The sequence below is a fragment of the Triturus cristatus genome, chromosome 5_2 (genome assembly GCF_964204655.1).
Source record: "Triturus cristatus chromosome 5_2, aTriCri1.1, whole genome shotgun sequence".
NCBI classification, from domain to species: domain Eukaryota; kingdom Metazoa; phylum Chordata; class Amphibia; order Caudata; family Salamandridae; genus Triturus; species Triturus cristatus.
Genome location: NC_140588.1, coordinates 501209904 through 501498261, shown reverse-complemented (window position 1 = coordinate 501498261; position 288358 = coordinate 501209904). Strand labels below are relative to the sequence as shown.

Here is a 288358-nt window from a genome sequence, read left to right as displayed (position 1 = left end):
AACTGCCAGGTCAGGACCTCCCTGGACCGGAAACAAGCATCCTGGGACTGGTTTTGGGGTTTCACCCCTCATCAGCCAGGCTAGCTTGACTCCAGTGGCATGGAGAGCACAGACCCATGTCTGGGCACTCCCCATCCCTCTCAGAGTAACAAATGCAAAAAGAACAAAAGATGGAGAGAATGTTGAACAATGTCAAACATTCACCCCAGTACCGAGATCTGGACCTAAAGCCATCATTTGTTTGCTTCCCATGCCATTCCACTTTGAACCCTGCCATATGCAAATCAGTCTTTACCCTACTCCCCATGGGAATAACCAAGCCAGGTCCTCCCTGGACCAGAAACAAGCATCTTTATGCATTCCTAACATGAAACATAGAATGTTAAAGGGATGGTGACCTTAACTAAGAGACATAAGATTTATGTATACTTGAAGTGTAGAAGGATTCACAAAGCCATGTTATATGAGACTCATTTATCTGGGGAAGAAGGGCCGAAATTGAGTAAGTGCTGGAGAGAGAAGGTGTATCACACTAAATATTCTGCTTTCCTTTTAATCCTAATACGGGTCAGGCTAGAAGTCCCATTTCAGTGTGTAGACCATCGGGTAGATGTGAAAAGTGGAAATGTGTGGCTAAAGAATAGGCTGGAAAGGGAGTTTGTGATCCTGATTGAAACTACAGAAAACATTTTTTAATTTAATTTAAAAACTATTTTTATGCTAAATATTATTGTAAATTAATTTTATATATTTATTTGTCTGAAGGTTAAATAAAAAAATAAATTCCCACCTAAAGTAAAAAGATTTTCTTTTTATTATGCGCTAACAATTATTAAAGTGATGTATAACATTAATTAAAAGTAATGTAATTATATTATATTATTAAACTGTAATGTTTCATTAATTTTTTAATTAAAATGTTGTTAAAATATTTTATAATTAAATGATAAATATGTTTTCATTGTAGATATTTTTTAACATATTATTTTATGTATATTTTTAAATGTTTTAAATAATTGAAATTAATTTATCATCAATGTATTTAGGTTTATATTTTAAGTCCCTACCTCCAACTTTTCTACAGGAGGGTGTTGCAGTACAGCAGTTCTTCTGTCAGAGTCCAGTTGTAGGTCCACAAGTGTCTGATTTGATGGGGTCAGAGACCTAGTACGTATAGCCAAATGTGCCTTTGAAGTGGGGGTGACATCAAAGAAGGGTCTTTGAAGTGCACACAGGTCTTTTCTACCCAGCCGTGGCTCCAGTCAATCAGTAATGGGTAATCAGCCCTTTGTGTGGCAAACAGGACACTGCCTATTCTGGTGTAAGAGTCAGCTCCTCCCTCCCTTCCTTCTCAGGAAGATCCATCACAATGCAGATGAGTATGCAGACACACCTAACATTCCTGTGTTTATGGTTGTCTGGAGGAATGCACAAACTATAGTTGTCACCAGCCCCAGACGTGTATTGGAGACATGCTGCAGATACACAGAGCAGTAAGTGAACAAAGAGAAGAAGTAGAAAGAAAATAAACATTGTGTAATATCAGAGGAAAGAAGGGGGAGAAATCTATTCAGGACGAGGACCCTCACTCACCGTTAGGTGACATGCTTCATCATATGGGTTTCCTCCTCACACCGAGGTGTGGGCTACGACTCACTGAAGGGAGGAGTTGAGGTGTTTTCTCCAATACAGGGGGGTGACGCCTAACGGTGAGTGAGGGTTCTCGTCCTGAAGGGATTTCTCCCCTTCTCCCCTCTGATATTACCCGATCTTTATTTTCTTTCTCCTTCTTCTCCTTGTTCACATATAGCCGGGCATATTTTGTGTGATATATAGCAATTCGAATGGATCAGTACCCCCTGGGTTTCTTGATTCCCTTTGATCTTTTATGTATAGAATACACAGAGCAGTAAGAGCAGAGAAATGCCAATTTTCTAAAAGTGGCATGTATAAAATAGTAATGTTAAATCCAATTTTACCAGCAAAGAGGATTTATCATTACCATTCCAAAGATATAAACCATGATGCAGCTACTCCTTTCCACTCAGGAAACTTTTAGCATTTAATTTACAGGCCCTGGGTATACGGTTTTTAACCTTAAAAGTGACTTATAAGTAAACCAAATATGCCAATTATCTATACACCAATGTTACCATGTTGTAAAGTGCTCAGAGTCCTAAGGCCAACAGAAAGATACAGGAAAAAGAGGAGGTAAGCAGGCAAACCGTTTGAGGGGGGAAGACCACCCTAAGGATGACAGGTCTAATAATGAACATGCTGTCTGACACTAAATCTGCAAATGGAGAGTGTAAGTTGTCGGAAATTATCACTTACATTCTTCATTTGGTTACTACTTTCAGCTGACAGTTTATAACTATTCCGTGCTTTGTGACAGAAGGAGAAGTTGCAAAATATTTGTGAATTACCATGCAAGTTGCTAGGAAGGAGGACTATTAAGGAATTGATAGAATCACAAGCCAGTGGTTTGCATTTACAAAGTGAACTGTGGTGCCTTTGCAAATGCCAATCAATTTTGTGGATTTGGCCCTACAATGTATAACACCTAAAGATAACATATATGGCCTCATTTTGAGTCCCAAGTAAAACGTAAAAGTAGGTGCAAATGATTATGTGCGCTTGAATTGACATCACTTGGCCCGAGCAAATACAAACCTGTAATATTTCACCATATACCTTTTGCCATTCAATACCTGCCAAAGTTTGCAAGGAGAAGAAAGATCCTGATTTCGAATTTTGTAGCTCAGGACATAGAAATGTATAAGGTTTTACAATTTGGTAAAACTCAGAGGAAGGAATTTTGCTCTGGGAAAAACCAGAAGATGTAGTAATGCTTTTTTAACCCTGGGTGATCTTACCTTTCAATATTTCCAAGCATCTACAAATGAGGACCATACTGTATGCCATTAATACACTGAATGCGTTATAAGTGCACAAAAAGGAATACCACAAAATACACTGATTTGTGATTCTGTATTGGTGTTAATTTCCAATGAAAAAGGAAATGCCTATGAAGGAGCAAAACAAAGGTGCAGATTTACAAAGAAGTCACACAATGCAATGACAACGTTTCTGTGCTGCATTGTGTGAAAGGGAGAGAGCAGAACAACACCAAAGCTGCTAGGATATGTAGCTGTCCTGTGACGGCTAAGTTTTGGCTGCCATGCCCTACACACACACCATGTGCATGATGTAAAGCATAGGCTTTTCCTTCCAGGACATAAACTATGCTTTGACATAGTTTAAACTTTCCTAACTTTTTATGTGTGATGTACAGTGCAGCACACATGCAAAGTTTGGAAAGTGTTGAGGAAAGAAATCTTTTCTCAAACTTTACGCCTGTCTTGAGGTGGCATAACTTTTTTGCACAAAGTCCTATCTACCTTATTTAGTAGCTAGGGCTTTGCATGAGAATCCATGGGCTGTTTCATGGGAACACCCATGTTCCACCCAAGGAATGCCCCCTTGATGCAGAGTAGTACAAAGTAGCACTAAAAGCTACTTTTTGATACTTCAGGTAACGTTCAAAGTCCCAACACAATGCCTTACGCTGGGTTTGTGTACTTTTGAGATGCAAACCTGGCACAAGGTGTTAGAGCATTTCCCCCAAAATGTTGAGTGGTTTAACCTACTGTGCATCCCAGAAAGTTCACCTATGTATCTTGTTTATTTTCAATATTACTGAAAATATTTCCATTCCGTGACACTTTAAAATTAATTTTCAAAATGCCTCATTTGAAGTTCCAGTGAGGGTTGTGCTGTTAAATATTTCTTAAACAGTAAGAATTGAATGGCGTTTATAGAGTTAAGAGTTTCTGAAGCCATTTTCTCCCTTCACCCCCCTCCCTTGTTAATAGTGTGATACAAAATGCTCCCAAGTTGCTTTCTAAGAAACCTAAATATTGATTTGCCTCAGAAATTTAAAAAAAATTAGTTATTTGTAAGCAAACAATGTTCTGGTGTTTTTTCACCTACCATATTACTTTAAATGCTAAGTGTTAGATCAAATAGGCTGCAAAACATAGCACTATTATAGTTTATCCTGCTGCTTCCTTTCCTCCATGAAATGAGGGGGTACGGCAGCAACCCCGCCTGCATCCCTTGCTCCAGCACCACTGTGCCCCCTAAAGGAATGTTCGTGTTACAGACTGGAACCTTATTGGAAGCTGTGACTATACCATTGGAGGAAACTAACAGAGCTGACGTGTATGACCCACTCACCTGCTGGGGGTAGGGCTAGAGCACAAACCGAATAAATTAAAATTAGATAAAGTCCTCTAACCTGGTGCTGTTGCTGGCTGTTAGACCTGGCACCATTGGCATAGGTCTCCCTTCTATTTTTTGTCACTTTTTGTCTCCTTCCGTGGTTGCTGGCATTAGACACTCTGGGCGCTGTGCCACTGCCACTCATTGTCACAGCGCGAATGCTCCTTATTATAAATTAACTGTATGAACTAGTATAGTCTTAGTAGTGCCAAGGAACATGTTAGGAAAGTCGAATTTGGTATGCTTGAGCTTTAAATATTAACGTGCATCTAGTAGTGGTGATTGTCTTTATATTCTGAGTGTGCAACTACCGCTTTTGGAAAGCAGGTATCTTTTTGTCTAAACCTTCCTGTGTGTTTTCTTGGTATGTGTATTGGCCGTCTGGTTTAGCGGGCCAGGGCAGGCTGAGGCTGACCTGGGTCGAATGGAGGAATCTGCTGTTGAAGTATGGAGAGGGGTAACCCCTTTGATCTGAGCAGGGCTGTACCTGGCAAGGTGAATGATGGCTCCACCTCCCACTGGGCGTCTGATGGTGGGCCCCCTCTCCCTGAAAGGGAGGATGCCACCTCGTAAATAAAGTGACCCAAGTCGACACCAAACTGGTTCTGGCCGGGTCGAGTGATTTGTGACTTTCTCAAGAACAAAGGCTTTTGGGGTATAAAGATGTGAGCTGAAACCCCTCCGGTGTGTAACTTCGGGATGCGAAGACGAACCTCTGTCCGTGTAACAAGAGGAAAAGGACTTTGAAAATTTCATCCATCTACTGAAGCAACTACCCAAGGGCCTGATTTGAGCTTGCCTCCTGCCGAAGTCTCAGGGACATTAGACTCCATTCGTCAGCAGCTCGGATTCCTCTTGAAGTGAATCCTACTTGCAGGTGAGGCCTCTGTCGAAAAATCCAGGGTCTCTAGTTCTACTGTGGGGAACGCCGCATTTGACATGCTACGGAAACTATTGCTATCGCCATTGTGGGCTGCTGCAGCTGAGGTGCTGTGCCGCTAAGTGCCCGCATTTGAGTTGCTACAGAAATTATTGCTATCGTCAATGTGGGCCGCTGCAGCTCAGGAGCTGTGCCGCTGAGTGCCCGCATTTGCCTTGCTACGAAAACTATTGCTATCGCCATTGTGGGCCGCTGCAGCTGAGGAGCTGTGCCGCTGAGTACCCACATTTGACTTGTTATGGAAACTATTGCTATAACCATTGTGGGCCGCTACAGCAGAAGAGCTGTGCCGCTGAGTGCCCGCCTTTGCCTTGCTACGAAATCCATTGTTGTCGCCGTTGTGGGCCGCTGCAGCTGAGAAGCTGTGCCGCTGAGTCCACGCATCTGCCTTGCTACGAAAACCATTGCTATCGCCATTGTGGGCCGCTGCAGCTGAGAAGCTGTACCGCTGAGTGCCCGCCTTGGCTTTGCCATGAAAACTATTGCTGTCGCTAGTGTGGGCCGCTGCCGCTGAGGAGTTGTGCTGCCGAGTGCCTGCATTGGTCCTACCACGAGGATACTACGAGAATCAGTACTAACGCTATTTTGGGCTGTCGCTGCTAAGGAGCTGTGCTGCTGAGTGCCCACCCTTGTTTTACTACAGAAACCATCGCTATTGCTATCGCGGGCTGCTGCAGCTGAAGAGCTGTGCCGCTGAGCGCCCACGCTGGTCATGAACCTTGCCATCTTCTGTGTGTGCCGCTGGGCGCTGCCTTCTAACCCCATCCTAGGATTAGCGTGAGTGCACGCCGCGGACTGCTGTAGTCAAGGAGCTGTGGCTGCTGAGAGTCCGCCTGTCATCCCGCACCTTCCCCGTGAAGCTGTGCGCTGTGCCCCCCTTTATATCCCAGGTACATTGTGCATAACCGGGACGCCTAGACCCCGATCTCGAACTAAGCCCGTTCCACCCGCATGCACGAGTGCTTCCATCGCCCTGAATGAATCTGTAATTATGTGCATTGTAGTTCTTTGAGCATTTCTTCGTTTCATGCTCAACCTATATAAAGATAACTATTTTTTTATACTTGCTTGTGGTGTCCGTTTTGTAGCGTCTTTCCAGCGTTATTGTGTAGGGTCATAAATGCTTCACATACTGCCTCTGATATAGGCCTGTCTGCTCGTGCTACGTTACCACAGGGTTGAGAAGGGGTTATTAAAGGGTGTAGCCTCCTTACTCTGACTTAGGAAGAAGGGTCACTATTTGACACCGGCGCCAGCCGCTGCCAACTGGAGGCACCCATTTCTAACATTGGTGGCAGCGGTGGGATCAGGACTTGCATTTGTGATCCACACACAATAACCCGTGTGCGCTACTGGTGAGAGTTAACCGCGTGCGGTTTGATTTTGTTCTATTGCTGATAGTGATTGCCAGCCAGGTGTTTTTCGGTTCTATTAGATTGTTGACTGTGATTGCCAGCCAGGTGTGCTACTGGCGAGAGTAAACAGCGCACGGTTTGATTTTGTTCTATTGCTGACTGTGATTTCCAGCCAGGTGTTTTTCAGTTCTATTAGATTGTTGACTGTGATTGCCAGCCAGGTGTGCTATTGGCGAGAGTAAACCGCGTACGGTTTGATTTTGTTCTATTGCTGACTGTGATTGCCAGCCAGGTGTTTTTCGGTTCTATTAGATTGTTGACTGTGATTGCCAGCCAGGTGTGCTACTGGAGAGAGTAAACCGCGTACGGTTTGATTTTGTTCTATTGCTGACTGTGATTGCCAGCCAGGTGTTTTTCGGTTCTATTAGATTGTTGACAGTGATTACCAGCCAGGTGTGCTACTGGCGAGAGTAAACCGCGTATGGTTTGATTTTGTTCTATTGCGGACTGTGATTGCCAGCCAGATATTTTGTGTGCTATTGACTGACTGTAGTTGCCAGTCATGTCTACACGAGGTAGGCCAACATCCAATGCTTCGGAGGATCTCCTCTTTGAGGAAGACAGGTTAGAAACCTACACTGCCAAACAGCTAAAGTTTTTTGCAAGCGATTCACCATCCCTGTTGCGGGTCTCTCTAGGAAGGAGGAATATCAGAAGGCCCTTAAGGCCTGGATGGAGGCGAGGGAGTCCGCCGGGAATGAGGAAGAGGATGCTGGAGGGCAGCAAGATGAGGAAGTGGGTTTAGTGGGAGAAAGCACTTTCCAACCCAGGGTCTGTCTCCCGAAGAAATGGAGGACAAAGAGAGAGATAGGAGGCATAGTTTGGAGATGGCCAAATTGGAAGGTCAGAAGGACCTAGAGAGTAAAAAGTTAGATATTGAGAATAACAGGTTGGCATTTGAACTTGAAAAAATGAAACTCGAACATCAGAGAGTATTGAGGGAGTTAGAGATCAAGGATAAGAGTTTGGAGATCTCCTCCTCCGGTGGCAGCATACCTTTAGTACCTACCGAGAGTAGAGTGTACATAACCAAAGATGTCATCAAGGATTTCCATAAGACTGAGGATATCGGGCAATGGTTTGTCGCATATGAGATAGCCATTGTGTCCCACCGGGTCCCTGAGAAGGATTGGGGAGCGGGGTTGTGGGGACGCTTTGTGAGTGATGGGAAGGATACCCAGTTGGATCTGCCTGAACAGAGCAGGATGGTGTATGCCCATATGAAAGAGGCCTTGATGACGCGTTATGGTTTGACCCCAGAAATGTACAGGCAGAGATTTAGAACCTGTAAGAAGTTAGAGGGTACCACTTGGGTTGAATATGTGTCTTGTTTTTGCAGAGCAATGGATTGCTGGTTAAAGGGTAGCAAAGTGGAAACCTTTGAGCAACTGTATGATTTGTTCGCATGGGAGCATTTATCTAGTAACTGTTTTCCAGAGCTACGCCAGCACCATGTTGATAGCAAGCTCACTAACCCTAGGAAGCTTGCTGAGGAGGTGGACTGCTGGGTGAGCACACGGGTTCGCAAGGGTCCTGTGGGAGACTTCGCCAAAGGTGGGCAGGGTCCCCAGCAGAGAAGTGGGGGGGATAGGGGTAAACAGAGAGAGTTCCAGAGAGGGCCCCAAAGTAATTCCCCCAGGAACCAAGGAGTGGTGTCCCAGCCTCCCCCTGAGAAGAAGCCGGTGCCCCCCACAGGTAGGCCTGTTCAAAGGGGGCCTCTTACTTGCTTTAAGTGTGGTCAAGTGGGCCACCGGTATTATGATCACCAGTGTCCCCTGAGGGATACCAGTGCACCCCCCCCACCAGATTGCCAGTGTAGCCCTGGGCAGGAGCAGATGGGCGTCCAAAGTGGGTGGGAGCCCGTAGAATTCACCCTTGTCTCGCTAGGGGACTTCGAGAAGGTCCCTAACCCTGCACTGCCTGCTAACACTTAGAAGCACAGGCAGTGGGTGACCATCAATGGCCATAGGGTGGAGGCTATGAGGAACACAGGAGCTAGTGTGACGGCTGTCAGCTCCCGGTTGGTGTCCAAAGAGCAGATTGTCCCCCATGCATTCCAGTAGTGTCAGCAGACAACTCGGAGAGCCAGTGTGAGGGGGCTCAAGTTCCGTTCGATTGGGGGTGTCTCAGGAACTCTTCAAGTAGCTGTGAGGCCCGCCATGCAGGTAGACTGTCTGTTGGGCAACGATTTAGAGAACTCCCCGTGGGCTGCGGTGGAGAGGAAGTCTCATTTGGATATGTTGGGCCTGCCTGAGTGGGCGTGCGCGACCATTCGGTCCATGGCAGCCAGTAAGGATGTTCAGAAGGACCTGGAGCCTGAAAGTACGGCCCAGGCCCCTGCCTTGAAGAGAAGGGGTAGCGGGCACTGGAAACCAGCCCCCATGGTTCCCACGGTCCAGGATGGAGCAGACCTTGAGAGGGATGCCCTGGAACCTACAGGGGAACAAGTGCCTGAGCTGACCAAATGGCAGCAAGAAGGAAGGCCTACCAGGGAGGAATTTTGTGAACAGCAAAGAACGTGCTCTTCTCTTGAGGGACTGCAGCGACAGGCCACAGCCCAGGCAGCAGGTGATCCGTCAGGGTCACACCTGATCTATTAGGAGAATGAACTTCTTTACAGCGAGCCTAAGGTTGCTGAGCCTGGGTCAGCCCGTGTGCTGGTGGTACCCCTGCACTTCAGAGCTTTCCTACTGGGGTTAGCTCACGATGTGCCATTGGCCGGACATCTGGGGCAGACTAAGACCTTTGAGAGGCTGGTCACCCACTTTTATTGTCCCCAGATGCGCAGGAGCTCAGATTCTCACTGCAGGACATGTGAGACTTGCCAGGCAAGTGGAAAGAGCAGGGGGAAGATCAAGGCCCCGCTCCAACCCTTCCCGGTTGTCAGTACCCCATTCGAGCGTGTGGGCATTGACATTGTGGGGCCTCTGGACCCCAAGAAAGCCATGGTCTTGGTTGACCATGCCACCCGGTACCCTGAAGCCATCCCCCTCAGGACAGTGATGGCCCCTGTGGTGGGACGTGCACTGATGGGGATTTTCTCCCGTGTGGGATTCCCCAGAGAGGTGGTGTCCGATAGGGGTACAAACTTCATTTCCAAATATATGAAGTCTCTGTGGGAGGAGTGTGGGGTAACTTACAAGTTCACGACTCCTTACCACCCCCAAGGTAATGGACTGGTTGAGAGATTCAACTGGACCCTTAAGGGCATGATTATGGGCCTAGAGGAGCCCATGAGGTGTATGTGGGACGTCCTCTTGCCATGCTTGCTGTTTGCTTACCGTGTGGTGCCACAGATGTCCTTAGGGTTCAGTCCCTTTGAACTGCTCTATGGTTACCCGGTAAGAGGGCCTCTGAGTCTGGTCAAGGAAGGCTGGGAGCAATCTCCCAGGAAACCTCCCCAGGATGTATTTAGCTACATGCTGGCCTTCAGGAACCAGACTCTGCGTTTCAGAAAACTTGCTGGAGCAAATCTGGAAGCCAGCCAGGAAGAGATGAAATGCTGGCACAATCAGAATGCCACTCTGATTGAGTTTCAGCCTGGTCAAAAGGTTTGGGTCATGGCGCCAGTGGAGCCCTATGTGCTTTGGTGCCTTTGAGGTGGTGGAGCGCAAGAGTCCTGTTACCTACATGGTGGACTTGCAGTCACCCAGGAACCCCCTGCGGTTCCTGCATGTCAACCGCCTGAAGCCCAACTTTGAGAGGTCTGATGTGGGCATGCTTCTGGCTACAGAGGCTGGAACGGAAGAGGAGAGCAAGCCTCTTCCTGACCTGTGGGCAGAGGAGAAAGATGGGTCAGTGGAGGGTGTGGTCCTCTCCACCACATTGACCCCTGAGCAGCAGAATGATTGTCGCCAACTATTGGAGCAATTCAGTGATCTGTTCTCCCTGGTGCCTAGTGTCACTGACTGGTGCGTCCACGACGTAGACACTGGGGACAGTCCTCCTGTGAAGCACAAGGCTTACCGAGTGACTGACCGGGGTGGAGCGTACATCAAGGAGGAGGTCTCCAAGATTGCTTTAGGGGTGATTGAGGCCTCTAGCAGCCCTTGGTCCAGCCCCGTGGTCCTGGTACCAAAGGCTGCGGCGCCTGCTGCCACCCCAGAACTTCGGTTCTGCGTGGACTACCGAGATCTCAATTCGGTCACAAAGACTGACACGCACCCCATCCCCAGAGCTGATGAGCTCATAGATCGACTAGGGGCTGCATGGTACCTCAGCACATTTAATTTGACGTCTGGGTTCTGGCAGATCGCCTTGACCGATGGGACAAAGGAGAGGTCAGCATGCTCCACACCTGACGGGCACTACCAGGTGATGCCCTTTGGGATGAAGAATGCCCCTGCCAACTTTCAGAGGTTGGTCAACAGGGTGTTGATTGGGCTGGAAGGTTTCAGTGCCGCCTACCTGGATGACATTGCAGTGTTTAGTTCCTCATTGGAGGACCACCTGCACTACCTCTGGGAAACGTTGATGGCCCTGCGAAAGGCAGGCCTCACAATCTGTCAGGTTTCACGGCTTCCTTGCCTGCTGTTCCCTCTGCTTGCCGGCCACGAACGAATGTATGCTGGACGACCTCCTCACTTCCGGCTTGGTCGATAGCAGTCTAGTCGTTCCGGATGTCAGCAGAACGTCACCAGCGCTTCCGGGGGAATCCGCTTATCAGCGGCGGCTTTTCCCCCGGCCGGCGCTTCTGATTAAAGACCTTGCCTTCGCTGCCTTCGAGACTCTGTCACTAGTGAGACCTCAGAATCCCAGGAGAAAACTTTGCCGTGCGCCGTCCTCACGGCTAATACTCAGCGGGTCCGCGACGCTGCAGCCCCGTTGGAGCTTCGTCACCGCGCTGAAGCGCCGGCAACCCATGAAGTGCCTGGTCCGGAGGTGCGGACAGGGCCGGCCGTAAGGCTGAGAAACAGGAGTAAGCACGATTGGGGGTAAAGTACAAAGCTTCCGGCTTGACGCCAGGGAGGCGTGCCGAACCACAGGGATTAGTATCAGTAGTACTGGACTATAGGAGTAACGTTAAGGTTGTTGTAGTTTATAAACAAAAGATATAGGGCAGTGTCCGACCTGGCAACGGAAGAGGAGCGGGCTGTGAAGCGGATCAGCGGGAACAAAAGGTAACTTAGGCTGCGGAGGCGGAGCGGGAATGCGGGGTAAAACAATGGGAACAGGTAAACACTCACTCCTATGCAGGATGCGGGGCGGAACACCGGGAACAGATAAACACTCACTCCGCGTTTGGCCCGGCAGCAAAAGGAACTGGCTACGGTGCGACTCTACTGGAAACAAGAAGAGACGCGGTAGTTCCATTCAGTGCTCACAATACGCATGGGGCGGAAGGCGGAAACAGGAACCGAGGTAACGGAAGTCAGGCAACGGGAAACAAAACGGAAAAAGAGCTCAAAGCTAGAACGCTAAGCGCGTTCGTGAGCCTCGAGGGTCCTTATATACTGGAGCGTCTTACGTGTCGGACCTCGGGGCATGACACATTCACCATTCCTCGTGATCCCGCATCTATCTTATTGGCTACCATCCCAGCTCCCATCCTTGTCCTAGTTTGTAAAAACAGCCAGAGTGGGATAGGGTGGGAGTGGGGGCGTTTGCTCCTGCCGTCTCTGCGAGATATCTCCACTTGTAACAGGTAACTTGTGGGGAACCTGTCAGAATCAGAAGCCCACGATATCCATCTCGCCCAGACGGCATGAGCGACACCGAGGTTACCTTGCAAGACATAGCAGCTATGCTTGCAAACATTCAGGCCGAAAACCTAAGCCTACGGCACGATATGACGGCTTTACAAAGCCAAGTAGCCGCAGATAGAACCAATCCGTGGGGTACTGCCCCTTCTCCTAGGGTCAGACAAGAAGGGCTGTTACGAACTCCCGTGTTTACCTATGAGGGCACCACATCTCAGGCCCAACCTGATAGCACTATACGGGTCATAACGCCTCATCCCGTCCAATTAGCACCACCTGAACGCTTCTATGGAGACAGTACCAAGTACAGTGTCTTTCTGCATCAATGTCATCTGCACTTCATGGCCAGAGCAACGGCCTTCCCGGACGACGCTTCCAAAGTCGCATTCATTCTTTCATATATGGGAGGCGATGCTGCACAATGGTCCATTCCACTAGTGGACAACGATGATCCCATGCTGTACAACCTGCCTGTATTCAAGGAATCCATGAGACGCATGTTTGCCCGCCACACGTTTGTCCAAGCAGCAGACAACGAGCTGCTAAATCTGAAACAGGGCAACACGGACCTGCTCCACTACGTCACAACCTTCAGCAGACTGGTCATTGAAGCATGCTGGCCCGAAAGTAAAAAGGTGTCCGTATTCTACAGAGGCCTGCGTGATGACATAAAGGATTTGATCTCTCAAATACCCGATCTACCAGAAGAAATAGGACCTTTCATAGACCTGGTAGTGAAGGTCAACTACCGGCTTCAAGAACGTAGAAACGAGAGGACCAAAGGAAGCGACCCGCGATTCCTGTCTTTTAAAGAGAAGACCAAGGAGGAGCCTAAACCGCCCGGCGAGGCACTCGAACCAATGCAAATAGGCAGCATTCGTGGTCCTCTTACCACCGAGGAGCGAGAGAAAAGGAGGAGAGCTAATCAGTGTCTGTATTGCGGAAAAAACGGACACTTCGTAAGAGAATGCCCCGTAAAGCCACCTAGGACAAGAGGAAGAAGACCGTTCGCACTGCCTGTGTCGAAGCCGGACAAGGCGGGAAATGGGGAAACCCAGTAGAGAACGGGGTCCGTCTACTGGGTTCCTCATCCTGCAAGTTGACGACCCCTGCCTCTTTCGGTGGCAACCGCCATATAGGACTGAGCGTAGTCCTACGAGCCGGGACAGGGCAAACCTGGCAGGTAACCGCCCTTCTGGATTCAGGGGCCACCGGCAACTTTATTGACACCCAGTTCAGTCAGAAGTCGGGAATACCCATGACACCAAAACCCAGACCTGAACCCGTGAAGGCAGTGGATGGGACTGACCTCACCTCCGGTCCTATACGATACCAAACGGAAGACCTGGGTATGACATTTGCAAACACCCATAAGGAGACCATCATATTTGATGTAATTGACGCACCCCAGTTCAAGGTCATCTTGGGCCTACCTTGGCTGGTACGTCATAACCCGTGTATAGACTGGGTGTCCAGAACGCTGGTCTTGGATTCATCCTATTGTAACGTGTCCTGTTATTCATCCACCGGATCACCAGGTACACAGGCCATACAGGGCCATAATCTAACGGTAACCGGAGTGTGTGGAACCATGATGGACAATGTGCCTGAAGAGTACCAGGATCTAGCAACGGTGTTTGATAAAAAGGGCGCCAAAGGGGCGTGGTCTCGCCGGGCAATGGAGTGAGACGTGCGCCGCTTCAGCTCCGGGCCGCCGCTGGGATCATCTGCATTTTTACAGCGGTTCTGCGGCAGCGATTGGGCTCAGATCGACGCCCGAGTGGGGCTGAAGGCGAGGGGCAACCGGCGAGGGGCTCGGAGGCGATCCGGGACGGCGGAGGGCTCGGGACTCTGCGGTGGCGAGGGCCCGGAGATCGTTGTCCCGCCCGCCATTTTTCCTGCTGCTCGCTCACGGCATCTGGCGCCTGACATCTGTGGTGGGGGCGAGGTCGGAGGCCCGGTGGGCCAGGCGGATTGCATCGGAGCTGCCCTTTCGTCGCCTCGGAGCTGCCCTGTGGTGCCACGGGCCCCGGACCGCCTGGGATACCGGTCTTGGGGTCCCAGTGAGCGGAGTAGCGGAGTAGTGGCCGCCATCTTCCCCCGGCCTGACCTTCCTTCCTGACGGACTGCTGAGGGCGCGGATCGGAGAGGCGACGAGCAGTGGCGCGACAGCTGGGCCCGCAGCGACGGCGACTGCAGAGGTGAGATGGGGCCCGGGGCCCGTGAGGAGATCCGGGCTGTGGGACTCGGACGGCGCTGCTTAGCCGGAACTGCTGAGCGTTGCAGAGGAGGGCCTGGCCGCCATTTGCTGAGACAGGAGCGGCTGAGGTTGGGTGGCGAGGTCAGCCCCTGAGGAGAACCCGGTGGAGTGGCGGGCCCGTTTCTCTGGGAGGCCGGGGGCCCCCTGCCGGATCACTGGTGACTCTTGGGACCCTTGGGGCCTCTGGGGCCTTGACTAGAGATCGGCTGCCTTGCCTGCATTGCCCCCGGAGATTGGCGGTTCGGGGCAGGACTAGGTGGCGAGCCGGGAAAGGTGCCGCCACCTTGACCCCTTGAGGCAGCTCGCATCGGGCGGTGTGGCGGCCCTGGGAGCCCTTCGGTCGCGTGAGTAGTGGCCCCGAGATTGGCGGCTGGAGACTGGGGGCCGGCTTGGAGACTACATCGGACCCTGAGCTGGTGGAGAGCCTTGCCCTGGAGCTCCGGCCTGCGTCTTCTGCGGCTGGGTACGGGACTGCCCCCGTGATCACTGGAGGCTTACTACGCTCTTGTTGGGGCCGTTGGTCAGCGCTGGGGACCTGAGGAGCGACCTGCGGCTGACTGCTCAACCACGCTGGAACTCGTGAACAGTTCGACTGGGGCAGGAGCCCGTGGAAACCCGGCGACGGAGCCCCACAGAGACGCCAGCTTGTGCACAGTGAGTTGTTCCCGGGGGTGGTCTACGGGCCCCTAGACTGTTGGTTGTCTTGCTTGAGCCGAGGTGTTCTGCACAGGGACATCGCGCCCACGGGTGAGAAGACTAGAGGCCGTGGGTCACTGTGGGGCCCTTGACTAGACTGGACTGGGAGCCGGGGCACCAGTGCAGGCTTTGGGGTCTTGTGGCTGATCGGACGCAAAGCACTGCGGAGACCCCGCCGACTCAGGAGCGTGCGGTGGTGACTCGTGGAGGGGCCCCTGAGGGCGAGAGGTTGCCGAGCCGGTGTGTCTAGACTCCTGCTCGTCTCGGCGCGCTCGGCGGCCATAGCCTGGAGCGGCCTGCCTGCCGGGGGACCTGGCCTTCTCGGAGAGGACTGGCACGGGCAGATTTGCAGCATGACTCGCACGAAGTCCAGGAAGGAGCCCCCGGCGACCTCCAAGGATACCTCAGTCGTCGACCTATGGGGAAAGTCGGGCGCGGCCTCATCGGGAGGGGGGGCCACCGCGGAGCCGGTTACCCAGTCCTTCATGGCGCTATTCATGCAGGAAATCAAGACGGAGATTGGGTCCCTTCGCACTGAAGTCCAGGCCTGCGTCAAGGACCTTCGGAAGGAGGTGGGAGACCTGGGAGATCGCGTGGACGACATGGAGAAAACCCTGGACGCCCGCACGGAGGACCAGGAACACCTGTGGCAGCGATTGGCGACCCTGGAGGAACAGCACGTTGAGCTCCAGATCAAACAGGAGGATTTGGAAAATAGAGGGCGCCGTAACAACATTCGCATCAGGGGTGTTCCGATTGGGGCCGAAGGGGAAGATATAATGACATTTGTGGCGGACCTGCTCCAGGAGATTCACGGGGATGATGATGCTTTGCCGCCAGCCCTGGATAGAGCGCACAGGGTCTCGGGGCCGCCTGGGAGACTTGGACTCATCCCTGACATCCTGACGAGGGTCCACTTCTTTGTGGAGAAGGAAGCGATCCTCAAAGCAGCCAGAGACAAACCTGAAATCCTATATAAAGGCACGCCTGTTCAGCTGTTCCAAGACCTGGCCTCCACGACCCTCCGGCGCCGCAGGGACTTTCGGCCCGTTACGGACAAACTGCGGGAGCTCAACATCCGCTACCAGTGGGGCCATCCCTTCGCTCTCATATTCCAGTGGGAATCCAAGCGCCGAGTGCTCCGCTCCTATCGGGAGGCGGCCCAGCTGCTCCAGATCCCGGACTCCCCATCGGCCAGCCCGACGCGGCGCCCTGCGACTGCTCGTAGGGTCCCTCCGAAACCGCAGTGGTCCACAGTGCGCCGTTCCCAGCACCCTTCTTCTCCGGATGGCAGCAGATCGTCAAGGGATAAGCAAGACATTATCAAACACATCAAATCCCTAGAGGGCAGCTCGCCGCTGATGGGCTCGCAGGTCTCGCCCCCCAAATGAGACCCCCTGGGGTGGTCAACTCCCCGGGCTGTTGGCATTTCCTCTGTGAGTGCTCCCGGTCTTTTGGGCCGGTGGCCGCTTTGGTGACTCCACTTTTCCTGTTTCTGGTGCCCCGCCGGGGTGTTGCGATTGGGCCTGCTTTTCGCTATGACTCGCGTACCTACAGGAGAGGCGGTGGCCCGAAGCGGGCTCTTGGTGCTGTGATTTCTTGGCCGGGCGATGACAAACCCCCACGCCTATCCATGGGAGAGTGACATCTCTGGGACAGCTTGTGCCGCGAGGCCTGGCTACTCCTTAGACTGGAATAGGACATGTTGGCCATGTTGGCCGATTAAGAACTCGTGTGGTTTTCCTTGGTTTTTCCCTTTCCTTATCTTTCCCCATCTTTGGTGCCCTTTTGGCGGGGGGGGGGGTGCTGGCGTATGGAGGTATGAGAGGGCCATTGCATGCCGGGGGGATCTGGGACTATGACTAGTGAGCCATGCTGGAAGGTCCTTTCCCTTAATGTGAAGGGGCTCAACTCGCCCAACAAGCGAAGCCAAGTGTGGCGGTACCTCCTGCTCCAGAAACCTGACATAATTCTCCTCCAGGAGACTCACCTCCTTAAGGCTGATGTGGTCCGTATGGCGCACCCTCGTTATCCTAGGCAGTTCTGGGCCTCGGCGACCACTAAAATGGCGGGGGTGGCTATTCTCTGCCGGGCGGGAATCAAACCAGGGGTGTCTAAGGTGCTTCGGGAAGGTGAGGGTAGGTTCTTGAAGGTTGAGGTCAAGAGGGGGCATCGCATACTCACCATATGTAACCTTTACGCTCCCAATCAGGGTCAGGATCTTTTTCTACGCAGGCTGATCAGGGACCACTTGGACCAGGTAACTACGGACCTCATAGTTGGGGGCGACTTCAACTTGGTGTGGGATGCGGAGCTGGATCGCTGTGGGGGGGCCTTTCATGGGGTGGGGGCCATGTCTGCGGCAGTGAAGAGCTCCCTCGGTGCCCTCAATTTGGTGGACGTCTGGCGCTACCACTCCCTAGGCTTGTGCGACTACACGTACTACTCACATGCGCACCGCTCTTACTCCTGCATAGACCTGCTACTTGTCTCTCACTCCCTGCTCAAGGATACTATTTCGGCGACACACTCCAACATCTCCATCTCGGATCACGCCCACGTGGAGCTGAGTTTCCACAAGCGAAGCACTGGCCCCCCGCGTTCGTGTCGCTGGAGGTTCCCGGATCACGTCCTCAGGGACCCGGTGGACAAGGAGGAAATACAGGCAGCTATTTTAGCCTACTTTGCGTCAAATGATCTTCCGGGGACTCCCCTCCCCCTCTTGTGGGACGCCTTCAAGGCTACTATCTGGGGTACCCTCACTGCTATCGCGGCCGCGAGAGCACGGGAGGCTCGACTGTACGAGCAAAAACTCGAACGGGAGGTCAAGCTGCTCGAGAGAATGGACCACGAACGTCCATTGATGGCACACAAACGCCGGTTGGCTATCCTTAGAGGCCAGCTCCGAGCCCACAGAACGAACAAGGCGGAGCGGGCCTTACTGGCGCTTAAGCAGCGGTACTATACAGGGGGCGAAAAGGTGGGTGCCGTGCTTGCACGACGCCTGCGCACACGGGCGGCCAAGGCCCACATCGCGAAGCTGCAACGGGCGGACGGATCCTGGGCCACCTCAGAGTCGACTAAGCTCCAACTGTTTCACGACTTCTACGCAACTCTCTATACCGCTGACCCCCCCGCGCCGGAATTGATAGCCTCTACCATGGAGGCCTGTGCCTGGGAACCGTTAAGTGAGCGCCAGTCGGGACTTCTTGAGGTTCCCATCACTTCGGAGGAAATAGCTGGCGCTCTGCGCGATCTTCCGTTGGGTAAAGCGCCTGGCCCGGATGGGTTGCCGGTATCCTTTTACCGCACCTTCTGGCCGCAACTGCAACCATATCTTATGCGTCTCTTTAACTCGTTCGACGAGTTGGTTGGCCTGTCGACTGATATGGCAATGGCGGAAATAGCTCTCATCCCGAAACCCGGGAAGGATCATACTCTTTGCTCCTCTTATCGGCCCATCGCATTGCTAAACACAGATCTGAAGTTGTATACTAAACTCTTGGCTAAACGGCTTAGTGTCCACATGCCCAATCTTATCGAGCCGGATCAGGTGGGGTTCATCCAGCACCGTCAAGGGGCAGATAATGTACGCCGAATAGCGCACATCATCGGGAAAGCCAAACATTGGGGGATACCGACATGCTTTCTCTCACTTGACGCGGAGAAAGCGTTTGACCGGGTGGACTGGCTGTTCCTCCGCGCGGTGCTACAGAGGGTGGGTCTGGGCCCGAAGATGGTGGCGCGCATTATGGCTCCCTATCTTTCGCCGGTAGCTAGAGTGCGCGTAAACGGTCAGCTCACGCAGGCCTTCCCCATCTGTAGGGGTACCCGACAGGGCTGCCCCCTGTCCCCCCTACTGTTCGCTCTTGTGGTGGAGCCCCTCGCCATCATGATACGCCGGTCCCCCGACGTACGGGGTATCTCCCTCCGGGGGGTGGAGCATAAGATCGCCCTCTTCGTGGACGACCTCCTTCTTACCCTATCGGACCCGCTGCGCTCTCTACCGGCGATCCACTTGCTGCTCCAGGACTTTGAACAGGCGTCTGGGCTCAAAATCAACCATGCGAAATCATGGGCCCTCAATATCACGATCCCGGATGGGGATCTGCTGGCGCTTCGGACCTGCACCCCCTATCAGTGGGCGACTCACTCGGTGCGCTACCTCGGCCTCAACCTGGCCACCTGGACGCAGGCCAATTGGCAAGAGTATAAGTGTTCAGTTCAGACGGACCTGCGCGCGTGGAGAGCCTTGCCACTCTCTTGGCTTGGCAGACTCAACACGGTGAAAATGTCTATCTTGCCAAAGATCTTGTACCTCTTCCAAACGCTGCCGACACCGATTCCGGAGCACCAGATCCAGGGGCTCCAACGTGAGTTAGTGGCGTTTATATGGGGTGGGAAGAAACCGCGCTTTTCCAACATAATCCTGATGCTCCCCCGGGACAGGGGTGGCCTAGCGTGCCCGAACCTGCTTGACTACTATTGGGCGTCGCATCTCCGATATGTTTTGGAATGGGGGGCATGGGAGAGTGAAAAGGTGTGGTTCGGGCTGTCACCTGCCGCCCTTTGTGGGACCATGCCTGGCTGCCTCGAGGGGCGCGACATCGCAGCGCATATATGGCTGTCCCCACCAGAACAGTCCTGGAGATCTGGGACAAGGTGGCGGTTCGTAGGGGACTCACTTCTTTTCCATCCCCCCACACCCCAATCGCGCGCAATCCGCAGTTTCCACCAGCCTGTCGTCCGCCCTTTTTTGCCAATTGGACGGAGACTGGCTGCAGGACGATCGGGAACCTCTTCACGGGGGGTAGTTTTAAATCCTTTGCGCAATGCAAGCATGAATTTGGGATTTCGGAGAATGACAAGTTCCAATACATCCAGCTTAGCCACTGGATCCAGGGCTCCTCCCTGACACAGGCGGCCATACGTCCTTTCACACCGTTCGAACAGCTAGCACGCACATTCGGCACATACAAGGGATTGATCTCACGTATCTACCGGGTATTGCAGCACGCACGGCGGCCAGCTCCTCATCTATACCAATCGCAGTGGCAGTCCGTCTCTGGCTCGGGTGTCACCCCTTCTCAATGGGCGAGGCTGTGGAGAGACATCCCTAAAATTCTGCGCAGCATTCCTCAGCAGGAGTCAGCTTATAAGGTGATGACTCAATGGTATTACACCCCGGTTCGGCTTCAGAAGATGTTCCCTAAGACGTCTTCCCTCTGCTGGCGCTGTACTCAGGCGCCGGGAGATTTCATTCATATCTGGTGGACCTGCCCCCTTATAGCTACTTTCTGGAAAGAGATCCTCAGCCATATCAAACGGGTCCCGGGGTACCCCCTACCTGTGGATCCGCTGGTTGCGGTCCTGGGCCTCCGGCCAGCGACTGCGAGAGCCATGACGGGGCGTGACCGGCATCTTAGCCTCCACATGTTATGCGCCGCCAAACAGACGGTGGCACTATATTGGAAAAAGGCGGAGACGCCCTCCATAAACGTATGGTTTACTCGCTTGTGGCATGTGGTGGCGATGGAGTTGCTCATGGCCCGTCTTCAATTCCGAGATACTCAATTTAGGAAACTCTGGACGCCCCTGGTGGATCATCTAGGGCGGATGGAACACGCTCGAATACAGCCGTCACGGCTACGGGCCCTGAGGTTCTTTGACGATGTTGTATGCCCGGCGGATCCAGGAGGTCATTGGCAGTTGTCGGATGGTGGGCAGGGAGAGCCGGCCACTGCCCCTCACCCCAATGGCGAGGGGACCCTGTCTCTGCAACGCCAGGACACCGCGACACTCACCGTTTAGTGGTAATGTAGCGGACGCTTCCTGCTTTCCCCCCGCCTAGGACCCCCCCCCCTGGTATCCTTCCTATTCCCCCATTTTGTCTCAGTTCTCCCCCCGGTTAGTTGACTGTATTGTGGACACTCTTGGTCTCAGGGATGGTCCCGGGGCCCTCGCGCACCACCCTATCGCTGTCAAATCTGAAATGCCTTATTGCCGGCTTCATACAGGCGCGACTCGCCTAATAGCGGTTAAGCCACCCCTTGCCTTATAGGCCCCTGGTGAAAGATGCTGTGCTCCCATCGCCCTATGCCCCCTCCACTGCATGCTGGATGTGCGACCATAAGCGGCTGGAAGTGAGGTGGGAAGGGTGGAGCTGGCCTGTCTGGGCGTTGCTTCCCTTCAGGGGGCAGGGGTGGTGGCGCAACTACCGTAACTATACATAAGGCTTAGGAGTCACAAGGGGGTTTCAGATACCGATATCCTGCAGCGAGCAGGTCCTACAGCGGGGGATGTAGCCATCCTTTGCGCCTGTTGCTGGCCTGTGGCAACCCTGTGCTTGTCTGTCTCCGCTGGTATGCTCTAGGGCTGTCACTGGGGGAGGAGCTTTGGGGACGGGGGACCTTGTGCATGGTGGACCTACAATTGCAACTATACCTGGGTCGTGGCATATACTCTTGATCGGTTGGGCCTTCGCCCTTTGTTAACTGAATGTGGTAGCTGCCGGCCCCTGAGGGTGTAGGCGAACAAGCTGTGTACTGCTACAGGAGTGATCCTTTAAACTCAATAAAAAGTTGTTTATAAAAAATAACAAAAAAAAAAGGGCGCCAACACCCTACCTCCCCACCGCCCGTTTGATTGTAGGATCGATCTGATTCCGGGCTCCACGCTGCCATGCAGCAGGATCTACTCACTCACAGAAAAAGAAAATGAACATCTACGCTCCTATCTGGACGAATATCTCAGGAATGGGTTTATTCGTCACTCCAGGTCTCCTGTGTCATCTCCCCTTTTTTTTGTAGCGAAGAAAGAAGGGGATCTCATGACATGCATTGACTTCAGGGCGATGAACGCTATAACCATTAAGAACAGGTATCCCTTACCACTAATTTCCAATCTACTGGATCAGGTGAAAACGCCACTATTTTTACCAAACTGGATCTCCGAGGGGCCTACCATCTAGTCAGAGTCCGAAAGGGTGACGAATGGAAAACTGCGTTCCGAACCAAATACGACCTCTATGAGTACCAGGTCATGCCTTTCGTACTCTGTAATGCCCCCGCGGCGTTTCAATATTTCATCGATGAAGCCTTGAGGGAGTATCTCAATATTTTCTGCATTGCATATATCGATGATATACTGATCTATTCACGAAACCTGACAGAGCACATACAACATGTACGTACAATTCTACAGCAATTGGAAAGACATGGATTATATGTCAAATTGGAGAAAAGCATCTTCCATACGAAGGCCGTGGAATTCCTAGGACACATAATTACTCCAGCGGGTATCCAAATGGACCACAAGAAGGTGGAAGCCGTCTTACAGTGGCCATCCCCCACGTCAACGAAACACGTACAGCGATTTTTGGGTTTCGCCAATTATTATCGCCGCTTTGTCAACGGCTTCTCCAAGATAGTCACACCCATCACCCGCTTGGTGCGAAAAGGGGTTCCCTTTTGCTGGAATGACACAGCCGAGCACGCATTCCAGGAATTGAAACAAAGATTCACCACGGCACCCGTCTTGAGACACCCCGATCCTGACCAACCGTTTATTGTTGAAGCCGACACATCACAAGAAGCACTGGGAGGTATATTGTCGCAAAGGGACGTTAAGTCAGGAGTACTGCACTCGGTTGCATTCTATTCCAAAAAACTCACACCCGCAGAATGCAACTACACCGTCTCTGACTGAGAATTGTTGGCCATCAAGATGGCGTGGTGCCACTATCTGAAGGACGCCAAACACCCGGTGATGATATACACGGACCACCGTAATCTACAGTTCCTTCGCTCAGCTCGTGCCCTAACATCCAGACAGTTACGATGGACACTGTTTTTTAACGAATACGACTTTCGTATTACATACCGGCCAGGGAAAGAGAACGCCAAAGCCGATGCACTGTCCCGCCTGGACGATACCAATGCCTTTGTTGGTGCTTCTGAACCCGTGCCTATCATTCCCGACCATTGTTTTCAGGGGGTTATATGGTCCCCCGCATTTCTCTCCAGCCTTCAGGACGATCTTGCACAACTGGCTCCTTCCATTGCTACACCCAAGTACAAAGATGTTACATCACAAAACGGATTCTGGTACAAGGAGGATAAGTACGTCCTCCCTCTGGCAAAACACCAACAACAGGCCTTGTCAATGTGCCATTATCATCCACTATCCAACCACCCGGGCTACCATAAAACCGTGGACCTTCTGCAAAGACATTTCTGGTGGCCAACATTGGAAAAGGATACCAAGACTCATATTGCGCGCTGTGCCTTGTGTGCCCAGGGCAAGAACACGACCGGACCAGTAGTAGGTGTGCTACATACCATTCCTGTTCCACCTCATCCTTGGCATACCATCTCCATGGATTTTGTGGTAGAATTACCAGCTACCACCTTGGGATATACGACCATCCTTACCATAGTGGATCACCTCACAAAGATGGCACATTTCGTCCCCCTGAAGAAGCTACCCTCAGCAGCTGAACTGGCGATTGTTTTTCTGCAGAACGTGGTTCGATTACATGGCATACCGTCGGCGGTGATAACAGACCGTGGTGCGCAGTTCGTGTCTCGCTTTTGGAACGAGGTATGCGCCGCCATGAATGTGGATGTACGTTTGTCGTCAGCATATCACCCACAAACTGACGGTCAAGCCGAGAGGACCAACTACACCATGGTGCAGTATTTGCGTTGTCTGATTCTGGCCACCGACAAAGAATGGGGAGAAGTGCTCTGGCTCGTAGAATTTGCCTACAATAACAGCAAGCATTCGGCCATCGGAATGTCTCCTTTCTTTTGCCTACAGGGTAAACACCCCAAAACCATGCCATGGGAAGCACCGCATACCAGTCCATTACCCACGGTTCAGGCATACCACGCCAAACTCTGCACCCTCTGGCAACAAGCTCGTTTTGAACTGTCCAAAGCCAAGGAGTACTACAAGCAGCACGCGGATGTTGGCAGACAACCCGTGCCCACCTACAAAAAAGGCGATAGGGTATGGCTCTCCATCCACCATCTCAATGTACACGGGTCCAAGAAACTGTTGCCCCGTTTCGTCGGTCCCTATGTGATTGAGAAGGTGATCAACCGTGTGGCCATGAGACTCTTGCTGCCTCCTCAGATGAAGATGCACCCCGTCTTCCATGTATCCCTTCTCCGCCCTGTCCACCCTGAGTGCGATGGTTCCTCCCCTCCTGCCCCAGTTCTGAGGGATGACCATCTTGAATATGAAGTCAAGGCGATTCTGGGATCCCGCCGTACCAGGGGTCGGCTCTTCTACCTAGTTGACTGGAAGGGTTATGGCCCGGAAGAGAGGTCCTGGGAACCCTTGTCTCATGTCCGCCATGCGCCCCGGTTGGTTCGCGCCTTCCATGTACGGAATCCGCTTAGCCCTCGCCCTGCGGCCCCTGTTTGAGTCTGTGGTGCCGGGTGGGGGGGTTGTTTCTTGGTGCGGGGTGCTGTCAGGTTTCACGGCTTCCTTGCCTGCTGTTCCCTCTGCTTGCCGGCCACGAACGAATGTATGCGGGACGACCTCCTCACTTCCGGCTTGGTCGATAGCAGTCTAGTCGTTCCGGATATCAGCAGAACGTCACCAGCGCTTCCGGGGGAATCCGCTTATCAGCGGCGGCTTTTCCCCCGGCCGGCGTTTCAGACTCACAGGTTATTACAGGAAGTTTATCAAGGGGTATGGCAACATTGTTACACCTTTGACTGAGCTGACTTCTAAAAAGCAGCAAAAGATTGTTAACCTATTCTGACACCTGTCAGAATGCTTTTGATGCCCTGAAGACTGCCATGTGCACCACACCCGTACTTCGGGCGCCCAACTTTTCAAAGGAATTTATTGTCCAGATGCTTCCGAGCATGGTGTGGGGGCCGTTCTGTCACAGGTCAATGAGGAAGGCCTAGACCAACCTGTGGCCTTCATTAGCAGAAGGTTGCTCCCACGGGAACAGAGGTGGAGTGCAATTGAGCGTTAGGCATTTGCTGTGGTCTGGACACTGAAGAAGCTGAGACCATACCTGTTTGGGACTCACTTCCTGGTTCAGACAGACCATAGGCCCCTCAGGTGGTTGATGCAGATGAGGGGGGAGAATCCAAAGTTTTTGAGGTGGTCCATTTCTCTACAGGGTATGGACTTTACGGTGGAACATCGCCCTGGTACAGAACACGCCAATGCTGACGGTCTGTCCAGATTTTTCCGCCTCAGTGATGAGAACTCCCAGGAGGTGGGTAGTTCTCCCCACATTTCAGCTGGAGGGGACGCGTGTTAGACCTGGCACCATTGGCGTAGGTCTCCCTTCTATTTTTTTGTCACTTTTTGTCTCCTTCGTGGTTGCTGGCGTTAGACGCTCTGGGCGCTGTGCCACTGCCATTCATTGTCACAGCGTGAATGCTACTTATTATATGAACTAGTATAGTCTTAGTAGTGCCAAGGAACATGTTAGGAAAGTCGAATTTGGTATGCTTGAGCTTCAAATATTAACGTGCATCTGGTAGTGGTGACAGTCTTTATATTCTGAGTGTGCAACTACCGCTTTTGGAAAGCAGGTATCTTTTTGTCTAAACCTTCCTGTGTGTTTTCTTGGTATGTGTATTGGCCGTCTGGTTTAGAGGGCCAGGGCAGGCTGAGGCCGACCTGAGTCGAATGGACGAATCTGCCGTTGAAGTATGGGGAGGGGTAACCCATTTGATCTGAGCAGAGTTGTGCCTGGCAAGGTGAATGATGGCTCCACCTCCCACTGGGTGTCTGATGGTGGGCCCCCTCTCCCTGAAAGGGAGGATGCCGCCTCGTAAATAAAGTGACCCAAGTCGACACCAAACTGGTTCTGGCCGGGTCGAGTGATTTGTGACTTTCTCAAGAACAAAGACTTTTGGGGTATAAAGATGTGAGCTGAAACCCCTCCGGTGTGTAACTTCGGGATGCGAAGATGAACCTCTTTCCGCGTAACAAGAGGAAAAGGACTTTGAGACTTTCATCCATCTACTGAAGCAACTAGTCAAGGGCCTGATTTGAGCTTGCCTCCTGCCGAAGTATCAGGGACATTAGACTTCATTCTTCAGCAGCTCGGATTCCTCTTGAAGGGAATCCTACTCGCAGGTGAGGCCTCTGTCGAGAAATCCAGGGTCTCTAGTTCTACTGTGGGGAATGTCACATTTGACTTGTTATGAAAACTATTGCTATCACCATTGTGGGCCGCTGCAGCTGAGGAGCTGAGCCGCTGAGTGCCCACATTTGACTTGTTACGGAAACTGTTGCTATCGCCACTGTGGGCCGCTACAGCAGAAGAGCTGTGCCACTGAGTGCCCGCCTTTGCCTTGCTACGAAATTCATTGTTGTCGCCATTGTGGGCCGCTGCAGCTGAGATGCTGTGCCACCGAGTGCCCGCCTTGGCCTTTGCATGAAAACTATTGCTGTTGCTAGTGTGGGCCGCTGCGGAGTTGTGCCGCCGAGGGCCCGCATTGGTCCTACCACGAGGATACTACGAGAATCAGTACTATCGCTATTTTGGGCCGCTGCTGCTGAGGAGCGGTGCCGCTGAGTGCCCACCCATGTTTTACTACAGAAACCATCGCTATTGCTATCGCGGGCCGCTGCAGCTGAAGAGCTGTGCCGCTGAGCGCCCATGCTAGCCCCTACGTCACAAACCTTGCCATCTTCTGTGTGTGCCGCTGTGCACCGCCTTCTAACCCCATCCTAGGATTAGCGTGAGTGCACGCCGTGGACTGCTACAGCCGAGGAGCTGTGGCCGCTGAGAGTCCACCTGTCATCCCGCACCTTCCCCGTGAAGCTGTGCGCTGTGCCCCCCTTTATATCCCAGGTACATTGTGCATAAACGGGCTGCCTAGGCCCCGATCTCAAACTAAGGCCGTTCCACCCGCACGCACGAGTGCTTCCATCGCCCTGAATGAATCTGTAATTATGTGCATTGTGGTTCTTTGAGCATTTCTCCATTTCATGCTTAACCTATATAAAGATAACTATTTTTCTATACTTGCTTGTGGTGTCCGTTTTGTAGTGTCTTTCCAGCGTTATTGTGTATGGTCATAAATGCTTCACACACTGCATCTGAGATAGGCCTGTCTGCTCGTGTTACGTTATCACAGGGTTGAGCAGGGGTTTATCAAAGACTGTAGCCCCCTTACTCTGACTTAGGAAGAAGGGTCACTATTTGATACCGGCGCCAGGCGCTGCCAACTGGAGGCCCCCATTTCTAACACTGGCCAAATGTAAAATATTCAGAAGCTGGAAACCAGCAGTCCCCTAGGGCAAAAAGATGGACAACAGAGACGGTCCGATGGGTTGAAGGAGATAGCCACAGTCATTTGCCAGCAGAGGTACAGCCCAAGCATGAGATGCGCTCTTGAGGAGATTGTTGTAGCGCCAACTGGCCCATTTACTTTGTATCCCTTTATATTCTTACACTGAACTTCGGGGTCATTTACTTGGTCTTCCAATGGATCTTGAATTGTGCCGGGAGGGGTGGACATAGGTGAACCAATCCATATTTATCCAATAAGGACCAGGAATTGGGTAACTGACCTACAAACTTGCAATTAGATTTATATATATATATATATATATATATATATATATATATATATATATATATATATATTCACTGAAAAAACCATAGGTTTCACACACGTTATAGTTAGGAATTAGCATTTAAAAAACCTTGCAAATTCACTGAAAAAACCATAGGTTTCACACATGTTATAGTTAGCTGGACATTTTACTGATAAAAAACCAATGAAATTCCCCCGTTATAGTTACTGTAGGCAACTATAACTCACGCGACCGCAATCCTCTGCTGATGCCAATACTGTATTTAGACACTTATTTGCCCATGTCTTCTTCCATTAAATTTTAGCTATACATATATTACAAATATTTTTTTTTCATAAAGACACATATGTCATCAGCAGAGCCCACGTTACGCTAGATGGGCCATGAACGCACAATGCGCTTCGCGCACCGTGCGCACATGGAGGTCACATGATGAGCATCGTTGTGACAGGTAAAATATATGTTTTGTTTATCTCTGATGGGCCATGCACAAAAGGTGCCCTTCAGGCACCTTTTGCACACGGGGTGGGGAGAATGTGGATATTTTTTTTTTTTTATTATTTCTTACCGTACGCGTACGGTAAGCGTAATCGGCGAAATTTTCGAAAAAATTATAATTGCCTTTTTTCACTTGGGGGATCGTTGGGGACTCCCTCGACATGGCTAGGTGCTTGGGAGCTGTGTAAACAGCCCCTTTACATGATTTGCACTTTGTTTTTCAACCCCCTGTCAGAGTGCGAGAGAGAAAATGGCGGCCGCCGCTTCCTGGTTTCGACCGATTCGAATGTTTACTAAGATCTAAGGGCCAATCAGAATCGCGCTCGCGCACGCCACCTTACGCGTACGGTAAGCGCACCGTAAGCGCACCGTAAGCTGGCTCAGATATATATATTGATTTAAAGGCTATTTTCTCAGAATCTACTGAACAGATTCAAACCTACAAAAGGCACTTCCTTGACCTGAGGACTACCTCTCTGCCAAATTTCAAGTAATTCTGTTCAGCCGTTCGGGCTGTAGCTGTGTCTAAAGGTCCTATGGAAAAATGCATGGGAAAAACGCGTTTTGGGACCCCCCTTTTATCTCAGCCCCCGAGACTTTCAGGGTAGGAGCGGAGCGTAGCGCCCCACCTATTTTGAAAAATTCGCGAGGATTCGTCAACCGGCGCCAAAGTTATTCAAAATAGAATGATGCGGATTTCCTATGGAAACGTGGTCCTAACTATCTCTACCTACTGGCGACCGCCAGTAGGTAATATATCTCAAAACTAAACTATACAGATATAGTATTATCACAGCTAGACCAAATCACCTGAAGAAATTCAGTCAGACCAAAATCATACAAACCAATAATTTAGTTAGAGCTAAGCAGAATAATAACATTAGTGTCTGCTGTCCAGAGATCTCTCTATTAGAATTCCCATCCCTCTTTAATACTCAATTGGAATGCACAATCAGTCATAGGAGACAAATCATGGAGAGACGGAAACCGGATTCCGTTTAGGTGAGATTGTTATCATTAATTTAAGAACAATAAATACATTTTTATCAAGAATTCACGATTTAAGAGTGCAGGATAATCTCTTTGATTGCCATTAATTACCAAAGCTCTGGAAGGGTTCAGGAAAGGACATGAATCAAGTCAGCTCAAAGATACTCTGCCATGTGGGAAAGAGTCCTGGAATGGCGCACGCAGCGTATGTGTCAGCCAAAGGAAGCCAATGAAGTCCACAAAGAAGAAACCAATGCGGTCTGTCTCAGTCAAAGAGAAAGAGCAGCAGCTGTGCGTATCCATCCATCTCATCAATGTATAATATAAACTGTGCTTAATTTGTGCCGGTGCTTAGCACTGGTACTTAATTATCAGGGCCGGGTCTACGCATCTGCTGCGCACGCCCACATTGATGTTTTTTAAAATGTTCCTTTATTGTACGTGGTGCAGCCACAGGCACGCAGCGTGTTTTTCACGAATTCCGCCGAGTGTGAGTCACGGCGTTTAGTGTTGTTGCGACTCACAGTTCTTAATCACTTATCCTGCAGCAGGCAGGCAGGCCTGCCCAAGTCCAAGAGAATATTCAAATTAATAATAAAATATAATATATGTCATCATCATGGCGGCCGCGCGGCCCTTCTAGTGCAGACGCAGTGTTGACTGTTTGCCACTTGCCAGTGGGCGGGCCGCAGAAGTTCGGAACACACACACTGATGTATTTGGGCCATTGGGCGGGCCGTGGGACCGGGCTGGAGGTTCTGATGGGGCAGGGGCTGTGCGTGCGCAGATTTTTTTCACTTTGCCACCAGTTGCCACGCCCCAGCATAACCACCGCAGCTCCCCGCGAGTCATCGTCGACGTTAAGTCAGCCCCGGCCTGCCCCGACTGACGACGACGACGTTAATGGCAGAGCTGGGCAGCCTGTGTGCAGGCATCGATCAACTGTCTGGCAGCCAGTGGTTCTTGTCTACAGACAGTACTGACGGTCTGGCACTGCTGGCAGACTGCGGTCTGGTAGCAAGCAGGCAGCACCACCAGCCCGCCGCCGCGGCCTAATCAATCGTAGTACGTACGTACTATGCAAAGGCACATAGCAGTGCAATGCAGCCAGCAGTGTGTGTGTCCCTGCCGGCTGCCAACCGGCCCAGCACGAGTTACGGTAAGATTAGAAGTTAAGCACTTGCACTTTTAAGTTAAGCCAGTAATTCTGTAAACTAACTAGAAGCTAAGCGAAGCCAGCTAACTAGGGATGCTAATAGTGCTATGCCGTCACCGACCGTGCCAAAACCAACGCTGTGTTTTTTTTTGGGTAGCGTGATGATGGTCCGGCGGCAGTATCACCAGCGTGGACCGTGGGACTGGAGACAGGCAGGCTGCAGCCGCTCACCTCCGGCGGCTCCATAATATATATACGACGATTATTAGGATTCTCATAGTCCGATGTCTGTGATTCATTCAGTTTCACTGTCTGAATGCCAGACCATTGTCTGCCTGCCTGCCCGGTCTAGTAGTGTCGGAGTAAGCCTCAGCAAGGCCTACCAGTGCAAGGGGTTCGCCCTTCTCTGCACAGAGTCCTCAGTCCAATAGGAAGAAGTTGGCACAGAAACTGGAATAGAAAATACAAAGTTTAATAAACCTCATGAGGTGGAACTACATTCACACAGCACCCTTCGATAATGCATGAAGTAGCACACCGAACAGAAGGAGCATGGTCCTTTTATACCCACACAGGGGCTCAAAAGAAGGCGGTACAAGTACAGAAGAAGGTTTTATGTACATATAAGGTCATATAGAAATGCACAGTCGACAAGTAGGAGGAGTTAACAGTTTGCCAATGCTAGTAAACACATCCTGACACTTACATACTACTAACAGCTGCAAGGACAGCTGCAAACTCAACTGGGCATGTGCGAAGGTGGAAGATGCTAAATATAGTTCGTTTCTAGGCAGATTACAAGAGCAGTCAACATTGAGGGAGGACAGAGCACATGGTGAGCACATGGCAGCACATGGCAAACAAAATGGCTGCCAGAAATACAAAATGGATGCCACAAAATGGACAAGATAGCCTCTAAATACAAGATGGCTTCCGCTAATGCTAACCCAATCGCTGCCAATTTACAACAGACGACCCTTTTAGCATTAGCTGAAGACATTAGTTCCTCTGGGGTAATCTAAATGTGCATCCCGTACATCTATTAGCATTATTTCGGCCACCTCTTTATTCAACATTTGTTGGGCCTTTGTTTCTGCAACATTCCTTTTGACAGGTATACAGTCAGAGATGCAAATGGAGCAAAGCATTGGACCACATTGGATACATAGACAGCATGTAAAAAGTATCGTAATCATTACACACAGGATAGTCAGTAGCTTCCAGCCCCAAGCAGAAACAAGAGTCCAAAACCATCCAGCAAAAGTCCAAGTACCAGTCTCTGGATGAATTTCTGCAGCAATCTTATGTAGTTTTGATATTGGGGCAGTCTTCATTTGGCCTTCATAGATCTGAAGACTGCCTTTGACCTGGTCCCTCGTGATCGCCTTTGGTTGGTCTTGCAGGATATGGGTGTGCCGCCCCCCGTCCTCGACCTTCTGGTCCGTCTCCATGAGGGCAATTATGCACAGGTGAGGTGGGGAACCCAGGCCCAGAAAACAGAAAAGATCTTAGTTAACAGAGGAGTCCGCCAGGGCTGTGTACTGGCACCCACCCTCTTTTCCTTATTTGTGAATGGAGTGGTGAAGTTTTTGCAAGATGTTCTAGCTGATGCCCCTTCCCTGGCGGGCGAAAGATCCCCCACCCTCCTCTTCGCAGATGATACCCTTTTAATTTCTAAAACACCAGCAGGGCTACAAAAGCTTTTGGATAGATTCCACTTGTTCTGCACAATGAGAGGTCTGACCATTAACACACTAAAGACCAAGCTTTTTTCTATTAAATCGCATAGATCATCTAGCGTCGCCATCACGTTTGATGGAGCCCCTTTGGAATATGTTAAATTATTTGATTATCTTGGAATTAGAATTTCCGACAGCTTAAGCTGGAGACCCCACATTCATAAGATGCTGCTAAACCACAAACGAGCCACGGGGGCTATTGCTAAAGAAAACCGCTTCTCGAAGAGCAAGCCAATCGCTCCCGCGTTAGCGATCTATCAGGCCAAAACAGTTGGTTCGGCGCTGTATGGAGCCGAACTTTGGGGATACGATAATCTTGACTAAATTACTAGGTCCGAGAACAAATTTTTGAGAGAATTGGTTTCTCTCCCAAGGGGAACTCCACTCAAACCACTCTTTAGCGATCTGGGCAGGCGCTCGATTAGGGACATGGCGCGGCTATGCCCTTTGCTATTCTGGGCTTGCCTCTGGCGCACTCCGGAGCTAGCTAATTACACCGAGGGCCTAAAAGAATTAATGAATTCTTTGGGCTCACACAGAGTAAGCTGGCTCTGCAACATCAAAAAGTCTCTTAATCTGCTTGGTTTTAAAGAAGCCTGGGAGCACGGGGCACCCCTGAGTAAGGTAGACCTCAAAAGAGCCTACTGGGCATGGATTGATCGCCAGGACCTCAGTAACTCCAACACGGGCAGGCTAACCGAAGCTTTTTACATTCATAAACAAGTCGTTAGCTTCGAGCCCTACCTTGATTTTGTGCAGAAACCAAGGGATAGGTCATTGTACCTTCAATTTAGATTCGAGACACTTCCAACTCGAGAGTTTACCAGTAAATGGAAGCCTCCTCACCAGACCCCGGACACTTGCCCGAATTGCGCGGGGAAGGTAGAAAGCACGGCACACATCTTGTTTGAATGCCCAGCATACAAAAATCCAAGAAGTAGATGGCTAGGTCCAGCTTGTCGCTTGCTGGGCACATCAAACTACCGTGTGGCACTACAAATATTACGATCAGATACCAGCCTAGTGCTAGTTTGTGCCGTGGCCAAATTCCTGGGGTGGTCATGGATCATTAGCAGTAAACTCTTTTGTCCCACCATATGATCTCGTTTAATGTTTTTTAATCCTGATTTTATTATATGAGAAATGATTTTTAATCACATTTTAAATTCTTAACTATTGGAAATTTCTAATATTGTTACCTTGTTAGGTAGCCATAAAGTAATTAGATGGACAGCCCATCTCCAGTCTCTGACGTCTGTTTTAAATGTCGCTTTTTCGATAAATTGTACCTTTTATGTCTGTATGTTAATGCTTTTATGATACAATTTTTATCGAAATAAAGCTTTTTGATTGATTGATTGGTTTTGATATTGCGTCATATACAGAAGGTGAGTGATCCGGTATGAATACGCAACAGCTGCTACCGATGATGCGACATGCACCACCTCGATCTGCTAGAACCACATCTAGAACCATTCGGTTCTGGAGAGCTACAATGCTTGTAATTTGCAGCTCCTCCGTAATGTTCCCAAGCGCCATAGCTGTCTGATTGGTAACAGCTTCCACAACTCTAGTCAATCATCTTATTTTCCTACTGTTTAATGCAGCACCCACAAAGTAGAACAAACCTAAATTAAAATCGACATATTGTTGCAGAGTAGTTTCAGTTTGGTCTACTTCATCAGCACTTATTGTCCTTTTGTATCTATTGCTAGAGATATCGTCAAATAATTTAAGGTCCCGATGGTATGATGCAGGTGCCAGAAACACAGGGGGCAATAGAAAGGACACATAGCACATACCTGACCACCCAGCAGGTAGTTGATAATATCCTTGGCTACCACAGATAAAGTAAGTATTATGTGAGGCTATAAAACTACTGTTATTTACACCTTCAACAGTCAGAATTACAGTATATTCGCACATAGATCTGCTTTAGCTCTAGTAACAGAAATCACAAATTGTTCATTACTGGTAAAAGTTCTCATATTTGTGAAGACATATGTGGTTGAAATATTGTCCGGTTGATACTCTTCCCATTCCGATTTGGTCCCTTTGGCTTGAGGATAACCATCTTTATCTTGGTAGCATACTTTATTAAGGCGAAAAAGAAGCCCGCCTACTGTACGTCTTCCAGATGCAAACAAAAGCGCATACCAAGCTTGACAAGAACCATTATGAGAAAAGGGAAGAGGAATAAAAGGTGTTCCTCCTTTCTTTTGATATGCAGGTATCATCCCACACACCCAACAGTTGGTAGTATCTGTGGCATTATGAGTATGATGCAACATCTGGATAAAGGTATTGTTTAAGTAGGATTGTCGATGCTTCTGCTCATGGTAGGAAAGCGTAAAGTAGTGGTGTTCAACTGATACTGGAGTAGTGGCGATCAAAAGCTCTCGAGTAGGAGCCACTTTCTCAACGAACCAGGTTATTACTGCTACAGCCCCCATAGCAACAACAAACCCTATAGCACAAATTATCTTTCTCTTAGCAACAGTTGATCTCATTGTGGACATGATCAGCTTGTCGTTGGAAACAATCGTTGGAGCTCTTATCCCTGGGCAGTCGTTGGTTTCTTCACCGAGGGTCAAGACGGGTGTCGCTACACTATACAGGACTGATCCTCCCCCCTTGCCACATCGGCATTCCATTTCACTAACCCAGGGCGGTTGCTCAACCAGTCTATTTCGACAATGCAGGCTCTTTCCGTTGTCTCAGTTGGTATCAGGATACACCAGGGATCGTATGGTCCGAGAAGACATCCTCAGGTTCGTCAGGTGATATGGCTTGGCCTCTCTCTGTATCCAGGATGTCCGGATGGTCGATCAATGCAGCAGGATCCACCAAGGTAGACGGCACTTTCTTGCAGTGGGTGCAGTGCACCCAGTTCCTCCTGTTCATCACTCGAACCGCAGTTCTCGTTGAAAGGAGCACCTGCTCCGGGCCGCGCCACCTCGGCTCCAAGCTGCTCGACCTCTGGAATGATCGGATCATCACCTGGTCTCCAGGTCGAAGTCCATGGCCTTCACCTGCAGACCTATCAGGAAGAGCTTCTCGAACCTGTTGATGAATAGAAATCAAACTGTCAGTCAATTGTGATAGGTAGTCGCTCATCAATACACATGGTACATCATGTATGGGACGTGGTTTAGGAATTCCCCAAATGTTCATAGGCCTTCCGAATACCACCTCATATGGTGTAAGACCGGATCGCGAATGTGGCACTGATCTAATGGACATAGTGCTAAGGGTAGTGCATCAGGCCACTTCAAAGACGTGGAAGCCTGTATTTTAGCCAGTTTCAATTTAAGTGTGGCGTTATACTTTTCCACTAGCCCTGCTGATTGTGGATGGAAAGCAGCATGAAATTTCTGCTTGATCCCTAATCCCTTCAGGACATATTCAACAACTTGCCCAATAAAATTGGGTCCGTTATCACTCCATAAAAGTTTACAAACACCAAATCTAGGGCAGAATTCCTTCAAAAGTACCTTTGCTGTAGTGAGAGCTGTATTGTCCTTTGTAGGGTATGCCTCTATCCATTTACTGAAGGCACATACCACTACCAACGACAATATTGGTGGGAGAGGCACACTCTGGTTTTAATTGAGAGATAAGTGTTTAGTTTTTTCAATCTTAATCCTTAATAAATCCAAGCGTGCTGCAGAGGAGGCATGCAACAGTCATGAATGCCAGCTATTAGTCAACAATTTCAGGGTCAATGGGACCCGACCTCTACGCACTGTTGCTAACTGGTGAAAGTACCAATTTATTTATTCGACATTTGTTATCATCAAAAGTTGTATGAAGAAGATTTTTTCATCAAATGTACTGAATTGATAAACGAATGACATATCTTTGTAATAAATACATTCCAATGTTATTCATTGGTTGTCCATAAAGTTCATTTTGTTCAATCCAGGTATTAATCAATGAGAATTTCAATGTATTTAGCGCGTTGCCCAATGCATTTCGAGCCTGTCCGGCTCTTCTTCAGGGGCTCAGTTTTCTACGACATAAACAAAAATATTTTCTTTACATTGATGTTCAAAACGTCAGTTTAACCAAAGCAATATGGTATTTTTCATTTGCACAAACAGTGAAAAATAGTTGGTAGTTCAGCAAAGACTTCGTAAAGATAAACAAATGGACCCTCCACCTATAACGGGACATTGTGAGACAATGTGCTGTAATCCGTGAGAAGGCTGTTACTGTCAGGCGTAACAGTGTGAGAAGAAAAATAATTGATGTGAAATCATTGTATACCTCCATACCACACATAGCAGGCATGGAATCGGTAGAATGGGCTCTACTGCGCCAATCCTCACTCAGAGCGGACAAAGTGTTCATACTTGAACTTCTACATTTCTGTTTATACCATAGCTACTTTTACTGGAATAACAACTTTTTCCTTCAACAACAAGGAACTTCAATGGGCTTTGCAGGGGCACCTGCCTACGCCAATACCTTTATGGCCAAATTTGAATCAGATTATATATATAACGACATTGAATGGACCAGGAATTCGCTGGTATACTGCAGGTTTATTGATGATATTTTTATTCTCTGGACAAACACTCAGGATCTACTGGAAGAAAAAAAAAAAAGAAAAAATCAAAAATTTGAATCAAATAGATGAACACATCCAATTTACTCATCTAATCAACCACACCAAGATTTCCTATCTAGACGTGACCCTTACCAAAAAGGGAGGACGGATACAGACTGAAGTATACAAGAAACAAACAGATGTCAATAGCGCGCTTCACTTTCAGAGATTCCACCCTAATAGTCTTAAACAAAATTTACCACTTTCCCAATTTTTGAGGATTAAAAGAATCTGCTCGGAAACAGAGGATATGGAAAAACATTCTTCATATCAGCAACAGATGTATTTACAAAGAGGATATCCACATGAAGTGATAGAACAAGCAAAACAACGTTCCTCTAAATACACTAGAGAAAGCCTACTACAATTCCAACCACGTAAACTGACATCTCGACAAGTGTTTGTCTCTAAGTACTCAACAAGCTCAGGAAAACTCAAAAAGATTATCAATAAGCGATGGGAAATGTTACAGAATGAACCAGACTTTAACAACATCTTTAAGGAATCACCTATGTTCGCTTACAAGCGCTCCAAAAACATAAAAGAACTCATTAACACACCCAAAAAGCAACTTGACATCGACTACAAAGGCATGAACAAATGCCAAAACTGACGAGAGAGTGAAAGACCGGAGACAGTCGCTTCAAGACAGCACACTGACGACAGAGTCAAAGAAAGGAGAGACAGTCTCTTCAAGAGAGCGCATTGAAGAGCAGGTGAACGAAGAGATAGAGTCTCTTCACACAAGCGCACTGATGAGAGAGTCAAAGAAAAGACATGGATAGGGTCTCTTCTGAAGAGAGAATCTCCTCCTCTAGTGGGCACACTGATAACCGGGTGAAAAAAGCTCGTTAGTCCTGAGGCGGAAGCCGGGACAGTTGTAACTTTTTAACATTGTTGTGTTCTGTGTAAATTGTTTTAAATTATCACTCTTTGCACTCCTACCTGGGCACTTGAGCGGCACTCGGCACGGGAAGCGGACCCCTAGCGCTGCCACGCTGTCTTGACACTCTCCCATGCCCCCAACCAACTCGGCACCGCGAGGACGGTGGCCACGCCCCCTTTAGGCCACGCCCCCTTCCAGCGACCAGTTTAAAACGCTGAATACTAGCGTCTGGCGCGTAGAAGCTCGTTAGTCCTGAGGCGGAAGCCGGGACAGTTGTGACTTTTTAACATTGTTGTGTTCTGTGTAAATTGTTTTAAATTATCAATCTTTGCACTCCTACCTGGGCACCTGAGCGGCACTCGGCACGGGAAGCGGACCCCTAGCGCTGCCACGCTGCCTTGACCCTCTCCCACGCCCCCAACCAACTCGGCACCGTGAGGACGGTGGCCACGCCCCCTTTAGGCCACGCCCCCTTCCAGCGACCAGCTTAAAACGCTGAATACTAGCGTCTGGCGCGTAGAAGCTCGTTAGTCCTGAGGCGGAAGCCGGGACAGTTGTGACTTTTTAACATTGTTGTGTTCTGTGTAAATTGTTTTAAATTATCACTCTTTGCACTCCTACCTGGGCACCTGAGCGGCACTCGGCACGGGAAGCGGACCCCTAGCGCTGCCACGCTGCCTTGACCCTCTCCCACGCCCCCAACCAACTCGGCACCGTGAGGACGGTGGCCATGCCCCCTTTAGACCACGCCCCCTTCCAGCGACCAGCTTAAAACGCTGAATACTAGCGTCTGGCGCGTAGAAGCTCGTTAGTCCTGAGGCGGAAGCCGGGACAGTTGTAACTTTTTAACATTGTTGTGTTCTGTGTAAATTGTTTTAAATTATCACTCTTTGCACTCCTACCTGGGCACTTGAGCGGCACTCGGCACGGGAAGCGGACCCCTAGCGCTGCCACGCTGCCTTGACCCTCTCCCACGCCCCCAACCAACTCGGCACCGTGAGGACGGTGGCCACGCCCCCTTTTAGGCCACGACCCCTTCCAGCGACCAGTTTAAAACGCTGAATACTAGCGTCTGGCGCGTAGAAGCTCGTTAGTCCTGAGGCGGAAGCCGGGACAGTTGTAACTTTTTAACATTGTTGTGTTCTGTGTAAATTGTTTTAAATTATCACTCTTTGCACTCCTACCTGGGCACCTGAGCGGCACTCGGCACGGGAAGCGGACCCCTAGCGCTGCCACGCTGTCTTGACCCTCTCCCACGCCCCCAACCAACTCGGCACCGCGAGGACGGTGGCCACGCCCCCTTTAGGCCACGCCCCCTTCCAGCGACCAGCTTAAAACGCTGAATACTAGCATCTGGCGCGTAGAAGCTCGTTAGTCCTGAGGCGGAAGCCGGGACAGTTGTAACTTTTTAACATTGTTGTGTTCTGTGTAAATTGTTTTAAATTATCACTCTTTGCACTCCTACCTGGGCACTTGAGCGGCACTCGGCACGGGAAGCGGACCCCTAGCGCTGCCACGCTGCCTTGACCCCCTCCCACGTCCCCAACCAACTCGGCACCGCGAGGACGGTGGCCACGCCCCCTTTAGGCCACGCCCCCTGGAAGTTCCCACCAGCGACCAGCTATAAAATGTGCCTGGCCAGGAAGCGCAGCGGACGAGCGCAGCGGGAGCGCCGTTTGCGCGCCGAAGGTGCGCCTAAGGCAAGCCCGTCTGCGCCCGTCCGCGCTCGAACGGGCTCAGGGCCAGACCTCATGCCGGGCTCAGACGCCAAGAGGGTGAACTATTCGCGTCGCGCCCTACTTAGTCTCAGACCCACTAAGAACATACACTGTAATTACTTTCACGACTCAGATGGACTTTTTACTAATTGTGTACTCTGCCACCCAGTCCACTTACTTCCCATCCAGGCACCCATTCCACACTCTGGCCTGAAATTAGCTGTACTAAACTGTAGGTCGCTCCCCATGCACACCCTGCTCATCAATCATCTGCTCGTTGACCATGAGTTAGACATCCTGTTCCTCACGGAGACTTGGCTTACAACACACTCGGACTCGGATGTGGTTTTAGCCCTGGCCCCGGGCTTCCTCATCCAGTCCCAATTACGCCCCTCCGGTAGAGGCGGGGGTCTGGCCATTCTGCATAGAGATCATTTCTCATGCAGAATCAGCGATGCTCATATTATAGATTCAGAGAGCTGCCACTTTACCATCCAGCTGACCCCTACTAGATCACTGGTAGGCCTCCTGGTGTATCGTCCCCTGGACATTCTGGTCCCTTTACCAGTGCCCTGCTAGAAGCCATATCAGCATTGGCCCATTCTACACCCAACTTCACTGTGCTAGGGGACCTCAATATTCATTTTGATGATCCCCTTGACACAGGGGCTGCTGACCTGATTCTAGACCTGGCTGTCTGCGGTCTCCAACTGGTTAATACTGGAGCCACCCACATTAAGGGCCATTTGTTAGACCCGGTCTTCACAAATGTCCACACCCTCCAGGCCAAAACTTCCTGCCCCCTTCCTTGGACAGACCACTTCTTGGTTCCTCTCTTCTTGCCAGGAGAATTTAAGAAGCCCCATAAGCCTGTCACGTATACCAGAGACAGGGCATGGTCCAGACTCTCAACAGAGGACTGGGCCAGAGCCCTGGAATCAATGGCTCCCGCCCCCTCGGGGGACCCCGTCCTAGCGGATAGCAATCTTAGGAAGTGGATCTCCAATTCACTCGACTTGATTCTTCCAATAAAAACCTGCGAAGACAAAAGCGGAAAGATAGGCTCAGCCCCATGGTTCAGCCAGGAACTCAGAACCCTCCGCAAGGAATGTAAAAAAGCGGAGCGACTGTGGAGGAAGGACTGGCTCCACTCTAGTAAGGATTCCTACCGGAGGACGGTGAGAGCATATAAATCTGCTCTGAAACTTACTAAAGCCTCCTATTACGATGATAGGATAAAAAATGCTACTAACTCTGCAAGAGAATCCTATCTCATTGCTAAAGAACTCATGAAAATACCACAACCCCCTTCACCTACCAGGACCTCACCGGACAGGAGCAATGAACTTGCTAAGTACTTCGAGTCTAAAGTCTCCCACATCCTAGCCTCACTTCCGCAGCCTAGCCATCTACCTTACTGGGACAACGTTTCGTCTGACACTTGCACAGGAGGTGCCCCTCGCCCACTGCTGACCACCTTTAGGGCGGTCTCAATGGACGAGGTTGGAAAGACTTTGGCCAAGATGAAAAGCGGCTCTCCCTGTGACCCTGTTCCCATGAGGTTCCTGAAAGCTGTCGCCCCTGCGATTGTGCCCACAATCCTAGAGTTGATCAATGCCTCGCTGTCCCAAGGCTCCGTCCCCCCTAGTTGGAAGAGGGCGGTAGTTAAAGCCCTTCTCAAAAAACCCCAACTGGACCCCACTGACTTGGCCAACTACAGACCGATCTCGCTTCTCCCGGGCATCAGCAAAATTGCCGAGAAACTGGTTAACGTCCAGCTGTCCCAGTTCCTGGAATCCAATAACCTGCTGCGCCGGTCCCAAACTGGGTTTCGTCCTGGCCAAGGCACAGACACTGCCCTCCTCGCCGTCATCGAGGAGGCAAGGCGCATTTTAGATTCAGGGGGGTCAGTGGCAGTGATCCTCCTGGACCTTAGTGCTGCTTTTGACACGGTGAATCATCATGTCTTGCTCCGCCGGCTGGCCAGGACGGGACTTGGGGGCACAGCGCTGGCCTGGATTGAGTCATTTTTGTCGGGCCGCTCGTTCCAAGTCTGGGATGGCAATTCCCGTTCCGATTCACTGCCTTTGACTAGTGGGGTGCCACAGGGCTCCTCACTTAGTCCCACTCTTTTTAACGCCTATATGGCTCCTCTAGAGGACGTAGTTGCCCCCTTCGGCATCAAAATTGTGAGTTACGCGGACGACACACAATTAGTCGTCTCGCTCTCACATCTTGACCAATGCCCAGACAAGCTCCGGTACTGCCTCCAGGAAATCCTCCTTTGGATGTGCGAGTCCTCACTCAAGCTTAACGGGTCCAAGACTGAAGTTATGCTGATGGGCAAGAAATGGTCAGCAATTCCATCTTCAGTTTGGCCCGATGTTATGGGTGAGGTGCCCGCCCCTAAGAGGGAAATTAAGAGCCTGGGGGTCTGGCTCGAACCAGACTTGTCCATGAAAACCCAGGCAACTAAAACAGCGGGAACTTGCTTTGGACTTATGCGCTCAGTCCGCAAGATCCTTCCACTGCTCCCTCTCCAATCAAGGAAACTCCTGGTTCAAGGACTGATCCTTACGCGATTGGACTACAGCAATGCTGTTTACTTGGGAGTCCCCGAAACTACCCTGGGCAAGCTATAACGAGCCCAAAATGCGGCTGCCCGGATGCTAATGAATCTTCCCTCCAGGGTCTCGGCCAGACCAGCGCTTAAGGCTCTCCACTGGTTACCAGTGCGAGAGAGGATCGACTTTAAGGCAATGTGCATCGCTCACAAACTCCTCAATGGACAAGGCCCTTCCATTCTGGGAGATATGGTGACTCCGTACAAAGCCTTGAGATCCCTGCGTTCGGACAATGAGCGACTTGCCAATGTCCCTAAGTTCAGGAGAGCACGCACTGGTGGCCGTCGCTTCTCAGTAAAAGCATCCACACGCTGGAATTCGCTCCCCCGCTGTCTTCGGTTAGATCCTGTCTACCTACGCTTCCGCAAACAGCTTAAAACGTTGCTGTTTCCCAAATAAGTTCTCCCCCCCTTCCTCCTCGGCCTATTCAAGCTTTTTATAGTGCGGGGATGCCTCCGGGTCACCAGGCGCTTTACAAATCGTTAAATAATAATAATAATAATAAAACTGCGTACACTGCAATAACATCATAGTCGGAAATATACTACACCACCCTTCAACAGGAGAAATGATCAAACTTTTTCACAACTCAGATTGTAACTCGAGTAAACTCATCTACTACATTAAGTGTCCATGTGGAAAATTATATGTAGGTAAAACCGAACGAAAAATTAAAGTACGAATATCAGAACACAAAAGTACTATCAGAACACAGAATATAAACAGCAGTCTAGCTACACACTGGAATGAGGAGAGACACAGCATCGCCCAACTAAAGTTTGCAGTATTGGAAAGGGTCGTACAACATCCACAAACAGATCTCACCAGAAGTCTTCTACAAAGAGAAACATACTGGATAAAACGCCTTGATACTCTGATCGATAGGGGAATTAATGATAAAATTGACTATACATGTTACTTATGAGAAAGGATTTTCACACTGTTATAGGATGGTTCAGCATGATTTATATACGCTGTTTTCTGATTTATATACGCTGTTTTCTAATCTATATCATGATGACACGACACGGGTGGTTTAGGCTGTGCTTTAGTCTTTATTACCACACTATCAGTATCCACATTTTGTTTGCACATTTTCGTTCCCTCTTTGTTATCATCGATATACAGTACTTTTTTAAGTTACGAGACCCCCATTTTCAATCGAAGGACATTAGCCTTACTATGAGCCCCCATACGCCCCCCCAATGTATAGTTCCGCGACCTAAACCCCAGTGGTTTTGAGCTTCTCCATACGTTCCAAGATGGCGACTTCTTTTACCACTAAGACCCTCGTCAGTTTCTAGTTCTTTATAGTTTACGCGAGACTTCTTCGACTTTTGACCGTTACTTTAGACGCTGAACTATGCGCTATTGCACGGTGAAGACCTTGGTCAAACCCCCTGATTTTTCAGTACGAAATAATTAAGGACAGTGACTTCAGAATCTTCGGGTTACCGCCTGGTAAGAATCTCCTTCTTGTCCCGTTCAAAACCACGTTCTATGAGTTTGATTCTGAACTCTTGTAAGTTCATTCATTCATTCCACTATCGCTCTTTCAGACCGCGTATCATTCAAGATTTTTCCATCATTTTACGCCTTCGTGCCTTCAGATCCAAAGATTAAGGTACTAGTTTCAGTTCACTCTCTCTTATTTCTTATTTTTCTTCTCACACTGTTACGCCTGACAGTAACAGCCTTCTCACGGATTACAGCACATTGTCTCACAATGTCACGTTATAGGTGGAGGGTCCATTTGTTTATCTTTACGAAGTCTTTGCTGAACTACCAACTATTTTTCGCTGTTTGTGCAAAATGAAAAATACCATATTGCTTTGGTTAAACTGACGTTTTGAACATCAATATAAAGAAAATATTTTTGTTTATGTCGTAGAAAACTGAGCCCCTGAAGAAGAGCCGGCCAGGCTCAAAATGCATTGGGCAACACGCTAAATACATTGAAATTCTCATTGATTAATACCTGGATTGAACAAAATGAACTTTATGGACAACCAATGAATAAAATTGGAATGTATTTATTACAAAGATATGTCATTCGTTTATCAATTCAGTACATTTGATGAAAAAATCTTCTTCATACAACTTGTGATGATAACAAATGTCGAATAAATAAATTGGTACTTTCACCAGTTAGCAACAGTGCGTAGAGGTCGGGTCCCATTGACCCTGAAATTGTTGACATACCACTACCAAAACATACTTTAAGTTGTTACAGCGCTCAAGCTGGATGTAATCCATTTGCAAAACTTCAAAAGGTGCGGTTGGCGTAGCAAACCCTCCTGTAGGAGTTTGTGTCCCTTTACCAGGATTATGCTGTAGACAAATCAGACAAGACTGCATTATCTTTTTAGCTGTGCCTGCAATTTCTGGATGCTCCCAAACTTGCGTGAGCAATTTCGTTATCGAGGAGGCTCCAACATGTGCCGGCCCATGTGCCGGCCCATGTGCCATATGAATCATTTGTTGTAAATAGGCTGTAGGCAATCTCCACTTGCTCATCTCTTTATTCCTCCAACTGCCCTCATCGTCCAATGTTCCCTCCTTAGACCATTGCTCAATTTCTTCTGCAGAAGCAGATCTCTGCATATCTAGCACTTCCTGCCTGGTATCATGCCAGCGTTCAGCCTGTGACTTCACCACGTACATAGACGTGGTGCTTCGCTGCATGGCAGTTTCACGGGCTGTTTGGTCTGCAAAAGCATTGCCTTGTCCTATCTTATCAGTTACTTTCTTATGTGCGCTACATTTAACAATTGCTATTCTCTTCGGGTATGTTAAAGCAGTCAAGAGATTATGTACTAATTCTCCATGCATTATTTGCATCCCGTGGGATGTAAGAAAGCCTCTTTCCTTCCAGAGCAGGCCAAAATCATGGGCCACTCCAAAAGCATAGCGGCTATCTGTATAAATGTTCACACACAAATCAGTGCTAAGCTCACATGCTCGTGTCAAAGCTATTAGTTCAGCTGCTTGAGCTGACTTCTGTGGTATGTGAGCTGTCTCCACTACTGTGTGAAGTGTCGTAATTGCATATGCAGCTGAGGTCGTACCATCTGGCAACTTCAAACAGGACCCATCAACCCACAATTCTCCATCTACATCTGAAAGGGGCATATCTTGTAAGTCAACACAACCCTTTGTCTGTTCTTCAGTAAGGAATGCACAATCGTGTGATTCCTGTGACTGAGACTGAGTCACCGGGTATGGCAACAAAGTGGCTGGGTTTAGTGTCGCACACCTCTTCATTGTAATGTGAGGGGCCAACAATGTCAATTCGTATCTTGTCAGACGAGCACTAGTTTAAATGCTGCGTCTTCGTCTGATTTAAAAGGGCACCAACCGCATGGGGTACTAGCACCAACAGCTTATGTGACAAAACTATCCCTTCACTCTGACGTATTGACACAGCTGTTGCTGCAACTGAACGGAAGCAGCCAGGCAACGCACGAGCAACAGGATCAAGTACTGCTGAAAAATATGCACAGGGACGCTGTTTGTCACCGTGTGTCTGCACTAAAACTGACAATGCCCATCCATCTTTCTCATGTACATCGTTTTTAATTCTTTAGTCTTCTTATCCTCATTACCCTTTGCTTCTAATTCCTGGCGTTCATAATACTGAGCCATAGTCAAGAGAGAAACCGGAGAAGAGGTAGTCCATGAACTCTCACTGGCTGTTAGGCGACTAGGTATTCCTGGCAACAGGTTTGCGACATATTTATCGACAAACAGATGTCTGCCCGTGTCATCTGTCAATGACTGGCCACTAAAATCGTGGAATGCTTCTTCAAAGCGTGTAAAGAAATCAGAGACCGATTCATCTGCCTTTTGCTTACAAGACGCTAAAACAGTCCAATCTATCTTTTTAGGGGGAATAATCGTTTTTAACTTAACTAATATAGCTGCGGGAAGATCTAAAATTAACTGACATGGCTTCTGTGCGGGTTCCCTTTCTACATCCATTTGTTCTAAGTCTTTCCATAACGCCCCAAAAGCTGCACAATCATCAATTTTACGAACAGTTCTCCACATATCAGGCGGTAATATCAATCCGCAAAATAAATCAATATCAGGCAAAGTCATAGTACAAGAGCTAATAGCACTCTCAACTTCCTCATAAAAAGCGGCTGGATTTTTCCGCGGATCAGGCAATGCAGTTTTAAGTGCCATGACATCCGTCCTATTCCAAGGAGTGTAAACCCAATTATAAATAAAATAACCCTTTGCATCGATAGAAGCCTTATCATCACTTGTACCCATTCCTTTAGGAGGAACATACAAAGACGCAGCCTCCCGCATACGTTTTGCATGAACTATCATAGTCTTATCTGTTCCGAAGATAGAAGCTTGTGCCATGCCGGTCTGAGATGTCTGTGCAGCTACGTCTGCAACCTTTTTCTCCTCTCGCAAACGGACTGCATCAACACGCAGTTTAACCAAACGCCTGATTGTATCATCCACCTGGGAGAAAACAAAAAGACCATCACGCATTTGCTACATCGTCGGGCTCTAACTCCTCATAATATATCTTAAACAGCTCAAGGACCTCTGCGGCGAACACCTCAGTAAAATACAGCTGCTCCCTTTCCTGCCACCCTTTCATACTATCTAGAAGTTCAGAGGCGGGGGCAGTGCTACGAACTGCTTTACGAGCAGCAGATCTAAGCTGGGACGCACGCTCAGCGGTCAACATAGAACGAGTCTCTCATGCCTTCTGTTGCTCTGCACTGGAGTCCTCATCTGACTCATGAGGGGCAGAAGGAACAGTATACGGAGGTGGAGGACGATCTAATAATGAGGAATCATCTTGTGGTTTATTAAGTATAGGATAAAGGGGCCGCCGAACAGCTTATTGGCCAGTTACCTGTAAATTGCACTCCCTATCTTCTCTCTCTTTTAACTCTTTTATTTCTTTGTTTTTCAACTCTAATGCTTTCGCATAAATGTTCTTTCGCTGTTCTTTTTCAATCAAGGCTTGCTCACGCTTCATTCGTTCACGCACTTCTTTCTCCTACATTCGTACACAGTCAAACATATCTTGCTTAGTCTTTCGCTTAAACATACATTGTTCCACATACTCAAGCTTTCGTAAATCAAATGACCATGCATAGGCCAACGCAACTCAGAATCCTTACGAGTGTATTTATTCCATAATGTGCTGTACATTAGAGAAGAAAGACCATACTTAATATACATATCCCTATTAGGCATCCCCTCCGGGGGAGCCGGTTGTGCTTCATCGAGTCTCAAACTGGTACCACTACAAAAGCAGCACATCCTACGAAGTGTGCTAAAAACAGGCATGCCAAAAAATAGTGCAGAATATGCAGTATTATAATCAAAGTGGCACTTAAGGTACCTTTAGTACGATGTGCCGTTCAAATCAATTCAGATAGAGAAAATTCTCCTCATTACCTGCCTATATAAATTGCAATTTATATATGAATCCCATAAAAATCCAAGTTGGCCAACACAAATTCAAAAATACAAAAGCCGCAGTAAGTGTTACTAAACTACCTTACCAATCCCAGGCATAAAACCCAACAGCAAGCGCTGCAGAATGACTTACCAATCACTTGGTGTCCAGGTTCCAACTGCCAAGTTCTAAAATCGACCAAATGTTCACTGCACGGCGAATCAACAGATGAGATCTCAGTCGAGGACCGGCACCACCGTGGTTGCCAAGACTCGGGTCTCATCGGGCAGCGATCGCGTCCAGAGCGAGATTGCAATCCTTCATCGCAACCAATCCTTCGGGCATCCGAGTAACCGATGAGCCCCACGTGTCGGTGCCCAATTTGTCGGAGTAAGCCTCAGCAAGGCCTACCAGTGCAAGGGGTTCGCCCTTTTCTGCACAGAGTCCTCAGACCAATAGGAAGAAGTTGGCACAGAAACTGGAATAGAAAATACAAAGTTTAATAAACCTCATGAGGTAGAACTACATTCACATAGCACCCTTCGGTAATGCATGAAGTAGCACACCGAACAGAAGGAGCATGGTCCTTTTATACCCACACATGGGCTCAAAAGAAGGCGGTACAAGTACAGAAGAAGGTTTTATGTACATATAAGGTCATATAGAAATGCACAGTCGACAAGTAGTAGGAGTTAACAGTTTGCCAATGCCAGTAAAAACATCCTGACACTTTCATACTACTAACAGCTGCAAGGACAGCTGCAAACTCAACTGGGCATGTGCGAAGGTGGAAGATGCTAAATATAGTTCGTTTCTAGGCAGATTACAAGAGCAGTCAACACTGAGGGAGGACAGAGCACATGGTGAGCACATGGCAGCACATGGCAAACAAAATGGCTGCCAGAAATACAAAATGGATTCCACAAAATGGACAAGATAGCCTCTAAATACAAGATGGCTTCCGCTAATGCTAACCCAATCGCTGCCAATTTACAACAGTAGTAGCCACGAAACCGCCACGCCCGCCGGCCGTAGCAGTATGCTTTTTCTTAAGATAGCAATCAGCAGGCCTCGGAACGGGAGCATTTGGCGGGCTCTCTTAGAGGGAGTGGTCGGGTCCTACAGATGGGTGGCGGACGCATAGGCGAAACTTATTGGATTTTGCCAGTGCTTGTGGTTTTTGTTTCTGTTCCCTTTGGTTTCTCGGCCTCTGGCTGCCCTTTCGCACTTCCTGAGAGTGCGGCTGTATGTGTGTGTGTGTGTGGGGGGTGGTGGTGGGGGGCTAGAGTTTCGCGCAGACTGACGGACATCTTGCCTGTAGACAGGAAATCTGCACAACAACAGACCTGGGGATGAGGGTCTCCCGGGGAGGGCTTGAGCGACTCTTTAGGGATGAAAAAATCACTTGAAAAGGAGATGTGAAAGTTGTCCCTTACTTGGCCCTTAAAGAAAAGATCTGCTGGTAGATAGCAGTCACTGCTGCCAGGCACTAGGAAGCCCTGTCTCCCCTCCGCACAGCGCTCTAGCAGGGCCGAGGTGACATGAGAGGAGGAGTGCAGCCCCTGACCCCCTCTCCCCCCGTACGTCTTGCGGATTCACGGATTCATAAATACTGCTGGTAATAAAGGGGCCATCTCAACAGGTAATCAAGGAACCACCTCACCTCTGTGTCGAAAACAACCAGCCCTGTCGTGCCAGCAAGCGTTTCCACACAGCCGACATCCGCGGATAATCGCAAACTGTTGCTGTCATTAAATCAAATAAAAAGTCGGCACAGTAAAGATCATTTACTGGCCACAAAGTGGACCACAGATCCCTGCTGCTGACTTTAGCGCCAGGAGACGCCGTCGCCATTCTCCTGCGCCCAGAGGCGCATAAAGGTCTGCGTGGCTCCCGCATCGCGGTACCTCACGGGCGAACGCGCCGTGCGAAGCCCGGACCAAGGGCGGGCCCGTCTGTGCCCGTCAGGTGCTGGAAGAGGCTGGGCTGGGCCACCCCCCTGATACCCTTCACTAAGGACAAAGCTTGTGTCTTATGGTAAAGCGAGTTGTATTGCTTAATTGCTCGCCAGTGTGTAATTTAGTGGTGAATAATTGGATCATCTTGTGTTTCTGGCATGACGAGCAAACGCAAAGGAGTAGCCGGGACATTAGACGCCTTCATTGTAAGGGTTGAGTCTCTGCTTACCCATGAAATCGAGCTGACAGAGTGTTGTCTGTCCATGGACCCAGTTACACTGCACTCTTGCTTATCCTTGGGAGGCTCTAACACTGATCCCCCATGAATCAACCCCAATGGAAGCATGCCCTGTTTCCTTAGATTCATCTCTGTCATGCTCAGAAGCCCCTAATTCGGCAGTCCCAGACGCACCAGGCATTAGTACTAGAGCACGGGCAGAAGGTCCCCAAAAGATCGACAAAGTGAAAACGCAACCTGCAAAAAGGAAGAGGGACGCAGGGATGACCAAGTCTAAAAAAGCCAAAGGTTGTTTAACATGTAACAATGTAACAAACTTGGTGGTTATTTGTACTGCTGCAGTGGGCACACAGACTGATGTTACTTTTAATTATGTTAGTAATGACAGCAATATAGGCATTGAGGGTGATGTTGCCGCTCCCTCCTCTGCCCTGAAGTTGATTGAAAACGCTTTGGCTGACATTAAGAATGTGATTGACATGAAATTCAATTTGTTGTGGGGGAAAATGGAATGTTTGAACTCTGAATTTACCTACTTTATGTTCCGGAATGTTAACCCTGTTCAAATTAGTGACAGGGATGGAATGCCTACATTATCCATGAGCAACACATTTGGGCTGGTGTCACATCCTGGTTCTGTCTCCCATAAAGATAGTATTCCTGCCATCTCGCATACAAATTGTAGTAACAAAAATGCATTCCCTGGGTTACATTTTCATAGCGAACAAAGGGTAAGTCAGGGTGTCGCCCTAGGAAATACAGTTAACTCAATCCCGGTTTTAGGAAGAAGTAGCACAATCCCCAAATGTGCGAGTGTCCCCGTAAATGACATAAGCACAAGTAGGGATCATCTCAACCACCCTAGAAATGTCTGTGTGAGACCAAACACTGATGTGTTAAGTCTACCTCCTGCCTCCTGTCCCTATGTGCTAGTTTTAGCTGGGGTCCCCCAATTAGCTGGAAACCAAAGGGAATCTTCGGCAGATCTTCGCAATAAGTCCGTAGATTGGCTTTACAAACACAAGAGGTTCCTTTCTTCCAATATGAGTGCTATTCTTATGGCTAGAAGAGTAGGATGGGTTGGCCATTCTGAAAAGAACATAGACGGCGACTGCGTTGTTCTTAATTTTTGCAGACCCCACATAGTTCGCCGATTACTGAGTACTTCTGAGCAACCCCCTACGCTAAACACCCACATTAGTGCGCTCCCCCTGGGCTATTTTTATAAGCCATCCCCGGAACCCCTCAGGGATGCCCACGCTTTGCCTTTGCTAATTAATAGGTTTAATGCATTTTCTGACTTAGATGCACAGGATTGACAACCACCACTGACGGCCCCCCAGTTGCCTCAGCAACATCATCTGGAGGATTCCCTTGCAACTATAGTAACTATCGACAATAATAATGACGCCCTATCCCCCACCAGAGCTAACAGTGGAGTAGACTTGAACATTCTTAACTGGAACGTAGCAGGGTTACAGTCGAAACTTAATGATCAGGACTGGTTGCGCTTAGTCAAAGAACAAGACATAGTAATGTTCCAGGAGACTTGGGCCACACACGATTTGCACGTTGAGGGGTTTCACTGCTTTAATGCGGCGGCATCCCGCCATAAGTTGGGCTGACCTTCAGGGGGCCTTTGCATTGGGCTTAATGTAGCAGCCAGTGGAAGTTTTAAGTTACTCCCAACTAATAGCTGTAACTTTCAAGAGTTTCTTTTTATTTGGTAAATCTTTACAATAATGATTTCCTTTCCATTACAAATAAGAACTTCATTGAGCGCTTTGATTTTATTTCTAATTTAGATTACCAGCAAAGTTCGGGCAATATCATTGGGATTATTTTGGGAGGTGATTTTAATGCAAAACTCAAAAACACGCATTTGGGTGCAGGGCCACATAATCTAGTTCCCTCTTCTCGTAGGGGTGCAGAACTGGCAGTGGTCTTGAGGTCTCACAATCTGGTCAATGTTATGGACCAGATGGGCACATCACATGCGACCATTAACCATCACCCGACATTCAGAGGCAGGGGCCACCGTTCTACTATAGATTTTGTTTTTATTTCCCCTCTACTCGTGGACTATTTAGTCACCGCGGAGGTCGTTGCCACTGTCCAAGGGGATCAAAACCATGGCCGGACTGGGAACCAATACCGGCCCTGGCAAAGTGCTCGGCCGACCCCCCGGGGGTTGGGGGTGCCGCCGAGCTCTTTGCCAGGGCCGGTTTTCAGCCGATTTTGTTACAGGGCTGATTTTGCAGCTATGCTGCAAAAACGGCCCTGTAACAAAAGCGGCCCCCAGGTGCCCAAAACCGGCCCCCACCCCTGCGGCGCACCAGGGGATTGCCCAGTGCCTGCTACCGCCAGTCCGGCCCTGATAAAAACCCTATTAAAACAGCACTGAGATTGGCCGCACGACCGGTGTTTCCATCTGAATGTGGGGCAAGAGACCTAACATTATCGACAGACAATTTAAGATTAGTACGGAGAGGCATTGATAACGGGCATCTGTTCAAATCATTAGCTAAGGACAACCTGCCTCTCATTAATTCTTGTCTGTCATTTCAAACCCCGCACCCAGAGGTAGTCCAGAACTTTTCAAAACTTTGTCTGGCTATTAAAACTTACTTGTCGAAGCCTGCATCTTTAAGAAGGCAGGGCCCTAGATGGTTCGATAACGAATGCTCATTGGCTAATAGGAACTTGCGCAAGGCATTGTCAGTTGAACCCAGGTGCGCATCGGATGTGAAACTAGCCAGGCAGAAGTACAACAGGGCAGTTAACAAGAGAAAGGGAGTACTCCTTAGGGGCCGCTGGGAAATCCTATCGCAAGTTGCAACTGATAAAAATGGTAAATTATTTTGGTCCGCTGTAAGGGATTTCCGATCTATGGGCCAGTTACTAACCCCCATTAGCTGTACTATATCCAGCCAATCCTGGGAAACCCACTTTTCAAATATTTATGCCTCCTCCTCACTGGACATTGATCAGTATGAATATGGCCCATCTGTCACCATTCAGATCACACACGCTGAAGTAGAAGAAGCCATCCATCAGAGTATTGGGAATAAGGCTCCTGGCCCTGATGGGCTACCAATAGATTTTATCAAATGGAAGCCGGATTTTTGGGCACTGCTTCTCCTGAATGTTTTCAACAATCTAATGCATGCCCCGTTACCTGACACCTGGGCTAAAAGCATTATTGTCCCAATATTTATAAAGGGGGATCGGTCGCAGCCCAGCAATTATAGGCCGATATCATTGATTGATAACACCCTTAAAATACTGGGCAGAGTCTTATATAATAAGATATTGGAATGGACGGAGGAATGCAGTATCTTAGAGCCCTACCAGCTAGGCTTCCGTAGCAAGGTTGGTACTAACGAACAATGTCTTAATCTCAGCCTTGTAATTGGGAAATATACCATCGGCGGAAGTCTCCAATCTATTTGGCCTTCATGGATTTGTCCTCAGCTTTCGACCTTGTTAATAGGTCGAAGTTGTGGGCTATCCTGTTGGCCTATGGCCTGGATGAGCCTCTGGTCCATTTCTTGGCATATCTCCACAAAGATCTCCAGGCACAAGTGAGGATTGGCAGAGGTGGAGAGGTTTCAGGACCCATTAAGATTGGAAGGGGGGTCAGGCAGGGTTGTGTCTTGGCACCCCTTCTTTTTATTATTTATATTAACGGTCTGAACAAATCACTAATATCTATGTCCCTGGATGTCCCTATGATTAATGGGAAACCTCTCCCCGTGCTACTATACGCAGACGATGCGGTACTTATATGCCTCACCCCAAATTCTCTACGTATTTTGGCACAGTCCTTCGTTGAATATATGGACAGCCTGGACCTAAGAGTTAATTTTAATAAATCAATTGTAATGTCTTGTGGCCCCCGGAAACGCCAGCTTAGCTCCATCACTGTTGGCAATCAAGAACTGATACGCACTTGCAAATTTCCCTATCTTGGGGTGGTCTTTGCTGCGAACGGCTCCTGGACTGAGCATCTTACCCATTCCAGGAGCATGTTCTCAAAGACCATCAACTTGATTTTTAGTCTCCCCCGTCCAAAAAATTCAGGTGCTATTTTAGCTATTTAAAAAAAAATTAAATCCCAATGTGTCCCAGTGGCTACCTATGGAGCTGAGATTTGGGGTACCGCAAATTGTTCCTGCATCCAGCAGGAAGAAAACAGATTCTGCAGGAAACTGCTGGGCATCTCAATCTCCACTCCGCAATACATTTGCCACAAGGAATTGAATTTAAATTACATAATTGATTTTATACGTGCTCGCCCAGCCCTTTTCTGGTTATCGGTCTGGAAGAACGAGGCAGCGACTTTAACCAGAGATATTATTACTGACTGCATGAAGTGTGAGAAGGGGATGGATATCCCCTGGCTTTCTGGAGTCTATCAGAGCTTATGTAGCATTAACAAAGGTTGTATCTTTTTAAATCCCAGCGAAACTGAAACTCTGCACAAAAAAGAACTCAGAAGTGCCCTTTATTTGTTATATAATAAAGAAAGACTGGCGCTGGAATCGAAGAAATCATTTGTTTCCAGCTATATGTCCCGTGAGCGGTGCTGCCTCCCCCTATGAAATTATCTAATGCTACCTATGAGTCATTGGGAAAGGAGCCTCTTATTCCGCTTTAGAGCAGGGACAGTGTTTCCCTTTTGGCTACCACTCGAAACTTGATTTAATACCCTGCCCATGTGACGGGGTGAGCGGCCAATCTACCATTCACTTCTTGTTTTTCTGCAAATATTACACAAAGTATAGTAAGGGGCTCCTTTACCCTTTTTTCAGCAGGAGCAGGCCCATTAGTCTGGATTCTGCCTTTTTGAGTATGCACGCCCTGACTGATGAAGAGCTTATTTTTCGTATTAGCACATTTCTGAGGGTTGCCACTCGGGTACGCAAGTCAATGTTTAATCCTTGAGTTTTTAAAGTACGAATGGATAAATTTTACGATTGTTGCCAATGAATTTACCATTTTTATTTCTGTGCGTGTAACATTGTGTTCTACAAATTGTCAATTTTTACTTGCTCTTATTGTTACTCTTCCCTTGTCATTTATATTTTTACTATGTACTTTTATGGATATGATGTTTATCCGAATAAAGTTTAATGAACTGAACTGAACTGTAAAGATCATTCACACCCATTCCTAAAATCATTCACCGAAGTCAAGTTCAATCAAGTTGGTGGGCTTCAGAATTAAAAATAAAAATATTAAAAAATAGATCAGTACACAAAAATCGCGTTAAACACCACCACCATACAAGGACTTTCTTCATAAGAAATTCTACATTTGATAATGAATGTATTGGTAATACTGTTTACATGTAACAATCCTAGCTCAATGGGAGGCATGTGTAATCCTCTAAGACACAGTGAAAAGCCGTATTAACTATTGTTAGGTTATATCCAAGAGAACTTTGTCTGGGGGGCAGCCCTCGTCACTCCATTAAAGCTGCGCGTGTGCAGACCATGTGCTGTGGGATTCAATGGACAAGTTGTCGCACAATCTACAAACATGTTTATTTAATCGAAAATTGTGCTGTGGCACCCGCGACCCATGTGCTGTTTCCATCCTGAAAGAGCATACAATGTATTATCAGCCTTTTATCAACTACGTTTCCTAAATACTTTGCCCACGTAAAGTCTCCTGGGAGAGGCAGAGCAAAAAGCCAAGCTAATTGTGAATCAAAGCTCACACAATAATAACTCAAATACAACAACAAAATACCCCACTTCACTTACACAAATTGTGCTCAAATTAATGCTCTTATTAACCACCCGACTCTTGAAACTCGTGGTGTTGCAAACTGTCTCCTCCCCCCGCCAACTGCAACTTATACCATCTATCAGCCCTACTTCCTCTTCATCCATGTAGCCACACACAGTTTTCATAACTTTCAACCTTTTGCCCCTGCACCTTCTGAGGTGTCTTATTTGTTTGCTCTCCTCACGTCTGCTGCGCTGGTTAGACCTTCACAATGGTTAGACAACCAGGAAACTCCGATTGGGTGTACTGTGTCTTCCTGACCCGCCCCCTCCACAACATAAAATCACCCAACATCACTGATCCTTCTAGCACCACAGGTTCTTCCTCTAGATGCTTACCACCTTTTCTCTCAAATTCAGCAGATACGCTTATTTGGCATGAAAGACAAATGCACACCATCCGAATGATACAATGAGAACTCCTCACCATAATGTTGCTGTGTGCAAGTACTCGGTCTCTGAGACCATGCTATCCTCAAAAGACCATCTCCTCTCTGTTTAATTTCTTTCTTGCTCTGCCTGAGGCTGCATACTTACTGGTCCCTTTCCACACTCTTCTCATGCCTGACCATCCAAGTGTTTCAAAGTTGTATCTTTGAACTCATAGACTCTGTTAAAAATGGCATGCCCTACCCCTAGTACTGGCCTTTCCCCAAATCAGCACACAGAGCACTGAAATTGTCCCTTTTCAATGCATTAGTGGTTTTAACTAATTTAATCCAAAATTGTGCTTTAAATGCACTTTTGCTTTAATCTTTTTCAAAATGGTTCACGGGAACCTCCTATCATTTCATTTCATTAGTCTTTATTGTCGATGCATTTCATCATAAAAGACATTTACAAAACATTAAAAGATAAAAATACATATTTTAAGAGACACGATTTTAAAAAGAAACATGAGCAAAGTGCTTAAAAATGGACCAATATCTTAATGCCTCTTGTTTCTAATAAACCAAACCCAGGCCAAGAATTTAGCAGCAGCAATAGCAACATATTCACTGGGTTCAAATCTCAACATTTCTAGAGCTTCTGACCCTTGTCTAGTGCCCAATGTTCGACATAATGGCTTGAGCCATTTAGCTCGGGGTGCAGCATAGGCAGGACAAGCAAAGAAAATATGACCAACAGAATCAATACAGTCAGGGCAACTTTTACATGAGTCACTAGACATACCCTTCCACTTTTTGGTGAAAGAGTTGGTCTGAAGTGTGCCTACCCTAAATTGATGATAAAGTTTCCTGTCACAAGGTCTGGTGATGGTATCCCAGTATGCTTCGAGGAATGGGGTTCTTTTTTGGGCCAGGAACCTTCCTGTCAAGGACTCTGCAGTAACTGAATTAATATGTTTCTGCTGCACCGTAGACCAATAGAGACTCTTGAGGTCTTTTTTAGAGGGAAAGGGGTTGTTAACCGGGTCAATCCATAAGTTGACCAACCCCATGGATTTCAGGAGCTGCTTAGTCTGTTTGAACCAAGGAATGTTGCCAGCCCCCAGAATAGAGCGCACATCAAGGAAGGCCTTTGCATAGAGGTCTAGCTCAGGGACTGTCCATAAACGCCTCCAAAAGGCCAATGGCTTAAACCTCGCAATATCCTCAAACGAATGACAGCCAAGGTCCAACAGGAGGGGTTTAACTGGGGTAGAGCATGGAAGGCCCGTAAGTAATCTAAAAAATTTGTATTGTGCCTTAACCAGAACAGAAAGATCTGCAAAGCCCCAAAGTTCAGCACCATAGAGGATCGCAGAATTTATCCTCGCATTAAAGATTTTGATGGGGGGGGCCTATCATTCTCGACTTGGATTGCTTATGTTCTTTAACTAGGCAACCAGAAAGCTGTGCAAATTTTAGAGATAGAACATCAATTTGCGGCCTCCAATCCAACTTATTTTCAAAAACTACCCCTAGATAGGTCATAACATTTGTACGCTCAAGCAAAGCTTTGTCCATAAAAACATGTCCCTTTATACCTCTCCCTTTGTTAAAGACCATATATTTGGTTTTGGACACGTTGACCGCCAGGTCAAAATCAGAACAGAAATGCGTAAAGACGTTAAGTGCCGCCTGTAGTCCAGATAGGGTCTGAGAGAGAAGTAGGGTGTCATCAGCGAACATAAGGAGCGGGATTTTAATACCTCCCAGCGTAGGGGCGTCCGTCGATGTGTTGGAGTAATACTTAACAACACTGTTGATAAACAATAAAAACAAGGTGGGAGCAAGGACGCACCCCTGCCTGACACCCCGATTGACCCTGAACCGACCAGTAACCTGGCCCTGTTTTCCCCAGCGGACTTGTGCATAGTTATTATCATGGAGCCTAATGATGATATTCAGAAGATCAGGAGGAAGCCCTAGCTCCGCCAATACGCTCCAAAGTTTAGTTCTATTGACTAGGTCAAATGCTGACCGGAGATCTACAAAGGCAGCATATAAGGTACCGCCACACAAATAGACCGTTTTCCAGACAATCAGTTGGAATTTGAATGCCTGGTCGATGGTACTAGTACACGGTCTGAAACCGGCTTGGAGAGGAGAGATGATGTCCTCCTGCTCAATCCAAGCCTGGATTCGTGCCAAGATCATTCTAGCGATAATTTTCTGGACCGAGTCAATAAGACTAATTGGGCGGTAGTTCCCCGGGCATGAACGATCACCTTTTTTGAAAATGGGGAGAATCTCAGCCCCCCCCCAAGAATCGGGAATATCAGCCCCTCTGGCTACGGCATTGGCAAAATGTACGATGTAAGGCACCCAGTTCACTGTGTCAGATTTAAAGAGATCCGCAGGAACACAGTCCATGCCCGGCGCCTTGCCACTTGAAACCTTACTTAAAGCCTGTTTAACCTCAGCACAGTCAAAAGTTAAGGTTGAGGGAAGGGTTATAGCTGGGGCAGGCCCCTCGACCACTGTGGAATCTAAAAATTGGGATTCAAAATGGGTCACCCAGGCTTCCGGAGGGACATGATTTGTAGGGACCTGGCTATTCTGGGAGTTACCCCACTTAACAGTATGCCAGAAGAGGGTTAGATTCCTGTGCTTACTGGCAGCCAAAAGGTTATTCCAGTGATCATTATCCCACTCCTGTTTTGCCTTTGCCTTAGCCTTTTTATAGATTGTCCTGGCCAGTCTGACATTATCTGGATCTTTATTAGCAATGGCAGATTTTAATTTGATAAAAGATTCTCGGCAAGATTTATTGTACCAGGAAGATGGTTTTAGAGTGACGGATTTCTTGGCCTTACAAGGTTTTAAAAAAAGGGTTCTAAGGCCAATAAAAAGATGATCATGTATGCGTGTAGCTTTACCAGTCACATCCTCAGTGTTCTGAAGAGACTGTAAGTCAACCAGAGCACCGGATACCATGGAACTAATTCTGGACAATAATTCAACATCAATTGCGACTTTGTCCCAGCGTACCCGCCGTTGATCATTAGTTAAAACGGCTTCCGCGGTCACTATTTCAGAGGGTTTGGCTCTCTGGGCTGGGCAAAGTAAAAGACTTAAAACCAACGGGTTGTGGTCACTCTCCGGGCGATCTAATATCGCCATATCACTTAGAGTGGACCAGAACTCGATTTTAACAAGGGCATAATCAATTCTACTGTTACAACGTCGGCCATCTGAGAAAGTCATCTTCCCACCCTTATCAGAGGCAGTCCTCCCATTGGCAGCCCTGAATCCCCGCTCCATACATAGTCCCATCCACTGAGTGGCTGACTCTGTCCACCTCTTGATAGGAGGGAGATCGAGGGGGGGAATATTTAAAATTGCATCTACTTCCCAGGTTAATGAGTCAAGAGTAGAGAGCAGAGGTTCAAAACAGCAATTTAGATCACCCACAATCAAAACATTTGTATACGTATCAATAGTGTCCAGAAACCCATCTAATAATAAAAAGGTATTAGTGCCACGTCCACCGGGGAGGCCTCTATTGTAAACGTTTACAATTAGAACTACGGGATCGTTGTCGTGTTGCAAGGAAATAATTAGTAGGTCAGGGCTATCAATAGCTATTTCCTTGAGTAAATACCCAAGGGATTGCTTAACCCAAATACAAAGCCCACCTGACGGGCGGCCCCTTGTGCCACGGATTGCCCCCTTGAAAAAGTTCACATACCCTGAAAGATAGATCGGGTCCACAGCCCATGTCTCCTGGAAAACCAGGATATCATGGGTGTCGACCCAGCCTACCCATTCTTCAGAGGATACCCTGGTACCAAGGCCCGCAACATTCCACGAAACCAGGGTCAGGGGCGTAGAACTAAGTGGCATTGTGCATGGTACTGCAGATGCGGGACCCTTGGTAGTTGGGGTAGTATCGATATTAATGGGGCCCCTTGTCTCACTATCAATCAAGGAAGAAACAGTGGGGGGGAGGGATGGACTAGTTGGGTGGGAAAACGGGGTACTGGAAGACATATTTTCCAAGCCAACTTTAGCCCCCCGTAAACACCCACTCCCTGCCTGCGCTGAGTTAACCAAGCCAAAACAAACTTCCCACAAATTATTCGAATTTACCAGATGAGGTAACTGTCAGTCAACCCCATCTAATGAATTCAAGGGTGTGTAAAAGTTTGACAGGGGGAGATGGAAATCCGGCCTTATCTGGTGGTGGGAAGACCTATTTACCCTTTCCCAGACATAGGACATATCACGTGTAGTGACAGCGGGTTTGTGTGGAAAAAAATATGACAAATCCACTGTAGATATGCCAGTCCCTCTCAGGGTATTGGAAAAGGAACAGATATGCCTAACAGCCCTCGGGTCACGAAAATTTATGATCACACAATCTCCCTCCACCTGTTTAACTCTATTGCCCAACCAACATACCCTACGGACGGTCATTATTTCGGTCCGTAGTCCAATAGGTAAAGGCCTGTTGGTATTTAGCCAGTGTGAGACTTTGTTCTTCAGCTCACTATGACACTCGGGCTTTGTCTGAGGAAGCCGGGGTACATCCAACATTATAATGGTGTAGGGCTGCGACTCAGGTGGGAGATTGATAGATGGAAAGTTTTGATAGGAAACAGCAACCTCAGAATTCGACTTGTTGGTAAGGATGTTATTAGTGTTAATGGCAGTGTTGATATTGCAATCTGTTTCTCTCGGGACCTCAATGTTAACCTGAGGACGTGGAACGTCCACCGCCTGGACATTGTGTGTCGGGATACTAGGTAGTACTCCATCCAAGGGTGTATGAGCAATGGAGACAAGCCTAGATTTATCGACAATGTCATTGTTAGAGGAAGTTGCATGGTCAATAGAAGACACTGCAATCTTTTCTAGCAGGGACGTGTTAGCAGATACCATACCCTCTAGCTTCTCAAGTGAGGAGGCGAGACGCGTAACTCGCTCTAATAATGGGAGGAGTAATGATTTAAATAACTTCTCTATAGGCTTGAGAAGATCGAAGGTAGAAGAGTCTGCGTTGGATTGAACGGGTGGAGGGAACGGGGACTTCAAACCACCAGATGCCAAATGGAAACTAGCAGATGTAGCAGGGTTTAGAGCTTCACAGGTAGGTGCAGATTTATGAGGATTGGACACTTTGGGGATTTTAGCTCGTTTCCCCTTAGGGGGTGCTCCCATACGTTTCCTTTTACTTGGGATGTGCCTGGGCTTAGGGACCTGAATCATTGTTCCTGTAATTTGCTGTTCAGTGGTAGGTGGAGGGATATAAGTACTATCAGTGGTTTGGTCATCACTGGTATCAGGGATACTAGTTGTCTCCTGAATATCCACCAACGGGCAATGATCAAGAGTGTCCGGCAGTACATTTAAAGTATTACCACACAAAATGGAGGGAGGTTGAGGCTGGCTGTTTACAGGCGAAACAGCTAACATAATATTACCAAGAGATGATCTTTTAGCAGAAAGTTCTAGGGACAGTCTTTTTTCCGTTAACAAAATTTCGTGTTCAAGAACACGAGCAGCTCTAGTGATAAAATTGTCAAGGGTCCCTGTAACCTGACCCCCTACGCTGTTCCTGGCCACCTTCCTGCCAGACCTTAAGGAGGTCATGATTTGGGGAATAAGCAAACAGACGAACAAACTCAAAGAGAGGGAAACAGATGAACCTCCGAATGTAACAGGAAACAGGAAAATGAAAATCACTAAAAATGTCCAGCACACACTACAATGTTTATACACAAAATATGGGCGACCAGTGCTATATAAGCAGGACACCGGTTGGCAAAGGCGCTTGTACTCACAGTACCAGCTGGGTATGTGACCTGTTCAAGGCGGCTCAAATTAGGGAGGTGGCCCGCCCCGACCACAGCCGACCACGAACGGCCACAAACGGCCCTGTCTTTGCCCAGTCTTAGCCCGGGCTGCGTCCCGCGCTGCGGGAGCAGGATGTTGTTATTAAGCCTCAGGAGGGCGGGGGGCGTGGCAGCAGGGAGAGCGGACCGGAAGCTCGTCCACGGTCTAGCAGGGACTTCTGGGAAATGAAGTCCCCGCACGCTCGCAGCCCCGCTGCAGCCACACGCCTGATGCCGGTTTCCCTCCTCCGGACTCCTCCCAAGCGTGTATCGTGGTCCGCTCCTCTAGACGGGCGAAGGAGCACCCGCGAAGCGGGTGCGCCGAGTGGTGGTTGGGCGCCGAGTGGGAGACAGGTAAGCTCCTCCGTTCAGGTCCTCTGTGCAAAACTGGCAAGATGTCCCGCTTGATTCGTGGCAATTGAGTGTTTTTAAGCCTCAGGAGGGCGGGGGGCGTGGCAGCAGGGAGAGCGGACCGGAAGCTCGTCCACGGTCTAGCAGGGACTTCTGGGAAATGAAGTCCCCGCACGCTCGCAGCCCCGCTGCAGCCACACGCCTGATGCCGGTTTCCCTCCTCCGGACTCCTCCCAAGCGTGTATCGTGGTCCGCTCCTCTAGACGGGCGAAGGAGCACCCGCGAAGCGGGTGCGCCGAGTGGTGGTTGGGCGCCGAGTGGGAGACAGGTAAGCTCCTCCGTTCAGGTCCTCTGTGCAAAACTGGCAAGATGTCCCGCTTGATTCGTGGCAATTGAGTGTTTTTAAGCCTCAGGAGGGCGGGGGGCGTGGCAGCAGGGAGAGCGGACCGGAAGCTCGTCCACGGTCTAGCAGGGACTTCTGGGAAATGAAGTCCCCGCACGCTCGCAGCCCCGCTGCAGCCACACGCCTGATGCCGGTTTCCCTCCTCCGGACTCCTCCCAAGCGTGTATCGTGGTCCGCTCCTCTAGACGGGCGAAGGAGCACCCGCGAAGCGGGTGCGCCGAGTGGTGGTTGGGCGCCGAGTGGGAGACAGGTAAGCTCCTCCGTTCAGGTCCTCTGTGCAAAACTGGCAAGATGTCCCGCTTGATTCGTGGCAATTGAGTGTTTTTAAGCCTCAGGAGGGCGGGGGGCGTGGCAGCAGGGAGAGCGGACCGGAAGCTCGTCCACGGTCTAGCAGGGACTTCTGGGAAATGAAGTCCCCGCACGCTCGCAGCCCCGCTGCAGCCACACGCCTGATGCCGGTTTCCCTCCTCCGGACTCCTCCCAAGCGTGTATCGTGGTCCGCTCCTCTAGACGGGCGAAGGAGCACCCGCGAAGCGGGTGCGCCGAGTGGTGGTTGGGCGCCGAGTGGGAGACAGGTAAGCTCCTCCGTTCAGGTCCTCTGTGCAAAACTGGCAAGATGTCCCGCCTATCAAAACCTTACTATGAGGAAGGCTTCCTTTCTGAAATTCAGATCAGATATTATATTAGACTTTTAGCAGTGCCAGTTGAAGATGTGGGTGGAGCTAATAGAGTAGGTGGATGGAGCCAGTGGGAGTGGGTGGAGCCAGAAAAAGTGGGTGTGGCCTCCGACAAACATTTGAGCACCTGCACTTCATATTTTACAAATTAAGCCCTGGATGGTAATATGGACATGTAGGTATGAATGCACATTTGGTGTATGGGGATGTTTTGCTTTGCGTGCTGTAAGGGGAAGGCTCTGTCTGCAAATGCGCGGTTGTGTGACACTTCTGTCAAAAGTTCACTACTTCGGCGCCTGTTCGGGAGCATAAAGCACATTAAAAAGGTAACTAAAATAATGCAATCAATAGCAATGTATGCACACAAAATATTGTGTTTCTCTGTGCATGCACAGCACAAAAACAAAACCCAATGGTTTCTGCACTGCAGGTTTGTCATGATTGGTGGAGGGGGTGGGGGGTAAAGACCAAATGAGTCATAGTAAAACAGGAAATGAGCCCCTGGCTGCTGTTTGCATTATAAAATACTGCTTGCATTATAAAACACAGCACTATTCAGGGTTCAGTGTGTCCCTGGTGCCACTGCACCTGCAGCACAAGTAAAAGCTAGGCCCCTGGACCGGATCCGTCTACGGTTTGTTTCCAAGCCTTTACAAAAGCATCTCTTGAAACAGGAGGTCCCGAGTTCGCTTTCTACCTAGAACAAACCTTGGGCGCTCGGTTGTCTGTTCAAGCTGGTCACTGGAGAACAATCACTTGTGGGTAATGTAGTGCTCAGCTCAGTAATAAACCTAGAGGACTTGCACATCCCAGCATGCAACATGATGGAAATGTGTACTAGGACTAGTCGGAGAGAACAATTGACGTATTTACGCAATAGGGAATTCCTCGGTGATCAGGCTGTTTGTAAATACTACAGGTCTGTTTATTTGTTGAGAAAGAAATCTTACCCAGTGCCGCCTTCCTTTCCGCATCCCCCGCCCCTTCCCCTTATATTTCTAGCCCCGCCTCTCGTTTACCTCCGTTTTGATTGACAACTTATAAATGCGCTGCAGCAGGCAGGCGGGGTTGGAAAGTTGTAGTTGTGCTCCTGATACAAGGTGAGAGAGTTTACGTGAGATCTTAATTCAGAGCTAAGTAGGTTTGTACGTTCCGAAATAGAGAGAGCCTGTTCTGGTCTTCAAGGGCTTCCAGTCGGGCTCCAGCATAATTGACGTGTTTCACCTTCACAGTTGGAAGTGACGGGGAAGAGATGCGTTTTCAATGAGTGGAAGGGCTTTTCATGGTTGTTTAAAATAATAATGCTCTCTAATAAGGGTAAGGGTTTCTAATGAATTATGGTCCTATATCCGTTTGCCCTGCTTCCCCGTATGTATCCTTACATTCTTAAACACCTTTCCGAGTTCTTTCAAGTGAGCTGGCAGCACGGGTTTAAAAGGTCTCTCCCTTTATCTTTCAGGGCGGGGGGGGGGGCTCTTCACCGCAGATTTAACGAGCAGCGTGCCCACGTTAATGCTGGGGCTCGAGCCTTACAAGCCTTACAAGCTACCGTAATCTAGAAACGGAAATTATTAGGCCTAATAGTTTGTAACTATCGCGCCAACATTAGGTCCTTCTCGGCCGCGTTACCAAACTGTGTACTTTAAAAATATTTTTGCAAAATAGTTAACCAGTCTGGACTTTTATACCAATCGAGAAAGGCGTTTCAAGCAGATAAGGCCAGTCGACAGAGTTAAACTGCACGTTGTCTCAAAACTCTTTACTAGCTGAAATGTTTATAGGTGGCAATGAGATGCTTGACGGGAATGTTGTGTTGCTGCAGGGCTAGACAATGGCGCAGTCAGATTTAACAGTGTGTAGGTTTGTTTATAATTCATAGGAAAGGATTTGTACCATGTCGGATGCAGCAGAATTACCCCGGTAGCGTACCTCTCAACGTCAAGCTTTAAAGCACACCAATCGTATGTGCTTCATATTAAAATACCATTTATTTAATAAAACTTCCCTAGAAACAAACTCCGCCTTTGAACTAGAGAGAACAGGGCATTATTAATAAGAAACGCACGAAGAACGCGTCCAGAAGCAACTTTTTCGTTTCTATTATTCTTATTTTTGGCCATTAACGCTAAACTGTTCGAGGCTTGACATTCTGTTCCCGTGGAAAACGGACTCCCTGCTGCAAAGCACGTGTGCCATGCGTATCAAATAACGGTATTTTATGCGCGTAGCTTGGCGGGTTGCTGCTTTCGTCAGATTCTATTGTTACTGTGCAGTTCATGAGTTACACTCTTAATGTAGCACAATGAGCTATGATCTGCCATCAGAGCTGCATGGTGCAAGTTAGGAAGTTGTCTTTTCCCAGTCTTTCATTATCCTGCAGTTGCAAAAAAAGGTTTGTTGGGAAATAAATACATCCTTATTATTGAAGGCAACCCTAACCACGATGTTATGTTCAGAATCATGAATGTGTGCTTCTCCAGACAAAGCACTTAAGTGCCTACCAGTAAGGATGCCATGTGAATCCTACATCTTGTAGTCCCGTTTGCCTTATGTAACATTTTTTTATGCACTAATTTTAACATGTATAATTAACTGTGTGTTATGTAAACTGCTGACACCCTACGCTGGTATGAGAGATATTAAACCAAATAAAATATGAGAGATAGGGTCTATACTCTATAGAGCAACGAGGCACTGTTGGAAGGTGATAGTTGGGGAATCATTGAACCTTGCCGCTTCGTGCTTTCACGAACAAATGGTCAAAGCCTCCCCCCTGGCGTGTCCTGCATGTAATTGCACCGACGAGAAGGACATTCATGTTTTCTTCTTTAGTGCAGGGATTGCGCGACGGCTGGTTCCGCTTTGCAGGAACCTGGGGTTTAGGCAGTTTGCGGAGACATCTAGACTACTGCGAACGGACTCCCATCCACTCATAGTTTTTGTAGTTTTCCGTTTCCTGAACTCTATGTGGCACCATCGGAGGTCTTTGCCAAACTCAGATTTGTAATTTAAAAAAAAAAAAATTTGTATAGATATTCTGTTACTTTTGTTTTAATTTTCCCAAAATTTATTTTCAACCGTTTCCAACTTCATATATTGTAAATTTTGAAATTATTTAACCATTGAAGCTGCTAATCTGATAGGGGGAATCTGCGTTTCCTGAGTAGCAACATCCGTAAACCCACACATCTTTGGATTTTAATAGTTTTTAACGGATCTTTGCTTTTATTGTATGCCTGTATATTGGCTGTTTTATGTATTACCTGTATTCACTTTTTAAGGTCTTACAGAACGAAATAAAGTTTGTTGGAATAGATTCATTGAATAGCCCCAACAAAGATTGTCACATCCTGGAGCACAATAAGGTCATAATTTACTATGCATAAAAAGCGAATACAATTGAATGTATAATGACAAATGTGTTGTAGAATGAATGCACGATTTCCCCGAAATTTTCTAGGGGGGGGTTCCCCGAAACCCCCTTTGTATGGTCAGGCTTACTCGGTATACACCGTACGGGGGGCTGGCCTGACAAAATTTGCCAGGGCTGCTTTGTGTTCAGTCTGGCCCTGCTTTGTGCCTGGGTTTTGACTGCAGTCAGATTTTTACACTGCTCACAATCTAGCTCGTGAACTTGGTGTCGGGGCCCCTTTAAACTATCTTAGATCCTCTTTTGCGCCTGAACAATTTTTGGTTTTATAATACCAAACAAAATATATTGAATTACCTTGGTTTACTTTTTTCAAAGCTATACATTTGTAATCCACCGCTGGGTCATTTTAGCATTTTATACTCTGCTTTGCAAGTGACTTGATGAAAGCAGACTTTGCAGTAAAAACAAGGCTAGAAGTATTCTACATCAATAAGGCAGGGAGTAGCACCAGCCTCCCCAGGCAATCTGCTTCCTGAGATCTCACACACGCTTTCATTGGTGATATGAAACTTCCACTATGTGTAGGAACCTGTTCACCAACAAAAGCGGAAATCCAACCAATAAGTCTGGCACCAGATGTGGAGTAAGTCAGAGTAATTAAATCTAAATAGGGAATGTTTTGCTTGTGCCACAAGGCACTGTTACTGGCACTGTGAAGCTTGTATGGAATATCAGACTATTCCATTCACCAAGCTTGGTAAGTGCCCCAAACCAAGACAAGGCTGGTTAGGAGCAACCAATAAATGAGCTACAAAAGTGTCCTAGGCATATTAAAAAATAACTCAGCTTTTGGATATTGTTGATTTTCATGAGCTAATCTGGACAAATGTCAGTTTGCAATCATTTACATCAGGAGTCATTACTTCTGTTTTTACATCACTGGTACCTTTTCATTGCATGCCTTTACACCTACTGTCCTTTACTTTGTAGGTAAGTTGTACTTTTTTCCATATTAGTACATAACGTTTATTTAACTTTAAATGTATCCACCATACATATATTTTATAGGTAGATATCTGAATTAATGTCATTAGATTAAGATATTAATGTATGTCTGTATACCACCGATATAGAATTACTTAAATCTTATTTATTTTGTAATTTAATTATTCAATTTAACTTTAAAACACAAACTATTTTAAATGTTTATTCAATTGAAAAAAATAGTACATATATGTTATAACCTCATTGTTCATTCCTGAGCCCTAACAAAAATACACACTACCATTCCAGAAACACTAAAAAATCAAAACCTTTGTCTGTTTTGAGTGTATATCAATGTGTATAGTATCTGTTTGGGTGTATGTGTATATTGATCGACATATTCACTCACTCACTGAAAGAAAACTAAGATTACAGGGACCTTATAGTTAGGCTCACATTTGACTCGTACAACAATATTTAACTTCAGCCATTATAGTTACCTGAGCTAACTATTATTTACACCCAGCAAGGCACTGCTTATGACCTCACGTTACATCATGCATGACATGGTCAGTGTCTTCACTGATGACATCCTCCAGGGAGTGTAGCTATTTGATAAACATTTGAGACCTAAAAAGATGTATACTAAGCTACTGCAGAATTTAAATTGCTATTTCTTCTACTAAGTGATACACTTTGTAACATATGTGATCTGAGTGGTTGTGACTGCTTGTATCCGTGTGAGAGTAGCTGTATGGGTGTGTGTGGCTTTGCAAGTGGTTGTATGGGCTGGGCTGGGAGTGGGTATCTGACTAGCTCTGTGGATGATGTCATGAGTAATGTCACTGACCATGTCATGAGTGATGTCACTGACCATGTCATAAGCAGTGCATTGCATGTGCATAAGAAATAGTTAGCTCAGTTAACTAGAACGGCTGAATTTCAATTATTTTTTTGTACAAGTGAAATCTGAGCCGAACTACAACGTCCCTGTAACCTGTTTCCCCCCCCCCCCCCCCCCGTGAATTTCTTTTTTTAAAATCTTTTTTGTTTTCGAATTGTAACCATTGTGTGTGGGTCTGTATGTGGGGATGCACCAGTGTCTGAGTGGTGCTATGTATTTTGTTTTCGAATTGTAACCATTGTGTGTGGGTCTGTATGTGGGGATGCACCAGTGTCTGTGAGTGGTGCTATGTATTTTGGGCATTTTCATACTTGGGGTATTTTAAAAAGGAGCGCTATGGACTCTGCTCTCACCAGGAGATGACAAGAAATAAACAGTTTGTGACAGTCATTACAGATAAGATAGCACGCCAGTAGATCAACAATGCATTCACCTCCATTAACTATTTTATATTTTTCAATATAAAATGCAAGAGTAAACACACTTGCTTAGCCTTTGTGAGGCCCAGGAAGTTAGGAATTGTTTGTGCTCTACTGAAGTGGAGCTTGAACTGGGGCACCTGCTACTTTTATATTTGTACGTGGTACCTGTTGAAGTTTAATTTTTTGACTCCTCCCCCTCAAACCCCACCCCTCCTTCTTGGCCCCCGCTTGACATATCACCCTGAAACTTTCAATGCACAATAAGACTTGCAGCACCCTTTTTATTTGTAAAATTTTGTGACGATTCATTGGATGGTGCAAAAGATATTAAAAAAAAAAAAAAGTCAAACGCTTTTCCTGTGGAAACTACCTACCTACTGGCAACTGCCAGTAGTATATGTGTTAACAAAATGTTAGTGACATTAACTTTTTGACCTAAAACAAAACACAGAACTTGCCAGTCTGCAGACCTAACTATAAATTGTGCCCCTACCATGCACTGCTTATGACCTCACATATTCCATCACTCATGACATGTTCTGATGCATCACTGATGGCATCCAGTGAGTGTTAGTTTGTTTTATAGTTCACATCATGGCGAGTATATACCATATTATCTTTGTCTAATTTTGTATAAGCTCTGTCCAGTTAACAGATGTAATTGTTTGCAAAACTCATGTGCTCCTAATGCATCATACGAGTGTAGAAGCTTTTAACATGTTATGAATCTTTGCAGTTAAGAATAACTTTGTGTAGAGGTGAGTTAACAAATTCTGTTCAGCATGTTCCACACAGGTTTACTTACTACATACTAAGTATTGTAAGCAGCCTTGAGTTATTAATCTGAATTGTCACAGTATGACAATTTCTTCATATTATGAACTGTGCGCACCAGATACAGACCTCTGTACATAGCTCATCTTCTCATTTTGCTTCAGACTATCTAAAGTTTTCACCACAGTATGAAGGCTGCAGGTAGTATAATTTTTAGTACTTTCAGACGTTGCTTATTTTAATGACTTTTTTTTGGCAAGTATTGCATACTGTACACTGTTCTTAGATATTTTGAATACGCTGTGATGTATTTGTCTTAAGTTTTACTGCCAGTAAATAGTGTGGTACAGCATAAACTCTCTCCATACAGTAAACTCTGTTTACGGTACCCACTTTTCTACTTGTATCAACTTCATTTCTCAGTGTAGGTTTGGTGACTGAGTGGTTTGATATAGATGAAAGCTGTCTATATTTAATTTTGGGACAGACATTGAGTAACGTGAGTAACTTAGTTTTCTCTGAACAGTTGTATACATATTGAACACCATGTTCAATAAGCTCATATATATGTGGTTGATTAGTTAATGTTAACTAGGCTACCCATGAAGTGTGTGGTATAGGGTCAGTGTTGTACATTGAAGCTGTATCTGTGATGGCCTTAATAATGCTTCATATTATTTTGAGCTGTTTTGTACTTCACTTTCAGACCTCTAATACCATACTGGTTTATAGAGTAATGTTTGCAAAAGAAGCTTGGAAGTTGTCATGATCAATGTCATAAGTAGTGCATGGCTGGGGTGCAAGTTCTAGTTAGTGCTGCTAACTATATCTGGTGACATTTTGTTGGTTGTTCAAAACATTAATGTTGTCACTGACTAATTCACACAACTATAACGTTTGCTTAAGCTATGTTTTTTTCAATGTATTTCTGGTTTTTTTGCTTTAAAAAAAAAGTAAATTCTTTAGTGTATATATGGTAGAATATCAATATGCAGATATTTGAAAAGGACATGGCTTTGTATTGTAACATAACTGGTGTGCACAGTAGGGTGTGAGGAAGTACTGGCCTCTTTTGAGATCTCTCAGATGACAGGTGTGCCTAGTAGGGTGTGTGGTTAGAGCCACAACTATTCCCAAGCTAATGGGCATAAATAGTAGACGCTGATAAACACCATCTCCACTAAAACTCCTTCCTCAAGTAACCAGAATGTAGACCAGGGTATTTAAAGATAACCTACTCCTTTCTACTTTTCACAATTCTGTGAGTCTTGCAAGATCATAACACTTTTTGAAAATAAGAATTAATGATTTACTCATCGCAGTACTTGTATCTTACACATTTCCTCTCAAAACCAAAGACCACAATATGCATTCCTACTAACAGTGTAAATTGAGAACTCTACTCCTTTTTACTAATCGCGATCCTGCAAAAGTCCTGCAAGATCGTAAACATTCGTTAATCAATATGCCTTCATTATCTTCAGAGTAGTGTATCCCCCTAGACGACACCTCTCTAAATCTAGTGAGACAGCATGCCCTTCATTTCCACAACACCTCCAATTTTTCACAGCAAAATTTAATGGCAGGCATTTCATTTTTAACATTCCAACAGCCAGCCAATCAGAGCACTTGCGGAAGCCTCACTCCCAAGAGGGCACGCAGGAAAAACTGGCCTCTCGGCCAGTCGCAGGCCTCAATTTTAGATTTTGTGCTGTTGCAAGAGGCTCATGGGACTATCGAACCAAACTGCCAAAATAGACCATTATTTGTTTAAGCTTAGTGTCTTTAACTACTGAATGGATTACGCCAAATCACAAAAAAGCACTGTCTGTATACCAAGATGTAGCTTCCTGCCAAATTTGGCATAATTCAGTTTTTGAGGAATCACTTAAAGTATTCTATGGAAAATTCATGGGATTTTGTTTTGGGACCCCCCTTTTTTATTTTTCTCTCAGCCCCCGCTTGACGGATCACACCAAACTTTCCATGCAAAAAAAGCACTTTTTGGAAAGTGTTGAACGGTGCCAACGTTAATAGCAACACCAAATTTTTTTTTTTTTTTTTTAATTTTTTAACTTTATTGGTCAGTCACAACATACAAAGAAGAAAAAAGGAAGGAAACATACAAATCATATTCATATACTACCAACAAATTTAAAAGAGAAAACAAAAACACCAAAACACCAAGCATTTTCTATACCTTGGAATACTGTTGCGTTGGATAAATAAATACAGATGGATACTTTTAAATCTATCATATTAGTATACCAAATCATGACCAAACCCAAGTTTTTCAGCAAGGATGACTACATATATTTTTAGTCCCACTCGAGGCAGGCCCAAAGCCGTCCAAATTTGACTAAAGAACGTGGACCCCTTGCTTTTGACAAAGCCAACTCCATTTCATAAACCCCCCTCAACAGTAACCAGAATTCATTAATAGTAGGGCTAGACTTTTCTATCCATACACGAGCAATGGTCAGGCGAGCACAGGCCATAAAAATTAACACAAAGGAATTTGTGACATTACCAGTATCCACTAGTAACCCCAATAGGATTTCTTTTTCTGATAGAACCGTAGTTTTACCCGTTAATTTACTCAGTTCATAGGCTATCTTACACTAAAAGTCAACAAGCATGGGGCAAGTAATAAACATATGCAGCAGATCTGCAGCAAATTCGTTACATTTAGGGCAGTGAGATTTAATAGTATTATTTGAGACAGACCATTTGGAAATCACTTTTGGGGTATAATATAACATAAATAAGATACGATGTTGTTGCAGTTTTAGATTGATTGAGGTGACAGAAGAACTGATTCTAACAAGTGAGTCTGATGCTTCTTCCGGGGTCGCCTTTATACTGAACAGAGTATTTAATTTAGCTGTAACCTGAGGCAAATCCTCATCAGATTCTTCCATAAAACTGGCATAAGCTCTCCCTATCAGACCACGGGTACTGCTCTTAAAGATAATGCGTAGAACTTCTGTAGTAGAGGGGAGAGCCAATAGACCTTTGCCTTGCATAAAAAAGTTCCTAATTTGTAAATATTTAAAAAAAGAATTGTGCGTAAGCCCAAATACCGTTGATAAGGACTGAAATGACTTGAAGCCATTTTCGTCATAGAGCTGTCCCAGAGTTGTAATTCCCTGTTGCCATAATTGTGTGACAGTCTGAGAATATATCGGGAAATTTAGGATTACCCCAAAGATAAGTAAATTCGTGTAAATCTGAAAGATTAAACTTTCTGCATATGTCTCGCCAAATATAGTGAATATGACGAATAGTCTTAAATCGAACTCTCTTAAAATAATTGGGGTTAGACATATACTGAAGCAGGAATCCAGTATTGGAACCAGATGCCAACTGGTACGCTAACCAAGGCTTCCTCACCTCGGGTCCTTTAGTTAAAGACTGGATTCGACTAATGAAGGCAGCCCACCCATAAGTATCCCGTTAATCAATGTTAATAAAATTGGGGCCAGAAGATCTCTAAATGTGTTATAAAATTCAAGTGGAAGCGCATCTTCCCCAACTGCTTTACCTGTGGGTAACGCCCCAATTGCAGAAATAAGCTCGGCCAAGTCAGCATTTCTCTCTAAGCTCGAGACCTGAGACGGGTCCAGTGCGGGCAGACCACTCGTATGTATGTAGTAGCTAACTGTCTATTGGGACACGTTGTTTCTCTATACAATTCCGTATAAAATAGGCAGAATTGTTCCACAATCTCCTGCGGTTTTGAAAAAGTGTTACCATTCAGCCCAATAACTTTTTTTATGTAAATCTTAGCTTTTTGATCCGCTAACTGCTGGGCCAGCACTTGTCCTATCTGCTCGCCATACTCATATTGGTGCGTTTTAAACTTAATGAACTCAGTTCCTGCTTTATCTTTGAGTCTTCTACCCAGCTTTGCTCGCAGATCTATTACCTGTAAGTATATTCGATGTTCCTCAGCATCATTTAGTATAATAGAATGTGCATGCTGTTGTTCTAACTCCATATACTTCCTGTAATCTCTGTCCATTAGATTAAATTGAAACCGATTTTGTTTAATTATATATTGTAATGTAATCCCCCTTACATATGCCTTCAGGCAGTCCCAGACATTCGCCAAAGATGTAGAGTGTAGGTTGTTGACAAGAAATTCCTTGAGGGCTTCTTGCATAAATGTTATGTATTCTGAATTATTCAACAAGTGCTTTGGAAATGTAAAATCTCTAGTTTTAACAGCCTCGTCGTGATCTAAAGTTAACGTCAACATTATAGGATTATGATCCGAGGTTATCTTGGGGCAGACCACCATGCTAGAGTTTACCAACATATTATATTTTATGAACATCATATCTATCCGTGAGTAATGTTTATGCGGATGTGAGAAATAGGTAAAACCTGGCTGGGTGGGATAGAGCACTCTCCAAGCATCCTCCAAATGGTGTAAGTAGAGCAAATCTTTAATTGCTAACCTCACGTGGCTCATTCTGCCCCTAGATCTAGTATTTGTAGTGTCAATTTTTTTTATCCATAATGCAATTTAAGTCACGCATCACTACCAGATCCCCAGACCAATCTAACAATTCTGAGCTAAGAAAAGTGAAAATGTCAGAGGAATCATTATTCGGACCATAAATTGTACAAATTATTATTTTACGGTTAGAGAAAGATATCTGAGCTATCGCCAATCTCCCATTCGGATCAGCCAGAGTCCGTAAGATTTTAAACAGATCGCTTTGCTTTCAAAATCGCTACCCCGCGGATAGACACCCCCTGTGTGGTACAGATAATTAGATCATAACCCAGTTGTTTAAGGTATTTTCTATCTTTATAGGCCGTATGTGTTTCGACGAGGCCAATTATATCTGGTTTAAACACCTTCAATTCTTCCGAGACCAGTCTTCTTTTATTGGCTTGGTTTAGTCCACATACATTCCAACTCATAATTTTAATTTTACTACTTAACATATATAAAAGAGATGATTTTTTTCCCCATCTTAGTTTCACCATTATTAATTCCATCTGTAACCAAAATAACATGGTAAGTTTTCAACCAAAATTTTTTTGTTTTACTTAGTGTGCTGTGACCATTTAATCCCCCCCTCACCCTACCCAACCTTAAGACTCTTGCCCCCCCACCCAGAAACACCTCCCACCCAGTATCCATAGAAAGGAATCAACCCCTATACTAAGCTGTCCTAGTGACAGCAAAAAGAGATCACCCAAAGCCCCATTCCCAACCTAGGGCCGCCCACCAACCCCCCAACCTCGCAAGTGGATAATATCCCGAATAGAAGAAATGACCCTAAGACCCTATGTAGAGTTAATGAGAAAATGCAGACATCATTAAAGAGTTATTCAGACTTTTGATGTAGTTTGCCAGTTATGAAGAGCCTTCTTTGCATCCTGTTCTGTGAAGAAAAAATGGGTTTGACCATTTTTAATGACTTTCAAGCGAGCGTGCTCCTGTAATATGACCTGAGAGCAGATGACTTTTAGAGGGTCCATAAGTTGCCGCAGTAACCAGCGCCTATCCATAGTGGGTTTAGCGAGATCAGAACGGACAAATATGGAGAGAGCCCACTTTGACTGGAGCTGTAGGACGTGCCTTAAAGAAGATGGCCTGACGTAACAAAAAATTACCAAAAAGGGCCTTGCAAAATTTCTTTTAGATTGAGCGTCCTTTGAAAGAAAGAGTGGCAACCTCTGTGCTCTTTGAACTTGGGTGTCCATGTCCCAATCCTCTAAATCCGGGAAAGCTTTTTGTAGGAGGCCAACGATAAATGCTCGTGGATCGGTCCCTTCACTACCTTCCGGGATCCCAAAGATCCTCAAATTCGTGCGCCGCTGGCGATTCTCGATCTTCAAGTTTTAATTGGACACTAGTCAGATGCGACTCGTGTATGCCAACCTGCTTCATAGTGAGTGTGCTTCCCTCCTCTACTGCCACCACCTTATCTTGAAGGTCAGAAACCTCTACGAATAAGTGAGATACCTTACTGGTGACCTCGGCTAGTGTCTTTTTAATTTCAGAACAGTCTGCCCTAGCTTGTTGGTAATATTGCTGAGCTTCGAGCCTCTGGATTTTAAGCGCTTGCATAATCCCAGATAAGGAAGGCTCTTCATCGCGAGCGTTATCCTGGGAAGATTCTGCAAACTATTTCTCCCCCCATTGAGCCCTACGGCGCCTAAAGCTGAAATGTCTTTAGAAGGAGGAACAGGAGTCGGGATTTGTTCATTGGCGACAGATGAGGCTTAATCTTCAATTCCCCCTGTCTGTATTGTAGTCTGCGAGCTGTCCTGGGGACTGTCCACTATTGCCGCCGTATCAGAGGGTGGACCATCCGAATCCGTAAGAGACATACTCTTCAAAGTGTCAGGAGGGAGACCGACCTGTACGACTTGATCACTTAAAGATTCGGTTGTGACGGGAGTAAGGGCAGGGGTTCCTGAGTTAGATAGTCTGGATACAATTGTTCTTACATCCCCCTTTGTAGATACCCATTTCCGAAGGGGGCTAAGCTCCAGACTTGATTTTGTATTGCTGACTCCCCCTTTCAACCGTTCCAGTGTCTCAGATAAGTGAACCTTGTTGGTAGCCCCAGTTATACCCCCTCGTCCTCTGCCACCTTTCCCAATCCTGCCTTGTTTATGCATTTTTCCTTTCGGAGTTCTCCAGCTCTCAACAGAACAATTAGTAATACCACAGCATGACTCTACTGTATCCAGCTGTTGATTTAAATCAAAGGACGTTGTACCCGACTGGCGGGTGGAAGGCTTTTCAACTGTATCCTTTCCAATAGTGACATCCCCAACTGTGGCCCCACTAGCTAAAGGGTCCAAACACTCAGTAGAATAATCCGAACCAAGATCTAATTGCGGCTGGATAGAAAAAACACTAGTTTGTGCTAATGAGGGGGAGGTAGATATGACCCCACTGACTGCCTTAAGAAGAGAAGTCTCGGTTTCTTTTTGAATGGGATTTCGGACTTCATTATGCGTCTCGTTATGTTGAGTTTGTAGAATCAGATCTGCTGGAGTAGAAGTTTCCTTAGAGGAAACGGTATCCTTAATATATCCATTAGCAGGAACCAAAGAGGAGTTAGGTAATTTTACTGGTTCCACTATTTCGCCCCAGCCCTCATTAACAGCAGCATTGAGCACGTCAGCCATCTGATCCGTTGGGGTCACCGAATCCGACCCACAGGAGCGTAGCAGTGCTGAAACTTTGCCGGACTGGAGCAGTTTTAACATGGGCTTCCCCAGCTGGGGATTAAAGTTTACACCCTCCCTTTGTGCCCCATTGATGGCACAAACAGTTTCATGTACTCCCCCAGGACCTAAATGAACTGACCTGGGCGTCTCCGCTCCATCTGCAGGGTTGGGTCTAGCAGCTGCTGTCTTCGCCGGGGCCAGCGCCCGTCCGCGGCGGGTCATGCGTGAGGGCGCCACTGCTTTCCACTGCCAGTAGCCGGCACCTGAGCTACGAAACGAGCTTTTCCAGAAGCCCTTCAATTTCGAGCACACCTCTGCTTGAGGAAACAAAGGGACGTCGGAGAGAAAATGCCAAGAGGGCTGCTCGCGGCGATCCGGGCGCAAACCAGTTCACAGCGCGAATCCCAGATACCGCACAGCTGGTCTCAGTCAGCCGGCACATCGGTCCGCGGGAGCGGAGTATGAAGAAAACAGAAGTGTAGCTGCAGAGTGCCTCAGCGAAGAAAGATGTCTCTTCCCAAATAGTTATCCATTATTCTTCATAAAAACTCAATAGAGTACGCGTTCAGAAAGCGGAGGCAAACGGGAGTTGTTGGTGGAGACAGCCATCGGTCAGGATCCGGGCAGGGTGATCTCAGAAGCAGAAGCAAACCGCCATCTTCCTTTCCCGATCCTATGGAAACACTTAACTAATTACCCAGTGGCGACCACCAATGGGTAATATATTTACTCTTGCCTAAAAGTAAGAATATTTACAGAATGGTGTAAAGTAAAAATTCATGATGTACTTACCTCCAATATAATCTTCCAGATGTACTTGCCTGCGAAGTAACCACGCTCAAAGTAATCCCTGAGAGGTAACAGTGCCATACCATTCTGGCCATTGTGCCAATCTTTGCTAGTACTACATTTCGGATCCTAACGTTTGAACTGCAAAAATGTCATTCTTGTGATATTGAATCCCTAACCTATGATTTCTTTATTTCAGTCCTTACTCATCCTAGGTGACAGCTTGAAAGGAAAATCCTTGATAGTCTATTGTGTTTAAGTGAGGAGCTACAACTCTGATTTATTGCAATTGGTGACAAATTGATACAACTGCTTGACTAGAGTGGTGTCTGCTATTGCTGATAACCATAGCATGGTGAGACTCCATCAATACTTGTTGGTGTGCAAATTGTTTTAGTGCAGTGAAATTGTATATCCCATTTGGTGTTTCTCACTGACTAGTCTTGCAAGAGACTCTACGTCCAAGAGCTAGCAAGCAACGGGGCAAGAAGCGACTGTGCCAAGTTCCTCCAAGTATCTGTAATAATTGGACTCTTATCTGAGGTTAATTGTTAAATTAAGCTGGAAAGATTAAACTCTACGAGCATCATGAGCTCTAAACTGTATAAGCCAACTCTTCCACTCCCGATTTTAGTAGCGATCAATCAAGTGACTGCTATTCCACAGACACGAATATTTTATAGCCCTAGGGTTTGATGTGCCCAAATGTAGCAAAATATAATTTAGATTATTACATTCGCCTGGAATCAATGTGCTTGATCTGGTAGTACAAATTGTCTTGTAGTAGCAGCAATCATCTTTCAATGATATGAGCAAGCAATAGCATTCACTGTTTATGAATGAAACGGGGTGCTATGAAGCTCGATTAGTGGGTTGGAGTGATCCTATGAGAAGGGCATACATGCTATTCAATACAGGTTAAATTCAACTGCTCATGAATGGGCCTTCATATCATATGAATAAGATGCAGACAATCACTAGAGGCCGTCTCAGTTACTTTTATGTCTAATAATTTGTGAAGTGTGATCTTTCTTCACCCCATCACCCAATTAAATGAGAACAGTACGTTATGCCGCAACACACACTATCTGGTCTTTTGGTGGCAGCAACATGGGCAAGATACAGCAGCTGTTTTTTGTAAACATTGAATCAACTACGTGCCTCCAAGTATGCCAAGGGGGATGGGACTTTAGCCTTCTTTATTTTCATAAGGGGGCTAATCTGCAATTGTAGTAGTCAACCTTGTTCTAAGCAGAATTGAATAATCTCAAGAGGAAGCCTGTGGGGTGCCAATTAGAGAAGCAATGGATCTGTAAGGCTCGCCATTACACGGTAACATACAAATCCTGTACTACTGTTATTACACTAGCGAATGTTTTTTAGTCCTGAAGTGAAATTAATTTAATCTACACACTACACATTATTGGTAATTTCAGCAGTCAGTTTATTGGTAAGATAAGCAGGAATATGTAAACAGTTGAGAGCAGACCGATATTAAAAGCATATTGGCAGAGGAGAAGTACTTAATTTCTTAAACTTAGTTGAGGTACAAGATGGATTAATTTGTATGCAATAAAACAATGAGTTTGGGATCAAGTGTTGCGCAGCGTGAACCTGTGTACACGGAGATGCAGACAACTGCTGCATTTAGCCTTTGAATGGTTCTCACCTTGTGCTCATCCCTTTACTGATTTCTTGCCTACTCCCCAGCTCATCTGATACTGCATTCTTCATATGACTGCTGTAAAGCGAGGTCTACCTTGTTTGGTGCTTCCATGTTTGTCAGCAGTTCGCTCTGGACTGCTTCTAGCAGTGATGTTCTGGCCACCAATTCTAGACCATCGGTGGTTGGTTAATGCACCTTTCTGATTTGTTCTACCACAACTTTAATAGTATACTCTATAGTCAACCAATGCATCACTCTTCAAACGGCTGACTTAAGGTTCTGCATGTCAATCCCTGTTGGTAAAAATTTTGAGTTCTGTGCATCTACTTCCGGCACTTGCTGCTGTTGAGTGCCACTGGGATCCAGAGAACAAAGTATTTGTAGAAAGGAAGGTGCACCAGAAATGAAGTCTGAGTCATATACTTAAGTCCATTCAGTTATGTTTATTGGTAACAAAAGTGGCCATCACCTGATGGCCACTTTTACTTTTGTTACCAATAAAACGAACTGAATGGACTTAAGTATATGACTCAGACTTCATTTCTGGTGCACCTTCCTTTCCTACAAAGTATACACTATAGTGTTTAGGCCTGTGTTCCTCAAGGATTACTTAACGTAGTTGAGCTTTCTTGATGTATTGGACTGACATAATAAAATTGGGGTACTTTGCCATCTTTAGAACTTTAATATTTGTAGATCTGATTTCTTCCAGTCTACTGGAAGAACAAGGTCTTTTGTTAACAAACTCGGCGTTTATGGAATGGCCTAGAAGGAAAGTATCTATACACCCTTCTGTAGGCAAAGTGCAGTGCAAAGTAGTTCTTCAGCAAAAAGTGCTCTCTGGTTTTGGCTCAAACACAGGCCCCCACATCCCCGCAGTGCGGGGGTGCCCCCAAGCTCCAGGGGGCCCCCCTCACCACTGCATTCCGGCCAGAGAGCTCCTGATAGAGTCCGGAGGGGGCCCCTCCACGTACCTTGCAGGGGGGCCCCCTCAATTATCGTTACGCCACTGACTGTTATACATACTATTTTCTGTAAACATGCACACAAGATCATATTTTTTTTGCTTGCTCAGGTTTGAGAACATTTTGAGGGCATTGCACTCTATGCTCCCCTTTTACAAAATTTTCAGTTTTGTATGTATGGTGACTGCTCACATTGAAACACACCTGACCTATGCAGTCTGGTTGCATATGTTTTTGCTAGCAGGGTGCTCAAGATTAGCCTCAATTCTTCAAATTCCGCCCCAGAGATCTAAGAGAATTGCGCTCACCTTCTGACTGTTGCAATCAAACTAGTGGTCTTGTGGAAGGGTATCCATTTTTCTCTTCTTGGTGCATTTGACAAGCAGTTCTTCCCATGATATATGGGTTACTGTACCCCATGTTGTACAGTATAAGGATATAGCAAGAACACCGAAGAGTTCCATGACCATAAAGAGTAGCTACTTTGAAGTACAAGTTGCTTTATAAGTTCATGGAACTCTGAGGTGACTTGCAATAGTCTTAACTTATGACACAGGGTATTTTATTTCTTAAAGTGCATAGTCGCACATCTCCATTCTCACAAACCCCTTAACTCCATGATGTTTAGCTCTTTCATATGAAAGACTCATGTTTGCAGACATAACCAATATAAAAGTAGCATCTGTAGTACGAAATTTAAATGCACCAGAAACGCAGTTAATTTGTTGCAAAAGAACGGTAACCAGCTTACTGTTAGATTAAAAAAAAAAAGCTGTAGCATCTACAGGGGAACTCAAATATATTTGTACTGCAGTCATAAAAATTATCATAACAACCCACACTACAGTTACAATTACACTATGTTCCTTTTTTTGAACGGATCATCCTTGTTTCTCCACAGTCAGACCTTAAGGAAAGAACAGTTGAAAGCAAAAACTTTCTACTTGCCGGTTCTACTTATGCAAAGTTCCAAAACCGTCTCACTTCAAACAGATCTTTATGTACAGTTGTCTTTGCAAGCTATCCCTAGCCCTACTTTATCTTCTAAAATGTTGACTCTACTCTTCCGTAGGACCCTTAGCCCAAGGGAATCTTCAGTATTTAATAAAGTTCGGTTCATGAGTACAGTTTATTTGTAACCAATAAGCTTAGTTCATAGACGTAGCTTACTTATAAGTGTCCAGAAGGATCAAATGTGAACAGCCTTCCCTGTATTAGTCTTATTCAGAATGGTTCTGCAGGCACTGTTCGTTCATCTGGTTCACAAATAATTGGTTCAAGTTCACCGTCAGCAAAACCGGTCCACTCTGGAGTGGAGTACCTTTGACTATAGGCACCCTTGTTCTCTTTGAACTCCTAATCACTGGCTGTTCATCTTCAGAAACGCACTGTCCACTAGATTTAGTCTCCCCCAGCGTCAGTCTATGGAATGCGTTTTGCAGATCAATCTTCTCGGTCTCACTGCTTCTTGTCCACCATTCCCTTCTTTAGTCCACATTTGCCACATTAATCTCGCCTTCTACTGGTTCAGAGCTGTGATCCACTGCTTCACGGGGTTCATTCGCTTTTGTTACTGTTTACTTTCACCACAGGCTCTGCCCCTTCCTCAATCTGACTTTAAAGCACTTCTTGGGTTTGAGGCTCTTGCTGACTTTGGGACACCTGGGTGCACCGCGGGCTGAGGTGATGGCACTGGTCTTGGCTTGGAAGGGCATTTGCTGATTCAGTCTGGTGAGACAAATGCACCGCATCAGTCAGTCCGTTGCAGTAGTCGACAACCATCAATTGTAATGTTGACAATCACATTAGCAGGAAATCTTGTGGCTCTCCCATGAGGATTTTGGGTGGCGACAATCTTAATCTCTAGTCGGAGGTACTCCTGAGACTCAACGACGGGGGTAAAATGTCTGACCATTTATATGTAGACTTACACATTTTGGTAAGACTTGATTTCAGTGTTCTGTTCTGTCTGACAATACTTCCTCTTTAGGCTGGTAACTACAATGCAGTCTCTGCTCTACCTGTAAGGCTACACACATCATCCTCAGGACCTAATTATTGAACAGTCTCACTATCTAACTCTGGAGAAACTGAAAAATCAAACCTGGGAATCCATTCGTGCAGCTGTCGCTTGGCTACTGCAAGACTCCTTTCTCCTAGTCCAGTATGCCTCCACCCAACCAGAGAAGAGGCACACCACAGCCAAACCATATCTCAGCCCACTGCACACAGGCATTTCATTAAAGTCAAGCTGCATGAGGGTGAAGGGTGCTCCTGAACTCCCTACATGACTCTGTTGCTGATGTCCTTCTCCCTTCATTCAACTGCTGACATGTAACACACGTGTGGCACCATAAATGTCTCACAATGGGTGACAAACTGCATGGCATCACAGGCTGTCCATCTTCAGAAACCCAACTCTTATCCTCATTCTTTATACATCCTGCTCTGACCCATCCCTGGTGGTTTTCCTGCAGTCTTTTGACTTCCTCTCGTGTCGGCAAGGGATAACAATCGACTCATAGATTCACTCTCAAACTTGAATATTCCAAATTAAAAGCCTAGGACCCAAGAGCGCAATACTGGGCAACTTTGTCAGCTTCCAGATTCCTGCCACTGATATAGTTTCCATTCCTGTATGAAGTGCATTTCGCAGCGGCTACCTTGATAGTCCTATATAAGGCCTTGAGCAGCTAGCTGTATGGCATATTGCCCATTACACATCAGAGATCCAGAAGGTGTCATAAACCCTCTTTGTGATCACAACTGTCCAAAGTCATGGACCATACCGAAGCCATACTGACTATCCATATAAATGGTACTCCTACTTTGGTCTGAATCAAAGCATGTTCAAGTAAGTGACCAACTCAACTACCTGGGCAGAAGTTACATCGTGCAACCAGGAGGCTTCTGCTACACCCTTTAGAATGCAAACCTCATGAAGCTCTCAAATTCCCCTTATCTCTTAGGCAAGAGTTGCATCCACAAACCATACCTAATCCAGCTCTGCCAAGGGGTCATCTGTCATGTCTCATCTTAGCGCATAACTCCCTAACCTCAAGACACTTGTACTTAATTTACCACGTCCGTCATATATTTCAGTTTTGGACAAAGATAACCATGTATCGGGGTTTAAACACATCTTTTCAGTTTAATGTCCGCTGACCGTATTTGCTCATACCAGGTCAGACTGCTCTGGGGCATATACGGTGTCTTCGTCCTGGTCAAGAGGACCTCCAGAGTATGGCATCATACAGTGAGGATAACCGATCATTGTGCCTTCACTCATTTGTATGCAGACAGACTGCAGCCACCATCTTGAGGCAACCCTGCGGCTACTGGGTCAAGAGTGGGTGAGAAAAAAAACTACAGGTCACTTTGCGTCACCATGGGTTTGTTTATTAAGAGTGTGCACCCTTCCCTCTCATTGTAGAACACAATTAATTCTTAACTAATCTGTCAATTCTAGAGCTGGGGTGTGACAGACTTTCTTGCAGCTCAAGGAAGGCACTCTTGCTTTAGTTGTCTCAAATTATGTGCAACCCTTTGTAGAGGCTTTGCTACTAGGGAGAAGTTGAGTATTCACTGACAACAGTAACCCACCATTCCCAGAAATATACTTCCTTTTCTCTGTGTAATTGGAGGGTTTGCTACTTTCCACTAGGGTTCTGCAAACCTATGATCGGGGAGTTGCATGGACTCCCCAAAATCTTTCAGAATTCCTTGTTGTAGCATAGATTCCACCACTAGTGTTTCCAGCCACAGTCTCTGGTGAGCGATTGTACTGGGGCATTCAGGGTTACTGTGTTATGGTTTAACTGTGACTTGCAATGGCCAGTCTTTTTGCCAGAAAAGTCTCAGAATTCAGGTTTAACTGTATCTTCCAAATCAAGAGGAAAGTCATTTGCAGTCATCATGTGGAACAACCCAATAGTCGTTCCCTGTCCAATCAGTTTAAAATCTACATGCTCATTGTCTGAAGCCCAACACCCTTGTGTGTACAATATATCACACAATTGAGTTTGCAGAGTAAATCCCCTCCCAATAAATTGTCTTTAATTGATTTTCACAGTGTGAATGAACGATTCCTTGTACGGGAGCATTTGCTGGCACAGGGTGTACAGTTTGTTTATTAGCAACCCCTACAGTTTGGACTTGTGTTCCCAGAGGGGTTGGTCTTGGACATCCACTATCCTGATAGTAGAACGGGTAGCACCGGTGTTGATCAAAAATAAGGCCTGGTTGCTATTCATCTCACCATCTACAAAAGGGCCATTCTGGTATACCTCCAAGACTGCACCAAGTACGCATTCTTCTTCCCCTCTCAGGCACCATCAATGTGACTTATAAGAACCATAGTCTCAAGAAGTATTGAAGGGAGAGGAACGATTGGAAAGTGCCATATGATTCTCAAAGGAATTCTGGTTCTCCCTAGGAGAGGATTACAAGTTAAATCTCGGATTAGCTAGATTTTGCAGCGCCATCCAGGCTTTGGGAACATATGTCACTGGGGCTTGGGACATGTTTGAGTTCTGAGGACTCTGCATCTGTATTTTCTGCACTGACATCTTTTCGATTTGATCATCATCTGACCTTATTTGGATTTAGACTACGTTTCTTCTTCCAGTGGCTGAATTTAGTACAGTAATGAAATGGATTTGTCATTTTGAGAGTTGCCGCATCGATTCCAATGTTTCTGATCAATCTGCACACCACAACCTTTACCTTGAGAAATGCCATTCATCTGTCCCTCCCCTTGAAACCCGATGCCTTGAATTTCACCACGAACATCCTGAATGTAACATACGTTCCCCATGAGGGGACCGTTCTGTGATCCCTTCTGTACTAACTTTGTCTGCGCCTATATGAACTTCTCTTTGCTTTTTCTGCTTCATTTTCAATTCCTTGCAACAATATTTCGCATTAGAAAGTATTTAATCTAAAAGTTTACTCTGCCACCAGATCGGCTGAATGGAGGAACAGATCTCTGGACACAACCCAAGAACCTGTGACTAAACTGCACAAATCTCCTCTTGATTTTTCAAGATTGCTATACTGTTTTAACGCATTCGTAGTAAGCATGCACTGACTTCTATTGCCTCTTGTGTACTTCGATTTATCTTTAACCAATCCAATTTCTTTCCATGGCACCTAAGTTTATTATCTGGTCATATTTCTGCCTAACCTCATGATATGCGGCATTTGACACCGCAACCCTCGGAGGGGGAGGCAAAATGGCTGGTGGCAGGATGGCCGGAGGAGGGGTCAGAGGGGGGTTCTGCGTTCAGCCACTATCACCACCTTGCATTCAACCCACAAATCACTAGGTACCACAAGATCAAACAAAGTAGTCAAAACCTCCTACAACACTGCAAATCTTCACAAACTGCTCAACCTATGCATACCAGAAACTCCGATTCTCTATCTTGGAAATTGATTCTTAAATGCTGCAAGCAAGAACACCACTACTTCAGGGCACATGCACATAACTTTCTCCATGCACCTCTCTGGTTGAGGGTAGGGGTAAGCACCAACTCTAGAGTCAATCTGGTTACTCTTGTCTGTGTTCCCACCCACACACTCCCAAATCCTTCTTGTCCCCCTCTTTGCTCTCTCAGCCCACATGTCCTTGATTTTCTCCAGATGACTCCATTTCCATACACCGAGCACTAACCTCCTCCACAGTTGAGAAGTTAACAGAAGTTCTTATTCTTTTTAGCATATCATCTCTTATGTGTAATCTAAAATTCTTTTGCAAGGTCTGACTCTTGGTCACATTAAATTCAGCAACTGCTCCTCCTAATGTTGTATAGGCTTCAATGCGATACCAAAGGGGATGATGGACGGAGCGTTTGAACAAATCAAACACTCATCCCCCAGTCAACTGATCTGGGTTTAATCCATCATTCTTTAGCTCACTCCACCACCCCAGTTCAGAAATGGTCATATGCAAATCAGTCTGACCCTGTGCCTCATGGGAACAGTCCAGCCCGAACTGCCTGGACCAGAAACCAGCATTCTGGGGCCAGTTTCGGGTTCATAACCCTCCTCAGGCAGGCTATCTTGAATCCAGTGGCAAAGTGAGCAAGGGACCCACATCTGGGCATACCCTGCCATCTTGGGGCGAACAAAGCGATACCAAAGGGCATGATGGACGGAGCGTTTGAACAAATCAAACTCACCCCCAGTCAATTGATCTGGGTTTAATCCATCATCCAAAACCGGTCCTAGGATACTTGTTTCCAGTCCAGGGAGGACCTGGCTTGGCAGTTAGGGCTGGACTGTTCCCATGAGGCACAGGGTCAAGACTGATTTGCATGTGGCTGGGTTCAAACTGGAATGGCATGGTGAGCAAAAAAATGATGGCTTTAGGCCCAGATTTCTGTAATGGGGTGAATGTATGACATTGTTCTGCATTCTGTCCAACTCTTTTTGTATAGGCTTCAACAGCATGTCTTGTAACCTCCTTACACAAGAACTGAAGCTCCTCCTTCTGGTGCCAATCTGCATATTCCTCATCCAGGTTTCTTTGGAGAAATTCATTCAACTCTACATTTACCCATGCAACATCTATGGGCCTTGGGACGTCTTGCATTGTGGGGCTATCAACAATCGCATCTGTAGTTTTGCTCCCACTTGGTTTTCCGGTATTCAAGGCTGGGCTCCCACATATATAACCCCAGGGGTACCAGGTGTTGAAAATACTACAGATACATTTGGTACAGTAGCACCCCTTTGTGTACTTGAGACCTATTGAACTGGTTGTAAACTTGAGGCTGTAGAGACTGAGGTGATTGGGGAAACAGGAGGTCCTCCTACTGTTTGGATTTGATCCCGATTAGTGGGTGCAGTCACATTATTACCACGGCCTGGTTGATTCCTTCCAGCTTGCTGAACTACTTTCTATTGAGTTGGTAAGGGAAGACCTCAAATCCTCCAAGAAACCATCACTAGAATCTCGATCAATGCATACCTCAGACTGCTTACCGGCACCACCCTCCCTTTGCACTTTCTTCTTCTGTTAATATTTTTTAATACAGGGTACATCCGAACTACTCTATTATATCTCTTCCATACCTGTTGTTCCACATCCCACTTTGCATTTATCCAACTATGGACTGTTCCTTTAGCTAGTGTCAGATTTATTTTTTTGGCATTCAAAGCCTCATATGGTGCTGGTCGAGAATGAAGTTTGTCATACAAAACTCCTCTCAAATGTTCTATTATATTTAGGTTCAAGGTACCATAGCTTTAAAAAACAAAAATTGCAGAGACCCTCCTTTCCCAGTGATCTTGTTCCATGGTTGAAGTAAAAGAAGTGTCAGGATAACATTTATGGTCAATGATGGGGCGTGCCCTCATGGACAGGTACCCTTGCATCACCCCAAAGGAAATCTGTGTTCTAAAACATTTTTACTTTGTTTTCGATGTCTCAAGCCCTAACAACTTCTATTCAAAACAATCTGTAGTCTTTAGCACATCATTTTCTAATTCGTAGTAAGTGTCTAATCTCAGCGCAGCATACTCTGGATTCAACCTGTGTGTACCACAAACTGGGGTTCTCAACCTCAGTGCTGCACCTGCTGATGTACTGACCAATTCCAGCATGGCGCACACTCCATCTACCAATACCTGGGCAGGACCTGATGACTTAGCCTGGAGTACCTTTCAGCAGCTTTTCCTCCTTCACAATTAACTCTGCATGAGCAAGGCTTTGCCAACTCTAATCAAATAACCTGTTTTTTCCACGAAATAAGTTCAAAGTACCATTTACTAGAGGATAGACTGGTAGTGTCGCTTTCCAGACGTTATCTTGACCAGCATGAAAACGCCCTGACTAATGTAGTTCTTCTGCGCAAAAATATTCACCAACACCATTTGCTATTAGTAGTTTATTAGTTCCTTATCTTACTTGTGTGGCCAATAGCACCTCACAGACTTGTGCCACACACCTTAACGGACAAGTTACACCACAATATATTTATCTGTCCTAGGATCTCAGACTACATCCAGTCAGACAATTAACTGCACAAGAACATGTGCATTTACATGAACAAGCGCTCTACACACAAGCGCACAGTTTTCATTTAATGATGGTAACGAGTTTATATACAATAGATCATCGCTTATGGGCAGGATTTCGCCCTGGGAATTTCCCTCTCATCCAGCTCAATAAACTGGAGGAATTACATTGGATATTGATACATAAGGATAAAGACTTTGTATGTTATTTAAGGTGAGACCTCAGCATAGCTATCTTTGCACAATTTCCCCATTTTTCTTTTTGCAAACTGGCCAATCCCTGCCACCTAGTACCCATAGGTTCTGCTGAACGGCCTCTTTTGTATTTTCCACTGTCCATGCTCATGCCCTCAAGCTACTAGGTGGGGCTGTAGGCTGCCCATGAGCGATGTTTTTAATTAATATTTTTTTATATTTTAACGATTGCACCTTCAACTTTTGCATCACCCCCCTCCCCCATGTCTCTTTTTCATATATATGTATGTGTATATTACCTACTGACGGTCGCCAGTAGGTAGGTGTAGTTAGGACCTTGTTTCTATTCAAAAAGCATTTTTACTTTTCCAATAACTTTGGTGCCAGTTGACGACTCATCGCAAAATTTTCAAAACTAGTGGGGCGCTCCGATCTTGAAAGTTTCGGGGTGATTCGCAGGTGGGGGGGCAGAGAAAAGGGGGTCCCAAAAAGGGTTTTCTCCATGTTAATTCCCATAGGAAACTTTAGACACAGCTACAGCCCGAACTGCTGAACGGAATTACACCAAATTTGGCACAAAGGTAGCCCTTGGTTCAGAAAGAGACCTTCTTATTTTTTTTTTTCTTAAATGGTGTAAATCCGTTCAGTAGTTGCGGAGGAAATCAAAAAATTTCGATATTTAGAGGCACGGAGGATCCGCAGACCCTCCCGACCACTAGCTTTATTCTAATTGGCTGTCAACACTCCAAACCAGGAAGTGTTGGCAGCCATCTTGTGCCTCTGTAACCCAGGCACAAGAAAACAGAAAAACAAAAGGTGAAAAATAACAAGTGGGCAGGGAGAAACACCCTGACCCCCCCCCCCCCCCCCCCCGCCAAAAAAAGCATTATAAATAAATAAAAAATCTGAGAAATTTGCTGTGTATGTATATATATATATATGTATGTGTATGTATATATATATATATATATATATATGTATGTGTATATATATATATATATATATATACACAGCTCCAAAAAGCAGGACCTCAGCACTCACGGGACTCACAATAGATGCTATTGCTTGCAATGTTATGGCAGCCATGGCTGTATGCATATATCCTTTGTGTAAATACCATAGGTGCTGTTCGTTTTTCACAAAATCAATTTCATGCAGTCTCTGATACTCAATGCAGAATGTATTTTGCATGAAGGGAAAAACGAGATTTTCTCTCCCACAGTACCTTCAATCAGGCTGCCGTTTTCCAGTCCTCTGTAAAATGTCAAACTCTGTCCCCCAAACAAGTTTTTATCGTGTAGATGGTTCCACTGTCCCTCGTCACTGCCGTGGATACAATTGAAACATTCACTCCCCAGGTTGCAGTATATGTGACTCCAAACCATCAGTTCAATAACTGACGACCTTGCAGGTCGATGGGATCCTGTTTCTCCTTAGTCACGGCGCTTCTGGCAGTAATTAATGAAAGCTCCAAGTACACCCTTTCTGCCGAACTCTGTCCTTTGTTGCTGTCATCTCTCTTGAGCCCTCCAATAGAATTGCTTGCTGAGTGATTTAAACACAATTGTATGATGGCGTTTTAAAAAAGCACTGGTGAAGGCATAGCGCCGAAATGCATTTGCTGAAAATAAAATGAACCAAAGTCCCGTGAGTGCAGAGGTCCTGCTTTTTGGAGCTGTTATATTTTACGTGACTCGCCCTTCACGCTTGCAGGAAATAGCACCCGTCCAGAGTTCGGCAGAAAGGGTGTACTTGGAGCTTTCATATATATAGAGATAGAGAGATATAGTATCTACTGGCGGTCGCCAGTAGATAGTTATAGTTAGGACCGTGTTTCCATAGGAAATCTCAAAATTCTATTTTGAATAACTTTGGCGCCGGTTGACGAATCCTCGCGAAATTTTGAAAACTAATGGGGCGCTCCGTTCAGCTCATACCCTGAAAATCGCAGGGTGAAAAACAAAAAAAAAATAAGAATAATTTTTAATACGTAGTTTATTGTAAAATAAATATATTAAAAAAAAATACATAAATAAATTAGCATTTAAAAAACCGTACAAATTCACTGAAACCATAGGTTTCACACACGTTATAGTTAGGAATTAGCATTTAAAAAACCTTGCAAATTCACTTAAAAAAACATAGGTTTCACACATGTTATAGTTAGGTGGATATTTCACTCATAAAAAACCAATGAAATTCCCCCGTTATAGTTAGTTCAGATAACTATAACTCGTGCGACCGCCACTCTATCACAAGGATGATGTCATCAGTGATGTCATGAGTGATGCCACTGACCATGTCATGAGTGATGTAATATGTGACATCATGTGCAGTGGATTGCGGGCGCGCGAGTTATAGTTATCTGAACTAACTATAACGGGGGAATTTCATTGGTTTTTTATGAGTGAAATATCCACCTAACTATAACATGTGTGAAACCTATGGTTTTTTAAGTGAATATAGATAGATATAGCAACCTGCACAAACATGTGGCATATGCAGTTATAATTAACATTGTATGACTTCTGTGCACTACAGAAGAACAAGAACCCAATGTTTGTCATTACATGTATGTGTTTTCATTGCTGATATTGCATCAGCCCAATCCTCTCTTGCATATATATATGTATCTGCAGCTTGTTGCCCAGCTGCAGCAGATGACTTCTGACAAGAGCCAGGCCATATGCCTGTTTGCAACAAATGAACACACTCTGGAGAATCAAAACTAAGCCAGCCCATTGCCTCGTAATAAGCGTGGCACGGCTTCAACACTTCATTCTGTTCAATATGAATGAGTCTTCATTGTAGGGCACGCGGTGCAGGGAGGTTCTCAGTGTTGACTATTTGCCAAATGATTAAACCGATGACACTGGCAGAGTGAGAAGGTAAACACGGCCAGCGTTCTGCCACTCCCGCCCCAGGGCTTGTGAAACAAGGTGCTTACGAGCGTGCTCTATTGTTGTGAACTGAGCGGAAAAATATAAGCTGCGGACGCCGCCCTCTATGAACTGAAAGGACGCGGTCCCGGGGGAAGGCCTCTGAGAAGTGTGAAAGCATCTTTCTGGTCAACTTATGTGTCGACATTGTTCCCAGTGACCACATCACATTAAATATCCTCGCCTGAAAGAGCTCCTCCTTCACCCCCTTTTGTTTGGGGGAAAAAAAGGAAGCGCAGGGACAAGGATTAAGGTAGGACGCCTAATTTTAACTCATTCAAAATGTGACACGCTCAAGAAGTTGTCCCTCCAGATCAGCCAATCGTTTACCTCTGCCATTTTCATGGCAGCCCTAGATCCCCGAAGCTCAGATTTGAGAAGGTTCACTCCTGCGCCTTTTTTATTTCAACATCGCAGTCACTTTACTCCCAGCAGACACAGTATAGAGACAACCCTTGCAAACCATACCCTTTCAAACATTTCTGCGGCCTGGTTTAATTGGGTTCTGTATGCTGCTGTAATTCTGGTAATTTGTATTCGTTATGCAATATCCCTCTCGACTTTCAGACGGTTTCCGTGAACTAGACCACGGTTAAATTTTGTTCTCTCACTGATCTTGCAGGAACTCTTGGATGCAATATAGCTTATTGTGTTAATAATATACAAACAAACGTAAACACAGGCAACTAAACATTCACAAATACACTGTCTTGCTTCAATGGTTGCAAATTGTACACAGTACAACATACATCACCTCAAAACCGTGAGACGTGCTAACACAGGAATGCTCCATATTTCGTTACCAGATATAAATACGATAATTCAATACATTAATAACTAGTTAAGTGTCCTCTAATTACAAAACAGCCAATAATACCTATAACGACAAAATCATAGCATAGGCACAACATATTGTAAACTGCACCAAGAACCTTAATGTCAAATACCTTAGTTCAGCTAGAAGGAAACTCGTGCAAGCATGATCTCCCTACACCAATTACGTGAATTTCAACATGACACTTCGTGCCTTAAAATCAAAATAATGTATATCTAGCGGAACAGTTCTTGTGTCCAATCTGTTTGTAATGCTCTGTAGTCCAGAGTTGTGTACACCCTAAAGTCTTTTTTTTGTTTTATGAACAAAGGCTGGGCGCAATGAAGTCTCCACTCCTCAAAACTGGTGCGGAATGCATTTATTAATATGGCTCAACTATAATAATGTGGTTATTAAAAAAAGTACATTTTAGTAAGTGTTAATAACACGGAAAAGGTATAAACACTATGTAGACATAAAATTAAAAATAAAATGCCATGGCAAATAAAAACACGTGCACCTTTATTCGTGATCATATTTGGCTGAAAACCAAAAAACATGTACTTGACGTATTTCTGGATCACACAACTGCATTAAAAAAACACGATCCAAGTTCTATTGATAAGCCACTTTTGAGGATTCAAGATTTACATCCATGTGCCACGTTCTGTTGAGTTATTTAGTTCTGTAGTACTGCAAAAGGTGATATTACCCCCACTCAACCTGAATTCCTGATTTAGCTTCACCAAGATTTGAACATCTGACCTTTCTAAGAACCACTAACAAAAGACACAAAGATTTCAGAAATGCAAACCACATTTTCCTTTAGAATACAAAAATAGTGAAAGCTGATTGGACAGAATCTGGTATCCTTGTTGTGGGTGACCCCGTACAGAGTATTTCTCCTTTCATGTGGCCAACAAAACTGGAGGTGATCCCTATCCTCCACCTTTCAATACACAAACAATTAAAAACCTTGCAGTCTGGTTTCGCACAGAGGCCCTCAATTTGAGTGGCCTATTAATTTTAGCAGGCCCGATACTTACCCCATCAGAAATGTTATGGTGTTTCACCCAGAGACCTCTGGTGCTGAAAGCAGCTGAAATTTTTGGGTGAAACATGTGGGAGTCAATGCAGATAGGAATTCACAAGTGTTTCCCCTAAATCCAGTAATCTGGATTATTTCCACCCCTTGTCCTTGGGTTACCGTTGCCTATGGTATTGGTAATCCTGGAGGGAGGTATTCGAAGATAAATTCCCCCAAAAAATTGCTTTCATAAATGTTATAGAACATGTCATGAGTGATGTAATGTGAGGTCATAAGCAGTGCATGGCGGGGCATAAGTTCTAGTTGGCTCTGCTAACTATAGCTGGTGAATGTCTGTTTTTTAGTTCAAAACGTTAATGTTGGCGCTGACATATCCGCCTGTCACATTACGTTAACCTTTGTGATATTCAGTGCGTGTGTGTGCGTGTGTGTGTGTGCGTGTATATGTGTATATGTATATATGTATATGTATATATATATAATCACAAAAACCTCTGTTTCCCCAAGGACGGAAAACGTCATGTGGTGATTCAATTCGCTTTATTTGTCGGTTGCTCTACACGTTTCGCCTGTACCAGCAGGCTTGCTCACGAATAAAGTTTTCAACAATTTGCCATTTTAAAATCTTTTGCATGTGACGCAAGTCACGTGAAACTACACACTGCATACAATGAAAGACAGCCTCGTAGCTTTTTCGGTCTGTCTTTGCTTACGTACGTGGTATCTTAAATTAAACAGTTTAAGTGATGTATAATTAAAGACATCAAATGGAGTACCCAGTCAGAAACTAATAATTTCCTCGTGTACTTTGTCACTGTTACAAATCAATGCATAATCGCTCTTTATATAAAGACGCCCCCCTGGTTAACAGTGTAATTCATGTTCAATAACGCCCAAGTGGGCTTATATTATCACTTCATCAAATACCACAATGCCGTAACAGATATTTAACCCCAGTGGGCAATACCAAAACGAATCATATACAGTGTGCAGACTAAAAAGTGCTCATAAATAGTGCTCTAAAAAAACTCAAAATACATCAAACTCCTAAATGAGTATATATTCTTCCATATTGAGACCAGCAGGGCTTTTAGTATCTAGCTCATCTATGTAGCAGGATTCCAATCTCCGTAATTTCTTTTCTCTACCCCCCCCCCCCCCCCCCCCCCCCGCTACAAGGTGGAATAGCATCCATGACAAAATAAACCAAACTTTGAACATCTTTGTCATAATCTTTCAAAATGGCGTGCCACTGGGTACGATCGATCGCTATTTTTGATAGCTCTTAAATGCTGCAGAATACGCTTATGCACTGGTAGAATCGTGCTCCCAACATATTGTAAATTGCATGCACATTATAAAATCCTAAACAGATGTTAGCCATGGTGTCAACTTGTTTAAAAAAAAAAACCTACTTTATTTTCAACGATTAATTGTTCCATCAAACATGTGATATTGCGATGGGCACCTGCTTCGCCCCCAGCTGTGCAAATTTGCATATGGGCTGGTAGGAGGAGCAGGTGGGCCGGAAGCAGTACCAGGAGGAATGGGATAACAACATTTTACACTGGAGTCGATATATAGACTACTTATGTATCGTGTGGAAAGTCTCAGTAACATCAATAAATTAGTTAATCAACAAGCTTCAGATGAATAGTTTAAACCTGAAATTTACTAGTACGGTTAGCGATACTACGATGGTGTTTCGTTTTTTTTTGTTTTGTTTTTTGATCTAACAATTTATGTAAAAGATTGTAAATTGCAGACCAAACTCTATAGAAAAGTTACAGCAGGGAATACACTGCTACATGCAGCGAGCTTTCACCCTAGTAATCTAGTGAAAAGCATCCCATATGGGGAGTGTTTGAGAGTATTCCGAAACTGCAGTGAGCCAGAAGTGAAAGAGAAGGAGTTGTTGAAATTGAAAACAAGATTTAGAAAGAGGCTATACTGAGAATTGTTTGCATGCTTCAATGGAGAAAGTGAAGAATAAAACGAGGGAGGTTTTATTCAAAGTGAAGGAGAATGAGCAAAATCAAAACTCGTGTAGATATAATACACTACACGGTCCTGTCAAATTATGTCTAAACATTTGCATGTGATTAGGATTGATCCAGTGCTAGGAAAAATTAATGCCTAGGAGACCAATAGTAACTTTCCGCAGGGCCAGGTCTTTTTAAACAAATGTTAGTCAGTAACAATATTTCGAAAAAAAGATATATCTGTTACTAGCTCGACTATGTTGAAACGCAAAGATGCCTTTATAAAATGTACGAAACGTAAGGCATGCGCACATGGGAAGAATATGACTACCTATAAACCAGGATTAGCGAAAAGAGTAAAAAGGGCAATTTAATTACAAAATAGAATATGCTGTATATCCTGGGTACTCACAAACTTTCTCTTGGGGGGGGGGGGGGGGGCAAATTTAAAGTGTGGTTTGTGGCAAAGGGCCGCACTGGTGGGGGCGGGGCTAGAGGGGGGAAAAATCACTGCGGTTTCAAAACATTACTAGACAATGTTGTATTTCCAAAGCAGATGTAACTACATGGAGCACATGTTTATCATTTTTTTTTATTAGCAGACAATAGCAATCTTAAGTGGAATTGCATGGCAATTTGCAGTAACAGGATATTCAGCACATGCCCAGTGCAGCACAACCTTCAGAGTCCAACAAATAGGTATGTTAAAGACAAACACTACGAACTTATTTTACATTTCATGTCGCCAATTAGTTTTCTGTATTCTGGTACCAAGTTGGAAACGGCAAGCCTTAAGAGCTGCTCCAGATGTATGTCTGTAAGCTTATTTCTGAGTTTGCTCTTCAACAGTCCCATTGTGGAAAATGAACATTCGCAAGCATATGTTGACCCAAACATACAAATTGCCTTCTGGGCCACTGTAAAAAGAAGAGGAAACTTGTCAAGGGGCAACATTTCCCAGAATTCTTCTGGTGCTTGCCCCCATAAAGGATTGTTCGAGGGCTGAATTGTGCTGCATGTCAATGAGCTCTATTTCTGCTTTAGCCCTTTCCATGCCAATAAGGGCAACAACGTCAAGATTTCATGCACTCACCATCCAGGGGTTTTCAACCAGCCTGAACAGAGGGGTGAGGGTTCTGAATTGAGCAAATTGTCGTTTGATCTCCCCATAAATTTACTCAAGACATGCACCAAGGTCTAGGTTTGACAGATAATTTCTTGTGCATCTGGAAACCTCTGCATCACAGCCAACAGTTTTGGGAAGTGGGTGAAGTCACAATCATCAAGTTGTTTTTTGAATAGCACAAGCTTACTTTCAAAAGCATAAATACCATTCATGAGGGAGCACACAAGCTGTTTACCTTGCAGGGTCAAATTGAGAACATTAAAATGTGTGAAAATATCTGAAAGAAAATGAAGCATACTAAGCCATTTCACATCCGTTAGTTCTGGGAACAATTGGGCTCTACTATTCACAAAGAGTTCAATTTCAGGAAGCAATGTGATGAACCGCTCCAGAACCTTCCCTTTGCTTAGACAACTCACATCGGTGTGCATCAAGACGTCGGTATATTCCGCTTTAGAATCCTGCAGAATTGCTTTAAAAAGTCTATGGTTGAGAGCTTTGGCACGGATAAAACTAACAATTTTCACTGCACCTTTTAGGACATTATTCAGTTCTCCATGCTTTAATTTTGCACACAATACTTCCTGGTGAATAATGCAGTGGTAGTCTATCACAGTCTGTCCTATGAGCTTCTTTTTAAGCATAGATGCGAAGCCTCTGTCATGGCCTACCATGGCAGGAGCCCCATCCGTTGTTTATGCTGACTGGGCCACATCGCCTATGTCTGTGGACTCATCCACAGCAATGTTGAAGAACGGTGACTCTCACTGCTTTGATCCACCTGCTCCTGGATGGTTTGTCCCACTGCCTCTATTCTGCGAGCACACGTGGAATCCGATAGCTGCAATGCACAGATTTCCTTTAAAATGCTGGCCTTATTAGTGTAGTTGTCAAATAAAATTTCGGCTGCTGAAAGGAAACATTGCTTCACCAGCTCTGCATCTGGGAATGTATTTTTATGTTTGGCAAGTAACATTTTGAAAGACGCTTCTGTTACAGCCTCAGATTCCTTCATCTGGCAAAGAAAGATCTTCTGCTGGGAAAAGAGCTTGCTTCAACGATGCCACTTTTGCAGAACACAGTTTTGAGTTCAGTGGGGCGTTCGCAGTGTATCCAGAGTGCCGTATTTTGTTGTGCCGTTCCAGGTTATACCTCTTCAGAACATTTACTTTCTCTTTGCAAAGCAAACGGGTGGCTTTTTCTTTTGGACATTCTAAAAACAAGTACTCTTCTTCCCATGCATCCTGGAAGGTCCTGCGTTCACTCTGTATCGTTCTGGGTCGTTTGCAAGGCTTGGAAACTGGACAGTAGGCCATTGCGGAGCTCTCCAGCTAGTTTGCTACTATGCAACAAGTAACAAGGATCAGGAATCTGATTTTCCACCGGACGACCGATGGACCGACACCGCCCCACGACCGATGGACCGACACCGCCCCACGACCGATGGACCGACACCGCCCCACGACCGATGGACCGACACCGCCCCACGACCGATGGACCGACACCGCCCCACGACCGATGGACCGACACCGCCCCACGACCGATGGACCGACACCGCCCCACGACCGATGGACCGACACCGCCCCACGACCGATGGACCGACACCGCCCCACGACCGATGGACCGACACCGCCCCACGACCGATGGACCGACACCGCCCCACGACCGATGGACCGACACCGCCCCACGACCGATGGACCGACACCGCCCCACGACCGATGGACCGACACCACTTCTCGCAACAGATCTGTGAGCAACACCAAAGGTATCTTGGCGCTGAATAACAGATGTTTATTGCTACCCAACTCCATTTTATCGACCTCAGATGGATGAAAGGCACGACCCACCATGATTTGAACCTGTGACCATGAGGTAGAACACAGGACACTGCAGTGGACGCATTAGTCACTATGCCACCAGACCCGACATGCACACAGTACAAGGATACAGATTAGAAACACATATGGAAGGAGCTAATCTGGACAGCGTTATTTGGTGTGGATTAGCTGTCAAACTAAAGGAATCTGAAAGGCTCAGATACAATGGTTGGGCCTGTAGAGAGGGGCGGGGCCAGGTTTCAGGTGGAATCAGAGGGCAGGAATAACCAGAAGATTGGGCCAGTGGGCAGAGTCGGGTGTGTCCAGAGAGCAAAAAATCCCAATTTTTAGTATTTGTTTGGCATTTCATTGCACAGTTACATCTTATTACGTTATGTAATTCAACCAAAGGACACACATGTTTATTTAAGGTTTAATATGAGTTCTTGACATTAAAATACACTCACAAAGTGGAATATGTTCCAATTACGCTTAAAAGTGGATTCACAAGCCATTTGTATCCGTCGCATGCAGTTTCGGTCATCAGTACTTCTCATCCCTTTTTCCGCAAGACCAGTTAAAACATGAATGAGAAAATACCCTACTTTGCAAATGTTTTCCACATAAATATGGCCCTGCCATATCTGACGCATAATACATAATCTGCTGCTTGATCTGACAATTTTAACAAAACATTGTAGCTCAACTTTGCCTGCTGATTTGCTGTATTCTTAAATATCTCCAGCTAGCTGAAAGTAAAAACAAGGATGCAAGGCAAAGCGGCCGCGACTTTAATCCATAAAAAATTCAAGGTCTCGCACAAAGCTACCTTTAAAACTGGATCAACCAAAATGCACCCATCAATAAAGGACAATTCACTTCACAAAGAAAAGATGTCCTATTAGTTTAAAAACCAAACTGCATTTACATTTTATAATCATGGCTAGTAACAGTGTTTTCAAAATTGTAACGCAGCAGCAGCTCACTAATATTACTGCAAGTAATGTCTGTGACCCCACAACCATTTCTCATATGTGAGTTCCTGTTTTGATCTTACATTATTTCAATGGCATGTGAGACAGCAGGGGAGAAGAGAGATGAGTCTTGAGAAAAGGCGCAGGGTGAAGGAGTCAGGGAAAGTAAGGAAGAGACAATTGGAGAAACAGATGAGACCATCACATTGCCTACTAAAATGGGATGCTTTGCTTGTCTCTCGGGGTGCGAAGATCAACCTGCGGGTGGAGCTGGTGTTGCAGGGTGATGGAAATCAAGCTGGTCGTGTAGATGGAGGCAGATGTGGTGATGGAGTTGCTGCTGGCCAAATCCAAGTGGCGAATAAGGGGCCTCGGGCAGAGAAGAGGCTTCGGGCAAGAAGACTCTGCAGTGGACGAGAAGAAGCATTAAAGCAGGCAATGTTCCATTCTGTTATGCTGCAGCGACTTCCCCTTTCACAACAAGAGGCAGCGCTGCCTTACACGTAAGGGACGTGTTGAATGCATGCCTGGCTTATAACATGACAATACTGGTAACAGCGAACCGAGATGGAAAGACTTAGGCCACGCCCCTTTGAGAGACCCCCCTAGTTTTTTTCCATCCCTCTTAAAGCCCTGGACTTAGGACATGAGTACAAGACACAACACGCACTACCTCAAAGTAAAAAATTCTCACCATACATCACCTATGCTTGCTCACATTAATGCTGACACACGAGGTCCTCTGGCAAACACTGGTGTAAGAATGCAGTTTGTTGTTCTAGAAAAGATCATGCCACAGACCGTTCTGGATGGCTCATGGCCACAGACATTTTCACTCTGCAACATTTGCAGTCACTACTTCCATTTTTGTAAGAACTCGCTGTTTTTCAGGGACAGAACATCAGTGACAGAAATACAAACCTTTTCAGATAACCGTCTCCTACATCAGCCGAGCTAAAGCAATTGTTTTGCAATGTAGCAGGGTTTTCAAAATGCATTTGCATGGAAACAAAGGTAATGCCTCAATGTCCTTTTCATGTTAGGAATGAGATGAGGGCTATTAACCACTAAAAACGCCATATCTGATCTCAATAATGATTGACTTCTATTTTTTTCATGTTGAAATGTTGCAATGTAAAGTTCAGTTGCATATGGCAGGCGCATTAGAATTTTCCGCAGTGCAGACATTGACCAAAATAATATGCTCCCATTCTTAATGCTTTCTGCCATTTGAGGACATATCAGTCGGCAAATCATTTGGCAATTTTGCAAATATTAAATGACATCCGACTACAAAAATTACCGGTATGAAGTCAGATAAAAGTAACGGCCAAAACATGCGGGTCTTTCAATACCGTTCCTCGGGGGTGTGATTGAATTACAAGTTTGCACGGGGGGGCACACAAACACATATGCCCCCCCCAAAGCAGAGCCAGTGACCATTTAGGATAACCTGCCATGATGCATCCGCCACATTGAGACTGCCGGTTGCATTTCAGTGACTGCCCTCGACAGTATGACCTTTACACAATAGAAGCGGGCACAAGTACTGCCCGCGGTTACACGTACCTGCAGCTTAAGTGATGCTGAAGATTTTCCGGCTGAGAAGATTCTCCGGGGCTGCGAGGCAGTCTACATCACCACGGACACAGGAAGCTTCTTAAAAGGTCCTTTAAAAGTCAGCTGCAAAAGCGCTACTTACAGCTAACTTTTAAAGGGCCTGTGCTTCGCACTGGGTGCAGTGTCTGACGTCACGTCTCAGAGGCCCAGGCCAATCGGAGGCAAGCATAAGCAGAGAAGATGGTCGCAGGAGCAAACGTTGTGAATACATATTGAATACGTATGCTCCTGCGGCCATCTTCTGTTTACAGTAAGGAACTGGCATACTGTATGTATATGCAAGGGTCCATGGGCCGTACTAGGAGTACACGTGCTGTACATGTTTTAAGGTGTGCATGCAATTTACAATATGTTGGGAGCACGATTCTACCAGTGCATGAGCGTATTCTGCAGCATTTAAGAGCGATCAAAAATGGCGATAGATCGTACCCAATGGCACGCCATTTTGAACGATTTTATGACCAAGATGTTCAAAGTTTGGTTTATTTTGTCATTGATGCTATTCCACCTTGTAGCAGAGGGGGGGGGGATAGAGAAAAGAAATTACGGAGATTGGAATCCTGCTACATAGTTGAGCTAGATAATAGAAGCCCTGCTGGTCTTAATATGAAAGAAGATTTATATACTCATTTATGAGTTTGTGTACTGCGTATAAGTGTCATCATTTAATAATTGTTGAAACTGGTAAATATATTCCCTTTCATGAATTTCGAGGATTTTTAGAGCACTATTTATGAGCACTTTTTAGTCTGCACACTGTATGATTCATTTTGGTATTGCCCACTGGGGTTAAATATCTGTTATGGCATTGTGGTATTTGAAGATGTGATAATATAAGCCCATTTGAGCATTTTCTTTAAAACTTTTTTTTAAAAACCTTTAACACAAGAAATATATACAAACATGGGCCTACAACCACAGGGGCCAGCCGGTAGTGTAAAAAGATTACCAATGACACAAGTTACATATCAAGTTCAGTTATTAAGACATGGGCGGGTCATACATGAACAGGGTACGAACGTCCCCAATACCCATCAGATCAACAAGAAGGTTTTGTTTTCTGTTTGTTAAACAGAAACAAGGCAAAAATTCCGCTATCACAAGCATGTGCTCTCGTAGGCGGGGGACAGTAACAATGATGCAATATACTATACCCCAACTCACGTCGAGGAAATCGGGGGGGGGGGGGGGGGGGCAGGAAGAAGGCCACGACCAATCATATGTTTCAGTTCAGTAAGGACCGGGAACATCACAGCTAGGGGGACAATGGTATGTCTAATGTGACCTCCAAGAGGGGGGTGCAAATGTCCCCACGATAGGAGTTCCACGGGCCCCACATCCTGCTCCATGCCTTAGGTTTGCCTCTAGCCACATACACCGTCTTCTCTCTGAACATACACCAGTCCATATTTTCTTTCCATTTCGACACCGTGGGCGGCCTATGAGAGCCCCACAACTGTGCAATGTCCCTCTTAGCAATCATGTTGCCCAGAGTAACCCAGCGCTCTTGTTCCACCCTGCAATCAGTCGGCTCCCATACATTCAACACACATCGCTGAGCCTCTGGATACAACGCCACCCCCGTCACCTCCTCCATTACTGCATGCACCGCAGCCCAGAAACGTGCCACCATCGGGTACTCCCAGAGGATGTGAAGAAAAGTACCAAGAAGACCACAGCCGCGTCTACACAAACCATCAACGGAATACCCCATATGGAGCAATCTAGGGCCAGTAACATAGACCCTGTGTAGTATCTTCAACTGTCCACATTGAAGGCGAGCCGGTATGGCCACCTCCCTTGGTGAAGCTATAGCGGCGGTCCAATCCTCATCTAGCTCCAGACCATCGGCGATCCAGACCTCTCTCAGATGCGTGAGGAGGTCCGCACGAGTGTTAATCAATTTTTTTATAAATCAGGGAGATGGTACTCTCAGGGAGATAACCATCGAGTATGCGGTCCTCCAACGGAGAGGATTCAGGGATATCCCCTGGAGTCGGGCAAGCCGAACGCAGTGCATGGCGAATCTGCGCATAACGAATTCCCTGTCATGCAGCTTGTACTCCATCTTAAGCTCTTCAAACGTCTTAAAAGCACCCCTCGCCCAAAGATCACTCACCTGAGAAATGCCAATCATATCCCATTTCTCAAAACCCTTCGTCCTCCACAGGCCGCTCAACCTGTCAGAAGCATATAGTGGAGTCGCGCGAGACTGACGGCCCTTCCAGCCAGTAGCGGCCATGGCACAGTGCCAGGCACGTACAGCTGAGTTCGTGGGACCCATCAACTTGACACCGCCAGACGTGGAATAAAGCGCTCTATTGTAATCTCCGCCTGGCAACAGTAGTTCATCCATCCATAGGCAGGATTCATAGCCGGGCCATACGTCCCATGATTCACCGCCACCAGCTGGGACGCCCAGTAGTACCTCAGGATGTCCGGGAGAGCTATGCCCCCATCATACCACGGGAGGGTCAATTTAGCGAGAGCAATCTGCGATCTTCCACCCCAGATCAGCTGTCTCTGTAAACTCTACCTCACTAAAATACCGCGCAGGCACCACATCTAACGTATTCTGTAAGGCATACAGAAAACGCGGAAGAGACATCTTGAATAAGGCCGCCCGGCCGAGCGGCGAAAGTGGAAGCTTCCGCCAGCGAGCAACATCGGCCTTCAGCCGTTGGAGCGGGGGCAATAGATTCCGAGCATAACGAACCACAGGGTTCAATGACAGACTCCCAAATACTTTAAGCCGGAATGCGATATCAGGATTGGACACCCGCGGGGGAGAAGAGGAGGATCGCCAACAAGCACATAAACGCAGGATTTCAACCAGTTAATAATGAGGCCAGAATTGCGACCGAAGGAGTTTAACACATCAAACAATACAATCAAGGACCTCCGCGGGGATGTAAGATAGAGTAGAATGTCGTCTGCATAGAGTGACACGCGGTCCTCAAAGGTCGGTGTCCATTGAATACCTTTCAAAGAAGGTTCCCACCGCAACCATGCTGCAAGGGGTTCCAACGCGAGAGCAAGAAAGTGGGGACAAGGGGCAGCCCTGTCGTGTGCCTCTACCAAGCACAAAGGAGTGAGACACTCTACCGTTCACCACCACCTGCGCCAGCGGATCCTCATATAGCAACTTCACCCATCTGATGAATCCAGGCCCGAAACCAAACTTAGCCAGCGCCGCCCAGAGAAGACCATTCCAGCGTGTCAAACGCCATTCTGGCGTCCAAAAACGCCAAAATGGTAGGCTCCTGCAAAGAATCCACTCTCGCTAAAACTCCATGGAGGCGCTGCAAGTTCAGAGCGGTGTTACGATGTGGAATGAAACCAGACTGATCCGGATGAACCAGGTCTCCGATAACTTTAATCAGGCGATTAGCCAACACCATGGCGAGAATCTTTGGTTCAGCGTTCAGAAACGATATAGGTCGATATGACGCATAGCGATCGCGTGGTTTTCCCTCTTTACGAATCACCACAATAGTGGCAAGGCGTTGGTCGCGGGGAAGGGAGCCGACATCACGGGACGCAATAAACCTCTCCCGGAGATACGGCACCAACTTATCAGGCCGAAGCTTATAAAGTGCAATCGGAAGGCCATTGGGACCAAGAGTCTTACCTGAGCGAACAGAGCGAATCGATTCGCTCTATCTCATCACTTGTCAATGCGGCATCCATCAAACCCCTATCCTTGTCAGAGACACGGCAACGCGATATCTCGCAGCAATAGGTGAGAATCCTCTTCAGGTCTATCAGAGACCCTAGAGTACACCTCACCAAGGTGCTCCGCAAAACAATTCACAATCTCCGCAGGTTCAGTCACACTCACACCATCGGCACGCACAATCACCGGAACCACTCGGTTGGCACTCTCCCTTCTGTCCAGCCACGCAATAAACTTTCCGGCCTTGTCGCCAACATCATACAGGCGTCCCTGTTGTTCGCGGCTCATGTGCTTAGCAGCGTCAGTAACCAGCGCCCTATAGTCCGACTGCTTAAGGCGGAGGGTATGGAGCTTGTCACGCGTGACACCCCGTCCAAGATCCTCTTCCAACTCGGCTATGTCAGATTCAAGGCGTACCACCTCCTCATTTTTACGTTTCTTGGCTAAAGAAATCAGAGGGCCTGCCCACGTATGACCGTCTTGAAGGCTTGGCACAAACCAAAGGAAATTATGGACGGAGTGTTGAACATTGCAAGCACTCACCCCCAGTCAACTGATCTGGGTTTAATCCATCACCGTTCTTTAGCCCACTCTGCCACCCCAGTTCAGACATGGCCATATGCAAATCAGTCTGACCCTGTGCCTCATGGGAACAGTCCAGCCCGAACTGCCAAGCCATGTCTTCCCTGGACCGGAAACAAGCTTCCTAGGACCGGTTTGCAATGTTCAACACTCCGTCCATAATTTCCTTTGGTTTTGCTTTGTTCGCCATAAGTTGGCAGGGTATGCTCAGACGTGAGTCCCTTGCTCACTTTGCCACTGGATTCAAGCAAGCCTGGCTGAAGACGGCTGAAATGCCAGAAACCGGTCCTAGGAAGCTTGTTTCCGGTCCAGGGAAGACATGGCTTGGCAGTTCGGGCTGGACTGTTCCCATGAGGCACAGGGTCAGACTGATTTGCATATGGCCATGTCTGAACTGGGGTGGCAGAGTGGGCTAAAGAACGGTGATGGATTAAACCCAGATCAGTTGACTGGGGGTGAGTGCTTGCAATGTTCAACACTCCGTCCATTTCCTTTGGTTTTGCTCCGTCTTGAAGGCTTCCCATAAGGTTACAGCCGAAGTGACCGACCCCTGATTTTCTATAACGTAATGGTCCAGTGACTTAACCAAAAGAGCACGAGTTTTGGGGTTTTGCAATACCAGGGGTTAATCGGCGCCACCCTCCCCGCTGCTCCCAAGGCAACCTCCAAGTGTAAGAACAGTGGGGAGTGATCTGAAATGCCTCGGGCAAGGTGTGTAACTTCCCTAATCATCGGAGCTTGGGCAGCCGGCATCAGCACATAATCCAGTCTAGATAAAGAGCTGTGGGCACCAGAGTGAAATGTATATTGGGTTAGCCCTGGGTGCAGCAACCTCCAACAGTCCATAAGCCCCATAGTGCTGAGAAAGCCACCCAACCAAGAGTGTGCCCCGGGGAGGTCCCTGGGTGGATACCGATCCTCTCTCCCCGACACCACAGAATTGAAATCGCCACCCACAAGCAGGAGGCCCTCCAGGAGTCCAAGTAACAACCGCCCCAAATCGGCAAAGGTGGTAGTTTGCAGCCCGGGGGGGGATATAGACCGAGACCAGCAATAAGACCTTCCCCTCCCACCGGCCCACCAACGCAACATAGCGTCCCCGCTCATCGTGTATGACGTCATCAACTTTTAGTGGGAGAGAAGCTCTAACCAGAATACCCACTCCCCTAGAGCCAGAAGTGAAACCAGAGTGAGCGACCAAACGGTAGCCCCTCCTATTCATGGCTTGGCAGGACTGTCCTATTAAATGCGTTTCCTGCAGTAACACTAAATCGGGCGAAAGACGCTTCAAGTACTGCAGCACCACCCCCCGCTTTAATCGATCCCCTAACCCATTGATGTTCCACATCAACACACGTTATCCCCTACCCTCCATCCCCTTTGCAAAGATTCCCCCAGCTACAGCGAGAACACGAAACCGAAAACCAATTGCCTTGTATTAAACTGAGACAACCCCCATCCCACAACTCTACCCCCACCCACCTCACTCCCGTCACACACCCCCCCACCCTGCACCCCTGCACAAGACCATTCAGCCCCACAACTTGCAGTGTGCCTGTCGCCCCAACATCAAAACTACTCTACGAAAAGAAAAACCCCCTAGGAGGAAGAGTCTCACCAGTTACCCCCAGCCCCCAAATTTATGAAGGAAAGAACACAATACAAAAACATCAAACCAAAGTCTGAGGTGAACACGATCCCGTCCAGGAATCAGCACTTGAGTGCTCAGACGTCCTTCCGGTCTGCCACCCTCGTCCGCGGTCCGCTCCTCATTACTACGGCGACGTTGCAGAGTGTCCAGCCAGTCCCCAGCCGACTCGGGCCGATCGCAAAAATAGGTCCGTTCTGCTAATTCAACACGCAACTTGGCCGGGAAGAGCATAGAATACTTTAAGCCCATGTCCCTCAGTCGCTGCTTAACAGACAGAAAGCCCATTCTTTGCTTTTGGACCGATTGCGCGAAGTCTGGATAAAAGCTAATATCCACATTCTCGTACTTCGTCGGGCCATTCACACGGGAGGTCTGCAGAATTGCGTCCCGGTCCCTAAAGTTAAAGATCCTGGCAATGATAGGTCGCGGTGGAGCCCCCAGCTTCGGTTTACCTCCCGGAACTCTGTGGGCCCGTTCAACCATAAAATATTTACTCAGTCCTTTCGGCGCAAGTTTATTCAAAATCAGGTCTTCCACAAATAGAGCGGTTGATTCCTCCTCCGATTGCTCCGGCACACCGATGATGCGCACGTTGTTCCGTCGAGCCCTACTTTCAAAATCCTCCAGTCTCTTGACCAAGATCGTTGAAGGTACGCAGGTTGTGGACCTCGGTCTGGAGGCCAGACACATCAGTAGTCAGGCTTGAAGTCATGAGATCCAGCGATTTGACCTCATTAGTTTTCGACAAGTCCGCTCTAATCAGGTTGACATCAATCAACACAGTGTCCAGTTTGTGGGTCAAAGAATCAAATTGTTGGCCGACGGCAGCTTTCATGGCATCAATGGCACCCATGACGTCCTGTAATGTCAATTCCGTCGAGGAAGACTAGCCTTCCTTGGCCCCGTCTGGAGGTCCACTCGATAAACCGGGGGATCCCTCCTGTTGTGCGTAGCGATCCATGTTGTTAGTTTAAACATAGCCGCCTCTCCGGGTCGCTCTAGACTTTTGCATGTCGTTGTCTGGCCGGCCTGTCATTACTCAGCGGGACCACAAAATCCAGCGCGGCTGTGAGGCGCTGGGCTCTCCTTGGGGAGGCCGCACCAGGCAGTGGTTGGCAGCCCCCTCAGGCCAGCAATCGCCGTCCAGTCCAGTTACAGTCCCTCTGCGCACATCCGCTACCGGACTCGCGGAGGAGAATCGAGACCGAAAGTGAAACTAAAGTGGCGAGCCAACTCAAAGATCCAAGCCCGTTGTTCAACTGCAACTCAGGAACAATGCCAACTTGAGTCCGGGGCAGCGTCACGGTGTTGGCCTCAATCTTGAAATCCACATAGGCACAATTCCCGAAGTCCGATCGAAATTCCGAGAACGGGAGCCACCTCGGCATCAGTTCGCCCGCGTTCCCCCTTCAAGATAACAGGATAGTGGTCCGGATACACGTGGGAGGCTGCGAGGGTCTTGGGAGCTCTGTGCCTACGCGTCCATCTTGGTTGCGCGCTAGGCTCCTCCCCCACTTGGGCATGATTGAACATGAATTACACTGTTCACCAGGGGGGCGTCTTTATATAAAGAGCATTGATTTGTAACAGTGACAAAGTACACGAGGAAATTATTAGTTTCTGACTGGGTACTCCATTTGATGTCTTTAATTATACATCACTTAAACTGTTGAGTTTAAAATACCACGTACGTAAGCAAAGACAGACCGAAAAAGCTACGAGGCTGTCTTTCATTGTATGCAGTGTGTAGTTTCACGTGACTTGCGTCACATGCAAAAGATTTAAAAAATGGCAAATTGTTGAACTTTATTCGTGAGCAAGCCAGCTGGTACAGGCGAAACGCGTAGAGCAACCGACAAAGCAAATTGAATCACCACATGGCGTCGTCCTTCCTTGAGGAAACCAAGGTTTTTGTGCCATAAATTACCGGATCGAGCTTGGGTGATGCGGCGACTACGCGCACTCTGGTCTGGAGCGCGGTGGCTGGAACTCTAGCAAAGGAGGAAGAATATGTATGTGTATATGTGTATATGTATGTATATTTTCACTGAAAAAAACATAGGTTTTAGGGAAAGTTATAGTTAGTTGGACATGTAATATGTGATGTCATCAGCAGTGCATTGCGGGGGCGCGAGTTCTAGTTAGCTGAACTAACTAGAAGGCTGGAATTTCTATGGTTTTGTAAGAGTGAAATGCCCGAACTATAACGTTCCTGAAAATTACAAGCTACTCTGCACAGCCCAACCACGACGGCCATCTGAAGAGTTTTACGCGCAAAACTAATATCCGCCCTTACTTACGCCCAATTAGCATTCCCCGGAAAATTAACGAAAGAACTGGAAAAAATACATTGCAGTGCCCACAAAAGACTGTTTCATCTACCTGCGTGCACCCGCAATACATTAGTGCGCTTAGAATTCTCCTTGAACCACCAAATGCTGGAAGAGATGGCCTTTCTGTGTAAGTATTATTTTCTCACAACAGCGGCCCAAGAGAAATCTATGAAGGCGGTTTTAAAAAATATTTTCTGCGAACCTGGGAATCCATGGTCCACTGCACTCTCAGCCGGAGCAGACCAGCTCAAATTAGCCCTGGAGAACTGGAACCCCAAGATTATTAAGTACTCCGCCATCAAGTGCACACTTAAAAAAACAAGTTCGTATTCACTCTCGCGCCCTAGATCTGGAACTGTTGGACAAAAAAGGCCTGCACGAAAGCCAAACCCTGCCACAAAAAGGGTTCAACTCTAAACATCACCTTATGCAGGCCGTGGGCAGAGCAGCCTTACTCAGGATCTTAGCATCCAGATTACACCCTCTGCCACTTCAAGAAATATACAGCACTAAACTGAGAACATCGGTGAGCAAGGGCTGCCGGCTCTGCGATTACAAACGCGAGTCTCTGGCCCATCTTCTACTTTGTTGCCCTGACTTGCGTACAGCCCGCAGTTTTTATCTACGGCCAATTCTATTACAACTGGGCACCCGTACAGCCAAGGAGGCGGTTTATCAACTGTACACATTGAACACAGTAAAACATATGGCCTCGTTTGGCAAATTCATCCAACAGACTCGATCACTGCTGATGACTCCCACTTGGAGCCTCAGTCAACTGCAAGTTTGCTTGATGCCCATGGACTTTTAATTATTGCCTTCTTTTAAAAGCTAATATTTTTTTGTTCTATGTTAAGGTTTTATGCTATGGTTTTAAGTAACCAGCAATAAATATATTCATTCATTCATTCATTCATTCAACGTTCCTGAAACCTATATTTTTTTTTTCTGTGAATTCCTATGGTTTTTTAAATGCTAATTTCCAACTATAGCGTACCTGAAACCTATTGTTTTTTTCAGTAAATTTCAAAGGTTTTTTTAAATGAAAATTTGGAAGTCTAATGTACCTCAATCCTATTTTTTATTATATAAAAAAATTGTGAATTTTTAGTTAGGAAAACTATATTCATTCATTTTTGTTTTATATATTATACAGAAGTCGCGCATCCTACACAATGGCTGCGGGCATTCCGGTAGCCATTTTGTAAAGTCGCGCTGGGGTCGCGACTTCGGCGTAATTTGTAAAATATGAAATCTTTAAATTATAAATAAGATTTCCTTTCTGTTTTTCTAAATTTATTAATAAAAGTATTTTTAAAGTATTATTTGCAATATAATTTCGACAAAAGTTAAGTTACGAAATGCGCAGTGTAGCCGCTTAATGTGCATGACATCTCCCCGCGCGTTTTTCCGGGGTTGTGCCATGATCATGCTGAGAGTGCGCCGAAGTCGTGACTACCGTGTATTTTTTAAGTTGAAAAAATGACTATAGAAAGTTGGAATATGATATTAGACTGAACAGTTTTGCTAATATACTTATTAAAAGTTTATAGAAATTTTTATTCATAGTGTATGATATATATGATTTTCGCCGGTGCGTGATGAGAGCGCGCGCACCCTACGCGACTTCATGTAAGCGAAAGAAGGAATTGGATTGGTTGAAATTAATTTCCTTGTAAAAGAGGGAGGATCCATCTTTCTGATATTTCCCTTACTTTTTGTTCTTGATGGAGAGAAGACCGGTTTCTTGCTTCTCTTTATATTGATATACCTTTTTAGTGTTTGTTTATTTTTAATACAACTATGGCTTCTAGTTTTGCCGAAGTTGATCCACTTGCAGTAGAGGAGGAGGAACAGATGGTGCAGCAGAAGAAGAAAAGAAAGGCAAGCATTGTTTGGTCATTTTTTAGTGTACAACAGGACCTGCGATGGATGCCGCTTCTGCCTCCCGTACCATGGAACAGCACGGTATGGTCATACTGTGGTGGAACGCTCACTCATTGACCTTTCATGGCACTGCACCACACTTGGGGAGGACGCTTTCCATTTGCCATGCTTTCTGATGACGTGTTGCGCCGGCCCCGTCCAACAACCGAACTCCTTTAGATACAAACAGACTCTTCCACTCTCTCACCGGAAGTGAAACCAGGCCACCCGGACACTTTCACATTACAACAGTCGGGAATGCACTTTGTTCGGGGAAAAAAAACACATTCCTTCCTCCTTATTTATCAAATAAACTACTTGAAGTGACCACAATAAAGGCAAGTAAGAGGAGAGGTCAACTTTTATTACCGCTCATCTACAACAGCTTCCAGGGAGTGTCAAGCTATTTCAAGCATAGACATTCCATCACCAAGGAAATGACAGAATCCACAGTTAGCCATGACATCACAGCTATGGATATTACAATATCTCCCTTCTTTACAGAAACACAATAATTGAAAAATTAAAGAAAAACAAAAGGAAACTTAAAGTAAAGCTAGATACAATAAATAACATGGAAAGGAAGCCATATGCCAATAACAAACAATAAAAATACTGAAGAAAAGTTTCATAACACAGAAATTAGAATGACTACTACATTCTATAAATCCATACGTTTGGGAACAAATCTCATACGGGTGCTCCTCCTCACCAATGAGGTAGACTTACCTTGTGATGAATTGTCACAAGATGAACTTCTTCCACTCAATCCAATCTTCCCAACCTCAAAAGATCTATTAAGAGAAGGAACAATGTTATCTTTCAAACCCATTTGATGCACAACATTGTCAGGAATTCTGTAAATCCTAGTTACATTCCACCAATTCTTACCATCAACTCTCACAGCATACCGCGAAACCATATCAACACACATGGGTTTACTCAATTTAGATAAACCCTTGGGTACATTATGTGGAATCTTTATCTTGACCCAATCACCCACCTTGATTTTGTGAAACCACTCTTCTTTATGATAACTCTGTCCTGAAAGATCAGAGATGCTATCCTTAGCATTGATTTTGAGTACATGAGAATGCACCTTTTTCTCTTCTTTCTCTACAGAAGAAGACAAAACTGATCTTGACAATAGTCCCCACTCCCTCATCCAAGCTGGATACATACTGAACGTTGCAACTCTCCCTCTCAGTAACTCAAAAGGACTTTTCCCAAACTCAATACCGGGTGTAGTCCGATGAGCCCACAGCATACTCTGTACAGCTCCTCTAATGTCCATGTTACCGGACACAGCCCATTGCACACAATCAACCAAAATGCGATTCATGCGCTCAATAAAACCATTTCCTTGTGGGTGATAAAGAGCGACACGCCGATGAAAAATGCCAGATTGATTAAAAAAAGACATTTCTTTGGAGACAATCTGTACCCCATTGTCTGACACTAATTCCTTAGAAAAACCTTCCCTTGCAAACAGACCCTCCAAAAATTTGATAACTTCATTTGTATTAGGTTCTGTCAAAAAGCAAACCTCCCACCACTTGCTGTAATAATCAGCAATTACCAAGGCAAATCTATATTTGTTTGGTTAAGCATTGAACGGACCGATGAAATCTAACGCTAATTTCATCCAAGGACCTGAAGGTAAGTCAACTTTCACCTTGGGAGGGATACTGGCCTTGACCACTTTGTCGCTGGAACAGCACGTAAAACAATTTTCAACCATATTCTCAATATGTCGATCCATTGAAGGCCACCAATAAATTGAGCGAATTCTGCGCTTGGTACATGTTTGCCCCAAATGACCTTGATGTCCTGCTATAATTATGCGCTCTCTCAAACTAGCTGGGGGAACAAATTTATCACCCCGTAAAATCATCTCACCTTCTAGAGAGTTCATCAGCCGCTTTAGAAAAAGGTTGCAGTTCACTATCCAGATGTTTTTCCTTTGGCCAACCCTGAATAATACATCTTTTAACTTCCTTGAGGACAGAATCAGACTTCAACGCCTCAAACCATTCTTCCTCCTTGAAACACCCCTCTGTACACATCAATACTCGCAATTAAGCATTCCTCATCTTCATCCTGAAAACCCTCACTCGCCACCACAGGCAATGGCAATCTGGAAAGTCAATCAGGTCTGATATTTTTCCCTCCATGAATATGTTCAACTGCAAAGTTGTATTGAAGTTTCGAACTCAATCTCGCAATCCTAGGAGTATGATCCTTCACTAAAACACCATTTAGAATAGGAATCAGAAGTTTGTGATCAGTCAACAACTTAAAAGATCTACCCCAGAGAGAACTCTTAAACCTCTCCACAGCCCAACAACAAGTCAGAAGCTCTTTCGATAACCGAATAGTTTTTCTCACTGGGGCGTAATGACCTAGAAATGAATCCAACAGTGTGCTCTTTTCCAGCTTTCATTTGAGTCAACATGCCTCCAAGACAGTCAAGACTAGCATCCACAGATACAACTGATTCTAGAGAAGGATCATAAGGAGTCAAAATGGTACACCGACCAAGATCCTCCTTAATTTTGTCAATCTGTTTGGCATTTTTGATCCCAGATAAAAACAGTTCCTCTCTTCAAAAGTTCACGTAAATGGGCAGACTTAGCTGAAAAACTTGAAATGAACTTAGCATAAAATTCACACATGCCAAGAAACGATGACACTTGTTCCTTGGTCTTGGGAGAAGGAACTTTAACAATCGCCTCAATCAAACCAACTCTGGGAAGAATGCCCTCACCAGATATGCAGTGTCCTAGATAATCAATTGACACAACACCAAAAACACATTTGCTCAAATTAGCCACTATACCTTTAGTCTGTTGAACACTTCCATCAAACTCTTATCATGCGACGATCTGCACTCTCCTGCTACTAAAATGTCATCTTGGAATACAACAGTATTATTCACTCCCAACAGAACTTTTTCCGTCACGCGTTGAAAGACTGAAGCCGCAGAGGCTAGACCAAACGGCATCCTCTTGAATTGAAAAGTTCCAGAAGGTGAAACAAATGCAGTCAAGTGTTTTGAAGACTTATCCAATTCAACTTGATGATATGCAGATGATGAATCTATCTTTGAAAACCATTTGAAACCCTGAAACTTTGAGACTAGATCATCAATACGGGGTAGTGGGTGAGCATCCACCCATATGTTCTTATTGAGACTGCGTAAGTCAATGCAGACTCTGAGATTCCTGTTTTTTTTCCGTGCGACGACCAAGGGACTTAACCAGAGAGATGATTCAATTGGCTCAATCACACCAGAGTCACACATCTTTTCCAGCTCTTTCGTTAAATCATCCCTAACACTCAAAGGAACATTGCGCAGTTTGTGTTTGCTAGGGATAGCCCCATCTTCTACTTTGATAAGATGTTTAAAACCGTTAATTAGACCTAGTGAGTCACAGAAAATTTTTGGGAATTTACTTCTCCAGATAGAAGGATCATCATAACATGTTGATTCATTGACAATAGATACTGGATCTTTTGTGCCTGGTCTAAGGGTCATTCCGAATAAACCTTGGTGGTACCACCCCAGGATATTTAACCCTTTAATAGCGACGTAAACATTTCCAGTAATTTCTCTTTGAACACTAATGTGCTTTCAAAATCACCCTTTAGTTGAATCTTCCTTCCTTCATAAGATACAGGACTTCTATCAGGAGGTTCAAGACGCTAATCACCCCACACAGATTCAAACAATTCTTCGGTAATCATTGTCATGCGTGCTCCTGAATCAGCAAGTAATTTCAAGCTTTTTCCATCCACTATTATGTCAACAATCTGGTCTGCACATTCCTCACGATCATCCTGAACTACTAGCATTAGATCACTCATGGGACTTACAACTTGTGTCCCTCTCCAATTTGTTACTCTCCTCCCACACAGCATTAATATTCCTCCTGGCCGTACACACTTTGGAAAAATGACCTTGTTTACCACAATTTCTACAGGAAGCATTTCGAGCAGGGCAAACTCGTGAATTCGGAAAGTGAGAAGGGTAACCACATTTTGAACACATTCTTCTTTTGAAAATATATTTGTTTTTTATCTTGTCTTGCTGCAGGCAATTTCCCTTTAATCTCATTACTGTTTCTTTCAGGGACACTATTCTTTTCTCCCCCATTTTTCCCTTCATGAACAACACCAATCGTAGATTTGTCTGATCTAAGCTCATTTGAAGACATTTGTTATAACTCAATGCTCTTAACGATGGAAACAGTCTCTTCGAGTGATGGATTTTTTAAGGTCAATTTCTGTTGAACCTTTTTATCTCTACATCGTACTACGATTTGATCTCCGAGTTGAGACGTAAAATTCTCAAACTCTCATTCAGAAGCCAATATACGTAGAGAAACGACATATGACACAATACTCTATTATTGCTTTGTGAATGAACAAACTGATTTAGTTCTATACTATATTTCAATATTTAAATAACTAGCTCAACAGTTGACATATTTATCATTTTTTTTAAAAATAAATATTTTGTGAGTAAGCCCAATGAAAAATGTGTGATTTTGTTCTAAAATCACTATCTAACACAGTCAAAAGAGTTCTTCTGCTTATCCTTTTTTTTTGTTTTAAAACCACAAGATGGCGATAGCGAGCTGTTAATGTAATGTCAGCAGAACAGAAAAAAAAAATTGTAGCTCCAATGGTTGAATCTCACACAAACTCCGTGTTGAACGTGAGGGGAAATGTCAGTCAGTACGCATCCATGCGCTGAATAAATACCTTGATGTGTAGTCTTGTGAGAAAGTACCTTCATGTGACTACCAAGTTCCAGTGCGCACCGATTACACCTCCGGAGGACGTCGCGGCGTGAAGAGAATGCTGTTGCTATGACTGTTTTCAGAATGCAGCCACCAGAAGAATGCTCGATGAACGTAAACGCGTCCTGATACGTACGCACTCCACGTCATCATTTCATCCGTCGGCATGAAAGAGTGAAGATCAACGGCTTCCTCCAACCTCGCGCAACTCCAAACACTTGCCAATCAGACGACAGTGAACAGGCAACACGGAAACGAAGGTAGGGTTAAATCAAACTCCTTACGTTTTCCCGCTTCAATCGCCGTTCGACATCACAGAATGGAGTCTTGTTTTTTTTCCGCGCACCGTAGAAAAAAAAATGTGAACAGTTTTCAACCACAGTAGTTGCTGACCGAGACGGAGTGTCCCATCGGTATCAAGGAGCTATTAGAGAACAATATGTCCCTCACAATTTTAAGGCAAAACAAAGTTCTTTCACTCTTTCGACCAAAAAAAAAATGTTGGAGTGAAGAAAAAAAACCATCAGTTTGAAATCCGCACACGTGGGAATAAAGATGAGCGGTACGTCCCAATAGCGTCGCCAATTGAAGTGACCACAATAAAGGCAAGTAAGAGTAGAGGTCAACTTTATTACCGCTCATCTACAACTGCTTCCAGGGAGTGTCAAGCTGCATCAAGCATTGACATTCCATCACCAAGGAAATGAAAGAATCCAGTTAGCCATGACATCACAGCTATAGATATTGCACTACTCACTTAAGAACAGGGTCCAGCTTCGATCGGTAAACAGCCGTTACGACTTTTTAAATTCACAATACCATTACAATGCATGCATAACCACGCATGAGTTGTACATGCATTTGTTTTAGAACGCATGGTCATTTACCATGCATGCCTTTACAATGAATTTCGTTCAAAATGCGTTCACAAAAAAAATGTAGACGATCCAAGTCGTGGTAAGGAAACAGAGGCTGTTCTGTTTCCTTACAATGATGTGCACTGCCCCTCAGACGAAGCAGGAACCACAAGGAGTGAGAGCTAAGGGGATTGGGCATGGGGTGGGGGTTACTTTTCTATGGTTTAGGATATGGTTTAGGGTAGTGCAGTGGTTGGGTAGTGTAGGGGGTCAGCTGGAGGTAGTGTCTTAGGGTTTAGGGTAGTGCAGCAGTGTTTGGGTAGTGTAGTGGGTCGTGCTGGGTTTAGGTTAGTGCCATTGGTGTTTGTGTAGTGAAGAGGGTCATGCTGGGGGTAGTGGTTTAGGGTAGTGCAGTGGTGTTTGGGTAGTGTAGGGTGTCGTGCTGGGGGTAGTGTTTTAGGGTTTAGGGTAGTGCAGTAGTGTAGGGGGTCGTGCTGGGGTAGATTTAGGGTTTAGGGTAGTGCAGTGGTGTTTGGGTAGTGTAGGGGGTCGTGCCGGGGGTAGGTTTAGGGTAGTGCTGTGTTGTTGGCATAACCACGCATGAGTTGTATATCGCAAGTCATTACTGCGCATTTTTTTAGAACGCATGGTCATTTACCACACATGCCTTTACAACGAATTTCGTTGTAAAGGTATGTATGGTAAACGACCATGCGTTCTAAAAAAAATGTAGACTATCCACGTCGTTGTAAGGAAACGGAGGCTGTTCCGTTTCATTACAATGATGTGCACCGCCCCTCAGACGATGTGAAGCAGGAACCATGAGGAGTGAGAGGTAAGGGGATTGGGCATGGGGTGGGGGGTTACTTTTCTATGGTTTTGAGTAGTGCAGTAGTGCAGTGGTGTTTAGGTAGTGTAGGGTGTCATGCTGGGGGTAGTGTTTTAGGGTTTAGGGTAGTGCAGTGGTGTTTGGGTAGTGTAGGGGGTCGTGTTAGGGTTTAGGGTAGTGCAGCGGTGTTTGCGTAGTGTAGGGGGTCGGCTGGAGGTAGTGTCTTAGGGTTTAGGGTAGTGCAGCGGTGTTTGGGCAGTGTAGGGGATAGTGTTTTAGGGTTTAGGGTAGTGCAGTGTAGGGGGTCGTGTTTTAGGGCTTAGGGTAGTGCAGCGGTGTTTGGGTAGTGTAGGGGGTCATGCTGGGGGTAGTGGTTTAGCGTAGTGCAGTGGTGTTTGGGTAGTGTAGGGGTCGTGCTGGGGGTACATGTATGGTTTAGGGTAGTGCAGTGGTGTTTGTAGTGTAGAGGTGGTGCTGGGAGTTTTTTAAGATTTAGGCTAGTGCTGTGGTGGTTGGGTAGTGTAGGGGGCCGTTCTGGGGGTAGTGGTTTAGGGTAGTGCTGTGGTGGTTGGGTAGTGTAGGGGGTCGCGCTGGGTTAGGTATAGGGTAGTGCAGTGGTGTTTGGGTAGTGTAGGGGGTCGTGCTGGGAGTATATTTAGGGTTTAGGGTAGTGCTGTGGTGTTTGGGTAGTGTAGGGAGTCGTGCTGGGGTAGATTTAAGGTTTAGAGTAGTGCAGTGGTGTTAGTGTAGTGTTTGGGGGTTTGTGCTGGGGGTAGTGGTTTAGGGTTTAGGGTAGTGCAGTGATGCGCTGCTCACTACACAAACATGTGCTGTGTAGCTAGGCGAGACCTAATAACTGCACCAAGATGGCTGCCAACACTACTTGGATTGAAGTGTTGGCAGACAATTAGAGCCAAGCTTGTGTAGTTGGGTCCCGCCCAGATATATATATAAAGATTTTATTCCTTTAATATCTAACTACTGAACGGATTTAGACCATTTAAAAAAGTCTTTCTGAACCAAGGGCTACCTTTTAGCAAAATTTGGTGTAATTCCGTTCAGCAGTTCGTGCTGTAGCTGTGTCTAAAGTCTCCTATGGAAAATAGCATGGCGAAAACATGTTTTGGGACCCCCCTTTTATCTCTGCCCCAAAACTTTCAAGACAGTAGCTGACCGGAGCGCTCCACTGGTTTTGAAAATATTGCGATGATTCATCAAACGACACCAAAGTTATTGGGAAAACAAAAAATGCTTTTCCTATGGAAAATGGGTCCGAACTATAACTACCTACTGGTGACCGCCAGTAGGTAATATATAATATATTTTCATTCCGAGGAACTCCCAGAGCATAAGAAGCCGCAATGGCGCAACACCAGGGCACAGACTCCGAAAGCTGGTATGCAACAGTTTATTCACACATCAAAAGAGGTCCAAATGACTCGTTTCGGCTGCCAGACATGCAGCCTTGATCACAGCACACTGTGGAATTATGTGCGAAATATAAACAGGTGAGTGTGGTAATCTTGTTACTGTGAGCAGGCATTTTTACTACATTTTACTTAATTCGTCATGCGTGTTTTGCTGCAGGTAGCAAAGCAACATGTTGCTGACATGGCATGGTATGGAAACAACATAGAGGGCAGACTTAATACTCAAGTACTCAAAGTATAATGGTAGCCCTATTAATGAAACTCTGTTCTAAATGCGTGATTAACGAGCGACAAAAATAATTATAGCTTTAAAAATGCGAGGCATCCCAGATAGAGGTAACTAAACATTCTCTTTAGCGGATGCATGCATTTTGGGGGGGGAAGTAACATGTATGTGTGTATCTAGATATCTATATATCCATGAACAGCAAAGCCATCGCTCCTCTCGCCCCGGGTGCTCACTCCCGTGGTGGTGAGCCGCAGTCCGTTGCAACAAAGAGGCATGTCCTTCTCATGCCTGAGTGGAAAGCACACACAGGAGCCGTATTCGAGTAAAGTGCTTTATTGTGCAGACCCCCTGCACCGACAGACGCATTTCGTCTCGTGGCTTTGTCAATGTCCGTTTTCACCATGCAAAACCAGCAGTATTTTATTGCTTGACATGTCATATATTTCATTGAAATAGTTGACGGACTTCCATGGCTTGAATGCTAAAATTCATTTTGGCCATCTTAAGTCTTTGTACATTTCTATGCATTACTGCCGTGAAAGTGTTGTGAATTAAACTGTTACATGTAGGTGAACATCGTTTTGTCAACCTTTTGCAAACAAATACGATTATATCGCATATATATAGTTAATTGGCCTTTGTTTAAGAAATTTATATTTATAATGTCTTCCACATCCTGTGTTATTTCATAAAGTTCACTCTCTTGTGTGTTAAGCCCTGAAGGGGCATTCGGGTGTCGGGTTTTTTTGAGGGAAGTGAGGAGTACGGAAAAATGAAAGAGGAAAACATGAGGATGAGGAGGGGGCCATCCTAGTTGCAGCTGTGGCACCCCTACTGAAGATGTACCCAAAGTTCATCGTTATTTAGCTCTATAGGGGCCTTTGTTTGGAGATCAATGTATTTTGATTCCAAAACCCGCAATTTTTAAAATTGTCACCTCCTCTCTCTTCAACCCCTACTCTATCTATACAGAAACATTTCAACAGTTCTCAAATACTTTTATGAAACTTTTCGAAGTGGCGTGCAACTGGATAATTTGTATCCTTATTTATCTCACGCATGTGCTCAAGAACACGTTTTTTTAGTGGGATGAATTGTGCTTCCTACGTGTTGCCTGGAAAATGGACATTCCAGGCAATACACCGTGTAGTCTGGGTTGCATGTTTTTCTGTCAAGGGTGATCCGTAAACGAAATAATATGGTGGGCTTACATTCATGATTTGGGTCATTAGAAAATGTCTGCCCTTTGTGTCTCTAACTTTCTCTATTTTAACTTGCAACTTCAATGTCTTTTGAAAAAAAAAATGTAACATGTACTTTTATGGCCATCAGGTGGCCGAATAAAGTTTTAATTGATAAAAAAAAAATTGATTCTGAGTTGCAATTTAGGAATGTAATGTTTCTTAGAGGCCTAGGGTCCCCTGGTCTCCCTTTATAGCCTGTTTCTTTATTGCTATTAGCATATTAAAAGTGCCCCCCTTCCCATAACCACCTAGTAATACAAAGATGTCGGCTGGCTGTATTTAAAAAGGGTATTTTTCCTTTTAAAACTATATTGATTCACCTTTCAATGCAATATCAAACTTAACAGCTCAGAATGCCTTCACCTTTTCAAAAATACATATTTTGATTCTGGTGCTTAAGCTTCATTTTTCACCTATTTGGAACAGTGCTCTGAAGCAGGCTTTACTAACCTTTGGTACGGGGACTCCTGGTAGTCCATGATATACACTCTTGGGAATAAAACTGCTTAGAAAAGGAAATATTCCCAGATGAATAAAGTTTATGTAAAGAAGCAAAAAATAAACAACTTTTTTTTAAATGTTCTGTAAACAGGAAGGAATTTGAGGCTAAAAATGTAAGTTATTATCCTCCGACTGATTTGAGAGCAATACCTGTGCTTCAAACAGATGAAAGTATGGTTGAGCAGCCTCAATTGAATTTAGAAAAGCTCCAATCGTGCCAGTAAATATTTTGTTAAAATATATAAACAGCTGTGTATGTATTAATATATTTGAATACTTGTTTCTGTATGTTTAGTGTATTTTGCTGTTCAAATGCTTACGCCGTGGGCCCGGCTTCCAGTAATTCAGTAGAGGTCCCTGGGTTCCAGTAATGATTAATTGGAGGTCCACTGAAGTAAGATTAAGAACCACTGCTCTAAAGGAAAACCGCAAAACTGGAAAGGGGAGGGATGGCAAGAAGTAAATTGAGAATGTCTAGCAAATACATATGTCAGATGCAGGTACATCATTTTACATTTTCGAAGTTTAGGTAACTTCCGGGTTAATGGACTCCACTTTCAAATAAACTTTTCAGACCACATACATAAGTCCATATTAGTTTTATACTGTAATAACTTATCCCAAATGAATCGGGTTGCATAGGGATAGATTCCCTCTCCTACTCCCCGTTGTTATAAAATGTGGTGTCCTATTAAAATTCAATTTAAAAACAAAAAAGTGAGGAAGTGGAGCTCGACCACATGCATGCTAGGACTATGGAGGTAGATCGCGTCTGAAAACACTGAAACATTTACCAATATGTTTGGCATGACGTTGGGGAGGAGAGTTACACCCACCGGGATAAAGTATTGCAGAGACACTGGATACACCTGATACACCGACTTGAGTATACAAGAGACTGGCACAAACCTAGTTGTTCAATAAATGCATCAAATGTTCTATAGTAACATATGTGCTTTTTCCGAGCAAATGGATATTATTGCACCAACAAACAATACTAGACAATAAGGAATCACTCACCTTGTAGTATTCTGAGCATGACAGAAATGTAATAAGCCGAATCACGTCAACTATTTTTTACACTGAAGTCCATAACAGATGTAGAAACAACTACAAAAAACACTAATCTATGGACACCAATATATCGGTCTTGGGTACTAGATTGAGTGATACTTGTGTATACATACGTGTAAGACCTTGGAAGACAAATCTAACATGTACAAAAAGTTGATCGTCAATTTGGTTTCTAAAACATTCAAGGAAGATTACATTTGTGATACTGTGTTGTATTGTTTAAAACTTTCTTTTTGCATTATAAGACATGGTGCAAAAATGTTTTGTGATGAGAAAATAAAAATATTAACAACGAACAACCATAGATCGCACTTATTTGGAACAATTTGTTCAGTATAACGTTTGGTTGAAATGACTTTGCCAAATCTGACATTCCAACAGTAAAAGTAATTCTGTTGACTAAGCACAATTTAGCCCTCATAGGCCATTTATTTTTGCTATGTCCTCCTAAATAGTCTGTTATTGGTTCAAATTGTCTGTCTCCTTAGTGGATGTTGCCAGATCTTGTAGCAGCTGAATTTCGTGCCCCACTAAAGACTTGTTTGTGCAGTCTCCAGTTTTCCTTGTTTCTTGTCACAATGCACTCTTGATAGGTGTGGTGTGTGAGAAGTTGGCCTGGCATATGCTGTCCACTAGTTATAGTGGGCACCTTGCATCAGTCCAAACAACCCCTATTGATAGGTTTAAAGACAGCCTTTATTGAAAGCTATCCTAGTGGTAGCTATGGTGAGCAGCCTTCCGGCTCAGTCTTGAAGGAGTGTAAAGCAGCTTGGTTTACCAGATTATAACCTCTTTAATAACTAAATGAAAGGAGAACCATGCAAGGTGTATGTATGTATGTGTATGTATATAGATAGATATGTGTATCTCTAAACCTTCTTTACTAACTACTTTACCAACTACTTGCAAGGCACACAATCCTAATTCTAAAATGACAGTAAATAGCACAATGTTCAATAGGCCCTAGGGGCAGACCAAACCATATATTAAAGTGGTATAAGAACCACGACTTGACTAAACACAGTGCCTAGAGCACGTAGAATCGCTGGGACACCAAAAGTTGGTTTTAAAGTTTAAGGACACTTAGGAGAGGACTTTGAACAAACCCCTTTAGACTGGGGGGGGGGGGGGCCAGGCCAACACCCACGGGAGCACTGGAGTACTCGAGATACCTCACCCAGGGAAGCCGGGTGCATAGATGTCAAGGTGTCGGGTCTTGTTGTTTTCAATGGCAACCTGCTGAAAAGTGCTGCTGCCGGGAAGGAGAAGAGTGTCCGGTGTGATCCAGGCTTGGATCGAAGATCAGAAGAACCTGAAAGCAGAGTGGACAGAGTCTGGGTCACTTACCAGTGACCAGGGGCACGATAGACTAATGCCCACCAATGTCTGGTGTTTCAGGTGCGAAGAGGTGAAGCTTGAGACTGCAGCCACGAGTACCAGGAGACTCCAACCAGGAGCGGGATTCGAACTGTCCCACGAAGGATGTAGAGTGCTGCGGTGTCGGTGCCTGGATTGGACCCAACAAGCCTTAGCAACAGCAACCCACGCAGGAAGAGAAAAGATGCTTCGGTGCAGACCAGCAAGGTCCTGGGGACTCCCCAAGCGATGGAGATGCAAACCGGTCAGATGCGTCTTTGGTGCCTGCCAAGCAGGGAAGTAACTCCTTTACTCCAAGGGAGATTCTTCAGTCATCTAGTTCAGGGTAGATCGTCTAAGTTCCAGGATTCACTATCTGTTTCATGGCGTCTGTTCCTGCGAGAGGGAGTGTATCACTCCACAGGACACAGCCCGCACACAAAGCACTTAACGCAAAAACCTCTTGCCTCTGACACGGACCCAAACGATGGAGACTGAGACCTATGGTCTCTTACTCAATGGATCATTAGTCCTTCTCAGTAAGAGGTAACTTCCTCACCACATACGTCCCAACACGGACACTTGCGGACCTAACTATACTCACCAGGCGAGATTACAGCACGCTCAAATCGCCCTGAAGAAGCCCATGTTTGGGCGAAACGCGTTGGCTGTGCATCTATGAAAACCAAGCATATCTGTATTAAAGACACACCAAGGCTACAAACCGCAACGTGGACTAATTTCTTTCTCTAAACCGATTTTGTGATTTACTTTGTGTGTGTGTGTGTATATGTGTATGTCTGTCTCTGTCTCTGTCTCTGTCTCTGTCTCTGTCTCTGTCTCTCCTTGAATGGATTTGTGTTATGTCTAGGTGTTGGTGTCCGACCACAAACGGGGAACAATGTTTGACCCGGTATAAAATGTTCACACTGGATCCCAGAGAAGAGCTAAATAACCTGTGCAGCCTATTACTAAAATAAGTGACACAAAAACAAGCATGTTACTTTGTAATCTGTGCAAAGCAAAAGTGGCCTTCTGCGTGTGAAGTTAGGTTAACCTAGGGGAGAAACAGTGGGCCCTATAGGGAACTCGCAACACCCCCACCCCCCTTTGCTCTGAACAGTAACACAACTAAATAATAAAAGGTTTAAGGTCCAAGATAAGCAAAGTCAAAGCCTTGCTAATAAGCATGTAAAAAAATAAATAGAAGAATAACACGTGACATGTACATTTTGAAAAGGTAGCGGAGTTGAGGTGTACAGGAGATATCCATGTCACTCACAATTTCAAAGGCTAGTAAATCAAGGACGGATTCAGTCTCTGTAGACTAGTATTGGTTCACAGCCCAGTTCACACGTTCATGAGAACGGACCTGATTCTCTGTCTCAGCCAATGCTGAGAAAGTAGCTTACTAACCCGCATCCATGTTATTAGAACCAGTATTTAATATTCCATGTGCTATCGCACTAGTCTCCTCTGGAAGGAGTGGCTCATAGCTCGCATTCTGAAGAAGCCGTAGGCCCAAGGGACCATTTTGAAAATGGGTCACTCATGGACTCATCAAAAGGTTTATGTCCATGGGAGCCGGCATCAGCAGCGCCAGGCAAATAGCATTCGAAGGGGCACCAGAGACTGAAGTACTGCTTGTACGCAGGTAAACCAGGCAGGTTGGAATGACCTGACCAGTCAAGGTCTAGTTCCTGGAGCAAAAGGATTTCAAAGAAGCAAAGCATGCACTCTCAGCGCAGCTGGAGTGGTGGTAGTTCCAGTGGGTTTGCAAACGGAACATCCATTGTGGGAATTAAAAATAGAATCAAAATACTGCAAATGAGGAATAACCGCAGCAGGAAGCCCCTGAACACACTGAGGAAAAACTGGAATGAATAGAAGCAGTTATTGCTTCAAAGATTGTCTGGAATTAACTGATTAAGCCATAGCCGACCATATTTAAAAAATGAGCATGGCCGACCGTATTGGATGCGTTAAATGATTAACTAATTTGCTGAAGTGTAATGGGAGGTTTGTGTTTAACGATGACTATCTCACTGGATGTCCTTGCAACTTGAAATTCATCGGTTTCTCAAGCAGATGTTAGTGCTACTTTTTGAAACCATAGTTCTTTGAGTCTGCTTAGCTTGTTGAAATCTGCCTTCAAAGTTTGAATGGAAGGCCACAACTAGCTAGCCATACCCCCTTGCATGGGAGGGAAGAGGACATTATTACAACAGGTGGCTATCTGGTAGACTGATAAAATATATGGGATCCCAGCTCTCATTCTGCAACAGTCTTGATCGCTTAACGTTGAATAACTTCCCTTTGAGAGGATTGTAATAAGTGGGAGTATTGCAGAAGCTGGTATTCCATTTAGATGGCAGACAAAATTTGCTACGGACTCATTACATGCACCGTGAATGGTCTGTAGTTTACCAGCTAGTGAATGTCTGACAGTCTCGTTCCTTTCCAGTGAGGAAGAGCTCTTTGCTGGCACGTTCACAATACGAAAATGTGAGGAACCATAATTCATGAATGAAGCTGCCTCCTAGGGGTTCATAACTACTGACTGGGAAAGGTTTCATGCAAGCTGTGAATTGGAATGTTGGAATCGGCATGTATATAACGCAGTGTATTAACAAGCAGCAGAAGGTGATTCAGCTATTGTAAATGGGAGCTGTTCAAATTTCTCTAGATGCAACATTGTGAATCTGGCATCTTTTTTTAGCCATCAGTTGTTTGCAGGTCAGATTAAAGAACAAAGATAGGGAGCTGGAATTTAGGTAGCGTTGGGGTACGCGCCCATTTGAGGGTTTGAAGTATCCAGCTCAATTGCATGATAGATCCAAACTGACTTTGCCCATGATACAATGTCGACATATCACTTTGCATGATGTCAATAACCGATGACACAATGCTGTTTAAATTATAAATACGAGAAGACCATGTATTAATACTGTTCTCAACAGCAAACACTTAATCCAAAATATTTTGATCAATTGGTCTAAAACATGCAGCAGCTTCCATTTGTGACAATTTTCATTATATGTAACCTACATAACTCCTTTGGAACATGGAGACTTGGGGCCTACTAAAATCTTATAAATCCGTGTCTTCAGACAGAAGAGAAAGGTGTTTTACCGCAGACAATGTAGAATGTTCCAATCATTGACACAATTTCCTCCCCCCCCCCCCCCCCCCCCCCCCCCATAGTCTGTTATGATACCTGAATGTTGTGATTTTGGAGTAATGGGAATCAGGCCTGCTTACCTTAAACCCTGGTGTGAAATCATTTGTGTCTTTAGGCCACAATAACCACCTGTGAGTACCTGAAAGTGTGAAATTAACTACCATTCTGCAACCTACAATTGAGTTCTTCAGTGTAATTTTTGGCACATTTTGCCAATTTTTAAAGCTGTCAATGGAAGGAACATTTGGGCAATCATCTCTGATTTTTAGCCAGTCCTGACTTGTTCTGCTGGACGGTATCATTCAGGAACATCATTTGTGTCTAAAACAAACTTTCAGTTCCCTGAACTTGCCAAGGATTGGTACCCCAAATAGATTTAATCTCCATTGCGTCCTTCAAGTATTCATAGCCTTTAACAGCCAATTGTGTGACAAACTAAGCAGTATAGATTAGTTTAGTTTGTGTAAGCATTTTTTTTCGTTGGTGGTATAGGGATTAATTTGAAATGATGTGTCTGATATATCCTGAAGAATATGTAAATTTTCCCTATGTTTTAGAACTCTCTTCCGGCTGACTTGGGCAATATTCCCATTGTTTATATTAAATAAAGGTGCATTGAACAGTGGCTCGATGAAAATGATGTCCTAAAGAATGCTAACAGAACATCTCACTATAATTAGCAGAATTCATGTACAGATTCTGATTCAAAAACAGTATAATATTCTAGCTACAAGAGCATGGAGTTTACAGCTTCAACATCCCAATCATCAGAATATAAGCCAGGTATTGCATCCCTCACAAACCCTAAATTAATGCAAGATAACCATGGGTCCCAATATATCGAAAGGCACTTTATCCATCAGTTACTGGAACAGCTGAAATATTCACAAGGGACAAGTCTTTTTAGCTTATGTGAAGATAATTGTTGGGCCAACACCCCGAGGACCAGTTCTGTAGCAGAGCGTTCTTGTAGTTAATGGCCATTTATCAGTAAGACAGTCTCCAATCCAAAGAAGTAGAAAAACCACGGGAAGTGTTATCTGAACATATCTCCAAGGTGGGACTAGATAAGTTTCAGCCATCAAAAGAGGGATTTTGACTTGCCGAGGAGGGATTATCTTCACTCTGCCTTGGTGTCCGGGATTCGGAAACATTGGAAGATGGGGCTGTCGGAACCCCCAACGTCCTTGGGATGTCAGTACGTCGTTATGGCGGCGGGCACCTTAAGGCCATTACCTGTCTCTATAGGCGGCTGTCCACGAAGGGCTCGCGCCCCTGGCTGCCCTGCGGGAGAAATGGGAGGGGGACCTTGGTAGGCCTATTCCAGAGACGGCGTGGTCGCAGCTGTTGCCACGCACCTGGAAGGGCACACGCAACGCTAAGTTTCAACTGGTCCAATTTTACACCCTCCACAGAGCCTACTTAACTCCGGCGAAGATTTTGCAGTATTTCAGAGGCTCTGCATCAATATGTCCTCTGTGCAATGCGGGTGGGGGCTGACTTTGGGCATATGTTCTGGTCCTGTCCAGGTCTGGGCTCTTACTGGGCAGATGTGGTGGCGTGTTTGAATCAAGTGACTGAGCGAGAGCTGGCAGTGGACATGGGAACTTGCCTTTTACTTTGGTTTCCGCACAACCCCCCCCCCCCCCCCCCCGTACAAAAATTACAAGCAAATTTTACGATTTGGGGCTGATATGGCAAAAAGGAGCTTACCATGCATTGGAAGGCAAGGGCAGGACCGTGCTTTAGGAGTTGGAAGGCGAGTTTCCTGGTTTGGGCAGTGAATGAAGGGACGCTTCGTCTACAACTGGCCAGGCGTGCTTCTAATGACACGGCGCTAGACGCTGCTAGGGTGTGGGGAGCCTTGGTCGAGGAGCTTCGTTGCCCGGGGGAGCAGGATGAGGAAGATGGGGATCATGCACGCATGGCCTGGAATATGGGGAATGAGGCTGGGCCACCTGGGACCGCTGGGGAGTATGCTCAGGATGAGGCCACTTCAATACTTTCCGCGAGAAATCTGCATTTGTACAATATCTTAAGATGTGCCGAGTGGTCGGGCAGCAGGAGTGGTGTGCATATGAGTGGCAGCGTGCAGCCTTTGGTCCTTTCGAGAGCACCACTGGGGCGGGGTGGGGGTGTTAGTGAAGGAAATGCTGCGGAACTAACTTCTCCTGCACTGTCCTAAGTTGCCTAGCTCTCTTGCATGAGGCTATTGTATGTAACGTTGATTTAATGCTGCGATGGTTGGGCAAAAATCAATAAAAATTCTTTGAAAAGAAAAAAATAAAGTTTCAGCCATCAAATAAAAACACAGATCCTTGTGGGAGTAGTCTCTAAAACAGAAGAACTGTCAGAGGAAAAACATCTCGATCCATATAACACGCAAACAGTTTGTTGCAAAGCTGGTGCCTCCACTACTGCAACTGGACTAGAAAAATTTAGAAAAGGTGGATCCAAGGGAGGTGATCAGCTGCAGAAGACTCAGTAGTAACTGCAATACTCACTTCGGTAGTGTTGCTGGATGCAGGGATTAATTCCGGTGCATTCTGACCCCCTGAGCTGGGGAGAAACCGCTTCAATGGGGCTCACTAGCTGAAGAGGAATTTGTTGTATGGTAGCGACAGGAGTTGGGGGAACTACCAAGGACTCCTCGTTGTCTACTGTTTAGAATCTGCCAAAGGGTGTAACTTGATGTGATCAGTGGAGACAAAACAATTGTCTTTAGAACCAGGAAGCGGTGGCAAGATTACAGTTCTTGTACCTTGAATGCAAAGGACTGCACTAATGCTCAGTATGATGGGCCAAAGTCCTTTTTCACTTCCACCTTCTCTCGCACAAGATCCTCCAACTTTTGGATTCCAGACAGAAGGTTCTAGTTTTTCCTTGATTCTCGCAGAGACAGACTTCAAGTGCTTGTTGGATTGGGTGTCACTGAACTTTTATTTAAGGATTATCTACGTTGATGGGCGTGGCTGCCCCACAATATCTGGACTGTCAAGGTCTGGAACGAACATTTTAATGCCAAAAAGCACTTTGTATGGAGTCTGACCACCAGAGATCTTTTAAAGTTTGTTTACGCGTTGTGCCCTCTATAGGTGGTTGATCCGACGATGCCCAGTGCCTAATACGAACTGTTAAGGACTTAAAGTCCCCATTCATCCTCTCCACAACAGAAAAGCCCTCTGGCCAGTATGGAGAGGATTAATGCACCTGTACACCCAGGGAAGCCATAGTATCCCGATTTTGCTTTAGAAGCAACGGCTGGGCCCTGGTCCAAATAGTGTACTGCATGCATGTGTCCCAATAAAGACTTGCATGTCTTTAATAACAATTTGAGCATCAGCCAAATGCTGTGGCCAAACCCAGAGGAACCTGGAACAATCATCAACTGCAACTATGATACATTTATATGCAGTATCCGAAATAAGTGGGCCACAGTGGTTCAAATAAGTGCAGCCAAAAGACTTGTTGGAAATGAAGGTGTCTGTGGTGGATGCGCTACGGTGGAAGCTTTAATTTGTTGACTAACGTCAACTCTGGACATTTTTTGCCCTGTTGGTATGAGCCTTGACACCAATAAGGTAGCTGTAGCAGCAAAATTGTGGCCGCCGCACCAGCATGTGCAGAAGCAGCACCCTCCTGAACCGCTACCAGTAAAGCTAGTCTGCGGTCTTAGTTGGAATCAAACAATCACCAATGTCTGGAATGGTTATGAAAAATGTTTTGTTCACTCAAGTGGTAGGGGTATTAACGGCAGCTAAGATAACATTATTTATTCTCATTTTAGAATGAGCACTTGCAGCAACAGTAGCTGTCACAACTGCAGATTTGGCCATTTCATCAGCCAGAGAATTACCTACGTGTGCTCCCACATGTTGATGACTCCATGTGTGTATAACATAAGTCCATGGCAACCTGTCTTGAGTTTTGCCACTTTAACCCAAAGCATTTTATGCTTAATTGTTACCTTTAGTGTCTTTGAATCCATTCTGCTGCCAAGAATGTAAATTATCACTGAAGAACTGTACACAGTAATTGGAATCCAACACAAAGTGTGGGGAATTCAGGATCTGTATGTTCGAGTACTACAAGTAAAGCTTTGAGTTCAGTCAACTGCGCAGTGCAGTCCCCTAATTACAGGGGGTGAGTCTTTTTTGTGGTTAGAATTTTCCATCCAACATTACACCAACAGTGGTGGTGCATGCTGCTGAATATGGCTATTTGGAACCAATAGTAGGTTGGGCTGAACCATCGGTGTAAGCCATATATTTATACTGTTAAAGAGGTAAGACGGTAGTGGCAATGGGATAAATGTGCTCTTACTGTAGAAATTCCCATCTGTATAAACTGGTCAAAGACTAAGCTTACATCAACAGCTGTTAAGGAAGTTTCCCTTTGTATCCATCTGGGATGGAGGGATTTAGCATGTGGAACACTGGCTTTTGTGACGGCCTCGAAGGCTGGCACGGGAGTGACAACAATAATGCGTTTTCCTTGAGTAAGCGGCCATTCTTTCAGTATAGCCATCTGCACTTTTTTTTTGGGGGGGGGGGGGAATAAACTCATTTCCGTACTGGAATATAAACTCCATTTAGATGCAATGGGCACGGTTTCACCTTCATTAAAATTGATATAGTTCAAACTAATTGTACCCAGTAAATCATGGAAGACTGGGTTTGTAGTACCTAAACGTGTATGTGACTTGTGACAAGTTAGTTATATTTTAAGGATCTGAGTGTATTGGTGTTTTGATGTCCAATGGGAAAGTCAGGGTGAACTAAATCATAATGTGGTTTGATGTGTTGTGCATAATTGGTAATGCAAGTTCTACTTAAATTAAGGAATCCTACATGGATTGTAATTTAATGTATCCAGAGGTTGCACTTGTGCACACTTCTCCATAAATGAGGCACTGTAATCTTTCACTCATGTGGAAGTTCATATCCTTGGAAAAGGACACTTGGAAAAGCTTTAAGGGTTCATAAAGTTGAAATTATAACAAAGTTCTGCAAATCTATCTACTCTGGCCAAATGTGGGTTTAATTTATTGTTCATGAGGTAGATCTCCTCTACATAGTTCAGTTCAAAATAGAAGTTTATTTGGACTAGATGGTCCTTAAACATTTATATTCTCCATAAATACAACTCCTAAAATCACATTTCTTGAATACAACTGGTCATAAAATGCATAAATTTACGGTTCATTTCCCCTTCCATCATTCAGTGCAACATACTGTCATATGAGATTTCTAAAACAAGAATTTCAATTCTATTCGCATTTAAGGGTTTCTTTAACTTCTTGAAAGAACTTCCCCATAGCGCAAGCAATATGTAAATTACTCATTTCAGTTAAATGCTCTATTGCTTGTACCCTATTTTTAATACCATACTTATTAAAAATTGGGCATAAAACACTTTCTGTAGATCCAAGACCTTCTGACAATACAATAAAATAGCTCACGTTCCCAGAATACAAACCCATTTCCCCTTGTTATCAATCATTGCTCTTTTTACCCCGTTGTTGGCATAACCAGGGTTAATGCCAATTCTTAACCTTAGTAATTCTCTTATCCCACAGCAAGGTAGTCTATCAATATTAGGGAAATGTTCATTTTCCCATGAGTTAGCCCTAAAACGTACAGATTTTTTTCCCCAACAGATAATCTTGGTCCTGGGCTCGCGATTTCTCTCCTCTGGGCCCGAATTTCCATCTTGTATGCCTCAATTTTTAAAGTCTGAGGATACAGCTTGATCCTCATAATTCTACAAGCTGTGGTTATAGTTTCTAATATCAGTTTTGCCCACGTTAGCTCCCTCTTCAGTATCTCGTTTCTACACCACTGCGAGATTTTATGTTCTCCACCGCCCAGGGGTTGCCAAAATCTTAATTGTGCCATGCATGCTGCTATACTCCATGATGTCAATCCTGTTTCTAATGTCCCTGCCTGGACCATTGAGGACTTGCTCAGTGATAGTAAGTTTTTCAGGCATTTTTTCTCTTCGACATCCCATCCATTTTTACCAGTCAGATATAGCAAGTCTGCACCATATAGGAATTGTGGTGGTACCATGGCTGTATAAGCTTTTAAGACCGGTCTAGCAAACCTTTCACCATAGACTCAATTAAAGTTTTTTTATACCACACTGAGGCGGATACCCTCAGTTTGAATGCTTCTAGATGTGTGCCAAATCAAATTTTATCTCAAACCACATCCCTAGGTACCTATATTCCTTTACCTTTTCCAACTTTGTGGACCCCAAAAACCAGTTGAACCTTATTTTTTCTTTCCAATGCTTGGTACCTTTTGTCTTGTCCATATTTACTACTAGTTTTTTAAAGCTGCAGTATTCATTGAACATCTTTCTTTGCAGGCCAATCTGTATGGTCTATTATGAGGTCATCTGCATATTATAGACATGAGATGTTTTCCGTTTAACTTTGGGCTAGCCCCATTGCAGTGCCTAAGACTGAAGGTAAGTCTGGTAAGAATAAGGAGAAAAGGGGGGCCAGTACATACCCCTGTCTTAGCCCATTTCCAATTAGCATTTTCTGCGATAGGCTCCCCTCTGTCCCAAATTATCTGCGCCCAATTACAAGTGTTTAGTACTTGTATTAGCCTTAGCAGGTCCCTTAGGATGTTATATCCAATCGGCTTCTCCCACAACGTCTCACGGTCCACTAGATCAAATGCTGCGCTGAAGTCCACGAAGCAGCAGAACAAACTTCCCCACTGCTCAATAGACTTCTGTGCAATGGACCAGAGTGCAAAGCAGTGGTCAACTGTAGAGTGCCCCTCCTTAAACCCCTCCCTCCCCCCCTGTTCCGGGGGCACAACCTGATTCGCTTCTGCCCAACCCTTGGGTCTTTCCAAGATTATTTTGCAAATACCTTTTCTCCTATATCCAAAAGGTTAATTAATCTATAGTTCTTTGGGGCTTTTTTATCTTCTCGTTTATGGATGGGTCTTATGATTGCTCCTCTCCAGTTTTCAGGTATATAGCCTGTATTCAGAATCCCAAGGAACATTTTTGAAACCAATTCTGTCCACTACTCTGGCCTGGTTTTTATGATCCCTGCAGGGAGGTTGTCTGGACCTGCAGCTCGAGTCCAGGTTAAGTTAGATAGAATTTTTTTAATATTACTATGAGTGAAGTGCTCCTTAGTCTCCTACCTCACACCTACTTCTCCTTTAATATTCGTCAATGTTGATCGTTGTGGATACCATGGGAAAATTTCCCATTAGTTTCATCCCCAAAACCAGGGCCGCAGATGCCTTGTGTTCATTCTGCATTTGTTTTAATGTCTGGTAAGACTGACATTGAGGGAGTGCCATGAGTGATAGTGTAGACAGCGGCAAAAACCGTCCCCTAGTGTTGCAGTCTTATACCGTGAACCATCCCATGGGGTAAGCACATCGTCAAAATTCTGTGCTTGTCTTGTAGTCCCATATGGGGAAACACGGCTTCAATCTAGTGTGTGTTCAAAACTGGAATTTTTCACGATTACTGGGTATCTTGACCAGAACTGAATGAACAATTACAGCACTTATTGTAGCCAACTGGGCTTGCCCTGGCAGGCCAATTCTTGCTGGTTGGGCCAAGGTACAAGAAACATTTAGTCAATCTGTATAAAGTAACTAGAGCATGGTATAAGGCTTGTTTACAAAAGATTTTGATTCCATATCAGAGTACGGCGTGTATCCAGCTAATGCCAGGCCAGGTCGCCCCATAATTACTGAGGATACCCAAGCATACAGGTGTAGGTACATGTGAGTGCACCTAGGAACCAAGTGTGATGTTCCCAGTAAAATAAAAGTATTTGCATGAGTGCATATTCTGTGTTGTGCTTGTAGTGTATGTATGAAATGTGTTGGGTCAATTTTCCAGCTGTGGGTGCCAACACCAACAGTAAGACTTCAAAGTGATAAACAGCGTCCGTTTCTACCACAAAGATAATAGCACCACCTGCATTAGGATGTGGAACATGTGCATGGACAGTAGGTCTGCCAATTACAGGAATAGCAACAGCCTGTGGCGCTGCCATAATTTATACAGTATGGAAAAGAAAGTGCAACGCAAAAATGGGTAATGTCCTTTTAAACTTTCAAGCTTGAAAACCAACAGAAATGGGTACTTCCTAAAGCTGTGGCGGATTATTCCCCAACACCAAGGACTTCTCCATTGAGAAGTGTAAGGATATTGTAGGCATGCACAAGTACTTAATACTCTGGAGACCTGCTAAGAAGTACCAGACCAGTCTTTAGTAGCACCATGGTGCATGGATTGTTTAGAAACCGAACTATGCTTGGAATTGCAGAACCTCAGCATGTAGGGACTTAGTCTGGATTTGGGCCCAGAGGTACTGCTGTGGTATGATTTAACTCTGTGCCTTACCTGCCCTCCTAACCTTCCCAAAGTAACAGGAAAGTTTGCACCTCAGTAAACAACACTCTAGACCCTCTCATGCCTCAAGGTAACAGGTAATCACCTTTTGTTTTCTCACCCATACATCTCCACAAACAGAAAAGACACAAGGAAAGCGTACAATATTTAGTGAAATTTTGTGCTCTAACATGAAGGTGTTAAAATTGGAGAACCTATGCAAGTCAGCAATGTGATTAGCATGATCAATAGACTATGTGATAAAAAGCCCTGTCATAGCGATTTACTAATCTGCCTAAACCGACCATCACTATGGGAACACAATGATCTATTACTAATCTCTGAGATTAGTGCTGGACCCCATACTTGGCATTCATAGTCAGTGGGTCTACATATCAGACAAGCCACTTCCTCATCTTAGAGCCTTCTCTGCAAGCATCTGTCCTCTCTATTTTCAAAATTACAAATCTCTGCTTATTTGATAAGAATTGCTTTGTTCGAAAACAGCAGCTGGGTTTCTCTGAAATGTCTAGGTTTTGGTTTCTGACCAGAGAAACTGGACACAATATTTGACCTTGTATGAAATGTTCAGACCGAATCTCAAAGAAAAGCTGAATAACAACCTTGTCAGCCCATTTCTAAAATGAGTAACACAAAACAAGCATGTAACTTTGTAAGGTGTGCAAAGCAAAAGCAGCCTACTATGTGTGTAGTTAGGGTAACGTAGGGGCGACTCAAGACTGTTTCGAGGATAGGAGAAACTGTACATTCCTTTGACAGTTATTGAGAGCAGTATGTAACAGTTGGGGACTGCCAGCCTAGTAGGATTACTTATTGGAACATTGGCTGTGAAGTGTTGTAGATTTCATTTTCATAATGGCAATCTCCCAATATTTCACAAGATTTGAACAATTCCAGAAAATGTGCAGTAGAGCCTGTCCACTACCAAATGCTGGCGTTCCCTGTCCCAGTTGTGATGTCTGTCTAGGGTTTAATGCCAGTACACCTGGAGCCTACATGAAGATTTCCCCACTGTAATTCTTGTATTGCACATTATCCTTTGTCTTCCCAAAATACCTCTGGCAGTCCCTTCCCCCATCTTTCTTCAATTTGGATTGGCAAAACGTCTATCCTGGTCTTTATTCCCCTGCTGTAGACAATGAATTTCTGAGATGAATCTTGTTTTCTTGTGATCTTCATGGAGCCATGCACCAAATTGGGTGAGTAGTCCTATTGCTCATTATTTGACTGATATGCGAGACCCTTTGCCTCGTCGGACTACCAAAATATCTCCCTTTCTGTCCAAAATTTAGTTTGATTAAAGTGCTTTAATCTACCTTTGATTTTTATTGATGCCTTATGTTTTTACACCCTTACCTATTTAATTCCCCCAAACCCCTTATCCCTCAATACTAGCCTAAGAGTCGATGGTAGGATTGTAAAAACTTGGCTTACATTTACTTTGTTCTATATTGTCATGGTCGCTCTAGTTATTGAAGAGGGGGTGAGAAAGTGAGATATAAACGCCGTACAACCCCCCTTTAGTCTGAGGTTTTGTGGCTCAACAGGACCATCCACTAGGGGCAGATTCCTATGGCCAACAAACCACAATTGAGTCAGGCCAGATCATTCCTGAGGTAATTAAGTTTGGCATTATTGGTGTTATCGGGGTCTCCCTAAGCATCTTCTTTTGGGTGTAACATCTACTTTCATCTTATTGTGTGTGGCTTGGAGGCTTTGTGTATAGACTTGAGTAGTCCTGTGGCTGCTAGAATGGGTAAAGTATAGACTAAAAGAAATACAGTTTTATCTGCCCTCCTTAGCCAAGAGCCCATTCTGGCATGCCAGCTGTCTTTGAATCCCATATACCAATACGTGTTTCGGGGGCGAAGTGAAAAATGTATTGTTGGGGCAAGTTTGATGCCTAGGTGGATTGATTGTGACTGTCTTGTACTGAAAATTACATTCTAGGTCTTTCTCCATAACCAATAGTTAAGCTAACCTAACTTCTTGAGGCAAATGGCAAGATATGAAACCTGGAAGACTTGTCTCATTACCCTGTCAATTACAAAAGGGTTATATATGTGGTGTTTACTATATTCTGCCATGGTACTTGATAGCACTCAAAGTGATTTCATGGGGTTTGTTTAAAACCTCACCATCCAAAGAGTACCCGTTCAGTCTTAGTTTTGTGTGCAAGCAAATTCACAATTTGTGGTGCACCACGTTAATATCCTGGAGTTTTCTTTGTATTGGTGATTCTTTCCTGCTGGAAATCTAGAGCACCCAGGGTTCATTTAAGTATGGCCTGAATGGTTCTAAACAGGCTGTAAGGAAACCAGTAATCCGCTCCAGTCCCTATTGAGCAGCAATGTTGGTCTGCAAGTGCTGCAGGTGGAACAATCTCCAAAAGACCGAGATTAAAGCATCACTCAAGGTTGTAACAGTCCTGCTCCGCAAAACTGTAGTAGAGGTATGCCAAAAAATCAGCCCTTGCTTCTTATAAAACACCAGAGAAACAGTCTAGTGCAGGTGTCTTGCCAGTTTTGAATTTAGATTTTTTTTTTATTTTTGTCTCCTTCAATTGTGATGAGCACTTCCTGCTAAGCATGATGGTCAGTAGTATGCTGATGTCTGAGCAATTGATGTAGCGAACTAGGAAGACTTCAGTTTTCCTGTTGCCCTTTAGGCTAAAGAGCTGCATAATTCTTATACAACTACAGCTTTTGAGTATTCTGCTACAAAGCACCAACTTTTTTAATGGCCACTTTAGCACACACTTTGCTTTCTTCCTACCTTAAATGTCGTGTGGTTAAATTCGTTTTTTGGTTCAACTCTGTTTTAGAAAATCAGTAAATAAAACAGCTAATCTCCTACAACCCATGGGGCTTGCGTAGTTGGAACATGGAGGAATCAGGTGACGCAGCTTTACACCTACAGCCCATGGGGCTGGCAACGTTGCGATGGAAATTGAAACAGCATGAAAGGAGCAAAATGTAACTCCCAACAGCAAAACCCTCCCCCCCCCCCCCTCCCCCGATCCCCCCCTCAAACGTCCTTCCTGTATGACAATTAGGAAGTCTAAAGCAAAATTGTGTGTAGGTGAGGGTGGCTGTTAGAGTAGGGTGAGGCTGGGGTAAGGGTGTAGGGTGGCATCGGGTTTACAGTGTCGCTTTGGGTAAGCAAGTGTAGTGCTTCTAGATATGCAGGGCAAGTGAGGCTGTTTCATTCTGAGGATAGTATGCAAATGAGTGGAGCCCACATCATAGAATAGGACCCACCATGCTGATCTGCAGCGAAGGACCGTTTTTCCATCCCTATGGTGAACCACAGCTTGTGTAGCCAGGCAGTATACTCTAGTATTCTTGGTGCTCCATAAGGGCAGGGTCACTTGGTGGGAAGCACCTAGCAGAAGGGCCATTGGCTTTCCTCTCGGACGGAGTGAGAAGGTTAGGGGGATTAGGTAACCCTAATCTGGTGTAGGCCGGGAATTGTGGGATCTGGGTATTGAAGGCTTGGTCTGTTATCTAATATGTTTCCAGAACTTACCCAGTTTTGGACCATGCCATAGGAGGTGGAGTAGGGGGGGCCAGTGCCCCTGACACCCCTCCAGCACTCCTTGGGTCGAGCTCAATGTCTGGAGCCAAGCCAGGAGGAGGTACTAGTACGACACTTTTGCTTTAGGCTGTTTCCGTGCCTGCCATACTGTGGGCAGAGTGGCGAGTTCGATGTTAAATATCTCCCCACTCTTAGTCAGATAACACCCTCCCCACCTTCGCCTCCCATCGAGCTTGCCCTGTTCTGTGTGGCGGGTCCATTTTCCCAGCATGGTGTAGAGTACTGTGATGAGGCGATTGACGTCTTGTTTTATTTTTAACAAGCACCCACTCAAATGGTTTAAGAGGTCTCTGTGCATATGGGCTAGGCAAGGGAAGCAACACCAGTGATGGATCTGCATGCCCATTGTCTGTTTTTAGTTGGTCGAAAAGGATGATCCCATGAAGTGCAGCTTGGAAGTATCTCGGGAGGCAGGGTACTGCCAGCCCTTCCTCGTGGGTCGGGTGATGCAGCGAACTTTTGGAGAGGCAAGGTGGTTTCCCCTCCCAGATGAATTTGGTAAGCGCATTTTGTAAAGTCTGCAGGGTAGATTTTGGTGGTCAGTGGGCGTGTCTGAAAGAGGTACAGGATGTGAGGCAAAAAGAAAAATTCATTTTAATCACCACTATCTTACCAGTACCCAGCCAGAAAAGTGAGTTGGTGCCAAGTGTCTAGGTTAGTCTTTGGTTTGGGAGATAAGGGCCGTATAGTTAAGTGTGATGCGTCGGGGTATAGAACGTACCAACTTAATTCTGAGGTATGGTATGTATTAGGGTGCCCAGTCAAAAGGAAACTAGGAGCAGAGGAGCGCTTCATGGGGCAGAGTCACCGGGAGGTTCAAGTTTTGGGATTTTTGCAGGTTTACCTTCAGACCCAAGAGTCCCAAAAGCCTGGAGTTCCGTTACCAGAGAAAGAAAAGATGTCATCCGTTCCGATATAGCTAGGATCATGTCGTTTGCGTCGACCAATGAGGTGTTGATTACCGGCAAACTTTATCACAGCAATGATCGGGTTGGCGCGTATCTTTAGCGAGGGTTTCCATATAAAGGTGAAAATGAAGGGGTAGAGGGTGTGGGGGGGGGGGGGGGGGGGAGGAGGGGAGGGAGACCCTTGTCTCGACCTGCGTCTTATAGGGAAGGGCTGTGACAACCCCAAATTCACTCTTACCATGTCCCCGAAACCAAAAGGGCTAATTAAATGCAGAGAATTGTCTCTGAGAAAACACAATCGCAGATGAGCTGAAGTTGTAGTCGGTTGACCTCTAATTATTGGGTTTTATCGTAATCCTGTCCTGCTTTTAGCCCGCCATATTTTCTTTATGCAAGGTGTCGATTCTATTTGTCACGGACTACCACTAGCTGCCACATTTGGTAATCTCCATAATTATTGCCAGAGTAGCTTGCTGAGCTTGAAAGTAATGTGGATTTGGCTGTGGTCTGACCAGGTTATAGACCCTTTTCCTAAGAGTATCCCTAATGAAATAATGGTCCAGGCTATCACAGAACTTGGTTGATGCAGGAAGAAGTATAGTCCAGTTGTATGTGCTCCACCTTTCAAAGGGAGTCTATCCAGTGTTTTCCAGTCTGATACAGCCCCTGACCCCTTTTTTTTTTTTTTTACCCGAACTGGAGTCATGTGCAGCACAACTCTCAACTGAAATATTGTACTCCTTCTATGTCCAACATCTGAAACTGTAAGCCCTTCGTATTAACCGGACAACCTGTAGTTTCATCACCGTTATGTCCCTTGAAGTTCCCGATTATCACTGACCCTCTGGAGATATAACCGAGGGTATGCCTTTGTCTTCATAATAAGATTCAGAAGGGCCTTTGCCTGTCTGATGAATTAAACTGTTTTACTTCGGTTGAGTTTTCCTTCCTTCCACTTCACCCGATTTGTCACTGTGCCTTAAAGTCTGCATCGATTTTAAAACCTTACGGACGGACAAAGTGTATCTTCGTTCCTTTCGTAGGGAATGCCCAAATGGGTGACTCCACAAATAAAGGATATATTTCTTGTGACATCCGACCGGCCTGAATTTTATTCTTTTCTTGTGGTCCCAGACAAACATTGGAAACGTTTTGTCTTCATTCTTTCTTGGTTATTGTCTGTTCTCCTTTTTTTATGGAAGAAATGTTTTTCGAGAATGTCCACATGGATGGTAGGCATCTCACTCAATTTAAGTTGCTTCTGCTTTGTGTGGCTTAATGCAGGTTTGGAGCCTAAGTGAGGTGCTGAGAATTTAAACCCATTCCAGTTGAGGCTAACTTTCCCCTAAAATGGCTGCATATCCACCCCAAACCCTCTTGATGTCTTGGAGTACAAGCTTCACCTTATGAATGATTATCTTTGAATGCTCTCTATAGGCTGTCCGGACACCTGGGTGTGATACTGCCTGTTTTGTTGGCTTTGTGGCAGCTATCTGTCAATGTACTAGGAGTTGAGGTGGAACCCCGATATTGTGGACCACAGTACCTGTGTTAGTCTTTTGTTGTGAGCTACAGTAGACTCCGATAATAAGGGCAGGCCTCGAGTTATACTTCCATCTTTGCTGTAATCTGGGGGTCAGTAACTTGAGCAGTTGCTAGAGGTCACACAGGCATACACTAATGCCCCTTCATTCTCGTGATACCAGAGAATATGTACATATGCCTTGGAATTTATTTTGTTGAAACTGGACAGAAGTCGTGGGAGAAAATTCAACAGTGCTTTTAGTTTCAGCAGATGAGATCCTAGAGGGAGGGCCTTCAACAACAATTCACTTTCAGGAGTGAACTATTCAGCTTTTCTTAAATAAATGTTTATGCTGGGGTATGATGGTTAATAGACACTGAAGGTTGTAAGTGCAACTTTTTATTAGCACGAAGATTAACCCCACTATTGATAGTTAATGCCAGTCATTTTTGTATGTACAAATTAACTGTATTATGTATCTGAAATCGCAGGTTTCTCTAGATATTTTATTGTAAAAGACATGTAACTCCTAGGGGTGAAGGGAAAGCAAGATCACGAGATTGAATAGTACAGTTGTGTGGGAGTAATTATACCAAAATGTAATAGCAACACTAATGTCATGGACTTGGTGGACATTTTCTGTGCTGAGTTTTTTAATGCATCTTTTTAGGTCTCGGGATGGGGAAAGAAACATGGGTATTAAATGGGCTTTCTAGGTTTTTACCATTTTCGTAGCAATCCACTTGCCAAACAAAACCAGATTCACCTCATTGTGGTGTGTTGTACACAAGTGCAACAAATACAGGTACTGCTGCTGCTTTTATAATTTTCTAGTGCCTCTCAAACTTCTGGTGCGCCTGTGAGTTGGAGAAGGTGGAGAGATGATTGTACAGGTTGCGGAGTTATATCTGCAGAGGTATATTTTTACTGTATTTTATTGATTTTAAAAAAACAAAAAAATATGCAAAATAAAAAGTACAAAAACATAGTGCCCTATACACTTCACAGCGATGAGGTAAAAATGTAAGCTTATACATTACTAAATAGCACAAGTCTCTTGTTTGTAGTTTGAAAGCCGAGCTTAACAAATGTTGCTAGCATACGTACTTTTACAACTTTAAAAAACAAACACGTAACTGCCACAGGCAAATCAATGGGGAAATACAATCTACTTCTAGAAATAATCCATGAGAACTACCAGGTATCTCCATATATTACATGGGCCCGTAAGGTCAATTGCCAACTTGTTCCAAGGTTTATCTGGAATGTCCACATGCATTGGCTCGTTTGACATAGTCTAATGTTTGTCAGCCTTCCAACATTGACTATGTTGATCAATAAATGAGTCCACTTTGGAATAGAGGCCTGGCCACCAGTAGTAATTTCAAAATATATTTTACATTGGCATAGTTTCAGGTTGACCTTTCATGTGCCAGTATTGAAAGCTTTTCATGCAACTTAAAGGGGGGGTGGGGGGGGGGGCACAAACAAACCTTATTTTAACAGTATCTTTTCAGTTCATTCAGAAGCTACGGGGGGTGGGGGGCAAGGACCCTCTGTTTTAAATGGGAGGCTGCCCTTCAGCTACAGATTTCTACACTTGAGTCAATTATTTTACCTTAGAAGTTTTATCATGCAGCATGATGGGAGACTAGAGACTCCTTGGGTGAGTTTGTAGGTTGTCTGATTTGTACTGGTTACTTCAAATCTGATTTCTTTCATCGTCATATTGATTATGCTACCTGAAGGTGCCATAAAGTGGCTTGCTTAGGACCGGTCTGAGAGGCTTATGCCTCCTCAACATGCATGGAGTGAATCCAATAGCTAGGCAGGGATTGTTGAGGCCCCAAAGAAGACAGACAGATTGGCTTGCATATCTTTTGAAACCTGTCGGACAAATTAGAATGATTCATCTATGCACTCATTGCTAATAACCATAATAACCTTGTTTTATTATTTATTTATTTATTTTCCAAAACCTTTATTTTGCAAATCAGTGACACAGCTATTCAGCCGACAACCTGGAGGTACGGCAGCTTTAGAAACACAACAGATATGAGTGCCCACATTTCACTGACAGGATATGCAAAGGTTCCATTTTAAATAAACACAAATCCAAACCAAAACACAAGCAAGGCGGTAATCACCATAAGCACCAAAAGGGTTCCCATCAGGGGGAGCGAGCCCCGTTTCGTCCAACAGACACAGATTTATAGTAAGGGAAAGGAGGGGAATTCAGGGACTCAAGAGGACAAACACATTCAGCAAAGAGATCTAAGCCGGAAAAAGGGGGCTAAGGGGAGAGCTGCTCCTCGGGCGGGTCCGGGTCTGGGGGCAGGCATATGCCCCCTCTGTACTGGTTCCATCGCCCCCATACAGAGTGCCATTTCCGAGGGCGCCCTCGAGCACAATACACTGTCTTCTCCCTAAACATGCTCCAATCCATGTTTTCCATCCACGCTGTCAATGTAGGTGGCCTATCAGAGCCCCACAGACGTGCGATGTCGCGCTTGGCTACCATATTCCCTAGGGTCACCCATTGGGTCTGTGCCGCGTCGTGGTCAGTAGGACCCCAAACATTCAGGAGACAGCACCGCGCCTCAGGCTGCATGACGATGCCCGTCACCTCCCCCATCACCTCGTGTACTCGCCTCCAAAACTCCATGATCACACCACATTCCCAAATAATATGTAGAAAGGTACCCACCATACCACAGCCTCTCTTACATAAGCCCGCCCTCAGAGAAACCCATATGAACCAGCCTAGGCCCCGTCACGTATACCCTATGGAGTATTTTAAGCTGCACCAGCCGCAGGCGCGCGGGGATCGCAACCTCTTTGGGAGAAGAAACTGCATACTGCCAATCCTCGTCGTCCAGTTCAAGGCCATCCCTGATCCATTGTTCGCGCAACCCTAGAAGATCTGCCCGAACATTAATAAGTTTCTTATAAATGAGCGAGATCGTACTCTGGCATATGGCCGTCCAGGATCCGGTCCTCCAACGGAGAGGACTCAGGCACCTTCTCACCTTCTACCAGGACTGACCGCAAGGCGTGGCACACTTGGGCGTAGCGGAAGAACTCCGAGTTCCCTAGCTCATATTCCTTCTGCAGCTCCTCGAATGACTTTATCCTACCCTTAACCAAAAGGTCTCCAACCCTGGATATACCGATCAGGTCCCACTTCGCAAACCCTTTTGTATGCCAAAGCTTTCCAAGAATATCGGAGTCAAACAGAGGGGTGGCAAGGGTAAGCTTACCCTTCCAGCCCAGTGAATCCGTCGCCACCTTCCATATACGCACGGCCACCCTTGTGGGCCCCGTAAGGGTTAAGTCGGACGACTTCGAGTACAAAGCTCTGTGGTAATTGCCCCCAAGCAGCAACCAGCGGTCCATGGCGAAGCCAGGGCTCAGCGCCGGACCATACACACCATGGTTAATCGCGCTCAACTGGGTGGCCCAGTAATAACGTCGAATGTCTGGAAGCGCGATACCGCCGTCGTACCACGGAAGCGTCAACTTAGCAATCGCTATGCGCGGACGCCCTTCCCACAATAGCGCGCGCTGGTGGCTTTCGACCTCACGGAAATAACTGGCCGGGACCAAGTCAAGGGTATTCTGCAGGGCATAGAGGAAACTGGGAAGGGACATCATTTTAAACAGGGCGGCACGGCCAAGGGGGGAAAGCGGCAACCGCCGCCAGCCCGCCACGTCCCGTCGCAGACGTGCCAAGGGAGGGAGCAAGTTCTTCTCGTATCGTAAAATGGGGTCGGTGGAGATATAGATCCCCAAATAGAAAAAGCCCTGCCGGGCTATCTGGATCGAGCAGTTGCGCGGGACAGGCGGGACATCCCCACACAGGACATACAAGTAGGACTTCCCCCAATTGATGACAAGGCCAGAGTTCCTACCAAAAGAAGTCAAGACGTCACAAACCACTATCAGAGATTTCTTAGGCGAGGCATAGCAGAATATCGTCGGCGTAGAGTGAAATACGGTCCTCGTGGTCAGGCAACCAGCGAACCCCACGTATATCCGGGTGCCATCGTATAAACGCCGCCAACGGCTCAAGGGCAAGGGCGAACAACAACGGCGACAGGGGACAGCCCTGCCGGGTGCCTCTCCCGAGCTCGAACGGTGTCGACGCCCGCCCGTTCACCACGACGCTAGCAAGAGGCCCCTCATAGAGCACCCTCACCCAGCCTACAAATCCAGGCCCAAAGCCGAACTTAGCTAGCACAGCCCATAGGTATGCCCACTCCACCGTATCGAAGGCCATCGTGGCATCGAGGGACGCCACGATAGCCGGCTCTCGTATCGTGCCCGCCCTAGCAATCACTCCATGAAGGCGTCTAAGATTCAGTGCAGTGTTACGGTGCGGGATAAAGCCCGACTGATCCGGGTGGATCAAGTCGCCAAGCACCCGGACCAAGCGGTTAGCAAGGATCTTAGCAAGGATTTTCGGCTCGGCGTTGAGAAGTGATATCGGCCGATAGGAGCCACACTTGTCCCGGGGCTTACCGTCTTTGTGTATTACCACAATCGTCGCCAGCCGTTGATTGAGCGGAAGAAACCATTCACCCGCGCCTCCACGTACATGGCGCGCAGGTTAGGAGCCAACTTATCAGGATGGAGCTTGTACAGCTCAATCGGCAGACCATTTGGGCCCGAAGCCTTACCAGAGCGCAACGCTCGGATAGCACACGCCACTTCATCTACCGTTATATCCCCATCGAGGTCATCCCTATCAATGGCAGGAAGGCAGGGCAGAGTGATGTCTCGCAGAAGGTCACACGAGTCCTCAGTGGGCCTGTCCGAGACAGAGGTGTATACCGTACGAAAATAGTCTGAGAAACACTGAACTATACCGTCTGGATCAGTGACAACCTCTCCCCCAGCCGTCGACAACTCCGGCACCACACGATTAACTCGCTCTTTTTTTATCCAACCACGCCAGCAATTTCCCGGCCTTATCACCAACATCGTACAAGCGACCCTGCTGCTCTCTATTGAGGGTCTTGGCAGCGTTAGTCACCAGGTCCCTATATTCCAATTGCTTCAAGCTCAAATTATGCAGTGTGGCCGGTGCAACATCCTCTCCCAAGGCCACTTCTAAAGCAGCAATCTCGCCCTCTACTTGTGTCACCTCAGCGTCTCTCCGCCGCTTGGCGGCCACTACCAAGGACAGGGCCTCCCCTCTCAATACCGTCTTAAAAGCTTCCCATAGGGACACCGCTAATTCAACCGAACCCTGATTTTCTTGAAAATAGTGGTCAACTGTCTTCAGCAACTCACTGCGCATCTTGGGGTCACGAAAATACCAGGGGTTAATGGGAGCCACCCTGCCCCCCCCCCCCCGGCCACTATCAAGACGGGCCCACACCGGTGAGTGATCAGATATGCCCCGTGCCATGTGCCTAGCCTCAGACACCAAACAGGCGTGGGCAGCCAGAGTGAGCAGGTAATCAATCCGAGAGAGACTCCCGTGAGCCCCGGAATGGAAGGTATATTGTCTGAGTGGGGTGTCGTAGCCTCCAACAATCTACCAGACCAAAAGTATCTATAAAGTCGGGAAGCCACTTCTGAGCACCCCCGATGTCTCTGGGCGGGTGCCAATCGAGCGTTCCAGAGCCAACCGCATTGAAGTCACCTCCCACCACTAGCAGCCCTTCGGGGAGTTCCAACAAGGCCCTGCCCAGATCAGCAAACGTAGAGGCCTGCAGGGCTGGAGGGACATAAACAGAAACCAATACCAACGTTCTAACCTCCCACCTCCCTGCCACAGCCACCAAGCGCCCCCTGTCGTCAGCAATGGTGGAGTCAACCTCAAATGGTAGGGAAGCTCTGACGAGTATGCCCACACCCCTGGAGCCCGTGGAGAACCCCGAGTGAGCAATGAATTTGTAACCCTTTCTGTTAAGTGCATAACACATATTCCCTATAAGGTGGGTCTCCTGCAGGAGGACCACATCTAGCGAGGTCCGTTTCAAGAATTGCAGGACGATCCCCCATTTAATACGATCCCCTAAGCCATTAACATTCCAGCTAATTATGTTTAAGCCCCTACCCCCCATCCCTGAACAGAGACCCCCAACCCCCCCAGAGAACCACAATCGGACAATACTGACAACCATTGCTACGCCTTGCAAGAAAAGAAAACAACCCCCAACAACAACCCCCACATCCCGAATCCCCCCCCTCCCTGCACCCCTGCGTCAGCTTACTAAGCCCCCCAACTTGCAGTGTGCCTGTCGCCCCATCAAAAACAAATCTACGAAAAGGACCCCAAGGGAGGAAAGGGCTCCTATCTTCCCCCCGCCGCCCTCCCATTACTGCAGTAAGGTGCGAGTCACTGTCCGGAGCTGAGTCAGCCGACACCGGAGATATCACTTCTGGCCATCTCGATCTCCTTCCGCTCCATCCACACTGTCCCGGCCAGGCTGTCGCCGCGGGAGCGCATCCAACCAGTCCCCTGCCATGTCCGGTGATTCGAAGAAGAAAGTCCGATCGTCATAAACCACACGTAGCCTGGCGGGAAAAAGCATGGCATACTTCAGGTCCATCTCCCGAAGCCGCCGCTTTACCCCCAAAAAAACTTTGCCTCTGTTTCTGCACCATCTGGGTGAAGTCAGGATAGAAGCTCACGGAGGCATTCTGAAAAGGCACCGGGCCTGTCACCCTCGATGCTTGCAGGATAGCGTCTCGATCTCGGAAATTAAAGATCTGGGCTACAATCGGCCGCGGGGGGGCTCCCACCTTAGGCCGTCCGCCAGGCACTCGGTGAGCCCGCTCCACCGCAAAAAACCTGCCGAGGCCCTTAGGCGCAAGATGATTCACCACCAAGTCCTCGACAAGTAAATCCACGGAGTGCTCCTCTGAGGTTTCCGGGACCCCAATAAGGCGCACATTGTTGCGCCGGGCCCGACCTTCAAAGTCTTCAAGCCGGCGGGCGGAGAGGTCATTCGCGGTTCGTAACTTACGAACCTCAGCCTGGAGTTCCGAGACATCGTCCGCAAGGCCAGTAGTCTTGAGGTCCAGGGACTTGACCCTCTCATTGGTTTTGCCCAGGTCCGCGCGAATCAAGTTGACATCCACCAAGATTGTGTCCACCTTGTGCGCCAGGGCCTCAAACTGTCGCCCAATCGATGTTTGCATCCCATCTATCGCCCCCTTGATATCCTGCAATGATAATTTCGAGGCTGGGGGCGAATCGGCCTTCTGTGCCTCCAGCGACTGTCCCGATCCACCAGGTGACCCTTTCTGCTGGGCATAACGATCCATATTATTGGATTGGGTATAGCCTCCCCGCCTGGTAGTCTTGGACTTCGACCTGTCTGCCTCCGATTTTTTTACATTTTTATATCCTAGCAAGGGTAACCACTAAGAACTCATGTAAAAGTGTAGTCCCCTGGAGTGGTGCTCACCTACTCCAGTGTTAGTGGGTCCCCAATTATGAAGCCAGTGTCCGTCTGTGGATGGTAAGGTGACCTTGTATCTTTTTGGATCCCTTCATTGACCTTATAAGTAATACATTAGCAAACACTAGTGGTGTTGTGGTTTATTAACCCTGCTCAGTACCTGTTGTGCAATGTGGTGATCTGTTAGGAGGAAGTGCTTGGGTACCTTTACTCTTCCACTTCCTCTCACTTTTTGAGAAGGTTATTGATCTGCTGTCAAATTCGTACTCCCGCTATGTTTAGTTGTAAAATTAAGTTCTTGCAATTAGAATATTAGTCTGCTTGTATGTTGTCTTGGATAGTAGCCAAGTCAACTGTCACCTCCTCCTGCTTCCACACCATAAAGATAATCAAGTAAATCGGGAGCAAAATGTGCCAAGCACTCCTCACCAGCAAGCAGACTACAGAAACTCATCGGAATCTCTGCCCACCTCAGTAAGCATCTCCAGACCTTTCAGAATAAAGCAGCAAGATTCCCTCTTTCATGCACCCACATCTCCTTCCACCTCAGACCTCCAATGGATCCCCGTAAACGAAACGTGCGCAGTTCAACTATTCAAACACACGCACACATCTTCAACAATTTAGGTGCCACTTACCTGAACTGTAGCATCAACTTCCACGCCTCCACCAGACACCTTTGTCCATCAAACCCCTGTTTACCACTGTTCCCTGCATCTGAAGATCCAGTGGCAGCTCCTTCTAGCACAAGAATCCTAGATCATACCCCCGCCCCATTCCTCTTTTTCCACCCCCACCACGTCCCCTTCACATTAAGGCTCCCAGGTCAATTCTAGAATTCAGGAAGAAACTTGGCTCTTCACATTGGACAGAAACCGCGCACAAACAGCAAGCAATCTTCTCAGTGCCAGGATCCCCCCCAGGGTGAGATGCACGCATTAAAAGTACACTTAACATACTTCTCCCCACCCTTGAAGCATTACAATTAGGTCTTCCATCCATCCAATAAATAAGTGATTTTGGGTGAGTCACGAACTCCTGAATATCTTCCCCATGAATAAATCTTTAAATTTTCAAGTCCCAGTCGTTCAATTGTACTGTAATGCACCTCTGAACCTTTCAACATTCTTGAAACCATCTTTACCATCTATGAATTGACTAAAAATGCCCCCCAAACAGATTCCACTGGCGTCAATGGTGATTACCTTCTTACTCTTTCCATCCTAAGGATTTAGAGCTGGAGCCCTTAAAATCTTTTCGATAACTTGGATAGCTTCACCCTGTCCCTCATTACATGTAAATTTCTTTCTCAGCAACTTTTTGAAGTTCTACGTGAAGAGCATACACGTTTACCAATGTGGATAGTATTCAGTTAATGCACAGAAGGATCAGCATGCATCTTTCAGTTTTTGCGCATCCCTGATGGCATTCAAGATGTATTTGGGGAAATGCCCTTTGAAAAAACTGTTATTCATATAATCGGTTTAAAAAATAAAAACAAAAAAAGCATGTCTTTTTTGCTTGGCTGATCGCCTTTCCTTTACTTTTGTTTCACTACTAAGAATGTCTTGCAAATGAGTAATCCAGCAGAAGTAAATTGAATTCTCCATACCCTCTTCTCGTAGAACTTCAAAGATGGGGAAAATAGATGACTCAATGAGGCGAGTGGGGTTGAGGTTTGTTCTTGGTAAGAGTTTTTATGATTGAGATTCTGAATCTAGTGAGGACTGTTTTATCTTGGCTATGTTCAGATAATATGGTACATAAGTGAGTACCCCAGATCGCACTAGGCTGTTCTGTTGATTTCCCCCCACCTATGGATTGCCAGTTTTCTTTCTTGTGTGTGTTTTTTTTTTTTTTTTCTTTTCTTATAAAATAAATTAGTAACTTAAGATATTGGTTGCTGAGTCTTGACCTCCTATTCATTGGGAAGCTAATTTGCTAATTTTTCTCCACTAGTTCTGTGGTATTTCCTATCCTCATTCATCATCATCATCATCATCATAGGCTTTATTTCGATATAAAAAATCTTAAAAAGCAGTACATTTGGCACAGAACAATAGAACAATAAAAATCGCCAATACATTACCATACAATTCATTATAAAAATATTCCCAATAAAATAGATAAAATCATTTAAGAACCAATTAAACAAGATAGGAACGCCTAGATCTTATGCGCCAGGCCCAACCCAGGAACTTGGCTATGCCACAGGCATAAAGTGGGCGTGGATCATTTTTTAAGACGCGTAAGGCCTCCTTAAAATGCCTTGTCCCAAGATCTCTGCATAGTGGTTTTAACCATCTACTACGGGGAAGAACGTAGGCCGGACATTCAAAAAAACAGGTGCGGGATTGACTCTATCCTGTGCTCACAAAATGGGCACATGGGGGGTAGTATGGGTCAAGTGCTTCCACCTAGAGGTAAGAACCCCGACAGGGAGTAGGCCTATCCTAAACTGAAAATACAGTGCCCTATCACCGTTTTGTAACTATGTCCAGATATGATTCACAAAAGGGTATATCTTTTATTAATAGGAAGTCCAAGGAGGTTCTACACAATTTGGAATTACTAGATCTGCCATCAGCTACCCAATTCCAATATATTTTCTTGAGCGCGGGTATTGGGGGAGCAGTTCTATTGAGCCAGGCATTGCCAAGACCCAAGCTGAAGAGAAGACGCTTAACTTCTCTCAGCCAATGGATCTTGGACCAACCCGGCGACTCCAGTACATCCGTTAGGCCATCCGCAAAGCAAGACAGCTCTGGGACTCTCCAAATTCTTGCCCATAAAAGAGGGCGAAGCCTAACTTGGTCGCCAATTGATCTTAACCCCATGTCTAGTAGCAGAGGGAGGGTTGGGGTGCTATAGGGAAGCCCCATTAGGTCTTTCAAAAACTTGCTTTCCGAGTGAGACAACTGGTCCACCTTGTATGTCCCCCAGAGTTCAGCCCCATATAAAGCTGCACTAACACCCCTTGCCCTGTAAATGTCAAGAATTGGTGCAATGGGTTTTAGGGTTGAGGCTCGTTGTTCCTTGAGAAGGACACCCAATACCCTTTTATGGGTCAGCAACATCTTATGTAGGTGACATTCCCAACTCATCGAGTCGCAAAGGCGGATACCAAGATAGTCAAACTCAGTAACCCTCTCTAGAGAAACAGCATCTAGAATTGGCTGTTTAGTGGTCTTTTTTGGGGGGTTGAGGACTAAATATTTTGTCTTCCCAGTATTGATAACCAGCCCCCTTACATCACAGAAGGATTTGAAACTGGTTAGCAAGCTCTGCAGGCCTACTGGGGTTTTGGAGATCAGGAGGGTATCATCTGCAAATAGGAGGGTAGGTATTCTTCTGCCAGCCAGGGATGGTGCATCTGATGGAATTTTCGATAAGTGGTCCACCACTCCATTCACATACAAGGAAAATAGAGTGGGGGCTAAAACACACCCCTGGCGTACTCCTCTATTTACAGGTATTCGGTTTGTTTTTTGACCCTGATTACCCCACCTGATCTGCGCAAAGTTGTCTGCATGCAACTTTACCAATAAACTTAGGAGGTAGGGGGGGGGATGCCCAGGTCATTCAACACACCCCAAAGTTGGTTGCGCGGAACCAGGTCAAAGGCTGTCCGCAAATCTATGAATGCGAGATACAGACTGCCCTTGCCCAGTACAACCACTTTCCAATAGAGCATCAAAAGCCGAAAGGATTGTTCTATCGTCCCCATACCTGATCTAAAACCGGCCTGAAAATCCAAAAGTATACTTTCTTCCTCAATCCATTGTAATAACCTACCTAAAACCACCTTGCCTGCCACTTTCTGGGAGGAGTCTAGAAGGCTTATAGGGCGATAGTTGGCGGGGTCAGACCGGTTTCTTTCTTAAAAATGGGAACTTCAGCGCCCTTCCATGAATCTGGGAGAGTTGCCCCACTGAAGCTAGCATTCAGTAGAGCGACAAGTTTCGCCCACTCTACTGGGTTAATACGAAGCAAATCCCCTGGCAAGACCGTCCGGGCCTGCGGCTTTATTAGGGACAAGACAAGTGATAGCCCCCACCACTTCCTTAACAGTGAACAAATGTTCCTCAGAGACCACAGGGTATTACAGAATAACTTTCAGTCTCTGTACTCGGTGCCACAGTATAGAGCTGGGAAAAGTGGTCGAACCACGCGTCCTCTGGTATGTTAAATGTTATTAATGAGTCCGCGGGCTTATCCCTTGCTCTTATTAAATCCCAGAAGCCCTTTGAGTCCTTCCTTGTGCTAGCAGCCTTTAGGTCATGCCAAAACTGATCCTCCCAAGCTAATTTGGCCTCCTTTATAATCCTCCTTTGGTTGCCCCTCGCTGCACTAATCAATGCTCTGTTCTTAGTTTTAACTGCCTTAATTAGTTCCTTTTTAGCCTCACGGCAAGCAGGAGTGAACCACCCGACATTGCCCTTTGAGGCACCTCTTGCATTGGGTTTCTTTCCCATGGAGCGGACTAAAAATAGATCGCCCAGTGCATGCGTAGTTTCATCGAATAATAATGAGATCTCCTGGGCACTACAAAACGGGGAATCCAAACGGTGGGGAACATTTGACATTATTAGGTTAACCTCCTGGATCTTGCACTCCCTGGCAGCAAAGTTATTCCATTTTAGGCGCCTACCACAGTTTGAGGGGCATACTTCATGTGTAGCTCTCCACGTGTGAGGGAATTGAGGTGAGGGGTGGCCTGACCAAGGGAGGCACAGGGATAGAGATAATGGATTATGGTCACTGTCGGTAGATGGCAGGACCACCATATCCAACAAGTAGGGCCATAGACAGTAGTTCAGCAGAATGTAGTCAATCTGTGAGGAATGACCCACTCTATTGAACGTATGGGCCCCCATTTGATCTGAGTTGGATCTACCTTTAGTGGCTCTAAGATGGTACTCCAAGCAAAGTGCATTGAGATCATTGGCACCTTGATTCCATCTCCTGATTGGTGGAATTTGCTATGTTGGAATACCTCTCCTATTATCGTCTTCCCTCGTACCCAACACATCGTCCAGGGCAAGGGGTTCAAACGTACAATTAAAATCCCCTGCTAACAGGATAAGGGCGTCGGATTTAATATTTCTGAGTTCCTCATCGAGGCCAGTTGAGGATAACGTAGATGAACCCCCCGTGCTCCTCTAACATAGATGTTCAGAATTTCAAGTACTTTCCCACCACATGGACCTCTAACTGTTAGCCTTTGGAGATCGGGAGACTTCGTAATAATAAGTTTAATAGAATATCGCAGGGAAATATTCACCCAGATTGTCAGCCCTCCCGAAGGACGACCTTTCCCTCCCTTTGAGCGTACAGCGGGGACAGAATGAGTGGTATAACCCATCTTGTGTTGGGGTTCCAGGGACCAAGTCTCCTGGAACAAGCAAATCCCATATGATTCGATCATGGCATTCCAATCTGGCAAACCTAAGTTCCGTCCAAGTCCTGCTATATTCCAACTAACAACCTTCAATGGGGCACTACCTCCCTCCTCCTGTCCCGACTCCAAATTTCTGACGAGGGGGGCGCTAGCAAAGGTCGCAGTTGCCTCAATAGTCTGCAGTGACGTAGTCTCATTAGGTGTAGTGGCCTCCTTCAGAACAGCCTTGGTTTGAACGGGCAGGACAAGTGGTTCGGGGCGTGGCAAAGGCAACTGCAATTGTTCCCTAGGGGAATTTATATTAGATGGAATACAGGTAGGAGGCCTCACCAGTTCTGCGCCAGTCAATTGGCTGATGCTTGGCGACTCCTCTGATACCTCAAAATATGTTTCCCAAATTGGGCAAGTAGGATGTCAATAATACTGCAAAGGCCAGTCTCGTGGTTGGTACGAAAACTTGTCGGAAAAGCTAGGTTGGAGGAGGGGTAGACAGAACTGTCTGCCGTCCCTCACTTCCCACCCATAAGGACCAACTGTCTTCCCAGGCAAATTAGGGGAATAGAAATAACCGAGGTCATGTATGTCAATTTGGCCCCGACGGGCGGGTGGACTATATGCCCTCTGAGGTCCACCACATACATAGCTGGCCAACCTTGGGTCGTCAAAATTTACAATAATGCAGTCCCCATTTATAGTTTTTTTGTTTAGAGCCAATCCAACCAACTCTCCTAACGTGTATGATCCGTCCCCCCAAGGGTTTAGGCAGAGGCCTATTTTTTTTTTAACCAAAAGAGTCTTGTTATACAAATCCTCGAAGGTCTCCCGCTTGCCCGGGCTAAGCTCAGGCACCCCAGTCAAAACTGCTACATAAGGCTGGCAAGCAGGGGGGAGATTAACGTTGGTCCCCCTTCCCTCTCTTAGTCCCTCGCCAGTCGAGTGAGTGCAGGCCTTAACAGGCTGAAATGCTTCAGGGATTGGAATCGTAGATGGGCTAGAGGCCGTAGGCGGAAGGGCAGAGGTACTGGGGTTATCTTTAGAGGCAGTACCAGAAACTGTGGGACAGGCCTCCTTTTTACTTAACTTAGTGTTGGATATTTTAGTGGGCTTAGTTTTATTTACGGACTTGATTACTAACGGACCGGACTTCCTTCCTATCCCTAAAGTTGGAGGGGTAGGCTGTGGGGCACAAACAGATGCCTCCAGAGCAACTGTTGGAGTACCTGTTATAGAGGCTGGACTTTGAGGGACTATGTATGGCTCCCCACTGTCATCCCCTCTCCCAAGTCCAACCTCCATATTTCTCAACTGTAATTTGATAAATGTTTTTAGCGAGAAATTATCCAGGGTTACCTGCTCCATTTTATCCACCCGCTGTAAGAGCCCTCCAATTTTGTCCAACACCGGGAGAAGCATAGTTCATCATTTTCTCTAGGTGTGTTACAAGTAGGGAATCCGGGAGTGGTTGGGTTAAAGGGCCTCCAAGCGGTACTCCACAACCAGTGTTCACCGTCCCTCCTGATATACCCTCCTCTGCATCTTTCTGTGACGGGCAAGAATCTCGCCCCATTTTCTTATAAGGGCCACCCAGCTTTGCACCAGCCTGCCTATGCCTCTTGTAATCTTTAACCAATTTGCCTTTCTGCAGAGTGAGCAACCTTTTCCTTTTGGTAGAGGCAGGGTGACTTTCCGCCTGTACCACTGGGGCTGGAACAACACTTGTTTTTGCGAGGTTTAGGGGACTGGCCAAGGGTGAGAACATAGTGTCCGCCTCATTAATCGATATATCTGTGGCCATATTATGTTCCACTTGTAGTACAGCATCTGTCAGCACTTCAAGATTATCTATATTAGCTCTCAAAGCTGCCACCCGGGGATGGTCCAGGGGAGGGGGGACATGGGGGTGGGGCTCCTGGCTGTGTTCAGGTGAAGGCACCAAAGCTAGCGGTCCCAACGATGAACGTCGAGTACCAAGGGGCCCTCGCGACAAACGGCGCTCAGCCATGACAATTTCCTTATCAATTACATTGGCTACGCGGGTAATAAAACGATCCATAGTGCCAATCAAAATCCCCCCCCCCCCCTGCCTCCCCCCCCTCAGACTTTTACCGGAGCGAGTTGACATTGCAAGCGGGCGCTCAGTCCAAATCAAGTCCCAACACACTAGCACAGCCCCCCTAAGACAAGGGATTAATGATAATGATGATTTCAACTTATCTAGTGGGGCGTAGCTGGATGCAATGAGTGTGGCCCAGCCCAGCCTCGTCCATCCACGGACGGCCACAGACGGCCCGCCCTCTGCCCGGGCTCAGCCCGGCGCCGCCCGCGCGCGTCCCGCGACGCGGGAAGAGCGACAGTCCTTTAAGCGCCTCCGGGCGCGTATGCAGCGCGTATGCAGTGCTAAGCACTGTGGGGGCTGTGGTCTCCGGCCGTGAATGGTGGCAGCAGCAGCGGCACGGAGAAGGCACCCAGAAGCGACCCAGAAGCGACGGCAACAAGCCCAACACCGGGGCGTCCGGGAAGAATCACCAACAGGTAGGCAGGTTCAAACAGAACAGGGTTCCCGCTCTACAGCAAGAGCGACGGTCCTTTAAGCGCCTCCGGGCGCGTATGCAGCGTGTATGCAGTGCTAAGCACTGTGGGGGCTGTGGTCTCCGGCCGTGAATGGTGGCAGCAGCAGCGGCACGGAGAAGGCACCCAGAAGCGACCCAGAAGCGACGGCAGCAAGCCCAACACCGGGGCGTCCGGGAAGGATCACCAACAGGTAGGCAGGTTCAAACAGAACAGGGTTCCTCGAATTCAAAATGTACTGACTACTAAACTGTTCTGTAATTTCTTTTAAAAACACAATAGATTTCTGAGGATTTGTTTTTGTTAATCTCTTGTTCTCCAATCACTTTCCAAAAGATTTTCCGTTCAAAATATTAAACAATTCATTCAGATATACTCTGGCATCCTTTTTTCCTATGAACCGCTTTACCTTCACTTTGCTGTCAGGAGAGTTCTGTGCTCTGAAGTGAACGAGATTATGAAGCTCTGCGTTACTGCTGCTCTGCTCTCACACAAAGACTTATTTTTGTTGTAGCAAAAAGGGCCACTTAAGACAGGCTTGTGTCATCAACTCATAAATGTACATAACCTGTTTCATAACCCCAGCCTCACTAACACATTAAATTTGACATCTCCACCCAACCCTCAAAACTCCCAACTTGAAGGATTGTATGAACCAAAAGGTCGTATGTCCTTCCCCTTTTTTCCCCCCTCCCTCACTGCCTTTTCTTCGCATTCTCCAATCTCTTGCTCGCACCCCATTTAGCAACCTAAGTGACGTCACTTATTGTGTTTCACAGCCCCGGACATTAACTTCTTCTCCAATGCCCCCCCCCCCACCCCCCCCCTCCTCCCCGGCCGGTTTCTCCAGCTCTCGACTCTCCACTTCCGCCCTTGAATACTGCATTTAAACTGACACCTATTTGACTGTTTTTTGAGTAATATGCAGTCCTTTGCAATGAAGATTCCGTGATCAGTAGGCACAAAACTTAAGTCCTATGCCGTAAGCTCATGTAGTAAGAAGATAATATGTATGAAATCACATAACAAAAGGGGGCATACTTGATTGGAGTGGGGCATACTTGATTGGAGTGGGAAACATGAGACCACAAGGGAGGGAAACAGTAAGGTTCAGACACTGCCCCCTTTTTCTGTTATTTTCATATAGGCATCTACATCAAAAAGGACATACAGCAATTTGAACAATTTGGCAGTAGCCAGACCTGTCGCATAGTAATTAAAAATCAGCAGCAGGAGCATTCTCCCCCACCCTCCTCCCTCCGTTCCCGCCCTACGCAGACCCTCCCCTAAACTAAGCCCCCAAGCCATTTCCCCCATATTTTACGAAACTTTCTGGGGCAACCCCTTGCAGCGTACAGCGTCCGTTCCTGCGCAGCGCACCAATCCACCCCTCTCCGCCATTTGTCTCCTCTGGGTGGGTCAGCCTGCTTCCAGGTGGCCGCTATATCCCTCTTGGCCACCACCAGGGCCGTGGTTAGGAAATATTGCTCGTTACGGGAGCCATCCAGCCCATCCGTTATGCCCAACAGCGCTAATCGAGGGTCATGGGGGACCTCCCACCCCAGAACGTCAGTTAATTCAGCTTCAATCTCCCCCCAGAAGCATTCCAGGCGAGGGCAAGACCAGACCATATGAAAGAAATCTGCCGGTTCCACCCCGCACCGAGCGCACGAGGCCCCTTGGCACAGGCCCGCTCGAACAGACGCTCCGGGGTCAGGTATGCAGTGTGAAGATAATAAACCTGGATAAGCCTCAATCGAGCCGATGCGGTGATCGTCCTGGGTGCAATAAGGGCGTCCCTCCAATCATTGTCGTCCAGAGGACCCACCCAGGCCTCCCACCGCTGCTTCAGCCCACTCCAGTCCATCGGGGTATTATTAACCAAGGATCGATGAATACGGGAGATGCCCCCCCTTCCCAAGACATCCCAGCATCACCTGAGCTTCAGGCGGGCTATGGTCGGGGAGTTTGGAGTCTAGGGGGACGTGAGATTGGAGCGCATGGCGCAGCTGGAGATAACGATAAAATTGCGAGGGATGTAAAGAAAACAGACTCCGGAGCTCTTGAAAGGAGCACATGTGGCTTCCCTGCCAGACGTCACCCAGGCAGGAGATCCCCCAGGAGGTCCCAGCTGCGAAAGCCGCCAAGCCCCGCCACCTCCCGCATCCAAGTGCCATGCCATAGCGGTGTAACCCGGGTTAGTACCCTCAACCACCGGGTGTGCCGTAGGGCCGCTCGCCACGCCAGAAAGGGGGCCCGCACGACCTCTGGAAGCGATCTAGGGATCGTCGCTCCTTAGAGCATATTCTGAATAGAAGAGAATCCGGTGAGCTGCACCTCCAATATAAGCCGGATCATCCTACCCACCTGAAAACCAGTCGTGGACCACCAGCAGCCGCGTAGCGAGATAGTACAGGTAAAGATTTGTCATGCTCAGGCCGCCGTCATAGGAGGGAACTCTAGAGCGGTCTAAAGCCAACCGGGATCTACCTCCACCCCAAAGAAATTTAGTCGCGGTCTTGTCCAGGTCCTGAAACCAAGAGCGGGGGAAGGAGCAGGGCGTGTTTTGGAGCATGTATAGAAACCGAGGGAGGATCATCATCTTATAAAGAGCAATCCTTCCCAACGGATTCAATGGGAGTGACTGCCACTTCATCATATCTGATCTGGCCTTGTTAACCACGGGGGCCACATTGAGAGCCCAGCACAGTTCCGGGAGAAGGGTAACCCAAATCCCCAGGTATTTAAAGGACAGTTGTCGGAGGGGAATGTCAGACTGCCAATCAAAACACTCCCGTGAAGGGTGTAACGGGACCAGGACAGACTTCCCGGAGTTCAGACGGAGACCAGATGCCTGCACAAACCGATGAAGAATCCGGCGCACCCGAGACAGCCGGATCTGAGAGATAAATAAGAACATCGTCCGCATACAACGCAATTTTATCAGGGACCATACCCGGCCAGTCCCAGCCACGGAGAGCAGGATCCGCACGGATGAGCACAGCCAGGGGCTCCGTCGCCAGGGCGAAGAGGAGGGGCGAGAGCGGGCCGCCCTGCCGTGTCCCCCGCCCTATGGAAAACGCGCGGGGACAAGGTCCCATTGACCAGCACCCGAGCTCGTGGGTCCGCGTATAGAACCCGAACCATGGCGCAAAACTGGGGGCCGAACCCCATTTGCTCTAAGGTGTCCAAGATATTCCCACCCCACCGAATCAAAGGCCTTCTCGAAGTCCACCAGTAGAAGGGCCAGATAAGGAGAAAGGCGCCCTCGGTGGGCCAGAGCAAGATGCAGGCGCCGCAGGCAGTGTCTGGTTCCTTGGTTCGGTATAAACCCGCATTGGTCCGGGTGAACCAGCGCGACAAACGGGCGCAGCTGTTGTGCAAGGACGGTAGCGTATACTTTAAGCTCTGTGTTGATAAGAGATCGGCCGGTAATCGGAGCAGGACTGTGATGGGTGTTGAGTCTTCGGCAGGACGACTATAGTGGCGGTATCTGTTTCTCGCGGGAATGAACCCTTCTCCACCGCCTCTGCAAAGAGATCCCGAAGCCGCAGGGCCAGGGTGTCACGGAAATGGGCATAATTCTCCTGTGGAAAACCATCCGGTCCCGGGGTCTTCCCTGCCGCCAAATGGGTGATTGCCGTCTCGACCTCCTGCAGGGTAATGGGCAGGTCCAAGGCCTCGCTATCCTCCTGCCCCAACCGCGCCAGGGCTGCCCCACACCCCCTCCTCAATCCCGCAAGGGGGATCCCCTGCGCCCGGTATAGTTGGAATAGTAGTCTGCAAAGGTTTGAGCTATTGCCACCGAAACCGTGTGTCTCACCCGCGGCGTCCGTGATGGCCGGAATCACCCGGCCTGCACGAGGGTATGTGGCCAGTCGATGCAGGAGCGTTCCCCCCCCCCTGTAGACCCGGGCCACCGAGGAACGCCAAAGAGTCTTTGCCCCATCCAGAGAGCGCATGCGTATCTCCTCTCGGAGAAAGGCCAGCCGTCGCGCCCGTGCGGTGTCTCCCAACGCGTCCTGGTCGCACTCCAGGGCCTGCGCTTCACAAGCTGTAAGTTGCTGGAGTTGGCGTCGACGCTGCTGCTGCAGATGCCCCTTTGCAACCCCTCTGATAGTCGCCTTGCCGGCTTCCCAGAGGACAGCCGAGGAAGAGACGGAGCCCACGTTGTGAAGGTAGTACTCCGCAATCCCCTTCTCTACCACCCTCCGAAAGGCTTTGTCCTGAAGGAACCAGGCGTTCAAACGCCACGTCGGACGGGTGGAAAAGGGAGGCGGGCCAAGAGCCAGAAGCACCGGCGATTGATCAGAGAGGCCTCTTGGAAGAATGCCGACATCACAAACCCCTGCACATTCGGTAGAGGGGACAAAAATTAGGTCAATACGGGCGTGGGAATGGTGCGCTGCAGAAGTGTGGGTATATTGGTGATCGTGTGGGTGCCAAACCCACCAAACGTCACACAAGCCCTGGGCCTCAGCCCAACATGATAACTGTTTAGCGCGAGCGGTCCTGGTAAAGGAGACCGGACCCAGCGAGTCCAGATGGGGTGTGTAGACAGCGTTGAAGTCTCCACCGAGGACAAGAGACCCCGTCGGGAGTTTGGGGAGGAGATCCGCAGTGTAAGCGAGAGCGGTCTGCAGCAGGGATGGTGCTGCGTAGAGGGACAGCAGTGTAAGCGGCCGCCCCTCCAGGGCGCCACATACTGTAACGGCCATACCCTTAGGGTCTAAATGCACCTGGGTCAGTACAAAGGGAAAGGAACGCTTAAGCAGGATAGCCACTCCCCGGGAGCCCCTAGCGAAGCCGGAGTGCCAGATCCTATTGTATCCGTAGCGGGCGAGGAAGGGACATTTATTACCCATAAGGTGGGTCTGTTGAAGGAGGAGGACATCAATCTCCGCACGCTGCGCATATTTGAGGACCGCCATGCGCTTGAAGCGATCCAGCAGGCCATTGACATTCCAGGACAAGACGCGCACGGCAGCTTTGGGCATGGGTGTGTCCGCCATGGTAGCAAGCAGGGGCATGCAGGACAGGAGATAGACAAAGTGGCCGCGAAAGGGAGCCGTGGGTGGGTCGGGAAGCTCGCATGAAGCCATCTCCCAGCGGGCACTGCGCCCACACTGGGGCCAATGAGCGCATGGGCAGGAAAGCTCCCCGGAAGGAGGGACATGAAGAGATCGGACAGGAGAGCAGGTCAAACACTACATGATGCCTTAGAACCATAACAGCGAGGCTTGCACCCTCTAACAAAATCCTCCCTAGGAGGAAGAAACAACCCCAAACAAACCCCAACCCCGCACCCCCACCCTATACTTCGAAAATAGAAGCATCTGTCGCCCTAACAGTGTATAACCAAAACCAAGCTAAAACGCTCGGGCCTGAGTGCCAGTGAACCCCCTTAAGAAATCAGAGCAGACCCAATTCACCCGCCCTGGCCGAGAGCAACAAGTGTGTAGGAGCACCGAGGCCCGACTGCGAAGTCCAACAACCAGGAAGCACATCCTATTCTCCCCTCCCCGGCAAAAACATTACAAGCAGTAGATGGAAGTCAAATGGTAGGGCTGCGGGAAAGATCCGAAGTGTCCACTTGAGGAGCAGGCTGGGTCCCAGAGTCCGCCCGCTGGGGGGGACACGCCCGCTGCCCGGCGGCGTCAGGACCGGTGGGCGCCACAGAGGAGGCCCCGGACGCCCGTCGCAGCCGCCCCCCGGAGCGCACGACAGTCACCTCCTCCCCCCGACGCGCCTCCGGGGCAGCGTGCGCTGTAGTCGTCTGGATCTGGAAGATCGGGGCGCCCCTCGCCCCTCCCGCCCCTCCACCGGTGATCCCCGACCAGAGTGTTGCTGGGGACATTCCTCTGCGAGCCAAGCCCAGGCCGCCCGTGGCATGTCAAAGAAGGTCTTTTGCTGAAAAATGACTCTGAGGTGGGCTGGGAACTGCAGCTGATATTGGAGGCCAATGGATCGCATCGTCTGCTTTACCTCCATGTAGGAGCGCCGGAGCTCCTGGACCTCTCGGTGTAGTTTCTGTTATGTGATTTAATAAATATTATTTTCGTATTACATGAGCATAGAACGTCTTCAACTTGTGTACCTACTGATCACTGAATCTTTATACCAAGGGACTGCGTGTTCCTCAAAAAACAATCTTTACCCATGGTCCCTGGCATACCTTTGCGTTCCCTTGTCATTAAACGCCTATCTTACTGTGGCAAACAATGACAAATTAGCCTTGATCAGTATTCAATTGGGTATGCATAAATAGCTTTTTGTTGGTGGAGATGCCTCACACACTTTGTATATTGGAGAAAGATTTATTGCCCCTCTCCAATACCTCCTGGGAATTAATTCAGACCACACAATTCATGTGTCTACCCATTGTTTCTTTAAAGACTGAGAGGTTCTTTCATTTGTTTAATCCTCTTGAGGCCCGACACCAGATAATCTTCTCCCAAATATATCCCCAATAAATCTGGGCACCCTCTATCTGAAAGCATTGGTAACAATTGTACCCAGCGCATGCTGCTCTTTCCTTTCCACACCACTTCATGTCTGCTACTATGCATCCCTACTGAGCTACCATAGATCCTTCGGTGTGCATTTTCTGATGCCTATCTGATAATGAAATGTCTTACAGACCATGAAACTATTTCTCGTTCAAACCTTTAACGCATCCTAGGCGAAAGAAAAGGACAATTATTAACTTTTCCTGAAAATTTGAAATTAAAGTAGAACTATTTGTTTTCTCACATTCTTCTGATATCAGCCCCTGACGAACCTAATATGGCTGCTTCGGTTGTTGCCCCTATGCAGAATGAATGTGTTCCATATAACTGAGGGAGCTTACCTTTACTTAACAAAATTAACTGCATTACTCCTAATAATTTTTAACTTTATATTCTTTTGCCATTTTTATGGCAACATATTTCTGTACCCTAAAATTGAGTTTTGTTTCAGTACTTACATTTTTTTTCAACAGGCCATATACCTGCCACTCCACTTTGATTCAGCCAAACCCACTTTCCTCTTCCCAACTGATCTGTCTTGTAAGCCCTCAACCAAATCCTCAGTCTTCCCTCCTCAAATACACCATGTACTAAACCCAGATTCCCTCTTGACCCCAGTAATTCTGAAAAATAACCATAACATGCATAACTTGAAGTGATGCTTCCAACTCATCACAAACTGCGAAATCTCCTACCATTAACTGTTGTGATTGGCTCCCTTTAATATTGGTTTCCTATTTTGTTACCTATTCAAATCCTTCAAAACTTTACTAACTAATGGAGTTTGCACAGTCAAAGCCCCACCACAACATGCCATAAAATGATACCCTTGCTTACTTCCCAGAGATAGTTGTATGTGACAAACCTTTGTCTGTTAAACCCAGAACAAACTTCAATCATCTTCTGATTCTCCACTTTTTCATTACTCGTGTGTTACAATGTTACCATGTGACAAACTCTAGCCAAGCCTAGCTAGAGCTTATTGTTGGTTTGATAATAGATTTCTCTACCAACTCTGCTATTAACACGCCCCATGCCCAATTGATCTGTGGAAGTTCGCTTTTGTTGCAGTCATACAGTGAAAACTTTGCCACTGAAAGCAAGACAAAGTCTTATGATGTTCTGAACACCGCATGACCTGCTTTAAAAACAATATTGAGCTGTAAACACTTCAACATAAAAGCCTGTAACAGTCTTAAGACCCTCAAGTCTCTTGCATTGCCTGTTCACTAGTTCTACAACCACCAAGTTATATATGTGAAATGGAACTGTTTTATTCTGTAGTTCCTCACACCAAGCATACAATAGTGCTACCGGGGGAACAGTTCTAAAAATCTAATACTGTGACCTTGTTGTAGCCAATGAGCAGGCCAACACCCTGCCCACCATATGCCCTCCTAGAATATTCCAAAACCTTTTAACCCCTTCTGCATCTGAATACATTTGTATTTGCCAGATAGTGTCATCTAGGAAATATAAAGAAACTCCATTGAAGCTGTCTAGAAAACTCAACCAAACCCAAGTCCGCTCGTATGTGGGCTGTCACTTCAATACTATGATGCGGTAATGTTGTTCCAAACAGACATGCTAACGGCCTGCAAAATGTACAACTAGCTCTTACAACTCTGCAAGCAAAGTTTAGCTAACCTACTAGTTTCTGTACCTTTTTTTAAAGCTCCCGTTTCTTCTCAAGAATACATCCTTCAATAAATATTTTAATTTCTGCAATGTTGTCTGGCAGCCTATACATATGGTTTAGATTATCTATTTCTATTCAGATTAGTCCACTGTTTGAAGCTAGCCACGTTGGTCAAACATTTAAAATTGATTACGGTCCCTTTGCAAACCATTTTTCATTTTGACTTCGTGTTTGCTGTACAAAACAACTGTCTAACGCAGCTTTTTTTTCTTCCTCTAGATTAAAAAAATGAACACTGCACCTGCTTCCGAGAATGGACCTTACCCCACAAATCACACAAGACCTTTTTTTTATGCACAACCAACAGCACAACAGCCTTTCCCAAATCCATGGTACCTTGGGCAGGTTTACAATCCATACTGCCTGCCAGCACAAGGTAAGCTAGCAATGACTGCCTTTGATTAGTCTTATCCTGGGAGTGGAAGAACACTGTTAAATTGTTTTGCGATCAACGTACCTGCATATCGAAAAATTAATCGCGTGCAATAGTAGATGTATACTTTTAAAGGGCCTATTCCGTATAAAGAATAAAACCGTTGTCTTTACCAAAGCATGCATCTCTAAGAATTGCCAACAGTGGGCTTTCTAGAATGGTCTGTTTGATGTGCACTTTTGAAATCATTTCATTGAAATAGGTGAGACAAACTTATAATACTGTTGAAGGGCTGTATCTACATCATTCTTTATTTTCTTTTATCCTGGTCTATTACTTCTGCCAGGAGGATTGATCTAATCTATGGAAATGCTTGTCCTATCGAATGTTTAAAAGTGCCCCTGACTGAAAGCAGTCTCGTTTGTCATACGGTGCCCCGCAATTAAATATCTTTTGGTATTTCTCTGTAATACGCAATAAGTATGTAAGGACACCAGAATGAGGGACCATTACCTACTCTTCTCTCCTGCTTATCTCCATTATGTAGTGAAGCCCCTGTGCATCGTAGACACACCCCCTACCAAAATAAAAAGTGCCCATCCCTATCATACCTGCTGTTCTTGTGTCTGTGGACACGGTAGAGTGGGTGCGGCATGCTTGCTTCAGCGAATGCAGGGTTCTTTGTTTGGAGCTTACCGTCTCTTATGGTTTGACTTTTTGCATGACCCGTTGGAGGCATTTGGCTGCAGGATTTCTGCAGGTCAGGGGGCGAGCACGTTGCACGTGCTCCGAGCGGATCAGCTGCTCGTGCAGTGTGGGTGCGCCTGGGGCGGATGATGGCGTTGGTTCTGGGCAAGTCTTGCGTGTTAAGTCCTTGGCAGGGCAGCTTTTCAGCGTCATTTGATCACGACCTGGAGTTCATACGTTGTGTTCTGCTCTGCTGCGACTTTCCTTTGAGCATGAATTTCTCTTGGCAGGCGTAGCGGATGCTGCACAGTGTCCTCGTGGGCCCCTCTGCGCATGTCAGAGTGGTGCTCTGATTGCAGTGTGGACTTGCTAGCTACCAGGAACGGCTGAGCGGCCTAATCCAAGGGAATCCTTGGACTGCGGTGAACCCTGGCCTCGTCGGTTTCTTAACATGCCTGTTGCATCACAGCTTTGGTGGGTCATGACATAGGCGCTGTATTTTGTCTTCACTGTTATGAGTGAAACATTTGTGTACTGCCCAAAATGGCAGTGTCTGCATTCCACGGCATGTGCACCTGAGCCGTGGTTGGCTCCATTTTGATGCTTTCCTTGTTGATAAGCCTGCTTGCTGCTGAGGTCGTTTTTTGGTTTTTTTTGTTCTTTTTTTATACGTTTTGCTGTGCCTGCGGCGCTGGCTGGGCTGTTGCTCCCAATATTTTGGGTAGCGATAGTGGCTTCCTGGGTTGTGCTGTAGTGTTGCTAGCTTACCCGTTTTCTTCAACAGTCCTATTCATGAGTGGGTGGGCATGTTGCCTTGTTCTGTCGCAGTTTAGTGGATTTATTTTTTGGACCGCTTTTAGGCTATTCCTCTTTTGGTGCTGGTGTCAGTTTGCGCTGGGCTCCTGTGAATCGCAAGGTGGAGAGGGGCCCTTAAGGCATTTTTCACGGCCTCTCGTTGGCAGTGAGAATAATTTTGCCACTTGAGTGAATAGGTGATTTTCAGCACACACGCTAAGGTGTGCTGTGCATGGAGTGTGATGACAGTACTTACGGGCTCACAGGCTGGTAACCATTTTGTATGTTACTGAGTATAGCTCAAACGGATCTCTGAAGATGGGGGACCCCTGTAGTCACACATTCGTCAAGGAGAACCTGGCAAAAAAAGTCAATCACTTCACGATTCACATTTCACGGTCCTGAAGAAAGCCTCTTAATTACAGCGAGGCTAAAATCTGTCGACCCTTTTCAGACTAATCTAGCAGATCATTTTAGTCTTCACAGTATCTCACCTTGATTGTAATGTCCAAAGGCCCTTTAAATATAGCACGACTCGTCTGGGCACTTTAAAGGCATTTTTAACCAAAACACTTCACACTCACACCTTCACACAAAAAGCGCTCCACTGTAATCAGGTGTTGTAGCACAGCTGGCTTGTACTTGGCAACCCACATGGGAACCCAATGATTAAGCATGCCACCAACTAGGTTGGTTGGTGAGGGTTCTTTTAATAACCTTAATGGTTTCCTGCACTCTAGTATCCAGTAGCAAGTAGGACATTCCTTATGGAATAACCTACAAATTCGTCCCAAGTTGTTATATTCATTTATTGTGCGGGGGAAGAGTGTTTTTTCTTTTTTTTTTTTTTTCCTTTCTTGCTCTCTCCTTTGTTTAAAGCTACTGTAATACGTACATGAAGTTGTGCCAAAAGGTACTTGGAAATATGACCAGGCATGCATTCCAATCCTTGTTAATAAGACATTATAAAATCTTAACCTGAGACTTTTCCTGTTAAGTTATACTGGCCATCTCAGGTTATTTTGTGAACTCTTGCAGTTGGTGATGCCTGGATCCACTGCAAGGTTGTCAGTGGTATGATTGGTTGCATCACGATGACCTGCCGACCTGTTCAAGTTAACTGTGTTGGCAACAGGCCCTCAGAGGTTAAAGGAAAATGGTACAGAGAAAAGCTGTCTCTGCAGAAACTAGGCTAATGTCGATGCCCCCAGATTTGTCGAGCGTACTATGCAAGAATGAACAAGATTAGAACACTGAGGATACCTGCCCAGGTTAGGAGGTATGTGCTTATCGCAATGGTCTACATAACCTTCTAAATTGATGTCCCTCGGAGAAGAGGTTGGCTGTGACCACTATCATGCAGTCATGTACAGGGTTGTCTTCAGTGGCAGCTTTCTAGAGAGAGCCTGACCTCATGACCTGGAGCCCAAGCCCAACATGGGCCTCGCACTAGCCTGCTGGTAGAGCGTCCCTGTCTGCAGTTCAAAGAAGCCCAATTTGATTGTAGCTTGGGGGGCACATTGGGCAATAGTCACCAGTCCTACTAGGCAAGTCACCAAAATCTTTGGTAAGATTGAACACCCACACCTGAAGTTATCTTCCACCAACCTTTTGGGCCCCTGGTATTCCTGCGCCATATGTTGCCACACAAATGGACTTGTCAATGCACATACTCCTGTGAAGGTGCTGCGAACACTGGCCTGCAAGTTTGTCTATGGCTTTCCTGCTGGGTAACTACTCAAGTCACCCAGGTCGCCCATTTTGTTTTCCATCACGACCATCAAACCCTTTGGTATCTCTGGATTGCCCTCCCTAGTAAGCATCTAACTGAAGCTATGGGTAGATTGGCTGGAGATGTACTTTGCAGCCAGTAGAGTCTAAGGAAAGAGGAGGACCCTTCTCCGACACCTGGTGGGTGAGGACCTATTTGAAATTGTATCTCAAACCTTGTTGAGGCCAACCTGCCTGCCTCACACCTACCAGACCAGGTGACTACCTTTAATATTTTGCCCAGTGGCAAAATGCTTTCTTACTCCAAGATTGACAACTGAACAAAGCGGTGGAAGTACTTACACTCTGCTCAAAGAAAATACCAGCATGTTCATGCTGGCTGCTTAAACTGGTGTTTCAGAGCCCAATTCGAACAAGGTTGCACATTGGCATAGCTGCAGGTTCATATCCTAAAAACTGAGTTATTGGCCTACATCTGTTAGGATGCTCTATCAAACTCTAGTGCTAGTCTCCCACGGGGAGACCGTTTACCGGCAAACCCATCAAATCACATCCTATCAACATAGTCACCAAAACCCCACTCAACCCAAACCGACATGAAAACCAACACCTGTGGGCATTGCAGTGTACGCTTTCCCCACGCTAGTGACGGTCTATCACTAGGCAAGAAATGCGCAGCTTGAGGAAAATTAAACCAGTTTATGAAGGGATCTGGCATCCTGCCTATCCAGGCTTCCCAGAAAGAACTGTCAAAGTTGCACCGATGTTAGCCGGTCCCCCAGTGGATAAAACTGAGGACTAAGAAAATTTAGTACATGCCGTTGACCAAAGATGCCACTTAAAGCGCACACAACCATGCTGCAATGTCCCGGTAGGGGCACCCACCAGTTTAAGACTTTAACACTGGTGCATCGGTCAAAGTCCTGTCCAAAACAATCTTCACATCACTGAAACAGTAAGAATTAAAGCCCACAGATAAAGTATGCTTATGGACATCCAAATCCACTAGCAGGAGTGTTACCTGTGGAAGTTCCATGTTGAAGGCAGCTCAAAAATGTACATTTCAAAAGTGCAAGGATGCACCACAGCTGTCAGACCGCAGAAAGTCTTCATCGGATCAAGTTTGCTACGTCATGCACACTACTAAGCTGGAAAACCTTCTCTAATTGTGATTGTCCCCGTCATCAAATTCTAAAACGAGATGCAAGGTAAGTCCTTCCAGCCAGTTGCTCTCTTGCATCAGTGAGCAGTGTCATCTTTGGCCCAATGTGGTGGAGGATCTGCTACAGAGACTGGAAAGGGTTGATCTTGCTGAATGATTCAACACACCAACTCCATGGGTCTCCAGTCGTCACTATGAAATCCAAATAACCAGGGGACTTGCTGCTGTCTGTGGACATGCACATCTCAGATCAGGCAATTGAGAGAACAGCATATCATGCCAACATTGGATACACTTGTGAATGAAATCTAGTCAAATTTCTGGTTCTCCAACAGATTTCAAGTTTGAGTCCCACCAGCTAATGCCCAACCATGCTTCGTGATATGCCATGACCTTTTCCACACACCTGAGCCCAAAAGGCAATTGAGGTATAACCGGATAGCGGAGGAATGTGAACTCCAGCTGAAACAATGTCCCAATGCATAGCCTTTCTTGTTGCACATGCGTGACCATGCTGGTAGACCCAGAGGTAGCTTTTCAATGCTTGCCCTGAAGACTTTCTCTGCAAACTTAAGAATTTGATAACCGTGAAGTATTACTGAACACCAGGGCACTGTTAACCTACACCCAAATGTACAATTAATTCTGGTTAATCAATCTGCATGACTGATTACAATGGAGGTCTAGAATCAGTGGGAAACTGAACGGTGTGGGAGAAGGAAAGTGTGACTGGAGGACCACTGGGGACACCTACAAACACTGCTCTTTCTTTTACATGTTGAACTGACTATGCAACTCATCCACATGCACACCACCTAAATAATCATGATGCCACCTTGCTGGTTCCGAATCTAAGAGCTGCTTTTGCAGGCTTTCAAAATCTAAACCTTTTATTAAAATGCTGACCTCACCAGGGACTGAATAAATCCGTCTAGATCCATGGGGTGACTAACGCCAAAACCGGTACAAACCGTGGTTCTGCATATGTGAGTGTAGTACCCTCAACATTACACTCCTATCAAATCAACAAACAAACTGCCAGTGCCACTTCTGGCTGGTGACAGTCTCCAACATTCTATGGCTTGGTCATTGCACCGCTGAGAGGGGGCAGTATTCACCTGTAGAGGATGCTTTGGTTGGTCATATCACAACTGAGGCACCCGCCTTTCTGTTCGGGTTTGACTTACTTGTCAGCCCCCCTCTGCTCCGCCGTCCTAATTGCCTCGGGCACAGGAACAACTACAACCATAGGACAACTTGGATGTGCTTCAGAAATCCAATATTCACTGTCCTGAACAGCTGCTGATCTGGTCATCCCACCCGATCAAACATGAATCCTGATCCTTGTGGTAGGGAAGTACCACTTCCAAAACCTGCAAAAGAAAGGTATGTCATCCCCTCCCATCCTAATTTCACAGTCCGTCTTATGAATTTGGGGCCTCCTAAGGGGTAAGACACCCTAGAACAAACATTATGGCAGATGTCATTCCTCACTAACTGGAGCGAACGTCAAACTTGTGGAACAATTTCCATCTTCCCTACAAACTATCATTGACCAACACCAGATCATTCCTGTACAGGTTGAAGTCTCTTGACCGACTCTTTCCTTGCCATGATGACATCCTCACCTGCGGGCGTTAGTGTCCCTACAGATGGTGAGGAATGACCTCCGCTACCATTCTCCCCATGCATAGCAAGCTTAGAGGTCATCCCATCATGGTGTGAAGTGTCAGCCGGTACACCTGTAAGAACAAGCAGATGACCATCAATGTTTGGATGTTCTGTTAGTGTAGCTCTTATCAATTTTGTGAGGATCCTCATACGTTTTTCAGCCTACCCATTCGCCTGGAGCCACCGTGCTGCCACTTTTTTAGGTGCTTTATGTGAACGGTTTGTTAATCTGACACTTCATGTACCTGTAACAGCTGCTTATTATGTTCTTGGGGCTCAGAAGATGCTGTGGGTTGCCATTTGTTTTATGAACGTCTGTATTTTTCCCATGGATAAAATGTTCAGCATTTCGACCTCCAGGTACTTTGAGTGGACTAACTTTTATGGCATGCCACCCATGGGCTAAACTCCAAACATCTGGGCTCACTTTGACCACGGAGACTTCGGGATATTAGTTGAGGACTGACACCAGGTGGGCTCTGGCCACTTATTGCTTGGCATAGGGAACATTCTTTCACTGTTTCCCAACTAGGTCGTCCTATACCATCTATTGCTTTATAGTATTCCACTCAGTGTTCTCACTTCGTTGGTCGCAGCACGCCCCGCCCTGCAGCGGGATGGAAAGAACCCTATGATGAACCATGCCACCATGGGACATCTTGGTGGTTGAGGGTTATTCTAAGAGAACTTTTCCTAAACTATACACAATTGAAAGAGCCTTTTCAGCACAGAGGGAATCTTCTTGGTTGTTTGAAATATCCGGGAGACCATGTATAAAAGGTGAACTGTAACCGGGGCACTCAACAGGGTGAGTATTTTGGTTGTACTTGCTACTGCTCATTTTTAAGGTGTGCAAGTTCTGTATTGCAGTGGAAGCTCAAATCAATCTGTCTGCTTTTGTTAAGCGCAGCACTGTCACCCCTAGAGGTATCTGGATGCTGTGCTGCCATCGAATAGTCAGGTCTTGAGCCTTTCTGAAGTCTGTCAGCAAGGGGGCTGTATGGAGGTGCATGGCATTCCAGGTCCTGGCGGTGATGTAGGTTGGAAACCGCTGTGACTGCAACAAATGGGGTGGGGGGGGGGGGGGTGCAAGGTTGGCAGAGCGCAGGTGTCTGGAGGGTTGGTTGAAGTTAAGTTTCTGATGTAGGAAAGTCCTAGGTCTTGCAGGGCTTTGTCGGCATGCTTGTGGATCTTGAATCTTTTCTCTTCTGTATGGGGAGCCTGTGGAGGTTTCTCAGGTGGGGGGGGGGGGGTGGTGCATTGTGTCTGCGGATGTCCAGGATGATCACAAAACCAGGTGGGTTAAAGGGTCTGAGGGAAGTTTACAGACCAGCACGGATGAGTTTCCCCCCCCCCCCCCCCCACTACTATATCTACGCAATCCAAGAGTCCGCGGGTCTCTTACTAAGAAAAGTGAAAACTGACTGATACAGCACAACAGAACATGAAACTATAAAGGGAGTCCTCTTAAAGAGGACAGGATCCCATCACTCACCAGTGGCATGCTTCATCATATGGGATCTCCTCTTAACTGCAGCCTGGTGCAGTTAAGGAGCTACAACTCCTTGCAGATGTCAAAAGGAGGAGCTCGCGGATGTTTTAAAATGTAAACAGAGGGCTAGATCTACTAAAGATCGATGAAGCTGCATATGGTGTAGTGAGAAAAATGGTGCTGTGTATAAAGTGTGTGTTAAAATTGACTACCGAGAGACCAATATTTATTGGATATCTGTGTGTCCAGGTTAAAAAGCAGTAAAGGCGCGGTCTGAGCAAATAAATGAACGCGTTAGTGACAAATGAGGTCTACATGTTTCAGCCGAATTAGATCAAAGAATGTGATCATGGCTTTCTTCAGGACCTTGGTGTTACTACTGCAACAATTAAGAGGGTGAAAATTACCGCAATCAAAATGTATGAGGAACGATACAACCAACTAGTATACCGAAGTACTTATTTGTAGACAAAACTACAGTGATACTTGGAAATCGCCTGTTGGGGGAAAAAGAGGCACAAATTCACAAGGTGCAAAGTGTCATATCAGTCAGTTTGCCATACAGACTTATTAAAAAAATAATATGCTGTCATGAAAAGGTCTACAATTAACCTTCTTACCCGCATGAAGTCTGGGATCCCGCCCACCGCTCCTGGTAACAACTCAGGGCGTGAGACCACACTCTGTGAAGGAAGATAAAGGAGAACTAGTACTGCGCAAGCATGTAGTTCTAAAATAGCGGTACCCCTAAATGCACCTCCAATGTAGAAAAAAGAAATAGAAATAAAAAGGAAGTCACTGAGAGGCTGTCGTCTGTTAAACGATAAGTAACAGCCCTCATTTGACCAGAACAGTGGCCATAACAAAAATGACCAGTGAAAAGGGAGCTGCTGGTATAGTGGATATAGTAATAGTACTACCCACTCTCTGAAATCGGGTTAGTGGGTAAACTAAAAGTATTTAGTTCTTACATAGATCGCAGTTGTAAAAAAAAAAATTTTAAAAAAATCTTCTTAAAGCAATCTCTCGCTCACTAGTCGAAAGCCAGTAGTGTGATCAATAGACGGGAGAGATGAAACAGCAAGTAAGCAGGCCAAACCAAGTCAAGAACGGGGCTGCTCACAATGGCTGCATTGTACTAACATAAGCCAAATGGTAAATACGGAGACACGGTGAGGTCTGAATGCACAAAGATATACATATGTAAAACTAGCTAGCAAGCCGCTGCTGCTCCTGCTTACTTGTCCGTCGTTACCCCGGGCGTTCTTCCTGGTTGATCCCAGCGGTAACCGAACAGGCGCGAATGCGGCATATATGTTAGTAAGGAAGTGGCATCACTTGTGGAAAGGTGTGAGGGGCAGGCGCGTTGGCACGTCACAGAACGTTAGGAGGGGTCGTCCATTTCTCTACGTACATGCAAGCGCGTCTGGTACAAGGACCATGGGAAATGTAGTACCGGTCCTGAATACCCAGAATAACTTTCTCAACTTTACAATGGAATCCAGTAAGCTGAGTTTGCTGTTATTAGATCTTCTGATCGTTCCATCAGACAGGGGCCTTGAAAGCAAACTCCATACCAAACCCATGTCTAGAAACTCCCTTCTTACGTACGATAGCTTCCATCCGAAGGCACTGCGGGCAGACTTGCCCTTTGGACAGTTCCTGAGGTTGAGAAGAAATTGTTCTACCAATGAGAACTTCAGGAAACATGCTGATATACTGTCTCGTAATCTCCAGGCCAGGAAATACCCTCAAAGACTCATACGACCATCTTACAAACGAGCTGCAAATAACAATCGCGAAGCTTTGCTAGAACCCTCTGTATCCAAAGCACCACTTGAGATTGACTTGTGTTAACACCTTTAGCACCCAATCGAATCAAAATCAAGAGTGCGCGAAAACACTGGCGCATTTTAAACATAGGACAAGACCAATTAGCCCCTCCTTTGTTCTCTTTTAAGAGGCGCTAATTTGCGTGATACATTAGTCCACAAATGACCTAGGAATGAAGTGACTCCTTTACCTAACACTCTTTGGAACACGCCGCCTGTACAGGGACATTATCCCTGTGGCAGCTAAGCAGTGTGTCCACAAACCAAACACTACTGAAATCAATATTGGAACTGCAAAACCATGGAGACAAACCAAACACCAATTGTAACCGGGAGAAGGTGATTTATTTAATTACATGCCCATGCCACAAACAAATGTCGGCATGACTAGAAAGATCAAGCTGAGAATTATGGAACATAAAAGCACCATCAGGTGCAGGAAACAATCTACTCGCTTGACCAACCATTTTCTGGAATCTAATCAAACCTGAAGAGGTCTTTAGGACCGTTCTTGAGCAACCGTACATTCCTTCGCATGTCACGGACGTGTCCAACTTCGTGTTAAAAAAAGAACAACATTGGGTGTTTAAGTTGCATAGTGATGTGGTTGGGCTCAACAATGCTATTCCCTGGACTTTGATGCGATAGAACTGTATCCACATACATTCATAACACTGATCTTCCACCTAGGAACCACTATAGTTTTGTGATATCGTCTACACCTCTAGAACTGAGTCACAAGTAGGGTCCTGCCATTTAACTTTGATTCACACTGGCATGTTCTGGAACCATTAGACCACTCGCTGTCACTTGATCTTTGTTCAGTGACTGAGATGGTTTTGGCTTTTACCCTATCCCGAGCTTATGATAGAGGCATTCATAGCGTTTATTGCATGTTATCTTAACACAAGTATATTTCACTGTAATGTACACATCTGACCAATTATTGTTTTTCTCGTTTGGTAGATTCAGCGTACATCATGCGCTTTACCACCGCAAGCACATCACTCTGCTTTCAGCTTTTATGGTGGGTAGCCCAGCGCACTTATGCTGAGCTAGATTTCGATTTTTGGTAACACCAATCAAGTATTCGCGTCGTTGGGACTCTGCTTAAACATGATCCTAACACGTCAGGACCAAGACTACATTTCCCTGGTCCTTGCACCAGACGCTTTTACATTCACGCAGAACTAGACTTGAATTATATCCATTTCTTATCATAATTGAATAGAGTTTTCGCGTTATTGGGACGCTGTTCAAACATCTCCACGCTTTAAGGACCAGTACTACATTTCCCATGGTCCTTGTACCAGACGTGCTTGCATGTACGTAGAGCAATGGACAACCCCTCCTGATGTCATGTGACACGCTAACAAGCCTGCCCCCGCGCCTTTCCACTAGTGATGCTACTTCCTTACTAACATATATGCCGCACTCGCGCCTGTTCGGTTACCGCTGGGAGCAACCAGGAAGAACACCCGGGGTAACGACTGACAGGGGAGCGGCAGCGGCTTGCTAGCTAGTTTTGCGTATGTATATCTATGTGCATTCAGACCTCACCGTGTCTCTGTATTTACCATTTGGCTTATGTTAGTACAATGCAGCCATTGTGAGCAGCCCCTTTCTTGACTTTGTTTGGCCTTCTTACTTGCTGTTTAATCTCTCCCGTCTATTGATCACCCTACTGGCTTTCGACTAGTGAGCGGGAGATGGCTTTAAGAAGATTTTTTAATAATTGCGATCTATGTAAGAACTAAATACTGTTTGTTTGCCTACTAACCCGATTTCAGAGTGGGTAGTACTATTACTATATCCACTATACCAGCAGCTCCCTTTTCATTGGTCATTTTTGTTGTTCTGGCCACTGTTCTGGTCAAATGAGGGCTGTTACTTATCGTTTAACAGATGAGTCTTTCTCAGTGACTTCCTTTTTTTTTCTATTCCTTTTTTCTATATTGGAGATGCCATTTAGGGGTACCGCTATTTTAGAACTACATGCATGCGCAGTACTAGTTGTCCTTTATTTATTTTCCTTCACAGAGCGTTGCCTCACGCCCTGAGTTGTTACCAGGAGCGGTGGGCGGGATCCCCGACCTCATGCAGGTAAGAAGGTTGGTTGTAGACCTTTTAATGACAGCATATTTTTTTAATAAGTCTGTATGGCAAACTGACTGATATGACACTTTGCACCTTGTGAATTTGTGCCTTTTTTCTCTTTTTCCCAACAGGTGATTTCCAATTATCCCTGTAGTTTTGTCTACAAATAAGTACGTAGGTATACTAGTTGGTTGTATCGTTCATCATACATTTTGATTGTGGGAATTTTCACCCTCCTAATAATAATTGTTGCAGTAGTAACGTACTATGGTCCTGAAGAAAGCCATGATCACATTCTTTGATCTAATTTGGCTTAAACATGTAGACCTCATTCGTCACTACCGCATTCGTTTATTTGCTCAGACCGCGCCTTTACTGCTTTTTAACCTTGACACCACGAGTTATCCAATAAACCTATTTTTCTCTCGGTAGTCAATTTTAAAACACTGCACCATTTTTCTCACTACACCATATGCAGCTTAATTGATCTTTAGTAGATCTAACCTTCTGTTTACATTTTGAAACCTCGTGAGCTCCTCCTTTTGACATCTGCAAGGAGTTGTAGCTCCTTTACTACACCAGGCTGCAGTTAAGAGGAGATCCATATGATTAAGCATGCCACTTCGGTGGGTGATGGGATCCTGTCCTCTTTAAGAGGACTCCCTTTATAGTTTCATGTTCTGTTGTGCTGCATCAGTCAGTTTTCACTTTTCTTAGTAAGACTCTTAGATTGTGTAGATGTCCAGGATGAGTCTGCTGGAGTGTTCTGTATGGTCTGGAACCTTCTGAGGAGCCTGGTGGAGATGCCGGCATATAGTGTTGTCGTAGTCTAGGTGGCTGTTGACAAGGGCCTGAGTGACTGTCTCTCTGACGTTGGTTGGGATCCACCTGAAGATTGTGCAGAGTATGCGAAGTGTGTGGAAGCAGGAGGTGGAGACTGCAATAAATTGTAGTTTTATGGTCAGTTGACTGTAGGGGATGATCGCTAAGTTATGTGCATGGTCTGTAGGTGTGGGGATTGGTTCAAGATGAGCTGGCCACCAGCTTTGTCCCAGGCAGAGGTGATGTTCCAGAGGGTCTGTAGTTCCGTCTTGTCAGTTGAGTGTGAGACTGTTTTCTCTCATCCAGTTGGCTACGTCAGTCATGGGGTTGGAAAAGTTGGTTTTGGCATGGTCCTCGGTGAGCAAGAGGATTAGTTGTCGTCAGCGTGAATTATGGTGAGGCTGTGGGATCGGATTATGCCTGCAAAAGGGGGTGGGGGGGGTTTGGAAATGTTGAACAGGGTGGGGCTGATGGATAATCCTTGGGGTAGGTTGCAAATATCTGGGTGCGTAGGTGAAAGGGGGGCAGCCTGATGCTCTCTGTCCCCTGTGAGGAATGAGACGATCTACTTTAAGTCTTGCTGTATGCCCGTGTTAAGTTTGTTGATGAGGGTGCTGTGGGAGACTGAACGATGCAAGGTCTAGGAGGATGAGGGCCGCAATTTCTCCGGTCGGAGTGTTCTGATGTTGCTAATGGATATTTGTACCTTAATATTTACTAGGAGAACTCTGCACTTGGAACTTCAAATGGTTTCATGGCTTCGCTAGTGTAGGTCACCAACCATATATATCCAGTAATGTCGTATTTTTGGAACCAGGTTCACTACCCTTTTCTGCAAAAGAGTACTATTCTATCATCCGGTTCCTGTCATGACTTCCCCTTCACAACCCCATCTACGTTGGATAGTGCGTTTGCCTAGAATCGGATTTGGATAAATATATGCCTAATATATACTACTGACCCTTTTTCATTGCCATCCATTACCAGCTTTGACTCCTGTTGAAATGCCAAAGCCCATTAATTTAATACTGAAGCTGTGATGCTCAATAGAATTTTCTTAAATACTGACTGGAAACTTGCCTCAAATTCCATTGGTGTAAAGGTACACTGGATATGGATAACCTCGGCCCCATCTGCGCGGGAGGATCAAACATCCGTTTCAGCCACACCACCCAGCCCCCCCTGGACGGACCACCACTGCGTCCATTTCACATTCAACACCACCGCCGCACCCAAGACCGCCCTGCGCCCGCCATGACGGAACTGGGGTAAGGTCACAGAAGAACACCTAAACTCTGCCCTCCTCAAAGGATCGTCCCCCCCCCCCCCCCCCCCCCAAGCTACGACCAACACCAACTCCGCAGCCAGGGAATTCCACCGCTGGGTCTCCTGCTGCGCCGACAAGCTGGCACCTCTTCGCCGCACCGCCAGACAACGCCTGCTGAAGGCTGCCTGGTTCACCACCGAACTCCATGAAGCCAGACGCTCCTGCAGACGCTTGGAGAAAACCTGGCGGAACCAGAAGACCACGAAGCACGAAACAACCACGAGCACCCTGAAGGACTACCACCAGCGTATAAGGGACACCAAAAGGACTTTCATCAGAGACTAAGTCAAGACCAACGCATCCACCGTCAAGGAACTGTTCAATGTAATTCAGCAGTTCGCAAAACCCACCTGCGAAGCCACGGACATCACACCCTCCCAGGAACTCTGCAACAAACTCCGCTCCTACTTCCACCTGAAGATCAAGGCCCTCTACAACAACTTCAGCGAGCCAGCAGAAGACAGCCCCACACCTCCCACCACCGCTGAGAAGCCTACTATCACCGCCTGGGCATCTGCGTCCATTGAGCTCATCACCTCAACCATGAAGAAGACACACTTAGGAGCCCAAACCAACCCCTGCCCCCCTCACATCTTCCACAGGGCCACCGCTGTCATCGCACCCGAACTAGGATGGACATTAAACTCCTCCCTCAGATCCGGCATCTGCCCAGACTGGAAACGTGCGGAAATGAAACCGCTCCTCAAACCTACGGCCGACCCAACTGACCTGAAGAACTACTGGTCAATCTCTCTCTCCTCACCTTTTGGCGAACTCCATCCTAGACTCCTCCCAGTCTGGCTTCTGCAGCACCGAGACCGCCCTCCTCGCTGCCACTGACTATATCCGCATGCTGCTAGACCAGGGACACACCACAGCCCTCGTCCTCCTAGACATCTCTGCAGCTTTCGATACAGTCTCACATCGCACGCTAGCCACCAGACTCCACCTCAGGAATACAGGGATCTGCCCTCGACTGGATCCAATCCTTCCTCTCCGGCAGAACCCAGAGGATCAGACTCCAGACTCCACCCCCCTCCCCCCACCCCTCTCCAACCCCACTGACATCTGCGGAGTACCCCAAGGATCGTCACTCAGCCCAACGCTCTTAAACATCTACATGGCCCCATCGCTGCCATTGTCGGACAGCACGGGCTCTGCATCGTATCCTACGCCAACGACACTCTGCTCATCCTCCCATCACCAAGAACCCAGAAGACACCAAACTCTGCTTCCAGGAAGGAATGAGAGATTTAGCAGCCTGGATGAAGGGTAGCTGTGTGAAGCTCAACTCTGAAGACAGGTCCTCATCCTTTGACCCTGCACCTCAGCATGGAACACCTGGTGGCCCCCCACCCACCCTGACGGACCATTCCCGGAACATCGGCATAATCCTAGACTCCTCCCTCACCATGAACCGCCAGATCAACGCAGTCCTGTCCACCAGTTTCAACTGCCTCCGCATCCTCCGTAAGACCTTCAAATGGATCCCCCCCCCCCGACTGCAGAAAGAGTCACCCAAGCACTAATAACCAGCAGAATAGACTGCGGCAACGCCCTCTACGCCGGAATCAACAAAACTCTGCTACGCAAGCTCAACCAGCCAGAACGCCGCTGCCAGGCTAGTCGTAGGGACTCTGTGCCACAAGCATATGACCCAAACCTACCAAGCCTCCACTGGTTCCCCGTCTAGAAGAGGGTCCCCTTCAAACTCCTCACCCACGCCTACAAATCCCTCAACTTCGGCCCCAAATACCTCAACGACCGAGTAGGTTTCCACGTACCCAAGAGGAACCTCCGCTCCGCCGACCTCGCCCTGGCAGAGGTTCCCCGCATCTGCAGAAAGAGAACCAGCTTTACACGTTCAGGAAGGACCTAAAGACCGGGCACTTCGACTGACCCGGCCCTGCTGAACCTCGTCCTTCTCACACAACCCCCCCCCCCAGCACCCTGAGACATTCACAGGTGAGTAGCGCGCTCTATAAACCTCTGTTTGATACCATGAGGTTGACTTAAAGATGCAGTTCTATCGTATCACCTATTGAATCAGCTGTTTTTTTCCATATCTATTTGGGTTTGTAGCAGCAAATGGGTTTCCCTGTAGACTTTCGTAAAATGTGTAAGTGCTGGTTTATTTGGATTTGACAACAATTTTGCTACAAAAAAAAGGATTCTAATGTAAATTAACCAAAATATATAAATTGTGGCCCAGGCTCCAGTGTGGATCACCAAAATGATTAAGAGATTAACATTGCTCCCAGTCCACCCAGAGAAGCACTTTATAACCTCCAAATTTGTCACTGAGAAAATACCACAAAGGGAGATCACAGTAGTATTGTCCTTCACCTCTCCTAATTCTGTATCTTCTTTGATCAGTCATGCTCAGGACCTGGCTGATAAACTCCCCAGTTATTTGGAAGAGAAGACAAAATACCACTCAAACTTTTTCTCTTGCATTTTGCACTCTGCACTTTGAGGACACGGTATTTTGTGTTAAAGTAGATAAACCAAAATGGTGACGCGTAAACTACAAAAACTTGTAGTTGACTCCCTATGTAGCACTATTGATTCTTATCTAGTGCGTGCGGTTAGCGCAATTAATGTTGAAATTGATAGAGCGGAACTCTGCCTTTCGTTAGGAGCAGGTATGACGACAGAAGACTTGGTCGGAGTGGGTAGTGGGAAAAACCTAGCAATAGAATACTCGGGAGTTCCCTGTAATAAACAAGGCACCTCACTAATAATAGAGTATAGGGAATCAAGGTACAGGTCCACATACGCAGACTGGTGCACCACGATTACATTCGCCAAGTGGATCACCCACTGCAAAAAGAGGCTGCAAAAAGAGCCAAACAGACTGGGAATAATAAACCAGAAAGGACCACCACAGAATGACAGTTGAGGTACGTGCAGATCTCCCCACCAAGGGCCCTTAGCTGATTTACAAACCACACAAATTGTAGCCCTTGTAGCACAAAATCTAGAATTATTAACCACTTTATAATCAATTAGGAAAACTAAATGGAGAAATAGTTAAGCTTAGTGACATATTAAAGAGTATTGATGATACCAGGTAAAAGACGAATGCAGCACAGGGTGGATTTGTTGAACAACCACCACCAATGTGGTAACTAGCACATTAGCTATCAGTAATAGGGATCGTGAGGGCCAAGGAAAAGCAATTGGGAGTAAAAATGGTCCCAATGGGGTCTTAACTCGCCTTCAATAGAGCGAGACCCCAACCAATCAACCATGCTTTACTAGAAGAGATAGGACAGAGGATTCAGACTATCTCAAATCCTCTCCAGCTAGGAGAGATGAGGGCTCATGAGGGAAGAACTGGCATCTCTATAAATTAACACCCCAAATGCTGTCCATATGTGACCTTTATGGTGAACGTACATCGGTTAAAGCCAGGCCAAAGGGAATCTGACCATAATTAAAAAAAAATAGTGGTTCACTGGCTAAATAAGAACTGTGGTTATCCAGTGGGCTGTGCAGATCAGATACTCTTAACTAGAAAAGTAAGCTGGATTGGCCCCCTAGATAAGAATTTTCAAGGAGACCGTAAAATCAATTTTAGAAGCCCTAATTGGGCGAGGAACACTCTGGAAAGAGCAGTTGCACCGTCCTACCATGACCCCAATGTGTCCTTCTTACCCCTTGGCTTTTCCTATAGACACCTACTGCCTATATATAACCGGGGAGGTGATTGGGGGGGCCACCTAGTGTGAATTCTGTAGTGCTAGCTCATCCACTATACGCACTATCGGTGTCTAAAAGATTCCAAGCCCTTCGCACACTCCATGAAAATGATTGACCTAGTATTGCCTGTCTACACAGTATGGAAGTTGGACACGATGGAGGGGTGACGGGAGACGGCATCAAATGTTAAGTCATTAATAACTATGCTTAACTCCCCCTTAAATATAACAAGCCCACCACTAGTGCCCCCATATACAAGCGAGGAGGATGAAAGAATATGTGAACACCTTGATGATACAGGGAACTTGCCAGTAAATGGCTATACAATTGTCACATGGAATATAGCCGGACTGGCTAGTAAAAAGGATTCACTAGGTTGGACAGATTTTATTAATAAACCTGACATCTGTATGCAAGAAACATGGAGCACAGATCAAGTAAATTTTGAAGGGTTTACCTCTTATGATTTGCCAGCATCACCCTCTCCTGTAGGTAGAACAAAAGGTGGGTTGTTAATTCTTTTGTCAAATAAACTCCCTGTGGTGGTTGAGTGATCAAAACAGGAGACCACTCAGATACTGTGGTTGTGCTGCAAAGATTATTAGGATGTCCTCCTGGTCCATTTTTATAACCATGTTTTTGATTCAACTCTCCACAATGTAGTCCTTGAATTGGAAAAAGGGCTAGATAATTTGGTCAAAGTAGTGAATACTAATTTTGCAATCGTGTGGGTAGGGGATTTTAACACGCATATGCCCATTGTACATGACTAAAGTCTGCGGGCACGAGCGACGAAGGGGACGGCTGTATACACTTAACACATAATTATGGAGGTACCTTAACACAATGATGGCAAAATGACCTTGATTTAATACAATGTGCACGTGATGGCAATGGTGGAGTGATACCATCCTACATTGGAAGAAATGCCAACACAACGATTAACCATGTTTTAATATCCACAAGTATTGTACATTTATGTTATGCGCCGTGGATTGCACAACTGTTACTTAGTGATCATAATTGTATTATAATGCTAATGATACGGGGCAACAAATTTGTGTTCCAACAAAGACATTGGTAACATTACCCCGATCAGACCAAATGGTACAAGAATCGAATGGTACAGGATTGACCCAGGCAAAGATTTAAATAAGTTATAAAATGTGGTGTGGTGATTTTTGATTGCCTTAAAGTAGATGTTAACCCTACAATGCTACTAACTAATTTTTGTAAAATCAATGACCTTATTGAAAAGTTAAGGACCTCACCTTGTAGAGGCAAACCTACCCAAAGTAGGGGATGGTTCAACCATACATGCACCCAGGCCCTGAACCAACTAAAACAGGTCCTTAGTAGCAGACCTATGAATAAGGAATTAGTTAAACTTAATATCCAACTATAAGTCAGCCCTTCCAATGAGGAAAAGGGAGCTCCAGGAGGAGGCGTGGGATGAATTATCCCTGGCAGCGAATAAATCTAATAACCAGCCTTTCTGGGAAACTGTCAATTCACCATTTCTCAAATGAATCTTTTCTGGAATTACTGTCCCATGTTAGCTGTGAAGAATGGATGCTACATTTTCTGTGTTTTTTAATCCATCTGACCAGGATATGTTTAGACCCCCCCCCCCCCACCCACCTGCATAACAGATTGCAAGTGGCCAATTATTCCCCTAAATATCATGCTTGATGAGGTCCAGTTAGGAATAAGGGGTGGTAATGAAGGAAAAGCCCCGGGCCCTGACGGGGTCCCAATAGATGTCTATAAAACGGTGCCGGATCTATGGGGACCAAAGCTCACTAGAGTTAAACTCTGCAATAACCAAGGGCACACCACCCACTTGGTTGTTATTCTCATTTATAAAAAAGGAAATAAATCCGAAGCTAAACATTATTGCCTTATCTCTGTTAGACTCCTCAGTAAGTGATGAGTAGAGTTTTATTAGCAAGATTGGAGGAGTGGGTAACGGAGAACGAGATTTTCTCGCAGGCACAATATGGTTTTAGAAGAGGGTTGGGTACGACAGAGCAATGTATGTATTTAGTGCTTTAATAGGTAAATATACGTGCGCCAAACAAGGGAGTCTATATTTGTTTTGCAAACCTCAGCAGTGCTTTTGACCTTGTTCACCATGCCATTCTTTGGCCAGTTCTACTTAACCTTGGGGCTCCAGAGCCTATCCTCTATTTCCTCGCAAGGTTGTACGAGAGATTAACAACCAGAGTCCGGTATGGTCAACCGGGTGAGTGTACACCAAATTTTAGGGTTAGACGAGGCATCAGCCAAGGCTGTGTCTTAGCACCATTGCTTTTTACTTTATTTATAAACAGTCGACACAGCCCTTAAGTTGGTGCAGGCGGACGCACCCCAAGCTGCAGGCCAGGTCGTACTGGTTCTGCTTTATGCAGATGATGCTGTTCTTTTATCTAGAACTCCCGTCTGCTTGCAGCGACTAATAGATACGTCTGAAGATTTTATCACTAGTAGAAAGTTGTTAATCAACAAAGCAAAAACATTTACTATGGTATGTGGCTTAAAACCAAGGAAACCTATAACATTTTTATAGATAGTGCGAGAGTGGAAACTCATAAATTTCTGCTATTTGTGGATAACTTATTCAGGTAAGGGTAACTGGTCACATGAACTATCTGATGTCCTAGCAAATATGCTAAAGAGTGTGCATGGAGTCTTCCGATTTGCATCCAAATTGGGAGACCGTCATATTAAGGACATGATAGAGATCTATAAAGCTAGATGTGCTTCAATTGCATTATATGGTGCTGGGGTGTGGGGCCATAATACTATCAAAAAGACACACAATTGATGGACGGAATGCAGAACAAATCAACATTCACCCCCAGTCAAGAGATCTGGGTTAAATCCATCATTCTTTTGCTCACCATGCCACCCCAGTTTAGACCTGGCTGTATGCAAATCAGTCTTGACCCTGTGCCTCATGCGAACAGTCCAGCCTGAACTGCCAAGCCAGGTCCTCCCTGGACCGGAAACAAGCGTCCTAGGACCGGTTTCAGCCAGGATAGCTTGATTCCAGAGGCACAGTGAGCCCAGGACTGACGTCTGAGCATACCTAGCGCACTTAGGGCGATAAAGCAAAAGACACACAATTGATGGACGGAATGCAGAACAAATCTAAACATTGATCAAGGCTAGGGTGCTTTGTTCCAGTCCAGGGAGGACCTGGCTTGGCAGTTCGGGCTGGACTGTTCCCATGAGGTACAGGGTCGAGACTGATTTGCATATGGCTGGGTTCAAACTGGAATGGCATGGTGAGCAAAAAACGATGGATTTAGGCCCAGATCGCTGTACTGGGGTGAATGTATGACATTGTTCTGCATTCTGTCCAACTGTTTTTGCATAATACTATCCAGGCATTGCAAATCAAGGAAAATTATTTCCTAAAACATTTCTTATGCCTGCCAGCGTCTGCATTCTCAGATAGTACACAGAGAAGTGGGAATAAGAGATTTGTCAGATTTGATTGCTATGCGACCTTTAATGCTCTGGAGATCCATCTGGGCCAAGGCCGAGAGAATTCACCCAAACAATTATCCGGGATTGTTTGCAACTGGACAATAGTTAATCTATTCCTTGGTTAAAATATCACAGATGGAGGGGAGGAGCCTAGCGCGCAACCAAGATGGCCGCGTAGGCTTGTGGCTCCCGGGGGCCTCCGCAACCTCCCACGTCTATCCTGTCATAATCCTGGTTTTCTAGACTGGCTTTTGTCTATGATCTTGCGCTAGGGTGCCACTCGTTTTCCAAATCTAAATCGGACTCCGGGAACCGGACTGGTGGCGATCTGAAGTTTGCGGCCTTCTCCGGCCTTGGTCCCGTACTAGAGTTGGTGAGGTGCCCGGGTGCGAAGTGAACAGCGGCATGCCAGTCTGGGCCTGCCCCGGACCCCGTGCTTTCACTTTCGGTTTCGAGTTGATCTGCGGAAACTGACTTCGGGTAAGCAGCGCAGAGGACGGAGTGCATGGCCTGATTCTCGAACTGTAAACGGGCCTATTTCAGTTGGTGGCCGGGATCTCCTGCATTGGTCGCCTGGCCTTCCTCCGGGTGCTGGAGGGTGCTGACCTTGGTGGTCGCTGATGATGGCGGCGAGAGTGGACGGCGACAAGCTGAAACCCAAGTCTACCCGGAGGGGAGCTTATACCCAGGCCAACACCATGGACCGCTATGTGCAGCGAAAGGGATCCCCTAGTGGATCACATAAATCGCCTGAGCGGCCCAAGGAGGCCTCGGGCGCATCGTCCGAATTGACTCTGCTGGATGTCATGGGGGCCATTGAGGAGATGAAGGCGACTGTGAACCAGCAATTTGATACCCTGGCTAATAAATGGGACTCGGTGTTGATTGATGTGAATTTGGCCAGAGCGGACCTGTCCAAAACAAATGAACGGGTCGACTCATTGACTCAAGCGGCGTCGAGCCTAACTGTGGATGTGGCCGCTTTGCAGACGGAGGTGCGAAGGTTGCGGCTCGCCAGTGACCTGACTGATCGTCGCCTTGAGGATTCCGAAAGCGGGGCCAGGCGGAATAATGTCCGTATTATTGGGGTGCCCGAACGATCGGAGGAGTCTGCTGCGGATCTTTTTGTGGAGGATCTAGTGGTGACTCATCTAGCACCCAAGGGACTGAGCAAGTTCTTCGCTGTGGAACGGGCCCACAGGATTCCGGGTGGTGCGCCCAAGGTGAGTGCTCCCCCGCGGCCTATCATTGCCCGACTTTTTAATTTTCGGGATAGAGATGCTATCCTTCAGGCATCGAGGGTGGCTGGGCCATTAAAGTTTGAGAACTCTAATGTTAGCTTTTACCCAGACTTCACGCAAGCGGTTCAAATGCAACGGTTGGGATTTTTGGCCATCAAACGGCGCTTGAGGGACATGGAGCTGAAATATGCGATGCTATTCCCGGCTAGGCTGCGGGTTGAGTTAGAGGGTCGCTCGCATTTCTTTGACCGGCCGGAGGCGGTTGGAGAATGGCTGGATGCCCTACCTAGGGGTCGAGGTCGGGAAGGTCGGATGGCGGAAAACGGAGTGCTCGACGGAGTAGGAATAGAACTGGGATCCTGGCTATGGACCGGACTGGTAACGTTTTGCACCTGTGGCTGCACTGGACTCCAGTTTGTAACACTTTGCCCTTTGGTATTTGGAGATTGCGGGGGGCTTGCTGGGGCCCTTTCCTCCTTCGGGGTTTTTTTTTTGTCTTCTTTGTAGTGAGTTTCATATTGGGGCGACAGGCACACTGCACGTTGGGGGGGGCTGTTTGGGCTCACGCAGGGGTGCAGGGAGGGGGGAGTTTTGTTGGGGTTGATGGGGTGGGGTTGGGGTTTGTTTGTTTGCATCACAAGGTGGGGTAATGTTTTCTGTTGTGTTATGATTGTGCTCTCCGGGAGGGGGATATTTTGTGCTGGGGGGGATGGGGGGGGTAAGGGGTTGAGACTTCTTTCATGGAATGTGAATGGGCTGGGGGACAGGATAAAGCGGGGGGGTGGTCCTGCAGTTCTTGAAACGTATTTCGCCTGACATTGTGTTTCTGCAGGAGACGCACCTCATAGGGAACTCTTTCCATGCCATGAACAGGCGAGGATATCGCCTTCTGGCCCATTCTGGTTTCACCTCTGGCTCGAGGGGAGTGGGCATTTTAGTTAGGACCTCTCTCCCGTTGGAGGTGGATGAGGTGCTCCACGACGACAGAGGGCGCTACACTGCGCTGGTGGGGAGATGGGAGGGTAAGTTGATTTCGCTGGTTACTGTCTACGTGCCGCCGGGCCTGCAGACGGCCACCTTTGCACCTTTGCTGATTTGGGGCGCCTGCTACTTGGGCTTCCGGGGGGCGGGGGGGGGGGGGGGGGAGATTTTAACGCAGTGGTTTCCGGAGTTGAAGATCGACACCCCCCCTAGGGACCTCCCTTGGGCCCAGAACTGGCTGGGGGGCTTTCTGGATACCCTGGGACTGATAGATTGTTGGCGGTTGAAACACCCTGGACAAGCACAATATACCTTCCACTCCGGGGCCCACGGTAGTCTTTCGAGGCTTGACTATATGCTAGTGCCTGCGGCCCAAGCTGGGATGATTGGGGAGGTGCGACACTTGGCCCGCGGTATTTCTGATCACTCCCCTCTTTTGCTACACTTAGATATCGCCATGGGGGCGGGGGGGAGGGTGGCACCGATCAACCCCTGGTACCTACGAAACCCCACGATCCGTGCAGACCTGGTTAGGTCCCTGGAACACTATTTTAACGACAACGTGGGGTCGGTGTCTTCCGCCATCTCCCTTTGGGAGGCCTTTAAGACGGTGCTCCGGGGTCAGGCCCTGTCTCATCTCCCATACCAAAAAATGCAAGGCGAAAGAGGTGGTTCGACTAGAAAATGAGATCACCGAGTTAGAGATCGATTTGGAGCAAGGTGTTACGGATGACAGACTGCATGTGCTGGGGCTTAAACAGGCCGACTACAAGGCGCTGGTTACTGAATCTGCTAAGAGTATGAGCAGGGAGCAACAGGGGTGTTTGTACGATATGGGTGATAAGGCGGGGAAGTTGATTGCCTGGTTGGATAAGAAGGAGAGAACGAGTCGAGTGGTGCCGGTTGTTGAGAGGGTGGATGGTGTGTGTGTGACGGACCCCGGTGATATTGTTGATTGCTTTGCGGAGTATTTTCATGGGGTTTACTCTCCGGTCTCTGAGCGATCGGAGGAAGACTCTCGCCTGCTGCTTAAAACATTGCTTTGCCATCTCTATCTGATGAGGATAAAATATTGATGGACGCGGCCCCGTCGCCGGATGAGATTGCTTTGGCCATTCGCTCTATTGCTTCTGGCAAGGCCATGGGTCCTAATGGCCTTCCCATCGAATTATATAAGTTGCGCCCAGATAGGATTGCGCCGTATCTCCGGGACATGTTCCTCGAGGCACAGGCGGCGGGCTCCCTCCCCCCTGACCAACGTCTTGCTACTATTATTATCCATAAGGAAGGGAAGCCGCGGGATCGGTGTACTTCTTACAGGCCTATCTCTTTGTTGAACGCGGAGCCCAAAATCCTTGCCACGGTACTGGCCAATCGCCTGATCTGGGTCGTGGGCGACCTGATCCATCAGGATCAATCCGGTTTTATACCCCACCGCAATACCGCTTTGAACCTGCGGCGACTGCATGGCGTCCTCGCTAGAGCGCCATTCATGCGTGAGCCGGCCATTTTGGCGTCCCTGGACGCTACCATGGCGTTTGACACATTGGAATGGCCGTATATTTGGGCAGCATTGGCGAAGTTTGGGTTCGGCCCGGGGTTCATCGGTTGGGTGAAATTGCTTTATGATAACCCACTGGCACAGGTGGTGGTCAACGGGCGGGTGTCGGCTCCTTTTGCTCTGGGTAGGGGCACGCGACAGGGATGTCCGTAGTCGCCTCTTCTCTTTGCGCTTTGTTTGGAGCCCCTTGCGGAGTGGCTGCGGTGGCACCCTTCGATGCGTGGCCATAGATGGACACCGGAGTACGAGGATCGTGTCTCCCTATATGCGTATGATATCCTCTTGTATCTTGCATCTCCGCGCAAATCGCTCATTGTATTGGTGGATGTGTTGAGCTCCTTTGGTCGCGACTCCGGATTGGTCATTAACTGGGCTAAGTCTTGTGTGTACGTTCTCTCCGGGGAGGCCCCCCCCTTCCGCGGGGGTGCCCTATCCAGGTTGCGCAGTCGGGGTTTAAGTATTTGGGAAACTTTATAACCCTAGACCCGGTGAACGGAATCTTCTCCCCCCCCCCCCCCCCCCCTTCAGCGCCTAAGGGCGGATGTGGCGGGTTGGCGGCGGCTGCCGCTCTCGCCGCTCGGCCGGGCGGCGTTCAAAATGATGTCGCTGCCACGCTTTTTGTACGCCATACAGAACACTGTGGACGTAGTGCCGGCCCGCTATTTTTGGGAGGTGGAGTGTCTTCAGCGTCGATTGTTTTGGGATGGGCGGCCGCGGATCGCTCTCGCCAAACTAACCCTACCGTGGTACGATGGGGGGGTCGCTCTCCCTGATATTAAACGATATTATTGGGCCTCCCAGTTGGCTGCTGTCAATCACGGGATGTATGGGCCTGCTTTGAACCCGGCTTTTGAGATGGACAAATTGTTATTGCCAAGTGGGGATTATAATCGAGCACTATACTCGGGGTCCCTTGATGCGCGATTGACAGGCCCGACGCGGGTCGTGGTGCAGTTGTGGCATGCAGCCATTGCGGCGATGGGGTGGAGGGATCGCTTGACTCGGGCAACGCCATTGTACGCTTCCCGGCGTTTGGGTTATCTGTGTACTACGAAAGGCTTTGAGAAATGGGATATGATTGGTATCAGCAAGGTAGGGGATCTCTGGACGAAAGGGAAATTTTAAGACGTTCGACATGCTGAAAACCGAATATCAGTTGAACGATAGGGAATACTTTCGGTACGCTCAGGTTCATCACGCTTTGTGTTCCGTATTCCCGGACGTTGCGGCTATTCCGGAGTCCTCCCCGTTGGAAGATAGAGTATTGGACGGCTATGTGCCGAATAGCACCATTTCGCTGATTTATAAGAAGCTTATCAATGATCGAATGGGTTTGCTGACCTCATTGCGGGAGACATGGACTGCCGACGGTTTGGAACTTGACGACAAGGATTGGGTGTCAGCGGTGGCCTCCCCGAAAGAGGTGGCTATCCCGGCCCGCTTGCGTTTCGTCCAGCTTAAGATACTTCATAGAGTGTACGTCACGGGGCCTGGTTTGATGCGTATGGGGTATTCGGTGGATGGTCTGTGTAAGCGAGGCTGTGGACTACTGGGTACTTTCCTCCATATCCTGTGGGAGTGTCTGGAGGTGACTTGGTTTTGGTGTAGAGTGCATGCGGTGTTAGAAGAAGTCACGCATGTTGCCTTGTTGCCGGAGGCACGGAGATGTTTGCTGAATGTCTGGGAGCCGACTGATTACAACGTGATGCAGACGCAGTGGGTGACTCTGGGCTATATGGTAGCGAAGCGTGACATTGCACAACTGTGGGGCTCCCAGAGGCCACCAACGGTCTCAGCGTGGAAGGAACACATGGACTGGTGTATGTTCAGAGAGAAAATGGTGTATGTGGCGAGAGGCAAGCCTGGGAAGTGGATTAAGGTGTGGGGTCCCTGGAACTCCTATCGTGGAGGTATTTGCGCCCCGCCCCAGACGCGAGAGATGGATGCTGCTCTGTCTCCCTAGCCCGCGCATTCCTCTATGCTCCTGCGACATGTGCATTTGGTTTCTTCTGCCTGCCCCCCCCCCCCTCTTTCTCCCTGGGTTTGTTTACCCCTTCGATACGGGGAGCACATGTTACTACTATTGACCTCCTCTGCCTTGTGTGTGTGATGTTTTTCGTTTTCTTTAAAAATATTAAACCTTTCTTTGCTTGTCTATGGACTGCGGCTGGCTGAGTTGATTAGCACTCCAGTAGCTCTCTTATTGCTTCACCGATGTGGCTGTTAAGATGTGTCTATGCTTATAGTGTGCATTAGCGGCCGGCCTGTTGGTTGTAGGCCCATACTTGTATGTCTCTGAAACTGTAATAAAGGTTTTTCCAAAAAAAAAAAATCAGATGTACATAACTATTTAGGATTAAGATCCAGGACAACCTAATGTACGTGACAGGCCTGTCAAAGCAGGAAATAAAGGGCACATTCCTTACACATAAAAATGAGAACTGTTGGGAAGCAAACTACATTTGTTTTACCAAACAATTGTAGATACTGATGGCTTTCAAAGTTATATGGCTTCAGTTGCAAAGCCTTCATCTTTTTGTACTAACAAGGCTGAGACTGAGAATTGCTCCACACCTAGTTGCGTTCCCTGAAATGAAAACACGGCCTATAATTTTATGCCCAAACAGAGCACCATGCACTTGCTACTTTTGTGATTTTTATTTGCATCTTACACTCGCTTATTTAAAACCATTGCTTAAATATACTGTAAGAACTAATGCTGCTATGAACTTAATTGCGCTAAAAGACCACGAGATGTTTTTAGGTTGTGACATTTATTTTAAACAACTTATGTGAGTCATGTTTTTTAACTGATTTCTAACTGATTTAATGTAACTAATTAGACCATTTCTGTGTAATTGGACCGAACCGATTGTGTATATATATTTGTTGCTTTTCTGGTTGTTACATTTACCGAATAAAGCTGCTGAACAGAAGACCAAATACCATCTGACTTTTTGAGTCCCTCTGGCTTGGAGGCAAACTCTTATTTGAGGAGTTCCTCACTGCCTTCTGGCTTTTTGTCTGGTGATCTCTATAGGGCACTCATTGTTCCATTGCTGAAGAAACCAAACGATCAAGCCATTTAAAATTTTTGCCCAATATCTCTTCTACTTTTTGCATTTGCAATCTTGGAGAAATAGGTTAATCAACAACTCATGGCTGTTTTTTTTTTTTTAACCCCCTTCAATCCAGACCACGACATAGTACTGTACTAATTTCATTGTTTGTCTTGAGCTAGTCCAGCTGCCTTAGAACTTCTTAATTTGTCCATGGCATTTGACCCCGCATCTCATTCCATCCTCTTAACCAGACTGGCGCAGGCCTGGATTATGAGGATCTGCACTACAGTGGTGTAAAGCTTACCTTGAGGATAGATCTCAAGCCATGTACCTCCCTCCATGTGTGTCGGCTTATGAATTGGTAGGACAAGGTATTCCTTGGGGGTCGGCTGTCAGTCCAACCCAGTTGAATATCTACATCAATCTATTGTTGGTTAGATCTTTTGGTGTTAACTGCATTAATTATGTCGATGCCACTCAGCATATAATAATGCCATGGACAAAACAGTTGGACCTCTTGGACAACTTAAATCGGTGCATGTCCTCTGTCGCCTCATGGCTGAGATTTAATCCCTATTAAATGGAGGTAAACTTTCTTGCTTCTCCCCAGCTAAACCTTTGTTGCCGGAACCACCTCCACCTGTAAAGTCTGAAGAATCTGCACTTCTTTTTAGAGGGAAAATTGGTCTTTGGAGAAACAGGCTAACCATCTTGCCTCCTCCTGTTAAGGGTGCTTAAATTAGTTCCTTGGCTCCCTCAAACATTGTGGTGCAGGCTACTATTCTTAGGCACCTTTACTATTGCAACTCTTTGTATTTAGGAGTCTTCAACAGCATATTGAAGAAGCTTCAGCGAATACAAAATAAGGCAGTTAAAGGAGGTCTGCCTACTGAGATTGCTCTGCTTTTTCTGCCGTTTTCTCTTCTCTGCCAGTGGCTAAAGGTACTTTTTTTTTTTTTTTTTTTTTTTTTTTTTTTAAATCTGGGTTTAGTCTGCAAGGCCCTCCACCAATTGTATCAGAGAAATAAATTCAACATCTAGGTTCCTGGTCTGTACCTTTACACTTGGGACTCTTCACTTTATTACCAGAGTTAATCAAGCAGACTCTGGTAGTAGGACCTAATCTGTAGCTGCTGCCAAATTGTGGAATTTGCTTTGATTAATTATAGAGAAGCAGAAAAGACTTTGCTATATGCATATTGACTTAGCTCTGCTTGTGTAATTGTTTTTTATTTTTAAAGGGGGGCCTGTTTTTTTTTGTTTTTTTACTTTCTTTAGATATGATTGTCCATTTTTATTTTATTTTTTTCGGCAATTGGCCATTTGTGCTCCGTTTTCAAGCACCAGGAAACCTTCCTGGAATTTGCAAGCTTAACAAAACTCTTAGAATCGCGCTGGGATTGATTGGTCAGCTTTGTGTGCTGCACTGAGTCGAGCATTGTCATTAAGTACTGTTACAATTTAATTGGTTTTGTAGTCTTGCTAGTGTTGGGTTTTTGTCACTTAGTGCTGCATTGTGATGTGCCGAAAACTGTTGGTTATTTAATTGGTTTGACAAAGCTAGTTTGAGTTGCAAAGGTGAGACTTTAAGAAATAAAGAGCTATATTGAAAAGAGATGATGTATCTATTTTTCAGGCCACGCAAGCTCTTCAGAATGCACACAGACCTCTGATATGACCCCTAATGTCAGACTGTACTCTTGGGGTTCTGTCGAACAGTGAAATAAGATCACAGCAAAAGATGGGCGTTTACAATTTTCCTTGTATGGCATGTACAGTGTGACAATTGAAAACTCGAAGAGTGGTATGAGATGAACCCTTGTTGTAAAATGGGCTTTTGATTGAGGGGGGTGAAAACCCTTATCCAGCAACGACAATCCTTGTCTGGGTGAGCCAACAAAGTCACTCTAACTTGTGCTCCACCCTCTGGTAGCTTGGCACAAACAATCTGGCTTCAAGTAGAGGCCTAGTCTTGAGTATTCAGATATTACATAAACAGTAATAAAGTGAAAACTCAACACTGGAGATTAATATGCAAAATTGGAATGCATATTAAAATGTTTTAAATGTAATGAGTCTAAAACGACAAAAATCCAATTGGTAGTACTGGAACTATGTAATTTTAAAGGTTTAAGTAAAATGGTGCCAAGAAGCAGTAAGCACCAGTTGTGGGTAACTGGTCGTGCTAAACCAGGACAAAGTCACAAGGTCATGTGCCCATGGGGGCCTGTGAGCCAGATTCGGGGACCAGGTTAGTCCAGCTGAATGTTTCCTGCTCAGTCTGGCTCGTAGAGTTCAAAACTTCAGGATTCCACAGGAGGAACTTAACTATTGCCACTCAGGAGCCCAGGACCTAGGGATGCCTCTTGATGAACAGTAACTAGCTTCAGCAGGGCCAGTTGCAGCAGGTCAATTGGGCAGTTACAGGGAGGCCTGTAGAGCTTGTGTAACTGTAGATCAGAACAAGCAGCAGGCCAACTGACCCTTGGAGTCACTCTGGTTAGTCTGGGATAAATGGAGCAGGTCCAGTCCTCCTTCGAGAGCAGGGCAGGCCTCTGGGGAATAAAGCAGTCCTTCAGTAATGTTCATAGGACCAGGAGCGTACTAATGAGTTGCTCAGGAGGTCCGGTATTTGTATGTGGTGCCACCTTGTGAAGGTGGGGAAACTTCTAGTCCACCCTCGCATTTGGGGTTGGAAGTTCCTCCCTTCCATTTTCTTCCACTATCCTGGCTCCTTTAGGTCTAGGTTTACAAAAGGTTGATGTCAAATTGCATTGCGATAGTTGGTAGCAGCCCTTTGAAATGTAAGTGGGACAGGGAACAGCTCTTCCTCTCCCATCCTGGCAGAATGTTATATTGATTTGTATAGTGCACTAATCACCCGAGAGGGTTTCCAGGCAAATGGGCAAGTGTGTAGGTTTGTGGTCCCCAATATGCTTACTGTTGTAGTGTGATTTCTCCCCTTCTTTCTTTAAATTTATATTACCCCTTCTGTTCAGCCTGAATGACTGTAGAATGATGTCATAGGGCAGTGGTTCCCAAACTATTGGCAGTTCGCGGCTCCCCATTGTCATTTTATTTTTCGGGTGGCGGGGGTGTAAGCCCTTCTGGAGTACTTACATTTTTTTGTCCGGTGGTTGGTCACTTGCTTACCAAGACATCCAGTGGTTGTTCAAAAAACACAGGAGGTTCTGCATCAGACACTGTGCTTAAGTGGCATGTACACCACACCAACAGGAAATAAACTAGCCAGTTAGGGTTGCCACCTGATCTGTTTTCCACCATTACCACCGGTATTTTAAGTCCCAGCCGGTCCAAAAATAAACACAACCACCCAAAGTTGCAATTTTTATAGCCCTTATCTGTACATGCTTCAAACAGTAAATATAATTTGAGATCACTTTTAAATGTATTCTCGAGCTGTTAAGTGACTATTAATTAATGTAAGCACCTTCATGCAAAGTGCTGTCTGTGGAGTCCTGTAGCTGACACTGGAGCAGGCCTTGGTCACGAACATTCCCAGTGTGAACAGTGAAACCATCAGTGCTGTGAACTCTCCTCCAAAGAGACTCGTGCTGATTTGTGAGTCACACGTGTAAGCGTATTTTACTAAGGGTTTTATGAGCACACGTGTGCTACCACGTTCCAAAAGTTTTACAGAGTGGTGAATATTTGAAAGAGTGGGGAGGGAGCGTTAGAAGGTTGTTGTCTTAATTTTTTTTAGATAAGCCAACTGACGACGTGTTTTGTTTGTATTGGCAGGAAAGATAACGCACACAAGTGTCATCTCAAACACCCCCATACCTTCACAAACACTCACAGTGGAGTGTGATAAAACCCCAATAGTTTTGGTTAGGAAATTCTCAAATTTCTCAGCCATGGCAGCTCAAGGCTTCTCGAAGCGCTCTTAGCTTCCAAGTGCAACAGAGAAGCAGCTGCAAGGGATTAGAAATTTTACCCAAATATCTTGAATTATAATGGTTTTTGTGCGCAAATAAAGAATAAACAGTACACATGTGGTGTACTTCCCTATCTGCTAAGCACCACCATAATTTTTGTTTACTTTATTGAGCTGATTACTGGATCCAGACTACAGAAAATGGGCGCTATTCTCTGGTTATCAGAGCAGGGAGTTAATTAATATTTGTTTCTTTCTTGGCAGAAAGTGGCAGTTCCAGTGCTCTGTTTCAAGGGGGAGGGGGGACTGCATGCCTTGAACCTGAATGAACCGCACTGCCTTCAGTGATCTGTAAATGAGCAGCACACCTGAATAGGATATTGTGTATTCAGAGGAAAGTTTCATAAGAATTTGCAACTGCGCCCCTCTTCCAAGGCCTCTTTCCTTTAATTCGACTTTCTTTGCACACGGGTCACCTTCGCTCACTGGATGCCTTCGGATACACATGGACACGTTGTGGGAGTGAAGGGGCGATGAAGACATTAGCTAAGCTGGTAAGTATACAAAAAGTTGCAATTAAACCATCTCGCATCTATAATTGCCCATTTTCCTGGTAGACGCCATTACTAGAGTCCCTGCAGAGCACGAGCAGCAATAACGCACAGCATCGCGGTCATGATTATTTGCGCCTGCCCTGCATCACGTTATACGCTGGTCCAAAACATTCCAGAGGCTGACAGGTGCGGCTTCCAAAACATCCCCGTAAGACAGGTTTACTCTGGCCGCAAGTGCACTTTTCAAATATGCAACTAACCTGTTTTTGAACTGAGGCGTGCTTATAGAAAACGTGCTTCCTTTCACACGTTCCCAAGAGTCAAGTTCTGGTGGCGCCCCAGGGTGCCACGGTGCACAGTTTGGGAACCACGGTCCTAGAATGTTTGAGTGCTTGGTCAGAGTGCCAGTTGGGAAGATTGCAGGCTGAGCAGCAGGGAGGCTGCTCCTGGTGGGGCTACATTATACCAACTTATCATTTTATCTACTATTCTACATCTTGTGTAAAACTTAATAAAGCATAATCTTTGGAACCTTCTACTTGGCTACTTGTGGACCTTTCTACTTCAACACTTATACGAAGAGCCAGGTCTTGAGCTTCTTGTGGAGCTCAAGAAGTGAGGAGGAGGCTCCCGATATGTTAAGGGAGGTCGTTCCATGTCTTCGGTACGATGTAGGAGAATGAGCGACCTCCAGTTAACTTTTGTGAATGCACAGAATGCGTGTGAGGCAGAGTATAGATGTCTGGTGGGTTGGTGAAAGTGTATGCTGATAAGGTATTCTGGTCCTATGTTGTGTAGGGCTTTGTACATGTGCTTGAAGTATGAGTTGTCTGTTCCTGTAAATGGGGAGCCAGTGCTACTTCCTGAGGTGCAGTGTGATGTGGGTGTTGCATGGGAGGTAAGTATGAGACTTTGAGCCGTGTTCTGGATGGTGTGGGGTCTGGGTAGGAGTTGTTTGGAGATACTGGCTTAGAGAGTATTGCTGTAGTCCAGCCTGCTGGTGATGAGTGTTGGCATGATGGGCCATCTGTTCTGAGGCAACCATTAGAAAAAGTTTCACAGCATGCGTAGGAGGTTCACACTAGATTGACGTGAGCCGTCCTGTTGAGCTAATGTTCTAGGATGGTCCCTAGATTTCTTGCGTGGTCTGTAGTCTGTGGTTGTTGCTATTAACTCCGATAGCCACCAGGTGGAATCCAATGGGGTGGTCTTGTTGCCGAAGGCCAGTACTTCTCTTGTGGGAGTTGAGCTGCAGGCTGTTGGTTCTCATAGTATGCTACCATGGTCCTGCAATTGGTTCTGGCTGTGCTTGTTATGTCAGTCAGGTAGAGGATAAGTTGGGTAATCTGTGCAGAAGATGATGGTGATTTCTTGTGATTGGATGGTGGTAGAGAGCTGTCATGTAGATGTTGCAACGGAAGGGGCTAAGACGATCCCTGTTGTACTCTGCCTATCAATTTCTTTGTCTCTGATGTGTAGGGTGGCAGCCTGACCCTTTGGGTTCTTCCCTTGAAGGACCAGAGCCATTTGAGAGCGGATCATTGTATGCCAATCTCTTGGAGTCTTCGATGAGGGTGTTATTGGAGACTGAAGGCCACAGAGGATGAGCTGGATGAGGGCTGCTGTTTCTCCTTGGTCCAGGTGATTTGAATGTGATTGGGGGACGCAATGAGTGCTGTTTCAGTGCTGTGGTTCTCAGTGGCAGCTGCTACTTAACTGGGTGGAGGGGGTAAATGAAAATAGTAGCACTTGCCGACCATCGCCTCTTGGTCCTTTCACTCCAGGAGCAGGAAGGAAGCAGGAATTACCCAGGCTCACACTCGCTCTCAGCCAATCTCAATGCTGCCTTACAGCAGCATTGTGATGCGATCAGAGAGGGACTGTCAACCTGGGAATGTTCTCCACCCAGGCTGGTGCCACCACTGTTCCGGTGATGTGCAGCCCCGCCCCTAACCAGATGAGACACAAATGGGGAAAAATACAATGATAAAGTTCATTATCATTTTATTTTTCCTTTTATCACCTGCTCATGGAGCAGTGGGGTGACACGAGGAGCCACCCCCTGGTGGTTCTTTCTGAATCCTGATTGAGTGTCTAGAAGATGGTGAAGTTTGAGGTGGGTTGCGAGTTGTTTGTTGATTTTCTCAATCGCTTTGGCTGTATAATAATTCTGGGAGATTGGTCAGACGATCAGTTCGTTCCGGTCATCTGCTGGCTTCCTGAGGAGGTCCTTTAATTTCTGAAGGTTTTCATTCATCATGGAACGTAGCAGACGTGATGGAGGTGATGATGATGTGGGTCACAATGGTGATTGATGTTTCGATGTTGTAGATGTAGTGGGGGGGATGGGTTCGTTGGTCCCCCTGAGTGGATGTTCCACATGACTGCTGCTATGTCCTTTCTGCTGAAGGTTGCAATTTGGTCAGGTGTCAGTCCTGGTTGCTGGTGGGTAGGTTAGCTGCGAGTTCTCGGAGATTAGGTGGGTGTGCGCAGTTACTGCAAATATTTGCGGTTTTGAGGTGGAAGAAGTTGGATAGGTTGTCGCAGAGTTGCTGGGAGGCAGTGATATTGGTAATAGTGGCTGACAGCGAGGTGAAACCCTTAATGATCGAATATCTCCTTACAGTTGTTGGTGCTTCCTCAAATACGGTCCACTGGTGCTTTTTTCTTGGTGTTTCTTATTTGCTGGTGATAGCGTCTGAGTGCAGCCTTGTAGGTTGTTCTCAGTGGTGGTGTGGCTGGCTTTCCATTTCCTTTCTAACGGTTTAGTGTAGTTTGGTGGCTGAGGTCTTCTGTGAACCAATTGTGTACCAGCTGGCCTGTTTGTATGATCTACTTGTTTTGGTTTGATTGGTGCAAGGGAGTCCACACAGTTCTCGATCCAGTTGAAGTTGTTGATGTTCGTGCTGAGGTTGTCTGTGGGGCTAGGCTAATCCCTGCTGAGGGCGCTGAGCCAGTCTGCTTTCGTAATATTAGTGCAGTTTGGAAAGCTGAACCTGGTAGGGGTGTTGACTTGAAGGGTGTTTATTTCAAAAGTAAATGATGAAATGGTCGGTCCATATGAGCTGTGTGGAGTTGCATTTGATTGTCGCGGTGGAAATGGGGTCCTGTGTGTTCCTGCATGAGCTGAGTGAGTCCAATGTTGCTCAAGCTTTCGAGAGCAACTATGGAGCAGGGGTCATTTCGGTCTTCCAGGTGGAAGTTGTGGTCACCAAGGAGAATGTAATCTCTGGTGCGTATGGTGAGCAGAGCAACTTAGTTGGTAGAGGTTAATAAAGGTGGCTCATGGTCAGTAGTCTAGGGTTCTGTTCAGGGTGAAGTTGCCAGAGATTTGCAGCTTGAAATGCCGGTGTTGCATGAATGGGGTGGTGGTCTCTGTAGATGAAGTGCATTTGATGGATCCCTTGTAGGTGATGGCGAGTCCTCCTCCAGGCTTGTAAAGGTGGTCCTGTCAAGCTATCTTGTAGCCCGCATTGATTGACGTGGCAATGTCTGGAGCCAATGAGTGGGTGAGCCAGGTGTCTGTGATAAGAGGATGTCCGGCTTGTCACTACTCGGCAGGTCCCATATTTCAGTTGTTTGCTGATCGATCTGGTGTTGAGAAGCATGCGTGCAATGGGTTTTGACGTGTGGGTTTGCAGTGGGTTGTGGTGTAGGGTGGGGGTTGAGTGTGCTGGCAGGTGACATTGTTAGTATTTGCATGAAGGATGTGAGTGTGTGGCTGCCAGAGAGCCAGCAGTTGGTGCAGGTGAGCTCCTACCATGGTTGGTGAGGCACAGCAGCAGTTGTGGTAACAGCGTCCAGATTATAGCGACCTAAGGAGCGCTGTGGAGTATTGCTGGGCATTGATCCAACCAGGGTTCCCGGCACTGGGCATGGTCCAGGTGAGGATGGGCACAGACAGGTTTTCCTTGGTCCTGTTCACGATCTTGGCCCAATATGCATTGCTGGTGGGAGAGCAAATAACAGGGACAGGCATCTGAAAACTCCTTTCTAAAAGTGGCATTTTCAAACTTGTAATATAAAATCTAACTTTGTCATTAAAGAGGTATTTAAATTACAATTTGGGTGTTAATGTGCCATTCCTATCCACTCTCAAAGTTATCCCTTATTACATGTAATAAGGTAATCCAATGTTATCCAACGAGAGAGATGGGCCTTACAGTAGTAAGAAGCGAATGTACGTTTTTTTCACTACCAGGACATGTACAACTTAAACATGTCCTTTTTAAATACAATGCACTCTGCCCTGTGGGCTATTTAGTGCTCTCTGCCCTATTGTTATTCAGGGCCTACCCTAGGGGTGACTTGTATGTATTAAAAGGTTTCAACCTGGCAAAAGTTTAGTTTTTCATGTCAAATTCGAAATTTTTAAACTGTGCATAGGCTGCAATGACAGTCATGAGACCGGTTTTAAAGGGCTACATAAGAGTGTGGTGCCATAAGTGCTGGAGGCCTTCAGTAGCATTTTATTTACAGGCCCTTGGTGCATGTAGTACAGTTTTTACTAGGAACTTATAAGTAAATTAAGAGTGTATTGTTTTAGGGAGAGAGCACAAGCACTTTAACTCTGTTTAGCAGTGGTAAAATGCAAAGTGCTAAAAGCCTTGGTTCTGCAAAGGAAGCAAGTGAAGGCAAAAGGTTTGGTTGTGACCCTGCAGAGGGTGCCAAGTCCAACAATCTTCAACCTAGACCTGTATGGTTTGAAGCGTTGAATGTATGGAAACATGCTGCGCATGAAAAGGAAAAGCACAAATCTAAAACTCCATCTCTAAGTAAAATCCATAGTTGTAAGGACTCCAAATGGAACGCAAGACAACCGGGTTGGCGAGGGAGTGCTTGAGTGTTAATTTTCCCGCAATTGTAAAGGAGACAGGCATGGGAGACAGGCATGGGGGGGGGGGGGGGTGACGATAGAGCCTAAACCTGACCGTGATGGAGGGATGATAAGTTCTTGGATGATTTGCTGAATTCCGGACCACCTCCATACAGTGTTCCTTTACCTGTAGTGCAACTTCCACCGCAGTTTGTGGTAGGGGAAGGAGGAGCAGCCCCATATTAAGTGCAAGTGCACCTTTGAAGCAGGGCCCCCAGGATAGAGATCTACACCCTGTCACTTCAGGTTCATCTCTAGATGTCCCTAGTACATCTGTCATCACTATGGCTTTAGTTCAAGGATCACAAACTCTGATGGAAGAGGGTGCCTCCAAATTAATGTAACTCCATTAAACTGTGAATTAGAGGAGCGTGTAAAGGGGACTCTTGATCTAAACCTTGTAAACACATACAATGAGGCTGAGCTCAGATGTGTAGGAAGACTGCAAGATACACCTGTGAGGCACATGGCAGGTTTGAAGAGTTGGCTGACTAGATTGGGATTGATTGGAATAAGAATTTAGGGAAGAATTTCAGGCTGGAGATGAAGAATGATGAATAAAAGAAAATGACCCTTGAGTTTGAAAGTGCATTTTAACGAACTGTTGGGCAAAGTGTCAAGGAAATAAAAAGAAAGGTGGCACAGGAGTAATCAAATGGAGAGCTAGCGTGAGTGGCTGAGTCCGTAGAGCTCCCATGACGAGGACTGCACGGAGTTCATATGTTCATGTGCCCTGGAGTCTCCCTGATCTCCCCCCCCCCTTCATTCACTAATCCAATTCCATAGTTGAAAGAATCCTAACAAATGGTGCACTGAGGTGGAAAAGTTGTTGAAAATATCAACAGTGCTTTGGTTAGACTTTAATATACTTTTTGAAGTTGTGGTCCCCAAGGATTTGTGGGTAGATTGCAAAGTGGTCATGGCTTGAACTGTTGGGTCGCCAAAGGAGGCCCAGACGAATGCACCTTCTCCCATTGTCCTGGATAAGTGTGACCAAGTGATTTTTCTCATTTGTAAGCAAAGGTCCAGAGATGGATTGGCTCAATCTAATGAGAACCAACCAAGAGCCGAAAGTCAGTGCACGCGTTTGAGAGGTTGATGCAAGTGTTCAGACAATAGTGTAATTGAAAAACCGATCCTGGAGAACCTTAGTGGGTTCATTTCTTCAGTTTGTACTGTTTACACCCAGAAATTAGTCTTCATACACAGCAGAATCAGACTTTTTGGGAATAGGAGTCCTCAGATGAGATCCTGAAGTATGCAAAATATTGTAGTTATAATCTGGAAACAAAGCGGAGAAAGATTAAGGAGAAATTCATGCTTGGACAAAGGATGCCAGAATGGTTTCCCAGTCCTAACCAAGGAAGTCTTTTCTCCCAACATAAGCTGTAGAGTGAATGAGGAAGTCTGGGCTTGACAGGGAAAGTATCACATTGAGACCCAATGCAGAGCATCCCTGAATGCCTCAGTATAATCTCACACCTGAGGCGAATACTGTTGTCAAATCCTTGCTAATACAGGGCTTCAGAATGAAGAGTTAAGGCATCCATACAACTCAGCAGTGATGGGTTTGCAGAAACTGAATAAGAAATGGATGATAATCGGGATCTGAGAACGGTGAAATACATTGTAATCCCATTTATCCTGTGGTACCAGATCTTGCTGTGATGCACTTTCAGGTTCTATGTGATGGCGACTGGCGGTCACAGAGCTGTCGGGCACTCTTCCATTCCTTTTCATGAGGATAATCCATTTCCTTTTGTATTCCAATTGTTAAGGAAAACCCTTGTGTGGTGAGTCCCATTGGAGTTTACAGACTTGTAGTGCCATCCGAGGTAGCTTCTCTATTACGGACACCACATTAAAAGAGGACCTAGGAAAGCCCTCTGAAAACATATCTACAATCTGAAAAATAATATCCACCCACCACCACAAGTCTGATGTTCCTGGGAATGGTGGGCTACTGGTCCTTCGTTTCCCTAGTGGTCAAACCTCTGCAGAGACTTGCACGCTATGTGAATGATTGCTACCCTTGGACAACAATTGCAGGAGTGCCTAACTTTTTTCTTTGTCATGAGAGGAGTGCACATGTTCTGTTTTAACTCAGGCCCATGGGGAAGCTACACAGCCTGTGACTTGTTTCTCTAACACACTTGATCCAGTGGCTGTGGAGTTTTCTGGGTGCTTCCAAGCTGTAGCCACTGTGGGTGTTTGCATCTGACGGCATATTGTTGAGCTATTTAGTTATGGTGATGGTCTCACAGACCGTCTCAATCTTACTGACCTGCACTGTAACTCCGCACATGACAAATGGTAGGCTCACTAGGTATGAGCAGGTGATTTTGGCAGCAGAGAAGTTTCTCAGGAAGTTTAATATCTTAAATCCTGCTATTCTTTCTCCTCTCCCAAAGAGTGCTCCAGATAGTAATTTTGACCAGGAATGCCTCAATCTTAGTTGTTTGCCAAGACCTGGCATTCAAGGTATACCCCCCTAGAAGAGCAGAGCTTACCTTGTTTGTGGATGGCTCTTGTTTAAGAGCTAGATGAGTAATTTTGAAAGTAGCGTACTCTGTACTAATCTTGCTGGCCCTTGTCTTATATGTATCAAAGGAATTTGTTCCCCGACGGAACCACTTGTGGTTCTTCTTGATATTTCCCAGGTTCTGAGGGTTACTGGGTTACCCCATTGGCTGTAATAGTATGGCGGTTGTTGGCGAAATCGAGGTATAAGAAGGGGTACGTATTTGAAAATGCAAGACAAATACAGGCCAAATGGGTGAGAGACCTGGCCCAGCACAGAAGCGTGGAAACTCCCTAACATTCCTTACATGGAATGTGCGAAGTCTAAATGACCACCACAAGATACGCATAATAGTGGCATATCTCCGAAGACATAATATTGACGTGGCAATGCTGCAGGAAACTCCTGGCCCCTCAGACCAGTCTCATATCGCAATGTAGGATCAAGGTGAGTGTTTGGCAGCTGGGTTTACTTTGCATGCGTGCGGAGTAATAATATGGGCAAGACGCAACTCTGGTATTAAGCTTCAAATGGTACATTTTGACACAGATGGCAGATTTGTGATCGCCCACTGCAGGCAGGGGAGCTTTGAGGCACTTCTGATAGGGGTAAACAGCCCCAACGAGGATGACCCGCAATTGTATCGAGTTGCACCGCAAAATGATTACAAGTCACATACTTCAATTACGTGCTATCTCCAGAGACCGGTCCAAAGACCCTTTGCGCAGGCCCTCTGCTGCAGCCTGCGCCACATCTGTTATAGCTGAGACGGGTGGGCTCGTAGATGCCTGACGACACAACAACCCCAAAGGCAGAGTACACACATTATTCTACTGTTCACTACACTCACATGCGTATTGATTATTGGCTAATATCCTGCTCTCTGCTGCCATGGTTGGAGACCTGTGAGTACCTACCCAGAACCTACTTGGACCACTCTCGTACAGCTCACCCTGTGAGTTCTAGACATGCACCCTAAAATGATTCCATGGCGATTCTAGCAATATTCGCTCCTTGACTCAGTGTTTCGAAATGAAATCGAGCAACCCATGGATGAATAGTTCAGCATTAACACAGGAAGTGTTGCTAAAATGTCCATGCTCTGGGAGGCTTTTAAGGTATTTATTTGTGGTATCCATCTCCAAACACGCAGGAGTAATGCGCTCCATTAGAGACTGGTTGCATAAGCTAGAGGGGGAATTGAAAACAAAGGAACTGGAACAGACGCAACAACCTAGCCCGGAACTACAGGTGCAGATTAAAACTGCCTTAGAAGAACACAACAAGCTAGCCCAAGCTGAGGCTCACACACATGGGAAGGTACGCTGCTGCCAGGGTGTATGGAGAGGGAGAGAGACCTAGCGCAACATTATCAGCCCTGACCCGACCAAGTAAAACCGCAAACAAAGTGCTCGGAGTGCAGGGAAACTGAGGCGCACCAATTAATAGAGCAAAACCAGTAGTGGACAGATTTTATGAGTATTACTTCGATCTATACACCTCTCACCCCACCATGACAGAGGAAGACTTAACTGATTTAGCCCATTTCAAAATGGAATGGCTCACAAATGAGGATAGAGAAGCTTATGGCCCCACTCCGCCCTACAGAAATAACTGTGGTGCTAAACTCCGCCCTACAGAAATAACTGTGGCGCTCAAGGAGATGCCTAGTGAGAAGGCTCCCAGAACAGACTCTCTCACTGTGGCTTCTACAAGACATTTCAAGACCAACTGATCCCTCACCTAGTAAATCTCTTTGAGGAAATGGCCCGAGAGGGTACTATGCCAGTCGCTATGCGTGAAGCATTGCTGAAAAGCAATAATAAAACCAGGGAGACCAGAGGAACACTGCTCTTCCTATCGCCCACTAACCTTATTAAACATGGATACAAAACTGTTCACAAATTCTGGTGAACAGAATAGCCCCTCTACTTATGTGCATTATAGGACCCGAACTATTTGGATTAGTCCCTGGACAAACCTTGACCAGCAACCTTAGTACACTATTTGGCGCTGTCACTCTAATTGACCCGACGATCCAAGCGATAGCAGTTTTCTTAGATGCTGATAAAGCTTTTGTATTCAAATCTCACGGTGCACATATTTATGAATGAGCTGCTCTCTGCTTCTATAGCGATAACACGTGGTACCCATCGGGGTTGCCCGCTTCTTCCTCCCCTCCCTCCCCCCCCCCCTTTTTATATGCACTGGTTGCAGAACCCCTGGCATGTGCTCTGCGTAAATATCCCGCACCTCAGGCATAAGATTCCCAAACTACAAATTATGTCTGCTTATGCAGACGATGCACTGTTACACGTCAGGAACCCAGAACAACACTTGACGCCAAAGCAGCGTAAAGTAGTACAATTTGGCGGTCTCTCGGGACTGAATTAATTGGAAAAAATCGCTAATATTCCCACTTACACCAGCTACTACTCCAACCACAACTGAATTCCTCCTAGTATGGACTAGCGAACCAGTAAGATATTTAGAAATACAGGTGCACTGGGACCCAGACCTAGTAATGGAAAACTACAGGAAAGCAGTGCAGTGCTTAACAGAAGCAATAGAACACTGGATACAATTGCCCCTCTCAATGCTAGACCGCATAGCCCTTTATGAAGATGATCTTCCTCCCTCAAATGTCTTTTTATTATTTAATATACCTATCTTACTACCAGAATCGGTATTTTGTACAGTGCGCATGATCTGTCTGGCCTGGACCGGGAAACAACCGCGGATGGCATGGAACACACTAACCCTCCCCTACACGATGGGCGGACTGGTATACCCCTGATTTAGAAAAATACTACAGAGCTGCGCAGAACATGCATGCGTATCACTGGCTAAATGGACCGCAAGATCTCCCACACCTGCACCCAGAATGGGTGGCTGCTGCCCCAGTAATGCTCCCATGCTCCTACTGCAGCACACCACAAACTCTGTGCAATTGACCCTATAGGCACTACGTGTTGCCTTCTCCAAAAAATGGCCATAGGAAAACAAACCCTCCTATTGTACTCACCCCAACTACCTGTAAAATGGTGTGCCTGGCTCGAACGGAGTATTGATAGAGCAGTAGTGCGTGCATTAAAACAAGTGGAAATCAATAACACAGGAGGCTTTTTCAAAAATGGATCCCCAAAGCCCTGGAGTGAGGCTATAAAACTAATACCGGAGTACATGGTGTTCCATATAATTGTCACAGAGCACACCAATTGTAGCACACACTCTTAAGCTCTGACAAAGCAGAACCACTTGAAATAACCCCATTGACTTACCTACTGCAGACAATCTCTCCAACCCATGGGACCTCTGCTCTTTATAAATTGATGCGACACAAGGATAATGCAGCTAGCAGAAAGGTGCAACTAGAATGGCAGACAGACCTGGGTATAACAATCGCTGATAAACAATGGGCGTACTGCTGCTCAATCACGAAGACCATATTGCAAAATGGCAGGCACCGATTGGTGCATTTTAAATACCTCAGAGTATATTACACCCCAGCTCGCTTACATATAAGGCTTGCGGGAGTACAACAGATGTGAGATGCGGCACTGAGGGTGCACAGGTTTGGACATCTGGCTTGGTTTTGCCCGGAGATACACGAATACTGGGTAAAGGCGATGGCAGAGCTCCAGAGAATGGTAGGACAGTCGGTGTCTCCAACACTGGCCCTACTAGGGTTGGACTTTGAAGTCCCAAAACAAGATAGGAAACTGGTGGCAGTGGGTTTACTGCTAGCCAAGAGGTGAGTAGGGATGCACTGGATGAGGTGCCCAGTCCTGACTACTGCAGAATGGTACATTGATATGACTTAATTGCAATACGAATGCAGACACTTATAATGCATTGATGCCGATAAGCAGTAGACCTCGCGATATATAGGGTCCATCAAAACCATATCTGCATAGAAAGGCAGGCAAATTTCAGAGGGCTGTGCACACTAAGGAAGAAGTGTGGCAGACTGCTGTAATCCTGAAGCCATGAGATATGTATCGAATATGTAAATGTTCATAAGTCATACCTAACTATGTCTGAAGGAGAATACACCTATAATTGTGCAGGTGGTGGGGGATGCCGGAAATGTAGCCATATAAATAATACTGCATAGAAGTTTGCCTATCTTACAGATGACGTACGAATTCCCGTATGTCACATGTATGCGATTGTATTATGTATATGCAACGTATACCAACCACTCTAAATGGGTTACTTTTGAAAACCAAATAAAGCTTTATTTATTTTTTTAAATGAACCGCACCTTTTGAAATTTAGTACAGTCCTCATTTGTGTGCTGTTGGTGAAAATTTGTCTAAAGTGCATTACCTGCCAGCAGTTAAAGGCAGTCAGATGAACATTTGTAACAATGTGTCACATGGGGAAGTCCGCAGGTCCCTTTAATCACATGCAGTTGGACTTTTTGAAATGCCAATCGACTTTGACCTAGTAATAGTTTGTTGTCCCGTTTGGTTAAGAACCAGACCAGGAGGTGCAGCAATCTCACTATGCCAAATTTTTTTAATTTTTTTTTTTAGGGTATTGATCCCTCGTTTCAGCCTACCATTCTTCTGGAGTCCTTTTTAAAAATGAGATCATGTAGTTATGCGTAGCTTAACAAATCGACCAGAGATTCCACTGCAGTTAAAGTCTAGAAGCTTCAAGCATAGTGGAGCACATTTAATGGCACTCTGAAAGCCAAGATGGAAAAGGTGTGTACTTCTAGCTCTTTGAAACGGCCTGATGCTCTTCCCCCTTGTTCTGATGGGCCTTCAAAGCACTCTGAATCAAAAGACCAAACTCTCACCACATGAAGTGCTAATAGGGAGAGCCGTGAGCATTCAGCCAGTGCCTGCGCCTGGGCGTAAGAATGGAATGGATGGTCTGATACTGGACTACTGTAAATGACTGGCTGTGGTGCATTCTGTTTCTCATCAGGCTGTTTTGGTTACCCCCCCCCCCCCCTCCCTGAAACGCTGTGCCATGACCTCAATCTAGGCGCTTGTGTTCTGGTGAAGGGACAAATCAGGAAAACGTGCCTTTAGCCACATTGGAAAGTACCTCTTGCTGGTTACTTTTGTGACGAGCACTGCTGTTAATTGTGGAGGATTGTCTCACTGGAAACATGCCTCCCACACCAAGAGTGAGACCAGTCCATGAGTGTTCGCAATAGCCACTGATTCGCAGAGTCCAACTCCAGTTCATTGTGAACAGAGGGAGAAGACAGTATGTAAGGATCCCAAAGTCAGACTAGTCCAAGAAGCATAAATAAAAACGATGAAGAAGCTGAGAATGAGTACACCAGAAACTGGAAGAAAGTGCGAGCGTTTCGAATAGCAGAGGGAAGGAAAGTGGCACAAAAGTGAATGGAGACTGAAAACCATTGTGATAGAAGATCGAATTCTAGAAATGACCAGGAAGAACTAGAGCCAACCAGAATGCTAGTGATTGTGAAAAACCGGAAGTCCGAAAAACTAAGACTGAGTGAGAAAATAAAGGTCTTCAGCTCATGAGTGGTCCCACTTCGTTAAGTGACCCTGGTCTGAGAGCTTATCTGAATATCCTCAATGTTTCAGAACCCCCCCACCCCCATAAATGATATCTCAGTTGAGGACTGACTTTTTTTTTTATTAACTCAAGTGACATACGTTTGTTTGAAAAATTCACATTAGTACTTGGGTAACCAGACAAATCTTTGGGTTCCCGCAAGTGTTTCCTTTTTGGTGTCCAGCCTAAGTTGTAGGTTCCTAATCCTAAAGTTAGCTCAAACTAATCTATTTTGCAGCAAGAAGTGAACGTTTTGATTTGTTGCGTCAAGAAGTAGATTTTTTTTTTTTTTATTTCCCCCCCCCCTTTTCGATCTGAATAGAAAGAGACATGGTGTCAACCACTCAGGTTTCAAAATATTTGTAGTTGTCATTAGCCATAGTGTCCTTAATCGTGGCTAATTATGGAGTCTTGACTTTTCTGTCAACGGAGATTAGATCTAACCAGACTGATTTAGATGAGCAACATAGATTTAGTATGCAAATATTACACAATCAATTCATAAAGCTTTATTCGGAGCTTGACAAAAGTCCATAAAAGCAGATCATACATAAAAAGCATCAATAATACACATAGACTGATAGCAAGAATAGATCATAAAAGCTTCATCTATGGGGTTAAAACAGAGTAGTGATAAAAACAGCAGTAATATTAAAATATAATGATACTAGGCCTAGCCTTGATAGCTTTTAAAAGAAATGTGGCAGTAAAAAAGCAAACATCGGGTGGGGGGTTAAATATCAGTTTCATAACATCCTTAACTGTTCTAACACCAAGTTTCTTGTACAAGGGTTTTAAAAAACCAATACGGTAATTACCATATAATGGGCAGAACAATAGAAAGTGCATTGTGCTTTGAGCTGTAGTGCCGTCACAAGGGCAAGGACCAATTGGGTATTTTTTGATATTGGGAAACGCCACTAAATGGTGAACAATTCCAAAGCGCAGTCTAGTTAAAACGAACCTGTGAGAGGGTCTAGTAACAAAGCTCAAATATGGTTGGTAGCCTGACAACTCACAGCAGCTGTCATAGAGCGTACAGGTGGATAAATTGCTACTGGCCTTCAAATGTTGCTCATACTTTAGCGACAACCAAACAGACTTCAGTTCGCTTTTGGACAAACTGTTGGCAGCATAGCAGTCCTCGTATAGGTTAAGACCATATATGTCCTTGAAACTGCGCATAACAAAATTTACCCAGGGGATCTTTGAATAATTATCTAGAGACAGACAGTCCTTAATAATAGCTCTGTTCATGGAAGTCTCCTCCTTAGCCCAGATAGCACGCCACAGCATTAGAGGTCTATGGGCAATGGAATCCGAGAGATGGGGTATTCCAAGTTCCCTATGCACCAAATGCGTGGATGCTGAAGTAGGCAAACAAAGTAACCTTTTTAAAAACAGGTTTTCCTCCACTTGAAGACTCCCAGCCGAAACATGCCCCCAAACACCTGCTCCATAAAGGGCAATTGAGAGGCACCTCATCTGGTAGATTTTCAGCATGTCCCCAATCCGTTTATCCCCGATCTTAGAGGCGAACGTAAAAACCCCGTGAGCACATTTTGCCATTCTTGCTCTAACGTGGGTGACTTCGCTGGACCAGCTACCTGCCTTGGAAAAGGTGATACCCAGATAGTTAAAAGTATCGACCGTCTGTACCCTCTGTCCTTCCATAAAGAAGGGATGAGGTTTTTTACGGCCCTTACCGCATTCCATGACAAATGTCTTTGATTTGTTAATGACCAGCTTCCTTTCCCCAATAAACAAGGAAAACCTGTCCATGAGGCGTTGGAGGCCGACGGGTCCTGGAAAGAAGTACTGCGTCGTCCGCGTATAGTAGGACTGGGATGTGGGAGTCAAGTATGATTGGGGCATCTGCCCCCACAGACCTTAAAACAGAGTCAACCTCGTTAATAAAAGTGTGAAAAGCAGGGGAGCTAGCACACACCCCTGCCTAATGCCACGCTTAACAGGAAACTTTGGTGTACACTCCCCACCCGGGCCATATCGAACACTAGAACTAAGATTAGCATATAGTCTGGCCAAGAAGTGGACAATACCCTCCGGAGCCCCCATTCCAAGTAGTGTCTCCCAAAGAATCTGATGGTTGACCATATCGAAGGCACTACTGAGGTCGGCGAAACAGAGGAAGAGGGAACCTTTCTTGGCCAGAGTATATTTCCCTATAAGTAGTTCTAGGTTGAGACACTGTTCTACTGTGCCTCTGCCCTTCCTGAATCCGTATTGGGAGTTAGCCAGGATGTTATTATTTTCTGCCCATTCTTCTAATCTAACAAGAAGCACCCGGCTCATAATTTTCACGGAGGAATCTAGAAGGGAGATAGGCCGATAGTTCTTGGCATCACCCTTATCCCCCTTCTTATAGATGGGGATAATAATAGATTCCTCCCATGTGGGCGGTGCACCATGTCTTACAGCAGCATTAAATACTTTTGTCAATAGCGGGCCCCAGATCTCCGGTTCTTTTTTATAAATATCCACCGGCACCCCATCCGGTCCCTGAGCCTTCCCACCTTTGCTTGCAATAATACATTTCTTAACCTCGGTAGGTGAGATATCTAGGGGAATGATTGGCCAGACCCCACCTCCAGTGTCCATAGGTTTATCTGAATCAAAAATCAAAGAAAAGTGGGAGACCCAGCTTCCCACGCTAACGTTGGCCGACAGAACAGGCGTAACCTCGTCCCTTAAAAATGGGCTGTTGACAGTAGCCCAAAATAGAGAGGAATCGGAGGTTTCGGCGGCCCGGTCTAGCTTATCCCAGGCCTCACGCTTAAGTTCTGCCTTTCTTTCTAATACTGCTGCCTTGTAGGTAGCCCTTAAATGCCTGATAAGGTTAGTGTCCCTCTGTTTAACTGCCAAAGCCACTTTGAGGCTCTTAAGGGCAACAGTGCTGGCATGATCAAACCCCCTTTGCCGGTTTGAATCGCCCTTGAAATGTTTGGTGAATACTGCTTCTATAGAGTGATTAATATATTACACAAAGATGGCTCTGTAGGAAATGTTGTACACTATTTCTAAATTGGATTATTAAATGTGTACTCAAAGGTAATGGGTGTCCAAGATTATCTGCATATATCGATCCTCTTCTCTGGCACCAAGTGTTACCATCATTTGCTGCTTACTTATTCATTCTTGTAGCAATTATGAATTCGTCCAGATTATTTTGAGTTAATTTGTTCTTTTATAATTTTGATATGCCTTTGGACAATGTGCCTAGGTTTAAATCTTTAAATCTGCTAGCAGGAGTGAAGTCTGTGGAGAGCATGTATTTTGAGGCCTGTCACCCAAATTAATAAAGTTAACCCTATTACATTTAGGGCATCTTGTACGTTGAATAGGGCTGAGAAACCAGTGTGGAGAAGAAAAGGAAAGCGAATTGTGTGGTGAAAAGAAAAACAGCAGTTTAGGAGTTAGGTACATCTGAAATTTAGCTTGGATTTACTGTAGAGGGCAAATGTATGTATGGTACATGAAAAGTTGAAGTTCAAACAGCAGAGATGGTGCGCTGAAGTGATGGTGTGGAAAAGGGTTCAGAGCTAGTGCTGCCGTTTTGTCAGGGGTGAAACCTATTGTTAGTAGAGTTTACTATGTGTGTGGAAAAATGCTTATTTTCAGCTTTTACCAGATTGCGTGGGGAGTTGGTATTTGGCTTTCGTGTTTCCTAAAGTATATTGTGTAGATTATCTAGATGCTAGGAGTGTTAGTTGTTGGCAAAGTTAAGGATAGTGCTTCATATGCAGGATAAGATATATTTAGAGCTATGATGCCTTATGTACTTGTAACTTTAAATGATTTGAAGATGAGAAAGCAGACTACTTTGGTAGATAATTTGGCCACAAACATACCTGTTGCTTTCACCGAAGTAAATCAAGAGCTTATGGTCATACGAGCTTATGGTATTGCAGTAAAGGCTTGCTTTTTAAATCTAAGTGAAAAAAGGCAGTCTGTCCGATGCTTCACTTTCAGCAATGCTGTACTTATTTGACTGATGCAAGTACCCAGATGAACAAGTTTATAACTAACATGACCTGTATTTCTCGTGAGGTGAAAACGTTAGAGTAGATAGGTGCTTGAGAGGCGGAAAGTATGCTCGAATATTGGCAAGTGGTTAGTGGTAGTAAAGGAGGAATCCTCAGGACCATATTAACACAGATACAAATTCTTTTGATTTGTGTGATATACGTTTTTTTTCCTCCATAAAAGGGCTCAAAATGATTTTGACATAGGATGGGGTCAAACTGCAGGAGATGAAAGAAGCTAACAGTACCAAAAGAAAGGAAGAGGGATGAGATTGAGGTGGATGGCATTCAAGACGAGGTTTACTGCAAACTCAGTGGGTTGGAGTTCAGATGCTAACAACGACACATTCTGTGTAATGGGAGAATTCACCCGGGCAAATATTTTGTGGTGAATCCCAGAATCAACAGAGGGCTGGATTTAAGAGTTTTTATATTCAACATTTTAGACTAACATGATGCATCGATATGCTCAAGCTATTTCAGAGTGAAACTGTTTAGTCAAATTTAGATTTTACTGTAATGTAGACCTGAATTTTGAAATGAGTTATAGTTGCTATCTGGTTTGTGACGTGAACATTTTTATTTCTAGACCAGCTGGAATTGTAACGCCATTTTCATTTTCCTTTTCCATGTGTGTTCTTTGAAGGTATTGTGGAGTTTTTGAAAGAATGTCTCATTCAAGAGACCCCCACTGTATGCATACTAGTCTATGTATTTTATCTTGTTGGATAGTGTAAGGTTGCAGATGCAGAAAAACTCGTATTGTGAGAAGCTTGCACCAGTAGAGTGTTTAATTGTGTAATTTCGCTTAAACATGATTGGGCAGTATTTTTTAGAAACTTGGTAAAATGTTAACGTTTGTATGTCTTTAGGGCAGAGCAGACTAGAGCAGGAGATTTTAAATTTCTTTTGTCTTTCCCTTTAAGGCCATCGTATGCTGGATTGTACTCTAATTTATAAGACTTTGATTTTAATTTGAATTATATATTGAAGAATAAGTTAATGTAATTTGCTGCTAATTGGATTTTGCCTTTTGTAAACCTTTAACGAAATTTTATGGTTTGATACTAAAATATTCTGTCCTTTTTATGGAGTCTAATGTATTTGATTTGTTGACTAAGTTCTGGTGTGGAACACCAAAATCCTTCGGCCACTAGACCCCTCTTACTCCATCCATGGAAGTGCGTTATAACCTCTGAATTTGTTGCTAATTAAAGCACTAAGTTTTCTCAGTGAAGTGAATGGGTGCTTTTGTTGTACTTGATGGTTGTTTGTACGCAGGAGTACATTATAATTATAACCAAGACATTTCTCATTACCAATACTTTCAATTTCAGAATGTTTAGCTTTGGACTTTCCTATCCCAAGTCTTAGTCTACTGCTTCCTCTGACAGCATACAACTAACACCAGTCCACCTTCTTGACGAATGTGTGAGTACAGTAGTGACCACTCAGACTAGTGGAGCTCCAATCCCTAAAATGTAGGACTGCTTATTCAAGACGGATCAGTAAGGTAGACTTACTCTTACTTTTAATATGGACTTTGTCAGGGTAAACTGGATCATGTGGATGTCCAGTCCTGACTAAGGCCCAAGACCTTTTCGGACTAATAAAGGGGCCAGAACATGTTGGTAGGAAGGATGACGGAGACCTCATCTGCAGACACGTCCAATTTTTTATTTTTTTAATCCTACCTGGTGTACTCTCTAAAAGATCTTTTGAGTCTACATTGAGAGTTTTATTTCACCACTTGGATCCCTCGCCTATCCAGAACTGACTTGAAGTTTAAGGAATCTCGACGGGTACATAGTCCTGAGGATATATTGTCCTTGTCCCAGGAACAGTATTCTAGGTGTCTAGTAACCCTAGACCATGCTGATCCCTTTCTGTTGCCACAACTGTTGGAACACCAGATTCCAGAGGTATCAACTGATAATCTGGCCCTTGAGGGCATGGGTCTCCCAATATCTAAGACAAGCCCTGTTGCATTCTGTGGTTTGAGAGATTGTTACTTAGCCAGCATAGGCTAGATATTTGGGGAGCAGTGGTTCAGGGGTTTGCTAGTGGGTTTGTCACTTGAGTATGGTTAGGTAGGGATTTTCTTCTGGTGTTGCATAGAGCCTCTAAGGAGGGTTGTCCTGCTCCTGTAGTGCATTATTTGCATTCATCCACACTGCCAGGAGCAGTCCCACAAGTTCTGAGATTGATGTGCTTATCCAGTTGGACCCAAGGTTGCTCTGTGTGCCTTTGCCTGCTGGTTCCTGTGGTGGTACTACCTAACCACATGCACCCCTGTGACCCTAATGTCACTCAATTCTCCATCAGAAATATGCCAGTGAACAAAGAGTGCTCTATTTCTAGTTGCACTTGGCGAAGGTTCTTCTAGTAATTCTCAGTGAGCCCAATAATCCAGGTAGGCTTCACAAAGATCATAACGTATAAGAAATAACTCTTGGAAGTATGTATAGCACAAACCTAGCTGAAGTGCAGATTAAACCTGGACAGGGTCTACGCGTGATTGGAGGGTTAGCTAGTGTTAGAGTGGACACTGAAAGTGTGAGTTCAAGAATGCTCATTTTGAACTGCAAAGCTGAGACTAGTACAAACTGCATGAACCACTAAAGCATTTTGTCGTGAACCACTTTCGCCCCAATGTTGGATATTTAATGTTAACTGTTCACCTTGACATTTGTCTTTTGTTCATGGCAATTCGAAGAAAATAAGCTAAATGGTGGATAGATAATGCCAACAGTAAATATAAACTTGCATTTTTTTTTCTTCCTAGGCTTCAGAAGTGGAAATCCTTATTTTCCATTTTATTCTGTTTCACTGCAAGAGTACCCTGGATTTTATGTTCCACAGCCTCCAATACACACGAGAATGACCAGGAGGCCCCATTTTAACCCACCACCCCCTTCCCCGATGTTTTACCATGCCACACGATTTAGGCACTTTAGTAGTCAAGGGAGAAGAACAGAATGCAAAGAAACACAGACCGAGTCACGGCTATCCGAAAACATGCCAAAAAGGAATGGAAATCTGGGCGCCAATGTCAGGGCCTGTGATGCCGGCAACATGACTGCTCTTTCTTCTGGTATCGGTACAGTAAATGAAAGTATCTCTGAGAACTTAGAATCCTCTCGCTCCTCTGTGGCTGCAGTGCAGGAAAGAGATTTTCACACAAATGCTAGCACGTCTGCATCTTATAGAAATCTGCTTCCAGGTAGCTATGCCTTTGAGAAGGAAGAGGTGAGGATAGAGTACGGTAGTGGATCTCCTGCAGCAATACAGCTCTGGAAGTCCTACAAAGAAACCATACCTTTGTATGATGTGGCAAGCGATAAAGAAATGGCAGATAACTTAGTGAAACGAGATGTGTATTCTCTTAGCTCTTGTGAGGGTGTCCGGTATGGAGCCAGGCCTGAAGGGGAGGAGATGATGTCGCAATCTGCTGCCTATCCCAAAGATGAATGCAGGGCTGCACTCCCTCATTTGATGCTTATTGATGCTGGTCAAGAAAAGGACATCCAGTGCTTACCTAGTCAAAATAATGTTGTTGGATTTGAGCCTGAGAAGAGGGCAAATGCAAGTCAGGGCGCAAGACCTGATGGACAGGATACAGAGAGTCAAGTCCAATCTTCAAATCTTCCCGAGTTGGCCAATTCCTGCCAGGACTTTCATGCTGCTGTGAAGAACATTGAAAGTAAAAATACAATCCGTTCAAATGGCTTTCATGATGAAGAGTCTGATCACAGGGAGGAAGATGAACTTTCAAATGCCAGTATGGAGGAGTTAAAGGATTTAAATGTGGTAAACAATGGTGAAGTTGTGGCATGTGATGGTGAACTCGCTTTGTGGGCTGAAGATTCAGTTGAGAGTTATGTTCCTTCTGCCAGCTGGCTAGCGTGCTTGGATAACATTGAAAACGACTGCAATTATGATATCTGTTTGTCTGATCGAAAGCAGAAACGGACCAGTGTCCTGAGCTTGACTTCTGATGATCTTTCTTCTAGAGATGAAGGGTCTTCTATGGATAATGGACCTGTTTCTTACTATATGAATGATTACTTGCTTCGAAAAAGTCTGTACTCCTTTCGAAAAAGTACTGACAGCTCTGAAAAAGAGAAGATTAAAAGTGGTGGCTCCTTGAATGAAGATGGTGAATGCACCCAGAGGGACACCAATGCTGTCAGCACCCAATACAACGCAAGCCAGAACAAGAAAGACTCTATTCAAAAAGTTGAAGTTTCAGGAAGAAGTAGGAAATTGGGGGTCTCACTGAGAGACGTTAGTCGGCGGAAACTTTACTCTCTGAAAAAGAAACCCAGAAAGAACATGTCTCTTTCTGAGCCGGAGGACTCTGAGGACTATTGGGTGGTGGAAGAAACTGTTGAGAACGGGTGTGAAGACAATGGTGATGAGACTGATGAAGGAGAGTACTTTCTGGAAGAAAACATCCCACAAGGGAAATTAAACATTAGCAATGGCAAGGTATACAAAGCTGCTCCTCAGCACAAGGTAGTGTGGAAATACTCCAAAGGTTCTGGGCCTCCTCAATTAATAAGATGGCCATCTTCTGAAAAAGTGAGAATGAAGAAGAAAGGACTCCTTGAGAGCTCTGCACAACTACGTCGGACAAAGCAGAAGGAACAGGAAGTAGATTGGGAGCATGGGAGTTACTTCAAGAGGCCTACAGGTAAACCTGAGCGGTGCTTCGAAGTGCCTGACGAAAGGAGAGCATCGCAAAAGCTTTCAGGAGGTAAGATGGTTAAGTTATATTATTGCTGCAAACTTGAACCTTCAGCACAAGTAAAAGCCATGGGATATTGCGGTGTCATTTAAGCTGTGCATCCTTCTCTTGTTTGCCTCGAAGTACTTAATACGGGGGTACATAGTAACTTTATGGGTATGAGAATAATCTGTAGATGTTCATATGCTTCTGATTTACTATGCCAAGGAAAACTAGTTTAGGCTCTGCCTCCAACTATGGGCGGTTCAATCTGGTGTTTGCGGCAGTCACACGAGCGTTTGCACTATACGTTTGCACTATCTTCACCACGTTTGCTTAAAAAAAAAAAGGCGAAAGGGTGGCATTTAGAGCAATCGGAGACCTGTCTCTGAAGCATTGTTTGAACGAAGGGGGAAGGATGAACTCTGCAGGGCAATATGGATTTAAGCAAAATTGGACTTTGAGTTATGTTCTTTCTTGGGTCACAGCAGGAGCTTCAATACTCTGCTGCTTAATAGGTCTCGGAGAAGATTGTTTGTTTTCCAGGGTCACACATCCGACCCTATGAACTGACACCGTCTTGTACCAGTCACTCAAACTTAGTAAGCGGACTAGCTTGCTCATACGGGTAGATGAGAAGACGGGTGGGGCAGTTATTCGCAACTGTACTGCAAATACCCACATTGCCTCACGGAGCTTGAAAGATAAAGGCACAATGCCCTACAAGGGCATGCTCTCCCACATACACCACTACATTCAGGGTCTTTAGGAAGACTGGCCTGTTTCAAACCTGTGTGGCGTGTGTGAGGGGATACGAGAGGTCCGATCCTAAAATTGAGACACCCAGGAAACCAGCTACTGTTTGAGGGCCATTTTTGATAGTGCATTTGGGCTTGGTACCTATTTGAGCATTTGTATTTTTTTTTTTTTGAGAAAGGAGTTTAGATATGCAACAGTCTGCATTACCTATACATTTAAATGTTGCTGGTATGTGTGGTTACTACACGTGTGGCTTTCAAGCAGAATGCATGTATTTGTTCACACCATTTTAAAATCCCCATCCTATCGACAAAGGGCAGTACAATGTTGTATAATACGGAGTCACATCACAAGAAATATAACCAGAGTCATTGATACCCACAGGAGGAGAGCATGTACAAAACTTATGAACACTTCTTTCACCCATCTCCATCCAGGTTGCAGCTTTGAGTTCCCTGGCATCAGGTCTTAAACTAACAGTATTCAGATCTTACAAGTTATGTTGGAATGATAGTTGAGTAGGTTATTGGAGCCAAGGGTTGAGTCTTGGTCTCCACTTTAGTATTTAAGAGATTGTAGAAGTAACACAACCCCCGTTTTATTAATTCAATTGGGGGGGAGGAGGGAGAACCTGGCAGGGCCTTTTTCTTTCACTGGGCTAACTTGTAAACTGGTTTAATGTTTCTGTTCCACAGAGGGGTCAGTTGGTGTGGAATGCTCTAAAAACCTTGGTTAATTTAAGGCAACATGGATTTGTTCCTAAATACGATTTGTAGTATCCGCTCTGAAGGTCTACAAGACTTGGCAGAAGAAACCAGCCATATTCTGTCAAGATTCCTCTTAGAAAATGTTTGATAAGGCATGGGTGGTGTTGTGTCTTAGTATGTAGCCAGGCAACATGTCAACATTCCTTCCATAGCAACCAGGATGCTTAGTTCTGAGTTGGCTGGAGAGGAGAGCTGGCAGTTGCAGAGAGGACCGGTCTGTCTAGGGGTTGTACATATGAACTGAATAAAGTGCTTCCTTCAAACATCTGTCTGCGCCTCTTAAGTGGCGACGGAGGATGAGATTTATTTTCCATTAAGTGCAGACGAAATTTGTGCTTCGAGTCATCAACCCCTAGACGAGTGAGTCATCGGACCATTGGGCAGTGTATTATTTGAGACTTCCTTGTAAAGATGTACCTATTGAAGGCTATGGATTGCCTGTATACCACACAAGGTCAGTAAGTTTTTTAAAAAAAAATATATATATATATACATTTTTCTTTTGAGATAAGCGCTATCTTCATAATTAACATTATAAACTGTGAAACTGACTGCTGGCGTTACTGGTGCTAAGAAGACTAGTAGAAACCTATTTTGGAAAAGCATAGAGAAACCGGCTTTGATAGCGTGACATTCAGGTTGAATTGCAATCGTTAAACCACTCCTTTTCCTGAAGCATTCAATTGTTGGAGATTAAATAGCTCGTATTGCCTTAATCGAGTTGTTAGTGTGTGTAACGCTCTACCAGTGGACAAATCTTTTGCCTCGTGCGATTCTCTGAATAGAGAGAAATGCGCGGCGTGTATTAAGGAGAGATGCAACGCTGAAATGAGGATTCGCTGCATATAACCCTTCTCTGAGTTTTTTTTTAGTCCAGGATTGATATAAGGCTAGACTTCTTGCCGTGCACGAGCTGCTAATTAAAAATACACACTTGAGTAAAGCGTGTGTTTATGCCTCGCGCACCCAAGCGCTTCTTTACTGTTCGCTAGCTAGTAATCGAAAATAAACACTTGTGAGAAGCGTGTGTTTGTCTCGCGCACCCAAGCGCTTAGTTAAGCCAGCAATCGAAAGTAAACACACGAAGACGAGCATGTGTTTCTATCGCGTGCACCCAAGCGCGAAGAGAAGCTGACAATCAACCAAACACACGGAAGCCAGCGTGTGTTAACCAATAGATAGAAGTGCATACGCTAATTCTATTTTTTTTTTTTAAACATTTTTTTATTATTTTCAAAGCAACCACACAATACAATTGCTCAACGCCCTCTATCCCCCATCGGAGAGTTTATACGAAACCGTGACATCAAGTGTACAAAAGAAAAGTCACCCATCCTGCGCAGAGCTCCCCTCCCTCCCCCACCCCCTGTCAGTGTGCCTCCCTCTGCCAGCCCTCGTCCTGATACGCCCCACCCAGCTCCATGAATCGTGTATGAGTGCTCAAACCTTCCCTAGGCAACTAAGGCTTTCCCCATGCCTAACCACACCTCATGCGACCTGTGCACCCCACTGCTCCCCCCCCCCCCCTACTCCCCGCTCACCGTTTCCTCCTGTCGATCAGACGTACTCCCGTCGCCCTCTGCTTCAGACATCAGCCCCTGAAGTTCCACCACCAGCGCCTCCCATGCCCGGGCCGTCGCTAGTGCTTTGTCGTCGTCCCTCCTAAGAGCTAATTGCAACTGGAGGGTGCCCTCTGCGCCTGCCCATCGCGCGAACTCCGCCCTCCGCGTACGCTAATTCTAATGGCAATTAGTCAAATCAAGCAGGAAGTATTACAAATACAGCAACACGCTTAACAAAACTTATAACCATTAAACAGTCAAGTGGAAATAAATATTACCAGGGAATATTTCAAAAGGATTTACAGCAGCTTTTCCTGGATTGTTACCCAAAGTTCCATACAAGTGATTGAAGTTTGGCTGGTGTGGCTTCCTGTACTTGTGAAAACAAAAGACTGAGTCTCACGATGTAATCTCCACAAGAAAACAGACTGGTCTTTCATTTTAGAAATAAATCACATTTTCAACACAGGAAATTTAAAGACTACAATACTGACCAGACCACGGTGACTACTTTTATTGTGTTTATTTATTTACCAATAAATCAATTTTTTTCTAGGTACTTGGCAACAGCTTGACAACGGTGACAACTTTTATTATATTAGCTCATTGTTTTTTATAATTTCAAACGAGTAATCCAATCGATATTCAATAATATTGTTTATATAATATATATACTATTTTATTCTTGCGACAAGTGTATAAATTGTGATAGGTTACAAATGGATATGCCATCCTTGAGATAAAGGGCATGATGAGGATGCAACTACTGTAGGAGTATACAAAATGTGAAGCAGGAAACAAACTGGCGCCCCCACCCAATATGCACTATATATAGAGCCCTTCAATCAAGCTGCCTTGGTGTTTTGAACATAGTGTTTGAATGTGAGATGGTAGCATTAGAAACGTCCCAATTGCAAACATTTTAAACTCTTTATATTCAACTAGATAACCTCTGGGTTTAAGCTTTTATAGCATGATTTTTCTTTTTTTAATAACCACAGTAGATCTGCAGGATTATGGTCTTGGCTAAGTAAAGTTGAATTACTTCCAAAGACTTTTCTCGTGTGCTTTTTAAAAAAACAAATATTATGAATCACACTTCTGTGTTTTTTTTTTTTGTGTTTTTTTTTACCTTGTATCACTTGAGTTTTATGCTTTCACTCTCTTGAACAATTAACTTGGAAAATCTGTCCCATTCATTCACCCACGTCTGATTTGATCCTGGATCTTTACTTGAACCTTCGGCCCGTGCTGCAAGAGGTCTTGGGTATAAACATTGGGCATCTCCCCCATTAAGGATCATCTAATGCTGGGGGCGTGGCCAAGCCGCGGGCTGCGATGGCTGCGCGGTGTTGAAGCTCCGCCGACGGCCCAGCAAATTAGCGATGTCCCCGGCTATATGAGACCCAAAAACAGACATCCGACGACGCCGCTCTATCTCCGGTCCCCGTGATTCCAGTTTGGTGGTGGCTGGGCTGCGGGATCGTCTATTGCGGCCTCTGAGGCAGCTCTCCCCGAGCGACGGAGGAGACAAGATGGCGGCCTGAAATCATGATGCGGGAAGGACGCGAAAGCTGCAGCTCCCGGCGCTGACACAGGTACCCCGAGGGGGCGGTTGGGGGGATTGGTTGCTGGGACGCGGGCTGGACGGGGTCTGCCTTGCCCTCCCTCCGCTACGAGAACGGTGCCGGTCGGGCTATTGGAGGTGACGCGGCTCCGTCTGCGTCGCTCCCAGTGTCTCGCTGCTTCCAGCGGGTTGGACTGGCTGGAGCGGGCGGCGGCTTGGCCGTGGCGGCAGGGGGGGGGGGGGAGATACCAGTTGATGCCGGGCGCTCCGGGCTTTCCTGCCCCCTTTACCAGGCCTTCCTTGGTGGGTGACGTGCGCATGGAGCGGAAGTGGTGGAAGGTCCTGCCAGCTTGACAGGGCGCTTGGTCCTTGCCCCCCCTGAGGAACGACTTCTGTGGTATCTGCGCTGCCGGGCCTGGTCGTCGGCTCCGTGGTCGTTCGTCTCGATGGGCCAGGCACGAGGTGCTGGAGGGATGTGCAGATGATCCATGGTCCGGACCAGCGACATAACTGCTGAACTGCCCGGCCTCTACATTGCTGCGACACGTGCCCAGTGTAAGGGGGTCATGCAGAGCACTGTGTGGGAGTCAGAGGCGCACAGCGGCCAGTGCAGCGTTTGGTGGCCTGGGCAGCCTTGTGGATCCGGCACTATCCTGGCCCGTCTCCACCATTGGGCCCCTACGAGGACTGGTCAGAATCCAGTCGTTTTTACAGAGGCATGGGTCGCAAGGACCCGAAACAAAAAACACTTCCTTTCGAAAAGCTCGCTGAGAAAACATCAGAGGGTGCCCCTGACATGGCTGTTCAGGCCGAGAACACGGCTGATGGGGCTTCGGCCCGGGCTCCACCGGCGGACTGGTTGCAGTAGATGAGAGCTGGGTTCAGATCCATAGACAGTCGCTTTGACTCCCTTGACAAAACGCTGGAAACAATGGGTGCCAAGATAGTCTCATGATCGCCGCTTAGATGTGGCGGAGGCCAGGATTTCGGACAACTAGGACGGTGCGGCACAGGCAACTAAGCGGCTCGACAGAATGGAGCGCATACTAAAGGATGTGGCCATTAAAAACGAGGACCTAGAATCGCGCAGTCTCAATAATGTACGTATTTTTGGGGTTCCGGAATCCACAGCGACTGGTCGTCTGGATGTTTTTGTGGAAAAGTTGCTGGCTGACATTTTTGGAAGGGACTCTTTCACGACTGGCTTTGTGGTGGAGAGGGCGCATCGCTCCCTGGGACTGCGTCCTAATCCGGGACTCCCTCCTCGCCCACTTATAGCCCGCATCATGAACTTCCGTGACCGAGACACTGCCTTACGGTTGGCCAGGCAGAAGGGAGACATAACCTGGCAGGGCTCAAATTGCATTTTACCCGGACTTCACTGCCATGGTACAGGAAGCCCGGCGAAAATACGCAGGGGTAAGGCGGCGCTCCGCAATCGCTGCCTAAAGTATGGCATGCTTTATCTGACGCGGCTGCGGGTTGAAATCGAGGGCCGGGTTCGTTTCTTTGACAACCCCACGGAGGTGTAGGACTTTTGTCACACATACAAACCGAGGAAAAGCCCTCCTCGGGACGACGGGGGTGGCAGGTCTCATCCGCGCAGTGGCTCGATGGCCAGCCAGGATCTGTTTACGGGCTCCGGGGTGGGCTGAGGTGATGCTTTTGTATGGATCTGGTTTATTCCATTGTTTGCAGGCTGGGGACTCAAGTCAATTTTTGTGAAGTTTTGCTATGTATTGCTGGGTTGCTGTCGGGGCATTGCCACCCCCTCTGGTGGATACCTTGGGGATTTAGGTTAGATTATACTCTCCTTTTGTTAATGAGTGGTTGTTCATGGCGACATTGTTTGGAGTTCTTTTTTTTGCCTACAGGGTGGGATTTGCCTCATGTTTTTGTGATAAGGCTGGGTGGGGGGTGGAGGGATGGGTTCGGCTGTTTTGATCTCAAAAGCAATCACTGGGGTGTGGCTCACATGGTGATAAATGAGAGTAAGGATGACACCAGTTTTCGACTGCCTAGTCAGCTACCTGGATGGCTCGGATAGGCTTGAATGAAAACCCCATAAATTTGTCGCTGATGTCTTGGAGTGTCAGGGGCCTAAATAATCCACGTAAATGCAGGCAGGTGGTGTATTATTTAGATTGGCACCAGGTAGATGTTGCCTTTATCCAAGAGACACACTTAAACACGGCGAGGTTTGCCGCGGGCTGGGGGACACATAGGTACTTCGCCAATTTTAGCAACTATGCCAGAGGCACTGCAGTTCTGATCCATAAGAGTTCAGTTTCATTGCCATCAGGTCATCGAGGATAGAGAGGGACGCTATTGCATAGTGAGAAGGGTGTTGATGGGACACGGGGTCATCTTGGTTTGCATCTATGCCCCTAACACTGACTCCCCGGAGTTCTTCCACACGCTAAACGCTCAACTTACATCTCTAGAGCCCGCTATGCTCCTGATTGGTGGAGATTTCAATTTATTGCTGGATGTGGGCTTGGACAGCTCCTCGGCGGCTGCCGACACTAAGCCTAGAGCGCGGCGCGCACTCAGAGCTATGTCACCAATTCTCCCTCCTTGACATTTGGCGAAGGCGTAATCCTAGCACCACTAGTTACACACACTTTTCCGGCCAACACAACACCTGGACGAGGTTAGACTACTGGCTGCTCTCCAGGTGTGTCCCCCTGGTACCGGACATTGAAGACCCTCCCCAGGACGTATTCTGACCACTCGCCTGTGTTGCTATGTCTGGACGTACCGTGCCCCGAGGGCTTTGAACGACTGGCGATTCCCTGGACGAGCGCCACTAGACTACCTTTTTTGTCACGAGGTTAATGAGGCGATTGAGGAATATTTCGCGATCAACACTGGATCGGTGGACTCCTGGGCCATGCTATGGGAGGGGTTCAAGGCCTACATTTGGGGGGGTTTGTATAGCCAAGCATGCAGGGGTTTTCAAGGCGCTGCGTACAACACTTACTCAATTGGAAACTCAGCTAGAGTCAATAGATACGGAGGCAAGGCATGCGGCTTCGGACTCTGTACAGGCGAGGAGGCTTCGCCTCCTCTCCGAATACAGGGATACCGCAGACGGAGATCCTATACCTGGGTAAATACCAAACTGCCCGTAGATATGGAGAGGGCGACCGACCTGGTCGTACATTAGCGCAGGCTCTGAGACCGCCGTACAGCAAGTCGTTCATTACTGAAATCCGAGGCGAGGACGGATCGCTGCACACGACACCCTCTGAGATTAGAGATGAGTTTCTGACCTACTTCTCTACATGACCAGACAGAGTGGTGACAGCTCTTCACGGGAGGATTACTTATCCGAAATTGCGCTAGTGTTTTTAGAGAAAGGCATCCAGGAATTCATGGCTGAGCCCATTACGGTGACCGAGGTGAGAGGGGCGATTTAAGTGCTGCAGTGCTCCTCGGCTCCAGGCCTGGACGGCCTGATGGGCAAATTTTACAAGGAGTTTTCTGACCTGTTGGCACCCAAACTTATTGAGGTTTATGCCGAGGCCCTTGAGCGGGAAACCCTACCGCCCACTCTGAGTGAAGCGGTCATTGTTTTACTTCCAAAGCCGAATAAAGACCCGGCGCTATGTGGGTCGTACAGGCCCCTTTCGCTATTGAATATAGACTACAAGATTCTCGCCAAAATTGTCAGACTTTCACAGTTGATGGAATTTATTATTGCGTCGGCTCAATCTGGTTTTGTAGCCCATCGCTCGACATCACTGAATTTGCGAACTCTGTTCACGGTACTGCATAGAATCAACCCCGCTACACCTGTGGTGGCAATACTGCTTGACACAGAAAAAGCTTTCGATTCTCTAGAGGGCCCTTCTTTCTATCAATAATGCAGCACATGGGCATGCCGGCTGGCTTTATTGCCACCACTAGGCTCTTATATAGCAAACCCACGGCGAGACTCCGCATTAATGGCACGTTGTCACGCCCGCTTGCTCTCACCCGAGGCACCCGCCAGGGTTGTCCGCTGTCGCCGCTGTTTATTCTCGCTATAGACCCACTGATTCGACATTTCCAGGAGCGATCCCTTCAGAGGGCTGCAATTCCGGACTGGTCCCCTGCTGGTTTCACTATATGCCGATGACACCATACTGTATGTCAGAGAGCCATAACTGAACCTCGCGCCTCTGATACACGAAATCCTTCGCTTTGGTTGCCACTCCGGTCTGGGTATCAATTGGCATAAGTCCATAATTTTTCCGGTAACCAGCGGCACATCCCCTTGGCAATGCGAGTTCCCGCTGGAATGGTGTACAGACACTAAGATATCTGGGCATACACATAAACCTGAGCAAAGAAGAGATTATTCGTCTTAATTATGGCTGCGCTATCGCGAAGCTCTAATCACAGGTGGACAAATGGATACGGCTCCCGTTGTCCATGGCAGCCAGAATCGCCATCATAAAAATGATAGTGCTCCCTAAATTTTTATACCTTTTTTAATAATATCCCCATTACCCTCACTCAGTGTTTTCGCCACGCTACGAGCCCATTTGATCAGACTGGTCTGGGGAGGGAAGCAGCCCCGAATCCGTTGGAAGACACTTTCGCTCCCGTACGATAGAGGCGGACTAGGAATACCTGATTTTTATCTATATTATCTGATTGCACAGTGTGCCCATGACTACGCCTGTTATCACCCAGATGTGCGGATACCATTCCTTCGCCCGGAAGCTGACTTTGTGCTCCCGGACCGTTTGGCGGCGGTTCTGCCCAGGGGTGTACCCAGAAGTCCAGTTGACATACAAACTGTGTTGACCACGAGCTGGGCTTGGAGTAGGCTCTTGCGCTATATGGGTCAGCCCACTTTATATTCCGCCTCTCTCCCGTTACCAAATGGACGATGGCTCCCGGCCACCGGCGAGAAAATTGTACAGTGCACATTGACTAAGTTTGTTATCACCAAGATTGGTGATTTATACCCGGGCGGGCACATATTTTCGATATTGGAAGAGGCGCGATTCAGTGATGCCACATTCATGGACACATTTATTCTCAATCGACTTTATTTAACAGCAAGATCAGAGAAGGGTATTCCCCTTGGAACCGGCCTCTTTCGAACCACTTACACTCCTCATTGAAAAGGAAACGGGGGCACATATTATTTCTAAACTGTGTATTGCACAGGTTCCCTGCATTGACTACAAACGGCGCAAGGACTAGGAGACCGACCTGGGTCGGTCCATCACGGATGAACAATGGTCCGTCTTATAACTTTTTCCGTAGAAGCTACATGACACCGGCTAAACTCCACGCGATTGACCCACAGAGGCCCCACTCATGCTGGAAATGCTGGCCCCTCAAGCTGACTTTGCCCATATGACTTGGGCTTGTCCACTCCTTCAAGCATATTGGGTACAGATACACAAAATAATCAGAGATGCTCGGGCTCACACTGGTTCCCACCCCGGAAGTGGCGTTACTGGGATATACGGTTAACTTTCCCAAGGAAGTGAGGTGATTAGCGTCTGTGCTTTTTGTTAGCAAAGCGAGGAATCTCTATGCGCTGGGGAAGTAGTGCGATGCCCACGACAAAGGCATGGCTTTTTGATTTGGCCTATTGCAGCATAAACAGCGAGATTTATTCCAGTCTCCTTCCTGGTATAGCACGCCCCAAAGATATCTGGGGTCCCTACAGAACATACATCGCGACTCTGACCGCAGATTCCCCCTCCAGTTCAGGGATCGTCCCCACAGGGTTTGGTTAGTTTACCTGCTGGCGACGCTTGGAGGCTGGGCGGGTCAGAGGTGGTGGAGGTGCATTGTGCCCCCTCGAGTTAGGTATGCTCTGAGGGGGTGCTGTGGTTAGATGATGCAGGACTTAGAGGGCAGACATTTGTGTTTGGGGAGGGCATGTGGGGAGAAAGTGGTGCACAAATTACACTGCGCAGGCTGTGGTGGTTCTGACTGCTGGGGTAAAGACAGACTTGCCTCTGGGAGCTAGGAGTATATATTGTGAATGGAGACTGTTGTGGTATCATCAAAATGCACATTTCACACTTAAGATTCATGTTACCATTGAAGAGATCTTTTTGTTGATTTGATTACAAAAGATAAATAAAGTTTAAAAAAAAAGGATCATCTAATGCTCAACCGGGTGCCATATCTTTGCTTTCTTCTCGTTAGAACTTTTAACTCAAGATCTTGGATATAGGTTACATAATCTAGGTTACATAATCCAACCAATCTAGTTATTGCAGTCATGTTTTCTTTTTCCAGTGTCTACATATTTCCCTTCTCGCCACTAAGTCCAAATAGAACAGCATCTTCCTTTGCCTAACTGATAAGGGAACACTGATCTTCAGCCATAGCATACCAAATATAATCCGAGAAGGGCTTTCCTTAATTTCCTGATGCATAATTTATGATATTCTTACCTACACTTTTCAAAAACTGTTCTTTGGTCAATTAGCAAATGCATTGATCTCCTTTTTCGGTTCACGCCTGTAAGGCTTAGTCTTAGTCTTCATAGCTTCCAATATCTTCAGCTTCAATGGGGTCCAATAGCTCTATGTAGAGTAAATATTTTTTCCAGAGAGCAGCAGTTTTAACTGATTTAAAGAGCGCACATAGATACTTGCCATTTATTCTCAGGATCCCTTGTTGTTCGCTCCTTTTCCTATCCTTGAACCAATTTGAATTGTCTGCGGCTTCCAGTATCATCCAATACCATGTCTCTACCTCCTTTTTAGGTGGAGCCAAGGCGGCATGCATACGCGTCTGGAAAACCTGCTGTACTTGTGAAGGACTTGGCTCCTAGCTGCTGGCTTCTCATTGGCTCACTGCAGTGTTGCTAATTTTTTTGCTTCATCCTAAATCGCTCGTGCAGCGGTATGTCACTTCCATTTTGTCCCACAGAATCACCGGCTAAGTACAGTTTTTTTCTGTTTCCAATGCTCTTGTTTTATTTCAGAGAACTATTTTTTTCTATATTTGTTGCAGCGTGGCATGCCGAGCTGTATTCAACTTTGGCAGCCACACCTTTCTTTTGTTTTGCACAGCGTGTGCACCTTCATTTCACCTATCACTGTTTGTTCCACTAAAAACTGCCAGCAAACTACAGAGGATTGTTTAAAAATTACGAAACCAACAAAACAGATCGGCAAAGAAGTGCACAGAAAGGTAACCTGATGGTCGCTCTTTGTTAAGTGATGTGAGCTACCACGAGGCTGTCTGCATTTATTTATATGGCAAGCTTCTGAAGACGAGCCTGCTGCAACACGACCAATGACTATCAGAGGTATTCTATAATGTTCCTTTGTTTCAAAACCGAGGTTTTGAGATCTATTGTGAAATCACTCTCCCTTTGGCCCCTTTGAAGCCCTGGTGCATGGTGCTGAAAATCTGATTAACTGGGCTGTTCCTGGACCTTCCAGCTATGGCTCAGTGAGGCGCAGCTGAGCATGGGGCCCCAAGCGGCTGCCCACACTGCCCTTGCCAAGCGCTGGCCGATTCAAGGCCTGAAAAGTTGATCATTTACATCTTGTAACTTTATAAATATTTATAGGAGTTTGTGTGCCATTGAAGGCAGCACACCACATCATTAAACTCTACTATATACCACTCCACAACACAAACCATTCCACCCAATTAGACTTCAAAACACAGAATCCCACTCCACAAAATTCCGTTACACTCGATACCTCCTAATTACTATCCATATAGTTCCACAACGCACCATGTCAAAATTTCAATACACAAATCTACTCCACTCCATACAATTACACAGCTAACAAATCCAATCCAGCCCACAATTCCACAACACACCACATACATACACTCCATAACACATTTACAATGCCAATAGATCCAACTCCAACGAATACGAGGCCTATTGCCTTTTCAAAGTGTGTTTTCTTTGTAGTACCGCCTGTAGCTCTTATTCAATTTGGCTGCCCCTTCTATAAGATCTGTGGTTTTACAGGGTCTGGCAGTTTATCCTTCATATGTTCTGTTCCTGGAAAGTTCGAGATGGGGTGGCGAGGGGGGGGGGGGGGGGGGGGGTGGGGGGAGGGTTCGCAGCTCTAAAATATGGCACTATCACAGGTTTTAATATCGGACCACAAGGTCACTACTCCCCTCAACTTTGTCTTACTTTCTTACATTTCGGTGCCCCACCCGAATGTGTATGAAAAGTGAGCAACCGTATATTTTTCTTATCATTAATTGCATTAACTGTCCAATTTGATTAGTTTTAATACATTTGTCAATCTGGTATTGTTAGTCCCCCCCCCCCCCCTTTCGTAATGCCAATTCACTGTGCTATAAAGAACAAATACTATATCTAGATTAATGGCCCTCTGTCTACCGGCCTTTGAAGAATAGAAGGCTGTCCGTATTGAAGTGATTTGGACGGCTGGCCTGCATGCTGATTAACGTTTACGTCAGAGTTGCCATCTTGTATAAAAATTTCTCCGGTCATTTACGGTAATAAAACGGTTGTATAACCTAGCCCTGCCTTAGAAGGCCACTTGATTATGATCACAAGATCTTTTTACCTTTTCTGCTCATTTTTGTCACTTTAAACTTTTTTTTTTGTGCTTTATTTCCGATATCCCTTTTTATCTGAGGATACTAAACATTGACCATCATGCATTTATTTATTTGGCTAATGCTGACAGTTAATACTCGAAGGTTCATATTAATGACATGCTGGATATCGCTGATATGCACCTTGTGTATTGGACACCATGTCGCAGGTGAAGCAGCCACGTTTTTGCCTTCGCTATTTTGCATGCATGGAACTGTGGTACCGTGAACTGTCTAATCGATGTATTGCATCCTCAGGCAAGCCTGACCCGTTGCTGTTAATGCTTGACTGTTAATATTTAAAACCTATTTGCAGAATCTTGGTGCAGCATCTCTGATAATGTGGGATAAAGCGGGAGCATTTAAATCTGAGTCTTTTCGATCTTTCAAAAGCCCGAAAAGTTCGTGAACTGGACTGTCCGTATCGGAGGCACGCCTACACGTAAAATAAGCAGTTTGATACATCTAACATTTGTTTGGGGGGGGGGGGGGGGGTGAGGTTGATAGCTGTATGATTTAATTTGCATTAGGATGGGTTAAAATCAGGGGTGGGTGTAACTGGTGTAATTCTCTTGCATAATTACTCGTACAGCAAAATCACATAGTTATGCGTAATTATGTGAAGCGTAATCAAGTACTGTTTTCTTGAGACAGGGGTCTATAGGATGAGCACTCTTGAGGAACCTTGCTGGGTTTAAAAGCCTTACTATCCACGCCTCTCGCATGGAAGGAGGCATAATACCATATTCACCCATTTCCTGAAACCATGCACTTGGGTGGGGAATCAGCATGTCGCTAAAACACTTATAAAAGGGAACCGTAAGCCCATCCTGACCCGGGGCACTCCCATCCTGCATGGAGTTCAAAGCAATACGAATCTCAGCAGCATCAAGGGGTCGCATCAGGTATTCTCAGTGAGTATCAGTCAGCCACGGCAGCTTGATATATTCCAGGTAGTTCAATAGATCGTCGGCCCCTGGGGCAATTTTAGAGCTGTATAGGTCCTGATAGTATCTGCAAAACAGACTAGCTACATACCTTTGTTCTGTTAAGACTGAGCCCTCCTCACCAAGGATCCTAGTAATGACCCCAGAATCAAATCTGTCGTGCCAGCATCGCCAGTACCAAGCCTTGTCTGTCTGCTTCTCAGTAGGTTCGGGCCAGAGTGCATTTCCCCATGTTTGATCTCCCGATCCGCCTCCTTGTGGTACTCGGCTAGTGTGGTTTTAAGGCGGTCCTGAATCTGTATGTCATTATTATTGACCAAGGCAGCCTCCAGCTCCCCCCTAATCGGCCATCGAGAAAGGCGAGACGACCTCTAATGGAGCGAAGCACTCCTGCATGCTTACTGATAGCGACCCCACGGATGAAGACCTTAAAGGTCTCCCACACTGTGGGCAAAGGAGTCCACCGACCCAACATTAATTGCAAAAAATTCCTCTATAGCAGCGACTAAGTCTGCCTTGAAGACCGCATCTAGCAGGGAGTATGGTGGGAATCGCCACTGAAAACGGAGAGGGCCATTGGAGGAAACCAAGCGTCAACAACACACTGAAGTGATCTGAGAGAGCGTGCAAGTACTGCGCAGTCTTGCACCCTGGTCAATAATGCCCCTGAGATACGAGTATAAATTTCATGGTAGGCTGAATAGTGTGTGTGCTCGCCCCTCACCGAGGATCTACTTTTCACACGTTTCTAAGTGCATCTGTAAATCTATATCAGCCACAGCTTTAGTGGCAGCCGATGGGGGCCGAGGCGGGCCCTTGGAGTGATTAAGTGCCAGGTCCATGATGCAGTCCCCTCCCCAGAGCAATGGCAGGGCAGTGCTGTCCCTGATATGTGAAAATATAGAATGATAAAACTGAGGATCATCATAATTTGGCCTGTACGAATTGACAATTAGAAACTCAACACCCTTCCCGAAGCATCTTGACACTACAAATCTTCCAGCTGGGTCTGTTGCACGACTTTCCAGCTGAAGACCAGATTTAGGGTTCACCCAAGCTAACACTCCCTGGAGTGGGAGGTGAACTGAGCAGCATGAGTCGAGCCTTAAAGATTACACCCTGTGTGCAGAGTTAGAACCGAGATGGCTCTTGGAGCAGAGCAATGTCAACCTCCTGTCGCTTAAGATATGGTAGAATTTTACGAACCTTTCTGTGGTCATTAAGACCTCTCGCATTCCACGTCACTAGGGGCAGGCCCATACCATGACCTAGTCTTGGGCCGTGTTGTGACATTCCCTGCAATACAGTATGCAGTGTACCCCTACTGCAGTGTGGTGTCTCACTCTGTGCTTCGATGACCCTAAAATACATGGAATCTTTAAAAACATAAGAGACCCTCGCCTCCCCACGCTGTGCCATCCCCAACTAGGCATCGGCTATATCTCGCCCACCCTACCAACAAACCCTGATGTGCATAGAAGAACTATCATGTGAAAATTGACATTAGTGAACACAAACGGGTGTGAATCGCATTGGGGCGGACGATGCCTGCACGAGCTAGTCTATACCATCATCTCGACCCGCCACTAAGCCTCTGAAATGCAACTGCCATTGGGAGAAAAATGGTAACCAATAAGAATACCTGAACAATTCCAGTATAAATGAAGCACCCCCCTACAGAGTACAGCACCCCCGCCGGGTCCCACCCGACCCAACAAGAGCAGGATAAACAAAAAAAAGCAAAACACACACCAATAATTGGGTCATGACCGTGTAGACCGGTAGGAATGTACGCACTAAAGCACCCACTCCCCCAAGTACTAGCAATATATTTAACACATGGGGGTGAATACTCATCGAGGTGCAGCGACCAGGGTTACTCTTCAATCCTTATCGTCCAGGCTGCCGCAGGCACCATCCGCCCGGTCACCCTCCGTCGAGCCCCTCCCACGTTTGTCAATTTTGTCCCAGTCTTTGAGGGCTTTCTGGAGGAACTGAGGATCAGTGAAAATGTTGGCCTTCCCATTAAGGATCACGGTCTTGCCGGATATAGCATCGCATATTCAATGCTCTGGTCTCTCAGCTTGCGTTTCAGCGGCGTGAACTGTCTCCTGGCCTCTTGGACCCTGAGTGAAATCCGAGGAACAAAGAAGAACCTTCGTATGTTAAGTTGCCCAATTCTCTCGCCCCTCGAAGAGCTGCATCTCTGTCCCTGTAGTTCAACAGTTTGGCAATAATGGAGCCAGGAGGGGCACCAGGAGGAGGTTTAGGGCCCAGCGACTGGTGCGCTCGGTCCATGACAGACCTTGGAGAAAAAGTATCCGCGCCCAGCAACGTGGTAAGTAATTTCTCAATAAAGGACTCCATGTTGCCTGTTGCGGTGGATCCGGGAAGGCCTGTGATGAGCAGATTGCTGCGCTGTGATCTTGCCTCCAAATCCTCTGCTCTGTCCTGCAAGGCCACCAAGGTCCTCATCTGCTTCTGGGTGGAGTTGGAGTCCATATGGGCCTTTTTGGTTTCAGTGATTCGTCGCTCGACCATGTCCAAACGCTCCACATGCTGGTCTACCCTCTTGGACATTCGATCCATCCTATAGGCCAGTGTCAATTTTTGTGTCTATAGCGGATAAACCCTTCTGCATGGAAGTTATGATCGCTTTTGATATCGCCAACTGGGTCATCCGTCCCAGCCACCGACTCCGACATAAGAGATTCAGCAGCATCCTCCCAATGTCTAGACTTTTGCTGTTCAAAGTTCAACTTTGGTTGCGATTAGTCTGTCTTCCACCATCGTAGTCCCTCTTCGCATTGGTATCCGACTCACTGGGGCAGCAGGCCCAGGCACCACAACCACCACCACCACCGCAGCTAGTGTTCCCCCAGCTCAGTCCACAGGTCTCAGGCGTGCACGAACAACCCAGCTCAGGGTACACCAACAGTGGATCGGCAAGTGAGGGGCTGTGCAGCTTAGGGGCTTCTTCTTCGCAGTCTATCACCAGCAGGGGGCGCCAGACGCCTGCTACCCCAGTCTCAAGGAGCCTGATGGTCTAGGCGCAGGGGAGCCAACAGTGTAGACACAGGCCTTGCCTTTGCTGAAGTCTTCAGTGGAGGGATTCAGGAGGCTCAGGAGCAACTGTGCCCTCCAGCAGGACCTGAAAGTGCAGAGGGGGAGGGAGCCACCGCATTTCAAGACTACCAGCCCAATGCAGGCTGCAGGTGCGTAGGTCTCGCCCACACCTCGGGGGGGGGGGGGGGGTACTAGAAACAGGAGCTGCGGTCAATATGGAGCTCCACTCTCCATACTCCAAATGACACGGCTCAGGCACTCCCCGCATCCGCTGCCAGGCCAGCTGGGCCGCCCAGGGAGCCGAATGTCTCCAGGAGGCGCCAGTGTTTGCGCCCCCCCCCCGCAGGAGGCGTGCTCCATGCCAGCCGCGCGCCGGGGACGGTAACGGAGTCCGTAGCTGCGGATGCGGAGCAGCGCCGTCACCTGTTCCTTTGCAGATGGGGGCACCAGACAAAGGGCCGCTCTCGTCCAGCACAACCGATAGGAATACTCCTCTCCCAGGTAGCAAATTACTGACTGATTGTGCCGGCGTTGTGCAGAGTTAGCTTAAACGGCCATCTTTAGGCCAGGCAAGCTCCGCCCTACAAGTACTCTTTTTCTTAGTACACAATTGGCCCGTGGATGCTTTGTGCAACGACAAAAAATAGCACTAAATGCTGCAGGGCAGGAACCGCAGTAACCAGGAGCAGCTCGCTCTTAAATCATTTGTGCTCCTACGGTGTGATTTTATTTATTTTTTTTGTCCCAAATTACTCTTAATTACTTGAGCGAGTGTATTTCGCATCACTAGAGCAACACTCAATTGCTAAAATTAGTACGATTCCTCTGGCTTTGGTTACATTTTTGCTCAGGCCTTAACTTTCCTGCAGATTCAGTAATTTTTTTGGGCCACTGATAGCAAAAGGGGTGGTGAACAGGGTACCCGTTGGCATTTTGGAAAATTGTTAGTTCTTTATGCTTTTTTGCTATGCGTTGCCCACTTTGTGCTTTCCCTTGTCTGAGACTGACTATCCTGCTACAAAGGTATTGCGATACCATGTTAGGGGATAATTAAGAGAACACGTTCTCATTAGTGAAATTATTAGCTATTGCCCAAAATGTTCACTGCAGCACTTTAAAACAATGTATACTAGACTTGAAGTGACATTTGCTTTTTAGGTACCCCAGATGCCAAGAACATTATGCCAATGTGTTACATATGTGTGCAACTTGAATCTGAACTTTGCGACTCAGTGGGGAATAGTATTGGACTGTGACATGCTTTTTTTTTTTTTTTTTTAAGTTATTTAAGTGATAGTCCGCTCTAGCACGAATACTTGCATTTGTATTCGTTTTTATAAATAGGCTAATACTCATTGATGAACAGATAAATCTGATGGCGACATCTAGCCGCAGATTCCTTAACTTAGAATATCCCCAGGCGTCAGACTGGATCCGGAAATATTTTGCAGCAGCACCTCTGCGTGCCGGGGGATGGTGCTGCATGGCTCCGCCCTGACTTAGTCTGCGGATATTACTTCAGTGGAGCCATACAAGTCCCTTCCGGCGTGCTGATGTCAGTTTTCTTTTCCGCGTCCTGACACGTATCCAGGAGTAAGCAGTTCCTTTCACCAGGCCTGTTTCCCAGGCCTTCTGGATGCCTTCAGGTGTGGGGGAACAGTGTGTGATGCCTTCTGGCTTTAAGGTGTGAGACGTGCGCGCGGTAGATGTCGGAGACTGATCCGCATGCGATCTGCATGTGGTGCTTAGGCGCACACCACGACTCGGAGGATTGCGTCGCTTGCCAACAAATGAGGCCTAAGTCCCTGCGGGAGCGCCAGATGAAACTATTGGCTGCCCGGATGTCTTGCTTGGCGCCCCAAGCAGCTCTCCCTCTTGACCTGGGGCTTCTGTTTAGGTCCGGTCACGGAGTCATTCTCGGGACGTCGTTCGCCTCACGCAGGTAAGCAGAAGCACAAGTCACGGAGGTCGTCGGCCTCACTTCACTGACAGTGAGGCTCGCGGCTCCCGTTCCTTGCCGGATGCTGACCCCCAGAAGTCTACCCCCTTATACCCACCCTTTCCGGTTGATGGGGCGACTCTAACCCAGATGGAAGCCTATTTTAAGGCTCTGCACTCAATTTTTGGGTCACCTCCTCTACCTGGCTCGACTTCGGGCCCCAAAGTGGAGGTTGGGACTCTGCCGGCAGGTTTACCCTCTGCTTAGACAGTGCCCTGACTCTGACTCCGGAGTCACCGCAATGTCCGGACCGGGCCCGGAGGGGCATCCCATGACGTCTAGCCCTTCCACAGCGCCGTTGCACAACCTTACGAGGCTCCCTGTGGAGTTGCTGGAGGTGGTTGTGGCGCTGTGCACGACACCGCTTTGGCGCACTCTCCCCACAGGTTTCCACCACGGGGGGGATGTTGAGTCGACGCCGGTCCAACTCGGCCAGTCGCGGCCTTTTTGGAGGTTGCCGCCGCTGGCTCCACTCCGCCAGTCGAGGCCTTTTTTCGGAGGTCGTCTATGCCGGTACAATCTCTGGCTTTATTGGAGGATGTGGTCCCAGTGGATTCCCCTCCCCCTGAGTCATTTCAATGCGCGCCAGTGGGGCATTGGCCTACTCATCCTTTTGCTGAGCCTCTGTGGTGGCCGGATTAGCTTGCGTCTGTCACCTACTGATGACTTGCTGTCACCGCCTCGCAGGGCGCAGGAGGCTAGTGGGACGTTTGTCAGGGCTGTTTGCAGGGCTGCAGACATTTAGAGGATGCAGCCGCCCTCAGTCCCTAGACCTTCGGAGCATTTGCTGGATCTTCTCCACGACCAGGGCGTGGGGGACATGGAGCCCCTGTCATTTGCGGAGTCATTATTTGACATCCTTCTCAGGATGTGGGCGAGGCCCTCTTCGGGGGACCCTGTGGATCGCTATGTGGCACATCGACATCGCCCGGCTCCCGATAATCCCGCCTGTTTGACCCTCCATCCTGGGGCTGGAGGACTTGTGCTTCAGGCAACTCTTTCTACTACCCCTCTTCCTTTGCATCCTCCCCACTCTGGAGTCTTGGGGGTTGGAGTCATGGGGCCGCGATGTTTGCATCCACCAGCTCGGGACTCCGGTCCCTAAACACGTGTTTGCGCTCTGGCTACATTTGCCCTTTGGGACTGTAGAGCAGCTCCTCCCCTCCTTGCCAGAGAGCTCTCGTGCCAATCTGGCCTTCCTAATCCATGATGGCCATGATATGGCACAATTTTCGATTTGGTCTGCCATGGCCACCACTGACTGGGTCGTGCTATGGCTGGGTCGGTTGTCTTGCGCTGCCATGCTTGGTTGCACGATGGAGTTTTCCCAGAGCATGTTCAGGAGCGGCTAAGAGCTACCATTTGATGAGGTCACTCTTTTTGACCCCCAAGCTGATTCGGCGGTCAGGCGCCTCCTGTTTGTCTTCCCAGGTTTTATCCTCGTGGAGGATTTTTGGTTTCGTGACCATGCTGTCACTCTTTTCTGTTACCTGTTGTTAGATGTTCTGGGTTGTCTGTTCAGCTGTGTGATTTCCTTATTCTGGTACAGCTGGATAACCTGTGTTTACCTTTCTTTTGAGCCTCTGCCTACGAGCTTGTCTCAAGAGGGACCCTTCTTTTGTAGGGTTGTGCCTTATCCTATGTGGGGGTATTTTATTGACTTCTATATTGCTACTCTTCCTTACACAGGAACTTTTGACGCTAGATTGACTTCCTACTGTTGTAGGAAGTCTCCTCTGGTGAGATCCATGGGGTTGGTCTCTTTCCCGGGGTTACAATTGGTTGGTCCGTAATACATCCTCGCCTCTGTAGGGGCATCCTTCCCTGCTGTTTCGTTAGTTTTGTTCTGCCTGTTCTTACCTGGCGTGTTCTTGCAGCATCGCTGTGCCCGCCTTGCCTGTCTACAGGTGGACATGCGCCCATGGGGGGGGCAGGTTCCTCTGTTCCGTTCTTGAACAGTCATTTCTATATTCTGTGAATACTTGCCGTGCTGGTGCATACAGGTTGTACTCAACGTCTTTTCTTGTGGCTCCAGCACTGTCTAGGTTCTTGCCTAAGGCAAGTGGAGTTCCCGCCGGCTCTCTCCGGCTCCTACCCCACTTCCCTAGCAGGGTGTCCGGTCCCTTGCGTTTTGCAGGACGGGCTCCGGTTTGTCCATTCCTGCCCTGTGCATATTTCTTGGTGCTTCAAGTAGTGGCTCTTGTCTGACTTTCTGTCATCGGATCTGTGCTGTACCCCAGCGGTGTGGGTTCTTACTCACATTTGTAGCACTAGTGATGGGCTCCCCACCTTCTGTTTTTCTGGGTGTGAGTTCTTACTCTCATTCTGGCACAGTTGTTTATTTAGGTAGCATTACTGTGCATGTATTCTTCTCGCCATTCTCCTTGTTGGTAGGTGGTGTCAGTCTATGGCAGTGTATGCTTTTTGGCGACCCGCTTCTGTCTGTGCATTCTTTTGATCCTTTACTGGCAGTATCGTGGTCTGTTTCCGCCTGCCTCACGGGAGACCAGGTTTCTTCCCCCTCAAACTGTTAATTTTCTGCGTTCTGTGCCCGTTATGCTGCACACTGGTACAGTTGTACCAATTGAGTGCCTCCCCTGTTTAGGGTTTCGTCACTTCACGTATGTGTGGTAACCTTGTCTGTGTATGTTGTAGGTTCTACACACCACAGGGGTGCTGGCATACTAGGTTCATTTTGCCCTAGTATCAGGCCTTCTTGCTCGCGCTCTCTCCTTCAGGATACCGTCCTGTGTTCCTGGCTTTCCAGGTAATCCCCTCCCAGTGGCACCTTTTGGTATGTTTGGCTCCATGCCTACCGGCTTAGCTTTTGCTCAATTGTGGCTCTACTTTCTCTGGCACTAGACTCTGGGTTCGGCCCTGCCACTGTTACATTTTCTAGGGGTACACATTTCATGTGTTTATTTTCTTGCACACACCGGCCACCTGTTGCGGCTTCTGTTCTTGGCCGGACAGTCTTTGGACTGTGTCCCGTTTCATTATGGCATCCTCTATGGTGTATGTTCAGGCGATGTGCTCTACCATTGTCATGTTTTGCTCCTTTGGGGCTTCGTTCCTCATGGATCATAGGGACCAGTGCTGGGATCCTTCTTTGAAGGAATTGCTGCATCGTTTCTTACGTTGGCTCTGATCTTTCTAGTTCTGTATTTCCTTTTGTCTGTGCCTGGGTGAAAGGGGTCTCACACCGTCCCTTGTTGGATTTTGGTGTCTTTGCCGTCCCTTGTTCATGCCCCTTGCGGAGTTTCCTGGGTCTAATGTCAGTTGCCCTGGCATTGCGGAGCCCACCGTGTTTCGTCTGCCTTTTGAAAAATGTTCTCCTGGAACTAGGTGGTTGTTTCGCAGACCCTCTTCCTATGGGGTATGGCTTTGGTATCTATTCTAAGTTAAGGAATCTGCGGCTAGATGTCGCTATCAGATGGAAGAGTTACTTACCTTCGGTAACGATATATCTGGTAGTGATAGTCTAGCCGCAGATTCCTTAACGCCCGCCCATCCTCCCCATTCTGCGAGGACCTTTTCAGGTTGGCCTTTATGCACTCTCCTCCCTCCGGGTGGCTTGGTCTTCCTGCAGGGTGACATCTTTCATCCTCCCTCCTCGAGAGAATGATTCATTCTGTTTTACTGGTTCTGCTCCTCCCGTTCTTGTGATGGGTTGGAGGGTTCATGTATCCTCCTACATCCTGGTTATTCCAGTGTGGGGCCTTCTAATGTTCTTCCTTTCCTCCCCACCCTCTCCATTGTTTTGGGGTCTCTTGTCTTTGACTCTACTATAGTCAATTGGTTTGGGGTCTCTGACTGTGCCTCAGTCCAATAGTTTGCTTACAGGGTATATGGCATGCCTAGTGTTGCCGACCCTTGGTGGATCGTCATTAATATTGTGGTTCAGGTCTTTGTTGCCTGTCACGATTAGATCTATGATTGCAGGCATTCTGTCATCTGCCTGGTCATTCTTTTCATGTATAGTTTGCCTCAGGGGAGGGTATTGCCTTCGCTTTTGCGGGCCAACTTTTCAGAGCACTACTCTACTCTTCAATTGCTTTCAGTGTACAGTGCTTGTCACTGTCCCTTTATGGTAATGTTTCTCGCCATTTGATACTATTTATTTCACTGATTTTCATTATTATTCACATTGTTCCCATACTCTAACAGTTTTTGGTAGTGGCTCGGTGTTGTGGGAAAAGTTTCTCCGAAGTAAACTGACGTCCGTGTGCTGGAAGGGACTTGTATGGCTCGGCCGACGTCATGTCTGCGGACTACGTCAGGGCGGAGCCGTTCCCCGGCGCGCAGAGGTGCTGCTGTAAAAGATTTTTTAATTCAGTCTGACGCCTGGGGATATTCTAAGTTAAGGAATCTGCTGCTAGATTGTGTCTCTACCAGAAATATAGTTACCGAAGGTAAATAACTTCTTTTAACGCCTCTGGTAAGCCATAAGAAGATTAATTGGTTGATAGCTATTTTGACTGTGATTGAAATGGAAGACTTGAGGGTAGGAATTGAGTCAATTGGCCTTAACAGTTTTGGCAGGTTTTAAAAAAACGAATTTATTTTATTGAAGTTTATTTTTTCAAGAATTATCAATGAAACAGTATATTGTTTGTCACAAAAGTCTTTATTTTATTTTTATTTTTTATAAAATAAAGCTGTGCTGATCTCTTTTCTAAGCGGCAGTTGCTATGTTGTGTACCTAAACAAACTCCACATCTCAAAACCGCTTCATCTTGACCTAATATTTTGTAATAGTAGCTGAGTAAATGAAGAGGGGGTTCTACATAAATTTCCGTGGCAATCCCAACTCTGTCAAGGGCTTTAATACAGTTTAGGCTCCACCACTTGTCCACGGCAGCAGAATATACAATTCAGGGCAAAGTAGTTTGTAATTGCTGAAATAGAGTGCCTGTTAAGTTCTTCCAGGGCTTCCAGTTGGTTCATGGCATCATGGACCGGTTTCATATTTACAGTTGACAGTGATGGATCAAGCTCTGCCATTCATTTCAGACTAAGGATGGTTGCTGAACTAAGCAGTAGCTCAGCTGATTTGGGGAAGCTTTTTTAGATTGTGTAAAGCAGTGTTTGAGAGTCCAGTAGTCTCCTGCTGCTTAAATGCTGCTATTATCCCAGATAGTACTAAGGGTAATCTCATGCTGGCTGTGGTAGGACAAATGCAAAAAGAACAATTGATGGACAGAAGATGGAACAATGTCTTACATTCACCCGAGTACAGAGATCTGGGCCTAAATCCATAGCTTTTTTGCTCCCCCTGTCATTCCAGTTTGAACCCAGCCATATGCAAATCAGTCTTGACATTGCACCCAATGGGAACAGTCCAGCCTCCATTGCTAGGCCAGGTCCTCCCTGGACTAGAAACAAGCATCCTAGGACCGATTTCGGGGTTTCACCCCCTCATCAGACAGGATAGCTTGAATCCAGTGTCGTGGAGAGCATGGGACCCACGTCTTGGCATACCAGTCTCAATCGGGGTGACAAATGCAAAAAGAACAATGGATGGACAGAATGCTGAACAATGTCATCCATTATCCCAGAAACTTCTTGAAAAAGTGAGAGGGACCCTTTGTGCACCAAAGGACTAGGGTTCAATCTAGAAAAATAACAATATATCCTTTACTTCATATTGGGAAACAACAGTGGATGGATGCAGAGTGACGCCGCCATACTGAAGGATTTAAGACCCTATCAAGTGAAGGGTATATAGGAACCCTCTATCATTCAGGCCGAAGTAGGCAGCAATATACCAGCATTGGAGGTTATCCCCTATTGGTGCTGGAAATTCCACGACGAAAGGAGGACAGTGAGGCTAGCTGTTGTTCAAATATGCATTTCGTATTGATCCTTATACAAGGTGTTTTTTTAAAACATTCTCTGGTGTTGGGAGAAGCATTTTATATTCCCAGAGAAGGAGTTTCAGGATAGAAGTGACTTCTGCACTTTGGTCAAGCTACTTTTTAAGATCTCATCAGAGAGTAATATCTTTAGTCTTGAGAAAGATGGTTTGACTCAAGATACCATCAATGCATTGACGCAATTGAACCATAATCCGCACAGTGGACGGCCACACTAGATATTGATTATCTTTTGTACATCAGGGTTCAGCCGCAACATTACCTCATACGGATATGGTCCTCTATGACAAAGTGTAGTGTCTTTTTAACACTCTCGTCTAATTGTCTTTAAGTTTTTCATTTGTTTATTTATAGTGTGGTTGTTTTTTTGTACATAAATATACTATGTATAATTAACTGTTTTTTATTTTGCTACAATTGTTTTATATGCTTTTAATATATTGATACACATTTCCTGTATCTTTCTTGTGTACTGGCACACTGTTTTTTTCAATTGCTACTGTATCCCCCAGAATTGGGCGTGTGATTTAGGTGAGTGAATGAGTAAGTTCTCTGTTTGCCAACCAAAGGATATATTGTTATTTTTATACATTCACCACAGTACAGAGATCTGGGCCTAAATCGATCATGATTTGCATATGGTCAGGTCTAAACTGGGGTGGCATGGTGAGCTAAATAAACAATGATGGATTTAATACAGATCTTTAGACTGGGGGTGAATGTTTTGATTTGTTCTGCATTCCGTCCATCAATTGTGTCTTTTGCTGTGGTAGGACATTCAGGAGCAGACAGGAGTAGGTAGACATGCCAGCACTCCAACAAAGTTTCTTGACTAAAGGGTGCCTCGTCGCCACTTCTCTCGGGGTCTGACAAACCATGTATAGGTTTTGCCTTAGTTTAAAAAAAAAAAAAGTGTTACCAAATCTGGGCAAACCAGATACTTCACATTTACAGAGGGGATTATGTAACACGATATCTGAACTAAGCGTATGCACTTTGAATAATAACTATGTGTAGAAGATATTTGTCTGACGAAACACCATTGACCCTTTTGGGCAGAGATGTTTGAAACCAGTCTACCACCAAATGGAAAAACAAATTTTCCTATAGGTCCACAATCGATTTTAATCTTGCCGCAGATAAAGCCCATTAATAAAAGGTCCATTGAGGGTAATCTGTATTAAGTCTTACTCACTATAACCATTATTCCTGATCTATCACCACATCCCTATTCAATCGGAACAAGGGTTTAAAAAAATCAACTCTTCAAAGAGCCGCCTCTGAGGGGCCAGTTGGGTACTGCACAGCCCAGCCAATGTGGAGCACTACCTGATAATGAAGCATCCCACCTCGTTAGATGAGTCTGCATCCAAAAAGTGATATCCCTAAACACTTTGGTCCAAAAGTTGGTTTACCACCAGAATACCTTGGTGTCTCCTCTTTAGGGGTGGTAAAAGGTACCAACTGGATGTATCCATTTGTGTGTACGTGGGTGGACCCAGACATAGCAGGTTTCTCAGCCTGCTACCGAAAGGAGATAGTACTCTGATTCTTTCAGGAATGCCACCATTGAATAAACTTACTTATCAACCTTTCTTCCTCTGTACAAAAGGCACTGGCATATAACTGGATACGGGTGGGGATGTGGCTTGACTATACGCTTTGTTGAGGCTCCGTGTACGGGCCCAGACAAGTGGCAACCATCCGAGGGGGGGGGGGTGGGAAATAAAAGGACGCCTGGACAGCCCCAGACTAGTCCCTAAACGCTGGCGAAGCACAAGTAACACAGCAACGGGAGTCTGAGGCAGCCATTTCGAGACTCCTCGGACCACGTGCCTGACCCCAAAATGGCACCGGCCGAGTGATACCCGGGGCTTCAGCCGGCACCTCCAGGGATCGCTGGAGAATGGGCACCCGCAAGTGAGCGGTGAGTTCTGCGTGGCCAGACTGACACAGAGCCTGAGGTGCCGACGGCGGAGTGAGGTGGAGTGCGCCGTAGTGGAGCCTGGTGGCCCGTGTGGATGGCACATTAGTGCGGTCGAAACATCGAAAAGCCAGCACGGATCACAACTTGGGTGAGTGCAGCGCACAAACTACTGGGGGAGGCCTCACAGATCCTTCACCTCACCAAGGCAGGAGCCCAGGACAAGTAACTGGGCACTGGGTCGCGGGCCGGACAGGAGGGTGGCCGTGGCCTGAGACGGCACAGACCGAAGGAGCCGGGAGGCCCCCTCAGGGGGGAGGCGGGGCTGTGTACCACTGGGTGAAACAGGACCACGGTGGGCCCACTGCCTGGCTCCTAGCACGACACCGGAAAGGGAAGCAAACAAAGCAGGGGACAGAGGCCCGAGGACTGATGTGAGTGTACACAGCGCCGCTTAATCAGGTGACCAAGCGCTTCAAACGCTGTCTGCAGCCATGGTACGTCTGAAGACAGCTGGGGCTCTCCAAATTTCTCACCAAGCCAGATCGATATCCCCGACCCCAGCAGGCTCCAAGACGGACACAGACTCCAGCGCCACCATGTCAGAAAAATTAACTAGAGTCCTGGCAGCAATAGAGCACTCGCGAGTTACCATGGAGGAGCGCTTTGGGACCCTGGCCAGGGACCTTAACCTGCTGCGAGACGATCGTAAGTTGGCGGATATGGTGGCGGACGGAGAAAATGAACTGGCGATTATGCAACCACAAACCAAAGCGCAACAAGACTCTATAAAAGACCTGCAGGTCTGAGTCGCAACCCTGGAGGAAAGAGCCAACTATTTTGAGGGAGAGTCCAGGAGGAGCAAACTGCAAATATTGAATTTGCTTGAAGGCGTGGAGGGCAGGGACCCCATCACATACACAGAATCCTGGCTCCTGTCTTTCACGCCACGTGAAGAACTTGCACCCTAGTTCTCCATTGAACGAGCATACAGGGTGCTGGCGTGCCGCCCTCCTCCGGGATCATTCTCCCGCCCCATGCTCGTAAAACTACCCCACTTCCGGGACCGATACCATTCTGAGAGCTGCTAGTCACTCCATCACGGTGGAGGAGAAACATGTTCTGCTCTTACCGGATTATTCCAGAGCAGTGCAGCGAAAGCGAGCGTCCTTCCTCGAAACAAAGACCCCTCCGGAGCCAGAATATTCAATATTCACTGCTGTTCCAAGCGCGACTTAAAATCACCTACAAAGATGCCACAATATTCTTCACAGATCCACAAGAAGCAACAAACTGAATGAAACAACCTGTGACTTGAATCGCTACAAGGGACCACAAGAACGCAAAGACCCAAGTCGTTAAAGCCTCAGAGGTGCCGCACCCAGAAAACCCAAAGCTGCTCTAACTTGCAGTCACTTCATAAATCGCTGGCGTCCCCAAACTTGGAACAGATCATAGCAGACTGCTGGAAGGTAATACAAGCAGCAGCGGAATTGGGAACAAATCTTTCCACATCGCACCATGAAGGCACTCTGCACATCTTCATGCCCGAAGAGGAACCAAACGACTCTAGCGACTCTGGCGAACTCGGGGACACTTCTCTGAAGCTCCTAAGAGATGGTAGCTATACTCTAACCGAATCACACTCCTTAGCACCACATATTACGTCCTGCGATTGGAAAAGGCCCTACACGCACCTGCGCAAGGCGCCCCCGCATGCTAGACATTACGCTATGGGGCTCCCACTTGAGGACCTTAGGGGGCGCACGCGAGCCAGATGGGCCCCCCGTTTTTGTCAATGAGTACACAATAGTACCCGTTTGGTTGTGCTGCACCTTGCAGCAGGTCCCCTGCATTGGGTTTTTAACCCCAGTGTTCTAGTTCAACCCCCTACCACACCTTGAACTCCCATCTATCCCGTCACAAAGGGCAGAGGCACTTGCTCGTAGGTCTACCCTTCCCATCAGGTAGAAACTATTCACACCAGAGGGGTTGCAAAGGGGTCCCCGAGACAAACTTCTATTGTAGTGCGACCCATCAGCCACCATGACCCCCAACAGATATCCAATTTCTCACTCTAAATGCCAGGGGTATCCACACAGCTAGAAAGCGCTATGCTACTTACACATATATAAAGCGCCAGCAGGCACAGAACATTTTACTGCAAGAGACGCATCTAGCAAAAGGCGAACTAGACCAGCTCCAGAAGAAATGGCGAGGCACCTTTTGCGCCATGACATTCTCCGCGTATGCAAGGGGAACCCTGGTCTGGCTCTGGCCAGGAGTCCCTTTTCTGGAGACCGACAGGAAGGTGGATCCTGAAGGGAGATGCGCGCTCTTGGAAGGGCTACTAGATGGTCAGCCAATACTAAGACAGTATATACACCCCCAACACAACAGGCACTATTCTGGGAGACCCTGTCCAGTAACTTGGCTCAATTCACACCTTCCCCGTGGGTGTTGGGAGGGGATTACAACTGTTCCTTTACTCACTCTGGATAGATCCCCCCCCCCCCCCCCCCCCGCCAAAGATTCACAAGCATTTGCACAAACAGCCCAATTTCAAGCCTGGACCAATCATTGGTCACTGAAGGACGCTTGGCGTCACGCACATCCGACAACCAAACTCTACCACTTCCACTCTATTCACCATGATCTAAGAGTATGGCTAGACCGCTTCATGTGTACATGGATGATCCTCCCCTTACTCCAACATTCTGACCACTTAGGCAGGGTGATATTGGACCATGACTCCCATGGCATGACTATCAGGTGGCTCCCACCCACACCCCTGGTTCCCACGTGGCGGCTCCCCGAGACTGCCTAGAGGACCTGGTGTTTCAACATGTACAAACAGAGAACATCTGAAACTACTTTTCGGAGAATACAGGCACCACACGTTCTACAACACTTGAGTGGGATGCTTTCAAAGTGGTCCTGCACGGAGCATGCATTAGGCAAATCATAGGGGGTGCAAAAAATGCTAGAGCAGGCGGTACAAGCAACAGAGCAGCAAGTAGCGCAACTGTCTAAGGAAACTGAAACAGATTTCCAGTGCACAGGTAGCAGAGGCCAAGACTAAATACGCGGAAGCTTGCGCAGGTATAACTTTCATGCATGCGCCACAAGAGCCCATGAGGGAAACCGAGCAGCTGATTAGACACGATGTACAAACGCAACCGATCACCAGGAAATGCCACAGGTGAGTTTGTACGCGCAAGCAGACATTCTGTCAGCCTTTCATGAATACTATGAGCTACTAAATTGGGAACCAGCTCAGGACAGAGGGGAATATATCCGCAAGATGTTTGACACAGACGCTATAACACAGCTGACAGAGGACCGGGCCTCCCTTGATGAACCACTTACAGTAATGGAAATCAAGCATGCGATCCATCACCTAGCCAGAAACCGGGCCCCCGGCCACGATGGCTTCCCCATAGAATTCTACATTATGTTCTCCCAGCACCTAGTCTTTAAGGCAGCACTCGAGGCAAATATGCTCACCAAAACCATGCGTGAATCCACGCTGGTGACGTTTCCTAAACCAGACCGGGATCCACTGCTGAGGACCTCGTATCGCCCTACCACCTTGCTGACAGCGGACTGCAGAATACTCAGAAAAATCCTAGCAGACAGAATCACAGAGGTGCTCCCCCCGTCTGGTGCATCCTGACCAATGCGGCTTCGTGCCTGGGAGAAACTCCTCCCAAAATATACGTAGGCTATTTCAGGTCCAGGACAGTGTGCGAGTATGTCTTCCACATGCTGCATGCCTTGTGCTGGACCTCGAAGGTCTTTGATACTCTAGCATGGCTGTACTTATTCGAGGTTCTGAAACTGGTGGGACTGGGCCCCAACTCCAGGCACACATTCAGCTGCTGTACACCAGGTTGACTACTCTGGTTCGAATAGGCAGGCATATCTCTGCCCCCCCACCACCCTCACCACCACCACCCTTTCTATCACGCGCGGAACGCGCCGGGGATGTCCCCTTTCCCCGTTATTATTCACCCTCACAATGGAGCCACTGGTGATCAGACTGAGAGGAGGGCGAACTATGGGATATACTGCTTGAGGGACGTACAGTGTGTCCCTATATGCAGATGACCTAATTTACATCCAGGACATTACAGCAGACCTCTTCTCTTTGGGCCACACTCGATGAGATCTGGGAGGCAGCGGGATTGAGAGTGAACTGGGCCAAACTCACCATCTACCCTCTACACCCTGATACACTCCAATGGGAGATCAATGTAGGAGAAGCCACACTGTCCTGGAATGAGGACGCCCCAAGATACTTGGGAATTAGACTCTATCACACCTCTAGTAACCATTACAGGGCCCTGTTAGACCTGGCACCATTGGCGTTGGTCTCCCTTCCATTTTTTTGTTGCCTCCTGTGTTTTTGCTATCTTTTTGCTGTTCTAGATGCTTTGGGCACTTTGCCACTGCTGTTCAGTGCCAAAGTGCAAGTGCTCCCCAAATTGTTGTAATGGATTAGTGACTTCATGATTGGCTGTTTGATTTACGTGTCGGACCCTAGTACAGTGCACCACATGTGCCCATGGCCTGTAAATCAAATGCTGCTGCTGGGTTTGCAGCAATAGTTGTGCCACCCACAGGAGCAGCCTGTAAAATGTGGCTCAGGCTTGCCACTGCACAGCCTGTGTGCAGTCTGGGACTGCCATGTTGACCTGGCAAGTGCACCCACTTGCCAGTCCCTAAAACCTTCCCTTTTCTACATGTTGGTCACCCCTAAGGTAGGCCCAAGGTACTTCTGTGGGCAGGGTGCATTGTATGTGAAAGGTAGGACATGCCCTGGTGTGTGTGGCATGTCCTAGTAGTGAATTACAGCCAATTTCGTTTTTCACTATTGCAAGCCTATCTGTTCCTATAGGCCAGAATGGGCAGTTGGATTATAACATCTTATACTCCTAACTGACCAATAGAACAAGGTAGAAAGAGTTTAGTATGCCTGAACTCAGAATGTTAAAATACATCTTTGGGTGATTTTTTTCATTATGTTTGAAAACACCACTTTTAGAAAGTAGGCATTTTCTTGCCTAACCATCCAGTATGCCTCTGCTAGGTTTGTGTATTACATGTCTGGTTTGTGAGTGACTGGGGCCTGGAGAGGGCTTTTAGCTCCAGCAGTCCGAGTCAGGGCTGGGCTGAATGTACCTGGGTTGAATAGAGTAGGGGGAAAGATTTCCTTTCACTTGCTTGAGCCTACATTGAATAGAGAGTAGGGGGAGGAGACTTCCTTTCAGCTACCTGGGCCAGGTCTACTTTCAACAATGCGGTCTCCACCTCCTGCCAGGTAGCTGCACCAGAAAGGAGGGAACTGGTTTTGATTAGGTACAGACACACACTGCCTTCAGAGAACAAAGACTTTGTGTGTGTGTGTGTGTGTGGGTGTGTGTGTGTGGGTGTGTGTATATAAAAACAGGCCCAGACCCCAGAACTTTAGATCACTTCTTGGAATCAAGATGAACCTTTGCCAAGGAGAGAAACCAAGAAAGCTGAAGGAGACTGCCCCTGTACTGTTTGCTATTTGGGGGTTGGCCTGCAGTGGATACTTATTGCCAAGGAAAGGAGAAAAGCAACTTTGTATGTACCTTATCTCTTTTTTAATTTTTTTAAAACTTTATTGCAGATTACACATTTTACACAGCTATGTGCCTACAACCCTGGGGCCGGCAGCATAGGGCAACACACAGTTGAATGACCTAACACAGATTTTGTGCCGACATCCCAAAGGCCCGGCAGCGGTCTAGAACACTTCGTATTGATATTACGTTAGTTGTGGGTAAGGCTGCATTTAATACCTAAAATGTACGATCCTGCAAACCAACAATAAGAACATTTATAACTCTCCCCTCTCCACCTGTCATTTTCTCAAGTTGACCGATTCGCACCTTCACACCTAGTGACGTCTCATGTGCACCCTTGGCGTGTCTCAGTTGCAGCATGCCACAAACCCCGCCAGTAGTAGACCTCTCTCTGCAGCATTGATCATAACCCAATCATCCCAAAGTAATGGTAAGGACAAGCAATTCATATTTTTTACATAGTGAATCTCACCATGCTAACGCCCTGGAGGTCTACCCCCACCCCCCACCCCCCCTGTCGCCAGCCAGCTTGCAAAGGCTCCCCATATGTCTATAGGTCTGGATCTGCTTGGCATTAGCTCCCGATAGCGGGATAGTTGATCTCTACAGTATATGGCAGCTTTCTGCCACTGTAGGGGGATGTTTCTTCCAGTGCATTGCCACCTGACGCTTTGCCAACAGCAACATTGCCGTGAGTTTGGGAGAACCCTTTGGGACTTCTAATACGAAACCCAACAGTGCCACCAATAGTGTGACCCGTAATTAAATGCCAGTAATGTGGCCAATGTGTAAAAAAACTTCCGACCTGAATTGCGCTATTCTGCAGTTCCATGCCAGATGTGTAAATGTGGCGTCCTGAGCACCACATCTCCAGCAGTTCGTATCCGGGTGCAGTCCCATGCGGTGTAATTGAGGTGTGCGATATACTCTATGCCAGAAATTGAAATGTATAAGCCGCAGTCTATAATTTGGCGAGAGGTGCCTCAGCTGGGAACAGCAGAATTGCCACTGTTTGTCTGTGATAGATATGTCAGATTCCCTCTCCCAATCTGCTGTAGTTGTGGTGAGGATAATAGGGGAGTTCTTCTGTTATACTATAAATGCGCGTGTTCAGTTTGCGGGGAGATGGATTTGACAGTCCATTTTCTAACGCTGGTAATGTGGGAGGCTCCTGCGGAAAGTCCATATATCTAGCCCTACACGCCGCTCTGAGTTGATAATACAATAGCATATCTAATGCTGTAGGTGTCTGCGATTTACACATCTGCTGAAGTGACATGAAGGTGGCCTCTGGGTACAGATCGCTGCCTTTCACCAAATCATGTGCCATTACCCTCATTGTGGTAGCTTTGTCTGTTAGTGTTGCTAGTAATTGATTTCTCCCTATTGGCATGGATGGTGCATACAGTTCCTTCTGACCCGCCCTCTTCGCTATTCCTCTCCATGCCCAACGTCTTTTCAGTTTCGATCTCTAAATGAGGTCGCTTGTATGGTTTGTAAACCGACGCGTTAATAGAAATAGATAGTGTTGCTCCTATCCCACTTGCCACATAGGGCTGGAACGGAGTTGGGTGGTGCCAGAAGTACAAGTACTGTGCCTGCGCGCTATATGCATAAAGCTGAAGTCTGGAGCACCCAAGCCTCCCTGGGAAAATAGCAGTATTCCATGAAACCTGGGGTTGTTTACCCGCCCAGACTAATTCGAGGACAAGAGTACGGAGTCTTTATAAAAAAAAAATGGGTGTTCAGTGGCATAGGGATGTTTACAAACAGAGTAGTTTAGGTAATATTACCATTTTTGTAATTGCTGTACGCCCTGTCAAGGATAGTGGCAGTTGTTTCCATCTTTGTATTTTGCTTTCTATCCAGTCAATCACGCACCCATAGTTGACTAACCATTTTTCTTGTAAAGACCTGACTCTAATACCCAGATATCTTGTGGCACCCTCTGCCCAATGTATCGGAAATTCCGTATCGAATGTAGTAGTGTCATCTGTGAGTGGGAACATGGATTTAGTCCAAATAATCTGTATCCCTGTTGGCCCCCCCCCCCCATATCGAATCAATTCCCTCATAACCACGTCGAAATTGTCACTGAGGTTAACTAAATATATTGCCATGTCGTCAGCATACATTGAAATCAGAAGGCCTCTAGAGGTAAATCCTATACTCCTTTGCGTGTGGTGCTGGTGGAGTCTAGCCGCCAACGGTTCAGTGGCTATAGCAAAAAATAATGGCGATAGAGGGCAGCCACGTCTCGTCCCTCTCGTGATTTCAAAAGGTTCCGACACCTGCCCACTCACCCTGACTCTCGCCATCGGTTTTGTGTATTATTTGCATCTGCTTAATAAATATGGGGTTAAGTCCCATTCTGGGCATTAGGATGTAAAGAAATTTCCATTCTAAGGAATGAAAAGCTTTTGTGGTGTCAAGTAACGCAGCTACTGCCTGTACATTGGGGGGGGCAGATAATGAGTCCAAAGAGTTCTCAAATTGTGGGCGGTCGATCGACCTGGTATAAACCCCGATTGATCTGGCAACGAAATCTGCGGGTGCATCGGTTGCAGTCTATTGGCTATTACTTTGGCATATATCTTCGCATCCAAGTTAATTAAGGATAGTGGACGATAAGATTCCGGTTGAGTGGGGTCTTTATCGGGTTTCAGTAAGGTAATTAATTGCCTAGCGTAAGGTGGGGGGAGGGTATCTATTTCCACAGCCTCCAGATAGACCTGTAATAACCAGGGGGCAAGGATGTCGACATATTCCTTGTAAAAAGCAGCGGTCAGCCCGTCTGCACCCGGGGCTTTGTCCGCCGGCATGCCATTTATTACTTGCCTGATATCTTCGACCGTTATTGGCAGTTCCATATATTCTCGGGCCCTACTATTGAACCATGCCAAAGCAACAGTGTCTAGGTAGTCTGTTATAGCTGTCTGGGAGGGATTAGTGTGGGATGTGTTTAGCCGTTGATAAAATGGGGTCATTGTGTGTAGTATGTCCGGCGGTGTTCTGACCACTTCTCCTCTCTGTATGAAGTTCGGTAATGTAAGCCGTACCCCTCAGGGATCTCAGTAGACCCGCCAGTGTTTTACCGGCTCGTTCCCCCTCCCCATAGCGCCTCACCTGTGTGTATTTATGCAGAAACATTGTTTCCCTTTCTGCCTCCTGCTGGAATTCCGTCAATTTAGTCCTGATTTGAGCTGTAATATCAGGGGCGGGACTTAATAGGAGCGATTGCTCTAGCTCTGATTTCGCGCTGTAGCCTGTGCAGTGTATTACGAATGTCCTTAAGGACCCCTGTTTTGAGTCCTATGCAGTTCCCCTCATGACCACTTTGAATGCTTCCCAGAGTATACCCGGTGAATCTACCGTACCCTCATTTAGTGTAAAGTATTCAACTATTTCTCACATAGCTCATCCCGGAAAACCTGGTCCAGGAGTGCACTAGATGGAAATCTCCATATAAATGGTTGCTTGTATGGCGCAGGTATTTGTAATTTTATCTGCGTGGGCGCATGATCAGAAAATGTGCGTGGGTGATGCCCGGCTTCCAAAACCTAGGCGTGTATGTCCTTGGATACTAACCAGTTTTCTAGTCTGGACCATGCGTTCCGATGTGTTACACACGTACCCGCCCTAGTCGTTGGGTGTAACGTTCTCCAGGTGTCCACCAGTTGAAGATCTGTGATAATGTCAGACAACATACCTGCTGCTTTCGGGTGGTGTTCACGAGATGCCCCCTGTCTGTCTGCCGTAGCCGAGAGCACGACATTAAAATAATCACCCCCCACATCACCGCCATGTTGCCTAGTGTCTGTATTTTCTGCCAAATGTGCTGGAAAAAGTCAGGACAGTCAAAGTATAATGTACCATGTAGTATAATATATTGTCCTTCCTTGTCTATTGTTGTGTGGTGTTTTCCATTGGAGCCCCTTAAGTATGAGGATTGCGACACCCCTGGAGTAGTTAGAGTAGCCAGCTTCCACCACCTCCCCCATCTATTGTTTCTGAGTATTCCCGTTGCTGCGGTAATTAAGTGCGTTTCTTGCAGCAAACAGATGTCCACCCCATGTCTCATGAGATAAGTCTGGTCTTTCTGCGATCATTTAAACCTCTGACATTCCATGTAAGACATGTGAGGGCCGTCATTGTAGTGACATGTAAGAGCTATAGACCCGGACCGTTGGTCTGCCACCAACGCTTGAGGTATATACTGAGGTCTGTGACAGGGCGGGGTAACTCGTGAAGCCATAGTTTACAAAGTGATTTACCGGTGTGATTTAAACAGGTGCCCATCCAATGTTGTTGTATCATACATCCTAAAAGGCTCGAGTATCTTAATACAGGCCATGACAGGTCTATGTAACAGAACTTGCACCCCAACCACACCAACCCCCCAATTGGGTTGTGTCATTTCCTCCCCCTTCCCCATTAACTGTAAACAAACCATCCACAGTAGTGAACATAAGGGAATCATCCCATGGGGGCACGTGGGGCCGCCGGCAATACTCCCCTGCACTCTTAGCAGGGTGGCCGAGGACACGACGTGCTAACGTGAACCATGGAACCACTCTACTGGATCTTAATATAGATCTTAATATTTACTGTGCAGTGAGCAACTAGCTCAAACGCTTGTACAATTTACCAACTGCATTAGTTGAGCAACAGTTCACATTACCACAATTGCCCAAAGGTGACACTTATCTGTGCATCCGGAGTGCAGGTCTTGGTCCATCAGTCATCACTCATTGTTCTCCGCCTGTGCATCACAGCTCATTGTTTTTGCTCCTTTACCATCTGTTTCGCGTATGCCAATGCAGCTTTAGCGTCCGTGAAAAATGTGTGCTTGCCATGTCCTTGTATCCATAGCTTCGCAGGGTATATCAAAGCATACTTGGTGCCAAGTTGTTGAAAGATTTTTTTCGCAGGTATAAACTCGCTTCTGGCCGCCTGGACCTGCAGTGTAAAATCCGGATACAGTGCGATGTTACCTTTTTATATTGTATATCTCCTTTCTCTCTCGCCAACCTGAGTATCGTGTCTCGATCTCTATAGTTTAAAACTCTCGCCAGTATTTGTCTTGCCGGTGCTCCTGGTCGTGGCCTAGGGCCCAATGTTCGGTGTGCTCTTTCAATTAAAAACATGGCGGACAAGTCAGGCCCGAAGAGGTCTGTCATCTTTGTCTCTACATACTTCTCCATATTTTGGATGTCAGTCGATTCCGCAATTCCTGTGATTCTTATGTTATTTCTCCCCGACCTGGCTTCCAAATCCTCATTCTTTTGTTTAATAGCATACAATCCGTCCATTTCCCGCAGTTTATTGTCCATATCCGTCTGCCCTTCTTCCGTCTGTCACTCTTGTTTCCAGTACGCTCATGCGGCCCTATTGTTAATTTGTTGCATTATCCTGTCCATCCTCGCCGCAAGCTAGTCCATTTTCGAATCTAACCCTTGAAGGCTTGCTTTCAGATCTTTAAACATCGCTTGAATGTCCTCTTCAGGTGGATGGCTAGTGGCCCCATCTTCAGCTGGATCCTGTTGACCAGTGTCACGATCAGCCGCATTATTCCTCCTGTCGAATGATATCTTGGGCTGGCGCGTGTCTGGCTTCCCCATTATGGCAAGCTGCGACGGCTGTGGCGCAGTTCGTGCAACAGACAACTTAGCCCCCTGCTCTCTGCACCAGAGCCCGGCACCCCGCTCGGATCGCATTTGTCGTTACGTTGCCACCCAGGGGCTCACTGCTATTCTCAACTCCACTTTACGCAGGCTTTTTCCGTCAGGAGTGCAAGCGCGAGAGGTGTGGGGCGCACTGCCAAACGTTTCCTGTCCCCTGCAACCACCCCTCGTGAATGCTCGAGCGGCCGCGCCTTCCGCACTGGCTGCAAGCAGTTTAACTAGCAGTCTTTACTGCGGTGACACCGATATATCCGGGTAGCACCTCTGCAGTGTCGATGAGCACCAGCTGTATGTGACCAAAACGTCAAGTTTGTCAGAGGCCGTAATACCTGTCGTGTGGGGTAGTCTGCCGCCTCCTGCGCCTGTTGTCACCACTAGCAGATCGTTATCCTAGTGACCAACTGCGGTGCAGCATGCAGAGTTTAGTCCCATGTGTTTGAGGCCGTATTGTTGCGCAGTCTGCCACCCCGGTATCCGCCTCTTCAGCTTCCCGTCGCCGCCACCAATTCGCACACCAGACCCTGGCAGCAGGGACAGGCATCCTCCAGGGCGCACAGGTCCGCAAAAGGCTTACTGTAATAGTCAGCCCAACCAAACAGCAGCCTGCGCCCCGTGTCAGCCCCGCATATTCTGCGGCAATCCCGCTTCCTGTCGTCGTGCTCAGTATTTTCCTGTGAGTGGTTCCCTGTCCCATGTAGCATGAACGGATTTTGTCGGATTTATAGATCTGCCAGTGGAGCTGCTCGAATGTGCGGCCATTTCGCAGCACAGTGAAGCCACGCCTCATGTACTTTATCATCTTGAGGAAGATCTCCAAGGGCTTAAAGCTGAGCTTGCCTCCTGTTCTGAAGTCTCAGGGATACCAAGACTTCCCCACCATTTCCCCTGAATTTCCTTGCTGGAATTCTACCTGCAGAGGTGCCTGCTGCTGTTTTAGGACCTCTAGAGGCTGCGTGTCTCCGGGAGCTGGAAGCTCGACTCAATGAGGAAGAAGCGGGTCGCCGCCGCAGCTGTTGCCGTGGCATCGCCAAAGAAGCATGTCGCCGCCGCAGCTGTTGCAGTCTCATCGCCAGGGAAGCGGGCCGCCACCGCAGAGGTTGCTGTCGCATCACCGAAGAAGCGTGTCACAGGGCCTGTCGCGACTCAAGAGGCAACTCATTTCGCCACCATGCATGCTCACTTTGCATCCAAGTTGTCGCACCACATCAAAGACTCCATCTTGTCGCATCGCATGGATCGTCTCATCGCGACCGGGACGCAGTAAGAAATCTAGCTTTCACTCCCCCCGCAGTAAGGAACTGACGCATCCACTCCCCTGGGTGTAAGGAACGGTGCATCACCTTCCCTGCGACCCTTTTTGTTTGCTTTGTGTAATGCATCTAAGGTACTTTGAGTAAAGTGTTGCATTTACCATCTACATTGAAATAAGCTATTTCTACCATTTTAAAGTCATATTCTTGATATTGTATTGTGGATTTTTGTTGTTTGGTCTTAAGTCTAGATAAAGATTACTTATTTTTCTAAACTGGTGTGGTGTCCATCTGTAGTGTTGTCACTGTATTACTGTATGTGTTCACAAATGCTTTACACCCTGCCTCTGAGATAAGCCTGCATGCTCATGCTAGGCTACCAAGGGGGTGACCAGGGGTTATTTTAGGAGTGTAGCCCCCTTACCCTGACTAGAAGCAAGGGTCCCTATTTGGACAAAGGTGCAAACCATTGCCAACTAGAGACCCCCAGTTCTAACAGGCCCTACGAGGGTTAAAAACCCAAATCACCTTCTGGCGAAAGCTGCCCCAATAGGAATGGCAGCTCTATCAAAAATGATAATGGCGCCCCGGCTTCTCTATTTTGCAAATGTCCCGGTGATTTAACCCCCCTACCCCCCTCTTGCACCCCCCCCCCCGGCGATCCTTCTTTCTGGAGCTAGACTCCTTATTGATCTCGCTGATCAGGATGAACGGTCACCGTAGAGTAGCTTTGAGGTCCCTGCAGTTACCGCAAGACAGGGGAGGGTTGGGGGCCCTGTCCTTCGAGGCCTACTTCCTTGCAGCGCAGCTGCAATGGCTCACCAGCTGGACAGCATCTAGAGGAAACGGAGGCACAGGAGATAACCCGGATGCTCCTCACAGGGACCCAACCCAGCACACCCCCTGCTGGTGAAGGTGGACAGATCCTGTATGCTGCGAATACATTGCCTCTCTAGAGCGGCACCCGTGTACTCCCCATTGTTGCCACTAGTGGGTCTCCCTAAAGGAAGTGGGCACTACACAACAGGAGAATTGCGAGTGTGGGAGGAACACACGCTCACGGAGATAGAAGCCCTGTTCACTGAGGGTCAGTTGACTTTGTTCGTGGGGTTGACGGAAGAGAGCAGGCTTCGGGCTGGAGAGTTCGTATTACAGAGACAAATGATAGCCGATTGTCGAAAGACGTGTAATCTCACGAATGGAGAACCCAAAACACACCTGTTACTACATACAATCTTAAACATTGGAACAGGGAAACGCCTTATCACGTGGATATCCAAGTCGATCATGGAACTCGCATGTACACCGCTAATGCGGCTTCGACTGAAGTGGGAGGAGGAATTCGGTTGTGCTCTACACGATAAAGATTGGCTCACACCACTGGAACACCACAAAGTGTCACGTAATCAGCGATTCAAAAATATCCAATTGAATATACTACATCGCGCATATCTCACGCCAGCGTGGCTCAAGCTCTTCTTTCCTGAGACCCAGTTTGACTGCTCTGTTGCCACACGCCTGATGCCACATTCATCCATATGCTATGTACCTGCAAGCATTCTGGGCGAGAGTGCACGCCACACTGCAGACGGTCACAGACCTGACCGAGCTTACCACATGGGAGGCTAGTTCCCTAGGTATATTTAAACCACGCAGAGAAAGGTGGAGACCCGATTTGCGATGCTAGCCATACTCCTAGCAAAGGGAAGCATTACACTACACTGGCAATCACCGGATGGTCCCCCGAAAGCAGCATGGTGGGGGGGGCGGTCAAGAAATGGGGTGCTGCCGAGGAATATGCCATTTTATCAGAAGGAAGCACACAGTGAAATCCCATATCAATGGAATGGTCTGCTCCTCCACAGCTTCGCACAAGACACCCCCACAGAAACCCCACTCGCCACCCAGGAGGCGCCAGACCCAAGAACACCTCGAACCCCAGAAGAACCCCCCTGAGTGAGGTCATCCCCTCCCCCCCCCCCTTACTGTCCAGAGTGGAACGCTACACTTGTTCCGATGAGAGATCTCTCCTTGATGATGGGGGCCCTGGAAAGAGCAATGCCCCTATCCCTTGCCCCATCTCCCCGAGTTATGTCTCCCCAGTTCGGTTGCACATATGGATTGCCTTTTCAACATCGCATACGGACAACAAGGGTACAACGGTTACACCTGAGAACTGGACACTCCAATATGTTGCCCAAGTTCCTCGAACAGGCTCACACCTACACAAACCCCATGCACCTAGACGGGTGATTCTTTGGTGGACACAAATTTTCAGGCATGGTAATGTGGACAATGAATGTTATGTAATGATTAAAGCTATTGATTGATGTAAACCCTGTATGGTAAATACAAAATCCAATAAAGGTTTACAAAAAAAATACTGGATACTGCTGTGATTGATTTGTTATATTTACATGGTTCCAGGGACCAGACTTATTCACAACTGGTTCATTAGCCTGTGAGGTGCAGTAACCTGTAGGTCACCAGGAGCAACGGGGACTGCATCAGACCTGACTCAGTGGATTGAGTGAGGATTTTGAGGTGATAATACCTCCATGGGTTCAAGATCAGGACTATTGGAATACACTTGTTACGTACCACTCAGGCCCCCGGGTACTCGCTTTTAAAAGTGCCACAGCTCTAAGACACGACTATAATCAAGGAGTCAGAGTGGACTCTTGAGTTGAGGCCTACTAGGCTACTTCCCTCGCTGTGGCCACCAGTGATTGTTCCATGTAATGTGATCAGGTTATTCTCCAGAGAAACACAAACTGCAACCTCAAGGGAGAAATGTAGTTTGTGAATACCATAACTTTAATTTGAATGAGTATAGTGGAAATACAATGGATCTTTCTGTTATAAAAGTATCTGGCTGAACATTTATTTATTGCTGCTGTGCATTGTGCAGAACCTATGTGCCTACCCAGAGGTATTGCCTGAGTGATGAGCCGTTTCCTCTGTGGTCACTTAACCATTTCTGGGGGTAGCTTTTCCTCACTTGGTTTGGTGCCAGTCTGCCTAGGTGGACAAAAGCTGGGGAATTTACAACGGTCTCCTAACATTTGCTTGTGAGCGGACATGCCTCTTTTGTGAAGATAACCTCTCCCCACTAGCATGACCTTGTCTGTCCTCTGGGAGTCATTTTAACACCTTTCAGGTAAAGTACAGCTGGCCAGATGCTGAAGAGGTAATGCAAATGAGCCTTTAGCAGCTTCTGCCAGAGTAAGGGTAACTTTCTAAAAGTTGCATTTCACAAATTAATAAAAATCCAACTTTACCATTAGATTGGATTTGTATTCAATATAAAATAAGTGTTTAAATGGAGTTTGAAGCTGGTACAGGTTGAACGTTATATATTAAAATGTACGATTTATACTTTCACTGTTCCTATGTGCCAATTACAGCCTTACCAGTAATATCGTTTGGCCCTAGTCACTGGGGGAATATCCCATTTATAATGTCGTACATGTCCCACTCTTAAATATTAAACACTATCTTATGGGCTTATGGGTGACTAAATTGTATTTAAAATCGGGGTTCCCTAAAAGTTAAAAGGGAGGTTTTGACAGGTTTGTGCTGCAGGAATCCAGTTCTCTTGTCAAGCTATACAGGCTAGACCTGAAGCCATGTTTTCACTGAGGTAGAGGACACAATGGGTGCTGCAGTCCACAAGTGGTATTTAATTTCCTATGCCAGGGGGACATTTCTGCACCATATACTCTGGCCTTCTATGCAAGTTAAATGTGCCCATACACTGAGTTCTATATAACTGTGTCCCAGTGTTTAGGCTCGGGATTATCAGCAGATGAGTCCGCCCCCCCCCCCCTCCCCCCCCCCCCCCCCCAAATAATGCTAAACTGGGGGTGACAGCACAAACAAGCATTTGCAATCCAATCGGTCTCGCCTTTGGGACCTTATAAGTATTTAGCCATGCACACTCTGGCGATGGGAGAAACCATTAGATTTGACAGGGGGTGAAGGTTCGGAGGTGACAGTAAGCATTAGCAAAAGCATGCAATAAAGTCACATTTAAAAGCAGACAGCTGCCAGACTGCACTCAGACTTTCTCTCGTTACAGCTCAGAGGGTTAGCACCTGCTGCACAGCACCTGCAGGTCACACGTGTTTAGAACAGGGACTGGACATGTGTTTCATCATTCCAATGTTGCCGAAAGCAGTTTCCTTGATTTGGGCAGTGCTAGTAGCATCTGTGCGTTCCGTGAGAAAGCGCTATAAAGGGTATGCTATGAATTGTAAAGTGCTTGTTATGGTAATTACTAGTCAAACACCTGCCTGCTTTCAACCAAACTGCAAATCACTCGACAAAGCGCTGTCAGAAGCCTTACACTGCCCGTGCATTGATACCCGCAACAAACTGTAAACACTGATCTCATCTGCAAATAGAAACAGAGTAAAAGTCTGACCTTGAGACGAGCCCTGCAGACGCCCCACTGATGCTCCCCGCACTATGCATGTGCTGCACTTACAATGTTAGCACTGCCCAAGGTGTGAACTGTTGTGAAAGTGCTTTTCCTTCAGCCTTGCACGCGTCTCTAGCCCCTCGTGCCCCCTAGAGCCGTGCCATCTGCAGAGGGCTCTCTGCTGGCCGCCGGGACACTGCTGCCCTCCCCACTCCCATCGCAGCCGCCCAGTACTGCTGGCGACAACGGGTGCTAGGGTTGACCATCTTTAGGGAGGACCTTATTTATAGACCCACGAGTGTTTGTGCGGAGACAACGAGGCTGCAAATTGTCATGTAAAAAGGCCTGCTACCTGAGCTTTAACATTACCGGTAGATTTGTAGAGCGCCATGACCTCAAGATGCTATTGAGAAATAACGGATGGGCCCTCATGGTTTAGGGACACGCAGTAGAGAAACGGGGCCCAGTTCAGAATGGAAGTCTAAAGAAAGTCCTAAGATTTTGGAGGGGAAGTGGTACATCCTCAGTCTGCCAGCGGGATATCTCCAGAGCACACCACTACGTCTGTGTATTCTGAAGCAGAAATACAACGTAATTCTGAAATTGGAGGGTTACTCTGTTCCCGCATAAGTTTGTTTTTTCTTTGCATTCTGAGATTGTAGATCTGAATAATCCGTAGTGAGATCAGAACTACAGGTCCCATAATGCAAAGAAGAAACCTGGGTCGACAATAGATCTATAAAAATTGAGCACTATGAATTCTATGTAAGTGGGGTTATCCACTTGTTTGCGATACTGATAAAGGCTGAAAAGATAGTAAATGCAACACTTAACAGGATTGACTGGGGCCCCAGACCTCTGTGCTCCAGCGAAACTACACCTGCTGCACCATTGGTACTTACGGAATTCATGTGTTTTTCCTCCAAACTGTCTTGCGTTGTTCATCACCACTGGCATGCCCATACTCATTCAACACTACATGGAACTTGAATAAGAATTAAACCCATATGATTAGCAGACTCCAATAACAATAATATCCCGGTTAACGGGGAGAGGATGAGGCCAAACGGAGAGCTGCCGACTTTATAGCGACGAACAAGGTTAGAGTTTAGGCATTGACTCAACATACTGGACAAATTACTTAATCTCCCCGTGCTTACCCAAAAATGAATGTTTCCCTGTGTAATGTAACTGGTGCTCATGTAAAGCGCTCCTATAGCTTCCGGTCGAGTTAGCGCAAAAAAATAAGACCCACATATATGAAGCGTTGTGCTTACACTCACTCGCTACACACCTAAAAAGGAACGACTTAATAAAATGCAAAAGGAACATATAAAGCTGCAAAGTACAGCTAAAAACTGGAGAAATGTTTCTAAAACCGGTTCCAGTCCTAACCCTTTCTTTGATCAACATTGCACTGCTGCCTATGTTCGATTTTTTTTTTCTATTTAAATAATAAATTGTATGCTTACACCCAAATCAGGAGACTGCTGACTATTTTACAGTTCTGCCTTTGCAACACACTAGAAGGTCTTCTCAAACAGCCCAAAGGAATGTAAAACCTTAAACTAAACGATCGGGATAAAAACTGCACAGTAGCAACACGCTGTAACGCGAAGAAAAAAACACACTTTCTTCTCACTATCTATTTAAAAAAATATGTATCTCTTTAGAAGATCTTTGAAAGACGTTGCATTTTGGATAGGGAAGAAAAAGGCAAAACCCCATGACTCAAAAGGGAAACACTGCACATTAATGACGTCATGCACAGGAAACTAACGAGCAGCCACAGCTTACGGGAGAGCGGTGACTCAACCCGTGAGCCGACGTCTGACTGCGCATGCTTTCTGCACAGACATTCTAACGTCCTGTGCCAGCTCTCAACTCCTCAGTGCGGCCGGACGACGTAGAAAGCACAAACTACTTTAAAAACGAGCATTGAAAATGCAATAGGACGCGCATTTACGCGCGACCTATTGCATTAGAATCGGAAGTGGGGTGAGAAGAAGGCACTAACGGGAGTAGGGGGGGGGGCTGGTATGTTCTGAGGTCCCGGACTGTGGGAGGGGAGGTGGGGGGGAAGGCAGGGGAAGATAAATACAGTTGGAAGTAAAGGGGCTGGTAGCCCTGGAAGGATACAAATGTCGAATGAGGAGGGACTAACGAGCCTCGAGCCAATCAGAAGGCAGCATTTAACACAAGCCAATGGGCAGGGTGGCCGGAGCTTCCACACTACAGTATATACTGCATGCCTCGCAAAGCGATAGCAGTGTATTCGCACTGCAACGCTAGCGAGACCTAAAAAGGGTCACTTTGCAGCACTTCTCATACTTCCTTTTCACCCAATCACGGTTCAAAAGTTTAATTTCTGATTCAAACTCTAACCTAAGTTTTGAAGTCTCATAGTGGTTTTCTACTGTCTTTTAAGCAACTGCTTGTACAAACCTCCCTGCATGCAGTGAGCCTTCTCATTAGACCCTTCTTTGTTTGGATTCTAATCCTCATTGATGCAATGAATAAATCGACCAACAGAACTGGACACTGCGTATGAAAGTAAATTATGCCAATGTTAGAGAGCAATCTTTACATTTAACTTGCTTATTCTTATTCTTATTCAGCCGTGGATATTTTAGAATACTAAACTGTAGTTTCCTGGGTTGTGCTTTAATAATTCTAGTAGAAAATGAATGGGTTCACCACCACTCTCCCTCACCAGTGTTTGCGGTGGCATCAGAGCTATAGTGCTTGCAGAAGGTCTGAAACTGCTTCCTAGTGGCTGCCTTGAAGATTTCTACCATCTGTGTTGGTAATGAAAGCCACAATAGCTGTCTTCCTTCACTGATTGGGCAGCGTCTTTATTTGGGAGAGAGTTGACAAAACTACCAGAGAAACCATGGCCTTGACCATTGTCTATTTCTGTTAGGATGTCCTGAAGCCCACAAATGGCCATATTGTAGCCTTTAATGCCATGGTCCTGTCGCACGTGGCTGATATCCATTTTGAAACTCTGCATTGGCCAAGCTCTCTTGGACATTAAAAGCCTGAAGAACACAGCGAGATAACAGACCCCCCCCCCCCCCCCCCCCCCCCCTCCACAACTCCCCTCCCTGCCCCGTCTAGATGAGCTTCAACAAAGCCTAGATTACTCCTACACTTCTGGCCACCTAGAAGACCATATTTCAAGTCTGGCATTGAAGATTAATATCTGTTTAAAACTTTTACTAACTGCATGCCACTACATCGTTAAGTGTGCACCTTGGCGCAACTGTCCAGACCAAGTTGAACCTTTGTAGCAGACCTTTCAGAATGTCCCTTAATACAGGCTGAAAGGCGAGGGCACTGTGACCAGATATCTTCCACGTAATAGCATTCACTCTTTTAGCTTTTTGTCCTGATTTAGTTGAGCCCAGTAGGTATAGCAACAGTTCATGCAGCTCACTTATGTATCCATTTCTATATTTTCCTTTCTTTTCTTGATAGTAGAGCCGACCCTGTAGTTGACAGCATCCTATGAATTATTGGGACTGGAAATGGTGCCCACACTCTGGAATTACAGGGGCCATGCTGAGTGATTGAGGCATGCTGCATCATGAAGTAGAATTCTGTGCACGTTTCGGTTTTGGAGTTGCTAATTCGTGTAAGGTGACCATATGGTTCTAGTGATAAGAGCGATTTGCATTATCAGGTCTGCTTTGCCGAAGCCATAAAAATCAGTTTAGCGGCCTCCAGTGCTGGAGAACCAACTTTGCCGACAAGTAACTTAACCTTGTGAGGCATTGAGAACTGAATGTCTGCTGATGCTTCCTCAGATGTGGGTTGCCTGCCCAAATTGTTGACTCAAGAGATGTTTCTACGGTTAACAAAAAAGAAGCATCTGGGCATAAACCGATATACTAGAACAAAGTATGTACTTTTTAGGTTAGAAAATACTTTACTCCTTTTGGAGAAGATACGTGTGTATGAGAAGCAAAAACCCTTCACTTTAATCCAAAATGTAGGATTTCAAGTACTGCTCCTATTCTATGATCTAGCTTATTCTACCAGAACTTTTATTTTTTAACCCAGTATGCTTTCTGCAGAAATAAAACAGTAACCTTTAAAAGCTTAGCAAAGTTCTAGCTGGACTGTTCCCATGAGGCACAGGGTCAAGACTGATTTGCATATGGCTGAGTTCAAAATGGAAAGGCATGGTGAGCAAAAAAACGATGGATTTAATCCCAGATCGCTGTACTGGGTTGAATGTATGACATTGTTCTGCATTCTGTCCAATTGTTGTTTTTGCACTTGTCACCTGAAAGGACGGCACGGGTGTACTCTGCACAAACGACTGCAGCAGTGCTGATGGGAAGCAGGAGGTGGCCTAGTGCCTGAATCTGCAAGGGGGTCTGGCCACAAGCAGGCCCTTGAGGAATCCACTGTAGTATGAACAGGGCAGTACTTCTCCTGCGTTGGGCCTCAGACTTACTCTGGGGCCTAGTGGACGAACCTGCAGGTGCCTGGGCCCTGGTGAGAACTGAAGCAGCATGAAGGCCCACTTCATGCAACCTGGTGGTGCCACGGAGGTAATCTACCCTTGCAGGGTTTGGACAGTGGGGGCCCAAGGTGCCTAGGGGTACGAGTAGTGTGACTTCCCCAGGAGGACAGGCCGCCCTGTGGTAATTTCTGACTATCCCAGGTGAGGTTGTTGGTGGTCCCCCAGATGTTGACTTCTTTGCCAGGTCTCACGGCTGAAAGCTTTAGTCGGGAGTAACCCCATTAAGCCATGGGCAAGGACAAAGTGGCAGCCCCAGTTCATGGGGAAAATGGTTTCCCCAGCCTGCCAAAGACTGGGAAGAGATTCATGCCTGCCGCCAGGCACAACCCAGCTGGAACCTACAGCGGCAGTACCACAAACTGTTTCCCGCTCTTTCCTGGAAAGTACGATAACTTAGTGTTGACTTCTCCTTGCTCCACCAAGATCTCTGCAACATGGTGAAGACTATCACTGAGGCAGAGGGGTAGTTAACTGAGGACGATACAGCCACATCTCTCCAAACTGCACTTAAGACACACTGGCAGTGTGTGGGCCTTCTGGAATCCTGGGTGGAGGGTGCAGAAGGTAGGTCCAGACGCTACAATGTCCGTGTAGTGGGGTGCTCTAGAGAGCAGCAGGCCACGGCCCGCTACCGTCATGATGGAATGCGTTGCTCATGGATCCCACAGGACTCGTTTACCTGCGTCATGGTGGAGAGGGCGCACGGGTCCCTGGCTGTAAGGCCTCCCCCGGGGGTTCCTACCGCGACAGTTTATTTTACGTCTCCTAACCCTTGTCAACAGATACCATACTCCTCGTCCCGGAAAAAGGGTGAATTGCTCTGTGGGGGACACGAGGTAATGCTCTTTCCTGATTATATGCTGAAGGTACAGCAGCAGAGGTACACCTTCCAGGCAGTCCAGTATATGCTGCAGTTCCCAGCACATCTGTCATACATGATGAGCGCACACTATTCAATACCCCGGAGAGTACCTGGGCCACCACTGCAGTGGTGGAGGAATGCTCGGTCCTCTGCCCGAGGGGTTGTGAAAAGTCCCCCATGCCTAGCAGAGACTCAACGGACAGTGCCTCGATGTCCCAGGAAAAACAGATTACGTCGCATATCAGAGGCCACAACTCCATACCGCTGCAGATTACTGCGTTCAACCTCCGTGGTGGGGTCCTTTTGCCCAGGCAGAGGAAGTGATGGCTCCTCCTAGATGGGAGATACTTTCTTTTTGGTCATCAGGTGGTCACAACGTACTGGAACATTACTGGGCAGGGGTTGGAGGACCTCAGCCCTCTGGCAATTTGTGTTTTGTTTGGGTATTTCATTTGTATTATCGAGGCAACCAATGCTTTGGGGGGTGGAGGGGATGGTCGGGGGTCTGGTGGCTGCTAGTTGCAGCATCTCCAGCAGCAGGTTGAGGTGTTTGTGTTTACTGTTCAGTTTAATAAGCTCTATGACCGAGGTCACACATGAATGCTTTTAAAAGGTGTTTATACACCTCAACACACAAGGCAATAGGCAAAGGCAGGTCTCATAGGGGAATATAAGATTGTCACTTGGAATGTTAATGGTCTTAATGATGAGATTAAGCGGAGGTACGGTCTTGGCATATGGAAAGAGGCACAATTCAACCAGAGTGAATGGAAATTATGAACTAGGAGGGGAAGGCATATCCAGACGACTTAATCTCTAGTTATCAATACGCCCAACTCTCCAGGGAAACGGAGGACGAGGTACGAGGAGGATGTAGAGGCTATTGAAGAATGGGTGGAGGCGAAAATGGCTTTGAACACTTGCAATATCCATGCATCTTCACCTGATTCAGTTCAGGTATTTCCATTGGACATATTGCTCTCTTGAAAAACTCTGGCACATGGGTCGGTCCCTCCACCCAGCGTTTTTGCCATGTGGGTTTTCCCAGAGTTCACTTTACCACATATTTGGACCTGCCCGGGAGCGCAAGCATATTGGACGACCATTCAGACATATTGGGTGGGTGGGAGAATACCCATGGTGCTCGATCCCAAGATTGTTTTGCTGGAAATAATGGATTTGGTGGGAGATCCCCAGATCAGTCTGTTCCTTGATCACCACGGCATATATGGTGGCCAAGAGACCTGGCAGGCATTGGAGAGCTGTGCACGCTCAATCAATACATGAGTGGGACAGAGGCATGCACTCCTGCACACAATGGAAAAGCTGGTGTATAAGGTGCGGGAGCCACTGATCAACTAATAATGGGGTGTGTGGACCGGGGACAAGGAACAGATTGGTTGAGACCATGGAAATTGTCCGGTGTAAAGCGTGTGCTTGTTACTGCTTCAGACATGTTATAATATTTATAGTGTGTAACTCTGTATTTAATTTACTTATGGGTGCTCTAATCGTGGCCCTTGTGGCTTGAGCTTGGTGTTAATTTTGATGTCAAAGTCCATAAAATGTGTTATAAAGAAATTAATGAATTCACTGTTCTTCCTGCTGCCCTTCATCCCACAGAGACATGAAACCTATGTTTTCTTATGTCATGAGCACACCATAACTAACCAATTCTTAGCTTCCGCTTGTACACGGTCAGTCAAGCTGCAACAATAGATTCTTCCACAATGCAACCTCCATTATTTTTAGATGCCTCACTTACGCCCACCAACCCCCACCAACCGCAGGACTAACCGAAGTAGTCTTACTAATCAAACCCATGTTAGTCCCATATTTAAGACCTATTGTTGGTATTAAGATTTGAAATTACACCCATTGCTGTATAGTACTCAAACGGGATCCTAAATGTGAACAAGTTAATACAACTTCTAAATGTATACCAAATTAGGAATGCATTAGGTGTGTGTGATCACAAGCTTGTCCTCCCAGGTCACAACCCATGATTCTATTTTACCTTCTATAAAAACCTTTCAGGAAAATGTGTGCAACCTGCTGTACTGCCCTTCAAGAGGGGTCTTGTTCACTGCTCCTTTACTGTGAAGGACCACCACCACCACGACAGCAGAAGACAGTTGCCACAATGTCTGGGACTACTGCCGCCAATACAGCAGCAAGACTATCTTCTCCCATAGCAAGGACCAGAGCAGCATCGGTGTGACCACAGCCTCTGCCAAAGTAGAAGCAGCTACAATAAATGCTCTGGTGTGGCCACTTTTGTTCATACAAATGCTTTCACCACAGCTGCAGGGACAATGGCTATTGCTGCCAGCAAGGCAGAGAGAAAAGTATTGACCACAATTGTAACAGCTGCCACCACTGCAGGGGCAACCATAACTGCCAGTAAGATTCAAGCAACTGTAGTGAAATGATAATTTTGGAGCAAGACCAAAAGTGAAGGGAGTGGGAGGAGGGGGGGGGGGGGGGGGTCACGTCGGGAATTGGCGTGTTAACTGTGCCACTTCAGACAGGCTAGGCAAAGCCACTGGTGGTACCTTGATTTGGGGCTGTAGAGGAGCTGGGTGGTTTGACATGCTGTTGGATGCCCAAAAGAAACCATTTCAAAGAAACCCACACTAACCTAGCTGACAGGTTACCTTTCAAATTAAAGCAAACAAATGAGTTTTACAGTTGAGCTGCTGCAACAGAATCTTATCTATGTTTGGATATTAAGTATTTCTCAGCAAAAAATTAAAATTACCCGATAGGCGTGCAAGAGAACCAGAACTCCTACTGCAGGGGGGAAAGCCAGGTGCTCAAACTGTTTAAAAAGAATCCTTCTAAGGTGATTGAAAATGAACTAAATTACGTTTAACTCGAAGTGGTAACTGAACAAATGATGTAGTTGAAAATATTGTCCCAGGTCCACATGCTCCTTGACAGAAATAGCCCAAATACATGAAGGAAATGCAATAAATGACACAACCCTTCTTGAATCCTGATGTCCACCCAAATATTTTTGGACCTGTTCCAGTAAAAAACAATCATCCAGGGCAAGAATTTTTTTGTGGAATACTCCATTACCAGTTAAGTCTGCCCAAGGCCATGTCCATTTCACAAAACCTCAAGACTGGAAGACCGCACAGGATCTGTTAAACTTCAACGCAATCCTATCCAGCGTTTACCCTCTGGTTCTTGGAAAGTCTAGCTGTAGATACAAAAGAAACATGAACGATCTATGACGTACTTGAGGGACCTTTTTAAACAAACAGCGAAGCAAGGGAATTGTTGATTTGATTTGCTAGAAAGGTTTGCCTAAAATTTAGCTGAATAAGACTTGGTCACATTCGAAAAATTGAGGTTTTTTTTAAATTTGTTTTTTATGGCATTTGGCTATTTCCCACCTGCCCTCCCCAATTATAGTTACGTCACTCTCATTCTATGCAACATTTGCCTCTCATCCTTGAATTTTCAATCCTTGGTTTTTCGTGTTTGACTGCTCTTTAATGGTGAGACCACATGATTATTTGCTTTCCACAAAAACCTTGAACTGCAGCCTCGGACCCCTTTGAGAGTCTAAACTTGAAAGAATCCTGTCCAGCAGACTGACTTCCTTTGTACAAATGTACCTAAAGTTGAGACTATGTAGGAGGGAGTAGGTACAGTCTGCCAAAAGTAAGATAAAGACCTGTGGATGGAGGTCGGAGGTTGGATGATTGTAGAAGCAGTGACCTGAAGGTAGAATGGAGAGGACACCCCATGTTAGTGTAGGAGGAAGGACAGAATGTGGAATTGAGACGCATGTGGGTGAAGAGGAAACATAAGTGAGAATTTGGTTCAAAGTTGACTGTGTTGGCTGCTTTTAAATATGGTAACCATAAAAAGTTTAACTTTTGGATCTAGAGTATTGAAGATTGTGGTGTTTCATGGTATTAATCTATTAACTGCACTATAAGAAATTAGTGACTGCTCTTACTATATAAACTTTGATTTTCTCTATGGCTATTAAAGTGCATTTGTTGGCCATTATTAGGAAAACCACACAAGGGCAATATTGGCATGCCAAATGAAGAATATTGGACTGGCCGAGGTGCTAAGCCAAAGCTTTCTGAGCAGCCTTTTGTTTTTCAGTCTGCGGCTAAAAGTCAGGAACAAGGTAGGTTTCTCCTATTTCTTATTGTATGTTGAGTAAGTTTTGATATGCCATGTTGCTCTTTTGTGAAAACTGAGTTACCTGCAAATAAACTCATAGCTACGACTTTCCTGTGGATTTCCATTTTCCCATCTTAAAGGGACTAATTCAGCAAAATTGATAGAACAGGTCGCTCTGTAAGGGGTCCATCTGACATTGGGCGCCATTTCTGGATCGCTGCCCACCTTCTTTTCATGCTAGTTTTTTGAGGAGGACACTGGATCTCTGGCTATCCCAGACCAAGACGTTCAGTGGCTCTGCCTGCCCAAGAAGAAACGCTTGCAGGTGACTTTCCTATCTTGGTGGATGTCACCAGGAGAATCACTAGAGCACAATGTTCCTCCTCAGATGTGTTGGCTGGCTTTCTGCCACGTCCCAGCCCTTCCCTGTGCTAAAGAGGGAGGGCAACGGCCCTAGGTTTTTTTTTTTTTAACTTCAACCCAGGTTAGTATTTTCTAAGGCAATCTGCTAGATAATTCCACTTGACACTTTATTGTAACTTCCTTTTTGTCCCACTTTGTTTGCACCTACAAATATAATTGATAACGCTTATTTTTGGTGCCTCAGGGGTTTGTGGGTGATTTATTCTATTGTATTTCCAGATTATCTTTAGTAAATTTGCTCTTTGATTAAATGCCAGAATTCGCTCTAGTGGGCACAAGGAAATGATGTTCTAGTGAATGTTGTGCTGCTACTTTCTCAACATTTCGTTGCAGAAAAGCTGCCAAGAAAGAGGGGTCTGAAATCTTCTAAAATTAAGCCGACACTACCGGAGCCAGAGGAAGTGGAAGTCTGGATCGCTCCGAAAACGTTTGGGAACAAAGGTTTATTACATTTAACACATTTCTGCTTGCATGCCTTTGATTATTGGTGGGTGAACTACCACTGTACCGCATTAATACTGTTGGAGGGGCAGGAGGGGCGAGTGGGGGAGGGGAGAGGTGGTACCATCTGCATCCAGGACGGGTTGCCACAAATTGACGCAGCACGCCAGCTGACCTCCAAGCACAAAGTTGTAAAGTTGGAGTTCTAGAATATCATTGTTAAGGTTATCGATGTTGCCTTTTTGTTTTTATTTTAACATTTTAAAAATGTTCTTTTTGAAAACAACTTTTTTAAGAAATAAGGCCGTTTTAAAAAAAAATAATTTTATTGAAAACAACATCCACAACATTGCAGCAGTCATGACACTTAGCACCTTCACAGGCAAAGTATACATTCGGGCTTTGGAGACAAGCGATACTTTCAGGGTAGTAAGCATTGAATCAAACCAATTAGTGAAGCATTACAGAGGTGGTTACATATACATGTTAGGATCGGGGGGGCCCCCCGTATACAGTATATGAATGGTGGCCTTAAGTTTTCAGGTCACCGCGCTTGCCCCCATTTTATCCAGGATAGCCCGTCTCTCCTTTCTAAGTTCCACCGTAGGAGAAATACAGATGTCGTCCCCCCCCCCCTCCGATATTTGTTCCAACGTCCCCACTTGTGATCCCACTTCCGCGGGCAGCCTCGACGTTTGTATACAGTTTTTCCGCCACCATGGCCTGATCCATATCAGTGGCCCAAACGCGCAACAGCGGCATGGTGTCTACCCCCCATTTCTGGGCAATATTCCTTTTAGCAATGGCCCAACCCACCGCCGACCACTCCTGCTCCGCCTGGGTGAGGTCCGTATCTTCCCACACATTAAGGAGGCAGAGCTGGGGAGAGGGTGTGATGGGCTTACCTATGGACCTCGCCATCTGTCGGGTGACTTCTGTCCAGTATTGCTGAATAAGGGGGCAAGCCCATAGAATGTGTAGAAATGTACCTGTCTGGTGACAGTGTCGTAGGCAGAGCGTGTCTGGACGTCTTCCCAATTTATACAACAGTTTAGCATCAAAATACACACGGTGCAGAATTTTGAGCTGAACGAGGCGGAGTCGCATCGGTATTGCCACCTCACGAGGGGAAGCTAGCGCTTCAATCCAGTCCTAGTCAGCCATTTCTCCCAAGTCCGTCTCCCACCTGGCCCGTAATTTCCGCATTGGGTTGGTACGATTATTAATTAACTTCTTATACGTCAAGGAGATAGCCCTGCGGTCCATTGGATCCAGCAACAGCCTGTCCTCCAAAGGAGAGGAGTCTGGCAGGGGGGGCACTGGCGGGAAGGGCGCTGTCGATAGCATGGCTAATTTGAAGATATCGATAAATACCAGCTCGCACCCTCAGAGTATTAAGCTGAAGCTCCGCAAATGACGCCTTCTTGCCTTTAATCCAAACATCCCCCACCGTAGAGATACCAATAAGGTCCCATTTATCGAAACCTGCGCAGGTGCTCAGACGCCCCAGACAATCGGGCTCCCAGAGTGGGGTGGCCTTAGTTATCTGTCCATACCAACCCATGCGCCGCTGGAGCCTGTGCCAGGTTTCCACCGTCCGGGCCGCAGGGCCAGTCAAGAAGGCAGTTTTAAACACTTTGCAGTTATGTTTTTAATCCAAAATGAAGTCAAATATCGTTTCTAGTAATTACCTAGTTTAAATAGAAAATTTAAATTAAATGCCATTTCCTTTGAAAAGCTAGTGTTACCTTACTGGAGAGGTATATTGAAAAACTTGACTTGTCAATCAAATCAAAAATACGCTTTATTCGATTTTAAAAACAATTAAATCATAAAAGCACATCATAAAAACAAAGACTTAAAAACCTGATGAATCAATCCATGTAAGAACATCAAAAATACAATTTGTTTTCTTTAAACATCCCTAACTTGAATAAAATCGAGAATCAGTTACGCTGGACGCTGATTACATTGAGTTTCTAGATTTAACCATCCCTTTTAAAAATATAGCTATATGGCCAGTACTGATTTCATCATCCAAATATTGCAGTTTAATGAATGCAGGTCGACACTGTCTCAGACCATGTGATTTTAAAATGGGTATGATCCATCTCTTCCTGATTATGATGTAAAACTTACAGAAAAATATGACCTGTATTGTCGACTGTGGGGAGATGTCATCGCATGGGCACAAAATATGTGACCAATCATTAATTTGGGGGAATGAAACCATGTTATGAAAATTGCCTAGACGCAAACTCGTCAAAAGCCTCCTTGACTTGTCATTTTATAATTAAATCTGCTTTACTGAAATTTTTCAAACTAAAAACAAGTTCCACAAAGTGACAATCGGGATGAGTGTACCAAATCTATTATTTGAAAGGTGGATATTCCAAGATTCCACATTACAGTGGAGAAAAAGTAAACCGGGTACAAAGTTAAATCGATCACCCCAAAACACTGTCCAAAGTCCATGCAACGCCTCTTAAGACATGCAGGCATCTCACGATGTCAAACTTCCTTTTTCAAACCCTTTTTAGAGATTCCCTACAACGCCTCTGCCCCTGGCCATTCAGTCAATCAAATTATCATTTCCCAATTTGCAACACCCTCAAATGAACCTCTTTCTCGCTCTCCTATATGTCCGTAAACCTTGGTAGCCATATTGGGGACCACATACAGTAGCGGCCCATGGCCATCCTCTCCCAGTTCTTGCCATACCATTCACCCAGTGTCAAGACTGGCTGCTTTACCTCACTTGGACTACAATAGCGGTTTGTTGACCAACAGTAGACCGGTCCCAGTGGTATGAAATTGTTGTCATTTGGTTAATACAGGCCCAAAAGATGTGAACCGCCTACCTCGTAACGATCCCCAAGATATTAATTCATCCAGTCTGAGGCCAATCCTGAGATTGCTGGTCAGTTACTAAAATATGACTCTATGTGCCCATGCACAAGCCAGACCTGCAGACATCTATGGCCTTAATTGTGTCTGGGTGCAATACCACCTAAACCACGCTTAATGTGTTGACATTAACGTGCAGCAAAGCATATGAGATCTAGTGCAAACGAGTGACCAGACAACATCAGTGACCTATTTGATTGAAAGCCAGCTCAGCCTTCTTGGCGTAGAACACCTTCAATAGCGTAATTATCCTCATTGGACAGTTAAGACTCTTATGTTCATAGTAGGAGCCTTAACCGCACTCAATGACAAACAAAAAATCTAAAGTTTAGGCCCTTTGCCTGCACAACACACACAGAAGGTGACATCAAAAGGGCCATCCAGCTATTGAACACTGACCACAATGGAGATTCTAGAATGCTGAACTACTCCCACCGCAATCCAAAATGATCCCCAACCAGATGCAGTATTAACGTAGTTTCAGTCACTGACCATACTACTCCAAATAGTGAATGACCAATTACTGTCTATAGATGGGGACAGTTCAGCCAATCTGCTATGACAATGTCCGCTCATCTGCACCACGCACAACTCAAAATGGAATAAAGAAACCTCGATCTTTCCTTGAGACCCTATAGAGCACACAAGGAAGTGGGAGCGGCTCAACTTTGACCCTCAAATGATTGTGTCCTGTTGCCAGATCAGTGTTCAAGGTGGACGTGCTCCCACATTGAGGGTGTGATCCCACAGTCACTTAGAGACAAGCTTACTAAAACCCCTCCCATCACACTACGTCAGATAAATCCATCCTAACTTTTAGCTTAAGAGCAGTGATGCACAACAAAGTGTGGTTAGTCCAGTCTTTTGTCTACATTAGCTAGTTGGCTCCTGGTCAACTCGGGCATGAGGCCAGACACATGGTGGCACTGGCCCGCAAGGTTGTAAAACGATCCAATCACCCCCGACCCCTTAGTTGGCTGCTGTCCAATGACCCATAGGTGTTAAATCTTCCTATGGCACTCGGCAGATACTAGATTTGGTGGAATATTTTATGTCATTGGGTACAAGTGAATAATCATGCATAGACAGTGGTGTTTAGAAAGTAAAATAAGTAAAATTACTCTGTCCCTCTAAATATCCGTGTTTACCCATCGCATCCGCCTCCCCTAGCTTAAGGCATAGGGAGGGGGGATCATTAACCGAGCAATAGATATGCAGACTGGCAAAAGAGAAAGATTGGTTAAAATCTTGCAGTACTTCAATGACTGAGGAGCTTTCAAATGGGCAAATATTGATTAAGCGTGCAAGGTCTGCCACATGCCCGTGGTCCTATCTATCCTACAGCGAAGTGTCATTGGTTGGGAAGTGGGTGAATTGCATAAAGTGATCAGTGTGAAAGTGTAGCTGGTCTACTCGGCACCTCATAACCATACCAGGATATCTGGTTGCCTACTTTGCCACTTGTGTAGATGAACTGGCACATGGGAACGGTATAGAACTACCGGACACTGGGTGTAGCTCTAACACTCCTCAGTGATGTGTGCACAGGAACAAGTGGCACTTGTGATTGATGCGGAAGAGGTCATCCTAGTTCAAACTCCTCTCCTCTGCCACAGTTTCTTAACTTGGCGGGCCCATGGCAACATTACATATAGTTCCATAACGGTCTAATGTCATGAGAATCTTTCTTGCGAATGGTGTGAAATGTCTGGTTGCGGGTTCTCCTATCCAGTTTTGAAGGATTTAATCTCATTCACATTGTTAAAATGTCAGGGTTGTCACAGCTCAGTTTATCCCCCACCAAGAGTGGCTCTAGTAATTGGGTCCGAGTGTAGACCCCAGCTACTGTACGTTTTGTTTAACTCCTCTGTAAGATACTGTGGCTGCATTAGAGTAGCACCGTTGTCTGTTTCGGTTCCTGCCCAGTCCACGAGCTGAATTATGACGTTTTCCTAGCATTTTGGTAGTATAGGGCAGGCCAGTTCTAGCCTCTTGGTGGAAGAGGCCATCATTCCTTTGGCCTCTTCCCAGCTCATGGAAAGCTGTTAATTGCCTTCTGAAATTCTAAAGGAACACTGTCGATAATTGCAAGGCCTGGAAAAAGAATAATGGCTTTTTTTTTTTTTTTTTTTTTTTTTTATAAACTTTTATCAGTTGCCCATAGTAGGTTTTATTTTAACCAAAAGATTAAATCTCCTGCAAGTATGAGGTTGTGGCAATTCAGTTCCTAGTAAATAAACATGTAGATCTCTAAGTGATGAGCTACTGCATACCCACCCGTTTAGAATAAACTTCAGAAGTGGTAGATAGCCTCAACTTCTTAAAAAAAAAAAAAAAAAAAAGTGCGCCCAGCAGAACTTTTGATGGCCTGTTCGCCTTTGCCCCTGTCAGGGCCACGGCATCTTCGGCCACCCCTTTTCAACCTGGCTTGCCCATTTCCAACGGCAAAGGGAAGGCGGCCTGCTACCCCTAGTGCTTAATTTGTGAAAAATAAAAGTGCCAGAGCTCTCAGCAGGAGGCCACTGCAGCGTGCTCCACCCATTGCTCTTGCTAGCGCTGCTAGTACCGACATATGTATTAACCTTCGCACTCCTGTGAGCGTGACCACTCAGAATATTCCAGGCCTTCAAAGCTATACGTATTGCTTAGGCGGCAGAAGAGTCTTATATTAATAAACTGTTTTGCTCCTATCTAAATTAGACCAACAGCACCATGATGTGGCAGGCTGTCGTAAGTGCCGGTGTTGACAATTAAGTGCTGGTGCTGAGCCGTGGAAACCACTGGCTCAAATGAAGCACTGCTACCCCCAGTTTTTATTTTCGGAAGTCCGATCCTGGATCTTGTGGCCGGCAGTAATGCAGTACAGTGCATGGTCTTTATACACTGAGTGTTCCTGGATTTTCCATTTTGGTCCCGTTTACTTCCTACACATGCATGCTGACATGCACGTTTTAAACACCGGTTCTAGACTGAACACTTACCCCCCCCTCCCCCACATAAGTGCAGTTGGTTGTTTTTACAATGTAGGCAGTGCTTAATTTGAGCCGTTGGTATCCGGTTCCCGGTCCCGGCACTTAATTGTCAACAGCACTGCCATGTGGTGGTGCTGCTCATTTATTTTAGAGAGGGGCAGAACAGCAGGTGTTTACGGATACAATGTATACAAAAAAATACCAAAACCTACCTCCCCAGCTTTAGTTATGGGGAGGGGTTCACTGACCTCAGTGGAGCTCTGTTTGGCCATAACTTACGGTTTAAAGGCACCTACTGCAGAGTTCCTTGTGCTCCAGCTTTCAGGCTGCAATAAAAATGTCTTGCTCCCTCGCGATTAATGTTCCTGCTAGAGGAGAGGGATCAGAGTTTTTTTCTAGTGGACTCTCCATAAAGTAGCGCAGAGTGTTAATATGCCTGCTGCATATAACAGATCTGTTTTATGTGGATAGCTGAGTGGAATAGTGAAGCCAGCCTTTGCTAGTACTTTACAAGTGAAACATATGTGAGAGACGCACTGTGGAGAGATGAGGGGCACTTTTGCTGAGAAGTAGTGAGGGAATCCAAAGAGGAGGCCATGCAGGGGTTGGGGGGGGGGGGGGCACCCCCAAAAAAGATGGTTGCACCAGGTGCCACCAGCGCTAAAGCAGGCCCCGATGTACAGAAATGTGCTGTTGCCATCCCTCCTCTCTGCTTCATCTTTGTTGCACCCTGGCAAAAAGATGGGAGGTGGAGACCAGCAAGGCTGGTGTAGTCTGTTTGAAATTTTGTGACATGAGTTTTACCTGGTTGTTACAAGAGCTTGGGAGAAGGATGTGCAGTGTCATGCTGTCCTACTCTGAACGTACGTTTTAATCCACATTTTTGCCTTCTTCCCTTTTTAGGTCGTGGAACAAGGAGAACTTTCTATCGAAGATGACGCATAATTTACTGAGTGTTTGTACATATTTATTGAAAAGAAAATACATGTTCAAGGGAAGGAAGGTGTGCTAATAGTATGCATGAAATTAACTTATACTCTTTAATGAGCCTATAAAAAAAACTAAACGTTTGCTACCTTGTGTTGAGCACCGCTAGAAATGCCAAGTATGCAATTTACTTGACTGTATTAAAGTACACAAATGCATCTGTTCACTACATTGAATATGGAAAAATATGTAAAGTCACATTTGATAAAGCACTTTAAAATGTATGGCACTCACAATCACGGACTGATAATACAAAATAAAAAAAACATGAAATTGTAGAGGTCTGATCATTACTATGTTGTACCTGGTGTTTATTATTTTTACCTCATACTTTGCTTCTATTGCTTTGTGTTAGGACTACTGAATGCATGATATTTTTAACAGATGAGAATATATCCGTCTTTAGGGTGGTGGTAGCGTCAATGGGGGGAGGGATCGAGTTATTTTAGGAGTGTAATGTGGTTGTTTGAAACTGTTCATAAATCCAGCATTTCTGAAGCAAAGCTTTCAAAGATTTAGGATTGTGGTCTGAATTTTCATGATAACCTGCTTGTTCACTTTACTTAAAATATTTGTTTTCTATGCCCCAATGTTAAAAAGACTTGTCTGGTTTTAAACCATTTAGAAACAACAAGCATTTGCAATGCAATAGGTCTCGCAGTTACACGAGTTAAATCTATTGGCATTGTAAATGACAATGCCAATAGGCATTGTTATTTGCAATGTCAATAGCACGAACTCGCGTAAATGCGAGACCTAATGCATTGCAAATGCTTGTTGTCTTTGGGAAGTATTTCTGACTCGGGGGGGGGGGGGAGGGGCGGTGACGATGGCGGGATTGCGTTCTACACTGAAGGGCGCAGCAGGCGACCTGACTGGAAAATGTGATCACACAGTGAGGCGTGTGCTCGCAGAGGGGGGCAAACTGTTAGAATAAGGTGCCATAATGCACGCCTGGCCAGGCTCCACTCCTGCAGAGAAAGGTCAAAAGAAGGGTCAAGGGACACAGAACCCAGCAACTAGGCTACAGAGGTGTGTAAGAACCACTAAAGAAGCTGACGTCATGGGGACGTTCGCGTGAGGGACAGACTCCAGACTCCAACCTCCAACTCCCCATTACATGCTTTAGATACATGGGGCCTGCGCGACGCACACGCCGTTAAAATGCATTTATATTTTGAAAAAAGTAACCCACTATTGAGATGCTCGATAGAGTTTAACAGTACCTCGTTAAAACGTATTAAAAATGTTTCATGTACTTTATTTTATGATTTAAATCAGGTATTACATGACTAGTTATAAAATGCAAAACCCTGCTATAAGTTGACGAGGAGGGAGTGGGAGGGGGAGTGGGGGCGGAAAGACAAGCGCGCACTGAAGTTGACGAGGAGGGAGTGGGAGGGGGAGTGGGGGCGGGCACAGTGGTGCGGGACATCAAAGGGGCCCCGAAAGTGAAAGAAAACGAGTGCTTTCAGGCTGCCAAATGGTGCGCGCGCCCGGGGCACATGCACTGTAGTTGGAGGCCTGAAAGCACTCGTTTGCACTTCCAAAACGCGCTTACTATAAGTCTCGCCAGAGCCAGCGCTAAAGCGCTGGTCAGGCGAGACCTAAAAATGGCTGGCCAGGGATTCTAATATTTGTTCCTTTAAGTGACCAAAGGAGTACCCTGTGTACAGCAAGCAACAATTTTCTTCTAACACAGCTAGTAGGTTGGGATCTATTTTTGATGTCCAAGTAGTATTCAATAAATGAACTGGGTTTCCAGTGCATTAAGCGGCAACTGTCATTCTGTTTGCTTGCTTTTTTAGGTGTGGCCTGGAGACTGCTCTGATTTTCTTTTTTAAATATTTTTTTTTTTTAAAGTGGTTTGTAGTTTGTTTTAAAATTTCTTTTTTGCTAATTTGTTTTTTCTTGCACTTTTTAAATTAAAGTAAACAGTCACCCAGTTTGCTTCCACACATCACAGCATAAGGCAAGGGCTCCGCCCACATCATCCATTGGCTACTTTTCACAGTGATTGGCTGCATTTGCCCTGATCACATGTATTCTTGCATGAAGTTTCAGGGCCAAGGTTGGACACAAACTTACTAATGCTTCTTTCCACTTTCAGTCTATGGTGTGTATTGAAAATGTCTGTTAAAATAATTCAAAGCCAATAGAATATTCTTTGCACCAGTAAGAATCCTAATTTGTCGTGATGTGTTTAAAATTAATTCGATTTTGATACATGTTCCAATTATGCCTGCTAGAAAGCATCAATATAGTATTATGGCTGACAGATTTACGTGGCATGCTTTTTAATTTTGTTTATTGATTAAGGCTTGGGCTTGCAGAAATATGTTGAAAATAACTTGCAACAACTTGCCAAGTGAGTATCGCATCCGCAGGGAATCTAATGTAGGGGATTCGAATCTAATTGGGTATACTTGGATGGAAACAGCTCTCCAAATCTTGTCAACAGCTCTTTACTCAAAACTCCTACCAAGGGCAGCATTGCAAGTGTTTTGGGGACTGTAAAAGCAATGTCAATGCTTTATTTATTGGAGAATTTAATTCGAAATAAGTCCTGTGCTGTCTAGTAGCCGAAAAAAATATAATGCTAAAATGACTACAGGGAAAATGTTAGTCCCTAGTATGGGTTTCTTCGACAACAGCACAATTTCCAAATGTATGGGGTGCCCCCACAACTGTCTCAGATCCTTAGCAAAATATACAGTTCCACATTCTTTGCAATTAAAATTCTCTGGATCCCAAGGGCTGTTATCACTCAGACAAGGGGAAGGGCTCACGGGTGCAAGCAGATGACACATCCAGTTGCAACTAGTCTCCTGTGTTTATTCCAAGGGCTTCTGTCTCCCAGACGTTCTTCAATTTCCATGTTTAGGACCAGTTCCAAAGGGCAACTGGCTACCTGACAGGACCACTACGTATATAAGTGGTCGACGAGGAGCTTAACTATAGATCCAGACTTGTGGAGAAGTCTAGTTTAGTGCCTTGCATCCAAAGCGGGAGATGCAGATCTCCAATGCGGAGGAAGGTGGCAATCTTTCAAGGTAGTATGCATGAAGTCTTCTCCAGCTCTTGTACATTTATGACCTAAATTAGTCATGCTGGCGTTCTTAAAAGGCAAACCTAGTTCGATTAGTGACCCTTGAGCAAATTGCTCAACCAATAATTTCAGTGAATTGGGTTTATTGCTTTTTGTGCTCTGTTATTGCTTTTTGGCAGTAGCTGTCCAAGATTCCTTGTACTACTGAGAAAAATGGCAACGGATGCAAGATTTGCTCCTGTTCAGCACTCTTCACCTCTTCCCAGTGTCTACCCAATTCATTTGATAAAGTATCATAGAAAATCCCCTCCCGTCCAGGTCTAATCTATTATCCATTACATGTTGTAAACGGCACCGTTTGGCCAAGACTAGCTCTACACAAATATTATTGCTTTTGGACCTTTCTTTCATGCGGGAAATGTGGCCTGATTTTAGGGGTGCATTTCCCTCACTTTCTGCATGCCTTAGGTTAACCTGACATTGGAGGCTAGGCAGTTTGCCCCTGAAGCAATCACATAGGTGATTAGGCATGAAACCACTCAATGATGGGAGCCATAGCAAGGTCTATAAGGAGAATGAAAATGGCTCTTTTGCTAAAATGTTTGTTGTATTTAAAGTAGGCAAAATGACTTTAGAAATGACCTAATATAGCTACAAACATCTCCGATAATAAAACGTTAATTTTTGTTGCACTTTTCCCAAGGTACAGATATTTATCTCCATCACCCTTGTGTCCTATAATATGCATTGTACAGTTGCTAAAACCTGTTGAGCAGAAGTCTTATCTGCATGCACCAGCCATTTGGATCAAATAACATATGTTTAGGGAAAGAAGTGGCGGGACATGTCAAAAGGATTGGATTTCTAGAATTAATTTTGATAGTCCTAGTCCCCTGGTTGACATCCGAGTCATGCCGCTTAAAGCCTTTGGAAGCTTTTTCAGCATCTGACTATATCAGCACTACTCTTCTTTCAAAAGCTAACCTGGATTTAAAGAAGGACCTGTCCATGCATTCTAGTGAGTAAGCATAGGTTTATACAACCAAATCGAAATGGCAAGCCCAAAATGCACCCCCCCTCCCCAAGAATCCCCCACAGAAAGTCCAATGTTCAAAGTATTATCATGAGGTGTGCACATCCACTACTCCCACGGTTTTCAGGGAGCAGTCCCAAAGACCAATGCGGAATCTATCACAAATGTGAAGTGCACCACCAAATAAGAATTCCAAAATGAATTAGTCCATCCAATTGGTGCACGTCCAAAAATCCTTTTCTTCGCATCGGTATTGTTAGAACAGCCAACGAGTTTCGTCCAACTTCCGTGGACTACATCAGGTCGTAGTATTTAGTCATATTCTTCTGACTAATGTCATCGGTATCAGCACTGTATGGTTCCTCTACATTGGTGTTTTAGTTCTCTATACCTATTAACTTATGAATCCAAGGTAGGTTCAGTGTTACTCGGCGTCTATCCCATGTTACGCTCCTGTTGCAGTTGACCTGTTCGGAGTCTGACCGTTTAGGAACCATACAGTGCTGATACAGATGACATTAGTCAGAGAAGAATAAGACTTAATAATACGCCCTGATGTAGTTCAAGGAAGTTGGATGAAAAGCGTTGGCTGTTTTAACAATACCAATGTGAATAAAGGATTTTTGGACTTACTCCAACTGGATGGACAAAATTATTTTGGAATTCTTATTTGGTGGTGCACTTCAGCTTTGTAATTTAGTAAGCATAGGTTTGTGCACCTTTTCAGCGACCCCCCCCCTTGTTTTCTGTCCTGCTTGTTCTATTTAACAAAAGATAAATATGCAAAAAAAACGGACCGATAATCATTTTACTACAATAATGTAATTTATGGTGCAATGTTTGTATATTTTCAATGTAGTACACATGCACATAGCTGTTGGCAAGCAAAGATCGGTCCAACTTAATGTCAATGTTTACCTCTCTTGCCCCTCCCCCCCCCCCCCCCCCACCCCCCGCACCACCTCAACTGTAGCCAGGCATGGCCTCCAAGTAGCACTGATAGTGGGACTATCCACCCTGGGAAGGTGGGCTGTTCTGCAACGTTAAGGAGATGAGTTTGGGAGGAGGTCTGTGCATAATGGTCAGTAATTATTCATAGAATAATTATCAAAGTCAAGACTACTTTTTGAGCATGATGCGCAGTTTTAATTCTTTTTTTTTTATCCAGAAATGTAATTTCCAACGGAAAAGAAACTGCAGACACGTGTTTCGCCCAATGGCTCAAGGCCGGGGGCTTCTTCAAGGCTGACCTTTTCAGTACAAACTATGTGGGATGGAATAAAAGACATTGATACAATGACCAGGGAGAGGAAGAGCAGGGTAGAAAAAAGGGGAGCAATTTAACATAATGGTAGGTTTTAGAGGTTCATAAAAGGGTACAATGGGAAGAGACTAAAGTAAGGGGAGACCCAGAAATGAGGAAAAAACACTTAAGATGAAGTTAAAATTCGGAATAAAATGCAAATCAAAATTGAAATAGAAATAAAGAAACAAGTACAACTAAAGTTAAACTAAAATTGGAAGATTTTACAAGTAGCAACCAGCACAGACCAATGAGGTTACATGGGATCTGTGAGTTAATCAACATATTATACACATCATCAAGGCACACTCCAAATTATCAGTGAGGTCAAATCGGCCTCTTTGATGTCCACCTCTTCTCCTTTGACAATTCTGCCACTCTTTGGTAGTGGTGGCAAGTTAGTTTTTTTCATTTTGGTGGACAAATGTGTACAAATTGTCCAACTGCGGTTTGTAGTCCTGTAGCCTCACCTGGATAGTTTTTTCTTTCCTTTTATTCCCCCTCCCCACCGCCCCCCCCCCCCCCCAAATACCTAGAAGTCTATAGAAACAGTTGCTCAGGTCTGGCGGTTTGGTCTTCTCTAACTGCATAATATCCTGTTTCACTGGGCAAAGTGCCAGCAACAAATGTTATCCCGTCTTTAGGGTAGAGGGGGGTAAATTTGCTTTAGTTAGAGTATGATACATGTTGTGACCCTGGGGATGTGCGTCAAATAAATCATTCACTGTACTAAGCACTCCATCCCAGTACCTCTGGAGCTTTGGACAGTGCCACAATAAGTATCCGCATGCCGCTATTCTCAAATCCACCATTTCCCAAATCTGCATTGTCCCACTCTCTAAGTTTCTTCTGTGTTTGATACCAGTTTATAGTATTTTTTTTTAACCCCGGCTTCTTTACTCCTATCAGGTTTTGCCATGTTATGTCTTAGTGTATATCTCTTCGGCTTTGTGGTCTGAAAGAACTCCCTCGCTCTTTCCCCAATATATCTTTGACCTGGGGATTTTGGAACGTCATCCCAAGATGGCACGAATTTGTAAAGAAATCCTTTTCATACCATACTCTTTCAAGAGATGCCAGTGCTCGTAATTGGTTAATGAGTGGCTGGTCATCAGTTTGATTGTGGGTGTTAAAGCCCAGTGTCTAAACTGGGTGTAGTGGAAGCTTCTGGTTGTCTGCATGTTTTGCCATCAAATTCTCTAATTCCCTTGGCATCTAATAGCTCTCCAATGTTTGTGCTTCTCCTTCAACACAGCAGGTACATGTATTGGGTGAACCTAGTAATGGGGGAGGATTTAAAATCACTCGCCTCTTACCCCATCCCTCTCCCTGCCCACGACTTTGGATTCTTTATGAACCGGGGAACATGACTGTGAGCCAAATTCTTTGTTAAAATTGATTGGTGAGCGTTCTATACATGTTTTTACTATGTTTTAGAAGGTAGTAGCCAGAATGGTTTATTTCCAAAAATATTCTACAACCAGAGTTGCTCTAGGCAGTACAGCCCTTAATATGGAACATATATGGGGGGACCGTAGTAAGTGAAACCTAATGAGTTGGTTCTTTTTATGGCGTTAGAGGTTTCTTTCTCTTTCATTTAATTGGTTTATTCTCCTTTTTCAAATTGTTGATAGAGGGGAAAAGGTTGTTTGAATATTGTCCTTTATATTGTACACACAAGCACGGCATGTGTTTTGTTGTGCTCGTGCCTTGTGAGCAATTTACTCACTTAGTTATTGTTTAAAGTAGACCTGAGCGTGACTTGTCTCACGCTTGTCTATTTCATATGATGCTCTGGGGGTTGGTTAGACTGCCCGTGTGCGGGCATCTTTCCAATTCTCGGGGAGATGTATATATTGGACACATGACAGTTGTGGGAATCTTGATGTAGATGTGCAACTGCTAACTTCTTTCTTTAAATAAAGAGCCTGGATTTATACTTACTGGAGTCCCGTCGTTCTGTGTGTACTGCCAGTTCTTACACTATGAATGCTGGGTGGGGGTTGGGAGGGTGGATCATAGCTGCTTGGATGGCACTTGGACTGTAGGCACCGCATAGCCCAAACAGATGGCTTTGCTGGAGGAACATCTAGGGTAGGCTCAGGCATTGAGCTGCCATGATTCTGAAGTTAGTTTCAATGTGAGGGGCTGAGTAGGAACTGACGCAGGAGGTAAGTGAAATGTTCTTTATTCGAAGAAATGGACCTCTGCACCTTCAGCTTGCCAGAATGAAGTCTTCTTGACAGAAGTGCTCCAGTGTCAGCATTCCAAAGGAGCCTTCACCTGAGGGCTGTAAGATGGAACCAATGTGACAGGAGAAGGAGGGGTGAAGGGGACTGTACCAACAGGATGAGATAGAACACATCTCCCTCCCGAACAGGAAAGGAAGCGGGAGGAGAGGAAGGAGGAGAAGAAAGGGAAGAGCACAACAGAAGAGGAGGAAGAGAAAGTGGTGAGGGATAGAAGGTAGTTGTCCAAGAAGGAGAGAAGGGATGAAAGAGTGGGAGTCTGGCAGAAAAGAGAAAGCTTAACGACCCAGGGGAAAAGTGCCAAAGGAGGTACGCATAAACAACCAAAGGCAGGATATATGCACAATGGTCTTGCGCAGAAGACCAAATAACATGAGATACAGAATTGAGCTAAAAACATCACACCATTTTATAATCTTTGTGCCAGCAAGGAGAGCTTCTGGATCTTTCCACTCTTCTCCCTTGCACCTCCTCCGAATGGGTGCCCTTTGCACTGGAATCGCTAACCTCACTGGTACCTGACCTGTCCGTGCATATGGCGACCCGATCCATGCCCCATTTTTCCATTTTCAAGAATAACATTCATCTTCACTTCTTTGATTTTCTCAGAAGCATAGAATTTGTCACCTTTACTACCTACCCCATAGGGTTTTCTGATCCAAACCCATTGCCCTTGCTTTAGTGACTTG

The 288358-nt window shown here is 46.3% G+C and overlaps 1 protein-coding gene across 3 annotated transcripts; it reads left to right on the top strand.

Moving 5' to 3' along the window:
* Positions 1 to 64192: 64192 nt before the first annotated feature.
* On the top strand, positions 64193 to 280328 carry LOC146823212 (uncharacterized). 3 transcript variants are annotated; one of them, XM_085607500.1, is made up of 6 exons: positions 64193 to 64323; positions 164765 to 164921; positions 216807 to 218780; positions 272187 to 272309; positions 273062 to 273169; positions 279952 to 280328. In XM_085607500.1, the coding sequence occupies exons 2-6, from the start codon at positions 164774 to 164776 to the stop codon at positions 279984 to 279986; spliced, it is 2388 nt and encodes a 795-aa protein (XP_085463626.1). In that variant the 5' UTR covers positions 64193 to 64323; positions 164765 to 164773; the 3' UTR covers positions 279987 to 280328. The 3 variants fall into 3 exon arrangements, with proteins under 3 accessions (XP_085463626.1, XP_085463629.1, XP_085463628.1); XM_085607503.1 differs by lacking the exon at positions 64193 to 64323 and adding an exon at positions 64420 to 64540; XM_085607502.1 differs by lacking the exon at positions 64193 to 64323 and adding an exon at positions 95913 to 96005.
* The last annotated feature ends 8030 nt before the right edge of the window (positions 280329 to 288358 follow it).

Coding starts and splice junctions, on each gene's coding strand:
- LOC146823212 (XM_085607500.1), top strand. CDS start 164,774: ATGAACACTGCACCTGCTTCCGAGAATGGACCTTACCCCACAAATCAC. Junction 164,922..216,806: donor ATACTGCCTGCCAGCACAAG/GTAAGCTAGCAA, acceptor TTTTCTTCCTAG/GCTTCAGAAGTGGAAATCCT. Junction 273,170..279,951: donor GAAAACGTTTGGGAACAAAG/GTTTATTACATT, acceptor TTCCCTTTTTAG/GTCGTGGAACAAGGAGAACT.